The sequence below is a fragment of the Nomascus leucogenys genome, chromosome 1a (genome assembly GCF_006542625.1).
Source record: "Nomascus leucogenys isolate Asia chromosome 1a, Asia_NLE_v1, whole genome shotgun sequence".
NCBI lineage: Eukaryota > Metazoa > Chordata > Mammalia > Primates > Hylobatidae > Nomascus > Nomascus leucogenys.
This window is the reverse complement of record NC_044381.1, coordinates 54,414,175-54,702,532: the sequence shown is the minus strand read 5'-3', so window position 1 is coordinate 54,702,532 and position 288,358 is coordinate 54,414,175. Positions and strand designations below refer to the sequence as shown.

At 38.0% G+C, this 288,358-nt stretch overlaps 1 pseudogene; it reads right to left on the bottom strand.

The window, feature by feature from the left end:
• Nucleotides 1–73,403: 73,403 nt before the first annotated feature.
• Nucleotides 73,404–195,178, bottom strand: LOC100586949 (annotated as a pseudogene).
• Nucleotides 195,179–288,358: the final 93,180 nt, after the last annotated feature.

The following is a 288,358-nucleotide window of genomic DNA, read 5'->3' as shown; positions in this document are numbered from 1 at the left end:
GGAGGTTTCTATGAATTAGAGGATGCTGGAATTGTGTTTCACAGGTTCACAGCTGGAGAGCAATTTACCTCAAGGTGAATCCTATTTTGAGTCTCACTTATATCTTATTTACATGATATTTAACTGAGACTTTAGACTTTTGAGTTGATACTGAAACTACTTAGAACTTTTGAGGCTATTGGGATGGAATGGAAGTATTTTGTGTGGGAGAAGGATGTGAATCTGGGGGGACCAAGCTTGGAATGCTACGGTCTGAATATTTGTTCCCCGCAAAATGTATATGTTGAAATCCTAACTCCCAAGATGACGGTAATAGGAGGTGGGGCCTTTGGGAGATGATTGGGTCATGAGGATTGTAAGGGATTAATTAGTGCCCTTATAAAAGAGGCCCCACAAAGACCTCTCCCTTCTACCAGATGAGGACACAGCAAAAGTTGCCTTCTATGAGAAAGTGGGCCCTTCACCAGACACCAAATCTGCTTTGATCTTAGACTTCCCAGCTTCCAGAACTGTGGGAAATAAATTTCTGTTATTTATAAGCTACCAAATCTATAATATTTTGTTATAGTAGCCCAAATGGACTAAGACAGACACCCTCAGATAAATGAACACACACAGACACACACACATGGAAAGCAAACAAATTAATATCTTTTCTATAACTGCACGTAGAATGATGAGTTTTGGGCAACATTCTGCTATTCTCTTACTATCTTTCCTATCTTCATCAGATATCATTATCGCATGATATTTTGTTTTTGGATATCTTTATTTTGAAACAGACATATGGCCTCAGAACTGGAAGCAAAGTTATTTCTTATGATTAACACAAATTTAAATATTCATAGACATTATATTTGATCATTAAGAGAAACTGAAGTGATTTTAACATAGAATGTTTTTATTTTGCCCATGAAAACTCACCCTCCATACAAATATTATAAACAAAGATGTAATTAAAGTTAAGATTCATCCTCATATTAAGATAGGTTGTCTTAAGATATGTAACCTATTGTTTCTTCTTTACCAAAATCGATGCTGATGCTTGGAAGGACATATTGAAAAAGTTGATAGTTTTCTATCATCATTAATTTTAGGAAGCTGTGAAAGTATTCTGGTAACATAAAATATATCATTTATGTTTCAGCAATTTTTCTTAAAATATGCTTAATGGGTATTTCACAATGTATAGTCTTCTCATCTACCATTTTTAGATAAAGTTTCAGATAGAAATTTTCAAGTTCTATAATAATACATTTATATACTACATTTAAAAGTGATGTGATAAACCAATAGCAGACAAAGTTACATAATAATAAATGAATGTTACCATAAATTTTATGTAAAAGTGTAAAGTTTATTTTCCTACATTTAGGAATTTTCTTCAATGTATATTTTTTAACTAACAAAAATAATGAGGAACAGATACTGCTTTTTAAAATATGCCTTATACTATATTTCCTTCTAATTTGGGTATGTCACTTTTTATTTACCTATCATTTTAAGATTCTCATGATGAGTATAAAAGTAACATCACAAGTAATCACAGTTATGTAGAGGCATTTTGATTCATTTTATCTTTTATCATATAATTCATACCTCAGCAAGCATGAAGGTGTGAGTGAGTTTTTATCGATAAATCAGTGGTGGGTGGTGGTTGTTGATGGGGTATGGGTATAAAATCTCTATCATTGTGATGATTGCCATATACTATACCCCATTGACTATGCAGTATTGCTATAATATATGCATATCATCAAAGTTTGATGATACATAAAATTGACTGCTTACATATTTGTATTTGATAATGATATCCTAAAACATGTCAGGCTTGAGGGAAACTGACTCGTGGATCTACTTCCTCATTCTTTCCAAAGTTAAAGCTTCTTGCATCTAAGAAGCAAACAGTACCCAAACATTCCCTGGACTAGCCATTATCATGCGTCTGCTATTTTATTGCCAACTGCTAAAAATGTGTGATGTTCTGTAGGAGATTGGTCAGGGTGGTGGGAGAAATTATAGGGAAAGACGCAAACCTTGGAAGGCCAGTAGGTTTTGTGAAAGCTTCGAAAGAAAATTTGGCTGAAGGCAGCCAAATTCTATCTGGAGTCTTAAGAGCAAAGGGCAGATAACAAGGGAATGTAAAGGAACTTATCTAGATAAATTTGTTTACTCCTGTCTCCAGAAACCAACCTTTGATCATTCGCACACAGGACTGCTCTCTGCTTGGGGGGTTGACAATGTTTATTACCCACAAATTGTGTTTGCACCACGCCTTTGTCATTAAATCTGTACTAAATAAATGTGAGCATTGCCAGCTTAGGGGGCCTGCTAACTCTCTTCAGCCCCTAGTGCCAGCAGTCCCCTAGCCCACTCTTTCACTGGATACCTGTGTCTGAGTACTCCTGTCATCCATCTCTCAGCCAGAGTCTGCAGGGCAGACTCGACAATGTTCATTAATGTTCATAGTACTGTTAGTTGATATGCAAAATTTCTCCTACTAATTGAAGAATGCTTTGATAAGCCTGAGACACATTATGCAGATGCTCCTTGACTTAAGATGGGGCTACATCCTGATAAACCTACAGTAAATTGAAAATATCATAAGTCAAAAATGCATTAAATATACCTAACCTCATCGGGTGCAATGGCTCACACCTGTAATCCCAGCACTTTGGGAGGCTGAGGTGGGCAGATGGCTTGGACTCTGGAGTTTGAGACCAGTCTGGGAAACCCCCATCTGTACAAAAAAATAAAAAAATTAGCTGGGTGTGGTGGCATGTGCCTATAGTCCCAGCTGCTTGGAAGGCTGAGGTGGGAAAATCACTTGAGACCAGAAGGTCAAGCCTGCAGGGAGCTGTGACTGTGCCACTGGACTCCAGCCTGGACAATGGAGTGCGACCCTGTCTCAAAACAAACAAACAATAAAAAACCTAACCTACTGACCTACCTTAAATGTGCTCAGAACACTTAAATTAGCCTACAGTTGGACAAAATCATCTGGCAGCACAGTACACTGTTGAGTATCAGTTTACCTTTGTGATCACATGTCTGGAAGCAGTGGCTCTTTGCTGCTGCTCAGCATCATGAGAGAGTGTTGTATCACATATCTCTAGCTTGAGAGATCAAAATTCAAAGTGTGCTTGTTAATGAATGCCTATTGCCTTTATACCATCATAAAGTTGAAAAAGTCATAATTTGAACCATTGTAAGTCAGGGACTGTTTGTACTTACACGAGTACGTTTTTAAAAACATAGAACAACCACTATGGAAAAAAGTGTGGCGATTCCTCAAAGAATGAAAAGTAGATTTTTATTTGATCCAGCACAGTTTCACTACTGAGTATCTACCCAGAGGAAAACAAGTCATTATGTGAAAATTATACTTGCACACACGTTTGTAACAGCAAAATTTACAACTGCCAAAATATGCAAACAGCCCATATGTCCATCAGTCAATGAGTGGATAAAGCAAATGTTATATATATATATATATATATATATATATATATATATATATACATATACACATACATACAGACACACACCATGGAATACTACTTGGTGATAAAAAGGAACAAAATAATGGCATTCACAGCAACCTGGATGCAACTGGGGACCATTATTGTAAGTGAAGTAACTCAGGAATAGAAAACCAAATATCATGTTCTTACTCATAAGCGGGAGCTAAGCTATGAGAACACAAAGGCATAAGAATGACACAGTGGACTTTAGGGACTTGGAGAAAAGGGTGAGAGTGGGGTGGGGGATAAAATACTATTCACTGGGTACAGTGTACACTGCTCAGGTAATGGGTGCACTAAAATCTCAGAAATCACCACTAAAGAACTTAATCATGTAACCAAACACCATGTGTTCCCCAAAAACATATTGAAATTGAGAATTAAAAATTAAAAAACTCTATAGATAGCCTAATAAAATAATACTCCTAAATACTGACATAATCTATATATTTTGAACACCAATCTACATAGGTCTATTTTGATATGGGAGAAGGGAAAAAATGACTAATTTGGGGACTAGAAAATAAAGTTCCAACTGTAGAATAGGAATTCTAGGGTAATTCAGTTAAGAAGAGCTGCATCTATCCACTACCTATTGTTCAGCCCCATGGATGGCTCTGCAAGGAACACCACAAAGAATGAAACCACTTTTGCCAAAATTATAACAGTGAGAAAATTATGACAGTGGGGGCGATCTGATCTGGCCAACCCCCATCTTGTCTGTAGCCTTTAAGTTGCTCTTAATTTTTCCTGGACTCAGACCAAGCTAACTTTGGGAGACATTTAGTTTATAGTTTAAATGATATTAAATAATATCATAGTGATAATAGCCCTTACCCAAAACTCAACTGCCTTTGTAAAGCTAATGAAAGACCACCAGACTAGGAGAATAAGAATAGTTTATGTCTGCACCTTAAGGTGTGAATTTGGCTAAGGTGTAGACATAAACTATTACTAACTATTATTCCAGAGGTCGCAAGATATGCAACTTCCTCAATTACTCCCGCAGATAGCATCACTATTGTAGAACATAAGATTGGCCATTCAATATATCTTTTCAGGCTTTTTGCATGTCTCATGACTGATGGTTCCACCTCCAGACTGCTCATGTGGCCCCACCCAGAAGTGACTCATCATGCATGAGGATCATTTCCCACACCCCTATGATTGCATCCCCAGCCGATCAGCAGCAAGCACCCATTGCCTAGCCATGCCCTCCTCTTCCCCCCAAACTATCTTTGAAAAACTCTAGCTCTCAAATTTTTGAGTTTTCAGAGAGACTGATTTGAGTAATAATAAAACTCCAGTCTTGCATTTAGCTGGCTCTACATATGTAAAAGTCTTTATCTATTGCAGTTCCCCTGCCCTGATAAATTGGCCCTATCTGGGTAGTGGGCAAGAAGAACCCACTGGGTGGTTACAAGAAGAAGAATTTATGATATGCACAGGTGCAGAACTCATCAACTTTCCTCTGCCGTATTCATATATGGAATTAACTTTTAAAAATATTTGGGGATTTGTAAGGTATAAAAGTGGTAGTGGAGCAACGTAGGCCCATATATAGGGTAGTCACGTATTGAAGGCTGAGGGGATGAATGAATGAATGAATGAACGAGATGCTTATGAAATGAGTGAGTATGAAAAAATAGTATTGAGAAGTTTGTGAGATGAGTAGAGTGGCACCTATGAATAGAAAGTCTACAACTCAGATATTCTGGGTAGACATAACTTTAAGTGATTTTATTCTGATTTAATGTTTTCATGGGCGAAACTATTATCAGAATAATTTTTTTAAGAAGAGAGGGGGAAAAAAACTCTTTTGTAACTATGTGTCCTGATTTAGGGCTTGGAAATTAGGGTCACCATACTTATCAGTGTATATTTTAATAACTCACTCATGGGTTTTAAGATGCCTGGGTTCTGTAAGTTTCCTCCCAGACAACATAATCTACACAAAGATGAACTTCCCCAATAACATATTCTGCATTAAATATCAAATATCTGAAATGAAAGGATTTATGGGAGGTTTTATGTTTGCTATTTAGGCATAGACTATCCTTTTTTGATTATTTTTTTTTTATTTTTATAACAGATCAATAAATTTTACCTGAGTAATAAAGCAATTTTGTAGAAATCAATCTTCAATCCTGATTTATACTGAGTGGTTTGTGTCAGTGACTGGGAGATAATTCACAAGATCTGTCTGCCGTTCCTCTGCCAACAGGGTCTTGACACCTGGCCAGAGAACAGTTGTATCTAATCCTCCTCGTTAGCTCATCTCCAGAGAGGCTTCTTTCAGCTGGTCTGTGAAATGACTTGGGTGGCTGGAATTTAGAAACAGGGAGTTAGAAAAACGAGGAGAGAAAGTGAGGGAGAGGGAGAATGGAGAAGGAGGGAGGGAACAGAAGAGAGGGAGAAAGAATAAGAGCAAGAGAGAATTTTAATTCCGTCTGATGAGAACACATTTTTGTTGTGCATGTTAGGGGTGGGTGTTTCCAATCAGAGTGAAATAAGCAATAATAGTGGGTTAGCAAAAGGTCTCAGTTCATTAGAGGAAATGTGGTAATTTTTTCAATTGAAGTAGACGCTCACAGGAGGAAGCTCCGTAAACAATCTCAATGTGTGGCTTAACAGCTGTCTTTTGCAGCCACTAACATTTTTAATAAGGTGGGAAAAGATAGAGAGCAACACTTAGAGTTTTCTTTCTTTTGTCTTATCTTTCAACACACACACACACCAGACAAATGGTTTAATGATTAACTCTTCAGACTTTCACTGAGGCAGATTTTAAAAAATAATAATAATAAAAGGTGCCAGCAAAAACCACAGATCAGACTGGAAAGAGGAACAGCCCTTTACAGGGCTTTTATCTCCTGCCCATCATCTCAAATTGTCTTGTTTACCCCCCTGAATCCTGATCAGGCACCATTACTGCACTCAGTGTCCACAGCACTTTAGTGAAGGGAAAATTAATTCTGAATTACTGGCCCCATAACTGCCTGCTTCTTCACATGATCTGTCAGGAAAATAAGCAGACAATAGCTAGCTAAGTGGATTTCTGCTTGCTGCCATTCACAGGAGAAGGGACAGGTGTTCAATGGGGCTTCTTTCTTTCCCCAACTGCTATTTCACAATACGTAGAGGAGGAGTTTAATTGCTTGCACCCACCTGCAACCCTTGTCATTTTTCGGTTTTATTGTTTTTAATGAAAATATTAAGTGCACTCTAGGAACAGCAGCTAAGTGACATTTTGATTGCAATACACAAGGAAATGTATAATGGAAGCAGGAACTATTACAATGTTAATAGAAACTGAAAGAAGCAACATCCAGAACAACATTTTTACTATTGTTATGCATATAGCTAGTCCTCAGAAGGGTAATAGGGGACTGAAAAAAGCTCTTGGTAAAAGAGGCTTTCACCTCAGCTACCTGACTTTTTTTGGTTTTGCTTTCTAGAAGAATAAAGTGGCCAGCTTTGATGTATTTTCTTTCATTAGACACCTCTTAGATAGCATTCATGGTCAAGTATATATTGGAATACCTTTCCTCTTCTCTGGAATCACAACTCAATAGAGTTTCTGGAGAGAAGTTGGATTTATTGACATGAATATAGGATGAAAACAACGATTCCTTGCAGGTGAACTCTCTTACCGGTAGCAAAGATGTGCTGCCTGAGCCCATCTCCTAGACTCAAAATATAGGAAGAAAAAAGTCAAAATAAAAATTATACTGTGAAGCATCCTCAATGCATTTAATGTTCATTTCTATCTTGACCATTATAATAACGTGAAATTGTGTAATGGATATAAAATGAAATAACATTGTCATCCTTAACAAACATGCATGCACATACATGAACACACATAAATTGTCCCATAGAATTTAAATTGCTAATATAGAAAATTAATGATCTCATACATTTTATATCTTTTTATTTAAAAGTTAGAATAGGCTGGGCGTGGTGGCTCACATCTGTAATCTCAACACATTGGGAGGCCAAGGTGGGCAGATCACGAGGTCAGGAGTTTGAGATCAGCCTGACCAACATGGTGAAACCCCGTATCTACTAAAAATACAAAAATTAGTTTGGCATGGTGGTGTGTGCCTGTAGTCCCAGCTACTCAGGAGGCTGAGGCAGGAGAATTGCTTGAACCCAAAAGGTGGAGGTTGCAGTGAGCCGAGATCGCGCCACTGCACTCCAGCCTGGGTGACAGAGTGAGACTCTGTCTCAAAAAAAAAAAAAAAAAAACCCAAAAAAGTTAGAATATTTTCTAGTGGCTATTGAGTGACAGAAAACAACATGTTCTTCATTGATAATGTTCCTCAATGTATATAGCCATATAAAAGAGCAGTGTGCATGCTTTTTCTTTAGTAGGAAGGTCTGTGTTCATCCATGATTTAAAAGAATGAGGAAAGCTTGTAATATTGACAATACTAAAAATATAACAGAGAAATCCAGAGGGACATGTGTTGCATACCTGTGCATACATGTAGTTGTCTCAGGGATTCTTTGCCCAGTACACACCTAAATAAATGACCTCATTTATTTATTCATTCATTCATCCATTTGTCCCTTCATCTATCCATTTATCCATCAATTTATCCATCTGTTGTATCAGAATCTTTTGGCTGCAAGTTACATGTTATTCTCCTGAAAGTGCCTTAAGGGAGGGTCATTTGTTGACTCATAACAAGATACCCTGGGGCAGGGAAGTTCCTTGTTTGGTGCAGTAATTCAATGGTGTTGTCAAGGAACCAGGTTTCTTTGATATTTTCTTTCATTTATTTCAAGCCTGTTAGTTTTTATTTTTAAGCTTGCCTCTCCTGACTGCAAACTGACTACAAGTATCACACTCTTAAAAGACAATATTCCAAGATAAGAAATCTAGGTGTCTCCCTTTTTATTTGGGAAGAAAATTCCAGAAAGCCCCAGGTACCAGTGGTAGAACCGAGCCACTGGTTCACTCCTTATCCAATTCCTGACAAAGGAGACTAGGGATTTCCATTATTGGCATAGACTAATCATGAATTTAGGAGTGGGCCAGTGGTATGTGGTAAATGCACAATAATCTGTTCTCTAAAGGGGGAAAGAAGGATATTCTTTGATCGTGGTATTGGCTGATTTCTGTAGGGCAAACACTTCCATCCTGGCTGATTTCAAGCTACCAACATGACTTCACTGAAGCAGAGTTGGGAAGAGAGAGGCACAGTAGGCTCCTGCAAGCCAGAATGAATTATCTCCAGCACCCATTGGACTGGGGTCCTTTTTCCCTGGGCCTAACTCTACCTAATATCTGAACAAAATCCAGACTATTTTAGGGAGAAAGAAGGGAAAATTGTTGTTTGGCATGGTACCTACAATGTCTGTCTCCTTTATTTGTTCATTTATGCAACACATATTTTTTTTTGCCCCATAGGTATTGAAGATAAGTACTAGACATTTTTGAGGGTCCCATGTCATCTATGACTCTTTATGAGAAAATCTGATCAGTCACACAACCTTTGCCAATTTGCCAGTGAGCAATGTATTGTGCCATTACAATTGACCTGAAGGGAGCAACCACAAACTAATGATAGGACTCTGCACAGAGAGGCATGGAACAAATCAGACTGGCTCTCTCAGCAATTTGAAGTCACTGACCAGTATTTAATATTGAATCTGGAAGGTCTTGTTGAATTGGGGCAAGCTAGGTGTTTGCAACATGAACAGTCAACAGGATGCTGTGAAGAAAGGGAAAATGAAGGTGATCCTTACAGTGGAAAAATACGAGAGGAAATGGGGTTACAGAAATATGGAAAGAGTGATTTCAATTCTTGACATTCAATTCTAATCCCTCTTGAGGCCCAGCTGCACCTCACTTCCTTCCCTTAAATACAGCCTTAATGTATATCCTTGTGTGAGCTATTATTTTATTTTCCTCATCAGAGTTTTTTCTTTCCTTTCTTAATTTTTTTTTTCCTCCTTTCTTTCTTTATTGGTGTGTGTGTGTGTGTATGTGTTTAAGAGACAGATTCCTGCTGTGTCACCTAGGCTGGAGTCTAGTGGTGCAATCATAGCTCACTGCAGCCTTGAACTTGCTGGCTCAAGTCCCCCCTGAGGGGTAGCTGGGATTACAGGTTCAATTAGAGTTCTTAAAATAATTGTTTTTATTATCTCAAATGAGTTTCAGTCAAAACAGTCTTAACACCATATAGAACAGAACACGAAAGTGAGCATGAAACTACTGTCCTCAAAGAGTTCGTAATCTAAATGTAGAGATACAGAAATAAACCGATGGGCAAATACTTCCTAAGGCAAGAAATCCTCACTTAGATAAAGCACACTAGCATACTTTGGCTAGTCTTTAAGCCACAAGAGAAGGTTCTCTAGTGATAGTTAAAGACTTTCAGAATCATCTTAATTTGGTTTGCCATCAAAAGAACTGCTCACTCTAATTAGAAGATGATGTTTTCAGGTATAAAATTTTGGTCCAACTCTATCCCTCTTCTTTCAAGTTTCCGCTTCTGCTTTGTTAGACCACTCTCAGACCCACGGAAGATGATAATCAGAGTCGCCAGAACCTCTAAGTCAAGGCAGAAACTCCCCCTCACAAAAGGGAAAGTCCTTCAAACAGAACACATCTGTGCCAGGGACATAAAGGAACACATGCAGTGTCATTATCTCTAAAGTAGTTCTGAAGAGTTAGACTGTTTCATGCCAGTAAAACAAAAGGTTTTACAAAATCAGAAAACTATTCTCTAAAACACACGTCTTCTGAAGTGTGATTAGGGTCTTACCTTGTGATAGAATATGTGACTCTACGAGCAGAGTTCTCTGTTTTAAAAGGCTTTTGGCACCTGATAACGTTCCTCCCAGTGAGTATTGAGTTATAGTCTGTTTGGGAGGAAGATAAAGGAAAGTTTTTAGTGAAAATACAAAAAGAATCAGTTACATATTTCATGCAAACACTTCCTTTCTGCCTGTGTTTTGTTTCTTCCTTCACTGTTGACCTTCACTTACTGGCTCAATTTCAGTTTATGCAATTACACTCTGATAATCTGAAGCTCACTCTGCTGTCACTTCAATTGGTTAAGGGGTTCTTTTTTACTTCTCCTTTAATAGTCATGCTAAGTGGCATTATTGCATTTGCTGGATCTCACTTCTGTTATCACTGAAGCCAGTCTGGGTCACATAAACATCAGAGACTGCCAATATTGGATGGCAGAAATCACATAAGTGTGTTATAAATGTCTTTGTCTTAGAAGAGTGAAAACTAAATCATTATGGGAACCGAAAGATGTGTCCCATCAGCCAAGGTGCATCCAGATCTCCTGTAGGGTGACCCTTTATAAAATGAACTTAAATAATTTATAATTACCGAAAAACTAAAGTTGTGTTTCTTAAGCATGGCCCATGGGTCACTGTCATTAGGATCCTAGGTATGGAGACGTGCTGAAGTAAACATTTCTGTGGTCCATTTCAAACCTCCTGAATCACAAAACCTGCAATTGCAGTTGGGAATCTGAATTTTTAACAATATTTCTACATGATCCTGATGCATAATTAAATATGAAAACAACTTATTAGATGATAATTCTAGAGAAACTGATGCAAAGTAAGAATCGTTCTAAAGTTCTTTAAGCATTTCTTATACTCTCTACTTTTTAGTTTTCTTTGGATTCTCCTTAGAGCACAACCGTCTTCGTTAAACTGTTGAAATAATATACTCTATCAATTAGAAAAGGCTTTTAATACATAAACAAGTAAACTCCTATATATCAGTGGCTTAAAAGAACAAAATTTTGTTTCTCATTCGTGCTATATACCCATTGTAGATTTAATTGGAGACAATACATTCAATGTTAGTAAAAGTTTCAAATTTGATTCTGAGTAATACAGACTAATGTCTTAAGATTCAAAAGCTATTAACAGAAGGAGAAAGTGTGGCAAAAACTACAGATAAAATAGAGGTAATAAAGATATCATTTGGCTCATTCATGACCACAAAAGCCCAATAAATAAGGTCAGATGACATGAAAAAATGGGGGTGGGGGTATTAAAAGAAACTACCAGCAAATTGTTTCAAAATGTCAAGATTTTCTCTGCCTCAAATACAGTTATTTTCACTCAGTCAGTGGTGGAGGCAGAATGAAGAAGCTGCTTGCCTAGAACTAAGGCCTTTCCTACCACTGCCTCTTAATTTATTTTATTTTATTCATTTATTTATTTTTTTGAGACGGAGTCTCGCTCTGTAGCCCAGGCTGGAGTGTAAAGGCGTGATCTCGGCTCACTGCAAGCTCTGCCTCCCGGGTTCACGCCATTCTCCTGCCTCAGTCTCCCGAGTAGCTGGGACTACAGGCACCCGCCACCGCGCCCGGCTCATTTATTGTATATTTTTTTTTAATAGTGACGGGGTTTCACCGTGTTGGCCAGGATGGTCTCGATCTCCTGACCTCGTGATCTGCCCGCCTTGGCTTCCCAAAGTGCTGGGATTACAGGCATGAGCCACCATGCCTGACCCACTGCCTTTTAATTTATTTGTCCCAGCTTGACTCCATACATTTTGGTGGTAAATCGTACCTCAATAAACACCTTAAAATGCCTAATGACTGAACCCCTTTCACTTCATAATTCCTTAGGCTTTGCTTTCTCTCACTGAAAACTATTGAGAGAAGTGAGTTTAGTACTGAGTATTTCCTGCCTGTTTCCCTGACAAACAGGGACTTTAAAGGAAAAATAGTTCAGAGAGGGGAACTTCTCCCCCTATGTTGAGGTTAACTTTTCACCTCAACCCTCTTTGTGCTTCCAGAACTAGCTATTCAGCAGCAGAACTCCTGAGACACCATGACTAAAATCTCACTATGGTCTTTGGGGGAAAACTCCAACCTTAAAAATTACAAGGTAGAACTTGTGCTAAAGTTTTATTAATTGGCAATATGATAAGAATATCTATGGTTATTTGGATCAAATATTACCAATATGCTGTAACTGTTTTAGCAAAGTGACCCCTCCAGATAGCCAAAGAAACAGACTGTTAAGATGTCATTTCTGGGTAACCACCTCTCAAAAAATATGGACTGTAAAAGTTACTGGGTCTACCAGGTGCAAAAAAAAAAACCCCCAAGTCTCCTATTTCTCTATAGTCCCGAGTAGCTGGGACTATAGGCACAACGTACCACCATGCTCAGCAATTTTTCAGACACGGAGTCTCACTGTGCTTCCCAGGCTGGTCTCAAACTCCTGGCCTCAAGCAATCCTCTCATCTTGGCCTCCCAAAGTGCTGGGATTATAAGTGTGAGCCACTATGCCCAACTTTAAAGCCACAAGAAACTCTCTGATATATGTCACTCTCTTATCCAAAAAAAATTTTAATGGATTCCTGTTACTCAATAACAAAGGCGAAAATCCTGAGCCGGGTACCTTGCATAACCTGTTATTAATCTAACTTTGCAACTTCATTTTCCACTTCTCTAAAGTATGCTCCTCACATTTTAATTGACTAAATAATTCTCCATGTGTGTTCTGTATTCTTCAACCTCCATAACTTTGCACAATCCACTTTGGAAGTCTAGGAGGCCCTAATTTCCATCTTCATGGGTTCAAATCCTACCCACCCTTCAAAGCCTTCCTCTACCCAACAACTAATGCCTCCACCAGATGCAGTCTTAATTTCTCCCATGCCAGATCTTTATCTTCCCCTTCATCAGGGCATGTGATGGTTAATTTTAGATGTCCACTTGATTGGATTGAGGAATACTTAGAGAACTGGCAAAGCATTAGTTCTGGGTGGGTCTGTGAGGGTGTTTCCAGAGCAGACAGGCATGTGAGTCAATGAACTTAATGAAAAAGATCCACCCTCAGTTGGATAGGCACTATCCGATTAGTCGGGGGCCTGAATAGAACAAAAAAGGAGGGAAAAGCATTTTTTTCTTCCTCTCTCTCTTTGAGCTGGGACCTTCTCCTTCTCCTGTTCTTGTACATCATAACTCCAGGCTCTTTGGCTTTTGGACTCCAGGATCTAATACTAGTGGTCACCTCAGTCCTCAGGCCTTAGGTCTTAGACTAAGAATTATACCCTCAGGTTCCCTGGTTCTGAGGCTTTTGGACTTGAACCGAGCCATGCTACTATCATCCAGGGTCTCCAGCTTGCAGATTGCCTGTCATGAGACTTCTCAGCCTTCATAATTGCATGAGCTGATTCTCCTAATAAGCCCCCTCTCATCTGTCTGTCTATCTATCTACATTCTATTGGTTTTGTCTCTCTGGAGCACCCTAACAGGACATTTATTTCCTAATTTCCAACATAGTTCAGCAAATTGCTTACTCCCTCAACCTCAGCCCAGACCAAAGATTCTTTGAAGGAAAAGTCTGATTAATGTTGTCCTTTGCAGCACCTAATGTTGTGCCTTACATTCAGCAGATGTGCGATTATTATGGTCAGAATGAAAATGTATTTGGCACCTGTATTACCTTTGTTAGGTACTTTCTAGGATTTTATCATTGTAAGCATGACAATAGTCCTGTGCAGTTATCATTACTATTATTATCCCCTTTTTGCAGATAGTAATCTGAGGCTTCTTGGGGTGTCTATGGCACTGCTTATGAAACTTTAAGGTGTATCAATATCATCTGGCAGGCTATGTAAAACACAAATGGTCACGCCTGTAATCCCAGCACTTTGGGAGGCCGAGGCGGGCAGATCACGAGGTCAGGAGATCGAGACCATCCTGGCTAACATGGTGAAACCCTGTCTCTACTAAAAATACAAAAAATTAGCTGGGCGTGGTGGTGAGTGCCTGTAGTCCCAGCTTCCCGGGAGGCTGAGGTAGGAGAATGATGTGAACCTGGGAGGCGAAGCTTGAAATGAGCCGAGATCGCGCCACTGCACTCCAGCCTGGGCAACAGAGTGAGACTCCGTCTCAAAAAAACCCCCAAAAAACAAATCCAGATGGGTCCCACCCTCATAACCTCTGCTCCAGTATATCTGTGGTGAACCCAAGAATTTGTATGTCTATAAACTTCCCAGGCCACATTGCTGTTGTCACAGGAACTACCCTTTGAGAACCCCTGACCTATGACACTGTGGCTGCCTCCCTGCCTCCCTTTCATTGAACTAGGTGAAATGAGTATCTGAACAATGGCAGAATTTACATTATTAAAAGATGTTGTGAACATTGCTTATCCTAAATTCCCTCTTCTGTAAATCTTATTTAATATGTTAGATTAAAAGTAAATTAGAGGGGAAGGTTATACAGTGAAAGAAGAAAAGGGAAAGAAGGGAAGGGGGTTTAGTGAGGCATATAATGTCTGTTTATATTAATTTACATTCCAGTGATATGAAGAACATCTGAGAATGTTAAATTATGATCACTACTGACTACTGGTAGAATTCTAGATCAAATGGAATGTAAGACATTTCTACTCTTCCAACTCTACAGCTGCAAAAAGGGGTTCTGAGAGCTGAACTGTGTTTTAGACTCAGAAGCATGCTTTTTAATATCATATTGAATAATTGAACATTTTTTTCTTCCAAGGACAAGTTTTCTGACTTTTAATCTTAACTTTGTCACAAAGGGAATAGAAAGAGGAGCCTCTGGAGAATTTCTCAAATGGAAGCACATTTTAATTTTGGGATGATGTTAATGGAAACACTATAATACAAATTCTCTTTTCCTTTGAAAAATTTTCTGAGAGGCAAAATAGCACAACACTAAGAAGTACAATGATGCGGCAAACAGCCCTTCTTTGGGGCTTTCGGGATTGAAATTAAAGTTTCTCAAAGGTGATTCCCGTCAAGTAGGGCAAAGGTTCAGCAATGTGGATCTTTTCGAGATTTATTTGTATTTTCCCAGAGGTTTCTGAGAGGTGGCCTGTTCCTGCTCTGTGACTATCTTCAGAGATGGTGTTTCCTGGTGTGTGACCCTCAGCATATTAAAATTCTGAGATAGTCAGTTTAAAAAAAATAAAGCTCTGCAATTTAGTGGCTGTCATTAAAAGCCACAGGGTGGTAAACAAGATGATTATTTGAAAATAGAAATAGAAAAAAAAGAAAACATTCTTAGAGGATATTCTTCAGCTCCTCATTATCTCCAGCCTGCGTTACTGTCCAGTTTACTTAGCAGCCTCCAGTCTTAGTGACCCTTCAGTTCGCTCCACTCCCATCCAAGTGCTCTTTCTAATATGATTTTATTCCTGCCCTGCTTAGAATTCCTCAATAATTCACCATTTTCTGCAGGAAAATAATCGACTACCTTTTGTGTTGTATCCAAAACAGGGTTGCATGTGATTCATTCCACTGTCCACTATGTCTTAAGTTGCAGTAATGCTAAGCTCCTACTCTTCCTTCAGACCTGATTTTTTTTTTTTTTTTTTTTTTTGAGATTCACTTTTGTTGCCCAGGCTGCAGTGCATTGGCACGATCATGGCTCACTGCAGCCTCCACCTCCCAGGTTCAAGCAATCCTCCTGCCTCAGCTTCCCGAGAAGCTGGGATTACAGGCACCGCCACCATGCCTGGCTAAGTTTTTTATATTTTTAGTAGAGACGGGGTTTCACCATGTTGGCCAGGCTGGTCTCAAACTCCTGACCTCAGGTGATCCACCTGCCTCGGCCTCCCAAAGTGCTGGGATTACAGGCGTGAGCCACCACACCTGGCCAAACCTAATATTCTTTCTCATGACTCACTATGTTTCCCTCAGCTTTCCTCAGTCTGGAAAAACCCTTCTAAACTCTACCCAATCTCTCCTATGCTATGTTGTCATTATTAATTATTTACAAGATAAATGCTTGTTAGCCCTTTTACTGAAACTGTCTCCTGCGTGAGGCTTGCCTTCACTATGTAGGTTGACTTAGGCAGACCTTATTATGTAGTCCTCCATGGGAGGCTAACTAGTGCCACCAAGGTTGTCCAAGTCCTGATCCTTGGAACCTGCTAAGCTTACCTTATATGACAGAAATGACTTTGCTGATGTGATTAAATTAAGCTTCTTTAAATGAGGCGATTATTCTAAGTTATCCAATGGCATTAAATGTAATCACAAGTGCCTTGTAAAAGAGAAGCAGAGGGAGATGTGACTTTAGAGGAAAGGGCTATGTAATGACAGATGCAAACATTGGAGTGATGTACCTTGAAGATGGAGGAAGCAGTCACAAGCCAAGGAATACAGGCAGCTGCTAGAAGTTGGAAAAGGCAAGGAAGTGACTTCTCCTCTAGAGACTCCAGAGGAAGTGTGGGTTCACCAACACTTTGATTTTGGTCGAGTTAAATCCATTTTAGACTCTGGCCTCCAGAGAAGAAGAAATTTATATTGTTTGTCCTTTTCCTTTTTTTTTTTTTTTTTTTTTTTTTTTTTGAGACAGGGTCTTACTCTGTCGCCCAGGCTGGAGTGCAGTGGTGCTATCACAGTTCACTGCAGCCTTGATCTCCCAGCTCAAGTGGTCCTCCAGCTCAGCCTCCTGAGTAGCTGGGACTACAGGCGTGTACTACCATGCCTGGCTATTACCCAGGCTGGTCTTGAATTCCTGTGCTCAAGCCTTCCTCCCACCTCGGCCTCCCAATTGGAGGGATTACAGGTGTGAGTCACCAGTCCTAGCCATATTTCTGTTGTTTTAAGCCACTAAGTTAGCAGTAGTTTGTTATGGCAGCAATAGAAAATGAAAACACCTTCTCCACGCTGTGCACCTCTATTACAGCAAGGGTTTCAGGCTTTTGTAATCATCTGTGTACTTGCCTTCCCACTAGATTAGGGGATCCCTACTCATCAGTTCCAACTATCTATCTTTTAATGCCCCTTCCACTATACTGAAATTAAGTTCATCTACATTCATAATTTGAAAATGTGTTACCTATAATATATAAAGAAATACAAGGAAGGAATTAATAATAAATGATATTTATTCTATGTGTAAATATATGGACATAATTATATGTCAGGGCAACTAGGATATTCAAACACTGGCTCCTATAAATAGAATCATTAAGTATGTGACAGCTATGTATGCAAACCTACAATACAAGTGTGTTTTACATTGTAAAACAGGCTTACTGTTTATGACATTTGTTTATGAAATCATGCAGAACTCTTGGTAAGTTCTAAAAAGAAATCAGATGAAAAGAGAATTATTTCTTTACTTTCATGGTAGTTGTATTCTTGGAGAATTCTCTGTAAATTAAAACTACATGAAAGTTCTTTGTGTTCATTGGTTAATTTCTGGGCTCAGATAACCTTGATTTTCACCACATGAATACTTAGTAAGAGACTGGTAAGTCATGTGTGACATGGGACATTCTTCACGTGTGGAAGTATCCTGTGTTCTGCAGAATGTCTGACATCCTGAGCTTCTGCCCATTAAATGCTAATGACATCTTAAGGCTAAGTGCAGTGGCTCATGCCTGTAATCCCAGTACTTTGTGAGGCCAAGACAAGTGGATCACTTGAGGCCAAAAGTTTGAGGCCAGCCTGGCCAACATGGCGAAACCCCATCTCTACTAAAAATACAAAAAGAAAAAAAAAAATTAGCCAGGTGCAGTTGCACATGCCAGTAGCCCCAGCTACTTGGGAGGCTGAGGCACGAGAATTGCTTAAGCCTGGGAGGCAGAGTTTGCAGTGAGCCAAGATCACACCACTGCACTCCAGCGTGGGCGACAGAGCAAGACTCTGTCTCAAAAAAAAAAAAAAAAAAAAAATGCTGATGGCATCCTATAATTATTATAGCAACAAAAAATGTGACAACAAATATTCAAAATGCCCCCACTGGTAATCACTGCTATGCACTCTCAGCTCTATGTAACCAGTGATTGTGTCTTACTCATCTAAATTGCCGATCATCACACCTGTGGTGGGCGGTGGCTCAGTTCCAAATTCAGTTATGTAAGCTTCAGTCCCAGCTGCTTTCTCTCTTTCCTGTGCAAGCTGATTCCAGGTTGGCCAGTGATTTTCTTCTCTGCCTGTCTCCATTCTGGAGTTTCCATATCACCCTCTGGTCCTGCTTGCCCTAGAGCCCTTTTCTCTGATTCCTCTGGATAAAAAGATTAGTTTTTGTAACCAGAATTTTAGCCACCACTGCAATTATTGCTGACCACAGGGTGAAGTTGTAAAAATATAAAAAAATGCATTCCATGCAGGGCCCTTTCTTTAAGTTTCCAACTCCCCTTCAAAATATTGTTGCTTTTAGTCCCAGCGCCCTCTAGGTCACTCCAGATCCTCCCAATCCTTCTATTCGTTATTTTTTTGATTTTTCCAGGGTTGATAACTGTTATTTGCAGGAGGATTGCTATGTTAGGAGCTCATGCTTTGTACCAGAAATGTGTACATTTTCTTTAGAGAAAGAAAAAATCTTACAGAAGTATTAAAACAAAATATTGCTAGTTAGCTCTGTATTATTTTATATACACTTGAGTTTGTCAAGCACAGTTCAGGAAATGTGTTCTCCTTACATATAAATGACCACAAGTTGTAGATTGTCCATTGCTCTGGAAATTCAATAATCTCTACGTCTGGATGGTTCAGACCTCTAGATAGCAGTGTGCTTGCTTAAAGCTACTACTGTGACTGTTCAAAGTGGAAGGTTCTTTGGTAATTTTGCAAATGGATGAAAATACTAGTGGGCTTTCTTTGAACTCACCCTGGTATTAATTGCCCTTATTTCTGAAAGCAGCAGGGGAGAGGGAAGTTGGCAAGGAAGAGAAGCAACAGCCAACATTGACTTCTCTTTCTCTGTGCTCTAGTGAATAAAGGATGAAACCTTCACAGAGAGATGAAAATCTTTTGGTTTGCCCTGAATCGGGCCAGCATGCTTGATGACTCAGGGAAGGCATTGATGGGTACAATGTTAGAAGAAGAAAGAAACAGCAAGCATAGGTTATGAACATATTGTTCTGCCTGTAAAATAGCCACTTGTCTACTTGCCCTGTACAAAGAATGATTTATCCAGGCAAGAACACCCTGTAGGGAAGTGGATCAAAAAGAGAAACCAACAAGTGAGATGAACTAGAGCAGGGCTTGTCAAACTTTAATGTGCAAACCAATCTCCTGGAGGATCTTATGAAAATGCAGATTCAGACTCAGCAGTTCTGGATGGTGCCTGAGATTCTGCATTTCTAACAAGCTCCAAGTTGATGCAGATGCTGTTCTAAATTGCAGTGAACCAGAAGTTTTCAGATAGCAACATTTTACCTAGAGCTGATCTTAGTGCCAGGTGAGGAGAGTCAAATGATGATTTCATTTATTTTACTGCCAGGAAAAAATTCCATGGGGGAAAGTGGAAAAATTTTTGCTTGTGTTGGTCAATTTTTTTGTTCGTATTCAAAACACACTGTTAATTTATTATCAGGGTTAGCACTTATTACGCTCCCACTCATTCTGGCTGCTTTGCAACAATACAGCTCGTTATGTGTTATGACATGTCAACAGCTGTGTTATTGATGCTAATGCAATTTTTCTCACTAATAATTATAATAAAACTACTACTTTAAGCTTGGAATTATTTTATCCTGATATTCTTTTTGGGGCGTTTTATACCATACTTTAAATCTGTATTTTTCTTTCATGTATTAAGAAACAGGAATCTATTTATATTTGTCATTAAGCTTGGTTTTCATGATATATTTTACTCGAGTTTTTAATATTTATGATCATGAAATTCAGAGAAAGAATTAAATAGCTTATTCTTTGGTTTGTCCCTGTGTTTTCTGAAACGTAAGTTGAGACTGGTGGAAAAACAAAGATTGCCCTTCCTCTTCTGGGTATGAAATGCACTTTGCAGAGCAGGGATACTAAAATGTTAGAATAGTAGAAGTCAGGGTATTTTGATGGTTTAGAAGGACAATGGGAAAGAATATCAGAAAAATACTTCCATAGAAATTTGATAACTATGATTGACTAATGTAAAAATGTAATAACAAAATAGTCTTGAAAATTCATCTAACTCCCTAAGATGATCCCCCATTCATGCAGCCTGATCTTAACATTGTCCAAACAGAACTGCATTATTTTGTCTTAAGTCCCAGGAGCATATTTCACCCCCAAAATTTAAATGCACATTGAGGATTCATACTCTCATTCAACAAATATCCTACTGTTTTTAAAGGCATTGTTAAAATTCCTTTTAAGTTCGTTTTGATTTGGTAGATAAGAAAGGCCCACTAAAAAAAAAAGAGATGATTAAAAGAAAGTAAATCAACCTAGTAAAATAAATCAACCAGTATAACCTGGATACAAAAGAATCTGAGAGGCAAAAATAATTTGGTGATTCAAAAGAGATAGATGAGGCCACATTCCTTTGGACACTTTAGAGGAGGTTCATAGCAAAGGGTTAGGGGGTGGGGAGGTCGATCTATACCATATTGATTTTTAATACTTCACACCTCTCTTTGATACTTCTGAAACTAAAATAAATTACAAGTTTGACATTTTGGTTGTCATCTTGATATTTTTAATGGCATATTGTCTTCCTGGAAAGGTAAGGAGATAGAAGGTGAGAAGAAAGCAAAAGAGGTCCTATCACTAACCACAACCTTCTATATATTTCTTCTTAAAAGAGAGAGCTGGTAGAAGATATTGAAACCATAATTAGGGAATTAAAACAACTGTAAGAAGAATGTTTCCTGCTTTTAAATCCTCCATTTCAATGACAACTCTGCTTTCTTTTATCATTTAGAATCAGCATAAAAACTTCTATAAAAAGATTAGTTTGGGAGAAATGGATCACCTTTAAGGCCTTAAAAATTTTGTGATCCAACCAATTCCCACACATCTTGAGAAAAATTAATTTATTCAGTCATTCATGCACTGAATATATTCATTAAATGTCTATTTTCTAACAAGTACTGGGCTATAAGCTACATAAAGATGAATAAAAGGTAAATGAAAACAATTGGCAAATATGCTTATTAGAATAAGGCTAATTGTAAAGGAGTGGAGAGTTCATTTTCCCTGTACCTAGCGTTTGTTCAAAACAGAAAACCTTGATTATGCCCTCATTGAACCCCTTCCAAAATGATCTATGAATAAGATGATTGATAATAAATTATCAATTAAATTGTGCTTAGAGAAATTTTAGAAATTACAGAACAGAGAAAGAACTAAGGAATACATTCAAATACTGGACCTACAGTAGCACAGCTTTCACTAAACAAACCCAAAATGGTTTTTAAAAACAAATATTTATATCATACTCACATTACCTGTCATCTTTGGTTTGGCTATGGTTCTATACTATATACCTTCTTAATCCTGGGTTCCAAGCTAAGGGAGCAGCCCTTATGTGAGGCAAATAATCTTTGCTGGGGAAAGGAAAGACAAATGGTGGGAGAAGGCAATAACTCATAACGCATCAACTCAGGCATAGCATATGTTATGATCACATTCCACGGGCCAAAGCAAGTCAGATGGTAAGTTAATGTTAATTGAGTGAGGAGAAATGTAACCATCTACAAGTGAAGAAGAGAAAATAATTAGAAACAATTGATATTTAATTAAATAAAATTTAAATTATTCTTTTAGAAGACAAAGCAGAAAGATTGAGAAAGAGACCAGAGACAATACATTTAAAACAAATTTGACAAGGGTTTAGATAGGATAGCACCTATCTAATATGCCCGTATATGGCATTTAGATAGAAGCAATAACTCCTATATGGCTCCTATATGGCTAAAGCAGAGACCTTGTATATTGTTCAGGTTAAATTGCAGACAACAGAATTCACTCTAGTTAGTTTAATCAGAAGGGAATTTTTACAGTAAGAATAGATACTTACAAAATTATTTAGCTCTCAACTTAATTCAAGGAATAGTTTTCAGGCTCAGAACTAATTCACCTCTGACATAATTGTAAAATTTACTTCTCCCTCTACAGAAAGTTTTCAGTCCACTATTGCCACTTCTGGTTGCAAAACACATGACTTCTGCCGTAACCAGGAAAATAAGCTGCCAGAATGGAAAGCTGCTGAGACAGCTCTAGAACCATCATGTCTGCTATATTGTATACAGCTAAATAGATACTCTACCCCGTCTGTCTTTTCACATGACGTTAGGGATCAAGATTTACATAACAGCATTGATTGGTGGAACATAAATCACATTGAGAAACCTGGATACAAAAGAATCTGGGAAGGTACTGTTTTCTAGTAATAGAGAGGCTTTATTTAATCTTTATAATAATTATGCTATTTGGTTAGTGTTCTTTTGGTTTCTTGTGTTCTACTAATCACACAAGAAATGAAAGTAAGTAAATAAAGAAATAAAATATTGTGACATCCTATAAAGATTATACTTATTTTATGTTGGCTTTTTTATTTTTAGAAATGCAGTATATCAGGTAGAAAAATTAAAGTCCCAATAATTGAAAGACATTCTTTTCTAAGGCTAACAAAGGCGGGAAACAAAACAATGACTCACATTTAACAAACTCTCAGTTAAAGAGAGAACATTCTGACCAGAATTTGATGTGAAATTAAATATGCTTTTGTTTATCAACTATAAAGAAAATTAGCACTTTTTCAAATATTATTTAATAAGAAAGAAAGTAAAGCTACAAGAAAGTTGAAAGAATAGTGTTTGAATACCTGATAACCATTCACCTGTTTCACTATTAAACTATTGCCACACTTGCTCTCTCTCTCTCATATAAATAAATGCTTTATTCTCTGCCTACCTTCACCTGTTACTGTGAGTTAGATTTTGCAGAACTATTTGAAAGTAAGTTGCAGACATCATGACACTTCATCATGAATCATTCAACATGAATATCCTAAGAACAAGGATATTTCCTTACTTAAGCATAATACCGTTAACATACCCAAGAAATTTAACACTGACTCAATGGGAAATATAACTTTTAGCTTTCAGGGCATTAAAACAGAGGTTGGAATGGATGTTTACTAAACCTGGGCAAATTATCTTTCATTTTTAAGTTCAAGAAATGCCTTCTCTTATATAGGGGTTGACTTTGATGTCTAATGCTGTCAATATCCTGTCAGTCCCTGAAGGTGAATTTTCTACTCAATCCCTTTCAAAATCATTTCCCTTCTGGGCAGAAATTATCATAAATGTAGCAATTTATTCCTGCTATGCCCTGAGAATTAACTCAGGGTAAGTTGAACTTACAACGCCAGAGTCAGGCTCTGACAGAACACATCTGTTTGGTGCCAGCAGCTGTAGCTTTGGTCATAGAACTCATTTTCAAAGTGTGAACAGGAAAGAATTGGGTCGGGTTTTTTTGTTTGTTTGTTTATCTGTTTGGCTTTAATGATGTCCACAAAAAGAAAAGATGGAAGAAAATATGCTACTGTTATTGCCTCTGTTACTTCTATAATTCTGAAGCACCTTATTAAAGTAAAATAAGTAAAATTCAGAAGGAAAAGCAAAATATAAATCTGTTTTCTTAAATAACTCCTGCAGGTTAAACACAACACAATTCTCTTTGTAGAACTGAGATGAAAAGTCACTACCTAGAACCATAACTAACTACAGTGTCTTTTGCATCATTCATCTCTAGAGAGATGGCCTTTAAAAATATATATAATTGCTTGTTAACTCACTTTAAGAGCAATCTGAAATGGAGGGAGAGGAGGAGGAAACTTCTGATGCATAAAGAAGCAACTCCGTGGGTTGGTTTCCTCCTAATGGCCATGGCTTTCTTTCAGAGATACTTTTCTGTACATCATGCTTGCACATTTTAATTTTACAAATGACACAAGCTTTTCATACCTCCAATAGGAGCATCTCTGAAAAAGTACAAAGTCCACTCTTCCTAGTTGCTCCTTTATCTATCCCAACACCTGAAGCTTCTAATATAATGATGAGAAAGCTTGCATTTTATTTCTGTCTTATGAGAGTTTAAAATGAATCCAGATTATACCTTTCACTGTTTTCATTTCCTTCCTAGAGATTTGAAAATTCTGAGATAGAAATTTCAGAATTGTTTAAAATTAAAGGTAAGAAAAATGACTCGTGAATAAATAAATCTCCACTGCATGGACTGAGGGCTGAGATATCATTCATGGCCTCCTTGATAATTTTGGAAGATATCTACAAGTTATTTGATAGTACAGCTGGTCCTCCTTATCTGCAGATGTTAAGCCTGTGGATATGGAAAGCTGACTGCACAACACCATTTTCTATCAGAGACTTGAGCATCCATAGATTTTTTGTATTCACTGGTGGTCCTGGAATCAATCCCCCTTAGATACGAAGTGATGTCTCTATTTTATTGATGCATATATATGAAGAAGCTAATAGATGTTAAGTTAGTATTTGTCAAATACTAAGATGCATTCAAACTTTTGTAAAAACTCAATGAAATGTGAACAGGTAAGTCTAACAAAGGGAGAAGACATTCGTTTAAGGGTCTAAGGGCAGCAACCATAGCAGGAAATGTAAAACCTTTTTGTTTTAGGAAGTTGGGAGATACTATGGTGGTTAAAAGATGGTCTCAAGAAATAAAAGTACCTTGTGGTTGGTCTTATGAAGAGAAATTAATCCGTTTTAGAAAAGCGATTTAAAATCTATATTTATTGAGGACCTGCTATGTTCAAAGCACTGTGTAAAGCATATCTCTATGATATAAGGAAAAAAATGTTTTACACATTCATTCCCTGTAAACAACAGGTACCAACAATCCAGTGGAAACCAGAAGACATTTTCCAATACCTCGTGCCAAAGCCCCTTCCACTTCCATCTTCCATCACTCAACCAATATGAATTCATCAACACAAAACATTAGTTGATGCATAGAGAGAGCTATCTTGTTTCCATTTGTATGATTTGAAGTAAAAGAAGTAATTTAGTTCTTCCTCTTGATTTTCCTCTTATCCCTAGGCACTGCCCTTTGTTAATGTATTATGACTTTGTCTAATAATATAGTAGATACAGTGCTTGAATCATGAAACAATGGATGCACCTTATATTTCCAGTCATTTCTTCTGTGACACCTAATGTGGACCATGTTCCCCCAACTTCTAAAACTTTTCTTCATTCTTGAACACATCTATTGTCTTGGTTTAGGTTACCTCAGAAACAGCCTTGGGGCAAGGATTCATGTTTGTTTGGAAGGTACAGGAAACATAAGTAGAAGAACGGAAAAATTAGGAAAGGGAAAGAAACTGATAAAGGAATACACATAAAGGCTTGTAGATTTGTTTCTATTACAAGGTACTGGAACTTAATTTCACTGGGAGAACCATGAAAGGCAGAGGAGAGTCTTCGGTGGCAAGGGAGCTGGACATTTATACACAAATTCTTAGGGGATATTAATTCCTCAGCTCTTTGGCCAGCCTACCTATAGGAAACAGTGGCATCCAGTCACTTCGGAGAACACCCTCAAACAAATAGGTTAAGATACTCTTGGTTAGAAGTTGACCGCTGAAGGACTGGGCGCGGTGGCTCATGCCTGTAATCCCAGCACTTTGGGAGGCTGAGGCGGGCGGATCGCGAGGTCAGGAGATGGAGACCATCCTGGCTAACACGGTGAAACCCCGTCTCTACTAAAAATACAAAAAATTAGCCAGGCTTGGTGGCGGGGGCCTGTAGTCCCAGCTACTCAGGAGGCTGAGGCAGGAGAATGGCGTGAACCTGGGAGACGGAGTTTGCAGTGAACCGAGATCGTGCCACTGCACCTCGGCCTGGTTGAAAGAGCGAGACTCCGTCTCAAAAAAAAAAAAAAAAAAAAAAAAAAAAAAAAAAAAAAAAAAAAACTTGACCACTGAAGTAGGAGTCCCAAGGGCTATGAGCAAGGTGCCTCTGCCATACACACTATTCTGCCCTGTGGCCTTGTGTATTCTTTATTTTCCCCCCTAGGTCTTTGCTCCTCATCTCTTCCCACCTTCTACTTAAGCAATTTCTTATGATGTTATCTCAAAGTCATCTTTTTGATGCTTTCCATAACAACCAAATTAAGTTTACTCTTTGCTTTATTGTCCTGTGTAACACCTTTATGCAATATATAAAATAATTCTTATCTTGTTCTGTTTTGTACTGAGAATATTTTTAAGTATATGTTTCACTTTCACTATTAGAAAATGTGATTTCAAAAAAATAGGGACTCTGTAAATTCACATCTCTTTCAGTGTCTGGCAAAGTGTCTTGCACACAATTGACACCCCAAAAAACTTTGTAGAGTGAATTTACTGAATGAATGTGCACTGAAAACTAGATAGCACAAGGAAATAAAATGCTGGTATTTTAATATCAACATTTATCTAGCAAAATGTAGATAAGTACATGTACTACAAAAAGTATACTTTTTCCTACTACCAAATGAAGCACGGATTTACAAAGAAAAAGTCAAAGCACAAAGAGATTTGATATATATTGTTTTCAACCTGATTGTGATAATTTTACTTTGGCACTTTCTCTTAGCTTTTTTATTATCTAGTTTGAAGCCCTCAAAGTCCCACTCGTTAAATACATTTTTAGTATTATTTACAAAGTTACTATAAATTCCATACGATTGAAATCACTACAATTGAAACTTTCATTATTCTCATAGCAGGTAATACCTGCTCATCTCTGTCATGCTGAAAGTATCTCCCTTTCCTAATAGCCAGAAAATATCTTTCTCTTGCTCTCTTTGCCTTTTAAGTGAACAGATTTGATGTCACTATGTTATTATCACTTTCCTTCTGGCATCTTTATCTCAGGTTTTCTCTTAGTTTATGAACTGATTTTATTTTGTGAAGTGCAAGCTGCACAAATTTAAATATATTAACGTTATTTAAAATCATATCGTATTTCTAGGTGGATCTTTTACTAATAGAAATGGGTGAAAAATCTTGATAATCAGGTATGTTTGGACTGATGGAAAGAGAATTCGAAGCAATAGAGAACAGGTGAAGTTGTAAGGGTTTACTGCTAGGCTTTCATTCAATAGTTAAGGTTTTACTTCTAGCACTATTTGAAAGGTAGGCATTTCAATCTAGGATTTCATGATCCTACAGTTTATGAGTGAGAAAGCATTCCAATGGTCTATGTCTGCTTCTGTCTTTAGTTGTCCCGTGTATTTAGATGATATCGCCTGAATCCACACAGGAAGACATATATCTAGGGATTACCAACTCACAATTGGGTCCATAGATTATGAGGACCATATAAAAGACAATGGCTGCACATGAATGGACCCACGTAGAATAAAATATCCTATACCATCACTTTACAGATAATTCTGTATAAATATAATGTGCAAATATTTTACTAAATTTACTATAGATAAAACATACAAGAAAAATAGTGGCCGGGCGCGGTGGCTCACTCTTGTAATCCCAGCACTTTGGGAGGCCGAGGCGGGCGGATCACGATGTCAGGAGATCGAGACCACGGTGAAACCCCGTCTCTACTAAAAATACAAAACATTAGCCAGGCATGGTGGCGGGTGCCTGTAGTCCTAGCTACTCGGAGAGGCTGAGGCAGGAGAATGGCGTGAACCCGGGAGGCGGAGCTTGCAGTGAGCCGGGATTGCGTCACTGCACTCCAGCCTGGGCGACAGAGCGAGACTCCGGCTCAAAAAAAAAAAAAAAAGAAAAATAGCAGTGATTTGAGTCATTAGTATGGGATAAAATAATATGCACTAATTTTCATCTTGAGCTAAAATTCAAGACGTTATAATAGCTTTTAATATTCTTTCCTAAATATATGGGTATCACTGCCTTTAATCTTAGAAAAGGATGAAGGTTAGGATGTGGCTCATTGAAAAGATAGAAGCAGCTGTTATATCATAATCAAAACAACTCTTCATCTCTGCCATGATATTTTATGCAAAGTTTTGTGTTTGTTGCATATATTTCCATACTTAGGATAATATAAATAGGATTTAACATGTAATATTGATATACGTACATATATATATACACACATATACATACAGTGTCCCAGCAAAGGAAGCTTAGATTTGAGTCATTTTAATGTATGAAATGACATTTTTCTTATTTAAAAAACCTATTCTCTAAGGGATTCTGAACTTCCTTCAAAAGACCAGGTTTAAGTTCCACTTTTTCATTTACTCACTGTATGATGTTGGGTAAATTATATAAACTTTCTAAGCTCTATATGTCTCATTTAGAAAAAAAAAAGATGATTAAATAGTGTATTTGAAAACACTTTATAACATATTATACTGATATGCAATTAAAAAATTACCACCAGAGGAAAATGGTTACCTTTATCTGTTTGACATCTAATGTTCCATCACAGTTTTTTTTTTTTTTAGTTTGCTAGTCCCTTTTCTTTTTATAAAATCCAGCTCCTGCACATTTTTCTTTTTCGATAGTTTTAACACACAAAGAAGTCTTCCTTTGTCCTATTTAGGTTCCTCTCATTGCCTTATAATCTTAGGAGAGAACTTCTAATCACTTAAATTTTTATCAGACACACAAATAAATGAAAAAGTCTGAAGTCCACTAGTTCTGGGATGGAGATTATTCCTGTGGATAGCATCTAATTTAGCCACAAAAATAAATGTTCAAAACCTTATTTTTTGCAGTGAAAGCAAACCACCTTGTGACTTCAGTTATGAAGAAATGATGTCAAAAATCAATAAAACAGCAGGTTTTCCCTAATCCAACATCTTTTCTGTCAATAAAAGTATACAATTATATGATAGAAAAGATGACAGGGAGATTTCAGTAGGATAAATACAGTCTTCCAGCCTGATATATTCAGAGACCATTTGTAAGTAGTATGTTTCAGTTTGCCCCTAAAAAGTACTAATTGGCTATGACTAAAGAGAACAGCTGGGATCAAAGACTGAATCGAGATCATCAGCCAGGCAGACAGCAGCCTGTCACCCCATGGAGCTTGTGTCTGGTTAGAGACACTTTTTTCTGCCAGTACTATTTCAGCCACCCAAAAATATTCCTGCATTTATCCCCAGAATTATATTCCCGATATTCCCAAATGTCTGAAAAGTCATATATTCTGAGCAGAGGAGATGCTTAGAGCATTAATATCCTGGGCAGGTTTCTGTTCTCCTCAATGTTAAACCCGTAACTGCCTCAGTATTGAACTCCAGAACATTACTTATGAATATTGCCTGGGAAGAGCATTCCAAATTTTTCTGCTATGATGATGAAACAAGGCAAAGACCAGTAATTTGGGTGAGTACTAAGGAATAGCTGAAAACAGTTTCTCTGTCTCCTGACACCTTGAAAGATACCATGCCTACATATTTCCTGCTCATTTCTATGATTTTTTTGTGATTATTTTGAATAAAGTGTGTTTTTTATTCATTATTCTATGAAAACACTATTCTTTTTTATATTTTATTTATTTTTATTTTTTGAGGCAAACTTAAAATTAACCGTCTTAACCATTTTACAGCATACAATTCAGTAGTTTTAAAATTATATTTATAACATGGTGCAACAATCACTGTCATCTAATTCCAGAACATTTTTATCACCTTCCCCAAAACATCATATATCCATTAAGCAGCCACTCTCCAGCAGCCCCTTACCCCAGCCACTGGCAACCACTTTTCTGCAACTATGGATTTGCCTTTCTGAACATTTCATGTAAATGGAATCACACAATATGTGACCTCTTGTGACTATTTTCTCTCATTCAGAATAATAATTTCAACATTCATCTATGTTTGTAGCATGCATCAGTGCTTCATTCTTTTTGTGACTGGATGATATGCCATTATACAGTTACACCACATTTCATTCATCTGTTCATCAGATAATGAACGTTTGGATTGTTTTTACTTTTTGGGTATTATGAATAATAATGTGATGAACATATGTGTACGAGATTTTGTGGACATATATTTTTAATTATTTCGGGTGTATACCTAGGAGTGGAATTTCAAATGAGTCATAAGGTAACTCCATGTTTAACTTTTTGAGGAAAAGCCAAAATGTTTTCCACAGTGGATGCACCATTTTCCATTGCCACCAGCAATGTAACTTCTCCACATCATCAGTACTAAGGTTGTTGTAGTTGTTATTCTGCTTTTTCTTTTTTTTTTTTTTTAATATAGCTGTCCTAATGAATGTGAAGTAATAGTTCATTGTGGTCTGGATTTGCATTTCCCTAATTACTCATTATGTTCACCACCTTTTCAGGTACTTAATGGCCATTAGTATACATTTTTTGGTGAAATGTCTGTTCAAGTCCTTTGTCCATTGATTGTCTTTTTGTTGTTGAAATGTTAAAAGTTCTTCATATATTTTTGGTACTAGACTTTTATCACATATATGGTTTGCAAATATTTTCTTCAGATCTGTGGGTTGTCTTTTCATATTCTTGATGGTGTCTTTTGAAACACAAAAATATTAATTTTGACAAATTAATTTTTGATTTGTTCCTTATGCTTTTGGTGTCATATTTAATAAACCATTACCTAGCCAAAAGTCACAAAAAGCTGCAACTATGTTTCCTTCTAAGGATTTTTCAGTTTTAACTCTTGTATTTAGGCCTTTTATATACTTTGAGTTAAATTTTGTATATGATGTGAGGTAGGGGACCAAATTCACTCCTTGGCATGTGTTCCTCCCATAGTTCCAGAACAATGTGTTATAAAGACTATTATTTCCCAGTAAATGGTCTTGACAAGATTGGTGAAAACCAGTTAATCACAGATGTATGAGTTTAGTTCCAAAGTCTAAGTTTTATTCCATTGATCTATATGTCTGTACTTATGCTAATATCACACTGACTTGATTAATGTAACCTTGTAAGTTGTGAAATAGAGAACTGTGAGTCCTCCAAATTTGTACTTATTTTTCAAGACTGTTTTGGCTATCCAGGGTCCCTTGCAATTCCATATGAATTCTAGAATTGGCTTATCCATTTCTGGGGAAAAAAAAAAGCAACTGGAAATTTGACAAAGACAGCATTGAATCTGTAGATAAATTTAGAGTATTGCTATCTTAACACTATTATGTCTTTTGACCTATTAATTTGATATATCCTTTTGTATTTATAGCTTCTTCAATTTCTATCTAAAATGTTTTATAGTTTTTAGTTACTTCTTTGGTTGAATTTATTCCTATTTTAACATTTTTGATGCTATTATAAAGGAAACCATTTTCTCAATTTTATTTTCAGATTACTCATTGCTTATATATAGAAATACAATTGATTTTGTGTATTTATCTTATATCTTTTTACTTTTCTGAACTAGGGTGTTAATTCCAATAATTTCTTAAAGTAGATTCATTAGGCTTTTCTGTATTTAGTAATCATGCCGTCTGTAAATAGTTTTACTAATTTCTATTCAATTTGGATTCTTTTGTATTTCCTTATTATTTTGCTTAATTTCCCTGGCTTGAACTTCCAGTACAATGTTGAATAGAAGAGGTAAGAGTCAACATCCTTTTCCTGTTCCTGATCAGAAAAAGAAAGCTTTCAGTCTTTCACTATTAAGTATTATGTTAACTGTGGGATTTTTACACATGGCCTTTCTCAAGTTGAGGAAGCTCCTTTTTATTCCTAGTTTGTTGTCTGTTTTTATCCCAAAAGAGTATTGCATTTTGTAAAAATCAAAATGATTTATGCATTTTGTAAAAATCAAAATGATTTATCCATTTTGTTAAATACACATTTTGATTTTCTGCATCTACTGAGATGATCACGTGGAGTTTTTTTCTTCATCCTATCAAGATAGTGTATTATATTAATTGAGTTTGTATGTTTAACTATACTAGCATTTCTGGGATAAATCTTACTTGATCATGGTATTTAATCTTTTTACCATGCTGTGGTTTTTACTGTGCTAGCATTTTACTGATGATTTTTACATGTACTCTCATGAAAAGTATTGATCTGTATTTTTATTTCCTTGTGATGTCTTTGGCTTATTTGCCCCATTGATTATTTAAGAAAGTGTTTAATATATATATATTTATATATCATATTATATATTTCCCAAATTTTCTTATTATTGATTTCTAATTTTATTGTCATACAAATAACACACTTTATATTATTTTGATATTTTAAAATTTATGAAGATTTCTTTTGTGACTCAACATATGGTTTATTCTGGAGAACATTCTTTGTGCACTTGAGAACAATGTTTATTTTGATGTTGTCGGGCAGAGTGTTTTATAGATGTCTGTTAGGTCTTGATGGTGCAGTGGTTTTTAATTATTGTATTTATTGGCTAATAGTTTGTTTAATTGTTCTGTGCATTATTGAAAGTGGGGTATTGAAGTCTGTGACTACTACAGTTAAATTGGCTTCTTTTCCCTTTACACTCAGTTTTTGCTTCTTTTATTTTGAGATTAGTTTTTATGTTCATATGTGTTTGTAATTGTTCTACCTTATTGATAAACAGACCATTTTATTTATTTAATATCCTTCTTTGTCTCTCAAATCAATGATTGTGTTAAAGTCTAGTTTGATATTAGTATATAGCTTCTCTTTCTCTTTTCTTTTGTTACTCTGCATGGAGGACCATTTTTCCATTTTTTCTTTCAAATTATTTGTTTCTTTGTATTGCAAATGAGTCTCTTATAGACAAGATATAGTTAAATCACTTTAAAAAAATCCATTCTGGTACTCTCTCTGCCTTTTAATTTGAGATTTTAATCCATTTACAGCTAATCAAGTTATGGATAAGGAAGAACTTACTTCTGTCATTTCCTCATTTTACTATTTGTTTATGTATCTTACATCTTTTTATTCCTTAATTTCTCCATTACTGTCTTCTTTTGTTAAACAGTTATTTTCTAAAATTTTAACTCACTTTAATTTCTTCTAGTATATATATTTTAGTTATTTTAAAAAGTTGCCCAGGGCATTATAATTAACATTTAAATTTATAACTATTTAGTTCAAATTAGTAGCAACTTAATTATAATAGTATATGTAAATGTTGCTACATAAAGGGGATATGGGGTGGCATATTTGTGTATAAATAGTATAAATAAATATATAGCCACATTTCCTCTTTATTTTGTTATTTCATGTATTACACAATGTACAATTTAATTGAGATTTAATATTGTTTTATATAGTCGTTCTTTAAAATTACATAAAAAAGAAGTTGCAAACAAAACATAAACACTTTTTTTGTTGTTGTTGTTGTTGTTGTTGTTTTTTGAGATGGAGTCTTGCTCTGTCGCCCAGGCTGGAGTGCAGTGGCGCAATCTCAGCTCACTGCAAGCTCCACCTCCCGGGTTCACGCCATTCTCCTGCCTCAGCCTCTCCAAGTAGCTGGGACTACAGGCGCCCGCCACCACGCCCGGCTAATTTTTTTTGTATTTTTAGTAGAGACGGGGTTTCACCATGGTCTCGATCTCCTGACCTCGTGATCTGCCTGCCTCGGCCTCCCAAAGTGCTGGGATTACAAGCGTGAGCCACCACGCCCAGCCAAACACTGACTTTTATATATCTACCTCTATAGTTACTTTCATCTATATTATTTATTTCTTTTTAAAATTTGAATTGCTCTCTAGTGTCCTTTCATTTTAGCCTGAAGGATTTCCTTCAGCATCTCTTGCAGGGAAGGCCTACTATCAATAAACTCTCAAGTTTTGTCTATATTAGAATGTATTAGTTTCTCTTTCATTTTTGAAGGATGTTTCTGCATATATAATTCTTAGTTGACTATTTTTTTTCAGCACTTTGAATATGCCATCCCACTGGATTCTACTAGTTTCTGATGAGAAATCATCTGTTTATTTTATTGATATGACTTGCAGATAACAGATGCTTCTTTCTGGCTACTTTTATATGTTTTCTCTTTGTCCTTGGCTTTTGACAGTTTGATTTTAATGTGTCTTGGTGCAGATCTCTTTGTGTTTATTGCACTTGGAGTTGGTGGAACTTCTTAGCTGTGTAAAATAAAGTTTTTCATCAAATTTGGGGAATTTTTGGCCATTATGTCTTCAAATATTCTCTCTGCCTCTCCCTCTCTCCATTCTTTTATATTTCTTTTTCTCATGCCGTATAATCTCAATAAACTTACCTTTGCGTGCACTACCTACTTTTTTCTCTGCCTGCTCAAATCTACTGTTAAACAACTTCAGTGAATATCTTATTTCAGTCATTATAGATAGCAACTCCAGAATTTCTATTTTGTTCCTTTTAGAATTTATATCTCTTTATTGATATTTACTATTTGGTGAGACATATTTTCATGATTTTCTTTAGTTCTTTGTCCATGGTATTCTTCAACTCTTTATCAGACCTAACACTGTTGGTTTCAAGTGTTTTCTTAGTATCCAATATCTGGGCTTTCTCAAGGACAGTTTCTATTAATTAATTTTGTTCCTTTATATGGAACATAGTTTTCTGTTTCTTTGTATTCTTCATAATTCTTTGTTGAAAACTGGATATTTGAGATATTATAATGTAGCAATGCTGGAAATTAGATTCTCCCTAGTTTCTAGGATTGATTCTTGCTTAATGTGGAAGTTTTTGTTTGTTTAGTTACTTTTCTAAACTTATTTTGTAAAGTCTGTATTCTTTGTCATTTGTGGCCACTAATGTCTCTGTTTCATTGGCTTAGTGTTTAGCTACTGCCTGGACAGATTTTCTGAGGCCCCTGGAACAAAAAATGTTTCTCCGTCAGTCATTTAAGTTGGATTCTGCGTGTGTGTTGGGGCACACTTTCAGTGTTCATTCAGGCAATTTACGACTTTGCTTTAGCTCTCACTTCTGCTTCTGTAGAGCCTTAAGGTCAATCAGAAGTAAGAGCTTAGGGCTTTCTCGGGTATTTTTTGAGCTATATGAATATTTCTAGGGATGCACATGACCTTCTAGATTCCCAGGATTCTGCCAGAACTTTTCAAAGTCCTTATTCCCCAAAGCATCTCATTCCTCACTCTTTCCTCCTAAACTTTTTGGTTAGTTTATTATTTTTCCCAACTGTTATACAGTGCCAGGTAACTGTAACTAAAACACTTGCCTTTCTAAACATTTTTAACAAACGCACTCTAGGTGACCACTGGATGAGTTCAAGTTAGGTGAGAAAGTACCATTAAGCTGGTCCTCTGAGGAACTACCAGATAGTCAAAACAAACAACCGTCATTTTTTGGCAAGTGAGGTTTGTTTTGCTTCCTCTAGTATCAGTACCTGTACCAGGAGTGTGAATTGTGGTCTTCAAGGCTGCCATTGAGCTGGGAAGTGGAGATCAGAGCAGGATAAGTTAAAACATTTTAAAGCTCCCTGTTCTTTCTGATATTCAGCTGTTTTTCCTAATTAAGTGTTCCCTTAGTAGCTTTTAATTAGTTCCCAGAGTTCTGAAAAAGGTGATGCTGACAGGTTTCCCAGTAAATTTATTCCTTTTATGGAGGGACAGAATTTTGGATTTGTTACTCAGCCATTTTCACTGATACCAGTTTGAGAAGCTATACCTTGTGCGTGTGAGAGATATACACATGTCTCTCACACACAAACATATTCATATATACATACATACCACATAAACATCTCATAATGTTCACTTTATTTAACTCTCTGACTTATTCTAAAACGTAATGTGGTTGATTGTTTTGTGCATGTTTTCTATGTGTCATTATGTAACCCACAAAAAATTGACCCTCTTTGTTCTCTTTCCCACAGATATGCTTTTTAATTACTCTCACATTTCTATAATGATCAGAGATTCTGTTGCAATTTTGAATAATGTTACTGTGAGGTATCTTTATATTGTTTCATATTTTAATGGAAATAGAGATTATTATACAATTATAGAATTATAGTTGATATATATTGTTTAAGGAGACATTTTAGCAGAATAAAGATACACTCCCCATTTTTTCAGTAAAGTAAGATAGTTACTGGCTCATGATAAATATTTTAAAATAATTTTGAGTAAGTTTTCTAGTTATATATTTTTTAAAAAATGTTATTCAAATGAACCTTAAGTGATTTAAAATTTGCTAAGGTTATAATTTTTTTTTTTTTTTTTTGTTTTTGAGACGGAGTTTCACTCTGCCACCCAGGCTGGAGTGCAGTGGCACAATCTTGGCTCACTACAACCTCCGCCCTCTGAGTTCAAGCAATTCTCCTGCCTCAGCCTCCCGAGTAGCTGGGATAGAGGCACTTGCTACCATGCCCGGCTAATTTTTTGTATTTTTAGTAGAGACGGGGTTTCACCATCTTGGCCAGGCTGGTCTTGAACTCCTGACCTCGTGATCCAGCCGTCTCGGCCTCCCAAAGTGCTAGGATTACAGGCGTGAGCCACCACGCCCAGCCTGAGATTATACATTTTTTGTCTTGAACTTACTGATTTCCTAACTTTAGCTTCTTTTTTTTTTTTTTTTTTTTTTTTTTTTGAGACGGAGTCTTGCTCTTTCACCCAGGCTGGAGTGCAGTGGCGCGATCTCGGCTCACTGCAAGCTCCACCTTCCGGGTTCACGCCATTCTCCTGCCTCAGCCTCTCCGAGTAGCTGGGACTACAGGCGCCCGCCACCACACCCGGCTAATTTTTTGTATTTTTAGTAGAGACGGGGTTTCACTGTGGTCTCAATCTCCTGACCTCGTGATCCGCCCGCCTCGGCCTCCCAAAGTGCTGGGATTACAAGCGTGAGCCACCGCGCCCGGCACTTTAGCTTCTTAATACTAAAACAAAGCTCATATTTTCAGGAGTGATACCTATATACTCATAGTAGTAGACTTTTAAAAATATACTATTGCCTTCAGTTTATCATTATTTTATATCTATTTATAATAAGAAATATCTGTGATTTTTGCTTCTGTGCTGTTTTATCTTTTTCGATTTTGAAAAGTCTGAAAGATCCCTTTGGTAACAAAAACCTGGTGATGAGGAAATGCATAAAGACAACTTTTGTTCACATTTTAAATTTTAATCCACAGTGATTTAAATATCTATTTAGAAATTTTACTTGTTATTTTTACTATTTCATATTCCTCAAAGATTATATACTTTACTGAAATTTTAAAATAGGGTAATTTAGAATTATAAATGTTATCCTAGAAATAATATTTAAATTTTTTCATAGTGGTCAAATTATCTTTAGATTTCTAATTTTGTCTATTTTATTTGTTTTTCTTTTGATAAAGACTGTTGATAAAGTCTTTCGTATGTTGACTTTTATTCAAAAACTAAGTTAATTAATTATTGACTATATTTAATTAATTATTGACTATTAGTTCCTTAGTGGAAGCATGTTAGGCTGTAGAATTTTTAGTCTCAGGAGTAGTATCCTTACTGTCATGACTTTCTAAATTATGTATGGATTTTGTTTAGTTTCCTCTTTGAGTCAAGAACTACTTGTGAATATCTTTATATCTAGTTTATTTCTTTATTAGAGAATACAGTCTGTGTCATTTGTGAACTTTGGAAATTCTTGTGTTCACTCAAATCTAATATATAAAATTTTAATAGACTCTTGGATATGTATATTCCACTTTAAATCAGCTAAGTCCAAAATATTTTAATTCAGTGTCACTAAATATATTGAGTGATATATTTATTTTTGCTAAGATGAATTATAAAAGATTAAAGAAAATATGTAAAAATATTCCATTTCAAATATTTTTCTAAAGGTTTTTGATTTATACATTTTATGCCGTCTTCCTCAAATCAGATAATTCATGGTTGTCATAGCTCCATTATTGTTTGACACTTTTATCAATATAAAGTTATCCTCTTTGAGCCATTTAAAGCATTTTTTTGGTTCTGAAATTTTACTTTAGGTAGGCAATATACACTTTCTTTTAGCTTACTTTCTTCTAATGAGTATTTCCTGGACATTTTGAAGACCACTTTGTGCCATTTTATTTTAAGTATAGCTCTTGTAGATAGTACACTCTTATATATTGTCATTTTTTTCTAAAGAGCCCTCATCTTCGAACTGGACTATTTATATTATGCCCACTTATCATCAAAACAGATAGGTCTGATCTTAATCTTTTTAAGTTTTATGGATAATATTTAATGCTTTCCTTGATGTTTAGTATTATTTTGCTTTCGTTATTGGAATATATTTTATTTGACTATAGTTGCTGCAGTGACCTGGAGAGTAGATGCTCATTTGATTTTACTGACTGTCATACTTTGAATTAAACGAGCCTTATTGTATATTTCTTTGATTATCAAATGTAAAAATTCAAATAGTAATACTTCATCATTATCTTTATATTGAAAATTACAAAAACAATACCCAATGAAATGAAGCAAAAATGAAAATGCGTTGACTCCTGTAACTGGGAAGTTCTAGGATGAGTCAGGTGTCAGTCATAATTACATCTGAGAATTAAAATGATATCCTCAGGAATTTGTTCCTCTTCATCCATCTAGTTCCTGCTGTCTTTTCTCCCTGAGCTAACAAGTATTTGAGCTTGAACTGAACTCATGTTTCTGGAATCATAGCCCATAGTTAGACAGTACTAGAAACAATTCACATTGTAATCTTTCAGCTTCCTCTCTGGTCTTCCACCATCTTAATTGATTTTTAAAATTTTGTTTCATGAATATGGCCGAGTTTATCTTCCTTAAGGTGTCTGTATTCATTATCTTTATGGCTGGTCTAGGTTTCCTGCAAATTGTCCATGGCTTGCTGTATCACTTCACTGAAGATCAACTCAGATGTCACTCTGAGGGGCTTCTGTGACCAGCTAAATCTAAAATATTCCTTTTGGCATCTGTGTCAATTCCATTACCTTATTTTATGTTCTTGGAAGTACTAATCCATTTCTGAACATAATTATGATTTACTTTTTGTTGACATTATTGCCATGAAGATGTAAGCTTCATGTGAACAGATGCCTTATCTTTATGGGACATTACCACACCCCAGTGCTTAGATCAGTATCTGGAATTTATTGTATACCCAAAAAGAATTTCTGTGAACTAGAAAGGCTCTCAAATTACTATTCAACATGTTAGATTTGATCTTCTAAATCTTTAATTTTACTCTTTAATGTTCTCACCTTTGATTTCAATTCTGATTTTCTTTTAATTCTTGCAATTCTTCCATATTTTGTTATTCCATTATTTCATTTCACCATATGCCACTAGATAGCGTCTTTGTTAAAGGGACACCATTACATATGTCTTCTTATTGGATATATCGATTTGTTTTCTAACAGCGTCTTCTAGGTTCTATTATAAATCACCTTCGCGAATTTGTTGTTCTTCTGGATATTCATGATACTTCTTTGTCCTTGTTTATGTGGCATTTTAAGGACTTTTTTTTTTGCTTTTCCTTCTTAAATTTGCATATAATCATTGTACATATTAATGAGGTACATAGTGATGTTTCAATACATATAATGTATAGTGATCAGATCAGGATAATTAGCATATCCACCATCTCAAACATTAATCATTTCTTTGTGTTGGGAATATTTAATATCCAGTTTTTAGCTATTTGAAATAATATTTCACTGTTAACTATAGTTATCCTATAGTGGTATAGAACACTAGAACTTATTATTTTCATCTAGCTGTAATTTTGTATCACGTAAGAAATCTCTCCCTATCCCACCCTCCCCTCAACCTTCCCAGCTTCTAGTATGCTCTATTCTACTTTTTACTTCTATAAGATCAATTTTTTTTGGCTTCCATGATGAGTGAGAACATGTGGCATTTAACTTTCTGTTCCAAGCTTATTTTACTTAAAATAATGTCCTCCAGTTCCCTTCATGTTGTTGCAAATAACAGGATTTTATTCTTTTTTATGGCTGAATAGTATTCCATTGTGTTTATACACAACATTTTCTTTATTCATTTGTCTGTTGTTGGACACCTAGGTTGATTCCATATCTTGGCTTTTATGAATAGCGCTGCAATAAAAGCAAGAGTGCAGATTGCTTTTTCTTTTTAAATATTGGAATGAGAAAAAAAGATACCCAGGATGACTGACAGCACTGGGGCAATGAATTTCTTGTTTTCTCTCTCCACTGTCCAATTTGGGTCAGTTTACATTCTCTTTTTAATGTCGTTTTAAACAATGGTAGTTACGTAGAGCTTGCACCCCAATTGTCAATGCCTCACAGGTATTCTTCTGAAATACCACTGAGATGAGGTAGGATTTTCCTCTTATCTTTGTGTCTGGTTCTGAAACCCTCCAAACTGTTAAAATAGAACAAAACAGAACAAAAACAGATTCCTGCATTTGCTATACCTAATATTTGGGGACAAAATACCCACTGATGTTATTTCTTAGCTCCCAGTGTCCCCATTCCCTAAACACACGTATTTATTTGTGCATACCCACTTTTCTTCTCTCTTTTTTGGTACAGTTTTAGTCCTGGAATGGATGTAGAAAGATCGGTGGTGGGGTCAGCATTCTCTGTACCCAAAAGCAGAAGAATATCTACCCGGTTTTGTTGTTTGTCAGGAAGCAGACAGTGAAGAGAAATGAAATAACTTCCTACACCATTTATTTTTTGTTTGTTTCATAAAACATGGCTTGTGAAGTCACGAGTGGTTTTTTGTTGTTGTTGTTGTTGTTGTTACTTTTTGTTAATCTGGCACCTAGAGCTGGGTAGTAACTGGAATTTCCAGACTTAATAGGTTTTCTATCAGTCTTCATTTTGGGGAGGTGTGAATTTTTCTCTTGTTCTGTTTCTTCATAGGTATTTTAGTGATAAATTGGAGAGGCTGTAGCAGAAGTTCCCAGTCAGATGCACTTTAAGCTGAAAGAAGAGTGTTTTTTGTGTTCACACGTGTCCTACAGCCAAAGTGTGCTATGATACTCCTTTGGAGTTTTTCTTTTTCTTTTTATTTTTCCCTCAGCAGGACCAATCCTGACTCAAAATCTTTAAAGCTTATGGACTGTAAAGTGATCAGATTCGCTTGACATTATGCAAAGCACAAAGCTTTTGGGTTTCATTATTTGTGTTGGGTTTAATGAGCCATATGGGGAAAAAAATTAACACCTCATCATTGTGGGATGGTTGGCACAAAGACAATTAGCAGCACAGGGACATGTTCAACCTAACCTGAAGCCCTAGCAACATTTGAGGGTTAGTTTTGTTGTTCAATATGCTTCCCAGGAGTTGTTGACTGAGATTTCTGCATGGTTAGGTCCCAGCTTTCGATGAAAGCCTAGAGCACAAGCATTCAGTAGCGTGGATGCCCTGCGTGTGTTTGGTGCATGTTGACGAGATCAAATGCACTTTCCTCATGGACTCTGATTTGCTTTATAAACCTGAAAAATAACAAAGGTTGCAACTAAATAAATGAGTCACCAAGTGAAAAATACTTCCTCAGCTCAGCACATCTGTGGAACAAATCTGAGAGACAATCAAGAGAAGTCACAAGGACTGCTGACAGGGACCATTCACTTTACTTTCCTCAGAAAGGGCGTTTAGTTTTGCTGAAACTGAGTTCAAAGGATGAAGCTGTCAGTCTATGCACATACACACACTCATACACATACCACACATGCAACATACACACAGCAGCTGCCTTTAGTTTCATAGATCTTTGCTCCAAACTCATGATACTTTAAGCAGAAGCCTAACGTCTAATGGTTTAGTCCAGTTAAATTTCCAACCAAAGGGCACCTGAGAGCACCTATATAGGCAACTGACTTTAAGAATGAATATTCACTGGCAGTAACAAGAAACAGATCTGCAGCAATGGTTTCACTACAAGTAAAGAAATAGATTGAATTGAGAAGACTCTATTCTGTTTAAGTCTACGATGCTTTACTCCACAAAAACACATTCTTCTACTTGGCTTTGATAGCCTTCAATTATAGGGCCCATTGTGCCTGGCCTCTCCCTGCTGTTCTATATCTAGAATACCATTTCCTTCTTCCAGTATTTCCTGTAGAACAATTCTGTTCAATGGAACTTTCTGCAATTATAGAAATGCCCTATGAATGCACTAGTAAGGTAGCCAATGTTCACATGTGTTTATTGAGTACTTGAAATGCGGTTAGAACAATGCAGGAACTGAACTTCTAATTTTATTTAATTTTAATTAATTTAGATTAAAATTTAAAATAGCATCATGCGGCTGTTGGCTACATAGTAGAAAACATAGCTCTAGATCTTTACTATTAAATTGTGGTCCCTACACAGTAACATCACCTGAGAACTTTCAGTATCCAACATCTTAGACTCCAAACTCGACATACTGAAACTGAGGCTGTGGTCTAAAAAGATCTTCAGATGATTTGCATGTTCTGTAAAGTTTGAGATCTACTAGTCTAGACAGCTACTCATGCTTCAAAATTCAAGTTGAGTCATTTCTTTAGTAAACCAGGATGAACTTACCAGCAGTAGTCACAGCGCTGAGGGCTCTTGATACTTCTAGGGGCCTACGAAAATGTTTTAATTTCTTTTAAAATCAGAAAGAAAAATGTGAATTTCTAGGTCAAAGAAAATGTTTTAATTTATAACAATGCATTCATCTTTTTACAAACACAGTCATAAGTTATTATATATTATAATTATATATCATATGCAATATTTAACATGTAATAAATAACATATAAATAAAGGAAAGGGCATTACAGAGGCAAAAGTGCGAAGGACACATGAATGTCATACTATGGCCCTGTTGGTAACATCTTTGCATCCCTAGCATGACTCAGCATTATCTCTTCCTGTCCTGTCATGGTAAGGGAGGAGACCACCCCTCATATTGTCTTATGCCCAATTTCTGCCTCCAAAGAAAAAAAGTAAAAACTAAAAGGCAGAAATGAAATCCTCGGGCAGACAGCCCAGTGCCACACCCTGGGCCTGGTAGTTAAAGATCGACCCCTGACCTAATCAGTTATGTTATCTATAGATTACAGACATTGTATGAAAACGCACTGTGAAAATCCCTGTCCTGTTCTGTTCCATTCTAATTACTGGTGCATGCAGCCCCCAGTCACGTACCCTCTGCTTGCTCAATCAGTCACGACCCTCTCACGTGGACCCCCTTAGAGTTGTAAGCCCTTAAGAGGGACAGGAATTCCTCACTCGGGGAGCTCAGTTTTGAAGATGTGAGTCTGCTGATGCTCCCAGCTGAATAAAGCCCTTCCTTCTACAACTTGGTGTCTGAGGGGTTTTGTCTGTGGCCTGTCCTGCTACAGTGGGTTTGGTGATCATTCTCATCACAGTGTACTGCAAGGATGTATTTGTTTGTCCCTTGGAGATTAGAACATGCCTTGCTTGTATCTACAGAACTGAGCCTGTGTTCTGTCACACACCTGGTGCTCAATAAATGTATAAAAGAAGGTAGGAAAGAAGGCAGGAAGACAAGAATAGATTCTGATAGATTTAGTACTTTACTAGAGAGAGTAAATTATTGTAGTCATGTCTCTTAAGTTAATTTTGATAAGATGAAAAGTAAAACCCAACCCTCAAAGTCATGATAAACCAGCCTCACATTAGGAGAAACACAGAAGCAAATCTTTCTCCTGCCAGAAAATCATGAATAATGTGCTGTGGTCAAAAGAAAGGGCATTGCTCTTAGTATTAGGACACTTTAGCTTTCTCCTTGTTGTGTCACTGGATAATTGTTTCTACATTTGGTCATGCCATTTTACTGTTGATGTCTCAATTCCCCATTGATAGAAAAAGGTAATAAGCAGCGAACTCTTATTGAATTCCTACTGGGTCAGTGAGTTTTTAACAACTTTTAGTGAATTAATTTAATCTCAAAAACTCTATTATGATACCATTTTACAGATGAGAAAACCAAAAGAACAAAGAGTTTAATGATCATGCCCCAGCTCACACAGTACTCAGATTCAGGCTGTCTGATCTTACTGTCTAAGTTGAACTGTTACTCTCTATTGTCTGAGATAAATGACTGCATCTTATGTGGTGTTATGGGCTGAGTTGTATATTCCCCCAAATTCATATGCTGAAGTCCTCACTTCTAGTAGCTCAAAATCTGACAGTATTTATAGATAAGATCTGTAAAAAAGTGATTAAATTAAAATTTGGTCATTAAAGTGGGCCCTAATTCAAAATAACTAGTGAATTTATAAGAAGAGAAAACTAGGACACAGATTTGTAGAGAAGGAAGACTTACGTGAAAATACAGGCAGAAGACAGCCATCTACAATCCAGGGAGGAAGAGAGGCCTCAGAAGAAATCAGCCCTGCCAACACCTTGATGTCAAACTTCAGCCTCTAGAACTGCATGAAAACAAGTATCTGTTGCTTAAGCCACCCAGTTTGTGGTATTTTGTTATGGTAGCCCTAGCAACCTAATACATATAGCACAAGACTTATACAATAATGAATAAATAAATGGTACTACTAAAATATGCAAAAGTAGGCTCTGATTCATTCATTTATCCAACAAATGTTATCTTCTATTAAGCAAAAGCAATCTGTTGGTTGCCGAAAGAGATAACAAGGAATCAGATAAGTTTATATAATTATATCATAAATTAATATTTTATTGACTTGTCTTCAGCCTATTCCACCAGACTGTAAGCACCATGAATGCAGAGTGTGTTCAATAAATATCTGTAGAATGGATGAATGACTGAGCATGCTGTTGAACAAAGCCCGTTGTTTGGGTTGTAGGTTGGTTTTGCAATGGAAGAAGCACAGTTCGTTGTTGTTGTTATATGACTCCCCTTGTTCTTTTCAAGCACATCTTTCTGGCACCTCACTAGTGAACACACCAAGACATCTCTCCTCTCTGCTTCTGGCTGTTAAGTTACATTCTTTCCTGGTTCCTCCCTCCTCCCAGCTTCTTTAGCAGTCTTGGCTAAGAATTTTTCTTCCTCCTCTAGGCTCACAGATGTCTCCTCCATGCCCTTCCTTGATGGAGCGTTACAAAAATCTTTGACCCTTTCTGGCAAAATAGACTTTTTTTGGGTGGTGAACATGGGAAAATGGTGGCCAAAGTGGGAAGTGAATTGAGCTGGCTTCACTTGGCTGGGCTGGGTGCAGGAGGGCACTTTGTGAACACCCTCATGTACATAGTGCATATTTCCCAGAAGAAGAATCCTTCTTCAAGGGACCTATGAGCCAATAAGGAGCAAAATATATGGGAATAAAAAGTGACCATTCTAGAGAAGATGTGATCACTTCCTAGTAGTGTGCTTAGTTCTATGTTTTAGTTTAGTTATGTAACAAATTACGCGCAAAATTTAACAGCTTTAAGTGACAAATATTCCTTCTCACAATTTTTGTAGGTCGAGGATCTAGATGCAGCTTACTTATGTGGTTATTGGTGGGATTCAGTTCCTCACAGGTTATTGGACTGAGTTATTTGACACGTGGGCCTCTCCACAGGGCAGCTCCCAACGTGGCGCTGGCTCTCCTCAGAGGGTAAGGGAGAGCGAGGGAGATGAAAGACTCTGTCTTTTGTAATCTAATCTCAGAACTGAGAACCTCTCACTTTTTCCTTATTCTGTTCATTAGAAGCAAGCCACAAAGTACCCCCCATAATTGAGGGAAGGAGGTGATTACATAAGGGCATGGAAAGCAAGAGGAGGGGTCTCCAGAGCCACCTTAGAGACTGTCTATCTTACTCTTGTTCGCACTTGACAGATATTTTTTTAATAAATGAGTACCCAAAATGTGAGAGACTCAGATAAAGGACTAAAGGACTAGAAAATTCAGAGAAGGAATGGGATATGAAAAAGGCTTTTTTTTTTTATTATACTTTATGTTTTAGGGTACATGTGCACAATGTGCAGGTTTGTTACATATGAATCCATGTGCCATGTTGTTTTGCTGCACCCATTAACTTGTCATTTAGCATTAGGTATATCTCCTAATGCTGTCCCTCCCCCCTCCCCCCACCCCACGACAGTCCCCGGAGTGTGATGTTCCCCTTCCTGTGTCCATGAGTTCTCATAGTTCAATTCCCACCTATGAGTGAGAACATGCGGTATTTGGTTTTTTGTCCTTGCGATAGTTTACTGAGAATGATGTTTTCCAGTTTCATCCATGTCCCTACACAGGACATGAACTCATCATTTTTTATGGCTGCATAGTATTCCATGGTGTATATGTGCCACATTTTCTTAATCCAGTCTATCGTTGTTGGACATTTGGGTTGGTTCCAAGTCTTTGCTATTGTGAGTAGTGCCGCAATAAACATACGTGTGCATGTGTCTTTATAGCAGCATGATTTATAGTCCTTTGGGTATATACCCAGTAATGGGATGGCTGAGTCAAATGGTATTTCTGGTTCTAGATCCCTGGGGAATCGCCACACTGACTTCCACAATGGTTGAACTAGTTTACAGTCCCACCAACAGTGTAGAAGTGTTCCTATTTCTCCATATCCTCTCCAGCACCTGTTGTTTCCTGACTTGAAAAAGGCTTTTTACAGGACATGACAATTTTAGTTGGAGTTAATGGATTAGACTGGGTTTTGTGGAGTGAACAAAACGTGTGTAGGCAAAGAAATAGCACTAATGGGAGCCTGGAGGAAAGAAAATAGGGGCCAGGAAAAATATTAGATCTGATATCATTAAAGGCACCACTGCTGTACACCATAAAGACTCTTGTTATATGAAGTCATGAAGTTTTATTCTTGGTGAATGGTGGCCTTGTTGAGAATTTCTGCCAAAAACCTGAAATTCATGAAGGGCAAGCCTTCCTAAAGAGTCAAACCATAGTTCTGAAGACATTTTTCCTAATCCAAAGATTCAAAAGAGCAGCTGTCACTGTGCTCATTTAGTTGGCTTCCTGGATTTTGAAAACCATCCATGCTCATCATTCCTCCCTTGCCACGCTGCTTTCATTAATGTCCCTGCAAGAGGTGGTTTTATAGCAAAACCATCAAAATTTTCAGACTTCTCAGAAGTAGACACAACTCTAATTGCTTTAGAAGTTAAAAAATAAAAATGTAAGTGACTCAGTAATGTAAGGTTTTGAGCTATACAATAAATAATTGAATTAGGTAGCAAGGGCAGAAAGAAGAAAGTTTTTCCTAGGAGATTTCCTGATTCTGACAGAAAACACCAAGAAGTATACGAAAAAGGCCAGGAGTGCACTGTAAGCCTAAAGAAATAGCATCTCTTAAGGGCAGTTTTTATATTTCCTTTCATTCTCTCTGCTGTCAATTATAGTATGGATAGAATAAGAAAACAGGTACTTGTATCTATGTGGGAGCAAATGTATCTGTATATAAGGAAATCTAAAGTATATGTACTCAATGTAAAAGAAAATAATACTAATTCCTTGAAAAAAAATTATTCAGCAATATATGTCTCGGGTAAGTTCTGGAATTAAATATAAATGCTTCAAAGTCTATGGCTGTATTTTAAGTAGCTTGCATTTAAGTGATAGAGAGAAAGAATAATTGTGAACAACAATTAAGAATCATTTTATCTTTTCTATTTGTCACATTTTTAAAAAGTATCATTCATTTTTATTTAAAATTCAGGGAAAATTTCAAAGTTATATTTAGAGTCATCTATTAATATAATATGGAGAGGTCTGAAATTTTAACTTTAAAAAATGTTTTGACATTGGTATTCATTTTACTGTTTAATCTATTACTTTAATACCATCTGAAAGCGGGGGAAATCTAAGGATTTTAAGTGACTGAAAAGGGAAGGCACACAAATGATCTGTTTCCAGGAGTTGTAAAACTATTCCTCCTTAAGGGTGCAATGTTAAGACTCTGTGTGTTGGTGGTGGCAGCAGGGGCAGAGGTGGGTAGGTGAGGGGTGGAGGTGGTGGGGGTAGTGTAGGAAAGTGGAATGGAGAAAGGTGATTTAATGGTAATCTGTAGTGTTAAGTTATCTTGAACTGTGGCTTGTCTTCCTTCCTTTTCTTCCTCATGTCTCTCACTGCTACAGTACACCACTCAGAGCCACCTTCAGGAATGAACGATTATTTCTCTGATCAGTTGGGAATGCTAGCAGAAGTTGCCCTGTTGGGCAGTATCTTGGTTGTGAACAACTGCTTCTTCTGAGGTCTTGCCTCACCACGGGAGAGGCTGCAATCAAATATTGATCAACACAGGGGTATAAAGTCCTCCTATCTCCAAATCTGTAGAGTTATTCCAGCTTTCTGAGATTGGCTGATCACTTAGCCAAGTCCATATTGCTGCTCAAATTCCCTTCCTTGCACAGATGTGAATTCCACGAGAACTTCCTACTGAATCTCCTGCATGCTAACCTCCATCTCAGGGTGGTTTCCTGGGGCACCAAATCTGAAATATCCCTGAAATGTTTGACTAAATGGATCACTAAATAATTTTAATGAATATTCTGCAAATTATTGACCTGGCCTTGTCAAAAATGAGGAACTGTCTTAGAATTCTTACACTCAAACATCTTACAATCTAGTGAGAGAGAAATGGTTAGAACACATTAAAAAATACTAAGACATGTTGGAAGAATAAAAGTCATAATTTCTCATAAGGTTATATCACATAATTCATTTTAATGAATTAAAATGAATAGAGTCTCATCTAACGAGAGAGACAAAGTGGAATGAAGAATCTAATTATTAATTAATTATGAGATTATAATCTCATAGCCCAATGAGAGAGACAAAATTAATAAAGATGCAAAGGAAAAACTAAAATATCTTTATATTTAATCAAGGTGCAAAAGAAAAACTAAAAAGTAGTTATAATAACTTTTACAAAGAAGCAAGCAGTTTATAAGGAAATTTTACATGTATTATCTCATTTAATCATTTAAACCATTGCTGCAGGTGAAGTTATTAGCACAAGTTTATAAGTGGAAAAGTGAAATGAATGAGTTTAAGTGGTCTGGCTAGGAAACAGCAGAGCTTAGTAAATTCAGCATGGAGAGGAAATGAGAACAACTGCATTCCCAACTAATTTTGTCACTTACTCATCCTCTCTTTGGCACTGGATTGATGTGGCCAGGAATCTCATGGGTTCCTGACCCTATAATCAGCTTTTGTCCCACTTCTCCTTTGACAATAGTTTATAAGATGAGAAAAAGGTCCTTAGCTAGTCGTGTTCATTCTTAAGGTCTAATACTCTTTTTATTACTTTTTTTTTAATATTCCTGTCTAGGTTTTGTGGGGTTTTTTTTTTCTGTCTTCATTTTTACCCCCTGCTTATTCTTTCTTTAACCCTCTCTTCTCTTTTACTTCTAAAGTTGTAAGCCAGCACTGTGCAATAGAAGTCTCTAGAATGATGGAAATGTTCTGTATCTGTGCTGATCAACATGGTAGCCACTAGTCATTGTGGCTATTGGGCACTTGATGTTTGGCTAGCACAACTGAGGAACTGGCTTTTTAATTTCATTCAAATTTAATTGATTTAAATTTAAATAGCCATGCATAGGTTGTGGCCATAGAATTAGACATTGTAGTCTAAGCTTTCATTGGTGCCACAGCCCAGCTGTCTCTTGTCTCCTAATTTCCTTCCCCCATAGTGGTGGCTCCTTATGAAGAGGCTGCAATTCCATTCTTTCTATTTTTATACCACTCTTTCCTTTCCAGCCCCAGTGCCATGGATACCAGTTCCCACTGGGCATTTCCGAAGGTGGGGGATACTCTACAGATGTATACACCAGTAGTGTTGCCAGGCATGTGTTGCTGGGATAGGGACTATGGCCAAAGAGACAACTTGGTCATTGGATGGCACTTTATTTTAAAATATTGTAGAAACATGCTGAAATTCCCCTTGATCTGTTTCTTATGGTGTGAATAGAAGAAGGTTTCTTTACACCTTCTCTGGTTTGTGTAGGTTTTATATATGACTAGTTAGTCCCCCGCCACTCCAAGTAAATGATTTTACATCTCTGAATCATCCATCACCTTCTCTGCTCAGGAAGACCCTTCTCATCTGTCCCTATCTAAACCCAAAATGTCCATTTTGCCTAGTATTTCTTGGTCAGAATTAATGACTCACTTCTGTGTGTCATCCTAGCTCTCTAATGCTTTGCTCATTATACCCTGAAGTAGATTATTAGGATTTTTTTAAATCTCTTTCTACTCTACTAAATTGTGGGTTCTTGAAGGACAGGATCATGCTGCATGCATCTCTGTATCCTTCATGGCTAAAGAGAGTATCTGGAACATAGTAGGATCTCAGTATCTCTTCATGGACTTTACACATCCATTTGGCCTCTGAAAGCTACACCCTCTCCTCTACAGCCTGTCTACTTCCTTTTCCTGAGGCCAACTGTTAGGAAATGATGTTCTAAGGTAAGAATTACCTTCACACACCACCCTAGTTGCCCTCCTATCAGGGCCAATGCAGATTCCACCTACATAAATGTGGATTCTAGCACATTTGTTTATCAACGTATTTCTCTGTGTGTATGTGTTATTGTATTTTATTCATTTCTGGTATATTTATTATGGATTTCTTTTTATTTCCACAAATAACACTACAACTGAAGCAACATATTATCTGTTAAGCATCTCCAACAGTCAGAAGGCATTATTGTATGGCTCAGTGTTATCTTTACAATCTTTGTGTACCTCCTCTTGCCTCCACCTCTTCTATTTTTCATCACTATCCTTAATTATGCCAATGAGTCCCATGATGAGACTGCCCCAATTGTAAATTTTCTGTAATTATTACCTCCTGCACATGCCAGATGCATCTGAATTCACAAAAGCTCAATATGCATTTGACAAGTTATTAAATACTAAACCAAAATGTGCTTCAACACCTACGCTTGTGAACTGCTGCAGTAAATAAAAGTGTCTGATGATGAAAGGTATTTATCCTATTTGATAATTTCAATTAAACCATTTCAGATGTGAAATTTCAAACACTCATTTCCTCAATCCTTGCTGCCTTTCCTTGGTAGTTTGAACATGACTCTTAGATTCCTTTGGCTCATGACATAATGCTATATTGAATATTTTCCTAACTGCAAATTTGATTTTCAGTCACATTCAGGCTTATCTCATTGTGTGTTATTATTATACCTGTCAGCAGAGAATCTTTGCAATTGCTCCTTCAAAACTTGCATAAATTTGCTGATCTGTAGCAAGTTATATTTAAAGTATTTTAATAACTAGTGTGGCACCAACCAATTATAATGGACACCTGCAGGAGCTCTGGGGCTGGTTTTTGGAAGCCCTCCTGCTAGGCCAGGCTTTAACCCTTTAGCTGCAGAAGAGCTCTTGGAAGTATCCAAAGTGAGGTACCAAGGCAGCTGAGGTTTGGTGGGCAGTGACCCTCCGGGTCAGGACAGCAGCTCTTTACCAACTGCTATGGAGTAGTTCAACAGCAGTGCACATCTGCTGAATGTCATTCTTAGTGATGTGTTTATTTAAGAGCCAGCAGAAAAGAAAATAATTGTTCAGGCATTTAGAATGTGTGTCAAAGGGCTAGTTTCAGGCTAATGTTTGTCTGGCTTTCAACTCTTCTTTGGTTTGCACAGTTGCATTTGTCCTTAAACAATTACCAAAGGACATGTTCTGCTCCGGGCAGAATTCACCCTCTTATTCTGAGAGACACTTAATACATTGTCTGGCAGGTGAGAGACCTGAACACAGAGACTCACCCTTCAGAATTCAGGTCGGGAGTTGCAAGGCTTTTCCTAACTGAACCTTCTCCCTGAGTCCAAGTGACAAACAGGAATGAACTCAGCATAGCAGATCGGGGGAGAGGAGGGAAGAACATTCCAAGAAGAGGGAGCACTATGTGCAAAGACACAGAAGTGAGAAGCATCATCCCGCGGCAAGTTCGCACAAGCCTCAAGCAGGTTAGAATCGTCAGAGATCTGGGAAGAGGAAGGGTCACAGGCAGGGTTGGTGAGAGATGAGGCTGGAAAGGTGCACAGGGGCTGGGTATATAAAAGATTATTTATGAGGGAAAAATGTTAATTTATTCCATTAATTAGAATATTGATGGTAGCATTTAGAAGTAAGAGAAAGAAATTTGACTCAATGCAGAGGATAATGGCAGATTATTGTGGGCCTCGAAGTGGAGCTCGAGGATGGTAAGGCTTCCGGGTAGAGAGAGACAACATTTGTCTATTTTCATTAAAATTAGATCTTTTAACATCCTTTATTACAGAAAGTTTTCTACAGAAGCTTTTTTATAAGCACTAAGTGGTCTTGGGGAAATATTGGAGAGAAGCTTCACAGTAGAGGCAAATCCTATTCATTGGTTTTTTTTAAAGGTGTCTTTAGGTGAGAGGTAATCACACAGTCCTAAAAAGATCTGTTTGCTCGCCCCCATCTGACTTGTAACCTAGGCCACTAATGACATAAAAATTATCTCCCAGCATGACTTTGTCCTTCCAACAAGGCACGGTTAGAAGCAGCCAGCCTATTGCTGTGTGATCAGAACCCATTTGCAACTGGAGCTTTGTGTGGTGCTGCAGGTATGCGGTACAGAGGCCTGTCTCATGATCACATTAATGAGGAACCTATCATCTTCTCTGCAGCTTCCAGCATTAGCACCTCGAATGATAACTTGGAGATGTTAAGTCCTAGAAGGAGAAGAAACATGCTGAGGAGGTTAAGGGTGAATCAGTGAATTTCCCAGTGCAAACTTACCAGAAGTACTGCTTTTTTTCTTAAATGCTAGTAGGTTTGAAACAATGTAAAAAACCAGTCAGGTAATTTGATTAACAGCTCAGTTACAAGTTTGCAAACTTTCTAACTGTAATAATTATTTTCCTCAATGAATGAAACAACAAAGTAAGAGTTATTCAAACTGGTCTTATATTTACAGTGCCTAATTAAACTTCGGTGACCTTTTGGTAAAAATGGTATTATTCACAGAATGGGCCAAGTACCAGTCCACAGCTCAGGTGTATGAGGTATATTTTATTTTACTTAACAAACCCTTGCATATTACATATCTTCTTGAAGACACCTTTGTAAAAGTGAATCTAATCTTTGTCCAATCTTCCTCACCTTCCAATTTAACAGAGGAGAAAAGTGAGACAAAAGAAAGATCAAGTTTTTTTGTTTTTTTTTTTCTCCAAGGGAATCAACTAATTCTGGTGGATTGGGGTCTAAATTCTGAGTACGGAGTTTTTACCAAGCATAGGGGCAGATGGTCCAGTGCACACAGGTGTTCCCTGAGGTATCTGTTGGTATCATATGGCCTTTGGTGATCTTTCCATAGAGTTCATGTCTGAACAACCCCTTGACCTTATCCCTGTAGCCCCTTGGGGTCCATATGCTCTGGCTCTAGCTACTCTCTTGGCCACATCTAGGAGGATCAAGACACATGGCATCTTTTTCATTCCAGGCTGTCTGAAGCTTTATCTGCCCAACGTGCTATTAAGGTATTTCTTTCCCTAGGATGTTATCTCCAAATTAAGAATTCATTCATTCATTCAACAACTATGTTTTAGGCAACTTCTATGTGCAGATACTATACTAGGCACTAGGAAAACAGCCATTAAATATGCTTATAGGAAACTTTCATCCTAGTAGGGGCATATAGGCAATAAACAATGACCAAGATAGCAATAACATCTATCAGCAGCCATCATTATATACGCTTTAATTACTTAATTTGAGTTCCCTCCAAAAGCAGGCAAGAACTTGAGTGCTGGATATAATCCCAGGAAGTTGGAGTGAGGGGTGAGAAGAGTGAGACAGGAAAAAGGAAAAGCCAGTAAGCACTTGTAAACAAATTAATCACCACAGTGAGCACTTGGGGCTCAATTTTCCCTCTATCTTCTAAGTTACAGGATGTCTTTCAGATTATCCACTTAAAGTTTGAAAAAGAAAAGCAGATCTGCATTGGCTCCTGGACCCCCATTATTTGAGGCATACCTGTAGATTAGCTCCTCTTCCTAATACATGCTACACATGTCTACTTACCATGACACAGCAATATGCTGCCATTGCATAGAGTTGAGATTCATATGAAACACTGATGAAACCATGGCTGGACGCCGAGGGGAGCTAAGGTAAAGAGTCTGAGTAAAGAGGACCCTCCTTACACTGCTCATACCCACTTATGCCTACATGAAGTCGAATCTGTCTGTGAGTCATCAAGGTGCTAGCCTGTTTCAATCTCTACAGACACTTAACACAAGGATTAGTGAAACAAGTTCCAGTTGCCACAGCTGTAAACGGTCCCAAGGCCTATCTTGGTGAAAATGGTCCCAAGGCCCATCAACAATCTTCCCTCTCAACTATCCATTCCACATTCCGTCACTTCATCTGGTCTCAGTTGTTTGACGGGGTAAGCCCAACCTTCATTTCTAAAGAGCTGGAGTTTTTAGGTTCCTTGCCATTGTTTGGCTATGTTTGCTACAATCTTTGTTCATTGCTACCAGGAGACATAGGGGTAAAAGAAAGAAAACACCCCAGTGAAGAGTTGCAGACATGCTTCTCTCAGCCCGGTTTTGTAGCAGCAACTCCAGGTCCTCGTGATACTCTTTGTCAAATATTATACATCCCAGAGTAACTCCTTTTGTTGTCATTGTTGTTGTTCTTTTGCTTTTGGTAGCTGACCTACCAGCATGAGTTGCTTGAAATGACCAGGTGGGAGCTGCCATTTCAGGTTCAGTGGAATCCTTACTGTGTCTGCTGATGGAAACATTCCTTCCCTGGGACCTATGGTGGCAAATTGAAAAGGTCCTAAGGTTTGGGAACAGGAAACACTGATTCCTTAGTGGATCACTGAGAGCAGTGGTGAGATAGGCAACATCCACCTCTTGATTTCTGGATTCATGTAGTCTAGCTTTGAAACCAGAGTGCTGGATTTGGCGATTAACCTGGTGCTACATGGCATCTGGAAGACAGAGACAACACTGCAGGCTATTTCCCTCAAGTCAGAAGCTTAGTGGTTTTTTTATTATAGGTTTGCTCTTCTGATAATGTAATCTAGAGCAGGACTAGTGGACCCTCTGATCATGTGTCCAATATCTCACTTTCTTTGCATAATAATGTAATATAGAGCAGGACTAGTGGACCCTCTTATCGTGTGTCCAATATCTCACTTTCTTTGCATAAAATAGGTCTCTTACTTTAAGATGATATTATATGTAATGACTCTAGACAGTGAGTTATCCCACCCACCTGACTGGTTAGTGGTTTCTCTGCAGTGGATAATATGTGGTGCACAGTAACAGGAGACACAATAGTTTACACACTCTATAGTGTGTAATTTCACTAATAGGTTCATACAGAACCATTTGCCCTGCCTAGAATCAGAGGTGAGACTGAGAGGAATTTAAGAAGCGCACAAGAGGCATCTGTCACAGTGCCGTATTCAGTTATATGTTCATTTGATTACATTAATCCCTAGATGATAAGCCCATTTAGGGGAGAGGCTACATCACATTAATCTTGTGTAGGCAACACTTATCACAGCATTTGGAATTTGGTGAACGCTTATGTCATTTTGTTTTTTTTTTTTCATGTGAAGCATGCATGCAAATATAATTAGAGACCTTTTGAGTCTGTCTCTTACGGATGAGGAGAGAAACAAAGACTAATGATGGTAAGGGACTTTTCTAGGTTCCTGTATCCACATGGTGGCAAAGGCAAGACCCCAAGTCAGTGTGACCCCAAGGTCACAGATCATCAGGCCATGATGCTTCTTCCTAGAGTTAAGTCTTTGTGGTAGAGATTGAGCATTATTTTTTAACAATCCAAGACTATCAAAGACATATTAGCCTCTCAGCATGAAGTCAAGTGATTAAACTATAAATAATTATAGAATTAATTTGTTGTTATCCATAAATAGCACAGTATATATTCTTTCATTGTAAGATGCAAGCCTGAAGTCCAGGCTACTGCAGAATATTTCACTTCTGATCTAATGAGTTTGGAAAGTTTCACTTCTCCTTGTGTTTCCACTAATTTTACTCCATCTTCTTTTGTTACCCCTTGAAATAACTTATATTTAAACCAAGTTAGGATTAGAATCACTAAAGCTGTACATTATAAGAGTTGAGTTTAGGTTGGGCGCGGTGGCTCACAAATCTCAGCACTTTGGAAGGCCAAGGCAGGCTGATCACTTGAGGTCAGGAGTTTGAGACCAGCCTGGTCAACATGTTGAAACCCCATGTCTACTAAAAATACAAAAATTAGCCAGGTGCAGTGGTGGGCACCTGCAATCCCAGCTACTCGGGAGGCTGAGGTAGAAGAATCACTTGAACCCGGGAGGTGGAGGTTGCAGTGAGCCAAGATCGCACCACTACACTCCAGCCTAGGCAACAAAGTGAGACTGTGTCTCAAAAAAAAAAAAAAAAAAAAGTTGAGTTTAAGGAACATTTCACAGTGAGGATGCACACATTAACGAATAAGAACAAAATCTCTTTCTGCAAAGCAATCTAGCAGTTTTTGGTCAAATTAAATATTCTTATAAGCTATGACCCATAACTCCTACTCTCAAGTCCCTAGCTTAGATGACATCTCATACAGCTCCACAAGCGGAATGTGTAGATATTATTTGAGCATTGTTAGTGTGGTGGAGAGAGTTAGAGGAAACTCAGTGTCTTTCACCAGAGGAATGGATAAATATCTTGATTTGAATACAGTGCGACTGCTCTAAGAAAAGCCGGAATTACAGTGGCTTAAACAGGACAGAGATGTATAGATCTCCATGTAACAGGGATCTGAGTGTCAGAAGTCCAAGGCTAATATGGCAGCTGCATGGTTTCTGTGGCTAACATTCCCTCTATTCTGGTTCTCTGCCAACTTAGCACTTACTCTGACGCCTAGTCTAAAATGATTGCTCTGGCTGCAGCTAGTGGGAGGAGGGGAAAGAAAAAGTGGAGGCATACCACTTATATTTAAGAGTATACCTAGAAGTCTGACACCTGTCTAACATTTGTATCTCATTATTCAGAACGTAAGTCACATGGCCACACCTAGCTTCAACAGATGCTGGGAAGTGAAGTTCCTAACTAAATGGCCATGTGCTCAGCTGCCCATCACTATTAAAGGAAGAAGAAAGAATGGCTATTAGAGAAGAATTAGGCCTTTCGGATGTTGTAAGATTGTAATAAATAAATAAATATTGTTGAATAAAACGTGGCAACAGTTAGAATCAATGTATTCCAGCAATATAGATTGTTCTTAAAAAAAGAATACAGAGTGAAAAAAAAAAGCAAAAACAACGAAAATGGGCTAATACATAATACACACAGATATGTAATTCATTCTTAAAAACAAGTATGAAACCTCAAAAGGACAATAATATTGTGCTAAGAAATGAAAGTTTTGTCAGTCAAATCTACACACTCAAATCTAGTTCTCATCACGTGGTCTATTGAAAATTACATAAATATTTTAGGGCCTATTTTTTCTTATCCGAAAATTTAATTATAATATACTCATGAGGGTAAGATAAGCCTCTATACTTAAAATATTTATTACAGTGCTTGATACAGTAAATTCTCAATACAGATTAGCTGTTATTACTATGTCTTTTTTATTAGAAATTGCATGAATGTATAAGATCAGAACTTTGTGTAAAGTTGACTCTTGGTAAATGTTGGTTGGATGCATGACTATAGAACAAAGAGTGTATTGAACACATAGAGAGGAATGAGCTGGGAAGTACTGAGTCACATACCAAATATGTATTTAATACCTCATATGTGTCAGGCCCCTGGGATACACAAGTAAGTTAAAACTGGCATAGACGCTACTCAGTGCTGGAGAAAGGCAATTAAAAATCATACAAATACATGTAAAAATTTCATTTGCTATAAATTCAAGGAAGAAGAGAGATACTCTTCTATGTGTGTCATATATATAAATATACATATATGTTTATATATTGTATATGTGTACATTTATAAATTTATATTATATATATAATAAATATAGTATGCATATATACATAATATATACATATGTATGTTAGTATTCATACATACATAAATATGAGTGTGTATGTATATGTGTGTGTGTGTATGCCTTTCTATGTAAGTTATGCTTAAATTGACATATAATTAGGAAATAACTATTAACTAGAAAAAAAATCAGAGAAAAGAACATTCCAGGCAGAAGTAACAGCATAGGAAAATGCACTGTTGCAGCCAAGGCATGGAAAATATAGTGGACTGAAAGAAAACAGTGGGAATGGAGTGGAAAGAACAAGAGAACAAGTGCTATGAGTTGACAGAATAGGTAGAGGTGAGGCCATGTAGGGGACAAAGGCTATTGGAAGTGGTTTTGTCTTTACTTTATAGAAAGGGATACTGTATTAGTTTCCTATTGCTGCTATAAAAAATTAGCACAAACTTAATGGCTTAAAACAACACAAATATATTCTCTGATTATAGTTCTGGAAGTCAGAAATCTAAGATCAGTTTCACTGGGTTAATATCAAAGTGTTGGCAAAGCTGGTTCTTCTCAAGGCACTGAGGAGAGGACCTGTTTCCTTACTTTTTCAGCTTCTAGCGGCCACCCGTATCTTTTGACTTGTGCCCCATTCTCTATCTTCAAAGTGCATCATCCCAATCTCTGCGTCTGTCATCACAGCACCTTCTGCTTTGACCCTGAACTCGCCTGTCTCTTTTTTACAAGGACCATTGTGAGTCTGTCAGGCCCATCCAGATGGTACGTGATAATCTACCCATCCGCAGTTCCTAATTAATCACATTTGCAAAGTCTCTTTTGCCATATAAGGTAGCATTTTGTTTCTGAAGATTAGGACATGGACATAATGGGGGGGCTGGTATTCAGCCTACCACAGAAGCCATTGAATTTGTTCAAGCAGGGAAAAGGGCATGTTCAGATTTGTGTTTTTAAAAGATTCTCCAGTTTTCTTGTAAAGGATGAATAGAAAGAGGGCCAGGTATGTTTGTGAACCAGTTTGGGAGGCCAATGCTGGGTCCTGGCAAGGGAAGAAGGAAAATAACTTCATAACAAAGAAGGGAAAATAACATTTTGGCTAAAAGAATACAAGACTGTTAGAGGTAGAAAGAACTTTAGAGAACACTATCAGTGCTGTACTGGGTCTGGCTTGGTACTAGATTGCAAGAGCTGAAGGGTTCACCTATCCCAGCTCCACATTCAGTGGCATGTTGATAGCTTGGTATTGGCCACGGGGGAAGTATTTACACCATGGAAATTGGCCAACACTACAAATCAGGACATTTTTTTCCCCAAAGATCCAATGTCACAGAGTACTCCACTGACATTATGTAACCTACCAATTGAGCTAAGTCGTCTCCCTCTCTTCCAGGGGTCTGCTTCCAGTAATATCAAACTCACTCCTAATCCTGCTGTTGAGCAGTCCTGATTCTTAGAAGTTTCTTTGTGGAGACAGACCAAATGCTAATAGTGGCTGATTTTTCAGGTTAGGATTTTTTCTTTCCACTTCAGTGTTTTCTATGAGTTTTACAGTAAGCATGCAATACTTTTATAATTAGAAAAAAAGTCAGCTTTACTTTTAAATGTTCATTAAAAAAATTACCAACTACCACATGAACAAGGACATGATGGCAAACTTGTTTTATGGTACAGATGACTAGTTTATGATCTAATCACTTAAAAATATTTTCCTAGCCACCAGCTGTGTGTGAGTTAGTCTTTGAATTTCTTGTGGAATTTGTTACAAGGCTTGGTCCCTTGATATGTTCAAGACAGGGAGGAAGAGGGTCAAAGTGGTGAAAATGAGAACAATAAAGAATACCTACAAGTAGTAAGTATTGGAACACATAAAATTACAGAATATAAAACACATCATGAGAGAGTGGCAAAGCATGGTCTCAAGGCAATAGGAAGTGAGCAAGGGTGTGATCCCTGTAGCAAGACTTCCTGAGTTCAAATTTCAGCACTACCACTGGTTACATGTGCTCTCTGGAAAAGGACTAAAACGCTCTCTGCCTCAGTGTCTTCATTTCATTTATGAAATGGAGGTAATGATAGTTACCCATAGCATTGGGTATTTGTGAGATTTAAATTAGTTACTCCATGTGAATCCCCTGGAAGAGTGCTTGGCACACATTAAACACTCAAAAAGTGTCATTTATTTATTTGTTGGCATTCAACTGCACGTATTCTCATTTATTTCAACATAAATTTTACTACAGGAAAAGCCATTTAAAGATTTATTTTAATTATAGCACTCTGCCACCTTCTTTCCCCAACGGATCTATCCAACTGAGAAAATGAGAGTGATTTAACCAAGTAAAATTGATGTAAATTGTTTTCCAAATATGTTAGATATTTATTTTTTTCATATTTGTGTATTGAGCTTTAGTCCAACCCTATATGGTTCCCCAATGATTTATAAGCATTACTGCTTATCTGCATATTAAATTCTCAAAGAATGCTACTCCAGCAACTTGATTCAGGTATTTCTTCCTCTAGACTTTTTCTCTCCCCAGTTGAATACACACACCCCTGCTCTTCATTCTTTCTGGCAAGTTTTCTAAGGTGTGTACCAAGTTTTTGAGGAGCTGAATATCACGTTGCCTTGAGTCAAACAGGAGCCAGCTGGCACCATTTATATCTTCAAATTGCAAGAAAATGTGAGAAACAACAAGGTGTCTATGTAGGGTCCTGCAGAGCCCTAAAGGGCAGCTACGTGTGAAAGAGTCTATCATGGCAATGAGCTCGAGAATTACCTGTAATCCTGGAAGCTTCCGACTTGACAAAACTTATCTCAATGTGGTTTCATGATCAGATTTTTAGATTTTTTTTCTACCTTATCTAGTTACATCTTCAAAAGTTAGATGTGTTTATGAGAGTGATAATGGTGGGAGGAAATTCATTTTGTTACTTTTTTGCTGGAATCAATGCAGTTTTTCGAAGGCTCCATGAGATTCCGGTAGATATTAAACATTTAAGTTTCCTAATTATTTATTATTTTTGTTGAATTTCATCACATCATCTCTTGAGGTAGACTGTTTTATAGTGCATCACCTTGAGAAGAAACAAACACTCCCTCATAAGCATTTGAAGTCCCATGTGAGTTTAATATCTCAGTAAAAACTCATAAAGGATTTTTATTCGAGTGAAAATGTTATAACACAATCTATTTGAAACCTCATATGGAAAGATTAGCCAAGATGAATATATGCATGATATTTTTAGGAAGTCAAAATAAGTAGAAATTTCTTAGCACTTCTTTTTGTGTACGCCTTAGTGAAAGAAGACATTACATAAGAAAAATCATAAATGTTAAATCTGGATTATTAGAAGGCATAAAGGCTTATCCTAGAATAGACTTTTCTCACATATTCTTGTTACTACATTTAAGAAAATATAAGAACACAAGGACAGGATAATTCATTTAAAAATGTACATAATTATAGAATGCAAGGGAGCTGGTTGAAAAGGGTATAACCTTGAAAAAGGTTTATAGATTTAGACTAAATGAAAAAAACTTTAGGAATTATTAATTTTTCCTGTTGCATTAAAAAACAGATTAAATATTTCAGAGACTGATTCAGAAATCAGTATAATAAATAAAAGAAAGAACTATGAGACACTGTTACTGAGTTCTCTAGCAGCTTGAAGAAAGAAAATTTGTATGCGTCCTTACTTTTTAAAATGCACAAATCTTGTATTTGTAGAGAATTCAATTTGACTTTGATACTTGGGTAGATACTGGAACTAATCATCAAGCAGTTTATAATCCCCTATAAAAGCACACCATTCTGGGTCACAATCAACATTGCTTTGCAGAAAGTAGATTTTGGGCAAGATTCTTCAAATATGATAAAATAAAAATTTCAGGATGCATTGCAAGATGAATAATACACAATAAAAATACAAATGAAAACTTTAAAATTGTGACATACTCTATGTGTCATTTTTAGCACACCAGAATTTTCTCTAGCATACTACTGGAGACGTGGTTCTCAAACTTTTGGTCTTAGGACCCTATTATATTATTAAATTATTTTGAAGTACCCAAAGAGCTTTTCTTTATGTGGAATATAGCTATTAATATTTACTGTATTGGAAATAAAACTGAGAAACTTCTAAAACATAAGCATGTACAATCACACATTCCATTAGCCAACAGATTGAGAATATCAACACGTCAGGTAGCCTTTTAGACAATTCCGTTGTGCACTCATGAGAGAACAAGAGTGCAAAGGCAAATAAGTTTCTAGTATCACCACGAAAATACTTGTGACTTCACAGACCTCCAGGTGTCAGGGGGCCCCAGTGGTTCCCAGAGCACACTTTGAGAACACCATGCTGCAGGGTTGGTAACTGAGAGATTATCAGACATCTCAGTGAGAGGAACCAAGAGTGACTCAAGGAAAGAATTTATGAGATATCTCTCAAGGTGTAAATTCTGTCTGGCTAAAAGTTAATGTTTTTAGTAGAGATCCCTGGGTAATATCTTTAAGCCTAGGATTTTTATTCAAGGAAAAAATAATATTAGAAAGGTAAGGAGTAGGGGAGAAGGATTTGGTCATTATTTGACGAACATTTATTAACTAACCACATTATATAGGAAGCACTGGAGAGACAGAAAAGATCTGAAAGACCTTAAAGCTGTTCCTTGACATGTTCACCATCAGGGAGAGAGATCTATGTGCGCCAATAGAGTTGTGAACAGAAGTCTCAACCCAGTGGAAGGAAGAGTGATTTGTGCCAAATCATTTCAGGAAGTCTTCATCAAAGAGGCGGTGCTCATGACCAGGTGTGCACAAGCAGTGCACATGCTGAGCAGAAGCACTCCAGGCAGTGAGTTCAGAGAAAAGTGCTGCAGGCAGAGCGTGACTCTGGGCAGAAAGACATGCAAGGGCATGACTCCAAGGAATGGTGATCTTTCAGTAGCTGGAGCAGTAGGTGTTGTTGGGGTAGAACATGTGGGAGAGGTTAGGTGTGACTGCAGAAGGCTTTTTATGCTCACTGAGAAGAGTGGGCATTGCCCTGTAGAGAACAGGAAGCTGCTGAAGTTTTTTTTAGCAGACAGATGATTTTTCAGAATCATGTTTCAGAAAGTCAGCTCAGTCGCTCTGTGGAGGAGAAAAGGGATGAAGCTGAAACTAGAGCTTGGAGCATCTTGGAATAGGCTAAGCTAGAACACTGTGTTGCATGGGCTCTGAAATCAGTCTGCTTAGGTTCAAACATTAATTACTCCCTTCATTTGGGGACCTCAAACAATTAGCTAGCTGTAGAGTAGAGGAGTGCCAGTAGCTATTGTAAGAATGACTTGACACAGTAAAGTAAATGAAACATTAATGCACTATAACTTTGTAATCAATATTAGTTATCATTATGGGTGCATAAAATTATAGGGAAGAGGGAAAACTTGGAACAGATTTTAGAGATATTTAGGAGTTAGGATTCACAGGATTTTTGTGAAAATGTTGGATGGTGGTGAGAGACGGTGGAATTATTTCAGATGTTTAGATTCAAGAGAATTCTGGGAAATGACAGATAATAGGTAATGGAGAGAGGGGACAAAGGGCATGAGAATGTGGAGAAAGTAAGACCTATTTTCACATAAATAATGTTTGTAAAAATGATGGGAAATGTTTACTGCAGTTACCTCACATAATATGGAGGTGCAGTATGTGCCATTGATGATGAAATGTATCCAAGAAGTTTTAAGGAACAAGATGGAAAAATTCACTTGTGATAAATCTCGCAGACCCAATCAAGGGAGGAACAGGGTAACTAAGCTTCTAACAGAAATATGTAATTTCTTAAGAAAAGTAAATGATCTCCTTGAGGACTAGAGGGTAACATGCAGCCTTTAAGGAAAGAATAGGTGCAAATTAAGAGAGAAGTTGAGAATTAAAGCCGGCAATGTAGTTTTTTCTTTAGCATAAAAAATTGCACATTATCAATGTATTACAAGAAAGATGAAGTGCTCAAGTCCACACAGCCAAAAGGCCCAGTCTAGGTAAGTTTCTGTTATAATAAGTCAATTTAGAATAATAAAAGTTGTTAGGAAAAGAGAAGTTTTTATTGGCTTAAATGGTCAAAGGGTGCTGATTTAAAAGAAACACAGATTCTCTGAAAGATGTACAAACTTTCTCATAGATTTATGAGTAGTTTAAAAGGGAGTGAGTAAAAACTAGAATGAAATATTATTTTCTCAAACACAAATAACCGATGTAAAGTAAAACACCCAAGTGATCAGCTGGGCATCTCTGCGTGCTGTGCTTATGTTAGCTATTGGCAAAGATGTAGGAGAAATCTCAAGAAAATAATTACTTGGAGGAAGAAAGTTACTAATCTCAAGGTAAGGTAGAGGAAAAGATAAAAGGATTAAATGGAGGGACTTATGTTACAGTGATAGTATTCTGAACCACTTATTTCTTTAGGAGAAGGGAGAGGTGAAGGGGAGTGGGGAACAGTCGTCTTTGAAATTAGAATAGCTCATAAAATAACTAACTACAAGATAAGTATTATTAGAATCTGTGCCAATTCACGGACTGTTTGCATTCAGACACTGGTCCTATTTTATTATAGTCACACGTGAATTGACAAAATGTGAAGCATTTTGTATTTACAGTTCAGTGGAATAATTTTTCTGCCCTGACTGCTTGAATGCATTGTTTGACTTCAGGGAGAATTGCTCATGTTCTTGGAAAGGAAACAGATCTGAATAATGGTATTATCAAATTAAAAGCTGGTCTTAAGGCTTAAGACATACTAGGTATGTCTTGAAAGCAATTTTTTCTGTTCCTCTTCTGTTCCCTTACTGAAATACCATTGATCAGTGCTTAAAATGGAAATGTGGATTTGTAATCACCTTGGTAAGTGAAAAAGGATGCCACACAGGGTGTTAGTTTCCTACCTCAGTATGAGAATTCACAGTCTCTTGGGATAGAAGTAGCACCTTCCACTTGTTCCTCCCTCTGCCTCCCAACACACACACACACACACACACACACACACACACACACACACAAGCTCCCCTTGCTCCTAAGCCCTCCTTAGGGTTATAAAATGGGTGAGATCTTTCTGAGATCTAAATATAAAGGAACGCAATTTTAACATATTGTGTCATTAAGAAGTTTAGGAGCTTTTAGACACAATCTGGAGGTATTGGAAAATTAGATGCAGTGTTGCATTAGACATGTTTTTAGTATTTTCTTCTTTTTGTAAAAGCTGTAATTTTCAGAGTTAAGAACCAATTTAATGTCCCTGGAGTTACAGCTTTTTTGTATCCATTGTCCATTAGGTGAATTACTAAGCCAAGAATGGAATCCATTTATAATGTATAAAATACTGTGAAATGTCTTAAAAACAGTCTTTGCAGGGGGAAAAAGCATTGGGAGTCCATTAAATTTGAAGACAGTGAGTTCTGAGGTTCTTCTTATAATCATATAATGGTTTTTTGTGCTTTGATAATATGATGCATTAGATATTGGAAGATTTATTTAAAAGTTTGAATTCAATGAAAATTTATATAGAACTCACATAAAATATATTATTTTTGACAGTCCAGACAGCTTTTAAAACTGAGTGTATTGTCAAAAAACACTTGAATAATATTTATTGTATTCTAATACAAATTAATAGATAACCATTAAAATGCTACTAAGTGTCTTATGGTGATATTGTCACTTTTGCTGGCATTTAATAGGCTTAGAAAATTTGCTTTATAAATTCTTGTTTTTGAACAAATTCTAATTATGCCTGAAAATTAACTTGTTCTAAAAAGATTCTTTATAAGATGTATGTGATATATATGTATGTCTGTATGTGTGTGTATTTAGACACACAAACCCATTTCCAATGATCAGATTTAAATTAATAAGTTGAGGATTTGTGTTGTACATGTTATTGTACACTATATTGACTGCTATGGGATCCCAAACCATAATTAATGTTTTGCCAAACTCTCCTCTCATATAAAAGAAGAAAATTTCAGAAAAACAAGCCGACTTCAAATTTTACTTTATTTAATAAATAAATAAAATGTTAAAATGTTATTCCCAGAGTATGTTCCAGGATCCAGGCAGCTGCTGCCAAATCTCAGGAAGTTATTGCTCCTGTAGCAACAGCCCTATATAGTATGTTGAACGATACTAAATTGTCATCTGTATTGGTTGAAACCAGGTGGCTAGCAGCTACTTCATAAGATATAACCTTATAGTAATCTTCAGAAGGACAAATGTTTGGCATTGTTATGGCTGAAGTATCATTTTTTAAAAGTCAAATAGTGCTTTCTGTAGTCACTAAGCAGAGAAATGTAATGTACTTAATGAAGATTCTAATGAAGACTCTTAATGTATTTAATGAAGATTCTAATAAAGACTGATTCTAGTAAAATCAGCAGTTTTCCTCTCATTAATAGGATTTTGTAACTGAAACTCTTACTACCCAGGCTGTGATAATTCCTTGAGATAGTAGATGTACACATACATGTTCATATATCCTACTGCATAAATTAGAACATTTTATTTTCAGCTGAAAGTTACATAAACCCCAGCTAGTCATGGCTTAAGTAAATGCAAAGTGGTTTTTTTTTTTTTCTTCACATAATAAAAGTCTGGAGGTAGGAAGCCCAGCACTGATGTGATGGCTCCGTGATGTGATCATGGACCCAGCTTCTTCCTATCCTTCTGATCAGCATGTTTAACCTTTTAGCCAGCTGACAGCTACAGCATCATACCTAAGACAAGAAGAAGAGAGAAGGGACAGCATGGTGCTAGCCTCATCCACCCCTTTCATTATGAGAGCAAATGTTCATCTACAGATCCCAGCTTATGCTGTGTATGTCAGGAAAATGTCATATGACTATACTTGACAATGGCTGGAAAGATAAAATTTATTTTCCAAACTCTGTAGGAACTGTAGGAGAGAGGAGGTGAAGAAATACTGGGAAAGTTTTGGGTTACCAATCAACAAATCGACAGTGTCTGCCAAATTTCACTTATTTCTTTTTCTTTTCTACTCTTTCTCGTGTTGATCAACCTATACATTGCTATACATTGTGACTATTAGACTGGACCATATAAAATTTCTAATATTTATAAATTGTTGACTTATAAGAATGGCAATTTCATATGGCTCAATTTAATAGTTGCATTAAAAACTTTGATAAAAGTACTTATTATCAAGTACTGAGAAAATAAACTATAAAGATTTAATATCAATATTATTCAGTCCATTTAAAATTTCTAGTATCTTTGAAAAAAAATCAACATTTGAGTCCATGTGGTAAATGGTAAATGAATAATGAAGTTACTGAACTTAATGAAGTTCCGAATGCCACATAAATTACTTTAGGTGGAAAACTTATAAAATGTGTGCTCCAGGTGAAATTGAAGGAAATAAGTTGGTTAATACGAAGAGCTCCTTTAATGTAAAAGAACTGGTGCTTACTAGGTACTGGAAAAGACACAAAAATCTATCAGAGTTAAGATGAACAAGCTCTCAAGGGACATAAATATGGTAATTGTACACAGTGATGACAAAATGCTGCCACTGAGTAGTTATTTGATCCATATTACATCTAGATTTCTGTAGCACCTTTGATTACTTACATTTGTATTTTGTTTTATAATTTTTTAAAGCATTTCTCATTCTTTGTCCCTTCAATGCTCATATTATCCCTTTGAGGTTATGTGATTTACCTATTTGATTAATAATGTAATAAACGTCATTAAATGTGGAAGTTAAGTGGCTTTCCCAAGGTTGCATGACAATCTACTTCTGAATCAGAAGTTTTCAAGGTCCTTGAGACTCCAGGAGATGCCAAATAGAAGATGAAAAAACAAAAAGGATCAAGTTGTCAAAGCAGACTCTCATGAGTTATAGCTCTTACCCACTATCAAACTTTCCTAGTAATTCAGAGTACAAGCAATTGCAATACATGGGCAAGGCTTGCTTCCCTGAGAGAAGTCTAACACCATTACCTCAGCTCCCCAAAGCCCTTCTTCTCTCACATAATGAGCAATCTGGTCAATCCCAGCTTGTGAGTTTTCACAATAAATGGAGCATGTTTGTTACATAGTGGGAGCCATTTCAGGCATAAAGCATGATAATTTCTTACTCCACTAATTATCTAATAAATCATTCTCTCAAAAATCCATAAATTCCAGGTTTATGTACATCAAGCAGCCTGGGTAAATCAGGTATTTCCTGCTAAAAGCATTTGGTATAATAAGGTCTCTCCATTATCTTTCAGCTAGTAAAAAATTAGCCAGGAGTGATGGCTCACACCTGTAATCCTAACACTTTGGAAGGCTGAGGCAGGAAGATTACCTGAGCCCAGGAGTTTGAGACCAGCCTGGGTAACATAGGGAAACTCCACTCTACAAAAAAATTAAAAATTAGCTGGGCATGGTAGTGCAGACCTGTGGTCCCAGCTACTTGTAAGGCTGAGGTAGGAGGCTAGTTTGAGCCATGACTGCATCACTGCACTCCAGCAGTGCTGCACTCCTGCTATGCCAGAGACTAGGTTATAGCATGTTTGCAAGGATAGTTGTCCAGGGCATTTCTTTGGTAAGCACCCTCAGTAAATGGAAATTACATGTTATGGTCCTGCCATCAACTCTTTTTCTAGAGTGAATGCTTTTGTTCTGAGGCCATGCTGGATATGTTACACTGGACATGTAAAACATGTTTATGAAATTGTCATCAATGTACTAAACAGGATTTACACATGGATTTTGATCAAAATGAAATTTCGAATTTATGTTTTATCATCTCTTTAAATGTTATTCACTGGGAGTGATCCTGTCCTGTCCATAAATGAAAACTCATGGAGGCCAATGATTCTCCAGTATTAGATGCTCCTACAGCCATATTAAGTTGCAAACACAGTCTTAGTTCAGAAATTCAAATATTTAGATTCACAGACATTTTGAAATTCTCCCCTCTCTGCATTTCAGTCCTGCTTTAGACTGAAAATCTGCCTGAGTGAGAGAGGCTGTCTCTGTTACATCCTGCCACATAACAAACTTGCCCAAAACCTAGTGATTTAAAACAATTATCATTACTTGCTCACAGTTCTTTGGATCAGCAATTTGGGCTGGGCTCAGCAGTGCGGTTCCTTTACTGGTCTCAGCTGAGCTCATTTACATATCCGGTTACTGATTGGCAATTCGCTGCGACACTGTGATACATATTTCTCATTATCTAACAAGCTGGTGCAGGCTTATTCACAGGGTGGAGATCACAGGGGTTCACAGCAAGAAAGGGCAAGTCCCAAATGAGCAAATGCTTTAAACATCTTCTAGAGCTGACCAAGTCAATCAGCCAACCTAGACTCAAGGTGTGGAGAAACAAACTGCTCTTTTTGATCAGAGGATTTGTAATACTGAGTTTCAAGACATATATTTAAACAGGGGATGGATATGTGGCCAATTTTACAATCTATCAAAAATAAACTTCTATTTAACATTTTTTGCTCTCATATCCTCTCCATATCGCTAGCTACTATTGACTTTCTGCTAGTGTCAGAAAAAAGAAATAAATAAAATAAGGAGGAAAGGGAAGAGAGGTGAGAGGATCAGTATTTACTCAGCAGGGTGACTTCTAGCTCCCTAGACCTGGAATGATTAAGGTTGACTCTTGCATGAGATGCAGCCATGGCCTCCTCAGTGGTTCTCTCTACTAGAGATCTCTCTTGTCCTTAACCTTGGCCAGATACAGTTGTAGTCTGGTGGCTGCTTTTGTGTCCTCTTTTGGCTCCTAGGCATCCAGATTTATACCTCCAGACTCTCAAGTAGGACCCAAAACAACCTGACACCTACTCTCTTTAGGACTGCAGGACATCTCAGCAGAGCAAAAGTCTTCTGGATCTACCACGAAAGCAGCTTAATAGCCTTTCTCCCGCCCTTAGATTTCCTGGATGAGAATTAGACCTCAGTCCTCAATTCCTCAATCGATGTTTGCTTTATTAGTCTTAAGGCCAGCACCAAGTCTTTTTCTCCCATATGAACACATTTCAAAGCTTTCAGTGTTTCCCTTTATGCTTTAGGTTAGAAAGTGGCACTCCAATCCACTCCTCCTCCAAAAGAAGGGGTGGCGACCTTCAGCCTAGAGAGACTCTCTCCAAAGAAACATTATCACTAGTCTGTGCTCTTTAATATTTTTTTTTCTGATTCCTGTTTATGTCTTTGATCTGGCAGAGGGATACAAAAGTCACAGAACAAATTCCACTTGTAAATTCTACATATGGTATCTGCATTGGCAGGGAATCCTTATTCTCCTCGTAAATTATGCATATAGTCTATGTGTCTTGGTGCTGAGGTCATTGGTGTTTCAATTTAAATGACTGAGGCAGGAAAGATTCTATCCTGATATGGAAGAAGCAAGAAAGGCAGGCAGGCAGGCAGGAAGGGAGGGAGGGAGGGAGGGATGAAGGAGGCAAGGAAGGAAGGAAGGGACAAGAAGGAGGGAGGAAGAGAGGGAGAGAGGAAAGGAGGAGGGAAAGAAGAAAGGGAGGCAGGAGGGGAAGAAGAAGGATGGAGGAAGAAAATTTACATTTTAGGTATCTTAGTCTAGAGCTTGCTCATCTTTATTTTCTAGATGTGGGCTTCAGTTCACAGAGTAAACAAGGTGATTACATGCATATACTTTATAGTCTGCCATCTTCAGTGCTGAAATCTTTATTTTATTTTCTAAGATGAGACATATCCTGGCCTCTTTTTATGTGACACTGAAATCCCCAGAACCACCAAAACAGACTAGAAAATCCCTTCATTTGAACAGCTCATGGGTCTTGACTTGCCGGATTCTGAAGGGAAAGACTATTTATGGATGCCCAAGCATGCGGGCAGACCTAAGGAACAATTGCATGGAAACTCGTGTGAAGTTAAATTGGCAATCAGCTCTAGCATTTCTTATGGCAGAGCTGCCTATTGGGTAAATAATATGCATTTTATAAAAACATTCATAAATGTAAATTCACACAAGAGACTGAAATGGCTGCTTAGGGTTAAATGAAATACATATTAACAACACTTATGAATAGTAAATAGCATGCACTTTTAAAATGTGATCAAAGTGTATTTACATAATAGCCTGTAAGAGTTCCACTGTCAAGTAAATAATACTGTAGTTGCCCTTAAAAGTCTTTAATTACCTACAGTATTTGTAAAGTATGTTGTAATGGATTTCTGGTTTGTGTTAGCACTCCACTCTCTTCTCAAATTTGTTCCTTTTCTTCCCTGATTTCAAATACATTTATATATTTATGAAAATAATTTTAAATTGGCATTGAAATAAACCACACATCTAGGTAGAATGGTCTTGAATGGTTTCACTTCTGTGAAAAAGAAACTTTTAAAGTGAGATGGCAATATCATGCTGATGTCGTACCCATGAAGAGCATCTTATACATGAAAACAAGTAAACAAAGAAGAGAGCCCCTGCAAGGTGCGGTGACGGGGCTGTTGATTGTGGGCAGAATATGCTTTGGCAAACTGCAGCCAATGTTTCAACCCTCTCCCAGGCTGTTCCTATTCTTCCACTGTATCACAGGGATCCGACTCCCACAAACTACGGCCCTAGTCTCTCTTACCAAGTAGTTTCTGGCTCTTTTAGGGCATGGGGAGTACTGGCTGGAGGCTGGAAGGCAGGAAGAAGGTATAAGTCTGATTTCTTCCCTTTTCTCTCTGCTCAGGATACATTCACCAGTGGCTATGGCACCCCACACCTCTGTCTCACCTTCTAGCCCACCCCACAGTTCTCCATGATTCCAGAAGCTATCTGTGGTCCAGGCACCTGGTCTCCAGTCACACAGCTTCCTCCCTCCAGTTGATGCAGGATTTTTCTCAATCCTTTCAATGGACTTGAGACTGGGGTGTCCTGTTTACTTGGCCTGGGATGCTCAACCCCTTGTGGGAGACAGCATGTGAGTGAGCAAGTGTGAGATCTGGCTGGCCACTTTGGGTGCCGGCAGGAGCAGGCTCCATGTGGGCCCCATGGTCGTACCCAGGTGGGGATGCCTGTGACCTCTGAAGCCCCGGAGGCATGTTACAGTGCTCTCTTAGCTCTGCCATCCAGGGACAGCAGTGTATTATCAGCTCAGTGGGCCCCTTGCCTCATAATGTCGGGCAGTTCCCCTCTGCTGGCAAGGGTAAAGGACCAGTGTGACAGCCTTTTTTGGGTACCTGCACTTGGTGGGCCTCAAGCTCATGTCCAGCATCCGAGAAGAATGAGGTTGCACAGACACTTGAAGGATGGTGAAGGTGGAGAATTTTATTAAGTGATGGAAAAAGGCTCTTGGTGGAGTGGGGAGCTGGAGAGGGGATGGGATGGACAGGTAATCTTCCCTTGCAGTCTGGCTGTCTCCGGCCCGCTCTTTCCTGTAGTCAAGCCATCTCTCCAAAGTTAAGCCATCTTTCCTGTGAAGTCCAGCTGTCCCTCTGAAGTCAAGTCACCTCTCTCCAGTCAAGCTGCTTCTCTCCCTCTACCCACTGAGTCTGGGGTCTTTATAGACAAAGGATGGGGGACAGGGAGGGCCATGGGTAGTTTTGGAAAAAGCAACTTTCAATTGGTAAAAAGACATTATTCTTTTAAATCCATTACAAAATACTTTGCAAATACTGTAGGTAATTAAAGACTTTTAAAGGCAACTACAGTACTATTTACTTGACAGTGGAACTCTTACAGGCTATGATGTAAATACACATTGAGCACATTTTAAAAGTGTATGCTTTTTACTATTCATAAGTGTTGAAAGAACCAATCAAGACAGAGCAGGCAAACAAGGATAGAAGTTCTCACTTTGAACCGCAGGTTTTAGGCTTTTCAGCTGGAAGGTGGGGCTTTGTTGGGGACCTGTCCCTGTCTGCCTAGAATTTCTCTGCCTCCTGCCTCTATCATAGTCCTCAAGGTCATAGCTTCCTGCAGTTGCTAATGTCAGTGATACCTCATTTTTTCTCAATTGATCTTCAGCTCTTGTAAGCTAGTAACCGATTACCCATATTAAATTACTCCTATTGAATTCCCCGGTGTGGTGAGCTTTGTTTCTTAGATGTTCTCTGACTGATAAAACTGTCAAGTGAATGTTCTCTTTTCTGAAGAAGTTGTCCATGGGCTAAACTAGGCACAGTCAGAGATTAAGTGCCTTCTTTCCTATGCCCTGCAAAATGTCTCCTGTGACTTTGGATTAAATCTGTTAGAACTCACCTGATACTAACACCTTTTTAAGAGGAAGGAGGTAACTTTAGACATTACATTTGGACAGAAGAGAGGTAAATCTAGATATTCAGAGCCAACTACTTAAAAATACATCAGTGCTCCAGAAATCGTATTAATGCAAATAGTGGTTGTTTTGGCCAATTTTGATCATCCCTTACTTACAGCTTTGGCATCCTCAGCTTCCAGGGTTTCCCGACTGTAAGAATCACTTCTTGTTTCTTTGCCATTGTGCCTCTCCTGGGCAATGCAGTTGTAATCCAGAAAGAACTTCGGCACATTGCAAGTTATGAAAATCAGTGAAAAGGTGGAGGGCATTTTGATAAAATGAAGAGTGTGTGCCTTGACTGGAAATATTTCATTTTTGTTTTTAAACTAATGACTGTATATGAGCCATATAAAACCCAACTGCTGCTTCTTCCATATTCCCAACCTTTCTGTGCCACACTTTTCACTATCATAATCTGCCACATTCTTGCCTTGGATTTGTTGATGAAAAGAGTCAAATTTTGTAAAATATTTGAAGAAATCTATTCTGAGCCAAATATGAGTGACCATGGCCCATGACACACCCCTCAGAAGATCCTGAGAACATGTGCCCAAGCTGGTTGGGGTGCATCTTGGTTTTCTACATTTTAGGGTGACATGAGACTTTAATCAAATACATTTAAGAAATACATTGGTTTGGTCCAGAAAGTGGGACAGCTCAATGTGGGACGTTGGGGGTGCTTCTGGTTATAGACAAATTTAGAAACTAACTGGTTGACAATTGGTTCAATTTATCTAAAGACCTAAGGTCAGTAGAAAGAAAATGTCTGGGTTAAGATAAGGGATTGTGGAGACCAAAGTTCTTATTTTGCAGATGAAGCCTCCAGGTAGCAAACTTTGGAGAGCACAGGTTGTAAATGCTTTTTATCAGACTTGAAGTCTGTGTTGGTGTTAATGCCAGGGAAGTATAATGAGGCATACCAAACCCCCACTTCCCGTCGTGGACTGAACCAGTCTTTCAGCTTAAATTTTAAGAGTGCGCTGGCTGAGGAGGAAGTTTATTCAAATGGTTAGAGTGTCTTCGAATTTTATTTTTGGCTTACAGATTTTATGGTTTCATGGATCCTACCTCACATCCTGGTCACATCCTTAAGTTCTGTGCTCATTCTCAACCTCACTTATTCTTCATCAATTCCTGTCCTTCCTACTGTGTAGTGAGAAACTGATGGCATTTGAGAATCAATTATTAGAAATCCATTATTTTGAAAGTTTTCATAGTTAAATTTTTCAATCTTATTAATAATATTAAAACATACTTGGCCGGGGGCGGTGGCTCACGCCTGTAATCCCAGCACTTTGGGAGGCCGAGGCGGGTGGATCACGAGGTCAGGAGATAGAGACCATCCTGGCTAACATGGTGAAACCCCGTCTCTACTAAAAATACAGAAAATTAGCCGGGCGAGGTGGCAGGCGCCTGTAGTCCCAGCTACTCGGGAGGCTGAGGCAGGAGAATGGCATGAACCCCAGAGGGCGGAGCCTGCAGTGAGCTGAGATCGCGCCACTGCACTCCAACCTGGGTGACAGCGAGACTCCATCTCAAAACAAACAAACAAAAATACTCAACTACTCCATATTTTATTTAATGTATACATCAAATTTCACCATTGCTAAATAGGGAGAAAGGGGGAGAAGAGCTAGGCACTGTTTGAAATATTTTAATTCATTCCATCTCATGCTACCCTTACCCCATAATCTTCCTTCATATGTAATGGACTCTAATTAACAACAGTGCCTTCAGGAGATGAAGGTTATATCCAGAATAGGCAGGGGATGAGGACAGCCAGGGAAAGTCACTAAAAACAACTATCCCAGGTCATGGTAATTCCTGGAGCTGAATCATCCTAGCTAAAGGTGCACTGGCCCCCAGACTGCTGGAGCTGGGATGGCAGGCAAATCACTGAATCCATTGTCTTCCATTCTTCCATATTTATTAAGGATCTGCTCTTCACTAGGCACTACCCTGAATACTGGGAATAGACTGGTGAAAAATATACACAAGATTTTTTTTTTTTTGCCTCTGAACCTTTTATTGGCCCGCTGCTCCCCAAAGGGTACCCTGCTTCTGCTGGCGTAATGTCTCAGAACTTTGGTATCTTTGGTCTTAGACACCATTTTGCCATCCACTCTCTGGCATGGGGTGGTCTTTTGGATGGTTTGCATGGAGTTGCTGCTGTCCAGGGCATCACCAAGATTGACGTCCTTGCCATCTTTCAGCAGGCAGCAGTAGGTGGTGATCTCAGCCTCCAACTTGACCTTGATATTCAGCAGGGCCTCGTACTCCTGGGCCTGGCACTGTTCCTCTGCCCAGGTCTGTGCCAGCTCTGACTCCAGGTGTGGCACGATCCCATTGAGCTGCTCTATCTGCACAGTGTAGCAGACCTCCACCTCCCTCAGGCTGTTCCCCAAGCTAGCCTTCAGATTTCTCATCGATTCCAGGTCGATCTCCAAAGACTGGACTGTACATCTCAGCTCAGTGAGCATCATCTCAGCAGCTCCAAACTTGATGGCCTGCGTTGGGACCACTGTGGTGCTCTCCTCAATCTGCTGAGACCAGTACTTGTCCAGCTCCTCTCAGTTCTTCCAAGCCAGCTCGTCATATTGGGCCCAGATGTCTGCCATGGTCTCGGTGAGGTCCTGAGATTTGGGGGCATCTACCTCCACTGTCAACCCAGAGCTGGCAATCTGAGCTTGTAGGCCTTTTACTTCCTCTTCGTGGTTCTTCTTCATGAAGAGAGCTCCTCCTTGAGAGCCTCGATCTGTGTCTCCACCAGCAGCCGAGTGACATTGGTGTTATCGATGACCTTGTGGAGCCCATGGATGTCTTTCTCCACAGACTGGTGCATGGCCAGTTCTGTCTCATACTTGACTCTAAAGTCATCAGCAGCAAGATGGGCATTTTCTATCTGCAGAACAATGTGGGCATCGTCCACAGTATTTGCGAAGATCTGAGCCCTCATGTCCTCAATGGTCTTGAAATAATGGCTCTAATCTCTGACCTAGGGTCTCTTCTTCTCCAGGTGCTCCCAGATTTTGCTCTCCAGCTTCCAGTTATTGGTCTCCAGGCTCCTCACTCTGTCCAGGTAGGGGCCCAGGCGGTCGTTCAGGCTTTTCATGGTCTCCGTCTCGTTCTGGATGCCTCACATTCCTGCCAGACTCCCGGCCATCCCTGCGGCCAGGCCCCCGGACCCCATGCTGCCCCTGAAGCTGGTGGAGCAGGACACGGATATCCGGGAACCAAAACCCCTGGCGCCTGCATAGACGCTGGCCGCGCTGCTGACAGGCTGGGCGCTGTAGCTGGGTGCCTGGACAGAGCCCAGGGACCAGTAGTTGGTGGAGAAGGTGGAGCGAGTGGTGAAGCTCGTACTGTCTGGGGAGGAGAGCAAAAGGACAGGACTCAGGCTTTGCCGACAACCCACAAGGCTCTTTTGCTCATGGAAACTCTGATTCTATGATGGTGAGGAAGGGTTGTTGATAAACATTGAACATGTAAACAATGACATAAAAAATATAATTTTGGAAAGTGATAATACTATGACGTTAATAAAATGAGAAGCTGAAAGAGAAAAAAAATGAAGGGCAAGGGGCAATCTTTGATTGGATGATGAGATAGCACCTCTGAGAAAGGATATTTGAATGATGGGAAGAAGCCAGCCATATAATGCTCTGGGGGAGAAGAATTCTGTGTGGTAGGAAGAGCAAGCACTGAGGCCCTGACTACAGGCAAATTTGGTAGATTTGCAGAACAAAAAGAGAGCCAATATGACTGGGGTCACAGGGAGAGGGAAATAGGAAAGGATTCTAAAGTTAGAGTAGACCACCAGGTGATGAATTAGGTGGTGGTCGTTTAGAGTAGGCAAACTGTTTGGATTTTATTCAGGTTTGTAAAGACAAGAAAACTGAGACTCGGTGAGGTGAAATGACTTGCTGGATTTTACATAGCTTGGTAGCTGTAGAGATGAAAGCCCAGTCTGGGATTCTTCAGTGTTCACTACCTTTATTATTCCTACAGTACTCATATTGATATATTTACCTGCTTAAAAATAACAATCACTTCAGCAAGCATCTATTGACCCATTTTTTTTTTAAGTTTCTGAGCTGCAGAGGTTCTTTAGTATCAATTGATCTGATCTTGTACTATTTGACAGAGCAAAGTCTTGGCAGTCCTTAGGCAAAGAAGCATTCTTGGAAAAGTGCAGGTGCTGTTGGGAGCACAGAGGGCATGTAAATCAGTAAGTGGCATTAGGCTATCATTCATCAACTGGAGTCTGTTCCCAGTGCTGAGTGGCGCTGCCCTCTGAAGATACCAGCCTACGCTGGAGCTGTAAATCTAAGGCCATGCTCTTTTATAATTATCAACGATCCCCTGGCAATTTTTGCAAGAGATGAGGTGTTAAGTCCAATGCCCTGGCCAAATCCAACCCAGGAAATTACTTTTTGCCTATCTAAATTGCACTTAGACTTCAATTTGAAATTAATTCTCAAGTTCTTCCTTGAAAACTATTTCTTGTATAGTGCTGCTGCAATAACAGGTCCCATTGTGTGTGAGAATTTCTTCCTCCTCCTAACCTTCTCCTCAGCCTCTTTCCCTAACCTAATCCCCAAAATGCATGCATTTCACCAGCTTGGAATGATAGATAGGTTGGATACCTATCATTGTTGATTGGAATGATTGTTTGGGTACATCCACCACCCTCTCTGAGCAACAAAGTGAGGCAAATACTCATAATACTGTGTATTCTTGGAAATAAGTTAAACTTCCTTCTATCCCCAGAACTCTCAGCGACAACATTACCTGCCTTGAGACCGTTAGGGTTAAATCATTATGCTTTTTATTTCTGTTTACACCAGTTATCATAAGAAGCTAGGATGCCCCAGTCATGTCTTTTCTCCTGGATTTATATTCCCAGTCTCTATCTCTCTCTCATACACACACACACACATACACACACACACACACACACACCACACACTTACATAGAGTTCAGGACTCTATCTCTTTTAACTGCACTGTCAAGTTTTTTTTTTTCTTCTTCAAAGTACTTCTTGCCATCTAACACATTACACACTTTAATCATTTATTCCCCCAATATAGAAAATAAGAACTATAATGAAAATCGTTTTTGCCTCTTTCGCTTATTGGCCATAACTATAAAGTAATTGCAGGTCCTGCCATTACTTTTTATGCACCAGCCTAATAAGTACTAAAAGCAGCACCTGGCATGCAGTAGGTGCTCAATAAATATTTGTTGAAAAAAAAAACTGTTGTTTTGACTCGGTGGCTCATGCCTGTAATCCTAGCATTTTGGGAGACCAAGGAGGGCAGGCACTTGAGCCCTGGAGTTTGTGAGCAGCCTGTCCAACATGGTGAAACCCTGTCTCTACTGAAAATACAAAAATTAGCTGGGCATTGTGGCACACGTCTGTAATCCCTGCTACTCCGGAAGCTGCGGCACAAGAATTGCTTGAATCTGGGAGGCGCAGGCTGCAGTGAGTGGAGATTGTGCCACTGCACTCCAGCCTGGGTGACAGAATGAGACTCTGTCTCATAAATAAATAAATAAATAAATAAATAAATAAATAAAATAAATTAAAAAACTATTAAATAACCCAAGCCCGGTGATTTGGGTGAGAGCTAGGACATGCAATTGGCTGTACAAAGTATTATTTGTTTGTCTATTCATTGATTTTTCATTCATTCACTTGATGACATTTACTAGTGCCTGTTATATCAGAAAAGTGCAACATTAGGAAAATGAACAGACATATCCTCAAGCCCTTAATCTAGGTAAGAAAAAAACATATGTACAGTGCTAACTAAAGAACTAACTATAAACTAGTGAGATAAAAGCAATCTCCTGAGCTAGGTTTGGGGATGGTAAAGGCTGTGGAATTATGACTGCACACTATTCACAGATAGCTCTATTTGATATATTTTTCTTAGAATTTAATAGTGGGAACAAATCTTATAAAGAAATGTACGATTTTTATTTTTATCAGAGAAGAGCGATCTCTATCATGTTTTCTTTTTAGCTTTAGAGGATAATCAATGAAAATCTAAATGTAATAATCCATTGCAGTTAAAATTGCGTCTAGCAGATTTGTCTGACTTCTCCTATGATTTCTGATTTCTTTTTCTATCTGTATTTTAATTGTCCTGTCGTAAGTGTATTTGTTGTTGTTTAACCCTTCTTAAATTCTTTATGGTATTAGTAGGGTATAGATAATAAATATACCTTAATAGGTACAGGTACTGGAGATGAAATAGATTACTCTGCTGACCCATGCTGAAAATGTTAAATATATAAAGATCAAAGGTGCTATGCCTACAATCTAAGCCCCGTGCCACTGTCTAATAACCAAGGTGTCTGTGCATTCACACCAATCTTTTGCATATGCACATCTACAGATATATGATGAAATTATATGCCACTGTTCTACCTAGAGACAGCTCTTAGTGTTTATTTTAAATGATTTTATGCACAAGCAAATGCTACCAGTTGTGGATAAAGAGGAACTATAATATAATATACTTCACATGACAACCCATGAATGGCCTTGTGTCTCAACTTCTTCAAACGACCTTACTGTTTCTAACTCACTGTGGTGGGCTTTTTTTATATTAACGTCATCTATGCCAACATTTAACTTTCTTAATTTTAATTTATTTTCCTTTTTAAAATTTACATTAATTTTGTTGTACTTTATATGTTCCGGTAAGCTAACTTCAACACATTCCAAAACTAGAAGGGAAATAAACATATGAATAAATAATCAAGTAAATAAAGCTTTATAAAATAATAGTACCTAAAACCATGTCTACACACTGAAATACATAGTAAGAAAGAACAAAACTTCCAAGGTCAAACCCTAGACCTACTGAATCTGGAACTTCTGTGATTGGGACTGGAAATCTGTATTTCCAGACATAAAATATGTATGATATATAGGGATGATTTGCTGGGTGATTTGAATCCCAGCAAGAATCATCACTCTAATCTACAGGTGTGAGAAATATCCCTTTGTTTCACAATAAATTCATCCTTATTCTACTTTTACTCAGATTGGTATCAACCAACCTATAACCAATCTGTGGGTGTAACAGTCATAATTGTGCATATTTCCACAAGTCCAAGTTGTTTAGGCTTAAATAACATCATAACCCTTGTCAGCTTGCATTGGCTAATACTTTAACACAATGTTTAACAATAATTCTTGGCTGTGGGAAAATGTCCATGGCATTTTCCCATTAGAACTAGTTTTATTTCTCTATCTAAATCTACCTAGATATGAATATAATTATAGGTACAGATATATTAATTGTGTTGAGATGGTATTCATAAATTTCTATTTTCATCGAGCATTTTTTCCATCAGAGATTTTGGTCGAATTTTGTTGGACTTTCTGCCAGCATCCAGAGAGATTATCATATGATTTCTTTTTAGCCATAACTATGGTAAATATAAGAATTTTTTATCTGAACTGTTCCTACATTTCTAGAAAAATCCACTTGTTCACAGTGCATTCTTTTTCAATGTTTTTGGATTCTATTTGATAATATTTTATTTTAAATTTTTGCATTGATACATCTAAGATTGGTCTACAGATTTGAAAGTGTGTGTGTGTGCATGCCAACTTTATGTCTTCTAAAGCCAGCATCTAATTTAATGGGAAAGCACTAGAAACATTTTCCTAAAGTCAAGAAAAGGCAAGAATACCGACTACCTTTACTGCTGTATAAAATATTAGAGGTGTGAGAATTGGAAAAGAAAACTATTTCTATTTGTACATGATATGACAGTATACCTGGAAAATCTTTGAGAATAAATACCGCAATTCATATGACCAATAAACAAATCAATAAGTAGTATACTATAAAGTTATCAAAAAATCCATAGCCTTAGTATCTACAAACTATAATCATGTAGAAGATACATTAAATCCTATAGCATATTAGTGACAAAATTGGTAGAAACAAAATTAGCATAAAATAGACAAAAGCTATAAGAGATGAACTTCAAAATATCTTTGAAAGACACAAAACTACCCTAGAAAAACTAGAGATCTTATCTTTGTGGGCAGTGCCATGAGTTAATACATAAATTTAATCCAATCCCAGGTATTTGTTTTGTTTTGTTTTGTTTGGGGGCTAGACATATTGATTATAAAGTTCACATAGAAGATAAACTTAACAATTTTGTTAGAAAAATCTTGAAAAAGGACGAGAGAGCAATGAGGAAAGCTAGTCATATCAGATATTAAGTGATACTACAAAGCCCCTTATAATAAAAGCAGTGTATTGGTGCTTAAACAAACATAACAATGAACATAAAAGAAGAGATATAGACCCATTCTAGTTAGTGTTAATGAAAGTGTCATCAGAAATTATTGAAATAGAAGAAAAATGAATTTATACCTCATACCATACACCAGAATGAACTACTAATCCATCAGGGATCTACATGTAGAATTTAATGGGAAAGTAAAACCATAAAAGTACTACAAGAAAACATTAATTTACTTGGTAAAGCCTTTCTAGCTATACCAAAACAAATAAATAAACAAAAAACAGACAATAAGAGAAAACGTTGCCAAACTCAATTAAATATTAATTTAAATTAATGACATGAGAAAGAACACAATAAGCAAAATAAAAAGACAAGAGAAGTGTTAGGGGACAGCTTCCCTGCCCTGTTGCCTGCTGGCCTCTGGAACCCTGGATGGAGAAAACACAACTTTGGCAGCGACAGATGACATACCACGACAATTGTTAAGCATTTTGAGGATCACACTTGAGGATAGAGGTTACTTCTTGGAATAGGTAGAAAGATGCAACAGAGAGAACATGCCCTAGTGGGCTTCTAAAGAACTAGAAATATTTTATTCCTAAACCTGTATAATAGTTACTCAGGTGTTTGGTTTCTTGTGTTTGTATAAAGTGTACACATACATTTCACATTGTCTTCTATGGCTAGGTTATAGTTCACAAAAAAAAACACACCATTAAGAAACTATCTTCACATTCTCTATTTCTTGTTAATGAATTACACTTCTTCTTTTTATTGTTTACTGACTCAGATACAATCAACCAAGTATCAAATGTTTAATCAAAAAATCCTATTATTAAACTATATATACATAATAAACCCAATTCTTAAAAATATTCTTGTCTAGAAATAACTGAAAGGAAATACTTTGTAATATTTTTCACATCTCCTATAATGAATATGTATGTCTTTTATAATTGTGAAAAATGATACGTATCTAAAAGTACTAACAAAAATAACTGTACTAAGAACTGTAAAGAAAACTGGTTTTAAGAGATTGGAATTTGCTTTCAAAAAGACAAAAAGGAATTTTCCCATCTCACGTTGACTCTGAGCTCCCATAGTTGAAAAAAAGATATCACCCAGGAAGAGAACAAGAAAAATAAATATTTTAAAGTAACTCACTGTAAAGAGTTGTTCTCATACATATTGTATTTCATCAACACCAGAGTTCTCTTAGGTCGGCAGAGCAGAAAATGTACTGATAAGTGATTCGATAAAACTCGTACTTATTGGACCCCTGTTGAGTTCCAGACACATTCCCAGGCTTTGATATTATCTCATTATTCCTCTCAGCAATCCTGGGAAGTAGGTGGCATTTTCCTATTTTATGCATGAAGAAATCGAGGATTAAAGAGGTTAAGAATTGTGCCTTAGGTCACACAGCTGCTAAATAGCAGAGCCAGAATTTGAATCTCAATCTGAAGCCAAATGCCATGCTCCTTTCTTAAAGCTCCTCGTTGCGCTACAACCAGAACGAACGTGAGCCTTTGGATTTTCAATCTTGTATTTTCTCTACATTGTGCTGAATCCCTGCAGAGCTAAGATAATGCTCTTAGAAGCATCTTTGATGGTTGTTTTGACACCTTGTTTAACAGAATTTTCTTCAGACTAAACATTCTTGGCAAGGCAGTGGTTCACCCAAGTGCTTTGTTAATTTTAAAGTGCAATAAAAAACGGAAGCCCTTATTATGGGGGTTGGTGCAGTGCAATGGAAGGAACACTTGGCCCAGAGTCCGAAGTTCCGCTTCAGAATCCCTACTTCTGCCAGCTCACTTGGAATGGCATAGGGTGAATTAACAGCTGAGCTTGTCTGACTGGCCTGCCCACTAGCCATCTTCATATCTCTCTCCCTTCTTCTCTCCCTTACAGGGTTATGAGTGTAATTGGTGTAATAAATAGCTTTGACTGCATAGGAAACAGATTTATTTTTTTCTTTCATCACGGCCTCCTGGTTTGCTCTTTTGAACTTCCTTTTCATAGCCCTTGATAACACTTGGCATAGGTTCTATAAAGAACTGATAGCTTTTGGTATAAGAACAGTCTCATCTTGGAATTTTTAATACTGAAATAGGAAAAAGCTTTGATCCAGTCTCAAAACTTTCAGTTTTTATCCAGTTCAAGGCTTCTCTCTTTGATGCCATTTGGCTGCTCAACTTCTCCCTTTCCTTTCTGCCCACCCCTCTGAAGGCAGGGATTAGAGAGGAGAACTCAAGGGAGAAGCCAAAGTCTCTTCACTTACTGGGTACCATCTTTGGGATGGCATCCTTCTCCTGTGGGCAGCTGTCTGGGTTCTTCGGAATGGTCACTCCCTTCACATGTCCCTCTTGTGAATACGTTTTTACAGCTCATCTCCTCAGATGCCCTCTTCAGCTTCACGTCACTGAGAAACTCCTTTTACTCAATTCTTACAGTTGGAGTCCTCCTGAGGGGGTCATCAACAAGATGGCTCCAGGCGGCTCCTTGCTGTAGGTCCCTTGAGCTCATGGGAAACTCTCAGGTCGTGTCTCATCAGAAGATGACAGTGGAGTCTACTCCTCTTCTTCACTCTCATTTCACCCTTCATCTTATCTCCAATTACTTTTTTTCCTCTCTCTCTTTGTCTCGCATAGGACAGAGAAAGCCCAGCAAGTCCACTGTAGAAGCAGATGCTCATCAAAATTTGAGACACTAACATTACCTTCTTGCCAACCCCCATCTCTAGAGGCAGTTCTCCTGCAGACCTCTCCCTGGCTTACTTAGAAAGGTGGACCCTCCTCCCCCTGGGAGTACTTGTGCCCCAGTTTCCTGACTCCATTCCCCCAAATTATTGGTATGTGTCTCTGACAGAGACTTGGAGGGGATGGGCAGTAATGGTCGCAGGACTAGATTTGCTGCTTTAATAAATACTGCAAGGATGTATTTCAGATTTTTAGTGGCTCTCTTTAGAATGAGAAGGTACTTGGCATGTACTATTCTCAATTTAGAGATTTTTGCCTCAGTTCTCAGGCAATGAAAGAGCCTGATTTACAATTGCATGACATTAGAATCAACAGAGTTTATGAAATAGAGTAAAAATACCAGAAAGCCTGTCTATTGCTGGTCACCCAAATGTGATTTTTTTCAATAAACATTTATACATTAGGTATTACAATATGCATTGAAAATACAATGATGAATATAGCTGTATGCCCACTTTCAAGAATCCTGGATGAACTATTTCAGGAAACCAATAAAAACATTAAAATTAAGTTGATTGGGATGACTCTAGAAATCTACCTAGTTTATATAAGAGAGGAAGTACATGTTTAGTGGTATTATCAAGGGAAACTATTTTGAGAAATAGTAGTGCTATGAATATTGTTACTACTTCAAACAATAATGATGATGGAAATAATGATACTAACATATAGTTATTGAATAATGGCCATGTACCAAGAGTGCGTGCTTTACATATAGTATCTTACAGAGCCATCACAATAATCCTGTGAGTTAGGGACTATTATTGTCCTTACTTCACAAATTAGAAAAATAAGGCTTAGTAAAGGGTGAATGTTTTCTCAACATGACAGATCTGTTTTCCTACTATCCTTGCACTTTTAACCAGTAGACAATACTGCCTCCTTGGAACCACGGTTTGCAGGCATATTGTGAGGTAGAATAAATGCTTTCTGATAGCCGTAGCATTAAAATAAGTAGTACTTAAAAGAAGAGGTTTAATAAAAGATGTTATTCTTCTGGATAGAAGAAGAATGGCTAGAACTGGGTACCATCCACCCGAATCAGCTGAAAGACAAGATTTAGAAGCTAGTCTTCATTTGAGTCTTCTCTACAGGAAAGCAGCATTTGGGTTCCAGACATTTGCCTTCCATTGTCTGCTTCCTGTACATTCAAACCTGCTGACAGAGTGGCATATTTGGAAGCTGAGTTTCTGCTCTTCCTGAACTTTACAAAATGTAAGGTTGCCAGTTACTATAAGTTGAAAATAGCACCAGTATTTAGCCAAGAGTTTTCAGAGTTGGAAAGAGACTCTTGGAGAATTTTTTTTTAAGAGCAAATGAAAAAAGCTAGGATTTTTAATAACACCTAATAGTAAATAGAACAAAAGAAGTAAGACAAGCATTTTAAAACACACACACATGCAATGTTAAATTTTATGAATAGTATCTGTTTTCTTAGCTCACTGAAAATGATTTCCCAGAATCTTTGAAAGAGAGCATAGGTACTAAATCTGATTTCCTTGAAATCCTTTTCACTTGAAATTTTATGAAGGTGCTTTATGCAGTACTGAATAAGTTGAGTCTTCTAAAAGAGTAGGTTCCGTAGCAGAAGGAATGTTGTCAGAGTTGTAAATGGTGGATGTTCAAGCATTATCACTGCCAAAAATTTAATGTAACGATTTAAACTAGCACAGACCCAAAGGCCAAACATCAAATGAAATTGGGCTGTGAATCCTGTCTCCTGGAAGAAATGCTTCCATAGATTCGTAGAATGCTAAAGCTGCAAAGGAATTTAGGATTCCACTACTTTAATCTTTTGCTTTACAGGTGAGGAAACTGAGTTAGAGAGAAGCTAGCATAATCGCACAAAGACAGTTTGTTTGTGACAGAAGCATGAAAAGAACCAGGATCTCATAATTCCTAGTACATCATCAACCCAGAAGACAGCTCTTTAGCCATTTCAACAGGTGTTGATGTGGATGAACATGATGTCATACTACAGTGATGACATAAACATATTTTGTTCTAGTAACTGTACAGCAATGTAAAGAGTTTTTAAAAATTCTTTGCAAGACTGTATTGCAAAGGTGAAATGTTTGTTCCTGTATTTGTCTTATTTGCTAATAAATATTAGCCTAGTGAGCATTATCAGTGTTTAGCTGATTTTTAAATTTTAACCACACCCAGTGAGAAAAAGCCTATTGATCTTGAAATGACATAATGACGTTTGAAATGAGAATATCATTCAAGAGTTACAATCTGGCATGAAACTACAAAGGATTTATCATACAAGAGCTTATACTTCTTACAGAGTAACAAGTGTACAGTTTATGGCTGGTGCGCCAGCTCCCTGAGGACATCGACACACTCCTTCCACCCTTTGTATCCATCATTCAAAAAGTGTGGCTTGTGATCATGACCTCACTTCCAGTCTCTTCTTTGCATTCTCAGCAGGTGGAAGAACAAAACAGTAAAGAACAACAGACAGAGTTGAGGCATTATTTCAGAAAGTGAAGTTTACCCTACAATCTCCTTTTTATTTCTGATTTTAACTCATTGGCCAGACTGTGTCTTATGAACAGCCCTGTGAACAAGGGAATCTGGGAAGTATAGGTTTTTGGCAGAGCATCTTACTGCCTTTTCTCCCCCAGTATTATGATTTAGTTATTAAAAAGAAGGAGAAAATGGATATGTGGCAGGCAACCGGACATAATTACCGCAAAGAGAAGCAAATATGGAAAAGACACTAACCCAAGGTTGAAGAGACCTGTGTAATATTAGTCCTGGACTCCTAGATTTCAGTTAACTGGCTTTGCATTATTGGACTCATTGCTGAACCCCTTTAAATACTTTTTCTCTCATTTTAAAGTGTGATTATCAGATTAATAATAATTACAAGGTAACTTTAAGAGCCAAAAATGCAGATTTCTGTTACATAGAGCTGTGCAGTCCAATATAATACCCACTAGACACATGTGGCTATTAAAAGGTGGCAAGGCTGAATGGAAATGTTCTGTAAACTTAAACACTTGATACTGAAGACTTAGTTGACATAATATAAACTATCTCATTACTAATTTTTTCTATCAATTGCATGTTGAAATAGTATTTTTGATATATTGGGTTAGATAAAATATATTACTAAAATTAATTTCACCTCTTTTTAATTTTTTTTAATTGTGGCTCCTAGAGAATTAAAATTACATATGTAAGCCAGGTGTGGTGGCTTGTGCCTGTAATCCCAGCTACTTGGGAGGCTGAGGCAGGAGGACCACTTAAGGGCAAGAGTTCAAGACCAGCTTGGGCAACATAGCAAGACCCCATCTCTCATTTTTTTTTTTTTTTAATTAGCCAGATGTAGTGGTATGGACCTATAGTTCCAGATATTTGGGAAGCTGAGGTAGGAGGATTGCTTGAGCTTGGGAGTTTGAGGCTGCTGTGAGCCATGATCACACCACTGCACGTTAGCCTGGGTGACATAGCAAGACCCTGTCTCTAAAAAAGAAAATAAAAAATAAACTAGATGTGTAGCCTATGTTATATTGCTGTTTGACAATATTGACACACAGAAGAGTGCATCTGGCTTTTAGAAACACTTCTTTGATTTATATCATTCTACAAATTCTTGCAAATTACCTTCGTGCTACTATTAAGGCCAAGGTAAAACTACTATTGAGAATTTCCGGGGAAAATGGTACCATGCATACTGGCTTGCAAATCATTTTCCAATAAATTCACTGGAATAACAAAAAAATGATTTTAAAAGAAAAAATGACGATCAACCATGGAAAAACATAACCATGTAATAGAAAGAAAGAATTTCAGCTGGTTATAGTGAGAGTACAACCAGACTGAAGGTAACAATCAAGTCAGAACCGCCATTTTCAAGGACGCTTGGCAGTATTACAGGATGTAAGGAAAGAATAGCCTGGCAAACAATACCAAAGTCTAAGATTTCAAGAGTAAGGTAAAGAGGGAACAAGGAGAAATATTAATAATAACTTTTATATAGGGAAACAGTGGGAGAATCAGCCTCTGGACATTCACACTGTCTGTGAATCTTGGTGCCTGTAGGAGACATGACTCAATGGCCCATCTGCATCTTCGTTCCAGAAGGCTTTCCCTTAACCAGGGAATGTCACCCTGCCCTTGTACCGCTGGCCTCAAAGACCAGTGAGGAAAACCCCCAGGCGCTGGCATCGTCACTGCATGACAAAAGTTGGTGTTTAAATGTTTAATCCGGCTTCTTTGTCACTTGGCTGATTGTCTCTGAGGGTGCATTTTAACTGGATTCCGGACTTTTCCTGGAGGAATTTGGTTCTAGTCACTCATGGTGAAACTTTCTTGATAAGACATCTGTGTTGACTCTCTTCATTTCTCTTCTCGCTTTCCCACCTCCCCACTAATCTACAGAAAGAAGAATAGTGGGTGCCTAAGGATGGGAGAAGGGGCAGGATAGGGGGTGATTGCTAAAGGGTACTAGGTTCCTTTTTGAGATTTTTGCTTTCTGGATTTTGTTTTTGTTTTTTGGAGGGGGAGTTTTTTAGAGACAGGATCTCACTCTGTTGCTGAGGCTGGAGTGCAGTGGTGCTATCAGAGCTCATTGCAGCCTCAAACTCCTGGGCTCGAGTGATCCTTCCACCTCATCCTCCCAAGTGGCTGGGAGCACAGGTGCATGCCAATAAGCCCAGCTAATTTTTTTTTAAATTTTTTGTAGAGATGGAGTCTTGCTGTTCTGCCCAGACTGATCTTAAAGTCCTGGTCTCCAGACATCCTCCAGCCTTGTCCTCCCAAAGTGCTGGGGTTACAGGTGTGAGCCACCATGTCTGGCCCCTTTGTGGGATGATAAAAATATTTTAGTTAAATAGTGGTGACAGTTGCACAATTCTGTAAACATGCTAAAAGTCATTGAACGGTACAGTCTGTGGATTATATCTCAATTAAGCTGTAGGGGGAGAATGCTGACCTGGTGGTTGTGCATGACTGGAGAAAGAATCATGGTCTCAAAAGTATTGGAAATATGAACAATTATGAATATTATAGTCACATAAAAGGAAATAAATATTATTAACTTTGACAAGGAGAAAATACTGAATGATGAAATAAGAAAGAAGGGAGAGAAAAATAAGCTGTAGGGTGTATGTGCTAATTTCCAAATTTTTCATGGCAAGAACTAATCTTTAACCTGTCTAAAAACAAAAAATTAAAAAATTCATGATATGACTCCATCCTCATTGCTTTTGATAATTACTTTTCTTAATCTTATAGAGGTGTTTTTGGGAACTCATAGTGATAAAAATATTTTTGAGAATTTAACCCACTTTGATTTTTTAAATTTAATTATTATTATTATTATTATTTTATTTATTTATTTTTTTTTTGAGATGGAGTCTCACCCTATCACCTAGGCTGAAGTGCGGTGGCATGATCTCGGTTCACTGCAACCTCCACCTCCTAGGTTCAAGCCATTCCTCTTCCTCAGCCTCCTGAGTAGCTGGGATTACAGGCATGCACCACCATGCCTGGCTAATTTTGGTATTCTTAGCAGAGACGGGGTGTTGCTATGTTGGCCAGGTTGGTCTCGAATTCCTGACCTCAAGTAACTCACCTGCCTTGGCCTCCAGAAGTGCTGGGATTACAGGCGTGAGCCACTGCACCTAGCCTTAACACACTTTGAATTGTTTTTTTTTTTTGTTGTTCCATTATATTTTAGGAAAATTAAATTTAATAGAAATTATTTTTTAAAATACTATGTATAGAATAACCTTATATTTTCAAAACTGTCCTCTTGTTCATCTTTCTCTAGAATCATATGGCAAGTAATTACTGAATTATTATTTTGTGACATATTCACTACTGTGTGAACTTATATTTTGCAAAACTCTGTCTCTCCTCCTGTTCATCTTTCTCTACAGTCATATGGGGACATATTGAGGATGATAGCCACTTAACATTAAACATGGTAATTACCAGGATGTTGGATTATTGGTAAATTTACTCTATGCTTTGTCATTTTCTGCACTGATTAAATTTATCATGAGTTTGCAATTGTCAAAAAACTAATCAAGTTGAATTTAATATGTATATGTAAATAAAAATATATAATAACGCTGGCTGGGCATGGTGGCTTACATCTGTAATCCCAGCACTTTGTGAGGCTGAGTTGGGTGGATCACGAGGTCAGGAGATTGAGACCATCCTGGCCAACATGGTGAAACCCTATCTCTACTAAAAATACAAAAATTAGCTTGGTGTGGTGGCATGTGCCTGTAATCTCAGCTACTCAGGAGGCTGAGGAACGAGAATCACTTCAACCCAGAAGGCGGAGGTTGCAGTGAGCGAGATCGCGCCACTGCACTCCAGCCTGGTGACAGAGTGAGACTCCATCTCAAAAAAAAATGTAATAGGCTGTGGAATGCGACTGTCATTATTTTCTTGGAATTGCGGATAAATGGTTAAAGATAAAAACACTAGAGGACAAGCAATAGCTCATTTGTGTTCCCAAAAGCAACATGGTTGGGGTATGGGTGCATCTCCAGAGGACAGGAGCCCATGGGTAGGACGAGAGCTCAGCTGTAAGGCACATTACTGATGCAAAGAAGAGTGTCCACCAGAAGTCCCTGAGAGTGGGTGGCTAAGATGATCTCTACAGAACACAAACACGCTCAGTTTCAAAAGAGTGATCTTTTAGTGATCTTCAGCAACAGAAGCCTGTCAAAAGAAAAGAGAGAACCATAAACACAAAGGCTTCTCTTTTCTTTCCCCCTCTCTCCCACCTCCTTTCCTGTCCCCTTTCCTCCCTGTTCCTCCCTCCCCGTCCACTGGATCTCACTTACTATTCTTCTCTTCCCACACTCACCTCAAAAGAGCTCTCCCTCTCTCTCTGGATCTCCTGGGATAATGTCTCCCATGAATTTATGCTTTTATCAAGCCTTGAAAAGAGTCTGTCCTCAAACATCTTCTGATTTAGACTGTTCAACTGCCCTCGAATCAAAGAAGCTCTTGACTTGGATAAAGGAAAAAATGCATAGAACACTCAATCTTCCTTATTTATTTTTCACAGTAGTGAATATGTCACAAAATAATAATTCAGTAATTACTTGCCACAGAGATGAAGATTTTCTCCTTTGGGAGTCAAATAATTTTTGTTCAGACTTAATTTAACTTAGAATATAGGTAACCCAACAGATTCAGTGGTTTCTACCTTTTAAAGTTTTGTTGAAATTGTAATTCTTTCTCTCCCTCTGTGAAGGATGTATGTGTTTGTGCAATGAAGATATGTGGTAGTTTTATTTTGTGTTCGTTTTCCTGTAGAAAGTAAAACCTAGGAGTGTTTAAGAGGTGATAATATTATTCAGACAACAGGAAGCTATCCTTTCTGAACTCAGAGCAAACTCATCTTGTCTTCATCTAGGGCCATGCTCTCCTTTGCGACTTTCTTGAGTTTCCCTCTGAATTCTCCTTTTCTGAAAGGAAAAAGTAAAATCTAAACTAGGTCAATACACAGTGAGTATGAACAACACACCCACACCAAGGTCTCTATTTGATCGTCCACCTGTTTTGCTTGTCACTGAAAGTAAAAGAAATATGGTGATAATGGGTGCATGGTAAAAAGTACTGGGTATGGTGAAACAAGCAAGTCACAGAATGGTACCCTGCTATCAATTGTAGGTGTATAGGTGTACCCTGCTGTCAATTGTATCCAACTGACAGGCTATGGAGAAGACTAGAACATAATACGCAAAATGGAGACAGCAATTGTGATGAGGAGTTAAAACTATAGTAGATAATTACCCCTAGTTCTCGATTTTTTTGTAATGTTATGACAAAAAAGAAAGATGGCAGAGAAGAAAGATGAAGATCTTTAGAGCATTGTCCCATGTTGTAACTCTGGCCTTCCATATCCATAGCTGGTTTAGCTTCTCCGAGCTTCGTTTTATATTCTGTAAATCTGGAAAAGTAGCAAAAATATTGCGTAGCTCTTATGAAGATGAGAAATCAAAATAAAGTATTATGTATGCCTAGAAGATATTGTCTAAGAAATAAAGATATATCTGTATTGGTATTATAATTAGTACATATGACTATAAATAAATTTTGTGTATAAAAAATACACAAAATGTTTGATGCAAGTGTCTCATATGAATTCTGCAGAAGGAAAAGTTTCTACCAGAACTCCATTAGAAAACAAGAGAAAGCTTGTCATATTAGTTAAGAATTCAGACAAAATCTAAAAAGGGTTCCTTTCTCTATCAAATCTGCAAAAATGTACTGAGCACAGCTACATAACAAGCATGTACTTGATGGCATATGGCATGCTAAGACAGATAAAGCACAGCCCCTGGCTTCCAATAGTTCACTGTCTAGTGAGGCATGCACATTTGTTCACAAATAACCACAGGACAAAGAAGAAAATGACTACAAAGGAGAACTAAGATTTATTGACTTTTTACCTCGTGTCACACATTCTGTTAAGCAATTTACATAGAAGTATATTTGAGTATCTCCAATTTACCAAGGCCCAAGAAAGGCTAAGTAAATTCTCTAAAGCCACTTAGGTAGAGAACAGCGGTGCTAGAGCTAACACCGAAGAAACTGAGGTCAAAGACAGACTTCTTTCATACAAGGGTAGAGGACAGGGAAATTAATTCTGTCTTGGGAAAGACAGGGTAGGATAGAGAAAACTGGGGAGAGAAGCCTTTTAGCTGGATCATTGAAGAATGAGTGGGATTTTGATAATAATGATTTCCATTGCAAGTGGAAGGAATAGCGGGAAGAGAGGCAGGGAGGCGTGAGGTTGCAGAGTGCAGCTAATATCCACCACCAGAATCTGGGGTGGCTCATTTCCAGCATTCATGCAAGGAGAGTATGGGGGTGAAACTGACCCCATAAATTATAAGCAGTGTCATGTGAATCAAATAATACATTTTATTACTGAAGGAACAATCAGGAGTAATGGACTACTCTTGGAAACAGTCTACATCTTTCACAACTAAAATAAAATTTAGAAATTCAATCTGTAGAATGACAAGGTGAGAAGAAATAAAGGAAATATCTTCGTCTCTGAGAAAAAAGGGAAATTTTATATATATATATATATACACACACATATATATATTTAAAAAACCTTAAGTACAAGAGCATTTACTCCGAATTTTTCAAAATAGAAACCCATATCCCCGAAAGATATATTTATTTCTTGGTGTGTGTAGGAGGTTAAATAATGTCTCTCTAAAATTCTTGCTCACTCAGAACTTAAGAATGTGACCTTATTTGGAAACAGGGGCTTTGCAAATGCAGATAACATAAAATCATAATGTATTAGGGTAAGCCCTAAATCCAATGATTGGTGCCTTTATAAAAAGGCCATATGGGTTGCATGCGGTGGCTCGCGCCTGTAATCCCAGCACTTTGGGAGGCCGAGGCGGGTGGATCACAAGGTCAGGAGTTTGAGACCAGCCTGGCCAACATGGTGAAACCTTGTCTCTACTAAAAATACAAAAAATTAGCTGGGCATGGTGGCAGGCGCTTATAATCCCAGCTACTTGGAAGGCCAAGGCAGGAGAATCGTTTGAACCTGGGACGCAGAGGATGCAGTGAGCCGAGATAGCGCTATTGCATTCCAGCCTGGGTGACAGGGTGAGACTCCATATGGAAAGAAAAAAAAGGCCATATGAAGACACAGAGATAGACACTGAGGGAAGATGGTCATGTGAAAATGAAATCAGAAATCAGGGCGAAGAATCTGCAAACCAGAGAGCACATAGGATTTCTAGTAACCACCAGAAGCTAGGAAGAGGCAAGGAAGAATCCCTCTGTAGAATCTAGAGGGAAGAGGACCCTGCTGAGACCTTGATTTCAGACTTCTACTTTTCCAAATTGTGAGAGAACACATTTCTGTTGTTTTAAGCCACCCAGTTTGTGGTACTTTTTTACGGCAGCCCTAGCAAACTAATACAATGGGCAGTTGAAAGTCTTAAGTAACTCATAACAAAATAAATTTGGTCACAATATGGCAGTTTTAGCCCATTTTAGTAGACGTTAGAAACCTTAGAGGTCATGGACTTTATGAAGACAGGTGCTACAAAGCTCCAAACAGCTGTCTGTTGGAAACAGCACAAAAACATGGATTCAGTAAATCAAGTTTACTCATTTTTTTGTATGCTAGACCTTCTTCATTTGTTCTGTAATAGTAGACGCTAAGACCAGCTAAAAGTAAGAGAAAAACTAGTTACCTACCTCTCTCTTTCTCTACCTCCCTTTCCCACATCTGTCCATCCCCTCATCCATCTATCTATCCACCCATTCTTTCATCTCTCATCCAGTCATTCATTTACATAACATAGAATTAAATCAGAATATGACAGGGACACTGAATCTACAGGCATCCATGAAATAGTCAATAGAGTCGTGGCCGGGAGAAAAGAAAATAACTTTAAAGAAAGACTTCAACTAACCAGAAATTAGACACATTTGACTCACATAGGTTCTCATGCTGAGAAAGTTTATTTGTCAATATAGCTGAAGAAATTATAGGCATATCCATGTGGAAAAAGGGCCTGAAGGGGAAAAAAACCATAACCCAGGCATTCTGTAAGGAGAACTATGCCAAATAGAAGAGCTTCAAAGTCCTGTGAAACTCTGAAACTCTTGGGCTAGAATTCTATGTCTCACCAACTTTCTTTCACTTCATCTGCCAGTCCCTCTTCTCTCCCAGCTATGAATTCACAGTCAGGCAGTGTCAGTATATGCGGTGTGTTGCAGTGAAAATGCAAACACATTTTCTATAATGAACATATGGGAGACTCCAGTTGAAAAGAGTTCCGATTCTATCCCAAGCATGTTATTGGCTATGACTGCAGGGAAGCAGGCAGCAGACGGAACCAGGAAGCATGAAGGCAAGAAAGGAAGGATGTGTACTTGACTGCTGTTTCAAGATCCTGAGTCCTGCCATGCCATGCTGCAGCCTCTTTCCCAAATCAAACTGCCTTGCTGGGTGACTTTCTGGTTATTTAATACGTATCTTTCATTCTACAGCCCATGGCCTTACATAAGGGGAAATAACTAACATAAATTGTATGTGGCTTGAAATTTGTATATAGGTATCAGTATTTTTAAATTTTTTTAAATATGAAAAAATTAGGTATTCCAAAATTGAAGTAAATATACAAGTAACTTTGCATATTTATATGTAGGCAAACAATTGTTAATATTTTTATATTTTTTCTTCATATGTGCATTCTTTATGTGCATAAATATAAGCATGTGCATATGTACATATATGTACACATTTATATATATATATAAAACCATATTAATACAGTACACTTTATCGTTAAAGGCAAGGACATTCTGATACATAATCTCTATATAGCCATAGGTATTTTTGAAAAGCTTTATCATGCCTTGCTATCAGTTTCACCAGGGTGATACAGATTCAAAATGACAATAAATTAAAATTATTTCTCTCCCCCAAATCAAATTACTTGTTTAAATGTCAACTCAAGAATGTTTCCTTCAAGATCCATCTTTTCCTTTTGATGTGGAAGAAGACCTCTATCTATACAGATGTGTCAGTGGTGAGCACAACCATGGGAAATGCTGTGAGTCAAATAAATAGCATTATTGTTGACTGCGCAGAGATAACTAAAGGTCATAGAAGAAGCTGTCAGTTTGGTACATCAGAAAACTGCAACTGTCTACTTAGTCAAGGATATTACATCCAAATAAAATTGCACCTGCTGATATGTAATAATTTCTCTTCCAGCAATGAGGTATCCTGCAGTGAAACAGAATGCTTTGAAATAGATGTATAAGAGCTTATAATCATCACTTTCTCTTAGGTTTGTAGAGGATTTCTTCATTTGTGGTGAATGAGATGTGTTTTTATTGCATTACATGATGAAGGAGCATGAGGACATGGGAAGCCGTGAGTGGGATTAGAGTTAGCACAGGAGGAAGTGTAAGATAGTACCACAGTTTGGGGTGCACTTCTCCATATTGCACAGGGTGTGATAACTAGTCGGTTGCTCCTCTAAAGTTCAAGGACCTCTTCAAGCTTACTTTCTCATTGAATGTTTCAAAGGACTTTACTGAATGTCCACCTGTCCTATCCTGTTGACTGTTTCTTTGTAGGAATTTTGCTCACATACTTATTTCAATATGTTCTATAATAAGTGGAGAGACAATGAAAAATCTCTAGGAATAATTTTATTTCCTTTAAATGTGGTATTTCAAAACTTGTTCCTTGTGACACGGGAAATCAGTTAAGCACTGGTCCTGTGGAGTAAGCTGAATTCCAAAGTCTTTCTCTTTCAATGACCTTTACAGTCTCCCTGCTAGGCCTATTTTAGCTCCATGTGCAAATCTAAGTGGTTGAGACATCAGGAAAGAATGGTTTCCTCAGGACTGTGAACAGAAAAACTTAAGTACTACCATATAAAATTGAATACTCTAAATCTTCTCTAACTTCCCCTATCTTGTCTTTCTCCATTTCTATTTAGTCTCTGGACTCCTAAACCATATTTCAGATATTTTCCTCACAATTCTGTGGAAAAATGGATCTGTTTTATGAACAGAAGTTTCTTGGAAGGGCCATCTTCTATTTATATGATAACTATCTCTGCATACATAATGATTTTACCTTAGATCATAAAATTTACTTTAAAAACTCTTTTCTATCTATGAAATGATCTGAATTAGCATCATTACAGGGCTTATCATGGAACATCTTACCTACTTATGCAATTTCAAAGTCTAGAAAGCTAGAGTGAACACAGTAGACCTTCAACATTCACTATTTTAGCATTCACAACGTTGATTATTGGTGTAGAAGGTGCAAGACATAGAGTGACTGGTAATTTTGCTGCAGCAAGAAATTAAATTGACATAGACCAAGATGCTAGTTTGTATGAATGCCATTTTACTAGTGAAAGCAGCTAACAAATTGTGCAGAGTCTGCATCTCAACAAGCTTTCATATTATCCATTCAATTTCATACATGCAATAACACAAATGTATTTTTTGTGAGAAAAATGTTAAGTCCGGAGGAAAAAAAAAAATCTGTAAAAAAATGGAAAATACTGTTACTTTGTCATGTGAAGACACGTGGTTAAAAACCAGGTGCCAAGGGTCTTCTGGAATTGGTTGGGATGGTAATATGATCTTACCAATGGTGCATGCATATTGATATCCTTAGTTAGAGCTGTGACAGGAAATCTTCACATGCCTTCCTGAATCTAATTATCACAGAACAAAGGTTTTTATACTAGGCTACCCATGTGGGGAAAAAAAAGTCTGCATTCCCAATTGCAGCTGCCAAGACCTGCTATTCTACTGCATCCCTGCCCTTCCCAAGCTGCGGAAGAACTGAGGGGAAACAGACCTAGGCGGTTTCTTAAATTGTATTGTAAAGGAAAGATAGCAATGGGATATAAAATCTAGGAGAGAAGTCAAGGAAAACACCATACATTATTAGAGGGCAAATAAAATGCTCAAAATTATACCCATCAGAAATAGATGAGTTATTTTTTTAATTGGGATAAGCACGGAAGGCCAAATTTCTTTAGAAATAAAAAGGCGAAACAGAAAGGAATATAGCACATAAGAGAAAGCTGAAGAACGTACTGCAACAGAAGACTTATCCCAGAAAACAAAAGAAAATTGTGAGCAACAAATGCATTTCTCACAGAAATAAAACATAGACTCTACGAGATGGGAACTTAAAGTAGAAAAAGAAGAGATCAAACATGAGACCTTTTGACAACAAAATGTGATGAAAAAACAATGTGACAACAGAAGAAAAGCTTCCATTCATAAGAACGGCAACAAAATATCTAGAAACAAATCAAATGCTAAAAATGCAGAACCATTCTGAAGAAAAGGTAATGCTAATGAGGCACATATAGGAAGAGTTGGCTAAATGTGTATATATGCATAATTCATGATTAAGAAGTCTTAATAAAATTAAGATGCTTATACTTACTAAAAATCCTCCAAAGTCAGCTGAAACTGAAGTAAAATTTAAAAATACCATTATTTTGGAATGACAAAAATATTTCTAAATTAACCTGAATGCATAAATACGCAGTAGCCAGAAACTTTCTGAAAGGACAAACACGAGTTAAGGCTCATTCTATCATATATTAAAATACATTACAGATCCACAATATTTAAAACAGCATGGCTACAGCCTGTATTAGTCTATTCTCATACTGCTGTGAAGAAATACCTGAGACTGGGTAATTTATAAAGAAAAAGAGGTTTAATGGACTCACAGTTTCACATGGCTGAGGAGGCCTCACAATCATGGTGGAAGGCAAAGGAGGAGCAAAGGCACATGTTACATGGCAAAAGGCAAGAAAGCATGTGCGACAGAACTACCATTTATAAAAACATCAGATCTCATGAGACTTATTCACTATCACCACTATCACCACTATCACATGGGAAAAACCCATCTCCATAATTCAATTACCTCCCGCAACATGTGGGGATTATGGGAGCTACAATTCAAGTTGAGACTTGGGTGGGGACACAGCCAAACCATATCACAGACCCTAATGTATATTAATATATTCTGGAGTTTGGAATAAGAAATGGTCAGCACTTCCCGCTTCTTTAAATGACCAGCAAAAGATGGAATTTTATCTCCAGAATGTCTTCAGCTCATTTTACGTAAAAAACGACTGTCTCTTCAGTATAAATGTATGCTTGTCAATCTCTCCATCCTCAAAAATCTCCAAAATACTAAGCTAAATCAATCGCTTTGTAGTCAGTATTCTGTATAGATCAAATCTATATTTGTTTCCTGTTACTACTGTAACAAATTACCACAAACAATAAACAATACCTTCAAGCAATACACATTTATTCCTTAGAGTTCTTGAGGTCAGAGTCCTAACTTAGTCTTAAAGAGCTAAAATCAAGATGTTGACAGGACTGTCTCCTTCTGGAGGCTCTGGGGAGAAGCTGTTTCTTCCCTTCTCTGGTTTCCGGAGGCTGTTCTCATTCTTTGACTGACCCCAGGTCATACAGCCTTTTTGTTCCCTCCTTCCATCACCATGCATCTTTTCTCTCTGATTTGGATCCTCCCGCCTGCCTCTTATGAAGACCTTTGTGATTATATGGGGCCCACCTAGATAGTACAGCATAATCACTTCAAAATCTATAATTTAATCCCAGCCATAAAGTTTTTCTTACCATGTAACATAACAGATTCACAGGTGCCAGTGATTAGAATGTAGACACTTTCATAGGGGAGAGAAAGGAGCCTTGTTGTACCTACCACATTCTCTTTTGCTATCATCCTAATTATCTGGTTATTAAAAATCTGAAAAAACTAATGCCAGTCATATCCATATATGTATGTGCATTTGTGACACTGGAGCAATGAAGAAAATTTTCCTGGATGCTGCTGAATCTTATATGTATCATTAGCTTAGTCAGTTAGCTCTGTTTTAAAATAAATCAATAGACACTGAAAAACTACTTTGGCTGGGTGTGGTGACTCATGCCTGTAATCACAGCACTTTGGGAGGATAAACCTGGAGTATTACTTGAGGCCAGGAGTTTGAGACCAGCCTGGGCCACACTGCAAGACCCTGTCACTACAGAAAGTTTTAAAAATTAGCCAGGCATAATGGTGCATACCTATAGTCCTAGCTACTCAGGGGGCTGAAATGAGAGGATTGCTTAATCCCAGGAGTTTGAGGCTACAGTGAGCTATGAGGGTGCCACTGCACTGTGTGTCAGAGCAAGACCCTATCTCTAAATAAGTAATGATTTGCTCTTTAACAAATGAGAGAAATTATCTAATATTTTCTGTTGCTTTGCCTTTGTTCAATCATTTTATGCTTATATAGTGAATACCTATTAATATAGAAAAATAAAAATAATTATTAGGATATAATTATAATCATAGTAGCTGTCATTTATTAAGTGCTTTCTATGGGTCATTGTGCTAAATTGCATGAATGATTTATTTCTAATCATTCTAAAATCAGGATATTATTTCCCACTATATACAGATGAAAACACTAAAAAATCTTAAAAGAGTTGCAAGCAAGTAGGTATTAGGAAAAATATTTCAACTTAATGACTCTAAGGACCCTAACTTTACAATCTACCTTTGCTCCTAGTACTTGCACAAGGCGCTAGACAACAGGAAGCAATGGCAGGACCTGTTGCCCCATGCTTCTGTTCCATTGGTGACCCAGACTAATAAGAGACAAGAACAAAAGGGTAAAACATGTGCTGTGACAGAAGACGAGAATGTGACAGAAGCTCACAGGTAGGCTTGTAGCCCAGACAGAAACAGGGTACCATCTTTCCAGGAGGCAGCTGAGGACTGAAGAAGGGGTACAAGGGCAGGTTGCATAGCAGTGGGATGAGGACTGCAGGCTGATTCAACAGAATGAGCAAATGCCTGGAGGCAAGAGAACATGGAGAGTCAAAGAGATTAAGAGAAATTCATTATGGCTGGATGATAAATGTCAAGGAGAGGATAGCAAATGACCGGGAAAGTATGCCTGGGCCAAATTATGCAAGACCTTGTAAATCATGTTAAGGAGTTTGAACTTCATCAGAACTTCATCCAAGGGTCAGGTCAGTCCCTTTAAAAGTTTTCAGCCAGGAGTTATTTGATACTTGAGCAAATTTGCATATTAGAATGAGAGGAAGCATGACTTTGATTGGGACAATGCTGGGAAGAGCGAGGCCAGCCAGTCAGCTGTTGTAGGTCTTCAGTCATTATGGAGGTGTTGCAAAGCTAATATTTTCATATTAACACATACATGGAAATATTGTGAAGAAAAAGGCAAAATTCGCATGGATTTTAAATATAAAGCATCCAGCTTCAAAGAAATCTCATACTTGCAAAACAATCCCGAAGTCTGTTGCTCCAGCTCCCTCGCTGCACCTTCCCTCACCCCTGAGTATATTCTGCACTGCCAGATGGAATACGTCACTGGGCAACGCCGCAGATGCACAAGGATTTTGTATGGTGCAGTAGCCTGGTATCTCCCTAAAATAAAGCCTGCAGGAAGGTATTTTATTTGCAAATGGTTCCAAGGAGCCAGTGTGAGGGGCAGGAGAGTGAAGTAGGGAAGGAAAGCAAATACAAGAAGTCATTTTCATTTTGGTGGAAACTTCTGAGGTGCCTAAGGAAATGCATCTTAGAACTTTTCTTTATGGAGATGACCTAGGAATCACATTTGTCTTCCATCACCCGGGTTTCCATTACTCATTGCTCAAGGGTGGCAGTTCCATGAATCAGTGCCTAGGGGGTTGCCACAGGGGTCCAAGCTGAGTAGCTCTAGGCAGGGCATTGGGGGTCCATAGCGCAGGCCCACAGTGAGGCCCCAGCAAACTCTACTTGTATGAAGCTAGTTAAAGCTTACATAGAAGCAATTGCCACAGCCACACCAGATTCAGGGTGGAGCTGTGATTGTAATAGCGCTCGCTGCTCTCTGAAGTCCTTTTTTATTGTATTTTTCATGTGTGTATTGCCTTTCTCACCCATCAGACTGCAAGATCAAGTTGTCTTTTTCTGTTTAAACTGCCACCACTTCAGTTGTGGAAATCTATCTGCCTTACACTAGATGCTTAAACATTTTTTCACTGAGGAGTGACTGTGAAGTCCCAAGTGTCTGCCATGTATATGGTTGCCTCTTTAAGATGGTGGGTGAGACTAGATTTTTTGCATTTGATTTTTCCACTTTCAGTGCTGAAGTTCGCACAGTCTGCTACTGAGGGAATACGGTAGCTGCAGCAGATTGGACAGAAGACCATTTCAAGGCTGGAAGGCAACTATACACATAGATCAAGAGAAATGTTGATTTCTTAGCCACCATGAAGTATTCTATCAGGTGCAGTCACTCCACATTGGATGATTCCAAAGTAACCCATTAAATCCCGTTCTTTGGAAAGTATGCATTCAGGAGCAAAAGAAAAGGGGCCTCTCCCAGCTCCACGTTTTTCCCCTGACTGATGCTGGGCCACTCATCTTATTGTTTATGAAGCTTTCTGCATATCTCAGAAACAGAAATTTGAAACTAGGGGGAAGCATACTGATGATAAGAAAAATGGCACTGTTTCAAAACCCCTTCCTGTCTTGAATAACTCAACCGACAGGTCTGGTAAAAATTGATTCTTGGCAGGGCGCCGTGGCTCATACCTGTAATCCCAGCACTTCGGGAGGCTGAGGCAGGCGGATTACTTGAGGTCAGGAATTTGTGACCAGTCTGGCCTACGTAGCGAAACCCCGTCTCTACTAAAAGTACAAAAGTTAGCAGGGCGTGGTGGTGCCCACCTGTAATCCCAGCTACTCGGGAGGCTGAGGCAGGAGGGTTGCTTGATCCTGGGAGGCAGGCTTGCAGTGAGCCAAGATTGTGCCACTGCACTCCAGCCTGGATGACAGAGTGAGACTCTGTCACAAAACAAAAAAACATTCTAGCCAAGTTTGTATTCTGTTCACAGGCATCATTAGAGATCACATTCTAATATTGTGTTGTATACCAATTTCCAACCAAATTTACATTTTAGGATGGGAAGCAGATTTAGAACTCATCCTTTTTTGCTGTCTCCCTCCCATCAACCCTCTTCAGCCAGCCACATATGTGGCCAACAGGAAATTAAGGCTCAGAAAAGTGAAGTAACCGCTCTGTTACCCAGCTACTTTGTGGCAGAAACAAAATGAGAGTCTTTCTGTGTGGTATAGTTCTTGTTTCAGAGCAATTCAGTAGGGTATGGGTTACTGATAATGTTAAAGTGGCAGGTTTGATTTTTGTGTATAGGCCATGGATTCTTCCCTGCTTCCACCAACCTCCCTAAAACACAGAAACTAGCCTACAAATGCCTTGAGGGTTAGAAATGTGTCTTTTATCCAGTGCCTGGCACATTGTAGGATCTCAAAAAATATTTGTTGTAAAATGAATTTCTCTGGCTGTGGTATTAGTCATCCCGAAGGAGGATAATAACCCTTTTCCCCAAATACATTTTTCTCTGCTATCCTGGTTACTTTCTCCTGTCTTTGTTTATAGTCAATCAATATTGCTATTAAGGCGCCTCCAGCTTTGTTGTATTTGGGTTCGGAGCCTTGTCTGTTGGACAGCCTGACTTACCACAGAGATACCAAACACCCTTTCAAAATCTATTACTGGGTCAAGCCTCAACTCTACTACTTTAAAAATCATTTCTCCAAGGTTTGCTTTAAAGTTTTCTTTCTCTCCATGTCAGCAGGATAGCTGTGAATTTCTTATTTTCAGCAAGCCCTCCTTTGAGTAATGGTGACCCAGTAAGAGGGATTTTCACATACGGTAAAACCTTTCTGTCAGAGGTTTAGACTTTCTCCCATTCATCTAGCTTAGAAAAGGACTCTTTTTTTTTTTTTTTTTTTTTTTTTTTGCTCAGTTTCTGTAATTATCATTACTGCCTTGACTAATGCCAGTGTAAAGCCCAAGTCTAGCAATATAAGATAGACTAAACAGAATTTCATTGCAAGGTAAAAATTGTATTCTTTGTAAATATGTTTCTTGCTAAGGATACCCATTGTTAGGTGCTAAAGGGATAGCTACCAAGGAATATATTTAATAGCATAATTTTAAAATAATGCCATTGATTTGTGTAACTCTGGACTTAGAATTTGTACCTTATTTTACACATTGATTTGTTTCCCTTATATTTACATACACATAAAAATAAAGCAGGTATAATGTTCTTTGAGAAATATACAAAGAAAAGTTTATACCAAGTTTATCAGTTCACTGGGTCTCACCTCTGGTGAATTGAAGCTAGTCCTCTGGAGGGAGTAGAATTCGGAAAAAAGGGATTAGAGAATGTTGAAAGGCCATAGAGTATTGAAGCCATGAAAAATTTGGCAAAATTGGTTTCCAAAATCCTACTGGGAGGAACCAAGACCATTTTGGGGGTTTGAGGGAAACAGTGGCATCAAATGTAAGGAATGAGACAAGAGCAGGAAGAGAATAGCATTGACACTGAAAAAGTCAGAAGCAGAGTTAGATATGAATAACCAATAATTGAGCCACGAAGAAAAAAAGCTTATGATGACCCAGCCAACAAACTTGTGCCAAAGGGCAATCTTAGTTGCCAATAGCAATGCTGTATCTATCTATGTGTTTGATGAACAGCTAGCTCTTCTGTAAATGTTTTTCCATTTGTGTCAGTGAAGAAATCTATAAACAATTGCCACCGAATAGTAAATGTCACCATTTAAGTTGTTCAGCAAATCTTTATTAAGGATTACGGTGAGGAGCCATTAGATTAGGTACTGTGCTTGTTCAAAAAATGAGTTAGAGATGGTAGCTGTCCTTGAAAACATACAACCATAAAGGGAGAAAAGTAGAAAATAAGTGTAGAACAGGGCTGTTTATGATCATTTTAGTAATAAGCACCTATTATATGCTAGACACTGTTTTAAATTCCTTCTAGGAATTACACGGACAACTGTTAGAAGAGATTAAGAGAGATAACAACTGTCTATGTGATTAGAGGAAAAGGTATAGGTTGAAAGTATGGATAGAATTTCCATGGATGCAGTGGTTTCACTAGAGTGTTCCACTCAAATAAATTGAACCAGGAAAAATAAGGAGGGCAAATACTATAAAGCACCTGGAGGAAAAAGCTGAATGGAAGCTGTGATGGCACAGAGATGTATTTTAGGAAGCAGGGGTTTCTGCATCAGCTTTGATACTAAGCCAAAAGGTTTGATTTTTATTTTGTAGGCACTGGGGAACTATTGAAGGTTACGGAGGACAGACTCACATGATAGAAACTGATTAATCTAGAGGACTGAGAGTAGATGAGAAAACATCAGGTAGCCATGACAATAGCTCAGACCCAAAACAACAAGGCCAATAGAAGGGAAGATAAGGGAGGGATTCCAGAAGGTAGCCTTATGGGCTTTAAGTCATCACTATCCAGTTGGTTATCTCTACAAAGGGTCCCACCACCATGCATTTTTTTTTTGCAATAACTTGCATATCCATAGAGATGTTCTAAGCATCATTTGGGAAGCAACTTGTAACTACGAATACTGAAGTGTGCTTCTAGCGGTCTTTTATAAAGCAGACTTCTCAAGGGTAAGCTGTGATGTAAGCTGTGAAAATGGTTACATACAAAATCCACAGATTTCTAACCAGAATGCTTATAGAACTCATTATTCAATTTCAAGAGTGTGCCATTTGTTCTGGAACAAAAATAGGACCAATATCAATGAAGCAGTGTTTTGAAGTTTTTGGGCATGATTACATATCTTGGGAAAATGTTAATATTTGGTAGACACGGCCAAGAAAATACTGTTTGTAAAAGAAAGGTCACTTCTAAATTCTTGCGTATAGATTGAGGAGTATTATGTAACTTTTGGTTTCTACAGTGGAATTTTCTCTTTCTATTCCATTCCCTTTCTTCTCTCAAAACCCAATGGCAAGGAATGGGGAGGAAGAGAAATGCATAAGGCGCGTTGCTTCAAGTGTACCTTACTCAAGACAACGTATGTAGACAACCGGAAGAGTGAGCACTCTCATTTCTCAGGACCCGATTCCTTCCAGCCAATAAACAGATTATACCACAGTGAAATACAACTATGTTGTTCAAGCAATGGGTATGAGCTGCACCAAATACTTGACAGGTGTGCACCCTCTCATTAACCCTTATAAACAGGATTTCAATTCTTTCCCTCAACACCTTCTTTAAAAGACATAAACCCCTCCAAACCCCTCCCCAGGTCTTTCTTCAAAAAAGTTTCTCCTACAAATGACTGTTGAATTTACACGTCGGTTTTTTTTTATTAAAATGCTAGTGGCTTGTAGAGATCCCCTTGTTGCCAGGAATAACAGGAGAGATTTATGTGTGGTGTCGCCTTTACTAAAACCTTAACCCCTCCTGGCAAAAGTACCACTGAATTCCTGGTTCACTCCACTCCTGCCATCAATGAAACAAAATATTCCACAATTTTAGCAGTTCCCACTTCCTGTTTTATCTCCATTTTATGAGATCCAGCTTTCCAGAATATGTTTGGTGATTATTTTACTTAATCACTTTATTTCTACTGACAAAAAAATTAATACTTTTCCAGGACTTATATAATAAATCCTCTTCTGAATTTTTCCAGTAATTGATATTTTCTGCTCCATATTTCCATATAACAGAAAATTAATATAGGTTCAAATTAGTGAATTATAGTAATTAACCTTGTTATCCTTATGGGCTCACTTTAAGCCTAACAACAACTTATTTTCATTTTCTGAATTGCCTTCCAAAAAAGTTATATAGTAATTTTTATACTCTTAAAAAACATTAGCAGAGTCATGGTTCAAACTCAGGACTGTTGAATTCAATTGTCATATTCTAATGGTAAAAGAAATAGGGAGTGCCTTGTGCCATCCTTACACACACACACCAACAATATTAAATGCACAGGTGAGCATGTGATCAAGAATCACACACATTTTAGGAAAACCAATAGAAAGCACAGGAAATACAAGCAGGAGAGCTAAAACTTCAGAGAAATAGAATTAATTATGTAAGTCAAAGGAGCGTTCAGAAGAAGAATAATTAGTCCCTAGAGGAATGTGAGATGACTCTTCATGAGATAAGAGCTGGTTTTAAAAACCTGTCTACTAGAGATCAATGGAGTAAATGAAATTAAAACTTTGATGAAATAGTAAAATAAAGTCATAAGCTGAGACATCAAGTAAAATGATTCTATTAGTATCAATGTAGGAGAATAAAGAAATTGAAAGGATAAAATAAAATATAAAGGCCATGGAGTAATGATACGGACATTCCAATATCATTTAATAATAATTCCGGGACACTATAAATAGGAGAGGAAGATTTTAATCGTGAGGAGAGTCTGCAGTATGGGTGGCAAGGTAAACTTTATTGAGAAGAGGTAGTTATTGATAACATTTCTCGATGTTATTCCCAATCAATGTGAATAGATTAAATTTCCTTGTTAAAAGATGAAGGCATTGGATTGAGTACATGAATAACTAAACAAGGAGAGAAAGAATCCAGCAATATAAAGTTTACAAAGAACACAATTCAAACGAAATAAGACAAGAAAGGGCAAAATGAAAGTGAAAAGGATGTCTTTTGACTGCCTTCAAAAGGCATTCAAAAATCCCATTTGTGTACATACACCTCTAACACAGCAGATACCGCTCTACACTGTGATACTTGTAAACACAGTAAGAGGCCTTTATTTCTGGGTTTTATTTTGTTGCTTTGTTTTGTTTCTTTTTTAGTCCCTAGAATAGCAGTATTACTTGGCATTTTCTTATAACAAATGAAAAAGAAAACCAAAATAATCATCATTTATCTGCATTTGAATGTTCAGCATAGGCTAGCATTTCAGTTAATTGAATAAAAATACAACAAAATTCTTTACTCTGAATAATTAGTTCCTGGCTGGCTTTTGTGAACAATCATAATAATGAGCAATGGTTGTTTTTTTCCATTGCCAACTACATCTCATATCTTAAATTATCATCAAAAAAACACTTGAGAAAAATTCAGTCTTCTTCCTGTTTGGGAGGTTTCTATATAACTTCACCTTTCCCCTCTATTTAATTCAATAAATATTTATCAAGCACTAAAGTACACAACTTACTATGCTAGGTGCCATGATTCCATTATCTATCAACCAAAAAAAGGCACTCATCTTCAAGTTGACAATCTGGTAGAGGACAGAAAAATAAACTTGGCCTCCTTGTATTAAAGTATCTGTTAACACGTATTTATTGTACACCTGTTACATGCCAGGGCAGATCTGCAGTATAAGATGGGGATGCGAATAGTGTTCCTGCTAATTGTGTGTCATGATATTTGCTATGGAACTGAGGATAGGGAGGAAACAAAAGAGACAAGGTAGCTGCCCTCAAAGAGCTTGCATTCAAGCCCAGAGAGTAATGGGAGACAGAAAATGAAAGCAGAAGTTGTAAAAGTATAGATGCTAAATTATGAGGCCCTTGATGAGATATATTGTACATTATTGAATCAGAAGTGCAAAGGTATTGATTTTTTGAAGAATAAACTCTACATTTGCTATGACAGCATCTTGGTCACAGGCAATTATTAAACATTCATTCTTTTAATATTAGCAGAACTCAGAAAGTTTTCAGCTGCTCGCTCTAATCTGGTAGTACTCCTGCCTGTCTTGACTTTCTGTCGGTCTGTGACTCGGGGACTCTATCTCGCTGCTTCTTTTTGGTTCTCTTCAATGAAATGGCACCTAGAAAACAAATTGCTTCTTTTGTCTGCAGCTGGCTTGTTCACATTGGGGCTTTAGATATGAACAAACCTGAAGATGTCAGGCTGTATAAACACTCAAGAGAAAGATGTGTTCACAGAGGCTCCTGCTCTGGAAAATTATATGCTACTTCCAAAATGCTTTGCCACATTTAAAAGTGTAATTATACCCTTCTTCTTAATAACTGACATGACGTATGTTTACATGTGTTTTAGCTGACTTATGATAGTACACAGTCGTGTGTTGTACGTTTGGTAGCAACATCTACAATTTCATGGGAAAAACATCTGAAGCTGTCTGTTGATGTTGCCCTACTGTTTTACAATAAATAATGCAACCTGCAAATTTCATAATACTTTTTAATCTTTGTATAATGAATTTAATTGTCATTTTCTCTTGTTGGTTGCGAGAACTATTTGCTCAACCACACTGACCTTGTTTCAGATTTATTTGTTTTTCTTTGGCTGTTTCTTCCTTTGGTTGGAATTTCTAGAGCAGCACTGTTCAACAGAATTCACTGCAATGATAAGAAATGTTTTGTGTCTGCATTGTTCAATATGGTAGCCACTGGCCACACATGGCCATCCAGCTCTTGAAATTTGGCTGGTGCAAATGAGAAATTGAAAGTGTAATTCTATTTAATGTTAATTGATTTAAATTTAAAAAACTGTACGTGGCTAATGGCTACTGTATCTGACAGCATTGGAAGAGTAGCAATATCCAATACAAATATACTGTGAAACACAGATGTAATTTTAAATTTTCTAGTAGCCATATTTTAAAAAGTAAAAACAAAAATAAAAGTAAATTTAAATGATATATTTATATGTTTAATAATATACATTAAATCTTATCATTTTAACCTAGAATAGCCAAATTTATAAAGGCAGAAAGTAAAATGATAGTTTCTGGGGGCTTAGAGAAGGGAAAAATAAGGAGTTGTTATTTGATGGGTACAGAGTGTCAATTTCGTAAGATGGAGAGAATTCTGTGGGTGGATGTGGTGATGGTAGGACAGCAATGTGAATGTAATGCCACTGAACTATACCCGTAAAAATGGTAAGGTGGTAAATTTTATGTGAATTTTACAAAAGTTTTTAAAAATTAAAAAGTGAAAATAAATGATCATTTAAGCAATTACCCAATACAAAATATTAATATAATATTTTACATCCTCGCTTTTGTACTAAACTTTCAAAATTTGATGCATGTTTTACACTTCATCAGACCAGCCATTTTTCACCTGTTGAATAGCTACATGTGGCCAGTGGCTACTGTATTGGATAGAGCTGGTATAGAGAAAGAAAATAATCCAAAAGTTATTAATTATGTTCTCTCCTCTTCCTACCTTCTTATTAGGGTCCAATAATTTAAATCTATACAATAGTTTTCCACCATAAAAGAAGGGGCAAAATATGCAAAGATAAATTAATTAAACCAGAGATTTGCCTCCATAAGGGTGACTGAGAAATATCTTGCTCTCTAAGACCTTTTAAAAATATATGAATAATATTTAAGTGATTCCTTTGTACCTCGTGTATACATTCACTCCAGTGAAGTTCTTCATACAACTTCATGGTGCTAAAAACATTTTAACACAAATTTGCACCTTAAAATCAATAGCAATTGAGAACTGAGAAAATATATTATTAATTATATTAGTTACCAGGCACACAGATATCTTATATAATTTTCTAAACAATCCTACTGGTAGATATTATTATTCTCATTTTGCAGTTAGGAAATTGAGAATGAGAGCATTAATACATTTTTTAAGTTATTGAGCTAATAAAAAAGAAATCATTGTATCATTTCATTGTATCCTTCTCATGCTTTCGCATTCTCATAGCTTAGCTCGCACTTGTGAGAACATATAATGTTTGGTTTTCCATTCCTGAGTTACTTCACTTAGAATAATGGTCTCCAATTCCATCCAGATTGCTGCAAAAGCCATTATTTTGTTTCTTTTCATGGCTGAGGAGTATTCCATGGTATATATATACCACATTTTCTCTATCCAGTTGTTGATTGATGGGCATTTGGGCTGGACTTTGGGGACTCAGGGTAAATGGCGGGAGGGGGGTGAGGGATAAATGACTACACATTGGATACAGGGTACACTGCCTGGGTGATGGGTGCACCAAAATTTCAGAAATCACCACTAAAGAACTGATTCATGTAACCAAACACTACCTGTTCCCCCTATTCAAAGCCTACTGAATTTAAAAAATAAAAATAAAAAACAAAGAAATGAATCAAGTAACCAAACTCAAGTAAATCTTAGCTAAAACCTGGGAGGAGCAAAACTAATGTTTGCTATTTTTAACTCCTTAATTTTAGTGATGTGTCCCTAGTAAGGGAAGGTCTAGACACAGGGTGATAACACTAATGATTGCTACTTCTTTCACATCGTGCAGAAACTGAGGTCATCAGTTTACACAAATAGAATGCGAACTCATCATTTTCTTTCTTTGTCTTTCTTACACCATGGAATCTACAGTACTGAGTAGTTAGGGATGGTGTATATGGACATATTGTTTAGAGAATAAGTAAAAAGTTCAAATAAAATCATCATCCAGATTCTAAGACATCAGAATAACTTGAAAATTTACCACCAATTAATATGCTGATCTCTGAAGTGAGTCTAAATTTTAAAAACTATTAGAGAGAGAAACACCTAAAATCTATTCAGTCTTAGACACATGGAAAGAAAATGTTTTATTTTCATGAGAAAATGAAGTAGTTTTATTTATTGTTGGAGCAAGTGTGTGGATTTTGTTATTTTTAAATTTCACATTCTATTATGTTGTTGTATTGGTGTATAAGTCAGTGTGTACAAGAAACGCAGAAAATAATCCAGATGAGAAAAATTTAACACAGACAAGTGACTACTAATCTGTTAGAAGGGCTGAATAACAAAAGGGGAAAAAGTATATCTCAAGGGAAAAAGAGAAGAGGATGCTATTATCAATAGCTTAGGAATCAGCTTTCTCCTCTGAGAACCTACACAAGAGCCCATACATACCACTGCCTCTGTGCCCCAGATAACTGGGCTGAAACCCACTGACTCGCTGGAGCCCAGTGGCCTAGCTTTGCTGCAGCCACTCCCACAGGTGCTGACAAAAGAAAGAAAACAGTGGCTTTGCCCTTCCCAATTCGAACCTCTCACAATATCCCCCAACGGAAAAACAGCAGAATTCAGCTGGGAAAGGAGTCTGGGAAACACAGTTTGCAAGCTTCCAGCTCTGGTGGAAGCAAAGGGTAAACGCGGAGCCGAGATCCAACCAAAACTCTCCAGCACAACTGGTGGAATAAAAAAGAAAAATAAGAGGAATCTGTGAGAATCTTCATGAAATATGGAAGGAAATGCTCATTGCAACACAGCAAGAAGCCACCAATTTGGCAAAACTAAATGGATAATGGAGGCATCTTTTCCAGGATGACAAATAGAATTGCAGTTGTCAGAGACGAACATAATTGATACTGAACATACGAGGAGAGATTGTTCATGTTCTCATTGTTCTCGTTCAAAATGTTCTGCTTAGAATAATAATCTATGCATTGTATCTAGACACAGATATTCAAAGAGCATTACCACAGGGTGATGCACTGTTTTTGAGAGGTCATATTATGAATGGCTGAGTACACAGACTCTGGAGACAGACTACCCAGGTTGGCATTTAAATTCTTCCACTTACTGATTATATGCCTTTGGGCAACTTGGTCATCCATCCCTAGCATCCTACTGAATTTGCTGTTGTCAAGGTCATTATGCATGTTCATATTGCCAAATCCAATGGCCATTTCTCACGCAAATTTTGCTTGACTGACCTCCCGTTAGCATCTGCTATATTTCATGGCACCATTTTTGAGGTGCTGCTTCTTTTGGATTCCCTGATACTCTTGTCTCCTCCTGGCTTTTCTTCTATACTATATACCTAGTCTTTCCTCCTCTGTCCTTGTTGCTGTCTCTTGTTTCTGCTTGGCTTCTCAACACAGAAGTGCCGAAGATCTTTTTTTCCCCTCTGGGTCCCTTCCTTTCCTTTACACACTCTTCCTGGGTGATCTCATTCAGGCCTTAGCTTTGCATACCGTCTCTGACTCCGGAGCAAGACCTTCAGAGTGCCTGCTCATTAGGCCCCCTGATATCTTCAAGTCAAAATGTAACTCCTAATGCAGGTTCATCAATTGTAACAAACGTACCACTCTGGTGCAAGATGTTGACAGTAGGGTAGGCTGTGGATGTGAAGGGACAGGGGATATGTGGGAACTCTCTGTACTTTTTGTTCAACTTTGCTGTGAACCTAAAACTGATCTACAAAATAAAGACTATTGAAGAAATAAAAGAAAAAGAAAGGAAGGAAATTCTGACACATGCTACTATGTGGATGAAACTTGAGGACATTATGCTAAGTGAAATTAACCAGTTACACACACACACAAATACTGTATGACTCCACTTACATGAGGTACCTGAAGTAGTCCAATTCATACAGACAGAAAGTAGAATGGTAGTTGCCAGAGGATGAAGGGAGAAAGAAATGGAGAATTATTGTTTAATGGTTATAAAGTTTCAGTATGGGAAGATGAAAAAGTTTTGGAGATGGATGGTGGTGATGATTGCACAACAATGTGAATGTACTTAATGCCCATAGACTGTACACTTAAAAATGGTAAATCTTATGTAAATTTTACCACCATAAAATAGTTTAAACAACAACAAAAATAACTGATGTTCTTTCCCCAAACCTACCCACTCGTCTCCATCATCCCCAAATAGCCCATCAATAACCTAGTATTTTATTCCAAATAAACCAACAAACAAAATACCCTTGATTCATCTAATTCCCTTGCCCTACCTCCAGTCCAACAGAAAAGCTATCAGTTCTAACTCCAAAATATATCCAGTTCCATCCACATCATGAGAATCCAGTATTTTCATCACCCCATCATCATGGCCCTTATTCCCATCTCGGGACCTTCCTGTGTACTGTCCCCTGAGCCCAGTGTTCTTCCTGCTGACTTCTTCACATGCCTGGCCCCTTCCTGTCACTCAGGCTCTATTTTCAGGACATTCTCAGGAAGTTCTTCTTTAACCTCTTTCTAAAGTAGCCACTCAGTTTCAATGCTCAGCAGAATACTAATTACTTTCTATGTGGTACACATTTTTCTGTTTTCTTTCTTTCAACTATAATATAAATCCCATGGGTTCAAGGACCTGTTTTCGTCTTCATTACTGCTCTTTCTTCCCTATCTAGCTCAGAAGCTGGTACATCTTTGGTACTCAATACAAATTGATTAAATGAATGAATGAACTTCCCTGAATTTTAGTATCATCTCAGTAAAGGTGGGTAATTATATCAATCTTATAGTTTGTTTTTGAGTATTAAATAAAATAATGCCTGTAAAACTGTTAGCACAGTGCCTGAAGCACAGGTAGGACACTCAAAGATCAACTGTTATTTTCAAAATTATAAATATCATCATTAGGTGAATTATAAGGTGATACTGGTGCCTTGGGCATTGCTATTACCAGTTCTTTTACTACTTGGGAAGCAGAAAAGTGACACCTAAAGGCGATCCTGCTTGACCCATGAAAGATAAGAAAATATTTCTAGTAAAAAGATCGATGATTGAATATTTGAGTCAGGTGCTTGAAAACGTTATTGGCCAAGATGTGGTTGAACATGTAGGGGGTATTTTTTGTTATGGAAAATTTCATAAGAAAGGATGTCCTATCTGGATATTAATCATGGATCCAGAGACTGCATGAAAGCTTACAATGTACTTTTATACACTTTATTTGATTTTTTTCCCCTCACAGTGGCACTATGAAGAAGCCAGGATTAGTATTAAAATTCCCTTCTAAAGAAGCACCTTGAAATTCCAAGGCCAAAACATGAATTTAAGTTTTACATCTCAAATCTTATCATTAATATCAAAATAATATGCAGTTTTTGAACAGCAGGCATAGAACACTAAGAGTTTTATATAGTTGGGGTACAATTGTTTGATATTCTCTCAGGACAGATTAATTTTAAAAAAGAGATATCAAAATTCAATTTTGCCTAGTTTTAACAGAAATCATTCAGAATCCCTAATATTCAAATGCGCCTCCATCAGTCTGAGGATTTCTGATTGCTATTTGGGGCTGTAAAATCCTCTTCCTTCTATTGAGCCAAAAATCCTCATGTAAAAATGCCAGTTACCTAAGCTGTACTTGTTATACAAGAAGTTTTTTTTTTTTTTTCCTCTCTGTCTCCCTTAAGGTTTCTTATAAAGTTGCTTATCTTCTCTTGAAAAGAACAAAATCCTGGATTACATCAGTTCACCTTGGCAAAAAGAGAAATGGGAAGTTTTATAATGTTAACAGAAATGAGATCTTTCACCCATTTATATATTTCACTGAAGATGAATTTCTTTCAAAATTTAAGATGTTATAATTTTTTAAATATAGAAGCATGAATGAAGTATTTTTTCTTTAGTTTAATTGATAAAACATTTAATTAAAGAATGGTTGATAACTTGGTTTTATGCATAATATACCATTCTGTAACAGTAGCAGCTGAAAAGACAAGGATATGGGAGAGAAGGGATACAAATGGGAATGGAAAGTGACAAGGATGACGTGTAGAGACTGGTTAGCCAGGAGGGGGATTTCCTTAGGTAATCTGTGGAGCAAAAGAACCAGCAATGTAAAGACCGGCCACCTAGACATGGGCAGTCTTAGCCAAGAAGGACTGGAATGTGACCAGAGCAGAGACAATAGGGTCTACTGTCTACTCTAAAAGAAGATGGTAACATACCAGTTACGTAGCTGGGAGAGTGAAGAACAGATCAAACAAGGAAACAAGCCTGGAACAAGTAAGAGTGACACAGTGATTCAGGACCCTATATGTGTAAAGGGAGCACTTAATGAGCCACGTACTTCTAGCATTGGTAGAAAAACCATCAAGGCGTGAGGCTAGCCTGCATTCATTTGGGTGTGGGAAAAAAAAATTATAGACAGACTGCATTCCCATTGCCATACTTCAATGATGTGATCAACAATGTTGTATTCTAAGTTACCTAGTAACAAGGGTTATGATGTGCATGCATTTTAATAACTTCTTATTTTGTTTTAAATTATAGAAATGTTACTTTTTTACTATATAGAACTTAGAAAATTGTTTAAAAAATATAAAGAAACTAAATGTTATATACAATCCCAGCATTCAGAAAAAAGTGCTCTTAACAAATCACAGAGATATGTGTATAGAAATATATGTATGCTTATTCCTTAACACTATGTAATCATAATATGTTGTTCGATACTTTTAATTTAAAAAACAGTGTAATGTGTCACTTTACATATAATTAATAATTCTTCAAGAGTATAATTTTAATGACTTCATAATATTCTATTAAAATATTTTGTACTTTTATATTATTTCCATTTTTTGACATAAAATCTAGCAAGGAACAATTTTATAAATAAAGGTCTCTCTGTATTTCTTAAAAAGTGAAATTATTGGGTTAGGCTTCTTGAAGGCCTTTGACATATTGTTAAATTGACTTCCAGAAAATGACATAAATATCCAATACTTACAACTGAAACTTGGGAACAGATGAATTCACATAATGGTTATTCGTTACTCTCCGAACTCTCAGTATTGGAATTTAAGAATTAGATAGTAAATAATTCTTATACATATGTTTTTGAAACTTGGAATTACACTACGAATGCAGCCTTATATCTTGATTTCTCTTGCAAATTTATATAGTAGAAAAACAATTACATGCCAAAGATTTTTATTAGCAACAATAGATGCCAGAACACAATGAATGAATATCTTCAAAGTATTGAGGAAAAATAAACTGTCGAATTAGAATTAAATATGCAGTTAAATTGTCATTCAAGAGTAAATGCAAAAAAATGACTACTTGTTTTTCATACCTAAAAGAATAGATTTCCTACAAACTATAAGATTTTAAAATAATGAATATACTTTGCAAAAAAGAATAGGGAAGAAATGGGATTTTAAAACAATGATAAGCATGGATATTTGGAAAACATTTATAAATCTGATTAATTGTTGCCTAAAAATAACAATAATTTCATGTATTTAAGAGTAAATGCTAGATAAATATTTTAAAAACACAATAATAAAACAACAATGTATTTCAGATAAACACAGCAAACTTTTTTTAAAACTCGTAAGTAGGATTATCTCCAGAGGCCGAAAACAAAAGAAATTGAACTGAGTCAGAGGATAAGCACAATGTTTTAGAAGCAATCCAGAGAAGCAGGACGTGGTTTATGAAGATTAATGTGCTACAAGGAGACAGGAGATGAGGACTTGGTCAGAAAAGATGGAGACTTTAAATGGGAAACAGAGCTGAGGTCTTTGAATGCATGTACCCTTGGTAGAAAAGAAGAGCTTTAAGACCACCCATTGCTGTCTCAGAAAGGCATTGGGGAAGTTTGTCTGTCATGCTAGGGTACTACTTGGGGAGAGGCAAGAGGGAAGTCTCCTGTAGGATTTTATAACCAAGGGCCTAATAAAAAGTCTTAATGTGGAATCTACAATCTAAGAGAAATGAACCTAAACTGTCTCGGGCTTATAATACCCTTGGACCATCCATAACAATTAAATCTAGAAGTGCTCTGGATAGCTATACTCTAGCATGCTTAATAAGATCTTACCTGGTATAACCCTGCTAAAGATGAGCTATCTATATCATAAAATATCTTTTTAAATTTACTTTAACAAAAGAAAGTAATCAGAGCAAATAGCACAATTAAACCCATAAAATGTCACATAATAAAGACTATGAAGTAAATGTATGTAAAAAGATGAAAGTTATGAAAGTGGATAAAAACACAGAAAGACATATGACTCCATGGACAATGCACAAACTATTTTCAGAAGTGGGAAAACATAGTTTATGGAATAAAATTTCAATGAATAGTTTAAACAGCAGTTTAAGCACAACTGAACAAAGAATTTGTGAACAGGCGCACAGTGCTTAGGAAGTTATTCAGAAGGCAGAGCCCAGAGAAGAAACAAGATGAAAAATAAACAAATAAAAGGGAGATTAACATATAAGAAGGAAATATAGAGAAAGTCCAATACATGTTAATGAAATTTCTTAGCAGATGAAACAGAGAGAAGGGGGAATAGTAATACAATTATTTTCCAAGGTTGAAGAAAAAAAGCATGAATAGGCATATCTAAACAGCACAGTTAGTCCTGAGTGTAATAAAAGTGAATGTGCCCCTAGGCTCAATCTCATTGTAACATAGACTGAGAGAAGATCTTAAAGGTAATACCAGAAAAAGAGATTTTTCTCAAAGAGCAACAGTTAGCCAAAAAACAGGCATCTAAACTTCATGAAACTAGCAAGAGGATATTGTAATTATACCAAAAGATCTATAGGGAAATGGTTTATAATCCAAATTCTATATCCAGCTAAATTTTCAAGAAAAAACAAGGCCAAATGAAATCATTTTCAGACAAACATACACTGGGAGAAATTATTAACAGTAGACTTAAAAAATTACCTAAAATATATATTTCAGGAGGAAAGTGACCCACAAAGAAGAATTAATTTTTAAGAAACTGTGAAGTCTAATAAACTTTAACTATATAAAGTAATAATATTGACTAACTTGAAGGTTATTAAGATAGAACTGAAATATCAAACAAATTATTTATGACCAGAGTAGATGAAGATAAAAACTTTAGATTCTTATATTGTTTAGAATTTAAGTGAGGAAAGCAGAGATCACCTGATGACCAACAAGCAGGCCATCCAGAGACAAAACTCTTTATCTGAGGAATTCAGAAGTAATTAGACTTCCCAATTATCTAAAGTAGGCATCTGGTTCCAGATTTCTTTCTCAAGAACTTAGAAATAACTAGAATTTCTATGAATCTCTGGAATGCATGCATATCAAAACTTATCGTGCAATCCTTGCTGACGTTAAGGCACCAAAATGTCTACAAATGTAATCTTATCATGATCTACGTGGCTAATATGGTCTAAATTACCCTTAAGCTCCCACATAAGATCCATAAATAACCCTATGAAAAATGCACCTTGGTGCAGCGCACTCAGTCCTATTGCTAAGGCACCCCACTGCACTCTTAGGCAGGATTCTTTCTTTCTAATAAAACTTTCCTTTTTCAAACCTATACTGCAATTGGTAAATCCTTCTTAACAACCTGAAAGTCGACCACTTTCCAATGCTGGGGCTCTGACACCTCACCTGGCATTAAGTATATTGACTAATTTCAGTGTATGTTAATTAAGCATACACGATTTAATATATATTTATATATTTATATTTAATATAAAATTTGTATTAAAATATATATTTATATAGAAAAATATGTTTATATTTATATAGTTAATCTATATTACATATGCTATATAGTATATAGTATATAGTATATATAATATGTTATATATAATTATATAATATATACACTGTATATTTAGTATAATTTCTAAACTACAGCTGATATTAGACGAAAAAACAAAAAAGTATAGGAAATTTAAAAAATTACTAAAAGGCAGGTTATAAATGAGGAAAAGCATAGGAAATACATGGTGCATAGGAAAACACTAAATAAAAATGATAGAAATGAATCTAACAATATCAGTTTGTCAATGTCTTTTAATTCAGCAGTTAAAATGCAGATATTTTGAAGTGGATAACTATATACACATACATAAAAATTTTGCTAAATGCAGTTCATAAGAGACACACAGAAGGATAAGAACATAGAAAGGGTCAGGTTAAAGGGCAAAGAATACATGCCAAGCAAACAATTCACAAAATACAAAGCCTGGTAGAGTTAAATTAATATCAAACAAAATAGAGGGAAAGGCACAATATGTTATTAGAATAAGAGGGATGCTAAATAACACTTAAGTATTGTCTACAGCAGATGAAGAGAAAAGGTGACACTTGGAAACTTAAAATTATATTGGAAATAATGATTAGTGAAAAATAAATTATAATAGAAAGTACAAAATATTTAAATATTTAACAGTTATAAATATTTAACACAATATTTAATTTAATATAAAATATATAATATTTAACAATGTTAACCAGTTAACAATTACATATCAAAGCTTGAGGGATTCAACTAAGTGGAACTTAGAGATAAGGTCATAGCCATAAAGGATTTTATTCGAAAAGAAGAAAAACTAAAAATTTATGAGATCATCCTACCATTCAAAAAGTTAGAGAAAAGAATTAGCACAGAGTATAAGAAAATAGAATGTGAAGAAGTGATATTAAGGATAAGAATTGGGTGTAAATCTAAATAATGCAGAGAACAAGAAAATCATAAAGGAATGTTATAAATAACTTTGTACTAATAAATATATAAAATAGAAAGATGAGCAATTATCTAACATCAGCATGATTTGCCATAACTGGCTCAGAGCAAGCAGAAAACATGATTAGGATTACAACGATTAAACCAATCAAATCAGTATTTTAAAGTACGCGCCCTGCCACCAAACAAACAAAAATTGGCCTCAGATATTCTACCAAACATTTCAAAAAGCGATAATTCCAATATGATATAAATGGTTACAAATGAACAAATAGAAAAAGAGGAAATATTTCTCAGTTCAGTTTATGGGGATACTGAAACCTGGATAGCAGAGAATAATATATAAAAAAGGGAAATTATAAGGCCATCTTACCTATGAAGGTAGATGAAAAAAATACTATAATGTACTAGAAAACTAAATAGACCATGTATTTTAAAATACATCATTGCCAAATTGACTTAACACTAGAAATATTACTATAATGCATACATTAGCAGAATAAAGCAAACTCCCTGATCATGTTAATAAATTCAGAAAAAGCAGTTGATAAAAATTAACATTATTTATTCACTGTGTTTTAAATAGGACTCTAAGGAAACTAGAAATAAAGCTTGTAGCCCATTTGTGCTGTTACAACAAAATACCTGAGACTGAGAAATTTATAAAGAACAGAAATGTATGTTTTATAGTTTTGGAGGCTGGGAGTCCAAGATCAAGGCACAGCAGGTTTGGTGTCTGGTAAGTGCTGCTCCCTGCTTTCAAGATGGCATCTTGTTGGGGCTGGAAGGGCAGGAAAGCTGAACTCTGCATGAAGCCATTTTTAATGCAGAGGGCCTTAATCCTATTCACTTGCCAAATTGATTCCAAAACTGAAATGCTAGTGCAAAGGGCCTAAGGTAAACAAACAAAGAACAATATGATGAATAGAATTGTTCAACTCTAAGGATTATTAGAAAGCTTTTTGATTAAGATAATGTGGTATTGGTTTAGGGACTGATAAATATTCTAATGAATTAGAACTGAAGAGAGGTTATTGATGTATGATAAAAACTGGTATATTTAAAATAATTAAGAATGAAGATGTACTATTCCATAACTGGTACTGATAAAATTGGTTATAAAAATGGAAACAAAAACTAAAATTAACCTTGTTTCACCACATAAAAAAATGATTTCATGTGGATCAATGACCTGTTTGTGAAAAAAAAGGCAATTTTAAGGAAAAAAGAATATATTTATGACATTGCAGTAGGGAGAATTTTTTAATAAGACACTAATAGCTTGAAGGAAAATAACTCATATTTACTTACATCAAAGTTGGAAATTTCTCTACAAAAGAAATCTAAATAGGCCAGGCGCAGTGGCTCACGCCTGTAATCCCAGCACTTTGGAAGGCCGAGGCAGGCAGATCACGAAGTCAGGAGTTTGACGCCAGCCTGGCCAAGATGGCGAAACCCCATCTCTACTAAAAACAAAAATTAGCCGGGTGCAGTGCAGGCACCTGTAATCCCAGCTACTTGGGAGGCTGAGGCAGAAGAATCGCTTGAATCCGGGAGGCAGAGGTTGCAGTGAGCCGAGATCACGCCACTGCACTCCAGCCTGGACGACAAGAGTGAAACTCTGTCTCAAAAAAAAAAAAAAGAAATCTAAACAAAACAAAAGATGAATTGTTGGGAAGTGAAAGAAAAAGAGAGAAGAAAGAGAAGGGAGGAAGGGAGATAAGCAGGGAGGAAGGAAAGAAGGAAGGAAGGAAGGAGAAAGAGAGAGAGAGAGACAGAAAAAGAGAGAGAGGAAGGAAGGACATGGTAATCTAGATAACCAACAAAAGATTTGTTTCTTTAATACATAAAGGGTTTCTACAAGTCAACATACCACCAAATAGAACATAATATGAACAGGAAATATACTTAAGTAGAAAACCAAATGGCAATTAAATTTATAAAAAGATGTTAAATCTCATCAGTCATCAGGAAAATGTAATCTAAGACTACCATAAGACACTGTGTTACAGGTATCCTATTGGAAAATTGGATCCCATATTGGCAAGGGTGTAGAGAAACAGGAACTCTGTTCTGCTGGTGTGTCACTGCTGGTGTGAATGAACATTGGAGAACTGTTTGGCATTCTTCAGTAAATCTGAATATGTGCATAAGCTTTCACACAGACTTCCTCTCCTAGGTGTATAACCTTAAAGAAATTAAAAATAAAACCTCATGCATATGTGTTAAAGGAGAAGTGTTCAAGGAAGTTCACTGCTACCTCGTGTATATGGATACTGTAAAATATTCACTGGTAGAGGAAAGCTGATTCAATAAACAACAGATAGATATACAAAATTACTTCAAATTTTAGTAGAAAAATTATATAATTATAATGATATAATTACACAGGTTAATAATTATATAATATATAGACAACTATACAGGTTAATAATTATATGTATATATATATATATATATAAGGTTTATAGTTGTAAAGAAAAACTTACCCCAGATAGTTTGATTAGAGAATGAATTTATTGAAGAATACCAAATCACTTATAGACTCTGCAAGAGCAAAGAAATCCAGTTTTGAAGCTTTGCAATTATGAACAGAGGGCCAAATGCCATCACCAGGCTGCTCCTCCTAAGCCATCGCAGCTCCTGCCACTTGCCCCCACAGTTCCAGCTAATTATCCTAAAAGTAGTCTTTCAGAAGTTTTTGCCAGTTAACTTTGCAGCATGCTTTAACAAAAGATAGATACCTTAAGAGACCATTCTCTCTGTATTAGTATGTTTTCACACTGCTGATAAAGACATACCTGAGACTGGGTAATTTATAAAGAAAAAGAGGTTTAATGGATTCACAGTTCCATGTGGCTGGGGAGGCCTCACAAACATGGCAGAAAGTGGTGGTGGCCACTTACTGGCAGTGGCAAGTGAGAAAATGAGAACCAAGCAAAAAGAAAACCATCAGATCTCATGAGACTTATTCACTACCACGAGAGCAGTATGGGGAAACTGCCCCCATGATTCCATTAACTCCCAGTGGGTCCCTCCCACAACATGTGAGAATTATGAAAGCTACAATTCAAGATGAGACTTGGGTGGGGACACAGCCAAACCATATCATTCTCCCCCAGACCCTCCCAAATCTCATGTCTTCACATTTCAAAACCAATTGTGCCTTCCTAACAGTACCTCAAAGTCTTCAGTCACTTCAGCATTAACTCAAAAGTCCACAGTCCAAAGTCTCATCTGAGACAAGGCAAGACCCTTCCACCTATGAGCCTGTAAAATCAAAAGCAAGTTAGTTACTTCCTAGATTCAATCAGGGTACAGGCATTAGGTAAATACAGCCATTCCAAATGGGAGAAATTGGCCAAAACAAAGGGGCTACAGGCCCCATGCAAGTCTGAAATCCAGTAGGGCAGTCAAATCTTAAAGCTCCAAAATGATCTCCTTTGACTCGATGTCTCACATCCAGGTCCTGCTGATGCAAGAGGTGGGTTCCCACAGCCTTGGGCAGCTCCGCCTCTATGGCTTTGCAGGGTATAGGCCCCCTCCTGGCTGCTGTCACAGTCTGATATTGAGTGTCTGTGGCTTTTCCAGGTGCACAGTGCAAGGTGTTGGTGGATCTATCATTCTTGGTCTGGAGGATGGTAGCCCTCTTCTCACAGCTGCGCTAGGTGGTATCCCAGTAGGGACTCTGTGTGGGGGCTTGTACCCCATGTTTTCCTTCTGCACTACCCTAGCAGAGGTTCTCCATGAGCACCCCGCTCCTGCAGCAAACTTCTGCCTGGACATACAGGCGTTTCTATACCTCCTCTGAAATCTGGGCAGAGATTCCCAAACCTCAGTTCTTGACTTCTGCACACCCACAGGCTCAACACCATGTGGAAGCTGCCAAGGCTTGGGGCTTGCACCCTCTGAAGCCATGGCCCAAGCTGTACTTTGGCCTTTTATAGCAATGGATGGAGGGGGTAGGATGCAGGGCACAAAGTCCCTAGGCTGCATAGAGCAGTGGGGCCCCATACCCTGCCCAGGAAACCATTTTTTCCTCCTAAGCCTCTGGGTTTGTGATAAGAGGTGCTGCTGCAAAGGTCCCTGACATAGCCTAGAGATATTTTCCTCATTTTCTTGGTGATTCACATTTGGCTCCTATTCCATATGGAAATTTCTGCAGCTGGCTTGAATTTCTCCTCAGAAAATGGTTTTCTGTTTTCTATCACATCATCAGGCTGGAAATTTCCCAAATATTTGTGCTCTGTTTCTCTTTTAAAACTGCTTTTAACAGCACCCAAGTCACCTTTTGGATGCTTTGCTGCTTAGAAATTTCCTCCACCAGATACCCTAAATCATCTCTCTCAAGTCCAAAGTTCCACAGATCTCAGATAGGGGCAAAATGCTGCCAGTCTCTTTGCTAAAACATAACAAGAGTCACCTTTGCATCAGTTCCCAACAAGTTCCTCATCTCCATCTGAGACCACCTCAGCCTGGATTTCATTGTTCATATCATTATCAGCATTTTGGTCAAAGCCATTCAACAAGTCTCTACAAAGTTTCAAACTTGCCCATATTTTCCTCTCTTCCTCTCAGCCCTCCAAACTGTTCCAATCTCTGACTGTTACCCAGTTTCAAAGTCACTTCCCCGTTTTTTTTTTTTTATTATACTTTAGGTTTTAGGGTACATGTGCACAATGTGCAGGTTTGTTACATATGTATCCATGTGCCATGTTGGTTTGCTGCACCCATTAACTCGTCATTTAGCATTAGGTATATCTCCTAATGCTGTCCCTCGGCCCTCCCCCCACCCCACAACAGTCCCCGGAGTGTGATGTTCCCCTTCCTGTGTCCATGAGTTCTCATTGTTCAATTCCCACCTATGAGTGAGAACATGTGGTGTTTGTTTTTTTGTCCTTGCAATAGTTTACTGAGAATGATGTTTTCCAGTTTCATCCATGTTCCTACAAAGGACATGAACTCATCATTTTTTATGGCTGCATAGTATTCCAGAGTGTATATGTGCCACATTTTCTTAATCCAGTCTATCGTTGTTGAACATTTGGGTTGGTTCCAACTCTTTGCTATTGTGAATAGTGCCGCAATAAACATATGTGTGCATGTGTCTTCATAGCAGCATGATTTATAGTCCTTTGGGTATATACCCAGTAATGGGATGGCTGGGTCAAATGGTATTTCTAGTTCTAGATCCCTGAGGAATCGCCACACTGACTTCCACAATGGTTGAACTAGTTTACAGTCCCACCAACAGTGTCAAAGTGTTCCTATTTCTCCACATCCTCTCCAGCACCTGTTGTTTCCTGACTTTTTAATGGTGGCCATTCTAATTGGTGTGAGATGGTATCTCATTGTGGTTTTGATTTGCATTTCTCTGATGACCAGTGATAATGAGAATTTTTTCATGTGTTTTTGGCTGCATAAATGTCTTCTTTTGAGAAGTGTCTGTTCATGTCCTTCACCCACTTTTTGATGGGGTTGTTTTTTTCTTGTAAATTTGTTTGAGTTCATTGTAGATTCTGGATATTAGCCCTTTGTCAGATGAGTAGGTTGCAAAAATTTTCTCCCATTCTGTAGGTTGCCTGTTCACTCTGATGGTAGTTTCTTTTGCTGTGCAGAAGCTCTTTAGTTTAATTAGGTCCCATTTGTCAATTTTGGCTTTTGTTGCCATTGCTTTTGGTGTTTTAGACATGAAGTCCTTGCCCACGCCTATGTCCTGAATGGTATTGCCTAGGTTTTCTTGTAGGATTTTAATGGTTTTAGGTCTAACATTTAAGTCTTTAATCATCTTGAATTAATTTTTGTATAAGGTGTAAGGAAGGGATCCGGTTTCAGCTTTCTACATATGGCTAGCCAGCTTTCCCAGCACCATTTATTAAATAGGGCCTCCTTTCCCCATTGCTTGTTTTTGTCAGGTTTGTCAAAGATCAGATAGTTGTAGATATGCGGCATCATTTCTGAGGGCTCTGTTCTGTTCCATTGATCTATCTCTCTGTTGTGGTACCAGTACCATGCTGTTTTGGTTACTGTAGCCTTGTAGTATAGTTTGAAGTCAGGTAGCGTGATGCCTCCAGCTTTGTTCTTTTGGCTTAGGATTGACTTGGAGATGCGGGCTCTTTTTTGGTTCCATATGAACTTTAAAGTAGTTTTTTCCAATTCTGTGAAGAAAGTTATTGGTAGCTTGATGGGGATGGCATTGAATCTATAAATTACCTTGGGCAGTATGGCCATTTTCACGATATTGATTCTTCCAACCCATGAGCATGGAATGTTCTTCCATTTGTTTGTATCCTCTTTTATTTCATTGAGCAGTGGTTTGTAGTTCTCCACGTTTTTAAAAATCTTTACAGCAGCACTCTCCTCTACTGATACCAATTTACTGTATTAGTCACACTGTTTTCACATGCTGATAAAAACATACCTGAGACTGAGTAATTTATAAAGAAAAGAGGCTTAATGGACCCACAGTTCCATGTGGCTGGGGAGGCCTCCCAATCATGGCAGAAGGTGAAAGGTACATCTTACATGGTGGTGGCAAGACAGAAAATGAGAACCAAGTGAAAGGGGTTTCCCCTTACAAAACCATCAGCTCTTGTGAGACTTATCCACTACCATGAGAACAGTATGGGGAAAACCATCCCCATGATTCATTCAATTAACTCCCATGGGGTCCCCCCCACAACACATGGGAATTATGGGAGGTACAATTCAAGATGAGATTTGGGTGGGGACACAGCCAAACAATATCACTCTCCCTCTGGTTTCTTCTGAATTGAAGACTTACTATAGAAGATCTGATTAATGAAGCCTAAGTAATATACTGGCACCAGAAGAGCATGGGAGGCTTGGAGTTGAAGCTTCACACATCAACTTGAAAGAGAAGGGACTCATAATACACTCAATCCTCCCAATACAGGGAATGTTTTCAAAGATTCATATATACGTTGAAGTGTTAAATTAAGAAATGGAACTACCTTCTATGTATTTTGAATTAGCTGGGATAGAAGAGAATGAAGACAAAATTACTATTCCAGTAGAAAGCAATAAAAAAGAAAAATTCAAAGAAATAGCATCAAAACCCCAGAATGCAATGGTATAAATGAGTCCCCTATTGTCAATATCACAATATCTATAAAGAGATTACAATTATCTATTATAAAGCAGAGTATCAGATTGAATTAAAGAAATATACTTCATCTATATGCCATTTACAAAAAATACTTCTGAACAATGATGAAAGATTGAGGAGATACTTGTAAAGCACTTAGGACAGTTCTTGATGCATAGTAAATAAAAACTTCATGAAAACATACACACATACATAAACAAACAAATAATTAGATTGAAAGCAAAGCAAAAGAAAAATATATCAGGGAAATATTAACTAAAATTAATGGGTGGAGGAATAATACTTTTGGAAAGTTTTATCAAGAATGAAAAGGAACACCACATAATGTTAGAAAGAAGTGTTTCTACAAGAAGATGTAAGAATCATTAACTTATATGCACCTAACAGAAAGACTTGAACTATATAAATAGCTGACTGAATTAGAGAAAGAAATTCCCAGTAATAGTAGAAGATTTTAACATTTCTCTCAACAGAAACCAATAGAGTGAGCAGACAAAAAAAAAGTACTATGTAGACAGTCTAGATGATATAATTAGAGGGCTGATTTACTATCTATATTTAGGTGATTTAAAGAACTAAATATGGGCCAGGTGCGGTGGCTCACGCTTGTAATCCCAGCACTTTGGGAGGCCGAGGCGGGCAAATCACGAGGTCAGGAGATCGAGACCACGGTGAAACCCCATCTCTACTAAAAATACAAAAAATTAGCCGGGCGTGGTGGCGGGCGCCTGTAGTCCCAGCTACTCGGAGAGGCTGAGGCAGGAGAATGGCATGAACTTGGGAGGCGGAGTTTGCAGTGAGCCGAGATTGCGCCACTGCACTCCAGCCTGGGTGACAGAGCGAGACTCCGTCTCAAAAAAAAAAAAAAAAAAAAAAAAAAAGAACTAAATATGTAAAACAAAACTTAAAATTATTAGAAGGAAATGTAAGAGAATTATGTTTATGAATTTGGGTTCATGAAGAATTTTGAAAATGAGTTTCAAAAAAATTATGTGTGAAAGACTAATAAATTTAATCAAATTAGAGATTAAAACTTCTATAAAATAAAAGCCTATATAATCAAAATATAAAGGATGAAGAATACTCGGAGAATATATTTGCAAAATACGCAACATATGAAGGATCAGAGGTAACAAAAGCATATACTAAACACTAAAGATAAAAAAAGACAAGAAAGGAAAATGAGTAAAGGGTTTATATGTACAAAATTAACCAAAGATACGCAAAGGGACTCTCTCTTTCTCCCCTTTCTCTCTCTCTCTATATATACATATGAAATATAGTATATATATTATAAAAATTTTATATAAAAATTACATATATAATTTCATATATGGCAAATTTTATATATTTTAGCACAAAATCAAAAGCTGACAACTATAGAAGTGAAACTAAAACAACAGAGTGTGCCAGGCGCGGTAGCTCACGCCTGTAATCCCAGCACTTTAGGTGGCCGAGGCAGGCGGATAACCTGAGGCCAGGAGTTCCAGACCAGCCTGACCAACATGGCGAAACCCTGTCTCTACTAAAAATACAAAAATTAGCTGGGTGTGGTGGCGGGCGCCTGTAATCCCAGCTACTCAGGAGGCTGAGACAGGGAAATCACTTGAATCTGGGAGGCAGAGGTTGCAGTGAGCCGAGATCCCACCATTGCACTCCAGCCTGGGCAACAAGAGCGAAACTCTGTCTCAAAAAATGAAATGAAACAACACAGTCATTTGTATAGCCCCAAGAGCCTGGCCAAAGTTCTTAAATGTGATAAAAACCAATGGTTGCAAAGGATGGACAGAAAAAGGGAATATTCAAGCATGGCTGCTGGAAACATAGACATCAGTTTAGTAATCTCAGAAAGCTGACCAAGCTCTCATTCTTCATCCCAATGATTCCTTTTCTAAGTATGTATCTTAGTGCAGTAGTTTTCTAAGTGTGGTTCACAGACCCCTGGGGGATGCTGAGATCTTTTCAGACTGTCTGAAAGTCAAAATTATTTTTATTATAATATGAAGGCCATATTTGTCTTTTTCTCTGTGTTGACATTTGCACTGATGGTTTAAAGCAATGGAAGATAAACAAACAAACAAAAAAAACAAAAAACGGTTAGCGCAAATCAAGGCAGAAGCACAAAAGTGTACTACAGTTCAAGTTCTTCACCACTGTGCACTTGCAGTTCAAAAATAGTTTTACTTACAAATATCCTTCATAAATCAGTAAAAATTATTAAATTTCTAACATTTTGCATCTTGAATGCACATCCTTTTAATATTCTATGTGACAAAATTGCAATTAAGCATGAAATATTTCTGTTGTATACTAAAGGGTGTAGAACACTAGTGTGATTAAGTTATGAGCTGAATTAGCTGCTTTTATTTATGGGACACCATTTTTACTTGAAAGAATGACTGACAAATTACACTTATTCGGTAGGATACATAGCAGACATTAAAATGAACAAAGTGAATTTGTCATTTCAAGACAAACATGGATTATATTTGTACCAATGATACAATAAAAATCTAAGCTTCTAGGAAAAAATTAGTTGTTTGTTTTTTTTTTTTTTGAGGAGGTGTCTCACTCTGTTGCCCAGGCTGCATTGCAGTGGCAAGATCTTGGCTCACTGCAACCTCTGCCTCCTGGGTTTTAGTGATTCTACTGTTTCAGCCTCCCAAGTACCTAGAATTACAGGCGTGTGCCACCACACCTGGCTAATTTTTGTATTTTTAGTAGGGACAGGGTTTCGCCATGTTGGCCAGGCTAGTCTCAAGCTCCTGACCTCAAGTGATCCTTGTGCCTCACTCTCCCAAGGTGCTGGGATTACAGGAGTGAGCCACCATCCCTGGGCCAAAACTTAGAATATTGGTAAGGTTGTATTAGCTACTGTGAGATTAACAGCTGCTAGTATAAACTTTTCCTGATGAAACTTGTGTGATATTAACAAATATGATTTTTAAATATTGTATAAATGAAATGTGTCCTCATTTAGAAGATCTGCAAACTCAGTGAACCAGTATTTTCCAAATGATCGATGTATGATGTTAGAAAATCATGGTACAGATCAATTCAACATGCAAGATAGACCAACAGATTTTAACAAAACAGTGTATGAAAAGTGTATTGTTATGATTTCAGATTTATATTGTAATGAATCTTTTAGAAATACCACTTTGTATAGTATCAAAGAAGAATATCTAAAATAATCAAAAAAGGCTATTGAAATCTATCTCTCTTTTCCAACAAGATATCTGTGTGAATCAGGATTTCTTTCAACCAAAGATGCATGTCACTTACAGGGTGAATGCAAAAGCAAATATTATGATCCAATTTTGTTCTATTAAATGAGGCATTAGTGAAAGAGATTTGTAAAAATGTAAAAAATTTTATTTTTCTTTTTTTGTAAAATATAGTTATTTTAATAGAATATGCTACCTATGTTCAGATATAATGGGCTTGTTATTTTTAAAACAGATTAATAAATATTTTTAAAATTTCTATTTTAACTTCTAATACTATAAACATTGATAAATATAATCCACATAGACAACACTCTTTGGCATTCTCAATAATTTTTAGGAGTGCAAAAAGTCCTAGGCCAAAAAGTTTGTGATGCCACCTTAGAGAAATACTGACATATAAATTGTGAAGCTATATGCAGATGTTTATTATGATGCTGTTATATTGAAAATTTGGAAACAATTTAAATGGTCCACAGTAAGAGAGTGAGTAAATAAATTGTGTATTATACAATGATACAGTGGAATACTACAGTTAAAAATAAATAAATTAGATTTATATGTGTTAATATAATGTAAATAAAAAAGTAATTCTTGGTATTTGTTAAAGACGGTCAGCTTAGTGGGGGCCAAGGTGATAGACACAGGGGCCACTGCAATGGAGTCCTGCCATTAGGGAGAGAGAGTGAAGTCAATTTCAGGTCCAACAAGGACAAGTAGGAATTTATAGCCAAGGAACAGGGTGGGCATCAGTGGATGAAAAATTGGTAAGGAAAACATCAGGGGTAAGGTAACTTTTGCTAGAAAGACTCAACAAAATTTTTGTTGAAAGCAAGCCAGGGAGATATCAGGTAATGAGGTGGCGAGATACCAAGGTTGGAGGGTTTTCACTAAACTGACATGGCAGGATTCTTGCTCAAACCGGATTCTGCAAGGTCAGAGAGGGAAACCCAGCAGATGACTCAAAGGTGCCCGACTAAAGTTTTGGTCATAGGAGAGAGTCTTTGTCAATAGTTAGATCTCAAAAATATAATTTTGAATATAACAAAACAAGTTAGTTTATTACATGGAAATTAGTTAAAATAATTTAAATTACAAATATTATGTATGAGTTACTATTATATTATAAATTATATGTATTACATTATAAAACTCAGAATTTATTATCTTAATTGCCACTGAGGAGAAAGAAAAAAGAGACAATTTAGAGTATTTCAAATTTAAACTATTTTATATACCTAAAAATGCAAAGAATTTTATAGTGAGCATGTATTCCCTTTTCTGTAGGGCATATTTAAGAATATCCCATTGGATTTTAGTGTTTTTGGTAGTTTTTGCTGTTATTAGAAACACAAATCTTTTTTGACGACATTACTATTTCCTTAGAATAATTTCCTACTTCAGGAAGTATGTAGTTTTGAGGCTACACCACTCTTAATTTATTTTATTCAACAAAAAGCTTATATAAATATTTATTTGAACTAGCATTATACTGAGAGTGGCTGCTTTTAGGCACACTTACCAAATCTGTATAATATGTGTGTATATTTTTAAATACTGCCAGTTTTATCGGTGAAAGTGGCACATAATTGTTTTATTTATTGTTTTGGTGATTCTTAGAGAAGTCAAGGGGTGAGGGAATATTATAAAAGTAGAATTACTGGTGCTTTAAAAACAAGAGAACTCATTCAGTATACACCTGTCTCTAGAGTTATTTGCACACTTGGGCAAGAAAGAAGTCCAAGCCACGTGGTCTTTAGTCTCAGGACATGGGGAGAGGTTGCTTCTATGGTCTCCCTGTCCACAGTTTTTCACAGGAGATATTAGAGAGTAGAGGCCACAGCTTAATGATTATTATCACGGCTCAGTATCTGTAAGAGAGGCAACAAATGTGAAGAACCAAGGATTTTTGGATTCCCTTATCTACGGACACCAAAAATCTACTCATTTTGTTCCCATTCCTTAAATCATCCAGACATCTGACATTGTGGGACTATATTAGTCCTCTACTGTAGGTCCATTCAATATCTATGATAGTAATGTGGGGAGTGGTTTAGTTTAATGACCTGGGCTTCCTTCGGCACCTTTGAAACTTTCGGTGGTGGTGTGATTCTGGTTGATATTCTTCTGGACTATACAATGTCTTCTGAAATCAGAACCATGTTAAAAGTCAGCAATTTCCTTTCAGTTATCACTGCTTGATGCCATACGGTGTAAAACTTTGTCTATTTGTTTCCTTGGATCCTTGTCCTTCCAGAAGGAACGTATCTTAGTTCTTTATATTTACCCCTTTCAATACAGATCAAGGAATCAACATTAAATAACTTTATATTTTTGTCCACAATGTTCAATTTGTATTTCTGTTTTCACACCTTGGCCGATTTCTACTGCAACTGACATTATTTCCTTCCTGATTTTAAAGAATTCTTTAATTTGAAAATACTTAGTAGCATTACTAGAATTGATTTCATTGATTCTCTGTATTCTTTTTTGTACTCTTTTGTTTGTCTCAGCTGAAATTATTATTCCTTTTTTTTTGTTTTGGTTTTTGTTTGCCCTTCTAGTTTCTTAGGATGAGAAATTAGGTTATTGATTTGGTATCTTATTTCTTTTTAATGTAGGTATTCACAGCTATAAATTTCTCTCTGAGCACTGATTTTACTGCATCTCCTAAGTTTTAGTATGTTTTTGCTCATTCCAAAGTATTTCTGTTTGCTCTTGTAATATTTTTTATTCATTATTGTTTAATTTGAACATATTTGTGAATTTTTGACATGTCTTTCTGTTACTGCTTTATGGTTTAATTACATGTAGTCACAGAGCTTTTTTTTTTTTTTTTTTTTTTTTTTTTGAGATGAGTCTCACTCTGTCACCCAGGCTGGAGTGCAGTGGCATGATCTCGGCCCACTGCAACCTCTGCCTCCCGGGTTCAAGCGATACTCCTGCCTCAGCCTCCCAGGTAGCTGGGACTACAGGTGCCCACCACCACGCCCAGCTAATTTTTTGTATTTTTAGAAGAGACAGGGTTTCACTGCATTAGCCAGGATGGCCTTGATCTTCTGACCTTGTGATCCACCCACCTCGGCCTCCCAAAATGCTGGGATTACAGGCGTGAGCCTCCGCGCCCAGGGCATATTTTTATTATTTTAATCTTTTTAAATGTATTGACACATTTTGTGGCTTAATATATATTCTACCCTGAGAATGCTCCATGTGCACTTGAGAAGAATGTTTATTTGCTGTTGATGAATAAAGTGTTTTATAATTGTTTGTTAGGTCTACTTGGCTTATAGTGTTGTGCAAGTCTCCTATTGCATCATGATCTTCTATCTCGTCGTTGTTTCTATTATTGAAAGTGGAATATTGCAGTCCCCACCTATTATTGTTGAACTTTATCCTTTCAATTCTGTTAGTGTTTCTCCATGTATTTTGAGGCTCTGTTGTTAGAGGTGTGTATGTTTATAATTGTTATATATTAACTCTTTTAACATTATATAAAGTCCTTTGTCTCTTGTAACAGTTTTTTACTTAAAGTCTATTCTGTCTGGTGTTAGTATAGTCACTCCAGCTCACTTTTGGCTATTGATTGTACAGAATATATTTTTCCATCTTTTCACGTGAAGCCTATTTGTGCCTTTGAATCTATTGTTAAGTCTCTCATAGAAAGCATACACTTGGTCCATGTTTGTTTTTTAAAAAAATTAATTGTTGCAACCTTTGCCTTTTGATGGAAACTCTTAATCCATTTACATGTAATTATTTTTCTTAACTTTTATTTTAAGGGGTACATGTGCAGATTTGTTACATAGATAAACTTGTGTCATGGAGATTTGTTGAATAGATTATTTTGTCACCAGGTATTAAGCCTAGTACCCACTAGTTACTTTTCCTGATCCTCTCCCTCCTAACGCCCTCCACCCTCTGATAGTGTGTGCTGTTCCCCTCTATGTGTCTGGCGTTCCCATCATTTAGCTCTCAACTGTAAGTGAGAACATGTGGTATTTGGTTTTCTGTTCCTGCATTGGTTTGCTAAGGATAATGGTCTCCAGCTTCATCCATGTCCCTGCAAAGAACATGATATTGTTCTTTTTTAATGGATGCATAGTATTCCATGGTGTATCTGTACCACATTTTCTTTATCCAGTCTATAAAGATGTACTTCTGCCATTTTGCCATTTGTTTTATTTTTGTCTTATATCTTTTATATTCCTCACTTCCTCCAATACTTCTTTTCTGTGTTAAATGAATATTGTCTAGTGTGTTTTCTTTAATTCTCGTTTTTTTTACTACTTTTTTTTTTTCTTAATGATTGCCTGGGGATTAAAATGACATCTTAATTTATAATATCTAGATTCAGAGCTAAGATTAATATTAAACAATTTCAATAGCATACAATAGGCTGGGTGCGGTGGCTCACGCCTATAATCCAGCACTTCGGGAGGCCGAGGTGGGCGGATCATGAGGTCAGGAGATCAAGACCATCCTGGCCAACATGGTAAAACCCCATCTCTACTAAAAATACAAAAATTAGCTGGGCGTGATGGCACTTGCCTGTAGTCCCAGCTACTCAGGAGGCTGAAGCAGGAGAACTGCTTGAACCAGGGAGGCGGAGGTTACAGTGAGCTGAGATCACACCATTGCACTCCAGCTGGGCAACAGAGCAGGACTCCATCTAAAAAAAAAAGTATACAATATATTATATAACTCTGTCCCCTTCCCTCCTCTTTGCTTTATTATTGTCACAAATTACATCTTTGCACATATGTGCCCATTAATATATAGGTTTATACTTGTTTTATGCAATTTTCTTTTAAATAAGATAGAAAAAAGAGGAGTTACAAATAAAAATACATAGTGCTGCCTTTTATATTACCTAAATATTTACATTTGCTGATGTTCTTTATTTATTCGTATAAAGATATTTTCTTGTGTCCTTTTATTTCAGCATGAAAGACTAAAGCATTTCTTATAGGGCAGGTCTGCATGTGATAAGCTCTCATTTTAAAATTTATCTGGTAATATGTTAATTTCTCCTTCATTTTTGAAGAATATCTTTGCTAACTATGGAATTTTTCATTGACAGTATTTTTCTCTCTGCACTTTGAATTCATTATCCCACTGCCTCCTGTGCTCCATTGTTTCTGATGAGAAATTAGCTGTTACTCTTCCCAAAGATCCTTTGTTCATGATGAGTCACTTCTTTCACTGCTTTCAAGACTTTATTTTTTTTTATTTTTTATTTTTTTTTTGTCTTTGGCTTTCAACAGTTTGATTATGATGTTTCTTAGGTGTGTCTCTGAGTTTATACTTCTTGGTTTGTTTAGCTTCTTACATGTGTAGATTAATATTTTTTCAACAAATTTTAGAAGTTTTTAGCCACTATTTTTTCAAATATTATTTTCGCCCCTTTCTCTCTCTCTCTCTCTCTCTTTTTCTCCTTCTGGACTTCCATTATGCATATCTTGGTACATGTCATGGAGTCCCACAGGTCTCTTAGGCTCTGTTCACTTCCTTTATTCTTTTTTCTTTCTTTTTCTTACACTAGATGGTCTCCATTGAGCTGTTTTCAAGCTCAATGACTCTTCTGTCTGCTCAAGTCTTCTTTGATGTATTTTTCATTTTAGTTGTTGTAGTTTTCAATTCTAGAATGTCTATTTGGTTACTTTTTATAATTTGTGTCTCTTCTGATATGTCATTTTCATCCTTTTTTCTAGTTCTTTAGACAAATTTTTCTTTAGCTCTTGAACATTTTTAAGTAGATGGTTTAAAATATTTGCCTGGTAAATACAATGCATGGGCTTTCTCTGAGACTGCTTCTATTAATTGCTTTATTTCTGCATATGAGCCATATTTTCTTATTCCCTATCATACCTCATAAGTTTTGATTAAAACTGAACATTTTAATATTTTAATGTGGCAACCTCTGGAAATCAGATTTCCCTCTAACCCCAGGGTTTGTTGTTGCTGCATACTGTAGTCATTTTTATTATTTTTGTTTGTTTAGTAACTTTTCTAAACTACTTTTGTAAACTCAGTATTCTTTGTTGTACATGGCCACTGAAGTATCTTTTTCACTAGCTTAATGGTTAACTAATTATTGGATAGATTTTGTCTTAAATGCCCAGAACCAAAACAAACAAAAAGAATCTTCCAGTCTTTACAGAGGGGCTCTGTGTGTTTTAGAGCATGTCTTTGACAATTAGTATTGTGTTTTACAATTCTTTGTTAGCTTTGAATCTGTTTGTGCAGAGACTCAAAGCCAGCAGAGGTGAGAGCTTAGGGCCTTTTCAGGAATTTCTTGGGAATGTGAACGGCCCTGGGCATGCATGTGGCTCTAGAGTCTCATGGTTATGGGAGTTTAGAGAAAAAAGGTCATTGGTCACAGGCTGTAGGGAAAGGGAAGATTTCATGAAACTATTGAAGTAAACTTCAAGAATAAAGATACTTCAGTGTGACTTAGAAAACTGTGGCTTCATAGCTTAATTTAACAATTCAATGAAAGTAACATTTTTCTAATACAGACTATACTCAAGGCATTGAAACTATAAAAGATGAAACTCTAAATCCCCAGCCTTAATGAATTCAAACAGTTGTGGGTTTTTGTGCGGGTATGTCTACAATGCAAGATATTATGTTGTGGGTTTGTATAACGTCCTACAGAAAAATACGACAAGTAATTAAAATCTGTCTGGAAAATCAAGGACAAATTAAAAACAAAAACAAAAACACTGAGAGGAAATGGTTTTCAAGCTGGACTTTAAGGATGAGGTAGTAGTGGTTGGTTTTACTACACTTACCCTGCTGGGTCGACCCAGCCCTCCTGGGCATTGGTAAGAACATGCCAACAAGATCTCTCTCATTTCTCATGCCAGAAAGAAGAGCAAGCATTTTCTTTCCTGGTGTATAGTACCTTTTTTGCAGAAGAGGCAAGAAAATGTGGATGTGCAACTACATGATTTCTTGCCTGTACTAACTTGACAAGAGCTAGAGGAAGAATGAAAAGATCTTGAGTACTCAAGAACTTTTTGGATTTACATATTAAACGAACGTGTGACCCTCTTGTTGTTTGCTGTCTTCACTCCATCTAGCTTCCCGTCGTAAGTCTTTCTTCAGTCAGAATTAGAGTATCACAAATACGATTAAGGCCATACTTCTTCAAGTTCTTCATTATTTTTACAGCATTAAAAGATAGGAAGGGATTTGGTGTCCCAGACGACCTTATTTGGCACCTGCATAATCCTTCCTTGATGGTAGCACTTAATTATCTTAAAGCCGGTTGGTTTCTTTCCAAGCGCATTGCAAACCATATTGTTAATCTTGTAAATGCCAGTTGGGGTTAAGCTGACTTGACTCCTTTTTCACTGTCCTTGTACTTTGGGGTCAGCTTATTTGGCAAGGTTGGTATTTCTTTGCTTATGTCTATTTCTAATGCACTATTAGATGACTTTTTTTAAAAAAAATTTACATCCCATCAGCAATTCTTCAGGAGCATAGGTTTGCAGAATAGCAATCCAGGTAGAAAGATAAGCAAAGGTTCTGAGTTTAGAAATTCCTATTCACTGAACATGAGGTTTCCAGGAACTGGAGATCAAAGTGGGAAATTAGGGAATAGTCCAATTGTACTTGAAGCCAAAGAATTTGGACTTTATTCTGTAGAACAAAAGGAATAGTGACTGATCTGCAAATCATAAATTGTTCTGTTAGCATAATAGAGGATGATTACAAGGAGGCAAATGACAATAGTGTTAGGGACACTAGTATTAAGGAGGTTATTAAAATAGTCCCCAGAGATTAATCCATCTGTACTTATAATCTAATGTATAGGAATTTTTTAAGTAGTTGAAATTGGACAGAAAAGAAAGTGGTATAGGAAAGTAAATATTTCTCAAAGTTTAAATCATCATTTATTATTTATAATCATTAATATGACTAAAATTGTCTTGACATTTAAACATAAAGCTTACATTCTTCATATATTTTACTAAAATTAAAATGTCAGCACAAAAATATATTTTCGCTGATGTACCATTTTACTTTTATATATTTCTAATTTACAAATTGCAGGCTACAAACTTTTGCTCTCAGTTTTTCCTCCATGATTATTGCTGCCTTTCTTCCCCAGAAAATGGAAAAGTCAAGAAATCAGTTACTAAATTTTTTACAAAGTTTCAGAAATTTGTACAAAGTTTCAGAAATGTTATTCTAGGGCTTTCTCCCATCTTGCATCATGTTGCTTTCTGACTGCAACACTTTTTACTTTTCTCACAACTTTCATTTGAGCAACCAAAAGCCCTCTGAAGAATAATAAATGGCACCCTGCTCTCCCTACTCTACTGGCCATCTTGTGTTCAAATTAACAGCGGTTACATTTATTTACATCTCATGGCAGAATTTACTGTGGTTATTTTATAGATTACATTTTCTATAACACCATTTATACCCAGAATATGTGATTAATACCGTATCTATAATTACTCATGAGATTCCTGAGAGGATTGTGAATGAATTACATTTGAAGAAATTAAAATTAAAATGAAAATTAAGCCTGAGGATGAGATGCTCCTTATCACCAGAGTTTACAAATACATTTTGTAAAATTAATGTTTCATCCACTTAATGCTTACTCAGGAAAATACCAAAAAATATTTTTAACAAAACTAGATGAGGGATCATTATGATTCATATTTAATAAGGTTCTCATCTTAACACATGAAACTATGTTATCTCATTCTGAATTTTTTCCTACTATATTTTAATAGATTTATGGCTCTTCAAAGTACAACTACTTTGCTCAGAAAAAGCCCACAGGGTGTGCTAGTATCTGCCATATATATATAAAGTGATGCCATAAATTGGTAGGAAAAATTACTGTTCAATAAGTCAATTATTGAAGAATTGATTGTGTATTTAGGAAAAGAACATTATCTAAATACATACCTCACAAGATTCATGAAAATTTATGGATTTGTTAGGGAGTAGAAGAAAAAGAAGAACCTCAATGTTTTAAAAGTATAATGAAAAAGCACTGACTTCTTATTACAGTTTTAAAGTGGTGGCAAACTTTCCAAGTTTAGAACCAGTGGAGGACATCATAGAGGAAAGCATAAACAGATTTAACTGTATTAATATAATTAATAGCTTCAGTTTGCTATCACAAAATCAAAACAATGAACCTCACACCTTGCCACAGCATTATTTTTAATAGGAGAAAGATAAAATATAAACCTAAATAGCCAATAATAGTGTACAAATTAAAGAAATTATTATCCACCCAGTTAATGGAATATTACAGACATGAAAAGTAATATTTACAAAGGATTCATAATGACAAATAAAGGTCAAATGTTTTAATATGAAAAATAAAGCTGGAAAGAAAATTCTCTGGCCCAGATGAATGCAAATATGAAAAATTACTTTTGACATATATATATATTTTGAAACACAGTCTTGCTCTGTTGCCCAGGCTGGAATACAGTGGTGCTATCTCAGCTCACTGCAACCTCTGCCTCCGGGTTCAAATAATTCCTATGCCTCAGCCTCCCTAGTAGCTGGGACTACAGGTGCATGCTACTATGCCTGGTGATATGGTATGGCTCTGTGTCCCCACCCAAGTCTCGTCTTGAATTGCATTCACCTAATTCTCATGTGTTGTGGGAGGGACCTGCTGAGAGATCATTGAATCATGACGCAGTTTCTCCCATACTGTTCTCATGGTAGTGAATAAGTCTCACAAGATCTGTTGGTTTTATAAGGGGAAACCCCTTTTGCTTGGTTCTCATTTTCTCTTTTGCGCCACCACGTAAGAAGTGCCTTTCACCTTCCACTGTGATTGTGAGGTCTCCCCAGCCACCTGGAACTATAAGCCCATTAAACCTCTTTCTTTTGTAAATTGCCCAGTCTCAGGTATTTTTATCAGCAGCATGAAAATGGACTAATACAGTAAATTGGTACTGGGATGGGGTGCTGCTGAAAAGATACCCGAAAATGTGGAAGCAACATTGGAACTGGGTAACAGACAGAGGTTGAAACAGTTTGGAGGGCTCAGAAGAAGACAGGAAAATGTGGGACAGTGTGGAACTCCCTAGAGATTTCTTTAATAGCTTTGACCAAAATCTGATAATGATATGGACAATGAAATCCAGGCTGAGGTGGTCTCAGATGGAGATGAGGAACTTGTTGGGAACTGAAGCAAAGGTGACTCATGTTATGTTTTGGCAAAGAGACTGAAGGCATTTTGCTCCTGCCCTAGAGAGTTGTGAAACTTTGAACTTGAGACAGATGATTTAGGGTATCTGGTGGAAGAAATTTCTAAGCAGCAAAGCATTCAAGAGGTGACTTGGGTTCTGTTAAAGGCGTTCAGTTTTAAAACAGAAGTAGAGCATGAAAGTTTGGAAAATTTGCACCCTATGTGATAGAAAAGAAAATCCTATTTTCTGAGGAGAAGCTCGAGATGACTGCAGAAATGTGCATAAGTATTGAGAAGGAGAATGTTAATCACCAAGACAATGGGGGAAAATGTCTCCAGAGCATGTCAGAGACCTTTGTGGCAGCCCATCCCATCACAGGCCTGGAGGCTTAAGATGAAAAAATGGTTTTGTGGGCCAGGCCCAGGGTCCCTCTGCTGTGTGCAGTCTAGGGACTTGGTGCCCTGCATCCCAACCACTCCAGCCATTGCTAAAAGGGGCCAAGGTACATCTTAGGCCATGGCTTAAGAGGGTGCAAGCCCCCAGACTTGGCAGCCTACACGTGAAGTTGAGCCTACAGGTGCACAGAAGTCAAAAATTGAGACTTGTAAGTCTCTGCCTAGATTTCAGATGTATAGAAACACCTGGATGTCCAGACAGACATTTGCTGTAGGAGTGGGGCCCTAATGGAGAACCTCTGCTAGGGCAGTGCAGAAGGCAAATATGTGGTGGGTGCCCCCACACAGAGTCCCCACTGGGGCACTGCCTAGTGTAGCTGTGAGAAGAAAGCCACCGTCCTCCAGACCCCAGAATGGTAGATCCACTGACAGCTTATACTGTGTGACTGGAAAAGCCGCAGATGCTCAACACCAGCCTGTGAAAGCAGCCATGAGGGAGGCTGTACCATGCAAAGCCGTAGGGGTGGAACTGCCCAAGGCCATTGGACCCCACCTCTTGCATCGATGTGACCTGGATGTGAGACATGGAGTCAAAGGAGATCATTTTGGAGCTTTAAGATTTGACTGCCCTACTGGATTTCAGAATTGCATGGGGCCTGTAGCCCCTTTGTTTTGGCCAATTCCTCCCATTTGTATTTACCCAATGTCATACCCCCGTTGTATCTAGGAAGTAACTAACTTGCTTTTGATTTTACAGGCTCATAGGTGTAAGTGACTTGCCTTCTCTCAGATGAGACTTTGGACTGTGGACTTTTGAGTTAATGCTGAAATGATCCACTTTTTTGTTTGTTTTTTCCTTTTCCCCCATTAGGTCATGACTTCCTTGCTTTTACATTGCCTCAGTCATCTTACCATTTCTTGTCCTTTTTTATTGAGTGTTTTTACCTCAGTTTTTTAGTATTTATTTACCTTATTTAATGGGACCATAAGTGGTGAAATTCAGGTAATTTTATTTATTTCAAATTTGAAGTTAGACAAGAATTCTTAAAGCAATTACCTTGGCATTTTATCTCCCTTAACTACTTACACACACACACACACACACACACACACACACACACACTCACAAACATGCTTAAAATTTTTTTTTTCCATTTTTCTCCTTTTCCAAGCTTCCCCTTGTGATGTCTGGCCTTTCTCTGTGTTATGATAGATCTGTTCGCTTTGCACATCCACGTTCACAGCAGAATTATAATAATGAAGAGCTGCAGAGAAGCAGCCCAATTGTTCATGGATGGATGAATGAATAAACAAAATGCAGTATATGCATATAATGAAAGGTTATTTAGCTTTAAAAAGTAAGGAAATTCTGGCATATGCTAGAACAGGAATGAACCTTTAAGACATTGTGCTAAGTGATATAAGCCAGTTACAGAATGACAAATACTGTATGATTCTGTTTCTATGAGATATCTAAACTAGTCAAATTCATAGAACCAGAAAGTAGAATGGTGATTACCAGGGGCTTGGGGGAGTAGGAAGAGTAAGAGAGTTGGGTATAGAGTCTCAGATTCGCAAGATGAAAAGTTATGGAGATCTGTTTCACAACAATGTGGACATACTTAATACTACTGAACTGTGCATTCAAAAATGGTCAAGATGGCAAACTTTTAATGTAGTTTTTAGCCCAATAAAAATTTTTAAAGAGAGATTTCTGGCTGTTGACACAGATGTATTGGTTTATATGTGACTTCCTATTTGAGCATAATGGTGAGGGGAGGGGTTGGTTTTGACAGCTGACAACATATAACCTTTGCTTTAAACAAGAGCTTTCCTAACTCTGTCTCCCACAATGCTTTGGGTGTATCTTCAGTAGACCACTCAGCAGATCACTCAGCCCACTGTATTTATAACTCTCTGCCACTCCACCTGATTGTGGGTGCCCAGCAGGCTGTGATTGTGCTTTATTTAATTCTATATCCCAGAAGGCTGGGTATGTAGCAGGTGCTCAATAAATATTGGAATGATATTTAAGTAATTGAAATTAGTTATTGTGGTAATTGCAATTAATCACAGTGATTGAATCAGCACTGGCTCCAGCATTAGGGGATTAGTCCCATTTGTAACATTCTCTGGCCTCCTTGGATACCAGTTTACTGATCTTTACAGATGAAAGTACATCTAATCATTCTCTAAACTCTCTCCTAATTCTCAAATCTATTATTGTACATCATTGGCTCCAACAGAACATCATGAGAAGGAAAAATAATGATCCAGCCACAAATTTGAATATTCCCCTTTGGAATCTAAGCCTAGAAGAACTAGAGTAGCTTTGGCCCATAAAAATTCCTTAGATGGGCAGTAAAACAAAATCCAAAGAGAGATACTAATGCAGGATTTTCTAAACCATTCTGCATGACTTCTTTTTGGAGAGAGAGGGATGATCATCTTCTCCAGGTACTTAAGAAAACATTGACTTTGCGTTCTGTAAAACTGTTTAGTGGTCTCTTGGAAAACCTCATTTCTCCATCTCTTATTTTTTCAATTCCAAATTACCCTGGGGATAAACTGGAAAGAGAAGACTATTCTGCTATGAAAATATCATTTTCTTACTTTTCTTCTTCTTTAAGACCTGTAGGGATACAATAATGAGTTTGCAAAGCTAGGGGGCCTCATGACATGAGACAATTATATTAATTACTTTTCTTAAAAGTATATCTAGGACTTTACACCACATTCTGGAAACAAAGTACTTTCTCCTTATCTAAACTCCACGTCGTAGGCAGAGATGTATGCAGAGATTTCAGTCCCTTGAGTCTCCAGGGTGTTGGAAAGTGTCTGAAATCTCTTTAAAGAGCATATTAACATGTATCCAAAAACTTAGACTGTAATACTATGTAACTCCTCTATTTTTCCATTATGGTCTGTCAGCAGGAATATGTTGCCCTATTGTACATGACAAGTGAAAACGCTGGTAACATTGTTTTTCATAGACAGGAAAAATACCAAAGAAGCAATTTCTTAGCTAAAATGTCACCTGTTAGATGTATAGGGCTCACTGTATTTTGTTGCCCTGGTAACGGTTGGTGTAAAATGAGTCCTTTGCATCGCTCCATCAGAGTGATTGCATCCTGTTTTTTCCATCATTTTACAAGAGGCTGTTTTCATTCTCCCTTCCTGACCATATTAAGTGTAAAGAGATTGAATTACTGTGCTCTACCCTCTCCATCTGATGTGGATTTAAGAGTTGATATTGATGTACTGAGAACTGCGTGCTTCTTCAAGAAAAAAAAAGCTACAAATTATAATGAATTTGACTTTTATGTATCGACCATTCTAGAGTTGAAGTAGGGTTTCGGCACCCAAGGGATAGACATGGCCTGATCAGCATTTTTCACTCGAATGAATCCAATTGATAAAGCAATATACTCAGTGTCACTTTGCTTGATCTCCAGGTTTAACAATAGTCATGCTAAAAGTAGATACATTAGTCTATAAATTTTACCCATAAAAAAAAATGTGCAAGCCATAGCTTTCTACGGCTGCACTCTTTCCAACTTTTAACTGAGCAGGGCAAAAAGGAGGCCTATTCCAAAATTGTGCTGAGACCGTGCAAGTGTGGGCAATGTGTATTCAGGTATGTATTTATGACAACCAGGAGCCAGAAAACACTTTACTTCCATGCCCACAACCACCGAATCGGAAAGCACTTCCTGTGAAAACTGGCTTATTGGGCTCTCTCAAATAAAAAATTACTCTCTGAAGTGACACGCTGCTTTATAATTATCAAACTGTTTCACTGTGTCACTATGAACAACTTAATGCCTCAAAAACCATTTGGTTGAAAATTTCATTTATCCCAGATTTGAAATAGGAGAGTGATTTCTTAAAGCAAGGGTTTTTGTTAATGTACTTTGGGTAATTTAATTTTTGACCATTGCTACATAATACTTGTCATTCCATAACATTTTTTAAACTTAGAATTACATAGAGCAAACAAATGAAGGAATGTGGGGAAAAGAAACAAGCATAGGAAGAGGACATTTCAAAAGAATGGAAAGTGCTCCCCTCCCCTGCTCTGGGAGGTTGAAACAGGGACAGTTGAGTGATCAATTTCATTAACATTTATATTTATGTCATAGGCAAAAATACCTGTAGTTGATTGCATTCCTTGAAAAGTAACCTGCTTTCACAGTTTTATATTTTTTAACAAAGTTTTGAAATCCTATTGCTTGGCCCCAATTTAGAGGCAAGAGATTCTGCCTGCATTGGCAATTTGGGTAACTGTATTTAGACTTTTTAAATGACTTCAACCATGATGATAAATGACCATACCCCTTCATAGGGGAAACATTGTAAACATTTAATAGCTAACTAAAGACCTTTTTATTGTTTGATTATTCTTAATATGTGTACAATAGGAAACTGTGGTATCGATTTGCTCTTCTATTCTTATCTGGTACGTTGGCTTCAAAAGGTTCTTTATCTTAAATTATTGTCCACCTCCATCTCCCTCTCTTTGTCTCTCTGTTTCTTTTTCTCACTCTCTCTGTCTGCCTTTTAACTCTACTGCCTACCTTCTATTGCCTTCTGCTCTAATTTCTTAAATAGCCTGTATCCCAGAAATTCACTCATGTGAGATATCCTGATCCAAAAAAGGTCATTCAAGAAAACCCAGCTCAGCTTCAAAACACCCATTTTCATTGTCTTCTTGCTGTCACAGCACTTATGTGCCCTCTGTCACCATGAATTTCTTCCATGTAATTAGCATCCTAACGCAGCGATTCTTCACGTGTAGCCCCTGGACCAGCAGCATCAGCATCAACTGGGAACTAGTTAGAGATGCAAATTATCAGGCCCACTCCAAATCTACAGAATCAGAAACTATAGAGATGGGGCACAGGGCTTTGTATGGCAACAAGTCCTCCAGGTGATTCTAATGCTTGTTAACATTTGAGACCCTCAGTTTGTTCACAATTAGCCCTTTCTGGTCATCAAACCCATACCATATCCACAGTTATGGATGAAACCAACTGATTTCAAGTGACTCAGCTATGACAAGGGTCTTTAGTGGTCTGTGTGCCCCCTCCCAAGAGTTTACTGGTTTCTTATGAATCTTACAGAGTTTGAGGAGAAGAACACCTTTAAGTTCCTTTAATTGAGAGCAACCAAGCCATACGTATAAAAAGAGCTGAGGGGAAGATACAATTAGAATTATAGTTTCATGACTGGGCTGCTTCTCCTTGCTTACCATTAATTATATATGTTCAGTAACTCAGGCAGCCTCTGTTTCCTCATTTGCAAATGGGAATAAAACCCTTCAAGTTACATAGTCATCATGAGAGATCAGAGAATAACTGAAGATATGCTTTTTAAATTATAAAGAGCAATACAAATACAAGAAGATAGTATTAATCGCTTTTTATCTTTAAAGATAGCTTTAATTACAAAAGATCCAGAGAATGAACTACTACTGCTAATACCAAATGTCTTTTCTGCTCTGTATACTCCTGAAGGAAATCAAAGATTTTTAGTAAAGATTTTTTTTTCATTTTTTTTTTCTCTTTTCCTGTTTGGGCTCTGGAATTGCTACATAAATAGCCTGGTGCATAATACCACCTGCTTGGAAGATGGCGTGACAGAGCGGCTCTCATTTTGTGCTCAATCACAGAACCAGTCCCTCACCCATATTTTAAGAAAAATAAGAGAGTTGCCAAGCATAAGTGCCTTGTAAATATATTTCCTTTGCAGGATTACAGGACATGGAGAAATTAACAACCGTAGATAGTCCTTGCTGGGATGTGTCATATCTTCCTGGGCTAGGGATAATCAAGTGAGAAGTTTTGGGGTGATTAGGACAGGATGCTAAAATCAAAGAATTGTACACATGTGGACGAGGATGCACAACTCTGCCTCCAACACACACCCTCCCTCCCTCTACACCCATCAGAGACTGAAATATTGAGAGAAGCACTGTCTGGTAGAAAACAATGCAAGCTATGCAGATCATTTCAATTTTTCTCATGGCATCATTAAAATGTATTTTAAAATAGATGGGATTAACTTTAAGAATACATTCTATTTAATCCAGTATATCCAAAATAATATCTTTTCAACATGTAATCAGTGTAAACATTATTAGTGAAACATTGTACATTCTGTTTTTCATACTAAGATTTTAAAAGCTGGTGTGTAGTTTATACTAACAGTGCACATCTATTTGGACCAGCCACATTCGAGCTCTCAGCAGCCACATGTGTTTAGTGTGGCTACTGTCTTGGACAACAGAGGTTGAGAGAATCTTAATTTTAAAATGCAGATTGGTAAAACACAGACAGTCTTGCGGAAGAGTTGAAACCCCAGTAGAGCAAGTTTGAGCTGCTACTCATGCTTCTCTTGCGCCGTTCTTTTTACTTCCACATTCTCTTCTTCCCCTGCCCCAACACACACGCAGACACACAAACACACACTCACAGAGCTGGGCAGCACAATCCCCTGGGAGAACTCCCTTCACCTTTCAGATGCTGTGGTTTCCATTGGTCTTGGCAGAGTGAGGCCTCCTCTGTGTCTTCTGAGCAGTAAATGGAAGGAGATGGTGTACGGCTTGGAGTCATGAATGTACTGTATTCATAGCAAATTGTGCTCCTGTTCTCTTCAAAAGCAAATGAAAGAAAGCCTCCTTTTTGCAGCCTTGGGGTTGTTTCTACTTACCATTTCTGTGTTCTTGGTAAGGCAGAAGAGGAAGAGAGAGAAGAAGAATGAGAAAAAGAGTTCTGAGGAATTATTAGACCACCTGCTCACATCATCCCTGACCTTTGGAGGAAGAGAAGATTTTGGTTAGAAAGGAGCCTTAGTCCTTCAGCCTTCATAAATATAAATAACACTCATGGTTAGAAAAAATGAAATTCTCCATGCAAGCCTGGTAGAATTAAAAGGTGATTAAAACCAAATATCTTGGAACCACACAAAGCATTATGAACCTTTAAAAATGAGCATGTGTTAATTTTACTAGAAAACATTTAAAAACACCTATGCCACCTAAATGATGGTCTTTTTTTGAGAAATACTTTGTTTTTGATTAGTGGAATCTCTTTGTAGACAGATGATAATCATCTTGGGTGATCTCTACATCCCCAATACATCTCCATACCCTTTACCCTAACCTCATGCCCAGGGAACATGGCTCTAAATTTCCCTGACTGTTGACCCCATGTGGTCCTAATTCCTGCCACCCTCGCTTGCATGAGCACATGTGGCTGTCCTCATCAGGACAGCTTAGGCTAATTTAGCCCTGCTGATTCAATATAACTGGATAAAATTTTATGGCGCACTGTGATTGTAAATATGCCTCCTCTCATTCACAGTCTGGGAAGGCTGGAGGGCCATTACATCTTAATTGGGTAATTTCTTTTTTCAGATCTCCAAAGACAGGGTTGCTGTGTCAAAGTACCTCAGAGCAGGGCCTCTGGTGCCAGCTGGTGTTAAAATGTTGGCAGTTCTGAGAGGACCCAGGATCATATCCACGGACTGAATGTTTAGGATTTTTAAAACAATTTTCCTTAACTTGTTTTGAAACAAGAGATTTGGGTCCATTATACCAACCTGTTTGAAGAGGAACATATTTGGTTTAAAAATTCTTTTTGTTTTCATTTTTTCCTCTTATTTTTTTTCTGTTTCAAGCCCATTGCACTTTTAGAAATTTCAACAAATTTTAAAGCCATGTGTTTCTATACCAAATGAATTTGTTCTAGTATATTTGCTGCTTAAAAAATGTGTTTGGATGTAGATGTGAAAACACACACAGACACACACACACACAAATACACATATCTTAAAGCTCAAAGGAAAAGGGTCAGTTCTTTGAGTCCATAAATTGCACCAATTAATTGTGTAATATGCTGATGCTGCCATTTTACAGAGGACCAATAAAACAAAAGGAAGCAGCGAGATTTGTCTCAGAATAAAAGTGGGAATGTAAAAATGTAAAGGAAGTAATCTTTTCTCAAAGCATTATGAACCAAACCAAAACAGAAGAAAGGAACTGTTGTAAGGAGGAGAAGGAGGTAGGCGGCGGTTGGAAATAGCAGTGGGTGCCGTTTCCACCACTACAGAATCTGCGCAGCAAATTGCTGTGCTTTAAGGAGAAGTAGCAATCAGCACCGATTGAAATATCCCTGAATGCAGTTATAATGACGTTCCTCTTCTCTCTCTTGTGTCTGGCATGATAGGCCATCCTCAAAATGTGCACTATCATGCAGGGTACACTTTCTAAAGACAGGAAGACCCCTACATCTGATGTCAACACCAAAAGCCGTTAGCATATGTGAGCCATGTATACATGGCAGGCTTCACGGAAATGCGACCTGGGCAGTCACACGGGGGCCTGCACTTGGAAGAGCTCCATGCTTAATTAAGTGCTCTGACATTACCATCTCAAAATTGAATTTTTTGTTTGTTTGTTTGTTTAGATGGAGTCTCAGTCTGTCGCCCAGGCTGGAGTACAGTGGTGCCATCTCGGCTCACTGCAACCTCCGCCTCCTCGGTTCAAGCGATTCTCCTGCCTCAGCATCCCGAGTAGCTGAGATTACAGGCATGTGCCACTATGCCTGGCTAATTTTTGTATTTTTAGTAGAGATGGGGTTTTGCCATGTTGGGGCTGGTCTTGAACTGCTGACCTCAGGTGATCCGCCTGCCTTGGCCTCCCAAATTGCTAGAATTACAGACGTGAGCCACCGCACCCAGCCTGAAATTCTTAATAATTTTGAACCAGGTGGTGTACATTTATTTTTTATCTTGCACTGGGCTCTACAAGTTTTGTTGCCAGTCCTAGATGCACAAAATGTACCTAGTGAGAGTGTGTACCATTGAAATATATTTCCTTTGCAGCTTTCCCAACTAGGCAGCTCGTAGTGGGGAAAATAAAAACAACTAATAGAGCATTCTCACATGTTATGAGGATATCGTTAACCCCGTCATTAGCTGGTTACCAAAAGAACTGTAGCAACTGTCAAAAAGCAGTCTGCAACCCTGGATCCCAGCTTTGCATGAAAGACCCACCAGGGCTGTTCTTGATTCATCTATTGATTGGGTTGAGTTACACAGCACCCATGTCAAGTCACATCAAACATGACTTGATGTGACAAGACATAACATGCCCTAGTGGAAAACAGAAGGAGAACTGAAGGAAAGCGTCTTTTGTTGAAAATGGCAAGGTAGATATGAGACAAACCTAGTAGAGCAGAGGTGATCATCATAAAATAACGCTGCTAAATTATAAATGATAGTTAGTGCTTCTCCAGCCCTTTTTACCCATGGCTATCAAGCAACCATAGACTTGATTAAGCTGTCTGGTAATTTTTTGCAGGGTCTCAATGCAGCATGCTCTGGTGGATGTGTCATGGGTAAGTCTTCCTCAAGCCCATGGTGAGAGGAGACCCACTCCGGTAGATGTTTAAAAGAAATGGTACACGAAAGCTTTAAAAAGGATGCTAAGAAGATTGTTATCAAAGGCTAAAATATGCAGAAGGCAATCAGAATGTTCCTTTCTGATTTGTGAGGACAAAGAATTAAACTGAGTTCTTTTTCAGAAAACTATTCCTGCTAATGGCTTGGAGCGGTAGGTAGATAGACAACCTGAACTCACTCTCTGTGCTCTGTGGATACTTGCAGCATGGAAGAGTGTTAGAAGCAGAGGTTCTAGAGCCTAAATACCTGGGTTCAAATCCCATCTCAACCTTTTCTAGACCCGAACTTGTGTAACTTTGGATGAGTGATTGAACTCTTCTGTATAACTCAGTTTTCATACATATGCACATAAAATAGGGATGATGATATAAGTATTCACAGAGTTGTTAAGATTCAACAGAAACAAATATATGTATCAAGCTCTTAGAAGAATGTCTAGCTCATACTAAGCAATTAATAAAAGAATTTAATAGACTTTAGTTATTTTCTTTCCATATCTCAGTTTCAGATATTAAACATTTATATTTCCTTACTTTTTTTTTTGTATTTTTAGTAAAGACGGGGTTTCACCATGTTAGCAGGATTGTCTCGATCTCCTGACCTCGTGATCCGCCCGCCTCGGCCTCCCAAAGTGTTGGGATTACAGGCGTGAGCCACCGCGGCCGGCCAACATTTATGTTTTCAATCACAAAATCAAATGAGTGAACCCATGGTCAACATTTTTATTTTCATAAAGGCAAGGGTTAGAGAATGTCCTTTCCCTGCCAGTTCTTTCTCTCTAGATGTCATATGGCTTAGGGTCTCTGACTTCTCTAGAAACTGTGCACCTTATCAAACCTTAGCAATTAGAAAGTCTAATATCATACTGGTAAACAAAGGTGATGAAATGCAAAATGATCCAATGGGCAGTGAATTGATTCAAATGTTTTGAATAGGTAACTGAGTTAATAATCTTCTCTGGTTATATTCAAGTTCATTCTGCCTATGATTAAAATGTGGATGGAAATTTCTTTCAAGTTCACACAAATAATTTGTTTAAAAGCTCTTCCTTCCCTTTTTTTAACACACACACACACACACAAACACACACACACATACACACACCAGATCTCCAAATCTATGAAGTCAAAGAAACTCAGTTCTTTCCACAATGCAATAAAAAGTTGTACAAGAGGAGAAAATTGAGTTTTAAACTCATGTAAACCTTTGGAATGTTGTCTTCTTTATATTACCAATGACACCTCTAGAGCCTACAAGAAAAAAGAATTGCTTGGAAAGTAAATATCTTGGACAATGTAGCTAAGAGAATATTAAATGTTCTATTTTTAGCTTATGATGGTTGTGAAGAAATCCACCTTAATCTACTGGAAGGTGGCCTTAGTTTCCAACACTGAATTTCACATTTTGAAATTTATTGGCTCTCTGGCTTTCCCATGAAATTTAAAAGAAGTGAGACTGCTTTAAAATTTTTGAATGAATTTAAAAATTAAACCCTTCTGGCTTTTCTTGTCACATGAAATTAAATATAGAGGCAATTTGGGAAGGGTAGAAAGGCCACTTGTCATTGGAGTAAGACAGACTGCCCTACTTGCCCACGTGGACCTTCGGACGAGTAATTTAAAGGCCCCAAGCCTCCTTTCCTTCATCTAAAGATTAGAAAAACTCTCAGGGTTTTTGAGGATCAGAAATAACACATACCATGCGTAATACAAAGTGCACCTATCCTGAAGCCTGTAGTAGGTGTTCATTGAACCCTAAGTTGTTATCACTACTAGTTATTAATATTTCATCATCATTTTCTTCATTGTTGCTATTATCGTTACACACCCATACTCATCATTCTACAAAATCTTAGCAAATATAGTACTATTTTCAAGGGCTAGCAGTCCTGAATGGAATCAATATAATAAGTATATGCAATATATTAGAGGGCTAATTCTTTATCTGAAGTGTTTCCATTAGGAAAGAGAGGAGGAAGAAGCCATGAGCACCCCCCAACCCTGCCCAACGTACGTGTTTCACTTAAGCTAAGTGCTAATGCACTGACATTGGCAGCAGGAGTGGTGGCCCTGCCAACCTTGTGGGGTTTCTAAAAGGGAGAGTTGGCATAAGGGGAATTCAGATCTAGTGAAGGATGCAAATAACTTTACAGCTAGCATTGTGGCTACTCCTGGGCATTTGGTTTATTTATAGTTCAGAGCTGGTCTGAAAGGCATTAAGAAAATGACTTAATGGCATCTCCTCAGCCCGAAGCAGGGCTTGCTTCTTCACCTGGAGAGAGGTCTGGACAAAATCCCAGTCGGCCTAATAGCTAAGCCATGCCAAGGGAGCGTCATGAGGGATCAGGTCCTCACCAGGAAGCTGATGCCCCGAATGGAAGCCTGTATTCCTTTGTTTGCTTTCACCTGTTCTTTTCTTTCTCTCACTGAGATCTTAGGCTGCCTGTGAACCCTGGGGGAAGCCAGGGCTTTGTGAGCCAACCTGTACTTGAGCTATTGGGAGAGGATCCAGGGAAGTACCAACTGCAGGGACCAAAGGGTAGGACTAGAAGACTAGAAAAGAGGCTTAATTAGACACTCAGGAGGGGCTGAAGATAGTTGAGTAAAGATCTTCCAGTGCACCTAGTGGGATCACGCAGAGAACAAAAAGCAATTCTGTGCTGTCTCTAAGGTAAGCAGAGTAAGAGCGCCTAAACTCCAGGCTAAAACCTCTAGGTCACCCCTTTGGGTTCACTGCCCCACTGTGAACTCTCCTCCCTACACTCTTTCTGCTAAGTTGTCTGCTTACACAGAAATGAAAAAATGAAACCAAAGATCTCTTCTTGCTGGGCCTCTGAGAGATGATAAGATAAGGTTTGATGAAGGGCTGGCCTGGCTCTAGGCCCTTGGAAATCTCCAAAGCTCTCTTCTTTCAAACTAAAAGGGATTTCATTTTTATCATCTTCACGGTAATCTTTGCCTTTTTCACACTGAAAGTTGAACCATGTTAAAATCTGCAGATTAATGAGGTAATATAAAATGAGGTCACTCACTATTACATAAAGGGGCTAAGCTGCTTTAATACCAACTTTGACATGCACCTGTTTTACTAGTTTCCATCTGTGGTGGAGAAGCCAGAGTTGCCCAAGAGTTAGAAATCTCAGGGTCGACTTATGTGGTGCCATCTCTGTATCCTGAGCTGACCTTAATGGCCTCGATAGCGGGGAATACCATCTGCAGGAAGAATGAGTTATCCTGATGGCATATGGCAGCACAACTGGACTAGCTCAGGCAGTGCAGCTAGAGCAGATCTCCACCTGGCTTCTCCTGAATTGGAGGACAAAAAGAGTAAGGCCACTTTCAACCCCTATGCTCACTCACTTATCTAGATTTTTCCTGTATTCACTAAATGACACATTCTGTAGATCAAGATGGGGATTCCCGAGTCCTTAGATAAACCGAGAGTGAAACTGTGGAGCCAGTAAATTTTATTTATAAATTTGTACCTTCCCATTCATTCCAGACTATGTCTTTGCTCCTTTTCCACCATCTCTCAGTCCTGCCAGGTGAACACGAATCAAATAATCACACCGAGTTATGGGAGTTAGAAAGCCAATCTGTGAGAAAGACCACTCTGGTTAAGTATACCTTTAAAAGATAAATAAATGGATTTATCTAGCTGGACCTAATAATATAATTGATCTAGTTTGGGTTCTTCATCCCCTGATCTGTTATTTTAGGGCCTGTCATGCATGCTACAGGTATTAGAGATACAGGAACCCAAAGACCAACAGAGAGGTAGTCCCTGGTTGTTTTAGAAATTTGAAAAAATATGTGTGGTATTATTACATCGTGTGAATGGGAAGAAAATGGCCTTACTCAAGTCCATGGTGCTGAGAAGGGATAGTGGAAGATGAGGTCACAGAATTATCTATTGAGGATGTTGCCTGCCATGCTGGGAAGTTTGCACCTTGTGCTATAGCCATTAGGGAAACAATAGAAAACTTACAGGCATCAGGCATGGTGGTTCATTCCTGTAATCCCAGTGCTTTGGAAGGCTGAGGCAAGATAACCATCTGAGGCCAGGAGTTTGAGACCAGTCTGGGCAACATAGTGAGACGCTCATCTCTACAAAAAATATGTTAGGTATGATGGTGCACACCTGAAGTCCTGGCTCCCCAGGAGGCTGACACAGGAAGAGCCCTTGAGCCCAAGAGTTTGAGGCTACAGTGAGCTATGGTGGCACCACACAGTCCAGCCTCGGTGACAAAGATGACCCTGTCTCACATACACAAAAGAAAGAAAAGAAAGAGAGAAAGAGGAAGGAAGGAAGGAGAGAAAGAAAAGAAAGAAAGAGAAGGAAGGAAGAAAGAAAAAGAAAGAGAAAGAGAAATGAAAGAAAAAGAAAGAGAAAGAAAGGAAAGAAAGAAAAGGAGAAGGAGGAGGAGGGGGAGGAGGAAAAGAAGGAAGGAAGGAAGGAAGGTTGGTTAACAGCATGGTCATGATATAACTAGTTTTGCTATATTCCTTGCTTTTTAAAAAATTTGTGCTTTTTGGTTTGTGAATTTTGTTTTTTTGTTGTTTTTGTTTTTTTCTGTTTTGGTCTCATGTTGTTTTGGGATGTTTGATTTTGACTGAAATGCGGAGAGTGGACTTGATTGAGGAGAATTTTTTTGGAGCAAGATCAATTATCAGCTTTAACAAATAGAAGTGAGAGATGGCAAAGGCCTAAACCAAGACATTAAAATTAGAAAGATGAAAAGGTGAATACTTTGAAAAATTTTAAAAGGTAGAACTGACATAACTTGTATCTCTTTGGAATTTGTGCATTGGAGAAAGGCAGTAGCTGCAGATAAGTGAATTTTCCGCCTTGTTATAAAAATTTGTAGAGTACAGAGAAAAACCCTGAAGGCTGGCAAATACAGACAAGTTGCCAAAATTTAATAAAGAGAGAAAGAATTATCTTTGGTAATTCCAAGCTTTATGTCTTACTGCAAGATCCAGAAAGGTACTTGAAGAAATAATCAAACTATCAATTTGCAATCTTCTGTGAGAAAACAAGATTCTGCGTCACAACCACAACAGCTTTATAAAGATCAGACTGTCCAGACCAGTCTCACTTCCTTCTATACTGGAGTGATGGGCCAGGGTGATAAGGGAAAGCAATATTTGCAATCTACCTGGACTTCAGCTACAGTATTGATTCTGATCCCATTTTACGTGATGTTCTTATTTATTTATTTATTTATTTATTTATTTATTTATTTATTTTTTGGAGACTGAGTCTTGCTCTGTTGCCCAGGCTGGAGTGCAGTGGCATGATCTCGGCTCACTGCAACCTCCACCTCCCAGGTTCAAGCGATTCTCCTGCCTCAGCCTCCCGAGTAGCTGGGACTACAGGCACCCACCACCACGCCTGTCTAATTTTTTGTATTTTAGTAGAGATGGGGTTTCACCATGTTGCCCAGGCTGGTCTCGAACTCCTGAGCTCAGGCAATCCGTCTGCCTCGGCCTCCCAAAGTGCTAGGATTACAGTTGTGAGCCACCACACCCGGTGACATTCTTATTAAGAAGTCAAGGAGACATAAACTAATTCTAAGATTGTACTCAAAAGGGGGTTACAAAAAACAAAATGGAAAGACAAATACAAAAGGGACCCCACTGTGGTCACTCTAGTCAAGATTTTTCCTAGTGGCCAGCAAAGAGGGCAACTAATCTTCATTTCCTCATTTGGAAGGAGTTGCTAATACAAATTCAAGTTAATGAGTAAGGGAAATGTCCTTCCTCCTTAAACATATTTGAAATAGAAAAGGGCAGGGGTCTTCAGTGTAGGATAAAGATCCAAGATGGTAAGAGGTAGCTGAGGCCATGCAAATGAGCAAATAGTAGAGGTTATTATCCATACAAGTGTGGAAGTTGACTGATTCTACAGTAAAATTATAAATCTGTCCTACCACTACTCCCATCGGGTTTCATGTTTATATTTAAAATAGGCTTAAAATAGTTGAGATAACTCAGTGTGCGTTACTTAATAGTACTTGAGAATGGGGGAGAAATTGGTTGTTTAAGGAGCAAATTTTTCTTGTTCACTTTGCATATAAGAAGAATAAAGGCAGGACCCTGGACAGGGACTACAAGTTGGATAGTAGATTAAGGCTTGGCTCAATGTGTAAATATGTTAAGTAACTTGCTTAGGATGATTGTTAAGAATCATTATGTTAGGTAACTTTCTTGAAATGACTCTAAGGGGGCTAAGCAAGCCTGTTATCCCAGAAACCACCCTAAGATATCCGAATTTCCATCGTTAGAAAAGAAAACTAAAACAGACTGAGTCATTTCTATGAGCCAAACACTATGCATGGCCTGCACAAATACCTCCTTAAAAGAACCATGAGCAGAGGCTCTATCATCTTCCTCCTACAGTGAAGGAACATACTCAGAGTCACACAGTTAATCAATAGCGGAGCCGGTATTTGAAGCTAGGTTGGTCAGCTTCAGAACCTTTGCTCTTTGCATTATACCACATTAAAAGGCCAGCTCTTTGGGTTAAGGTTTTCTTATGCCCTTGGGAAAGTTGCACTTCTAATACGAGCTAATCATTTACACTTTAGTGTCAATAATTTTCAAACTGTCTGTCTTTAGAGAGCCTGGTAGGGAAAGAGGTTATAAAGAAGGTGAGAGCTGAAGAATTGAGAAGAATGGAAAAATGTATCTCCAAACGTTAGGCTAAGATACAATTCAGGAAACTGAACAGCAAAGACAAACTCCTTAAAAATTGTTGGCTGAGAATCTACAGCCCATCATAGAGAATAGAATAATAGAAATTGGTTTACATTTCAGTAATAGGAAAAAACTCAAGAGGCCTCCCTCCTCAATACACACACATACATACATACACATAACACATACATCACACAGACACACACATTTACATGTATGGATTAAATTAAGATCAATCTTAGAACTGACTAAACCCGTAGAAATCCTATATTGTCACTTGCTCACTTGAAAGATAAAGAGACTCTGGTCAGAGTGATGAACTTTTTTTATATGCAGAGTCCTTCCACTATTTATGGCCAATGGTTCACTCAATCCTAGATCTTCTGACTTCAATAAACAAGTCTCCACTCCTGGGGACAATACTTTATTTTGTAGTTTAGGTTCATAACTCTTTGAAGCAATGGGTTTGGTCAAAGTACTTTTTTCTTGGAAGCTTCTAGCTCTGTTACTGTATGAGTTGTTGGCTAGCTTAAAATATAAAATTAGAAACTAGAAGCGCTTGTAGAGAATATTTACTAGTCTTCATTCTCCAAAATCCATTAATTTCCCCCCCACTGCCACCTTTTTTTCCCTTGGTAACAACACGCTGATTAAATGTGAGCATTGCTTCCTCCCAATTCATGGAAGAATAGAGGAGTTTGACTTCAAAATTTCCCTTGGCCCTAGTTGATATTTTCACTTTTGAGGATGTGACCCAATTTGGACAAATGAGATGTAAAGAAGCATTTGCTAGGAGTTCTGAGAGACAAGTTTCTGCATACCTTAGAGAGAGCTACAAGAAGAGACTGCCACTCTTATTCTGGATAGTCTAGAGTTAAGAAGTGAGTTCTAGAGCTAGCATGGCCATTTCTTTTACTATAATGAGAGTCTAGCCTGAGGAAAAATTGAATTCACAAAGAAGGGCAAAATACATAACAGTAAAGCATAGAGAAAGAGAAGCTTGATGGCACCAGGAATCTCAGCATTGAAATGTACTAGAAAACACACAAACTTGAACCATAAAGTCTCATTAAAAATTTTAATTTGCTCAAAGTAAGTTTTCTGACACTTGTAACGTAAACATCTCAGCAAGATTTAACTATATGTTCTATCAGTGAAAACTGACCCATACTACAATTGACTGGGTGAACTTAACTGTGGGTTCACAAGACCACATAATCAACAAGGACATCCCAAAGCCTTCCATGCACAAGGCATTATGGAGAATTTTAGTGTTAGTATAGAAACGAATTATCCATAAGGAATGCACTCCGGTTAGGTGAAGAGGAATACCCGACAGGAAACGAAGATGAGCAAGACAATACTCTAGATTCCCAAGGGCTTGATAGAGAAATGAAGAGTTTTAGAGGATTTAAGAGATGGGAAAGGTCCCTGTGCATGAAGTCATAAGGAAAGCTTGGAGAAAGAGGTGAGATTTGAGCTGGCTTTTGAAATTGTGTCGGTAATGTGACAATAATGGTAATGATATCCATCTGGATTCTGTCTACTAGGCCTAAAAACCAGGTGAGAAATCCCTGAGATGCCAGGGATTTGTTCAGGAAAGAACACGTTCACCATGCTAAGTGCTTCTATGTGGAGGGCTTTCATGTAGAACAGTGTTCTCCAAGTGGAGTACCTAGACCAGTGGCATCACCACCATCTGAGCCTTGTAAGAAATATTCATGGTCAGGCTCCAACCCAGACCTACAGATTCAGGTGCTCTGGAAATGGGGCCCAGTAATATGTGGTTTTAAGCCCTCTGCTTGATTCTGATGCACACTCAAATTTGAGAACCACTGATTTCAAGTGGTTCTTTAGGTATACTTTACCTGGATGCTATAGACTGAATATTTGTGTCTCCCCAAAATTCATACATTGAAATCCTAATTCCCAATGTGGTAGTCTAAGGAGGTAGGGCCTTTGGGAGATGCTTAGGTCATGAGGGTGAAGACCTTATGAATGGGATCAATGTCTTTATAAAAGAGGCCCCCTGTAATTCCAGCACTTTGGGAGGCCAAGGCGGGTGAATCACAAGATCAGGAGTTTGAGACCAGCCTGGACAACATGGTGAAATCCTGTGTCTACAAAAATTAGCCAGGCGTGGTGGTGGATGCCTGTAGTCCCAGCTACTTGGGAGGCTGAAGCAGGACAATCGCTTGAACCCGGGAGGTGGAGGTTGCAGTGAGCCGAAATCGTGCCACTGTACTCCGGCCTGGGTGACAGAGTGAGACTCTGTCTCAAAAGAAAAAAAAAAAAAGAGAGACCCCAGAGAGATCCCTTGCTCCTTCCACCACATGAAGACAGAGCAAGAAGATGGCTATGGAAGAGCCAGGAAGCAGGCCCTCACCAGACACTAAATTTGCCTGCAATTTGATCTTAGATGTCTCAAGCTCTAGACCTCTGAGAAATAAATTGTTGTTGTTTACAAGTCACCCAGTCTATTGTATTTTGTTATAGCAGCCCAAACTGACTAAGACACTAAATGTTCATAAGCTTGAATGAGGAAAAAAAATCTGTTTTTATTTTCACTAACCTCTAACCAAAATTTAACATTTTCTTCCATTATGAAGGTGGGCCACAAACCAGAGTGGTATGTAGCAGTTTATGTTGCCAACAGAAATCAGAGATATTTTTCTGCCACATTTTAGGGGCTGCAGATATCTGAAAATATCACTAACGCTTATTGCTACTTTGAAATTATAATCATTATTAGGCCTGCTGCCAGACATTATTATTAAGGTATTAGAGAAAGACAGGTATTACTGTATCTCAAATTTTTAAAAATATTTTGATAACTGCATTTTATTATAATTGATTTCCTTTGCAAGTCTACATATTTTATTTTCTGTATTTAAACATGAATCCTTGGAAGAAGACCAGAGGCTTCACTGGACTTGGAAGGAGGGCATAGCACATTAAAATGTAAACCCCTGAACTAGGGGTAACACAGGTGTCTCTTGCTGCACCCCTCACTCACTGATACCAGCAAGAAGAAGAGTGATGATCTGAGTGATGAGAGTTCTAAAACCAGCAGGAAAAGCCTGAGTCCAGCCCTTCCCTTTCCTTCTTCCCGCACCTGTCTGGGTGCAGAGCTTTAGTGCTGGTCTGCCCTCAGACATGGATGGTGTCAGGGCTTGGAGGTGGGTGGTTTAGCTCTGTCCTTGGTTGGTATGTCCATCTTTTTCTGAGCTGAAGTACCAGAAAGCCCACATGGGCATAGATCTAATGCCATATCGCCAATTCAGCTCTGACCTCTCAGAAAGCTAATATTTTGATCTCCATCTGTCTGTTCCACATCTGTTTCTTAATTGGTTTAAAACACCGGCTGCACAGAAAAGTACCATTTGTTGGCCCTCTAAAACTTGGCCAGCCTGAAAGTCTCTCTCCATCTCTTATTTTTCTGCTGGGAATACGCTACAATGAAGGAGGCAGTGCAGGAAAATGGGCAGCTCCACTTCCTCCCAAGAGGTTTCTTAATTGTTCCTTAAGTCGCATTCGTACCAGATGCCAGACAAAAGCTCGAAGCAATGTACTTCCTTCTTGGTTGTCCCAGAATCAGAGCTATAAATTAGTTGGGTCATTTCCCTTTAAAAGAGGAGGAAAATATGAGGTGATAATAGTCAAGGTCACTGTTGTGCATCCAGTGAATTCTGTAAACCAGCTGTAAAGATTCTTCCTTAGCCACTGGGCATAGAGCCTAACACAGCTCTACAGACACTGGCAGATTTTCTAGATCTTCAGATCAGACTTTTTCCCTAAGCAGCTCGTTTCTCTTTGCCACTATTAACCTGTTAGAAGAAATATAGTTAACCTTATTGTGAACTAAAACAGACAAATCGTGATGAGAACATTTAGCTATGCTATGCAAGGACATAAAGGCAACCAAAATGTTGTCGCTAATATTTCTTTTTTTTTTGAAATCAGAGAAATAAAACTTTATTCTAAAGCTGCAGAAAATGTGGAAAGTAACAATATTTTAGCATTTTAGTATTTTTCCCCTACACAAAATTATCAGGATGCCATTTTTTTAAATTATACTTTAAGTTTTAGGGTACATGTGCACAACGTGCAGGTTTATTATATATGTATACATGTGCCATGTTGGTGTGCTGCACCCATTAACTTGTCATTAACATTAGGTATATCTCCTAATGCTATCCCTCCCCCCTTCCCCCACCCCACAACAGGCCCTGGTGTGTGATGTTCCCCTTCCTGTGTCCAAGTGTTCTCACTGTTCAATTCCAAGGGTCCCCAAACCAGCTTCCTTCCATACTAACATCTCCTACTTGTTAACACACTTCGGGTGAATAAGGCCCTAGGGTGATGACTTTTCTTGTGTTGTACACAATAATGCTATGAGTTGGAATCACCGTTAACCCTCTTTTACAGATGAGGGCACTGAGTTTCCTTTGAAACTGTCCTGAAGATTCCTGCTAAGGTGCTGAGAAATGCCAAAACTGTTCTGTTCCAAGTCTGTTCTTGGAATATTCCCAAGGTCATCAAAAATGGTGGAGCTGGGATTTAAATCCAGGCCTGGGCACCAGAAAGCCCAGGATCTCAGCTACAGTCAGAGAAATGAGTCTGCTCTTTGTTTACCTCTGTTCCAGCATCCCTCTCCTAGCTGTCTTGTACCTACCATTCAGAATCCATGAAAATTTAGAGTGCCCATCTCCACGTGTGTTCACAAGGTATCTATTATAATTGAAACCTCATAACAACCATGTTAGATGGGTCATGCTATCACTTCGATGTTACAGACGAGCAAACTGAGACTTAGGAAGTAGAAGTGAGTTTCTCCAGATCAAACCACAGAGCTAATACAGCACCAGAGCTGACACATGAGCCCCAGCCTTCACCTAAGTTAAAACTTTATAAATTCCAGTAAAAGGCTCTGGTGGCATGAGTATTTTATCTACAGCATCTCAGCCCAGCTAATCTTGTTGGAGCTAGCTAGCAGGACACACAGAAGGACACAGGTCATGTAGCTTCAATGCACTGGGCTGCCATTGCTTTTTGGGCTTTCAGTCTACCTGCATTTCCAATGATAATATTCATTTGTTTTCTCCATATCCTAGTAAATTTTTCAGATTCTTATTTTAAGCAACAACTTTCTGTAACATAATGATAGCATTTCTGCACACAGCACATAGCCCTTTTGGAATTTTGAATAAAAAGACTGATATAATTGTCAAATCTCCCCATCCTGATGAAAAGAGAAGGCTAGGAGGACAGACTTGGAACAGAACAGCTTTGACATTTGTCAGCTCATTAGCAGGAACCTTCAGGACACATTTCCACTCTTGGTGGTCAGTCGCACTCAGTGTTAACACAAAGGGACTGGCCCTCTAGGCATAGAAGAAACTTTATTCTCCCATTAAAATATAATTGCATAAAGAGATTTGGAATTAAAGCCAAAATTGGGCTTGCCAGACATAAAACATATCATGCTTAGTTTGACTACTTAAGGGGTAACAACTGCTGTGTTGAGCAACAGTTGTTTGGGGCCATTCTTTGCATAGAAATATTCAACATAATCTTTAATTGTGCTAAATGGTGTGAAGGGGAAACCGGCTTCAAGGCTAATATGATAATGAGTATTATCTGAGAGACTAGAAAAAAGGTGGTTAGGAATATAATCTTTCATGATTTTTTGTTGTTGTTCAGCTAAAAATAAAAGCCTCGTTAAAGAGAGTTTTAAATGAATTATACTTCTCCATTTCTCTCACAATTAATTTTTGTGCAGCCCAATTGCAATTTGCAATTCTGATGCTTTTACCCTGAGCAGAGCAGCGTGAATTGGTTGGAGAACGGCAGAGGGCAGTGCTGAGCTGAAGCTGGCTCTGGAAACTTGCTTCGGGCTATAAAATTGTGCCTGTTATTAGATGAAATCTTAAGACTAACTTAGCCACAGAGGAAATTAAACTGCTAATTATGTGTGTCTAAACCACTAAAAATGGGTCCAGTTGTTGCTCAGGATTTCAGAAACACCCACCTCTTCTCTTTCTATTAAAAAATATGTAATTATGCCTGGAAATAGTACCTATTAACAATTTTATACAAATTTTAAAAATCTTTTAGAGTTATCTGTTTGCATAGCTTGTCAATTGCTTAGTAAATAAACAAAAGATTGGTGGTTTTAGTTTCGTGGGGTTTTTAATTGTTCATGTCCATGTCTTTATCGGGGTACTCCATGTTCAGGTACATAGAGCAGAGTTCCAATGGATTGAGACAAAAAAAAAACACATTATTTTTATAGCACTTTCTCAAAAACAGATTTCTATAGAGGCAAACATTTCAAAGATTTGGAGAGAAACTGATTCTAATTTGGGGGCAAAAAGCAACAATGATGGCATAAATGCCTGTATGCATTTAGGAAAGTGAGGTCATTGTAAATTTTTCCTCATGACCAGGAAAAACAACAACAAACAAACAAACAAAACAAAACAAACAAGAAAAACAGACATCTCAGAGTAAATGTGGAGTCCATGACCAGCCAAGACCATTTTAGGTTCCTTGTGCTGTGCCAGGCAGCCTGGTGGCTGTCCATAGATGATCAGATAAGCAAAAAGGAAAGAAATTTGATACAAGGTCTTGACAAAATATGACTGGAAACTGAAGTTGAATAATTTGAATAATTTGCATGGTTCAGGGCCTTTAGTTTGCAAATAGTTTTTCATGTATTATATATCTCTTTTAGGGCCTTACTACTCACAGTATGTTCCCTAGACCAGTTTCATCACTTGGAAGCTTGTTAGAGATGCAGAATTATCATCTACTAAGTCAGAGTCTGTATCTTAAAAGGTCTACAGATGATTTGATTGCACCCTCATGTTTGAGAAACACTATTTTAGGGTTCTATTTCCAATAATTTGCTTTCCCTGAAAGGGGCATCCCTTCTACTTTTAGTATAGAGATGGTTCATAAAGCCTAGAACAGCAAACTCTCATTTAGAATCAATTATAAGAAGTCCAATTTGTAGTTGTAGTTGTTTTCCTCTTTGCAACAAATAAAGACTTTTACCATCTGTAAAGAATGCTTTTTTCCAGCTGGTTTTATCTGGACCTAAAACATCAGCTGGTCATTACTTGAAGAGAACTCGGGAAGAATGAATGCACTCAGAGGACATGGTATTTGCATATCCCTTTTCAGGGTTTCTTGTCATGCTGAGGATGGTGGATGTCATAGTTCGCCACCCCTCCCATTGGCTTAGCCATCCAAGCTCATTCTATGCCATTTACGGGTTTCACAAAAGGCTGATAATGACCTATGTTACTTATCCATCAAGAGCTATGAACCAGAAGCTTCCTGCCCCCATTCACCCCTTCCTGGAGCAAGAAGGGCAGCATGGTTAGGTCAGCCAATCAGAGTAATGAGGCTCTCCTGCTTGGCAAAGTGAGATTAATCTAAATCAAATACTTTCCACCTTGGCAATTTTAACTAATTCTCTCAGGAAAGTACAAGAGCTACTGAAGCCCCTACAGTCTTTGCAAACCTCCTGGTAAGGCAAGGCAGGTAATACCTTTTAAGCTTGTTAATGTCTTATCCTGCTGGGTTCTACAACTGACTCAAAGAATAGCTGTGACTCCTCAAACCAGAATTACAAGGAAACGCAGCTTTCAGGGAGGAAGACCAAAAGTCCAGAGCTACACAGCGGATGGCTTTATTCTGTGGTGATAACTCCTCAACTGCCTTGATTAAACTGCTTCCCACATTGTCTTTCTGCCTCTGTCCCAGTAATCATCAGAGAATCTAAGCTGCTCTCAGATAGTCAGGCTGCAGATTAGAGAGGCTTCCTTTTTCCCCAAAACACTTATGCTTTCCCACACGCAATCTGCAGGGACAGCGCCAAGAGGTGGTCTTGGTAGAGAGCAGCTCAGGTGTGTCAGAGATCCTGGGAGCTTAGAGAGCCTCCCTCCTCTAGGGCAGTAACAGTGTGAACACCTGAGGCTCACTCAACAGGAAGGGTTCCCTGGATAACACAGCAGGGCTTCTCAGATGACCTCTCCCTTCCACCTTCAGCAAAAGGAAAGGTCTTGCTTAATGCAGATACAGCTTACTTGGTTTATCAAACAGAAGCTGCAGTGGAAACAGTCTATAAAGTTTTTATTTGACTTTGTAGGCACTGACCTAGGACTTTTCCCTGAAATTTTCCTCTAACTTTTTAGTGGGATAAATTGTAAGGGGAAAAGTGCCTTTGCACACAGAACAAGGTATTTATCCACAAGCCTTTGAAGATTTTTGTTTGTTAGGTTTTCTTTTTCCCATTTTTGTTTTTAAAATCAGGTTTATTGAGGTATAATTTACTTACGGTAAAATCCATCCTTTTAAATGTACAGTTCTATGAGTTTTGACAAATGAATGCCAGCACAAACAAGAAATACAACATTTTCACTAACCCCCAAAATCTCTCACAATCCTTTGTAGTCAAACTTCACCATCCCCAACCCCAATCCTGGGTAACCATTGATCTTATTTCTGTCCCTACAGTGTTATCTTTAGTCCAGAGAGGTTTATTTTAATTTTTTTTTGACAACAGATAAGCCCTCCTTTTTCACAGTAAGGAGGTCCAATTAGTGTGATAAGATGTAGTCAAGAGGGCCACTCTGGAGTCAGATAAATGCGCGTTTCAATCCTGGCTCTGCCCCTTGCTCACACTGATTTGAGATATATTACTTCATTTAGTCAAGCCTCAGTTTTCTCATCTATTAAATGGCGTAACAATAATCAGCAACAGTTATTGAATACTACATTATTTGCTAGACTTGTTTAAATCTCTGTGAGATGCCACCTTACTGATACAATGACTAATTTTTATCTTTCATGTTACTTTCCACTTTCTAATATGGACAGTAGTCTGTCCATCGGTTATGGCAGTAATCTTCCTGTCCACATCCACATTAGAGGGTGGGGTAGGGATCCCCAGTCATACAAGTTTGATCCTCCCAATACCTATCAGAGTACATAACAGCTACGTAGAGCACACACATCAAATAAGGGAATATTTAACATGGCACTGAAAAATAAACACATCCACATTTGTTGCTACATATGTAGGTATTCATAAATGATTTACATTAATGTCATGTGTTTTTAAAATTTACATAAGTGATATACTTTTTGCATCCTTTTGTGACTTTTTCCATTTAGTGTTTTTTTTTTTTTTTGGTCTATCTATATTTGACTACTAAATTGCATTCTTTTTCATGGATAAATCAGTCTGTTTATCCATCCTGCTATCCAGAATGCCCATGTTTTTGCTGTAGACATTTCTTTGAGTAGGAGTAATATTCACCAAGGTAGGGACTGGTCTCCTTTGGAAAACAAAGGAGAGAGGAGAAAAAGAGACAGGTAGGGGACTTTAGCTGTAGCCATAAATATTGTTTCTTTTTTTAAGGGAATGCAGCTGTGGAGCAATCCATCTAGCAAATTGTTAATATCTGTCTGTTAATTTTGGGTGAAGAATTCATGAGTGTTCATTATTTCTCTATTCTATTTTAAATTATTTTATAATTAAATATAAAAAAATTAACACTACCAAAAAAAAATCAATGGATGTGGTTCTATCCTGGAATTCATAACCTTTACTAATGACACTGAACTTGCCCTATTGAATTTTTCATAAATAACAAAAAATTCCCACAATCAAGGTGAGATACTTATGACATATACCTAGCTAGTTTGGTCATAAGTCAAGAGTCAAGCTTTTCTCCAGTAAGTGCCACTCGATCAACCATGGTAGCTAGGCTCTGCCTGGTTTTCCTGTAAGAATCCAGTTGCATTTTTTCCTGTTGGTTTTGCTGTAGTTAGAAGTAGTGAGTTTGTGTGCTAAGAAACATGCACAGGACTCCTCTAAAAATAACTAGATGAGTTTTGTATATTTAAGAGAAAAGGGTTATGAGGTACCTAGTAATTCATCTGATCAAACTCTTCACTGTTAGCAGGATTTGGCTACTACAGGGCACCTAGGGAATAAGCATGCTTTTTCCTTCATTTCACTCATCTTTTACAAAACAAAGGGAACTTGCCTTTGGACAGGAAATAGCTAAGCTTTGGAAATAGTTGTGAGGCTTATCCCATTCTTTCATTTTAATGACTTTCCCTGGTATTTAATCCCATCTTCTCCTTCTTCTGTAACAACACTTATTAGTATGCTCTTCAGATAGCCATGGAGACAAACAAGGCTATCAAAATACAGCTCACACCAAGTTCTCCGGGCTGAGGTGGCAAGTGGGCGTGTTTCCCTGCCCCCCCTGTGGCTTGATTACAGAATTCCTGCCGTGCTCACCCCCCCCCCCCCCACAGCTCATTACCTGGCCTCTGACAGAACATGGGGAGAATGAGAGGTTTAAGATTCTGCTCTGCCACTTGCTGCAGAATAGATGGCTACTCTATTAGCGACCAGGCTTTATCATACTTGACAGCATTTGCTTCTTCAGGGACTGATGGCTCCAAAACACTTCTGATCAAGATGGCCTGAGAAGGTCTGAGGTTGTATTTTTCATGTGGAAAGACCAAGTGTGCAAAATAGGTCATGGGCTGGACCAGTAGTCACCTGAGAATAGCCATGACTTTGGAAGGCAACCCTTCCATTGGAATTTGTGACATGATCTCCAAGATAAATCCTGCTTGTCAGAACCAACCAGTAATTATTTTGCAAAAATTGAGGTTAAATATTGTGAGCATACCTATTAAGTGGGATTTTGAGCTGAGCGGGATGTGTAATACCATATAGAGTGAAATACAACTTGCTATCATTAAGAAGTAAAGGGAAAATTTTAATGTTAAGCAAAGACCAAAGAAGATTTCATGGATCGACTGTCATGCAAGATCTTTTTAATACAGGGCAGAGGAAAGAGCAAATCAGGGCAATAAATAGTTCTCAAACTATGACAGTACTGAAAATCAATCAAGTGTGACTATCACTGAACTTAGTTCCTTGAAGTGTGCTTCCAAATTTCTCTTTGGCAAGAATGGGTTGCAAATGCAATCACTGCCCTAGGATTAAAAAAAATCATATATGTTGGGTCATTTCCATTTTACAGACAGAAATCTAAGTTACAAATAAATTGAAATTGTTTGTTACAGATCTCATAGTAAATCAGTAGCAGAACAGCAAACAGAATCGAGAGTATTTTGTGCCTTAGATAAGAATTCTTGTCTCCAGAGCAGACTTTCTCTCTGTAGCAGTAATGAACTGCTTCACTGCTTCCTAATGCACCATGTGCCTTAGTCAACTTGTCCTTCCAGGTTCCTGGAGGCACCAGGTCACTGTGTCACAAGGCAGTGTCAAAATGTCACAATGATATCAGCTGGGTGATGACAACAGGGATGCAAGCCAAGGGGTACAGAAGCATATCAATGCTTTTGTTGTGCAGCATATAGATGGCATTATTTTCTGTATCAGTATACAAAAAAGCTGCTTGGGGATAACATAGAAACTAAAATTTAAAATGAATCTATACCTCCCCTGGTAACATGGTTTATCAACTATTTGCTAGTCTCAGCTTTCCATCAGGCATTCATACTTGATTTATAGTTTGAAAACTGTAAAACAAAAGTAAAACTGTGCTATTGCTAATATTCTAATTGTGCAGATACCGTTGCACAATAATCATGGCTCTTGACTTCTGCTTTATAGAAGTATAGTCAAATACATATGATATGCAGAATCAGCACCAGTTTCTTAATATTTAAAATAAAGCTAAGATGGCCTAAGAAGCCAGTGTGTATACTCAAATATGTATATGCATGTGTAAATGTATAATATATGTATATATTTAATGAGGATAGTCCTTAGGAAAATAAAATACTAAGATGTATGAAAATAATAACTATTTTTTGGATGGTTCCCTTTCCATTCACCAAACTGATGAAGTTGGCAATAGGATATATAGATAAATTGAAAGATATAGATATACAGATGATATCTATTTCTTGATTGTTTGGGTTTCCCCATTCCCTTCTGCCTTACCATCTTGCTTCTTCCTCACATGGTAATGCCCTCACTCTGCCCCCTGGGCTTCCCCCATTCTGCTGCATTGCTCCATTGGGTCTCGATGACTATTGGCTTCTTACAGATTAGGGATAGTCAACAATGGCTCTGATGTAATGTTTTTGTAAATGTTTCTGTGGCCCACCTGGATACATGGAATCATCTAGGATGCTTCCTAAAAAATGCTCATTAGTAGTAAGTACCCCAGACCTGCTGAAAGAGAGCTGTATTTAACAAGCCTCTTCGCTCTTCTTTTTATGCATGCTCAAGTTTGAAAACCACTTCCATAGAACAGTGATCCTCAGTAGTGCAGTGTGCTATCCTGGGAAGGAATAGGCAACTCATATATTAGGTTTCGTGGTGATGGTGATGGATGGTAGACTTCAAATTACCTCACATATACCAGTATAATGTTCAAGTAGTATTCCTGCTGCAGTGACTGAGGCTTGCTGCCAGAGAAGTCACTATTAGTGATGGGAACACTTTCTTTCCTATAGATGTGTTGAAGTAAAAATATGATCAGAACAATTGTCTTCGGGTTTTATGATGCCCATAAAAGCAAATAGGAAAAAATGATGCTGCATATTTAACTTATTTTTGTGTTATAAAAATATTTAATTCTGTATGATAATATAGAAACACAGCAAATTTCTTATGTAACTGATATGATTAATAGATACCATAAACCTGTTTCTAGTTAGATTCAACATAATTTTAAGAGGCAAATATGTACACAAAATGCTGATTTTTGAAAACTGCTACTTTTGGTAGCCATGAAAATATACTACTCAAATCACAGAGCATGATTGACTTAGAGCCCCTCTGGATCCACTATCATATTTGCACCAAAGCCATGCTTCTCACAGGCTACTCCTAGCCAATGCCTGGACACAAAGTGAGTACCAGGGCAGGTCCATTCCAGGAAGATGCAGCGCTCATAGCAACTTGGACTCAGGGACTTCTTATTGACCTGGCTGAATTATTCTTGGAACTAACTCCATTGCAGCCCATGACTGTTCCTACTCTGTATTCCTTCCTTCCCTCTCTCCTTTCATAGGTGTCAAACCTGCACCATGGTCTCACTGATGGCTCTCTCTACCTCCTTTTCCTCCCTCTCACCATCTTCTGTTATTCTCTCCCTCAACAAATCTCTTGCCCGCTTAACCCTGTCTTCATATCTGCTTCTTGGCAGAGTCAAACTAACACACTACTATGCTTCACAGAAAGCACTTATCAGTTTACATTCTGTCCACTCCATCAAACACACACACCCCCCAACACCCCCTCCCCACACACACACCTTGATAGATTGTTCACACTTTCCTCAAGCTACCTTAATTTATTTACTTACTCTCTTCCTTACTAAATTTGAAATGAAACTTCACCACTCACTTTGGATAATTGGTAACTATAGCAATTGGAAAGATAATAAAGGGTAAATATGGAAGTGGCATATCTGCTAAACAAGTCGTTTTAAGAACTAGAGTTGCAAATTAATTATGCTAGCTAGCGGTGGGCTGTATCAGCGGTGTGATTGCACACTCTTATGGTATTTAATTCACCCATTTTATCCTGTTCTTTGCACATAAATTTTTAACTCAGAAAGAATGCTTTTGGGATAGTGGTGAGGAAAAAATAATATAATAGTTTCCCAATGCTAAGAAAAAACAACCCCAGAATTTTTAGTTTTTCGAATCCTATTAAAATCTGAGTCCAATCTACCTTTTGGATATTATATTCCTGCTACCTTCCCACATGTATTTTACATACCAGCCAAACCAGACAAATCACTCTTTCTGGAGCACTGGGTGGCATATTGGCCTCTAAGCCTTTGTTCATACTATTCCACCTGTTGAGAAATTGTTGAGGCAGCCCATGTCTTAACCAGCAATTCATACCTAACTTTTCGATCATGCCTTCCTTGATTATTCAAGCAGGAAATGACCCCTATATTGTTAAAACAAAGCACAGCACAGTTTATAAGCACAGATTCTGGAACTGGACTCTAGATTAAAATTTCAGCTTCAACCCTGGGTGATCTGGAGCAAGTCATCACACCTTACTGAGCCTCAATGTCCTTGTCTGTTAAATGGAGAAGATAACAGTTTCAATAAGTGTTCATTTTGAAAATTAAATAAGTTATTAATTATTATACTTATGATTTTGGTATAGGTTTAGCCCATGTAGCCTTATAGTATAGTATAATTATTTGTTTATGGTATTTATCTCTCTGAGTAATGTGTAAACTCCTTGAGGTTAGGCTTTGTGTTTTTTCCTCTCTCTCTCCACCACAGTTACATGTGAATGGTGGATGCTCAATGATTGTTATGTTTCGGTTTGGGGTAAGTGGATGAAGCACAGGGTGAATGAATTATGAATTCTAACTTTCATATTTACTCTCACAACAGCTCATCCTATTTGGGGGCAAAAGTAACAAGAACAGAAACTATGTTATGAGGATGAATTAGAAATTTACCTTTAGGGGCAAAAGGCACAACATGCCTGGTCATAACTTACTGGAGTAGACTTTTGGGGAGCTTCCATTTTTCCTATGTTTAAGTGTCTGCTTATTACACTTTTCTATTATAGTAAAACACTTCAGGTAGGTCTTGAAACCAATACATTCCAATGCATACTCTGGTAGAGAAAGGACAGCTAACCAAGAAGATTCACAGGGAACCCTAAGATTTGGGGAAGTATGTAAAACCCAGACGGCATCTCCAGCCAGAGGCTGAGTTGAGTCAAGCTAACACTGCTGGTCACTTTTCAGACTTCAGTTTATTACCCCCAACTAATACCTGCCTCACTCCTTTGAATTTACATCTAAAAACCAATTTTGGATGTTGTCCTCATTGTTAGCTAAAACATACTGATAATATTTAAAATGTAAATCTCACATGAACATAATAATTATCTATGACTGGTAATAAAATGTCTGCAAGATTTCGTATGATTGTTTTTAATAGGTACACCTGATTTTTGTCCTAGAAGAGCATACCTCTAATTTGACCAAGAAAATTAATGGTAAATGTGTTTTGAGACAGAATTTTGCTTAGCTTCTTTGTAGATACACTCTATTTCTGTAGAGTGACTATCTGTAGGATAGAAAAGTGCTACGATGTTCCTGGAGTCTTTGTTTTCTCTACGTCATTTACACTTACTCTCACGGAAGGAAGGAGTAAACAGGCCTGCCTACTTCCCATAATCCCTCAAGTAGCTATTAGGACACTGCCAGGGAATAATGCCCAAACTGGGGAAACTCAGAAGAAAAACATGTTGTGTTTAATTGTTATTTGAAATAATAACCCTTTTAAAAATCCTATTGAACTCTATTCATATTGAGTTGCATCATTAATTTTCACATGAAGTAAAACTTGCTTAGGATATCCATGGATCTTTAAATTTATCCTATGTAAGGCATTCCATATCTTTGGTACTCAGGTAGTAACAGGGAATATTTGTTTTCAGACCATTCTTCCATAAACATTCTTATGACGTATAGAATGTGATGGTTAAACTATTAGGAGGGTACATTTTCTTTGTTATAGTTCATTTCAGTAGTCATTAGGATGTCTTAAATTGATGCCTCTATATATTTATTTACTGGTATTTCAGTATAAAGCTCACATGATGCAAATCCTTAGTTATAGACATTCCTTGTGCACACATATAAGAGAAAGCAGGTGTTACGAAACCTGTATCCCAACTTTCTAGCTTCCTAAAACACTTAATATATTGTAACAATCTCTTTGGAAACTGTGTTCCCTCAGGGTAGGGTCATGTATCATTCACCTTTGCATTCACAGAGTGAGGTAGGTACATAATAAGTAATCAAGAAATATTTGTTAAAAGGAAGTTCTTGAAAGAATATATTTTGTTGCTTTAAGGAAAAAAATTATGTATAATGAATGGAATGCATGACTTCCTTTAGGAATACTGGCTGTGTGAGTATCTGGTATAATTTCTTCATATCGCAATATGGCAATATGAAGAATGCAGTTCCTAAAACATGTAGCAAAATGAATCTAAGGCTTTCAGATGTAAATGAATACTGGGTGTTCACTACATACCAGACACTACACTAAGTGCTTTCCATGGATTATTTTGTTTACTCCACACACTCACCCACCCTACTGGTGCTATTACTACCCTCAGTTTACAAATAAGGAAGTTCAGGTAAAATGGAGTAATATTTTAAGTATTGTTTAGTACTTGCCCAACATCACACAGCTAATAAGTGATAGATTTTGATCTCAAAACAGGAAAGTCTGGTTTTATGGCCTGAGGTCTTAACCATTATGCCCTACTGACTTTTAAATAGACTCAGAAAATGCATATTCTACACAAGAAAACCAGACAGGAATCATGTACTTCAAAACCCACTCAATTCATTCATTCAATAAAGATTTATCATGCACCTTCTCTGTTCAGTTTTTCAGCAGTCCCTTGCTGGGCTTTCAAAGATGATGAGGAAAACAGCTTCCATCCTTGGCATGTTCACAGCCTTTTATGGGGGTGATACAATATGGTGAGATTTGAACAAGGGACACTGAGGCCACCTTCAGGTTGTCACTAGCTTACCCAGGTTGGCCTGGGGCTGCTTGGCGAGGAATTAAGGGATAATCTTGGAGAATGAGCAGGAATTTTGAGTGTTCTAGAAGGACAACCAGTGAAAAGATATGGAGATAAGAAATATCAAGGCTGACATGTTTCTGGGATTGAAAAGGATATAGCAAAAACATAGAAGGTGAGCCGAAAAGAGTCATAAGTTTACCAAAAGCATTATGCTCAGGCTCACACATTCTGTTTGTGGAGCTCAGGTGAAAAAGCTGGGTCTTCTAGTCAAATATCATGCCAGCCAAACCTCCTGGCTTGAGCTGGGAGCAACCCAAGATAAAAACATGCTCATTCATCTATCAGAATGATAGAGTTGCTGGGTATGGTGGCTCATGCCTGTAATCTCAGCACTTTGGGAGGCTGAGGCGGGCTGATAACTTGAGGTCAGGAGTTTGAGACCAGCCTGGCCAACATGGTGAAACCCCATCTCTACTCAAAAATACAAAAATTAGCCGGGCATGGTGATGCACGCCTGTAATCCCAGCCACTTGTGGAGTCTGAGGCATGAGAATCGCTTGAAGCCAGGAGATAGAGGTTGCAGTGAGCCGAGATTGTGCCTCTGCACTCCAGCCTGGGTGACAAAGTGAGACTCCATCTCAAAAAAAAAAAAAAAAAAAAGGAAAAATAAAGAAAAAGAAAAAAGGATACAGTTTGCCTCTGCTATGTGCAGAGGATTGGTTCCAGGAACCTCACACATACCAGAATCTGTGGATACTCAAGTTCCTTATATATAATGGCATAATATTTGCATATAACCTATGCACATCCTCCTGTATATTCTAAATCAGCTCTAAATTACTTAGAATACTTAATACAATGTGAATGCTATGTAAATAGTTGTTACTGGGTTTTAAAATTTTATATTTTGTTGTTGTCTTGTTATTGTTTATTATTTTTTCAAATATTTTCCATCTGAGGTTAGTTGAACCTGAGGATGTAGAATCCACTAACACAGGGCAGGGGGAAGTGTACCCATTGTCCTCCCACAGAAATTTTACTTTCAGTTTTTACATTAGTTATGTAAAGAAATTTTAATTAATTGCACCAGTAATTCCTGGTTGACCAAGTAAAAGAAAAAAAAAATCAGGCTTTATGTTGACACTTAAGATGATGGATGCTCCCCTTCTTTTTGAATAGTTTTGCCAGGCGTGATTGATTTAATAATAGGTAGGTTTCATTTTAATACTAGTGACAACTGGGGGAAGAGTTGGCAAGGAGAATAAGAGAGTGGTACTCTCTAGCAGGTATTTAACAAAGACAGCCTGAAAATCAGTATTAATCCTTTGCTGGCAGCTGAAAATTTTAGACAACTTAAGCCGACGAATGGGCCATAATGTCAGTCAGTAGTGTTAGTCTATTCATTGGCTGGCTCTTGCACTAGATGAGAACTCTTGTTGATTAAAAATCCATTCCGGGAATGCCATTGCACCTGTTAAAGAGGTCTTATTTTCCCCTGGGACGAAAAATGTTCCTTCCTTTGCCTTTTCAGGCCTTTCTTTAATTTCATCAATTCCTGAACAGCCCTGTGACTTCCCTGTAGGTAAAATTCTTACAGTTATTTTCAAGCTGCAGGGCTACCTATCTCCAACCTACAGAACAGGTAGGTGGCTGCATGGAGCCCTCCCCAACCATAGAGTACATCTCCTGCACACACCAGACACAATCAACCCAGAGCTATGAAAGCTGCAGAGAGCAGTCTTACAGAACCAATCAACCCTCAAACACAGCCGTACGGCTGGATTTCTTGTTCTTATGTATACATGTTGGTAGAAGAGGTGTCACAAGAAAACTATGAAGAAAATCAGGAAAGAAGAAACGGTGAACCTTCTGTATTTCATACCTAGTAAATGCAAGTCGAGGTCATTGTTGTAATTCAGTCTCTCTCCTTTGGGGATCTGCAGGAGAAGGTCTTAGGTTAGAACTGAGGCAGGCTACTGTGGCAGAATGCTTGAAAAAGTGAACTTTGACCTAGCGAATCTCTCAGAAAACAGAAATTTCTTACGGTTTTTACCTCTTACTTGCAACCGGTTAGTAAGAAGACTCATGCCTGAAGTATTCAAAACAATTGGGAAAGTGTAGAAGAGATTAAGACCACCTAAGTGAATGGTAGACAGGAGCTGCTTGAAGAACGCGTCAGAATCTTTATGGCAATCCAGGGTTAAGTAGGCATGTGTATGGGAGCTTCATGGTTGAGGAAGCATCCTCTTTTCTTAGAAGTGCTATGGTGTCTTCTGCTCAGTGTAGCATATTTGTTCAGGTATGTTCTCACAGCCTTGACCCGCATTAATGGAACATATATATTTTTCCTCTTTTTTTTTTATCTCTTTCTATCAGCTTTATAAATTATGACAATGCCCAAGAACCTCAATTTACAAAATTGTCTTTTTCACACTACTGGTTGGAAAAGATTTAGAAAAATGGGAAGGTTTCCCCAAAGCCCCTTTTTTTAAGAAAGTGAGGAAGTTCTCTACAACTTAATCCCCTGTGGGACTCTCTAATGTTAGAGAAAGAATGAAATCAGATAATTCAAACTTCTAACAGTATGTAACTGTAAGAGTCAGACTGTGACTTCTACCTCACATCCTACGAGCAGTGAATTCTTGGTGTCTCCCTCTTTCTATTCTACTGAACACAGGAAATGGAAAATGTCAATTAGAAAATCTTATGACATTGGAAATCTGAAAACTAGATGGAAGCTTGATTTAATTACAGAACACCTCTCAAATGGGCCCATTGTTATCAGGGCCCATTTGAAATAGTGAAAAGTCAAAAGAATTGAACTCTTGTTCACTTTTTACGGTAATGCGTTCATGAAGCTAGTTGCATTATATAGTTTTCTTGTTTGACACTCATGACCCTTGAGATATTGGTGTTCTTATATCATGTCAGATGAGGTTATTGAGGTTATTGGGACTCAGACAGGTAACGTAACTGGTGAATGAGATAACATGAATGCATTCAGACGTTCCTGATTCCACAGCTCATATGCTTTTCAATGCACTATGTTTTAAAAAAAGTTTAGCATATGATGAAGACAAAATAGATTGGGAAGTCCTCCTTGGTGTTTCCGTTTCTTTCACACCTCACATTCAAACCTTTTGGTTGTGTCTACACACTTATATATAAAATCCAATCACCTCTTTTTTTTTTTTTTTTTTGGTGACGGAATCTCGCTCTGTCGCCCAGGCTGGAGTGCACTGATGCGATCTCAGCTCACTACAAGCTCTGTCTCCCGGGTTCACGCCATTCTCCTGCCTCAGCCTCCTGAGTAGCTGGGACTATAGGTGCCCTCCACCATGCCTGGCTAATTTTTTTGTATTTTTAGTAGAGATGGGGTTTCACCATGTTAGCCAGGATGGTCTCGATCTCCTGACCTCGTGATCCACCCGCCGCAGCCTCCCAAAGTGCTGGGATTACAGGCGTGAGCCACCGTGCCCAGCCACCTCTCTTCTTCATTGTTATCATACTACTGCAAGCCATCAGCATTTCTTTCTTGAATTACACAGTATCTTCCTAACTGGTCTCTCTGTGTTACCCTTGGCAATAGAAACTTGCAGGAAGGTTTTGCAAGTGTTTCCTCCCAGTCTAGGGCTTGTCTTCTCATTCTCTTGACATTTTTTTTCATAGAGCAGAAGTTTTAAATTTTAATAAATTCTAACTTATCAATTATGTCTCGTGTGTTGTGCCTTTAGTGTTGTATGTATCTGAAACGTCACCACTAATCCCAACATCATCTAGATTTTCTCTGATGCTATCTTCTAGGAGTCTTATAGCTTTCATTTTACATTTAGGTCTATGATCCATTTTTGAGCTAATTTTTGTGACAGATGGGGGTAAAATCTCTGTGTAGATGCACTTTTGACATGTGGATGTCCAAATGTTCTAGGATTATTTCTTGAAAAAACTATTTTTTTCTCTATTGTATTACTTTTTCTTCTTTGCCAAAGATCAGATGACTGAATTTTTGTGTATCTATTTGTGGGCTCTCAGTTCTGTTTTACTGATCTATTTTTCTATTCTTTTACCAGTCACATTGTCTTGATTACCATTTATAGTAAATCTTGAAGTCAAGTAGAGTTTTGTTCTTCAACTTTGTCAGGTACACCCCTTCCTCTGATCTGGTTGTTCTCTCTACCTGTATCACTCTTCCTACAGATGTCCACTTGCCTGATTCTTTTCCTTATTTTCGTCTTCCTTCTTCAAGCCCCACCACTAGCCCCAGATGGTCCTCCTGATGATAAAATCGAAAGTAATACATCACATTTTCTTTGACCTCTCCAACCATATGTTGTAAAAACGTAGTTTCCTTTGCATGTGGTCTCCCATTTTTGAGATCTGTCTAGGTCACGTGATCCATCCGTTGCTTCAGTAATCAGTTAAGAGGATGTTATCCTTTAAATGTAATCAGTGTAGCAAGGGGTAGCTATAGGAAGTTTGGACAGAAAAAGAGGGCTGACTTATTACCCAGGATATGAGTGTCTCATCCCTGTACAATGACTTCAGAATTACTTTGCTCTGACAGACAAAGACAAGGTTAATCCCACCTCAGTTTGACTATTGACTATGAACCTTTTACAGACAATTTAATTAGCACCTGGACTTAGAAAAAGTCCCAGCTATTCATGGACCTGACCTAATACACTGCACAGAAAAAAGAAAAGGAAAAAAAAATTTACAATAGTAGTTAAAAATAAAACCCCTAGAGTAGAGTTTGTGGTTCTTTATGGAATGGCCATTCACTTTTATACTCTTCAAGTTATGATCTAGCCCATTTGTAAACTCACACACAGAGTTCCTACTGGGTGCTTGTTGCTCACTGACCCTCTACCCACCTTCTCCTCGCCTATCCTGTTCATATGTATGCCATAACACAAATACTATATGGATTACATGCTGAATAGTCAGCTTCCCATCTGCTTCCCCAGCTTCTCAAACACCCTCTGGATTATGTCCAGAAAGGGTACTCTAGGAACGAAGGCAGCCAGGCAGGTCTGTATAAAAAACTATTTCATGAGAGTACACCAAGATTGCAAGCTGCAGAGAAAGGAAATCAAATGACCACGTTTATCTATCAGTATAATATGAAAGCCAGTCCTGGCTCAGCCCCTTAGTAGTATGGCAAGAATGAATTTAGGCATTAATCCAAGCCTTGGTTCTTTAATACATAAAATAATAATAATAATACTCACCTTATAAAATTGTAATGAGTATTAAGTGATATGTTGATGACATACAAATGTATACCTTTAACCCAGACATATGAATTTTAGAGTCATATACCTAATGATCTTCTCAAAATCCTGTCTTTGATTTTTAAAAGATACCTCACAATTTTCATATTAAAAAAAAAAACTAATAGTCTTACCCCTTCTCAGTAAGGATACATTAGGTAATCTTGCAACTACAGACAACCATAAACTCTCAATGCTTAAAACTATGAAAGCTTATTTCTCTCTTGTACTACCTGCCCATCTTAGATAGGCAGAGGGCTCTGCTCCAGGGCATCCTCACTTGAGGACCCCGATGGACAGAGGCTCCATCATCAAGAACATCACTGGTTGCTGTGACAGGAGAAGGCCACACCTAGGTTCTTCAGAATTTCCATCCCATGAATAACACATGTTACTGCTATGCACATGCCATTAGCCAAACTGTGCCATGCTAAATTCAAATGATCAGAAAAATACAATTCTACCATGTACTCACAGGGAGAAAAACCAGAATATTGGTAACAGGCTTAATGTCTACCATCCTTCCCAAATCAGATCCATCTCCACTGTTTTCAATCTCAGTGGAGCAGATTGGCTAGAAGCTCACCAATGCCAGGACACAGAGGAAGACTTTATTTCCCATCTCTCTTGAGACATTAATGGTGAATTGAGTGTGAACAGAAGTATGCCAACTCCAGTCTTGGCCTTAAAACTTCCCGTGAGATCTTCACTTGTTGGCTCACTAAAAGCAAAAGATCAGTGTAGGAGTCTCTCAAGACCCTAGAAGATAGAAGGATCCTTCATTCATGAATGGCAGCCTAATGAATGCCCTAATGTATTGTGAGTGAGAAATAAATATTTACTTGGTTAAATCCCTGAGATTTTCTTTCCAGCAACTAGTACTTCATAGCCTGATTACTGTACTCAATGACAGACATCCCATCCACCCAAGCACACAGGCCACAAATGTAAAAGTCATCCTTGGGACACTCTCTTCACTCTCCATATCCCATCCATCACTGAGTTCTGTTGATCTTGCCTCCTAAACATCTCTTGAATATGTGTATTTCTCAGTTTCCACTTAGCCTAAGCTAGCATCAGTGTCGCGTGGCCATGCAGTAGTTTTCTCATCATCTTCCTTCATCTCCTCTCATCCCCTTCCAACTAGTTTTTCATGCTATAGAGGAGTGATATTTTTTAAAAATCTGTGTCAAGTTATCTTGGCAGTGGCTTCCAATTGTTCACAGCATAAAATCCTGAGCCTGGTCTTGAAATCCCTGTAACATGTGACCCTGTCTCTCTGATCTTTGAAGTCATCTTTCCCTTCTTTGAGCTCTAGCCCAAATGGCTTCTTTTACACTCCCCAGGATGTGCCATGTCCACAGCCACCTTAGACCTTTGCTCGTACTGTCTTCGCTGCTCACCATCCTTTCAATTTCAGTTCAAACTTGACTTTTCCATCAAAGTACTCATCTCTGTCCTCCTAACTTGTTCAGATGCCTAACATATATTTTCACAGGACCTTACATTTTTTCTTCATATTACTTATCTCTGATGATTTCTTCATTTGTGTTATGATTTTGTATGCACATAATTATTTGAATAACATCTTTTTATCCCCTTATGTTTTATGCTTCATGAGAGCAGGAGCCATTTCTAGTTTGGTTGTATTACTTGGCTTCGTACCTGGCACAAAGTATGTATTGAAAGCATGAAATTGGCATGCTTTATATGATGTAAATTATTTAAAACTATGTCTGGCATATAGCAAGTGCTCAGTAAATATAAGCTCTAATGATAGTTATTTGTTCATATTTAGACCCTAGCCAATGTCTAAAGGGAAGTTAGGCACGTGAAAAGAATCTGGTAGGAGGTTGCAGTCCTAGAAACAGAGGTTTCTGAACATGTGGGATTCTGAATAAAATTCACACCATACATCAAATGGAGGTAAAGAGCCTTAAAGGGCTTCAGTCAACATAGTGAGGAGGCATAATAAGCTATGACTCAGGGAAATCTATGTCATTGTGACTAGCTCCAAATCCCATGTTTGGAGGGCTGGGGATGCCAACACACTCCCTGTCCATGGATGCTCAGTTCAGAACCTGAGCAGGTCCCAAACTACAAGTGGGAGGCCTGTTACTCAGCCCCATGCTGCTGGAAGAGGCACAAGAACACACCTAATTATAGGCCTGGAACTACCAAGTAAAATGGAGGATTGAAGCAATTATTCAAAGAGTTTGGGAAGAAGAACAGGACATTAATCCCCTGCCCACCCCCTACTTTCTTTCCTTGTTTATTTCCAGCAATTATTTTTCTTTAGCCTCAATCCAGAACAGTTGCCTATAGTGTGCTCTTCTCTGCAGCATTAATAGATGTTATATAAAAGAGATCTTTGGAAAATGGGGAAATGCTACATTAAATAAAGTTAAGCCAACTTCATTACTGCAGGACTTCTGAGAGTTTTTATGTGTACTGACCCTTGGAGAAAGTTATGTAGCATTTGCTCCAATATATTTAACCATGAAAGTCTTGTTTTGTTTTCTTGTTTGTTTTTAGCAAAGTGTTTCTGGTGCTTCAAGGAACTCATTTTGGGAAATGTGAAATAGATATTTTCTCCTTTTTGCTTTTTATTTAGCCAAATCAGAAAACCTAGCAGTTCCTGATACATAACTGTCATCGAAAATAGTGTGGCTCAAAAGAAAGCCCCCCAGGCTTGGGATCTCTGTGTCCCACAACGTGAGTCTAGAGTTAAGACTCTAGACCTATCAACACTGCTGTATTATCTTGGACAAATCACTTTATCTCTATGCTCTCTAGTTTATAAAAGAAAGCTTTGACTTATCTGCCCTAAAATGTTCTTCCTTTTAAACGATCTGAAATTCCAAGTAGCTTGAAGTGAGATATGATATTCTCCATTAATATAATATCTGAAAATACTCCATAGAGACTCATCATTTTTCTTAAATTTTCCAAAAGTGTTTTTAAAAATGGAGGACTACTTGAGCCCAGCAGTTCAAGACCATCCTGGGCAACATAGTAAGACCCTGTCTCTAGAAAAAATTCAATTATTAGCTGGGCATGCTTGTGTGCATCTGTGGTCCTAGCTATAGGGGAGGCTGAGGTGGGTGGATCACTTGAGCTCAGGAGGGGAGGTCCAGGCTGCAGGAAGCCATGTTCATGTCACTGAATTCTTCCAGCCTCGGTGACAGAGTGAGACTCTGTCTCTAAAAAAACAGTTTCATTTCCTCCTTAATTTGTCTCCTTTATCATATACTAAATTCCTTTTAAACTTCAATCTATATCTGGACTTTCTAATGTGTTCCATTATTTTGATGCCAGTATCACACTATTTAATTAAAAGACATTTTAATTGGTCTTTCATGTAATTTGACTACTTTAAAATGTTAGCAACATCCAGGGAACTAATGGAATTAGGAAATATAGTTCATTTATATTACTGATGGCGCAATTTGAATATAAAAATGTGTCTGCTATTATCTAGTTAATATTTTGGATGAAGGAGTCAGGTGGCCCTCTAGAGAATGCTACAGCTGCCTAGAAAGTTACTACATGAGAATATATGAATCAGATGCCATTATGCTGTCTTCATCTCAGGTACATTGAGGAAACAGAGTCAGCATATCTGTATATTCATCACCCTTATGGGCTACATGTCCAACTTTTCATTACTTGCCTAACTACCTGGAATCATGGCTGTGGCCTTCTCTGACATTGGACATTTAGGCTTTTTTTCTTTCAAGTAACTGGTTGGGTTTCCCCATCACCACTTTTAAGTTTCTTTCTTTCTTTTTTTTTTTGAGACAGTCTTGCCCTCTTGCCCAGGCTGGAGAGCAATGGCGCAATCTTGACTCACTGCAACCTCTGCCTCCTGGGTTCAAATGATTCTCCTGCCTCAGCCTCCTGAGTAGGTGGGATTACAAGCACCCGCCACCATGCCCAGCTAATTTCTGTAGAGATGGGGTTTCACCATGTTGGCCAGGCTGGTCTCGAACTTCTGACCTCACGATCCACCTGCCTAGGCCTCCCAAAGTGCTGGGATTATAGGCATGAGCCACACCGTGCCCAGCCACCACATTTAAGTGTCTATGCTTCAGTCAACTGATAAGTCCTGCCTAATGTTCTAGGATAATCACATGAATTGATCACAAAATTAAATACGCCCATTTGCAAATCTGTGTACCCATCTTTGAATGACCAGGTTGGTCCTTACCAAACACAAAACCCAAATTTATTGAAGACAAAATATGGCACTGGTTACTGTAATAAACTAGAAGCATATTTAATTTTGCTATCTTTGGGATAAAGGGGGAGATCATTTTGTTTCTTGGATGGCTGCAATTGTTACTGTAGTATATATTTTGCATGGATATTGGTATTGCTTTCTCGCAAACTTTTAATGAAGAATATTTATTATCTTAAGCCAAATGACTGATACCAACAACAGGTATCATGGAACTATTGTTTCTTCTTTTTAAATTTTCAAATAACCTTCATCATTTGTACCTAAAAGGAAGTCTTTCCTATTCGCTGAGCTACAAGATTCTTTATGTAGTTGCAGAAAGTTTTGGTAAGTATTATGAAAGCCAATCACGTTCACTCATATTGCATTTTATGTTTCAGAACATGCCAAAAAACAAGATGTAGAGTACACAAAATATATATATTTGACCTCCCAATATTTATTTTAACTTCTACCTGGGAGAGATTCAACTAGCCTTTTGTGATGTCTACATCCAAATATGCAAACTGAAATTGGGTTGTTAAGGATAGAGGAAAATGGAGCTGAACCAAAATAAATAAATAAAAATAAGAAAGAAACCAAATGCTTGGTAAACTTGGCATAGCATCTTTCCAGAGTGAATGAAGTATTCACAAGCTATATTAAAAAGAAAAGAAATATTTAAAATAACTGACACTCCACATCCTATGGATACAGACACAAATCTCAGAAGTAATTAAAATAAAGATATCAAAGGGGAGGGCAAATACCCCTGCAAACTCAGAATGGTAAAATACACACAGCCTGACCTCTGTTACCATTGAATCAAATAAGCTGTTAATTACAAAAGGATGAACACCCTCTGGAGATAACAGCAAACTCCAGGCAGTCAATAGGATGTGATAACATCCAATACAATCAAGAAACATTTGAGTTGAGCACAGGATTATACATGAGGATTGGAGGATTAGGAGACATGGCATTTCTGAGTCTAGTAAACAGAGAGCACAAGATGCCAGCTGAGGAAAGTAGAGGGTAGGAGAGACAGATGTGATGAATTAATCACTAGGAAGGCAATGAAATAATGGCTGGGTTCTGTTCCGTAGGCTGGCAGGGAATGAATGAACCATGATGACCTCTTTTGCATTTCTAGCCTTCAATTACGAATTGAGCACATGCATGATGGCAGTGTTAAGAAATACTAAAAACTCTGTAATTGCTGTTGGATTTTGGCTAAGCAGGAGACTTTTGTTACTTTGTATTTAAAAAACAATGAAGTAAGCTGTGTCCCTAAAAAGTCCTGTTATTATAATATAATTGCTCATGGCTGAGATTGTAGCTGGAGGCACACGATAAGACAGGAGAATTCATTTTGATAAACATAAACACCTGAGATGTTTATCCTATGTGTTAGTTACTTATTGCTGTGTAACAAATTACACCAAAGCTTAGTGACTTAAAGCAACAAACATTTTCAGTCTCAGCATTTCTGGGTGTCAGGAATCCAGATGTAGCTTAGCTGAGTGCCTCTGGTTCAGAGTCTCTCACAAAGCTGCAATCGAGGAGTTGGCCAAGGCTGCTGTCATCTCAAAGTTTAGCTAGGGGAGGATCAATTTCCAAGCTCATTCATATAACCGTTGGCAGCCCTCTGATCCATATCCAGATTCAGTCATGAGGCTGCTGGCAGGCCTCAGGCTCTCCCTGGTTTTTGGCTGGAGACACCAGTTCCTTGCCATGCAAGCCTGTTTACAGGGCTCTTTATAACATGAAAGCTTGTTTCACCCAGAGCTGGAGGACAGACAGAGAATATCCCCAAGATGTTCTTCTGAGATTTACTGAATCTCAGAAGTAACATCCCGTTGCTTTTGTAGCATTCTATTGACGAGGAGCAAGTCACTAATTCCAGCCACACTCAAGCAGAGGAAATTACCCAAAGGCATTAAGACCACAAGGTAGGGATCACTAGGAGCAATCTGAGAAGTGGTCTACTACATCTTATTTATCAAAATTCCTGGGTCAGTTGAACAATAATAACTGTCCTCCTTTGCATTAAAATTAAACGTTTGTGTACAGTCAAGTATGTGTGTATGATAAGTATGTAGAGTCACAATTAGGAGCTTTCTGCAGGCATCTACAGCTTGCTTTCTTTATCCCTCCACCATATCTATACTGCCACTTTCATGAAGCTGTTCTGGGAAGGGTCCCCAAGGGCCTCTACAATGTCCAAAGAACATTTTTCTTTCAAGGTCTTGACTCCTTGGCAACGTTGGGCATTGTTAACCACTTCCTCCATGAAACTACTGTCTTGGCTTCAAAGAGTGCTACTCTAATCTAGTTTTCCTTCTACCTGTTGGACTTTGCCTCTTAATGTTCATCATATACTCCTCTGTGTTTACTTACTTACTAAATGTGATGTTCTTGATAGTTTCCCTTTTTAGCCCTTTTCTCTACTCATTCTGTATACTCCTTTTCAGTAGCCTTATGCACACACTTGATTTCAAGTGTACTTGATACTGGTGATCCTCCAGTAGACTTCTACAGCATGGAAATCTCAGCTCCCTTGTATCCCATGCCACCAGCTCTTCATTTCCACTTTATTATTTTCAGACTCCAAATTTTATTCTTTATTATTTTTAGCATTTCAGGTAAAGGCAACATGTTAACTCTGTTATCCAAAGCAGCAATGTAATAGTCATTTTAGACCCCCCCTTTTTTTAACAGCTCTCTGACATTGTCTATATAAATAATTTTCTATATATTTCTCAACTCTTTCTTCTCCCTACCAGTTCCACTATGACTGCTCCCTTTTGAGCATCTTTCTCTTCACCTCTGGATGAAGATCATTAAGATTGTAACCTCCTGACTGGGCACGGTGGCTCACGCCTGTAATCCCAACACTTTGGGAGGCTGAGGCGGGTGGATCACGAGGTCTGGAGATCAGTACCATCCTGGCTAACACGGTGAAACCTCGTCTCTACTAAAAATACAAAAAAATTAGCCGGGAATGGTGGCGAGCGCCTGTAGTCCCAGCTACTTGGGAGGCCGAGGCAGGAGAATGGCGTGAACCCAGGAGGCAGAGCTTGCAGTGAGCCGAGATTGCGCTACTGCACTCCAGCCTGGGTGATAGAGAGAGACTCTGTCTTAGAGGGAAAAAAAAAAAAAAAGAAAATGATTGTAGCCTCTTAATTGGTTGCTGCCTCCAGGGACAATTTCCAACTTGTCTTTGTGTCAACTGAATAATATTTAAATGATTTAAAAGCCCTTATCACTATCAGGATAAAACCCTAAACCCTTAGTTTTGCATGCAAAACACTTTATATGTTCTTTACTTTCTTCTTTACTTTTATCTCCCAATTTGCACCACATGCATTGAATGTTCTGTTCATCCAGAACCAGCTGTAGGGTCTTGAAACTGTTTGCTTACACCACTGGACCTGTATACCCACAGCTTACCAACCTTGTCCATTCTTCAGGCTCCCTCTGATTGGATATATTCTGTTCATTTTCTGCAGGACAGATAAATAATTGACAGGTCTGAGAAGCCTTCTTTGAATTGCCCTCCTCCGCAGTCTACAGCCTGCCCATACATACATATGTAAATACAAACATGCCTATATACTACACAGCCACAGGCTGGCCTGAGTGCTTTTCCTTTGTTATCCCAATGCGTCCTGGACATGCCTTATCATTGCCATGACCATTCTGCATTGTACTTACCTGTTTACTTATGTCCCTGCTGTTAGACTGAACATCATTAACAGTAGGATCATGTACATTCCTGCATCTCCAATACCTAATTCAGAGTCTAGCATGAAACAGGTCCACAATAATGTGTCGTTGAATTAATAGAAACTTATGTGAATGAATGTTGAATTCTTACATTTTGACTATATACAACATATATTTGATTTAATATATTTAATTTTGATAAGAACCACTATATTTTTGATGGGGAATGGAGGGAAAGATTTCTAAGAAGTTTGGAGCTAGCTATCTCCTAGTCCCACTAAGTGAGAAACAGTACTTGGACTCTTAGCAAACTCTTAGTTAAAATGGAGAGCTTCAGCTTTTTTTAGCTTGATTGCAAAACCACGTCTGCCAGGCATGTTTGCCAGTTGACCTTCTGTGTCCCATATGCTTTCCTGTAATTCTCTTGGTGCTTCCAGCCACTTGGTTGCTATGGTGTGATTAGTTACATTCAGAAGTTTCCCTCTTCTTTGGGAATAGAAGGTTTTCTCTGTCTATGTCCAATTCTTCTCTACTCCTGAGGCCAGTTGGGGAGGGAAGCAAGAAGAGATTGTGAAAGTTTGCCATTGGTGAAACAATCACCTTTGATGCACACTAGAAAAATGGATGAGAGTTGTAATGAAAGAGTAACTTCAGCCAACCAAAGTCAAGTCCAGATTTTCAATGTTGTGGTGGAGGTTCCAGAATCTCACCACAGGAGGATTAGTTATAATTCTGTTGAGTGATTCACAGGATGATAATAACACAGCACAGAGGTTGTTTTTGGCCTTTCCTCAGAGTTAAAATTCCCTACAGATGCCATCTTATGAATATTCCAAACATGCCTGCATTACAGAGACAAGCGACGGAGCTATGCTTACAGGTAGGTACTTGAGTCTGTTTCACTGCCTGGGGGCAGGGTCACGCCTAGTTCATACCATCAAAGTGAGATCTTTGCTGGTTTAATTGTAGGCCTTTAATGCCTTTTATCGTCCCTGGAGTGGAGTCCCTAACTTACAATTTAAGTCTATTTATTATTACTAACATTATTAGCCAATTGCCGTGATTTAGAGTCCTAAATTCACCTCTCTCTCTCTGTCTCTGTGTGTGTGTGTGCGTGTGTGGTGTATAATTAACCTGAATATGATGGTCTAAATTTGTCTGCATATACATATATATGTAGCCAATCTGAAATTTTCGTTGAACTGAAATATTTTGTTTTTTAATTAAAAAAAATGTTTATGAGTTTATTCATAGAGCACTGAGCTTCCATCCTCTCTAAACCTCCCCAGCACCCAGATCCTGGTACCATGAGTGATGACACTTTTTCTTTTTGGATGTAACTGAATTGATAGTTACTGTACTGAAGGCTTCATACTAAATGTTTCAACTCCAGCTTTAGGACAAACTCTGAAAAAGTCCCTTATGACTGGAAACCTTTCCTTCCTGGTAGGCCACCTCTGCTCATCCCCTGCATTTTCCTCCCTGGCCCCACCTGTACCGCCGTCCTTGGGGGATCATTTTTCCCTTCCTGTTGTCTGGTGCTTCATTCCCCATAGTGGACCATCCTTGACACACAATGATACATTCTCCTACCTTTTCAAATACACCAAAATTTTAACAAAATTCTTTGTAAATGAAGGATCAGATATTTTATGGTCATGTTTTAAGCATCAGCCAGAAGATAAAGGAAAAGGAAAACTGGTTTCTTTTTTTTTTTTTTTTTGAGATGGAGTCTTGTTCTGTTGCCCAGGCTGGAGTGCAGTGGCGTGATCTCAGCTCACTGCAACCTCCGCCTCCCAGGTTCAAGCAATTCTCCTGCCTTAGCCTCCAGAGTAGCTGGGACTATAGGTCCCTGCCACAACGTCTGGCTAATTTTTGTATTTTTAATAGATAGGAAGTTTCACCACGTTGGCCAGGCTGATCTCAAACTCCTGACCTCAAGTGATCCACCCACCTCGGCCTCCCAAAGTGCTGGGATTATAGGCATGAGCCACTGTGCTTGGCCAGGAAAACTTTTTATGTGGGACTTCTTGTCTCTTCTCTTTAAGGTATTTTTTATATTAACAGCAATCTGATTTTCCTCTGACCTCCAATTCAAATTGACTAAATATCTCAAGCTTCTTGTATAACTATTCCTTGGGCCCAAACTTTCTCACCTCCATTATCAACACCATACCTTGACCACATATCAATCTAATTTTTTCACACTAATCTCTGGTACTACAAGGTACCAGAAAGTTCTGGATTCAAGAGTTCTCTGATCAACAATATGCAATAACAACATGCTTGTGTTTCAATGATAAATCCTGGCATTGGCGAGGATGAAGAAAACCATGCATTCTCATACTTTATTGTTCTCAAGAGTGTGGCTTTAGATGTGAAACCTAGTCTTTGTATATCAATTTGTTTCCACCATGAGAGAAGCCATCCATGGATAGAGCTAATAACAGGAAATGCCAAGTAGAGTGATAAAAATAAGTTTTTGATGACAACAGTTGATTGCTGAATCCAGCCAGTCCTGCAGTTGTTCTTCCCAATTAATGAACCTCTATATCCTCTTTACCAGGTTGTGTGTTACTTGCTTCTTAAGTCACTCTAAATTACATGCATAATATAGGATATATGCAGGTTTTAAGAAGCATAATGAAGATCTATATGTAATGATATGAATAGAAGACAAAGTAAGATGCAATTTGTTGTATTTTTTAAAAAAATCAAGATGCGGCCGGGCGCGGTGGCTCACGCTTGTAATCCCAGCACTTTGGGAGGCCGAGGCGGGTGGATCATGAGGTCAGGAGATCGAGACCACGGTGAAACCCTGTCTCTACTAAAAAAATACAAAAAAAATTAGCCGGGCGTGGTGGCGGGCGCCTGTAGTCCCAGCTACTCAGAGAGGCTGAGGCAGGAGAATGGCGTGAACCCCGGGAGGCGGAGCTTGCAGTGAGCCAGCCTGGGCGACAGAGCGAGACTCCGTCTCAAAAAAAAAAAAAAAAAAATCAAGATGCAGAACATTGTGTATATTATATATATATATAAATAGGAACATTATATACAATGTTCACTCTCCCATTTTTATATAAAGTGATTATGAGCCTTTATGTATTCATATGTTAGTTTATATCCTTATATCCTAGTATATGCAAATAATGTTTCTAGAAATATAAATAAGACACTGTTAACCATGGAGTGGGTATAGGAAGTTGGGAATGAGAAAGAGGACATAGTTTTACCTTATACATTTCCAAACTGTTGAAAACTTTAAAATGGGAATCCATTACTTTAAAAATTAGGAATAATAACTATGAAAATTTTTAAAAATTTGTGCCAGACAGTGCTAGGGGTGGATAACTCTGGCCTATAAGAAGTTCATTGTCTAGAGGAGATAAATATACAAAAACACAATGCGGTAATGTGCTTCTTGCAGGTGCAAAGATAATCCAGTTCTGTGGGGTAGAGTCACATGGGCCTTTAGAGAGGAGATGATGCCTAGCCGAGGTTTTACAGTGGGAATAGGAGTTCACCAAACAGAGTGGGAGGGGGATATTTTGAGAATACGAAGAGGTGAAAAGCAGTCCCTTGTCTCTTTTAGAAACCGTTAATGAGTCAATAATTCCAGAGAGGCCAAAGGGAGAGTGGAGAGGGCAGAGGAGCAAGCAGAAGCCACATAATGACTAGCGTGCTTGCCATGCTAAGAAGCTGGGATTTTATTTTTCAGCACCTAGAAACCTTTTGCCAAGGCTGAAAATTCTATTAATTTCTCAGAATAAAATATTTTAAGCAATTAGGAAGCTATAATGATAAAGAACATAGAGTATAATATAGCAAAACTCAGGTATTCATCATCCAGTCCTGTCAAATCTTAATATTTAGCTTCATAATTTTTTAAAAGAAATAAAACATTACAAATATAGCAAAAGCTCTCCATATACTCTTCCTTTACCTCAATCCCCTTTGCCGTCAAAGAAAAGTATACCTATAGTTTACAGACAAGCGGTAACTTATTATCAGAAAGAGAACGTAATTTAGGTACTCTACTCAGTCGTTTTTAATTCTTAATGCAGCCTATTCACATATCACCCTACAATGGAAAAACTGTCACATAACCCATGTAAGATAAGAAACCATGGTCAGCTTGAAGTTTTTCATATAGCAACTGTCTTGTCATATAATGATGCCCTTCAGAATCAACAGATGCGTGTCTGCTGTAGCTAGAAACCATTAGACCCTGACCTGATATTGGAAAGGGTCATGAGCATGTGTAGACTTATTTTGAAACTGAGGATTAGGAAAAGTGGTCATGGAAGTCATTGACGTCAAAATCACCAAGTGATTCTTAACTTCAGTTTGTTTGTTGTTTACATTATTGGTGTGCAGTGACGCGTGTTTGACTATGTGTCTGAGTGTGTGCATTTGTGTGTGGTGTGTCTCTTTAGAATACAAAAGAGGCTGGTTTGGTTTTCAGTATCTGATTAATAAGAAGTTAAACCAAAAAGGCGGTTCTTGGATGAAAAGCAAGTCGATCATTTGCCACCACTTTATAAAAGGGAGGTTTGAATGATACAAAACTATGTACTTTTACATAAGTAGAAGGCATTCAACATGCTACATTATCTGCACCAAAGAGAAGATAGCAAAAATAGCATACTTTTTTAAACTTATTTGCTTCATGTTTACTCTACATTGTTTAATATTAACAAAGCTTAAATTAAATGACATTTACTATGAAAAGTGAAATTTTAATGAGCACAGGAAAGCATAAATGTTTACTGAACACTTACATATTTAAGAGGATGTTATACAACTTACAGCAAAATTTAAAAAAATTTCAGCATTTTGAAACATTGGTAAGGTTTTTTTGTAGTTTTTTTTTTCGACTTTCAAGTGGTATAAATTACTTGTGTTTAAAATGTACAAACCCACACTGAAACCACTTTAAATAATTCTGAGAATAAATAAATACTCACAGTATATTTTCTAAACTAGTGCCAGGGATATTATACACCTATGCAGTCTATTTCTCACCACAGTTTGAAATCTCACAGCCTCAAAATACAATTATTTTCCTTCTTTTTTAATTATTCAAGTAACGTATTCTATTGCCTTTCAACATTTGTCACTCAAAGTTATCTGATTTTTTTCTAATTTGTCATCAATTAAGAAAGAACTAGAGTTTTAGCATATATCCTTTTTTTAAAAAAATCAAGATGAAGAACAAAAAAGAACAAAAGTAGTGTTATACTTTTCCTCCATTTGGTAATTCACCTGATATTTACCTGCTAAGTCTTTATCCAGGCTTTCATTCCATCCAACATACTGATCTCAATATAATCAGTGTCTTCTTAACAAGCACATTCATGATACGATATGACTGCTCTGTTTTAAAAACTGTATAGCTCCTTCTCCCCAGTCCAATTTCAAATCCCACTTAACTAAAACAAAGCAAAATTTGACTGATAGAAAACTATTTGCAAATAAAAGAAAAATAATTTAGAATCAATCCCTTGAATAAATAATTTATAATAAGCTATATTAACATCATGTACATTTCCATTAATACATTTATAATTTATTTATAAAATAATGCTCTTGTTATAGTCTGTTAATTATATATACTAAACATATTTATAAAATAATAACATGGCTCACTGTTGTGGGGTTGGGGGAGGGGGGAGGGACAGCATTAGGAGATATACCTAATCCTAAATGATGAGTTAATGGGTGCAGGAAATCAACGTGGCACATGGATACATATGTAACAAACCTGCACATTGAGCACATGTACCCTAAAACCTAAAGTATAATAAAAAAAATAAATAAATAACATGGCTCATATATTATTTTATAAAAACAAATTTATTAAGTATAGAATATTTATGCATATATACTATATTACAAGCATTAGTTTATTAAAAAGCATTATATATATATACTCAATAAGCCAACATTCATCCGGTCTTTTTCTAAAGTTAAGAATTTCAAGAAACCAAAAATCAAATGATACAGGATAGCAGAAAACTTAAAATTTTGTCTTTTTTCTTATTTAAATTAATGAGTTGAAGACTATTTTCAAAGAGAACGAGTCACCTGGAAAAGCTGTCAAAACTAGATCAAAGAATTTAGGTTTTCTAAGAAGAGAGACCTGTTAGGAGGCTATAACCGTACTCCAGATAAATACTGATTGGGCCTCATGTGACGTGGTGGTGATAACTACAAAAGGTATCTTGAAAGATGAAATAGCAAGTAGAAGACCATCTGAAAATAAGACATGGAAGAAAGGGAAGCCTCAAAGATAACTAAGATTTTGAACATGAAATCTGAGGAATTGTTGATACCGTTAATTGACAAAGGGAAGCTGTGAGAAAGTGTAGGTTTCAGGGGAAAGAAGGCGAAATTCAGTTTGGGGCTATTGAATTTCAAAATTCAATAAGTAAGTAACATTATTATTACGATTTTTCAGATGAGAAACTTAAGTAGGAGGCATTAAGTAATTTGTCCAAGGCCACACAGCTAATAAGCTATGCAGCCAGAATTTGAACGTAGGCAGCTTTCTTTCCTATTGCCCTACTGAAAATTTAAATGCCTTGATTTTCTTCTTTGGAAGCAATTATATAGGTGACGAAAAATCATAATTGACATCTGGTCTTTTTCAGCCCACAGTGGTGGCTTGAAAAGAAGCTTGTACTGTCTTAGAGACCCCCTACACCATTGGCCACAGTTACGTGATTCTTAACTCAAGTGGTTCAGTTATAACCCAGCACCCTGGATCATTGTTTGGTCCAAGGATGGACACCAAATCCAGGTTGAACCAATCACTGCATTTCCTTAAGAAAATTTTAACTTGACACCCAGGTGGTTTTTGGAGTTTCAAACTTGAGTTGTCAAATAGCCATGTTTCTAACTCCAAGGAGGGAGAGCTGCATGAAAGCATGATGCCAGAAATAATAGAAATTGGGGCTGAGGGAGGGACTCCTGGCAGCATTTGAACTTGATTCTAGTCATCCTTGAGGACCAGCTGCACTTCCACTCTTCTCATAGTTTGGTTAGTAAACCACTAGTGTTCCTTCTACCTGATATGTTTTAAGCCAAGTTTCCTTCATTCGTTTGAAATCAAAATAGTCATGGTTGATACAGCCACACACAACTGTGGGAACTTGAACAAGTTACTTAAAACCCTGAATCAGTTTGCTTATTTACAAATAAGTGAAGAAGACATGCTTTTTAAAGGATTTTTTCAGAGCATGAAAATACATGTATACTATCTACTCCCCTTACTTAAAACTCACTTTATTACTACTTTGAAAAGTATCAGTTACATTCTTCAAGTTCTTTCATTGGAGTCGATTGTTCTTTCATTGAGAATGGTTGAAAACCTAGCACGGAACCTAACTCTCCAGAGTGCTGTAGATTACCCATCACAGGACTTTCAGGTCCCGAATTTACCCTTCCCTTCCTTATGCTGCACACCCTACAGCTTTACATAATGGTGATAAATCAAACAAACGTCTGGTTGATTTCTGTATGCAGAGCACATGGCAGAGTGCCTAGCATTGAGGAACTCCTCAGGAACTATTTTATAACAGAAGCAGCAGTTGAATTTAAGAAATAATCATAGAATGTGATGGTCTCATTCAGAGAACATTAAAAGGTCTCAATAAGTATTCATTAATGCTCCAAAAGCCCCAACAGTGGCTTTTAGTTATTGTCTCTCTTTAGTGGTATGTTAATTTTACAAATTTTCAAATTAATCTCTGCATTTTTGTTTTCTTTATTTCTTCTTTTCTTTCGCCTCCTCCTTTTTTATTTTATTTTTGATAGATTAGGAATACAGTATAGATTCAGAGTCTCATCCCAGATGCTAAATATCTCACCCTTTACTCTTTCTTGTGAGTTTTTATTACCTCTTGTGATTGTGTCTGATAGTGCTCAAGTCAGGAAGGAAGCGTCATTAAATAAGAAACCAGAGTTAAGACCTTAAATCAAGCATGGTTTGATACTTTGCACATTTAAGCTACTGTTGTGTTTTGGTATTTAAAAAGTTACAGAGTTATTAATTTTTACCAGGTGGTTTGAATAAATAACTCTCCAATCATGGTAGAAAAATGATAACTCTTACTTTCTCCAAGCTTAGAGTTAATGACTGTGAGTAAAGACATGGAATCTGAGGAAGATGCTATACCTTCTTTAGATACAAGAATCAGTATTTATGGAATACGTGTGTGTTCAATGCTCACCCATAATAAAGAATGCAAAGCAGTTAGCAAGCCACAGCTTCCGGTACTGGTTTTTACCCATTTCTGCAAATGCTGCCAAGATCTTCATGGCTAATTTAGCATCTTGCTTGTATGAGACAGGTGGGTGATATTTTCATTATAGGTAAGGAATGGGATTCTAAGAAATTCATTACCTTTAATGCCTACTATGGACAATTGCCAGGCATTATTGCATTCCATACCAATCAAGAATTAGGAGAGAACAATTTAAGTAGAGCTTTAATTGGACTGGAATCTAGAAACAGCTGAAAAAGAATGTATTCTTTCTGAATGGAATACAGTCTTTCTGGAAGTCTTCACAGTGTACATTATTCTCTTTTTGAATGGAAATGTTTGCTGCCAAATACCTGCTTAGGATGTGAAAAACCAAATTTAACTTATTTTTTTCGGACAGCCTGGCAATGAAACTTTTACTTTAGGGTTTGGTTTATTCATTCATTCTAATAATGGTTATCATCATGGGAAGTTTTAATTAAGTATTTGGCATTTACCAGATGATATATATATTACCAAAAAGTAATACCTATTTTCAGAGAGCTCATGCTTCATGTCAGCAAGAAGTAAATCATTTAAAAATGTCCTAAGTTAGGCATACACACATGTACACCATGTCAATAATCACCAAGACGTCTATCCTGCATTTGCTTCATATTGCCAACTGCAAATATTTTTATTTCATTTGTATATTCTTATATCAGTTCTCTAAACACAAAAATGTTAATTTGGCTCCTATTTTACAGATGTGAGTATGAGATTCCAATTACTTAAAGGATCTGCCCAAGGCCATAGAGGTGGGAAAGGAAAGTTCAATCATCTTTCTACTACACCATGTATCACATTATTTTCATGTACTTGAATAAGCTTGTCCACAGTCAAAGTTGAAAAATTGGTGAAGACTGTCTAATTTCACTCAGCTTCCTGTTCTGGGCTTTTCTTCATTGTTAGACTCTTCTTCACCTTTTTGAAGCTCTCTTGATCTTTGCCTTCCTTTACCCTCCTACCTCCTAGTGATTCTTTATTTCCCCTTGCAGATACCTTTCCCTCTGCCCACATCTAACATACTGGTATTCCTCAGAGTCCTATCCTCAAACCTCCTCCTGCTTCAGTCTACTTAGCATTCCTGGAGGATCTCTTCCATATCTGTAGCTTCTGCTACCTATATGTTAGTGACATCCAAATTTTATATTGCTAGTTCAGCCTTCTTCCCCACTCCACATCTCTGCTCTGATAACCTGCCGCTACTACAGACTCAACATGTTCCCAAACTGAACTCATTAGATGTCACTTATACATGCTCCTCCTCCTGCTTCCCCTCTCTTACACCACAGCACCACTCTCTACTCAGTGGTCTAAGCCAAGAGCCTCAGAGACATCTTTGATCCTGCCTTCTTTCTCACCTTCTTTATATAATTGACCTCCATATCCAGTGATTCAGCTTTAGAAAAAAGATTTATCTGCCCATTTTTCTTTCAATTCTCATTGTCATTGCCACATTTTAAATTTTGCCCATCTCTCTCTAGAACAATTCCTGTAGCCACCTAAATATTTCTCTGCATCTCTCTAATCATCCTATTACCTAGGGCTTTTAGCCTACTCTTCCCACCAGGGACTCCTTCTAATCACATCCAGGAAAATTAGAAATACCGTGTTCAGGCTGGGTGCGGTGGCTCATGCCTGTAATCCCAGCACTTTGGGAGGCCCAGGTTGGCAGATCACCTGAAGTCAGGAGTTTGAGACCAGCCTGGCCAACCTGCTGAAACCCCGTCTCTACTAAAAATGCAAAAATTAGCTGGGCATGGTGGCGGACACCTGTAATCCCAGCTACTCAGGAGGCTGAGGTAGGAGAATTGCTTGAACCAAGGAGACAGAGGTTGTGGTGAGCTGAGATCACACCACTGCCCTCCAGCTTAGGTGTCAGAGTGAGACTCCATCTCAAAAAGATGAAAGAAAGAAAGAGAGAGAGAGAGAGAGAGAGAGAGAGAGAGAGAGAGAGAGAGAGAGAAAGAAAGAAAAGAAAAGAAAAGAAAGAGGAAAGAAAGAGGAAAGAAAGAAAAAGAAATACCGTGTTCAAATTGTTTTCCCCTTTTGCAACCTATCAACTGTGTACCCTGTCATGTTCCCTGTCGACATGCAAAACTTGCTGGATTTTATATCAACCACATCCCTAAAACCTCATCAAGGTAGGAGGACCTGGAACAGTAGCCGCCAGAGCCAGGTGCTCCAGAGCAGTAGCTACTAAGCCACTGTGGGGCTTGGCAGCCTGCTGCACTGACTCAGGCGTGTTCCCCAATTGAAATGGTTACAACATTTTTACAAAAGCCTTTGTTCTTGATTTATTTGAGTTGTATGTTAGCTAAGCTTTAATGCAATCCAAGAAGAGGACAATAAGCAGAAATAAATGCAGCTAAATCAATGGTAGCAGAAAAATATCTCCAGGTGAAATAATAAATGAAAAATCTTTGGCCCTTTGTATCATTGCAAACGCTTATGATACTATCTTGCACTTCACTCTCAAACTTGCCCCTGGGGGTGGGGAGAAGTTTATGTAGCAAATTAAGGTACACACGGGGTTCTGCCCTTTTTTTCTGGCTGTTGTTTCTCTAAGTGGAGTCTTCTCATTATCCTAATGTAGATTAGGTTTATAAACTCATGAGGATTTGAATTCACATATTTTCTTTTTCAGTTTTAGATTTCTATACAGTTAGTTATAGGAGTCTAAGCTGAAACTTTCCATCAAATAACACACTGTTGGATTGTTAGAACTAGAAGACATCTTACAGCTTTGTTCAACTCACTATTGAGAAAAATGAGGCTCCAAGTAGGGAAACGATGCGTCTAGTGGTCACATGACTGGTAGATATTAATCAGCACTTATGTAATACTTCAGTCAGCCTCACCCTATTTAAGTCAATACCCTTTCTGAATGTTCATGTAAATTTGGCATACTAAAAATAAATTGGTTTGAACTGAAGGCTCCATGATGCAGTGGGCAAGTGTGGACATTAGAGTCAGAGTGACCCAATCCAAATGCTGGCTGTCTAATTCTAGGTCAGTCAAGTTAAATTAGAGGCTGTTTCCCCATATGTAAAGGGGGCATAAATAAAATTATGCTTGTAAAATGCTTAATATTGTACATAGCGTAGGTCTTCTTTCTCAAAGAAAAAATTAACCATGAAGAAGATATATTAACAGATTCACCAGTTTTGTCTGAACTCCAAGAAAAAATAAAATATACACACAGCTGTTGGTATTCAAGGGCTGTCTAAAAAAGTGAAGATGTAAATACATCATTTAAACTTCCCTTCCTTTAGATTTTCACTGGTTTGAAAGGGAAATTAGGGGAGCTAGCCTCCTAACTCCAACCAAGGATCAGATAAAAGATAGAATGTTTATTCATGTAAGCACAGCTTAACAGGTAAGTTTCAAGTTTTTTTAGTTAATAGAATACATACATTTTAAGCTACAATTATACTATAAATAATATCATTACAAAATTGCATAAAATTAAGTGCACAGTAATACAGAGAGAAAAACCTTCATGGGGAGAAGGCATGATGTAGGTACAGGGGATGAAAAGGCAAAGCCTCCTCATTAAGGCAAGATAGGCTGTGGACTGAAGTTTGCAGGAAAAAGACCTCATTTAATAGTGAAATGACATCTATGTGTGGGAGAAATTGTTACATAGATTAAGGTTAAGCAATTTGTTTCCTTGATGGTGGACCAAATAATCTCAGTTTAAGTACACTAAAAAAATATTGTGTAACCAGACGTTTGTTTTCTCTCTTCCCCTATCTTTCCAATCAGCACACTCAACAATTACACCCTCTGCTCCCAGGCACTCCCACTCTGAAGATTTCACCCATAAATCAGGGACTAGCTTTAAATGCCTGTTTTGCTACCTTCTGTTGTGCAATCGAACATGCCACCAGGACATAATCTCCATATAGGGTTTTTGCAGGAGCTGTAATCAAATCAAATCTAAATATGTACTTTCTCTCAGTCTGCCTTTTCAGCAGAAGATACAGCAAAGAAACTTTAATTTATTGTAAAGTTACTGAGGGAAAAAACTAGTAATAGCAAAAAAGGAATGATGACCCTAGGTTGTGGGTTAGGATGTTATTTGTAAGACTGGAAAGGATTCTGTGTGTGTGTGTGTGTGTGTGTGTGTGTGTGTGTGAGAGAGAGAGAGAGAGAGAGAGAGAGAGCAAGAGAGCACTTTAAGTAAATGAAAATTCAGATGTGAGAAAATTCTTTTCTCAGCTTGCCCACCAATGGACATTAAGAACTTGAGAACAGCTGACTTTTTATTGTGTTTCACACTTTAGAGCTGGTGGGATGTGAAAGATTATCTGGTTCATTGGCTTCCCAACAAGTTCCCAAGAGCCCAAATGTCCCATAGAGGGAATTAGCGAGATGAACCCCCTTCCCCACATTTGATTTGTATGGTAGGCAGGCACTCACTCACAAACAAGAGGGATGCATCTTGGAAAGCATGTGTGACTTACAAATCCAGGCATCAAAAAGGTATTTGTTTCTAGGCAATTGCAGTGAAGGATTCCATTGTGCCAGTTGTAGGTAGTCAACTCTCAAAGAGCTCATGTAAGAGACAGCTTTTTCCTGTCAGTGAAAATGAGAACCAGCAAGCTGCCCACCCTTGACACTTGGCTCCAATTCTCTCCTCAGTTTAGCTCCCCATGCTCTCGCCACGGGCCCTTCTGAGTTTTGGGGTTCCAGAGATAGTCTTTGGTAAATTCCCTCTGAACCACTAAAGGACACTTTTCTGATAATCACAAATTGCTTACCTAAAAGCACAAATGACAACTCTAACAGAAAACCTTTCAGTGCCGGTGTATAAACTCCATGTCCCAAATGCGAGTGCCAAGTATCTGGTTAAGGATGGGAGGATGGGATGCTCTATGGGATATTTTATTGATGACTCGCCATATTACTTACAACATTGTCTGGTAACAATCCCACTGAGTGCTGCTGTGACATTTATAAGAATTTTCCTAGTCATTGATGAACAAGTTCTTTTGAACATGATGCACTCATAAAGCATACATCAGTTAAATACACATGGACCAGGAACTACTTAATTGAGGCTTATTGATATTTAATTTGTAAAAAAAGGTTTGACCCCAATAAAAAGGCCAAAAACCATTGATTAATACTAATTTCTTATTTTTATGGGTAAAGAAACTAAAGGCCAATGAACAGAAGTGAATTTCTCAAATTTGCATGCCTTTTAAATGATGGAGCTGGGACTAAGGCTGCTGGTGTCTGGCTCATTCAGAGTCACTGCCCCCGTACTCCACCCAGAATCAGAGTCACCAGATGTCAGATTGAGGACAGTGGAGTCCATTTAGTCCATCAGTTTTCTAAAGCACAGATGAATGATAGAAGAATGACTAAAGCTCAGCATGATTCCAGAATTCTGGCACTACCAGGTATGCATGTATAGCCTCTTTAGATGTCAGTCTTCTCAGAAAATGGGTTTACACTAGATAATTGCTTTGCGTATCAGTTAATTTTAATGGCTCAACAGTCCTTGTTTTTGCCTTTTCCCCTCTTTGGTAATAACGTCCCATTAACTTTTGGAGAATCTCCTGTCCCTCAATCTTAGTCACTTGGTTTGGGTAGGACTAACCCTTCTGCTCAGGGTGGACATGTCCCTTGGGCTTGCTAGACAGAGTGACAGTTGTTGGTTAGGGCATTATACCTGATCTAGTCTCCACCAATGAGAATCAGGTTAGGGTCTTGCTGTCTCCATGAGGGTTGTTTAGCTGCTAAGATATGAACTTGGTGCTGGGAGGGTCATATGTAAAGAGAATCTGCCTGAGAATAAAGTCATATAGAGGAAAGGAGAGCTAAAAGATGGGGAGGTGGAGTCTGAATGCCATCTTCCGAGGCCCTGGATCCAGGATCAATAGCCAAGTAGATTTCTTCTTTGCATTAAAACTGGTTCCAGTTAAATTTTGGTCACTTGCAATCTAATAAGTCCTAAGACAAAATCCTTTGGGTATTTCAGTGTTAAAATTGCACAGCTTCGTGAAGAAGGAATCAACAGTAACGAATGCATTCATAAATATAGAGGAAATTGTGAAATTCAACTATCTTAGAATGATGTCTTTAATAGCTCTCTGAATATTTCTCATTATTTTTATTCCCTGAAGATACCTAGCAAGTTCTAGTGCTTTGGAAATGAATTTTACTTTTTAAGAGAGCATCCTACACATGTCAGTTATACGCTCTTTAGCCCTGAATCATTAGGGGAAGTACAGGAGTGAAGGAGGGAATATGGGCATGCCATCACATTTTTAGCAGCTTTATAAATGTATGCATTAGATTTATTCGATTAATAGTTGTCTTAACAGGTTGGGCAATTTTATCATTAACTCAAGGTTTCATTCATTTACAATATCATTTCCTCATTAAATATTCTTTAAGAGGATTTCAGTTGAGTAAGACTATTTAAAATGAGGCACCATACACCTTTTCCCTTTAATGAATTTATTCCTTTTTAAGGAATTAATTAAAATCAGTTGTGGAGAAGAGATATGCAGTAAATGAATAAAGTAGTGTCTGGGCAAAGGTTAAGGAGTAACTGCCATTAACTGAAATGAAGCACATTCTGAAGGCAACTTGTTAATGGAGAATTTTCATACTTATATGCACCAACAAGAAGTTCATTACTCAGTGAAATTACACTCATCTGAGACTACTATTTCCCTCTTCCTCCTTCCTTCCCTCTTTCTCACTTTCCCTCTTTTCCTTCCTCCTATCATCCCTTCCTTCCTTAATTTCACTCTTCCTCTTAAATTGGCTTCATTACTATTCCAAGACAAGCCTTTTCTTTCTTTCTCTTTTCTTTTCCTCTTTCTTTTTCTCTTTCTTTCTTTCTCTTCTTTCTTTCTTTCTTTTCTTTCTTTCTTTCTTTCAGAGCTTGAACCTTCTAAGATACAAAATAGTCATAAATTATCTTGCTAAATCCAGAGGCTTCATTCTTGGAAAGGCATGGTAAAGAGAAGATACCAGAATGGGGAAAGAGCTGAACTTTCAAACTAGAGGAAACATCCTTTCAAATTTAATTCACAAACTGAGAATGGAAATGTCATTGCCTCAATCAGAGGGTTAATCACTTTCTAATTTGAACTGGCAAATTTTATAATGACACTATGAAATTAGCAGCATTTTATTGTGTTAATTATCTGCAGGACACTATATCATTACTTTTTTTTTTTCTGAGACAGAGTCTCGCTGTCGCCCAGGCTGGAGTGCAGTGGCGCGATCTCGGCTCACTGCAGGCTCCGCCCCCCGGGGTTCACGCCATTCTCCTGCCTCAGCCTCCAGAGTAGCTGGGACTACAGGCGCCCGCCACCAGGCCCGGCTAATTTTTTGTATTTTTAGTAGAGACGGGGTTTCACTGTGTTAGCCAGGATGGTCTCGATCTCCTGACCTTGTGATCCGCCCGCCTCGGCCTCCCAAAGTGCTGGGATTACAGGCGTGAGCCACCGCACCCGGCCATCACTACTTCTAATAAATGTAAATGAGATTGTGTCTCCTAGGACAATAAACAGACAAGGTGAATTTTTACTGGTTATTTACAGGATTCCAGGACAGTCTTTCTTCTTTTTTCTCTCCTTATAATATACTTTCAAACAGTGTCAGCTTGCCATGCCAATTCTCCTATATTTTATTTAATACAATATTTTAAAGGTCATTAAAGTTCTCCTTAGCTCACTGGAACTCATTTTCACTCAAAGCAATGTTGATTATTAAAAACCATGTCAAGCGTTAACTCAATCAACTAAGACTGAGAACTGCAGCCCTACCGTAAGAATATTTTTAAAATTCATTCTTTTAAAGGCATTTTAAAACGTGTTGCTCATCTGCCCACTTGATTCAACTATTTACCTACAGATACAATACACCAATAGAATGAACCATCAGAATATTGAGGCCAATTGCAGAAAGGACATGAAGTTGTGTTTTTCTAAATCATTCAGCAAACCTGACAGTTAACAAATACACAGTACTGTGTCAATCAAAGTTGTCAAATACGGTTGGAGACCTACTCTAAGTGAGTCACCACATAAGGCTGCAGACAGTGTGAAGAAAAGAGGTAGTTTTTAGATTGAAAAAGTAGCAAGCTCAGAGGGAAAGGAACACAGATATAGATATAATTGACTAAAGAGAAAATATAAGAAGCACCCTATAACACAAATAAAGAGATATTAAGATTAAGATGCAAGGGACATTAGTCACCTCCTAATTATGAACATTAGCATAAAAATATGTCATTTAAGATGAGATTTGAGCAGAAAATTCAGATCTCAATAGCCTGAGATAGGGAGAGGGTAGGATGATAATAAGTGATAGTTGTTTTAACAATAATTGCCATCAATTGAACAACTACCATGTGCTAACACATTCTATACATTAACGTTCATTATCCTAAAAGGATTACGATGTAAATATAATTCCTATTTTATAGATGAGGAAATTGAAGACAAGGAGATTGAATAACATACCCATGTTCACACAGCAGCAACTAGGAGAGAGACAAATTTCTAACCCATTTCTGTTTATTGTAAAATCCTGTTTTGTTTTCAGTATATGATGCTGCATCTAAAAGCAAAGTTTGATATTAGGTATTTTCATGATAGGTAACCAATCAATGTGGACTATAATTTTGAGATTAAGAGGGAAACTGAGGTGTAATTCAAATCCTGGCTCCAAAATTCCAAATTACATAATACTGAAATTCATGTAATCTTTCTCACCATTTCTGTTTCTCCATTTCTCTCTCTCTCTCTCTCTCTCATCTCTCTCTCTCTGTAAGTCTGTTTTCTCGTGTTTATGAATGGGGAGAATAGCAGTTAACTACAGGATTGAGGTAAGAATTATTTCAGACAATGCAAGCACTTAGCATTGTGTCTGGCACTCATTAAAGGTTGTAGTTATTATTATGGTTGCTGCTGACTGTTGTTGCTGTGATTGTTATTGTAGTAGTGGTAAAGAAAGTTGATGCTCCTGTTTCTCACAGTTTCTCATTTTAGTTAGGTGCCCACCTTCCAACCATGTCAACGTTTTACGTCATTTTGTACTGAGTGGCATTGTAACACTGTGAAGGGTTGGGGCCCTTAAGAAGTAATTACACCGTTATAAAAGGGTGGGTTCAGCCTCCTTTTACCTCTCTTTGCTTTTCTGCCGTCTGTTATGTGATGATACAGCAAGAAGATCCTCACAAGATGCCAGCAACTTGATCTAAAACTTCTCAGCCTTAAGAATTTTGAGAAAATACATTTCTGTTCATTACAAATTACCCAATCTTGGGTATTTTGTTATAGTGACACAAATGAACTCAGATAGCTGCTATACTCTTTCTAACTTTTGCAAACTTAAATGAAAGAAGAAATTTGAAATTAGCAACTAAAGTTACCCTTTAATATTATCAAACCAAGCAATAAATATGTAGGCAGTGCCCATATTGCTTGTTGCAACGCTAGATGACTGTGGTTATACAGAGAAAATTGAATATGCCTTTGCCATCAAGGAAATTACTGTTTAGTTGGTCAGATAAGACAAGCATGCAAACAATGAAGTAATAATAGAAACTGGTTTATAATCAATGGCTTAACTATGAAACATAAACCACAAATATTATAGAAGACAGAGGGAAGTGGAGTGGAGGGAGAAGGATGGCCCCTTGGTGGAGGTGGAACTTAAAGTATACCTCATAAGATAAAAATAAGGTTGAATAAATGGTGTGTGGCTCCATGTGGATTACATTTGTCGAACATTTATTACTATGGCAATATAACTATCTCTGTTGTGAAATTATCAGAATAAATTATCTATTCTCACGGAATTAAGCTATGCTGAAGATTTGGTGGAATGTTTTGAGTTAAGCAAAATATGACTAAGATCATCACATAAATACAAGTTTTCTGGCACTAAGATAAAACCCAACAATTCTATAGCTACTAAAGTTCCTGTTCATACATGAAAAAGACATACAATGGAAGATTACTAAAGTTAAATTGAGTCTAGCAGCTCAGGTTATACAAGTAATTAAAACTATGCAGTGGGTGGGAGTAGGTATAAGGAAATAAAAGCAAGAATAGTTTCTACTCATATTTAAAAAGAAATAATTGGATTTGTTTCCTCCTTTATTCCATGTGTTCATACACTGATGGAACAACAATTTTGGAAAACTGAGTTATCTATTCAGCACCCTTTTTACAAAGGTAAGCAGTTGTAGGATATAAAACAAAATATTTTCCTATTTAATGGAGAAAAATTTATTTTAGTGAAGCAAATCATAAAATATAAAAGTATAGGCCGGGCGCGGTGGCTCACGCTTGTAATCCCAGCACTTTGGGAGGCCGAGGCGGGTGGATCACGAGGTCAGGAGATCGAGACCACGGTGAAACCCCGTCTCTATTAAAAATACAAAAAATTAGCCGGGCGTGGTGGCGGGCGCCTGTAGTCCCAGCTACTCAGAGAGGCTGAGGCAGGAGAATGGCATGAACCCGGGAGGCGGAGCTTGCAGTGAGCCGAGATCGCGCCACTGCACTCCAGCCTGGGTGAGAGAGCAAGACTCCGTCTCAAAAAAAAAAAAAAAAAAAAAAAAAAAAAAGTATAAACCAGCATGTTGATTGACAACATAAATATAAAATGTGTAACAAAGTCTGTATGTAAAAACAATGACTTTCAGAATGATAAAATATAATAACATGTTATTAGCTAATTGTTTAATTGACAAGCAAATATAAAAAGAGTTAAAAGTCTTTATTTTAAGGGGCAAAGATTCTGAGATTTGGTCTACAATCTACAAGGGATACAAATAAAACAAAGTGATTCAGGAATGTTGAGAATATGGCAAGGCAAATGCAAACCCTAGGGAGGCATGAAAGATGACATTTATTTAAAGCAAAATGGAACCTGAATTTCCCTCAGGTATTGGTAAGTAGAGTCATAGTATGTTGGTTAACAACAAAATTCACAATGAAGATATAACTGTCAGGGATTTGTATGTGGCTAATTACATATAATCACAATATATGAAACAATTGTTTTTAAGCATTTTTAAAAGTTGACAGTTTGGCAAAACAAACATTACTACTTGCCTCACTAATTCTACAATAGTAGTTAACATTATCATATCATTATAACAAAATATTTTTTGAAGAAAAATATCAGGTTACAAAAGAATATATTCAATGTATGGCAGAAACTGGCAAACCCATTTTCTTTTCTTCCTGGGCACACAGATTAACAATGTTTTCCATCCTGCTTTGATTTGGATAGGCAACTTTGGTGGAGTCCTAGCCAATGGAATGAGAATGGAATTAATCCATGCCACCTCTAGGCCTATATTTCAACCCTCCCACATGAAATTTCACATGCTTCTTGTTCTTTGGTGGGAACACAGAAACCCTGGAGGCTCTCTGGTGAGAACTGCAGAGCCACAAAGTGGAAGTAGACCGGGTCCCTCATCTTGCTGATCATGCATACCTGTTTTAGACATTATGCAAGTGAGACTTAAATCTCTATGGTGTTTAAACCATTGTACTTTTGGGGGTTGGGCTTTATAGCAACTTGTGTGACCTTAACTAATAGACTATGACTACAATGTGTGTGGGTGTCTGTGTGTGTGTGTGTGTGTGTGTGTGAGACAGAGAGAGACAATATTAGCATATAGTTGTCTGTGTTTTCATACATAATTTACTTTATCACAATTATCTGCTCCCATGACCATATGGATGTATTTTTAATTACATGCAAATAAAAATTAATTGTGTTTATCTTTGGGTGACAGGACTAAGAAGAATTCTGTTTTTATATTTATTTTATTTTTCATATTTTCTTTTTTCTTTTTTTTATTATTATTTTACTTTAGGTTTAAGGGTACATGTGCACAATGTGCAGGTTTGTTACATATGTATCCATGTGCCATGTTGTTTTGCTGCACCCATTAACTCGTCATTTAGTATTAGGTATATCTCCTAATGCTGTCCCTCCCCCATCCCCCCACCCCACAACAGTCCCCAGAGTGTGATGTTCCCCTTCCTGTGTGCATGAGTTCTCATTGTTCAATTCCCACCTATGAGTGAGAACATGCAGTGTTTGGTTTTTTGTCCTTGCGATAGTTTACTGAGAATGATGTTTTCCAGTTTCATCCATGTCCCTACAAAGGACATGAACTCATCATTTTTTATGGCTGCATAGTATTCCATGGTGTATATGTGCCACATTTTCTTAATCCAGTCTATCGTTGTTGGACATTTGGGTTGGCTCCAAGTCTTTGCTATTGTGAATAGTGCCGCAATGAACATACATGTGCATGTGTCTTTATAGCAGCATGATTTATAGTCCTTTGGGTATATACCCAGTAATGGGATGGCTGAGTCAAATGGTATTTCTGGTTCTAGATCCCTGAGGAATTGCCACACTGACTTCCACAATGGTTGAACTAGTTTACAGTCCCACCAACAGTGTAAAAGTATTCCTATTTCTCCACATCCTCTACAGCACCTGTTGTTTCCTGAATTTTTAATGATGGCCATTCTAACTGGTGTAAGATGGTATCTCACTGTGGTTTTGATTTGCATTTCTCTGATGGCCAGTGATGATGAGCATTTTTTCATGTGTTTTTTGGCTGCATAAATGTCTTCTTTTGAGAAGTGTCTGTTCATGTCCTTTGCCCACTTTTTGATGGGGTTGTTTGTTTTTTTTCTTGTAAATTTGTTTGAGTTCATTGTAGATTCTGGATATTAGCCCTTTGTCAGATGAGTAGGTTGCAAAAATTTTCTCCCATTCTGTAGGTTGCCTGTTCACTCTGATGGTAGTTTCTTTTGCTGTGCAGAAGCTCTTTAGTTTAATTAGATCCCATTTGTCAATTTTGGCTTTTGTTGCCATTGCTTTTGGTGTTTTAGACATGAAGTCCTTGCCGATGCCTATGTCCTGAATGGTATTGCCTAGGTTTTCTTCTAGGGCTTTTATGGTTTTAGGTCTAACATGTAAGTCTTTAATCCATCTTGAATTAATTTTTGTATAAGGTGTAAGGAAGGGATCCAGTTTCTGCTTTCTACATATGGCTAGCCAGTTTTCCCAGCACCATTTATTAAATAGGGAATCCTTTCCCCATTGCTTGTTTTTGTCAGGTTTGTCAAAGATCAGATAGTTGTAGATATGTGGCATTATTTCTGAGGGCTCTGTTCTGTTCCATTGATCTATGTCTCTGTTGTGGTACCAGTACCATGCTGTTTTGGTTACTGTAGCCTTGTAGTATAGTTTGAAGTCAGGTAGTGTGATGCCTCCAGCTTTGTTCTTTTGGCTTAGGATTGACTTGGCAATGCGGGCTCTTTTTTGGTTCCATATGAACTTTAAAGTAGCTTTTTCCAATTCTGTGAAGAAAGTCATTGGTAGCTTGATGGGGATGGCATTGAATCTGTAAATTACCTTGGGCAGTATGGCCATTTTCACGATATTGATTCTTCCAACCCATGAGCATGGAATGTTCTTCCATTTGTTTGTATCCTCTTTTATTTCATTGAGCAGTGGTTTGTAGTTCTCCTTGAAGAGGTCCTTCACTTCCCTTGTAAGTTGGATTCCTAGGTATTTTATTCTCTTTGAAGCAATTGTGAATGGGAGTTCATTCATGATTTGGCTGTTTGTCTGTGATTGGTACACAAGAATGCTTGTGATTTTTGTACATTGATTTTGTATCCTGAGACTTTGCTGAAGTTGATAATCAGCTTAAGGAGATTTTGGGCTAAGACAGTGGGGTTTTCTAGATATACAATCATGTCATCTGCAAACAGGGACAATTTGACTTCCTCTTTTCCTAATTGAATACCCTTTATTTCCTTCTCCTGCCTGATTGCCCTGGCCAGAACTTCCAGCACTGTGTTGAATAGGAGTGGTGAGAGAGGGCATCCCTGTCTTGTGCCAGTTTTCAAAGGGAATGCTTCCAGTTTTTGTCCATTCAGTACGATATTGGCTGTGGGTTTGTCATAGATAGCTCTTATTATTTTGAGATATGTCCCATCAATACCTAATTCATTGAGAGTTTTTAGCATGAAGGGTTGTTGAATTTTGTCAAAGGCCTTTTCTGCATCTATTGAGATAATCATGTGGTTTTTGTCTTTGGTTCTGTTTATATGCTGGATTACATTTATTGATTTGCGTATGTTGAACCAGCCTTGCATCCCAGGGATGAAGCCCACTTGATCATGGTGGATAAGCTTTTTGATGTGCTGCTGGATTCGGTTTGCCAGTATTTTATTGAGGATTTTTGCACCAATGTTCATCAAGGATATTGGTCTGAAATTCTCTTTTTTGGTTATGTCTCTGCCAGGCTTTGGTATCAGGACGATGCTGACCTCATAAAATGTGTTAGGGAGGATTCCCTCTTTTTCTATCGATTGGAATAGTTTCAGAAGGAATGGTACCAGTTCCTCCTTGTACCTCTGGTAGAATTCGGCTGTGAATCCATCAGGTCCTGGACTCTTTTTGGTTGGTAAGCTATTGATTATTGCCACAATTTCAGAGCCTGTTATTGGTCTATTCAGAGATTCAACTTCTTCCTGGTTTAGTCGTGGGAGGGTGTATTTGTTGAGGAATTTATCCATTTCTTCTAGATTTTCTAGTTTATTTGCATAGAGGTGTTTGTAGTATTCTCTGATGGTAGATTGTATTTCTGTGGGATCGATGGTCATATCCCCTTTTTCATTTTTTATTGCATCTATTTGATTCTTCTCTCTTTTCTTCTTTATTAGTCTTGCTAGTGGTCTATCAATCAGTTTTGTTTATCTTTTCAAAAAACCAGCTCCTGGATTCATTAATTTTTTGAAGGGTTTTTTGTGTCTCTATTTCCTTCAGTTCTGCTCTGATTTTAGTTATTTCTAGCCTTCTGCTAGCTTTTGAATGTGTTTGCTCTTGCTTTTCTAGTTCTTTTAATTGTGATGTTAGAGTGTCAATTTTGGATCTTTCCTGCTTTCTCTTGTGGGCATTTAGTGCTATAAATTTCCCTCTACACACTGCTTTGAATGTGTCCCAGAGATTCTGGTATGTTGTGTCTTTGTTCTCGTTGGTTTCAAAGAACATCTTTATTTCTGCCTTCATTTCATTATATACTCAGTAGTGATTCAGGAGCAGGTTGTTCAGTCTCCATGTAGTTGAGCGGTTTTGAGTGAGTTTCTTAATCCTGAGTTCTAGTTTGATTGCACTGTGGTCTGAGAGACAGTTTGTTATAATTATTTCTGTTCTTTTACATTTGCTGAAGAGAGCTTTACTTCCAACTATGTGGTCAATTTTGGAATAGGTGTGGTGTGGTGCTGAAAAAAATGTATATTCTGTTGATTTGGGGTGGAGAGTTCTGTAGATGTCTATTAGGTCCACTTTGTGCAGAGCTGAGTTCAATTCCTGGATATCCTTGTTAACTTTCTGTCTCGTTGATCTGTCTAATGTTGACAGTGGGGTGTTAAAATCTCCCATTATTATTGTGTGGGAGTTTAAGTCCCTTTGTAGGTCACTCAGGACTTGCTTTATGAATCTGGGTGCTCCTGTGTTGGGTGCATATAGATTTAGGACAGTTAGTTCATCTTGTTGAATTGATCCCTTTACCATTATGTAATGGCCTTCTTTGTCTCTTTTGATCTTTGTTGGTTTAAAGTCTATTTTATCAGAGACTAGGATTGCAACCCCTGCCTTTTTTTGTTTTCCATTTGCTTGATAGATTGAGTCTATGTGTGTCTCTGCATGTGAGATGGGTCTCCTGAATACAGCACAGTGATGGGTCTTGACTCCTTATCCAGTTTGCCAGTCTGTGTCTTCTAATTGGAGGATTTAGCCCATTTACATTTAAAGTTAATATTGTTATGTGTGAATTTGATCCTATCATTATGATGTTAGTTGGTTATTTTGCTCATTAGTTGATGCAGTTTCTTCCTAGCCTTGATGGTCTTTACAATTTGGCATGTTTTTGCAGTGGCTGGTACTGGTTGTTCCTTTCCATGTTTAGTGCTTCCTTCAGGAGTTCTTTTAGGGCAGGCCTGGTGGTGACAAAATCACTCAGCATTTGCTTGTTTGTAAAGTATTTTATTTCTCCTTCACTTATGAAGCTTAGTTTGGCTGGATATGAAATTCTGGGTTGAAAATTCTTTACTTTAAGAATGTTGAATATCGGCCCCCACTCTCTTCTGGCTTGTAGAGTTTCTGCCCAGAGATCAGCTGTTAGTCTGATGGGCTTCCCTTTGTGGGTAACCCGACCTTTCTCTCTGGCTGCCCTTAACATTTTTTCCTTCATTTCAACTTTGGTGAATCTGACAATTATGTGTCTTGGAGTTGCTCTCCTCAAGGAGTATCTTTGTGGCATTCTCTGTATTTCCTGAATCTGAATGTTGGCCTGCCTTGCTAGATTGGGGAAGTTCTCCTGGATAATATCTTGCAGAGTGTTTTCCAACTTGGTTCCATTCTCCCCGTCATTTTCAGGTACACCAATCAGACGTAGGTTTGGTCTTTTCACATAGTCCCAAATTTCTTGGAGGCTTTGTTCATTTCTTTTTATTCTTTTTTCTCTAAACTTCCCTTCTCGCTTCATTTCATTCATTTCATCTTCCATCACTGATACCCTTTCTTCCAGTCGATCGCATCGGCTACCGAGGCTTCTGCAATCTTCCCGTAGTTCTCGAAACTTGGCTTTCAGCTCCATCAGCTCCTTTAAGCCCTTCTCTCCATTGGTTATTCTACTTATCCATTCTTCTAATTTTTTTCAAAGTTTTTAACTTCTTTGCTATTGTTTTGAATTTCCTCCCGTAGCTCAGAGTAGTTTGATCGTCTGAAGCCTTCTTCTCTCAACTCGTCAAAGTCATTCTCCATCCAGCTTTGTTCCGTTGCTGGTGAGGAACTGCGCTCCTTTGGAGGAGGAGAGGTGCTCTGCTTTTTAGAGTTTCCAGTTTTTCTGCTCTGTTTTTTCCCCATCTTTGTGGTTTTATCTACTTTTGGTCTTTGATGATGGTGATGTACAGATGGGTTTTTGGTGTGGATGTCCTTTCTGTTTGTTAGTTTTCCTTCTACCAGACAGGACCCTCAGCTGCAGGTCTGTTGGAGTTTGCTAGAGGTCCACTCCAGACCCTGTTTGGCTGAGTGTCAGCAGCAGTGGCTGCAGAACAGCAGATTTTCGTGAGACCACAAATTCAGCTGTCTGATAGTTCCTCTGGAAGTTTTGTCTCAGAGGAGTACCTGGCCGAGTGAGGTGTCAGTCTGTCCCTGCTGGGGGGTGCCTCCCAGTTAGGCTGCTCGAGGGTCAGGGACCCACTTTAGGAGGCAGTCTGTCCATTCTCAGATCTCCAGCTGCGTGCTGGGAGAACCGCTACTCTCTTCAATGCTGTCAGACAGGGACGTTTAAGTCTGCAGAGGTTCCTGCTGAATTTTTGTTTGTCTGTGCCCTGCTCCCAGGGGTGGAGCCTACAGAGGCAGGCAGGCCTCCTTGAGCTCTGGTGGGCTCCACCCAGTTTGAGCTTCCTGGCTGCTTTGTTTACCTAAGCAAGCCTGGGCAATGGCAGGCGCCCCTCCCCCAGCCTTGCTGCAGCCTTGCAGTTTGATCTCAGACTGCTGTGCTAGCAATCAGCGAGATTCCGTGGGCATAGGACCCTTCGAGCCAGGTGCGGGACACAATCTCCTGGTGTGCCGTTTTCCAAGCCCGTTGGAAAAGCGCAGTATTAGGGTGGGACTGACCCGATTTTCCAGGTGCCATCTATTACCCCTTTCTTTGACTAGGAAAGGGAACTCCCTGACCCCTTGTGCTTACCGAGTGAGGCAATGCCTCGCCCTGCTTCGCCTCGCGCACAGTGCGCTGCAGTGACTGTCCTGCACCCACTGTTTGGCACTCCCTAGTGAGATGAACCCAGTACTTCTAACGGAAATGCAGAAATCACCCCTCTTCTGTGCCGCTCACGCTGGGAGCTGTAGACCGGAGCTGTTCCTATTCGGCCATCTTGGCTCCACCTTTTTCATATTTTCTACAAGAAACTTGTTTTACATTTATAATGAAAAAGTATTAACTGATTAAATTTTTAAACACAAGAAAAAGCGGTCCCCTTCAGAGATCTTTTAAGTGCTGAGACAAGCTTATCATACGTTAATGACTTGTGAATAAACATACATGTCTTAAGAGCTTTTAAGAGCTTACTAATCACAGTAAGAACTAGTTATTCTTTCATTTATTCATCAAACATTGATTGAATACCAATTATTTGTCCAGCTCTAGGCCAGATACAAAAGATACACATTGACCCAGAAGATAGGCATTTACAGTGAAAGCAAAGTCTCTACTCCCTGCACTCACAGTCTGTTATGACAGATAGTTATATAAACACAACAGAGCCATGTAATGAGTAATTCCCAATTGGAGTTCAGTGTAGGCTAGTGGTAGCCCAAACAAAATAATAAATAACTCTGATTTAAGAATCAAGGTGATTCTCACAAGAGAAGACCCTTGAGCTCTGTTTTGAAGCATAAATGAGTTAGCCAAGTGGATATACAGAAAAGGCCCAGCACCTTTGCAGATGCAGAGCAAAGAACTTAAGAATGGCTAAAGTGTTGCTCCATGCAAGGAGGGTCTGGGAAAATACGAGGTGAGAGAAGGAATTAGATGGGAGACAGGTCACCAAGGCATCGTATGGCCAGAATAGACAGGAACTGTGATCAAATTGGCATTATGGGAAGATATCTTTGTCAGAGTAAGAAATGGCTGTAGAGAGGTTGGAGGCTGGGCAAGGTGGTTCACAGGTTCAGACCCATCTCAGGCAAGAGATGGACAAGTAGAGTGCAGGGTCCATTTCTTTGGGCATTTCCCAGAGCATCCGGGGAAAATCCCTTATAAACAAATTTGAAAGAAAACAAACAAATTGGTAGTGAGGATGAAAGACAAAAATGATGCACTTTGTTATTACAATTTAGTAACTTTGCAGATACACATCTTGGCTCTCATTGTTGTGTATTATCATTAAGTCAAGTACATGGAAGCGAGGTTAAAGCTAATCTCAGTAAAAGTCTGCAGTAGTTGTCTAGGGCTGCATCAACAAATCACCACCAGTTTGGTGGCTTAAATCAAGAAAAATTTATTTCCTCACATTTCTGGAAGGCAGAGTCCAAAATCAAGGTGTTGGCAAAGTCACAGTCCCGCTGGGGCTTTACAGGGGAGTCCTTTCCATGCCCATCTCCTTGCTCCTGGTGGCTGCCAGAAATGCTCGTGTTGCTTGGTTTGTGACTGAATCACCCCAAGCTCTGCCTCTGTCTTTACATCCTCTTTTCCTCTCTGTGTCTTTTAATGAGGACCCTTGCCATTGGATTCAGAGTTCCCCTAGAAAAGCAGGATGATCTCAAGTCCTTAACTACATCTGCAGAAACCTTTTTTTTCTGAAAAAAAAAAAAAAAAAAAAAAACAAAAAAAACTAACATTTACAGGTTCAGAGAGGGATGTAGATATCTTTTGGGGGGACACCATGCAACCCTCAAAGGGGTAGAGCCTCATAGCCAGAAATAATATGTGAAACTGTGACTGGTTAGAGTACTTATAAGCTGTTTGAGGGCAGGAGCTGTGTTTTTTGCCTTGGATAGCAGCCAGGAGCTTGCAGATCACATAGTGGAGATTTGACAAAGCCAAGGCTGGAACCTTGGTTTTGGAATTCAACAGTAGTTTAGGTTAGATTCATTGAAATAGATGCTGCAGCTACACATCACAGCTCCTCTCCCTTCGGAGAATTTAATGGCAGTGCGTTCGTCTTCCCTCAAAAAGCAGCTCTCTACATCTGAGCAGGCAGTTTCATGTGAACTCATGAAAATGTCTTCTGTAAGCCTCAAATTAATTGTGTTATATAGAAAGACACTCTGTCATATTGCTCTTTGCCCAGATTTGTCTTATGAAATATGGGATCTCATCCTGGGATCTCCAGCCTGCTGATGTCAAGCTTCCAAACCTTACAGGCATCTAAGTGAAACCTCTTCTTGAAACTTGTTCCAGCAGAAATGCATAGCCCAATGCACAGGGTTCCTCTTTCACTGGCATGTGTGTTTGTTTGTGTGTGCACGCACACACACACATACACACACACTACTCACCCCCCTCCCCCTCTGGGTTAATGACACTCCCAGTTGATTTATTGATTGTCTATAACACCACTGGCTTTTCTTGAAGCACTTGTGATCTTCCCAGTTGTAAGTGCCACCCCTAGTGGAAAGTTGCCCCCAAACTGGGATTTTTGATTGCTGTTTGACTTCCTCAACTTGACTGGTCAGGGCTGAACCTTCTCAGCTTCCCTGGAATAAGCTTCTTAAGCCTTTTCCCTCCAAAGCATCTGTAAACAGTTGAAGGTCATGATTGTTCACTCTGCAAGATCGATATGCCATTAAATTGTGACAAAAAGGACTGCCAGACCATTAAGGCCTTCCTCATACCCTCAGTAATCCTGATAAAGTGATGAGCTGTTTTAACCTCTTTGGCTTCCATTGCTAACTATGTAGAAAACTCCTAACTGCTGAGATAACCCTTTCTGCAAAGTCAGGATGTCTCACAAATGACTGAAGCTGATTTTGAGCTCCTTCTCCTATTTTTTCTGCTATTGTGCAGTCTCTTTTTTTCATTTTATCTTTTTTTTGTGTGTGTCCACACAGTCTAAAGTCTAGTGTTATTCTTAAAACTATTTTGACTCAAAACTATTTTATTCTAAAATGAACCAGCTATTTGAGAGCCTCCTCACATAGATAAATCAGTCAACTTCCTAATGGTTAAGAGATAAAAATAGAAATATTCATGAGAACTTCAAATGGCACAGGTCTAGAGCACCTGAAACACATGAGATTTGCCTAAATTGAACCAATCTTGGACATGTGGTAAGTTTACAATATTGAATTCTGTTGAATTTCTGTCTATTCTATTCTCTTAGTGTAAAAGGTAAGAAGGAAAAGATAGGGTTTTGATAAATGGGAGAAAAAGCAATTTTTGTGATCTGAAAATAATTTTAATGGATTTAAGTATTCTGGGAAGCATTTGAAATTTAAATCTGGACACTCCAAGTCTTGCTTGACATTACAGAGTGAGCTCACGTATTATTTGAAGTTAATTTTATCCAGAGAATGCCAAAATCAACTGCTACTATGAACTGATATCCAATGTGTTTGAAAACTCTGACTGTTTAGCCAGATAAAGTTGATCTCACCCTTTTTACTAATGCTTAAGTTATCTGATATCCAAAACGTATTTTATAATTTTTGTTTCCAGCTTAGAAATTCCTTGCCAGCCAAGTTGGCTTTTGTAAACTAGCTAATGTAATCACAATGCAGTGTTTAAACTTTATACCTAATGTGTATACACACACAGTTATGCACGTGCACACACACAGCACACACACACACACACACACAACACTGGTATTGTCTCTTCTGAACTCGTCTAAAAAATATATATCATCTGGGCTGCAAAATCATGGTCGAAATCCACTGCTTCATATTTATTGTTATTTATTAATTCTTAAACTCCTTAGAATAGTAGTAAATCTTGAAAAACCTGAAATATTTTATTCCAAATGTGATTAGCAAAATATACCATTTCAGTGCCCAAGGCTTTGCTGCAGATTCATCAGCTAATTGCACACAGGACTTTCCAGACACAAATACATGTACCTTTACTCTATTTTCTATTTTGCTGATTTGCAAGCATGAGTTTTCAGGAAAACTTTCACCTTAAATCAGTTCTGGCCTTAAATAGCTTATTATGTCAACAAAATATACCTTTAAATGAAAAACCAAACACTTGAAACCAGCAGGGGTTGCGAGTAGTAAACAGAAAGAAAAGGGGCTTAATATCTGATGAGCCCATTAGCTCTCACCTGCACATCTTTCTTCAGTATATTAATGGAATAAGCTAGAAGGATACAAGAACAAGAGCAAAGCTGCAGGTCAATGAAATCATTCCCTGATCCACCAGCTAAACATGATAAGTGGTGTATTAGCTTAAAGTATCCTACATGATACTTAGACATCCTTGCATAGGTTCTCAACTTAGGCAAACAGACCCTATTAAGTGATATCAAAAACGAGAGGATTTTTTTTCTGCTTTGTCTTATTTGAACCCTCAAATAAAGCCTAAATTTAGAGTTTATGGCTTAAGTTTTCTTTGCGGATCCTGCAACATGAGATAATTTAAATGGATAATGATAACAATGAAACAGAGGGTATTTTATCTCTCCCTTTATACTTAACCATATCTAGATGCATTTACAGATTTCTGGCTCATGTTACTTATTACCACATCAACTATGTATTGTGTGCCCCTTGGATGTCTTATAGTTTGTTAAATTTCTGGGGATACAATAATGTGCAGTGTTAAGCAGATTCTATGCTTCTTGGATAAGTGTTTCTGTCTTCAAGGAGTTTTCACCATATTACAGTGGAGGAATTAGGGTGATAACATGTGCAATAGTATTGCCTTTTCCAACAACTTTAATTCTTTATACTTGATATTTGCATTCTGAATCAAGTGGCTTACCAATGGTAACAGAATAAGGGTAGATCTCTCTTGCAAAATAGAACAGACAGTATTCCCTCAAGCCACTTCATAGCCGATGATAAACTTTGGTTCCTCCTTTCACTTACCTTGAGTCTAAACTCTTTCCAGCAGCAAATGAGCTACCTACCCTCTGGTCTCAATCATAGCCAATGTATAACCATATCACACTTGGTGCATTTCATGGAAAAGCCAGTTGCCAAGCACATATTGAAAAGCAAATGTACCTATTATTCCCTTTCACATAAGGCATTGTGGAGTCCTGGCCCATTCAGATGAGCTTCCAGTAACAAACATCATTCAGCAGGAATATATTTACTCTTTGACTCAATCATATTACATTCAGATATATTATCTCAAGATAAAATTTTCTACACATTAAAAGGAGAGATAGAAGACAGGAAGGAAGGAAAATGTAGAAGGAACAAAAGAAAACATCTTGACACAGAACAAGCTTAGCCATCAAATCATTCCATAGATTTTGGTACAGTCTATTTATGTTACTATACTCTCTTTCTCCATTGTTTGAAATGGAAAAAACTTGAAAATTAAAAAATCTGTATTTACATTCTCCTTGGGTAGTATGTGGGATTCTAATAAATCTCTTTGGCTGACTCCAGGAAATCTGCCTCTTTAGGTTGCATCACACCCAGCTGTTTGCATTAAAGTCCATCCAATTTGATTTTCATGATCCCTTTGATGTCAAAATTACTCTCTCCTTTGCATTTAGTTCTTAAGAGTTTCCAGCTGCTGTTGGCTCTGTAGTTGTGCTAAGGTCTTAAGCCAGTCTTCAGTCATATTGTTCTGCTTTGCAGTTGTCTAAACTGTATCTAGATGACCTCATTCATCTTGATGACTTAACTTGAGACACTTATCCACGATGTCTTGGGAGCTGCTGTTCTTGAAGATTCGCTTGCATTGTGCTCACCCTCTGGTAACCAGCTTCGGCTCATTGAGAGCTCACAACTCACACCAACATCTTCTGTTCATTTGGACAAAGAATATGTTCAATTCCCTTTGGAATCATTGATTGCCACCTGATTTACAATGTCTCTTTTCCTCCTTCAGAACAGATAACCTCTTAGTGTTGAATGAGTCACAAATTGGTTTGGGGTCCTAAGTAGACCACAGAGTGTTGAATCAACATTTAAAGAGCTCTTCAATGTCACACCATTCAGCCCTGTTCCTTGGGATTCTTTATGAGAGAGATGTCTATTGTTATCTTTCTTTTATAGAAGAGGAAACCAAGAGGTAGATGGAGTGTCCAAAAGATTTTTTCCTAATAACTATCTAAGCCAAAACTTTGCTCTGTAAACTCGGCCACACTAAATTCTATTTGTAAAATTCTTTGTGTTTTTCTCCTCTCCTGTCAGCCTGCCTGCCTACCTATCTGTATCTAAATCTATCTGTCTCATCTATCTGTCTTGTATATTTACTCTCTAAAGGGAATATAAATTTACCTACATTCTAATTTCCATCCCATTATTGAATTTGTCTCATTCTATCACCAACTTGAAATGCATTGAGTTGTTTATTTTCTCTGAGAATCAACTATTTCATCTGTAATAGGAGCTGATGCTTCCATTTTAGAGTTGTTATATTAATTAAATGAATTAATATTACAAAAAATACCATCACTCTGACTGGTACCTAGAAGAGGCAGAAGAAACAACAGTCCATTTCCTGTCCAAAAGCTATTAGAAAAGCAAACAGTAGCTGGTTGATCTGACATAAATCTGAATTGAGAAATCATCTGTCTGAAGAGAAACTGCATCTGATTTTGTGTGACTTTTACTTAAGAAACCACCTTCCCCCCAAAGCTAATGCATTAGCTTCCTATTGCTGCTATAACAAATTACCACATACTTCATGACTTAATACAACCCACATGTTATTGTCTTACAGTTCTTGAGATCAGAAGTCCAAAATGGACTAGCAGGGCAACATTCCTTCTGGAAGCTCTAGGGGACAATCTGTTTCCTGGTTCTTTCCAGATTTGAGAGACTGCCCACATTCCTTGGTTCATGGCCCCACATCACTCCCACCTCTGTTTCAATCTTCACGTCTCCTCTGACTCTCCTTTTCCCATTTTTCTAATAAGGACCTTGTCAATACACTCAGCCCACCCAAATAATGTAGTATAATTTTCCCATCTCAAGATTCTTAATTCAATTACAGAAACGTTCCCTTTGCTATGTAAAGTAACCTATACAAAGGTCCTCGAAGTTAGGATGTAGACAGCTTTAGGAGGTCATTCCTTGGCCTACCACATCTAATAAAAACCTAAAGAAATAATTTGATTTTGAAGGTCTATTCACCACCACTCCTTTGAGCAGAAATACATTTTTGAGTTATTATTTGTATATCCTTTATTTATGATAGATATTTTCAATTACCAAAATCTACAAAGGTAGACAAATGTCTTATTTTTTAAGATAAAATATAATAAACAATAACTTTCATTTTTTTTTTTTTTCTGAGACAGAGTCTTGCTCTGTCACTCAGCCTGGAGTGCAGTGGGGTGATCTCAGCTCACTGCAACCTCCGCTTCTTGGGTTCAAGCAATTCTCCTGCCTCAGCCTCCAGAGTAGCTGGGACTATAGGCACATGCCACCACGCCTAGCTAATTTTTATATTTTTAGTAGAGATGGGGTTTAACCATATTGGTCAGGCTGGTCTCAAACTCCTGACCTCAAGTGATCCACCTGCCTCAGCCTCACAAAGTGCTGGGATTACAGATGTGAGCCACCTCGCTCGGCCAATAACTTTGTTTACTACATCCTCCTTTTTGTAATCCCTATTTCCTTTTCTGTTTATAGATGTTACTTCTGTACTTCTTTTCTGTTGGTCTGTTTCTGTCTTAATTGCTCTAAAAATGTAGACTCCCAGAAAGCAGACCTTCATGTATTGTATCCTTTTATAAAACAGTTTGCTTAGCCCCATACAGATTCATGAAATAAAACCTCTTTAATAATTATATTATTTACCTTCTTTCCCTGAATTTTTATTGGCAGGCATAATTAGGTAAACAACAAACTTGAGGTAGTTTTTTCATTATTTAATTTATTATTTCTAGATTTTTATATTACAGAAAAGTATTTCACTACACAAAGTGGAAGAATAAAAGATTCTTTCTAGCATCTACCATTCTACTTGTTATATGCATAGGAGTTAGTATGTAATGATCCAATCACTGCTATAAGAATTTTACAAATTATGGTTTCATTCCAGAATCACGAAACACAGTCAGATGGAAATAGAAAAGTAATTTTTGTTTCTGAGCCGTGTGTGTGTTTGTGTGCATAATTTTTCAAAAAGGCTATACTTAATAGTATAAATTTATTGAAAGTGGTGACTGGATTTCCCAGATCTGGAAAAAAAAATGTAACTCTAAAGTCAATTTTTCTTTCAGGCTTTATATTAAAACATGATTAAAGATAGGCTGTCATTCTGGGTGACATTTTATTGTTGAAGGTGGTGGATTTTAATGGGCATATTCAGCACAATGCTACCCTTTTAGAGAACAAGCAAGATAATGAGTTGATAATGGCACTAAGATTCCATTTCTGGTCAAAGTGCTTCATCTTTAAGGATCTCAGATTCCAAAAACCTTGTTCAGCTATCTTTATCTGGTTATCATGAGCGCCCCTTCTTTGGAACCCCTGGGGAGATAGGCTAACCACACTAATGGGCTTCATCACCCTAAAACTAGTTTTCAAAAGTTGTTCTCTGGAAACTCTGTGATTATGAAGACAGTATCTAATGTGTATCTGTGTGGATCTGCTCCATCATCTTCAATTCATCCTCAAATTTTGCTGTAATTGGAGTTCCAGAGTATTAGAAATATTACAGAAGAGTACCATTATCTCTAAAATTTTGAAAATTATTGGTTTGTACTAAGTTTAAGAGTAGCTTCCTAAATTCATCTGTAAGTACTGGCTTTATTATTACTTTACAGGAACACTGGGTCGGCCATCTTCCTTCCTTCCTTTCTTCGTTTTCCTCTTTTCTTCCTTCCCTCTTCTCTTTCTTCTTCTCTCTCTTTCCTGTCCTTTTTGTGCTTTGTATCTCCCTTTTTTCTTTTCCTTCCTCCTAACTTCCTTCCTTCTTTCTTTTTTCTTGTTTCTCTTTCTTTCTTTGTAATAGGACAGGATATAAGAAATGACAAAACCCAGCTTTCTCCTGCACACACATAAGATGGCAAATTCTGTTGGCTTGCCCTCCACCTTTACGTGCTAATGTGTGCAAATGTCTAGAAATAACAATAGCTTTGAGAAGCTCATTTTATGAAATTCACATGAGAACTTAAGCATTGAAGTGATGTTTTTCTTTAAAGTAAAGTAGCCATCATATGATAATACATGTTTATTTGGTAAGTGCCTCCATTACTAAAATATTTTTGGAACCCTTCTTTTGAACCTGCCTTCTGTGACACCTTCAGAGTGTCTCACCATATATTAGCCACCTTCTATTTGCTTCAAAATCGCATTCCTTAAGTTAATCACTTATCTTAATCACCAGATTTTGGTCCAGTATATTTTGCTTGTTTTCAAATGACAAATCTGAGGATGAATGTTTACTAACACAAAGCAATTCAGCTGATTTAATCAATTGATTCAAGAGAATGGGCCCACTTAAGGATCAAAAGCCTTTAAATTTTACTCAGTAACTTGCCATAGCTGGAATGTTAAAGATCTATGAATGCTGTCCAACTCAATATGATAGCTAAAATTAAGAAATTTATTCATTTATAAGCAAATATACATGATAAAACTTTCAAAGCAAAACCATTTCTGTAGTATTACATAACCACACACACATAAACATACCCCTAGACATATTTACATTTAAGGAATTACTTTACCATGTTTAGAATGGTTACTTTTGAGTGAACCAATTTGGATTGCTTTAAAGTTTCTTCTATTTTCTTCAGTTCTCAGGGTATATATTATCACTTTTGTAATCAAAAGAAAAAAACAATTGAAAGAGTAATGTGTCATGAGCTCCTAAATAATGTTACATACAGATTTTAAAATGTCATGAGTAATGACACTATCACTAGAATAAATGCATACTCCTGAAAATGTCACAAGTATTTGAATGTGTCTTGGTGATGTTTGATTAGAGACAGTCACATTAATTCAAGGTAGAAATACACAAATATAGGAAACACATTTGTAAACGCCCTACCAACTTTTCTCTGTTACAACTGAAGCAAACTGGAGGCGTGGGTAATATCAACTGAATCCTTCAAAATCGTTTTTACTAAGTCATGGTCAGAGTGTCATATAGCTTTGGATCCAGGAGGTGACTAACTGCTTTGGCCAGGAGCCCTAGCTTCCGGGCTCATGTTGGCCGGTAACTAACTCTGTATTGAACGCTGGGAGGCAAGCACTTACATTATTTGGCCCACTGTAAAATAAACTAAAGATCCCCTCCATCTCTAAAGTTCAGTAAATCCTTTTATTCACTGGCTTGATAATAAATAATTACGAGTTAGATTGTTGTTCCATTAGTAATGCTACCCAAAACAGATAAAATTTACTGGAGGCAACGAAGGAAAGATTTGATGGATTGTCTCTTAAATCATACTGGAATTTCCCCAGATTAGTTTGGCGGTAGGGTATAGCATCTGAGAAACAAGGAGGTTTAACTATACCATCTCTAAAAGCTAAGCAATTTTTCACCTTTTCCAAAGGCAAAGATAGCCCCTGCTTTTACTCTACAGTAAAATTATCTTCAAAGTATCCCTCCTGAGTGTTTTCATGTCTAATCCTACTCTGTATGGCTTGAAGAATCTGGAAAATATATACTTCTCAAAATAGTATTCTAACAGGGAATCTTAAGTAATCACAACTTTCTTTTCACTTTTATTCTCTGACTTTTCGGTTACCAGTCTTCCAAATTTTTGTTTCTATATTATTCAGAGTAACTCTAGATGCTATTATAAGTAAATGGCAAATTTTGCATGGATATATGCACTAAAAATTTATTTCTTATTCCCATCATAGTCTGTAGGTAGCTTTTTCTCTGTCACAGCTCAAGGATATAGGATCCTTCTAGACTGTGGCTATGCCAAGTCCTAACAGCTTCTAGCTGACAGAAAGAGACAATGGAGAAGTCCCACTCACTTCTTAAAAGCAGGACCAGGAAGTGAAACACACAACACTACCCACATTATATTGGCAAGAACTGATCTCTTGGCCACACCTGGATGCTGGGGACACTGGAAACATAGTCCCTGTCAGGGCAGCTGCTTCCCACTGACAAAGCCACACTGTGAAAAGAGGAGTATAAATTTTGGTATAGAACTCCACAACTCTCGGCCAGGCACAGTGGCTCACGACTGTAATCCCAGTTCTTCGGGAGGCTGCGGCGGGCTGATCACCGGAGGTCAAAATGGCAGCCTGGCCAAAATGGCAAAACTCCGTCTCCACTAAAAATACCAAAAAAATTAACCAGGAGTGGTGACACATGCCTGTAGTCCCAGCTACTGAGGAGGTTGAGGCATGAGAATCACTTGAACCCGGAAGGTGGAGGTTGCAGTGAGCTGAGATTGCACCACTGCACTCCAGCCTGGGTGACAGAGCGAGACTGTATCGAAAACAAACAAACAAACAAAAACCCTCACAACTCTGCCCCATTTCCTTGGCCTTCTTGCTGCAAAAATTATTTTAAAATATCTAAGTATGTAAAAAAAAATCTATCAAGATATAACATTTATTCTTACATGCATTGATTTTCTCATTCAACAAATGTTTATTTGATAGTCTCTCACGTGTATAGCTCTCTCTATATTTTAACATTGGGGCTACGATAGTGAAAAAGAAAGTCCTGATATTTCTGCCCTTATAGTATAGTTATAGTTATAGATATTAAGTGCATAGCCAGGCACATAATCACACCCTTGGAAAGTACTAGAAAGGAAACAAACAAGGTGCTAAGATGCTGAGTAGCTGATAGCTGGTGAGAGGCTTCCTTTGATTGGATAATCACAGAAAGCTCCTCTGAAGACAGAAATTTAATCCTAGACATGAAATATAAGAAGGAGCTAATTATGCAATAAACACAGTGGTGAGAAAAACATATACAAAGGCAGTTAGATGGAAAAGAGTCAGAAGTGTTCTGTATATAATTTTTTTAAGTGGAGATTTTTATCTTTCAGATAATTAGATTAATCACCTTGCAGATTACAGATAAATTACAAAAGGAAAAGGAAACATTTAAAATGAAAAAATCTGGTGGGTAATACCTTAATGATCAGACTTCACATTACCTTTAATGGAATAAATTAACAGTCTGTTCCCTTGCTGTGATACACTGAGGCCACATCAGCTCTATAGTGTTCTTGCAAAAATTAAACACTTTAATCTGAAGCGAATCTGCAAAAACAATCAAATCCAAATTGAGAGATATTCTGCAATACCATGGACATGGACTCTTCAAAATGAAATTAAAAAGTCATGATGGCTACATTCAATATATGGTTCTAAACTAATCACAAATAAAGCATACACGCAGGTGACAACAACAGCAAAAAACAGCTATGAGGAACCTTATTGGGACGGTTGTGGAAGTTGAATATTAGTGTATAATAGATAATAGTATTTTATCAAAGTTAAATTTCCTGAGTGTGATAACATTACTGTGGCTATGTAGAAGGCTGAACTTCCTATTAGGAAATACATGCTGAAGTGTTCAGGGGTAAAATGTGAGTAAACACAGGTAACAAGTATACGAATGTTCATTGTATTATTCTTGCAAATTAGGGGGAAATAATTAGATTCATGTTTTTAAAAGTTACTCAAGATGCTGTGTGGGGAAGAAATTGGAGAGAGATGACTGGGAATGCAACAGAGTAGTCATATGGCTGTGACAGGAGTCCAGAAGAAATGCTGGTGGCTTTCCCTCCATCACTGAAGTGGGCATTAAGAGTAAAGTTGAAGGTAGACTCAGGCCAGGCGTGGTGGCTCACACCTGTAATCCCAGTACTTTGGGAGGCCGAGGTGGGTGGATCACCTGAGGTCAGGAGTTTGAGACCAGCCTGGCCAACATGGTAAAACCCCATCTCTACTAAAAATATTAAAAAATTAGCTGGGTGTGGTGACACATGCCACCTACTTAGGAGGCTGAGGCAGGAGAATCACTTGAACCTGGGAGGCAGAGGTTGCAGTGAGCCGAGATTGTCCAGCCTGGGTGACAAAGCAAGACTCTGTCTCAAAAAAAAGAAAGAAAAAGAAAAACAAAGTTGAAGGTAGACTCAAATGTGTTTTGGAAGCAGAAGTAACAGGTTTTTCATATATTGAATATGAACAAATGAAAGTGAAAAAAATAACAATGACAAGGTGTTGTACTGCACAAAATGTATCAGTCTTAGCCCGTCCAGGCTGCTATAACAAAATATCATAGACTGGGTGGCTTATGAGCAAAATAAATTTCCTTCTTACAGTTCTGGAGGCTGGAGAGTCCAAGATCAAGGCATATTAAGTGGTTGGTTAGGGCCCAATTTCTGGCTCACACATGGTGCCTTCTCGTGGTGCCCTCACAGGGCAGAAGGGGTGAAGTGTCTCTCTCAGGTCTCTTTCATAAAGGGACCAAGGCCATTCATGAGAGCTCTGCCCAAAAGGCCCTACTTCCTAATGCCATCACCTTGGGATGAGGATTGCAACACAGGAATTCGAGGGAGATATCAACCTTCAGACCACAGCAGCATGATAGAGGTGAATCTCAAATTTTCCTTAGATACTTAATTGCAGAGCCAAGAGAAATGCATGATTCACATACACAAGTTTTCCAATGTCCAGAGGATACAGAAACACTCACAGCTGTGTCAGATGGAGCACAGGAATTCTTAGCAGAGATCTGCAAAGTTTTTCTCTGAATTCTCATAAAGAGAATCATGACAATGTAAATTTCATCCCAATACATTCATGCACTTCCAGTGACCACACTACCAACAATTTAAATTACTCAACTGGGCTTTGGCAAGTAGAGGTATTATCAACTGGCATCTTCAGAATTTCTGTGGAGAGAAAACCTGCTAAGCTTGAAACGATAAGCGTAATGCAATTTGAAGAGAATAAGCAGTTTTGTTCAGTTCGGGCCAACATGTTACTTGGTGTTTTATGCAAGAGCTGTGATTGCAGTCACACTGAGGAAAAGATTCAACGTGAATGGTAAATTATAAGAAATGCCCACACTTCCTATTTCCTAAATCTATTTTAGTTGGTGGCAATTACGATTTACTACGCAACACTCAAAATACAAACGGTGCTATGTGAAAGGATGTATCAGTGACAGATTTGCAACCTCAAAGCGTGACTTCAAAATATTGGTGCCGGAAAGGTTTCCAGTTCCGGAAGGCGGTTGCGACATCCCGTGCACAGCCCCCGCAGGTGAGGGCGGCGGCGGGAAGAGCGGCGGACACATTGGATGTCGCCACGCGGAGCCGGCGGGAGGCGCCAGAGCAGGCATATGGAGGAGGCCTGCGGTGCCAATCGCACGATGGGATGGCACAGACAGCGAGCACAGAGTGAGGAAATACTGCTACGCAGGGAAACTGAGAGCATAAGGCCGGGAGGAGACAACCAAGAAGGAAAGCCAAGAACTTCAGGAACATGAAGAAGCAGGGTTATGTGAGGAGAATGTGCGGGCATCCTCTATCCCCGCTCCAGCTCAGCCCAGCCTCCTCTGCCCTGGTCTCTGGCCAGAAGGCGGAATCGTCAGTGGCTCCTGTGCCCTCTGCAGCCACTGGGTTTCAGCCACCAGAGTACAAGCCTAAAGGGAGGTTAGTTTCTTCCCTTGTGCTGGGTCGTGCTGTGGTAGTGGTTGCACTCTTAACTGTCACTGTGGCTATAGCCATCAGCGGCTCCCACTGGGATGTGCCTCCTGCTCTTGACCCTGGCCCTGTAGCTGGGAATGGCTTCCCCCTATGGTTAGCCCAAGGGTGTGGCATCAGCCCTTATGTGTTCCCCTTAATTCTGCTCACTTCTTTGAAAGCAATCACTTTACTAAATGCTCAGGAAAATGCCATCCGATTCTGGCTGGGATCCTGACTCACAGGGAAGTTGCGAGTACCCATATGCAATTTCAAGGAGAGTGATTAAGCACATAATGGAAACCATGCTGAGGTACACAGTGGATAGTCCGGTTCTGAAGTGGGAAACATAAATGATTCTCCATATTCCAAACAGAAAGATGATGGACTCCTTCATTTTCCCATGCTGGCACTAATCTTCAGTCCTTTATGACACTCATAATCTCTGGGATTCCTGCCTAGGAACTAGTGCCTGCTCACCTTCAGGTATTTGCATGCAGACAGGTAAGAACTAGGAGCTCTAGGTATTCGGGATCACAAAGGAATTTATTTAAGAGAATTTCATTTCAGCACAGTTGCATTCATCTGAGTGAGCATCCCAGTCTTACCCAGGTACACATATTTCAGAATGAAACTTCAGAACTTCCTAATTTGTGCACCCAAACTCACTCTTCTTTGGCTCATCTGCCCCGGTCTTTGCAATAATACCAGACAGAAAAGACTGCTGATCATTATGTGCACATTTAAAATATCCAGGAGGATGCCGTATGTGTTATATGTATCTCATGCACAGTAAGAATGCAAACTGAGTTGTATTCACAGAAGAGACGTTATGCCTTATTCTAAATAATTAGAATAGCCCACATTGTATTCTAGTCTCTATGATTATAATTTTCAAAATAGATTCTAAAAGTTGCTTATTTGTAAAAACGGTCATGTGAAATTAAGCACGCAGACAAAAACACACACAAAATATATCTACCTCCCTCTCTGGCCTCCCTCACCTCCACCCACATGAGCTTTCTGCTTCCTCTATGAAGTGCCTATGATTGTCGCCTTTAAAGGGAAGCTAATGCACATAGAACATCAGTGGAGTACAGAGGATGGGAAGAATCTCAGCTACAATACCTAAAATTAGAAGTTGCTCTTGAAATCTGTCCCAGAAATAAAAGTAATCAGAGGACTGTACTTGATTGAATTCAAGTGACACTGTTTTAAGCACAAACTGCACAAGTGAGGGACATTGGTACCTCTTAGACACAATAGCAATGGCCCAGAATGTTTTGTTATTAAAACTACTCAAAATTCCTTTTAAAGGAAAGAAGTGCTTTTCTTCTCTTCCACTCTAGTAGGAGCAATTTTTTTTCCATCTGATAAAAATTATGGTTCAAGTTTCATGAGACAAGGCTTTAGAAAAATATCTTTTACTCTGTCAGCACTGACATTACAAGTTTGCGTCAAACTATGATGAGGATGGTTATTATATAATATTGGAGTTATGTTGCACAAGAGAAGGCTTGGAAGAAATAAATGGAAGAGAACTATAAAATAGGAAAGGGCTAATTTATGTCACTTACACATGTAGAAATATTATTCATTTCTTGTAATAATGACAAGAATATTGAGAAATAAAGCCAGGATGAAGAAGGGAACTTTAAAGTTTAAGGGAAAAAGGTATGCCGCATGAATGATGATATTACAGAAAAGATGTGTTTAATCATACTATCTCTAAAAGCCAAGTAACTAAATTTTAACCTTAACCAAAAACAAGTATAATCCCCTTTTACTGTGCAAAATTCTGTTCGGTGTCTCCTACTTAAGTGTTTCTATGCCTAATTCTATTCTGAAGAGCCAGCTTTGACAGGTAGTTAAAAAAAAAAAAGATGATGTGCAGGAAATGAAAATAAATAATTTCTAAGACAAATATACCAAGAACTTGAGGCCAAGGCAGCCTCCAATGGAGAGAAGAAATTCCCTCGTGACAAGGAAGATATTATGCAATCTTGTTTTAGTCATTCTTAGAAATCACAGCTGCATTTGATAGAGCAAAATCTGGAAACCATAACATTGGAAGACAGAAAGCTCAAAACTTTCAGATAAAATTTGAACCAATCTAAGGCAGACAAAGTGCAGTCTTTAAATGTAACTGGTCAACTCTACCTGGGGCCAGGGGGGATGAGAATTATCAGAAGAAAACAAACTTTTAGAATTGCTTTATAGGGGAAGATGCCAGAATAATTCAACCTGTAAAACCATTATAAAATACTAAGAAATGTCACATCATACCAAGAGTAAGAAAGATCTAACTCACAAAAATGATCCCATTCTGCCATCCTTGAAAGGACTATCTGGTTATCTAAACAAGTTGACTCTAGAAAGACCATAGGCATATTTTCCTTGAATTGTATAAAAAGGTTTTCGATAGTGTACTATACAAGGGGTAACCTATCAAGTGATTATTAAACTTGGAAAGCGAACACAGACCTTGGCCCATTAAGTACAGACCCGTGGGCTGCATCAGACAGAAGGAGCCAGCCAAGTGCCACCGAGCAATCCATTTGAGGAACAATTTGATTCTCTCATGGATTAATGAGGTAGGAAAAAAAAAGAAAAGAAAGAAAAAGAAACAGGCAGTAAAGTCATCCCATTTGCAGATGATGAAATATGGGGAGAGCATGTTAAGGAGAGAAGGCCACATCATTTATCTCAGTGGGAAGAGCTCCATCGTGGCTGCATTTTTCAGTCATGTGGTACTGTGCATTGGGGCTTTCCAATTCCTCCTGACAAATTTGCTTTTTCTTTAATAATACATTGGGTTTGTGGAATGCTTTTCTTCCTAAGAGCATAAAGTACTTTTGATGGGTTTTATTTCATTTATTCTCATCAAAATCTCTGAGTTTTCAAAGGCCAGGTAAACTTATCTATTTTTTTTTTTTTTTTTTTTTTTTTTTTTTTTTTTTTGAGACACAGCCTTGCTCTGTCACCCAGGCTGGAGTGGTGCAGTGATGCAATCTCGGCTCACTGCAAGCTCCACCTCCCAGGTTCACGCCATTGTCTTGCCTCAGCCTCCTGAGTAGCTGGGACTACAGGCTCCCGCCACCACACCCAGCTAATGTTTTGTATTTTTAGTAGAGACAGGGTTTCCCCGTGTTAGCCAGGATGGTCTCGATCTCCTGACCTTGTGATCTGCCTGCCTCGGCCTCCCAGAGTGCTGGGATTACAGGCGTGAGCCACGGCGCCCGGCCTAAACTTATCTATTTTACAGGCAAAGAAGAGAGTTGCATGAAGGTCAACTGATCCACTCGACCCAGGGTCGCAGGGAAGATACTGCACCTAGTTAATGGCAGCTCCTCATCAGTGAATATACCAAATAACCATGGAAGGTGTTAGAGACTCTATTATTGGGTATTCTGGCAGAACAATGGTATACGATGCTTCTCTTCCTTTAGGCTTGTCACTCTAGCCTGGGATTTGGCAAACTATGGCACATAGGATATAGCTTTTTTTAATATGTCCTACAATTTAGAACTGATTTTTACAATTTTAAGTGGTCAAAATAATCCAAGGAAGAGTAATACTTTGTGACATGCAAAAACTTTATGAAATTCAAATTTCAGTGTTCCATAAATTAACTGTCTCCAGCTGCTTTTGTGGTACCAAGCAGATCAGAGTAGTTGTGACAGAGATTGTATGACCCATAAAGCCTAAAGGATTTATTATTTGGTGCTTTATAAAAAAATATTCACAGACCTTTGCTCTAGGTCAATGGGTTTCCAACCTTCCTTCCTTCTTTCTAACTCCTTCCTCCTCATCCTGTTTTTCTTCTTCTTCCTCTCTTTTTTTCCCTCCCCTCCATTCCTATCTACCTCCTTTTTCTCCTTTCTTTCCTTTCTTCCTTTCTCTCTCTCTCCTCCCTCTCTTCTTTCTTTTAGCAGTTGAACTTTCAATCAAAATAATCTTTAATACAGATCTGGTGCTCCCCTTTAAGACCCTCCTGTCACACACTGCCCCCCAAAGTGAAGCTAGAAGCTTTTTCTAGAGTCCACCTTCACAGTGATGAAGCCAAGGGGTCAGGATTAGAGTTTCCCTTACTCTTAACCCAAACTAAATAGGTGAGTAAGAATGGGTAGCAGCTGGCACTGTCTTCCTACTTAGTGAAGGACATTTTCTCTGTCAGGTATCTCCTTCTCCATTGAATTCAGTCCATTGTGACATAAGCATGTCTTATGAATCTTTCCACCCCCAGCTTCTGACACTTGATAGGACTTTATAAATATTAACTTAATAAATGTAAATGGCTTAAAATAATGAATGACCTACCACCTAAGTCCAATCAACATCTAGGATAAAACATAAAACCTCCATATTTTCTACTTCTTCTCCCATTTCCTATCTATGATTGAAAAGGTGCCTTTATCCTTCTGCAGAGCTCCCTGAACTCATAAGAGATTCATTGAAAAGAGTAAACATACAGCATCCATTTCTAAAAGAAAAAATACAGGTAAATACTTTTTCCACTGGTAGAAATGATATATCCAACCTGAAATTAATATTTATAATCATTAGTAAATGAACTCTTATTAATCAGCACTGGTAATTCCACAATGATTGAGAAAAAAATTCAAAACAAGTCAACAATAATTCTGCTCTGGAGGGAAACTGGGGCCAGTTTCAAACTACCCACTAATGATTTTTTATTTATGTATTTATTTATGTATGTATTTATTTTGCAGATGTAGCGGCTCATCCAGCAATAACCAACCAAACAAGCCATGTTTCTGATTGTTGAATGTTATCAGGTTCTATATAAACAACAAAGTTCTTACATCAGTCTCCATAATTCGGGAGAAAGTGTTAGAATGTAAAAACATAAACCACATATAACCTTTGTTCTTGTATCCTCCTGTCTGCTAATGGTCTTTTTTTCATATTTAGTATCAGCCAAATCCAAAACGCAAAAATGCAATTGGAGATAAGAGTCAGTCCTCTGCTCAGATTAGCTGCATTTCTCATGGATTAGCAGATCTATGAGATACAAAATGAACAAGAATTGATCCTATCCTTTATGATGATGGCTTTGCTGCTGCAGCAAAGAAGATAAATGGTGACTTCAAACTATAATTAACCCAAAATGAACTGTTTTAGTCGGTGCCCAGGCAAGCAAAGAAACCCTGTTCAGATGAAAGTGTGAGGAGACAATTTACAGAGTGGGAAGGAACTATTTACGCAGCTGTATTAAAGGAAGCTCCAAGGGACACTGAGGCAGTCAGAGACTAACAACAAGGAGAAGTTATTAACAGCCCTAGACATGAAGAAGGAAGGGGAGGGAATAGTCTTAGAGGATTCTGATGAGATCTAGAGCCATGGAGAAGAACCACTTCACAGAAGCTGTAGTTGAGGGATCAAGGTATTACCAGAACCACAGCATAAAGCAGGATGAGAGTGGTGGAAAAAACAAAACAAACAAACAAACAAAAACAGTCCTCTCTCTTCTCCTGCCAGGCAGAGCTTCCCATTAACTGATTCCAACCAGAAGCCAGAGGTCAAGGGAACCTGGCTAATATAGCCAGTAGAGGTCACAGAGAGCATAGAAGTCTTCTCCCTCTCCCTGTCCCAGGCAAGTGTAATGCAGAGAAGACAGAGAATGGATGGAGGACAACCTGATGGAAAATGACCAACACAGGAGCCAAAATAAGAAGCAGTTGCTTAGATTCTGCTATCCCTTATACTCAACCACTCTATACCCTAACTATCTTCTGCATGCTTTTATACACTCCAAAAGAAGAACAAAGTCATAAGCAGTTGGATTTGCTAAGCCATTCTCCTGCACTAATGTATTAGTGCAGGAAAATGATTACCCAGCCCTAAAAAACCTACTTGCTTGAAATTTTTAAAATATCTCTTTTTCATTTTCTACCTTCACCTAGGGGGCCCAAGTAAGTATCTTGGGTAACAGAGTAATAATATTTTAAATTGTCTATAATTTGGCTGGCACTGAGAAATCTTAAATAATTGAATATCCTGTACCATAGAGAGCTTCCATCTATTCTGAATTCTTTCTTTAATATGTTACGTTTTAATAGCCAAACCCATAGGATGATGAGTTTACTTCCTGAGTAAGCCTCACAATTCTAGGAGATGAAACACTGTACAAAGTAAAGTCCACAGCTGGACCTGCAAACAGAACCCACAGGTTTGGGTCCTAGAGCTTTCGCTTTTAGTACTTGGGTGATCTTATGCAAGGCTCTTACCTCTCTGGCTTCAGTGTCATCATTTGTAAAATGATGGAGTTGAATGGCATAAATTCTGGCTTTCCTTTTAGCTCCGACATTCTGTGACTCTATGTTTCTACTTATACTCAGGTAGCTGACAGTGTTGCATTGCAGAGGGAATATATTACAGACTTAATAGTGCCTGGTAAGGGACATAGAAGGAGAGCTCCAATACTGAGAATCAATACCCACTAGCATAGAACAGAAGAGGGAAAGTGCAGAGGGCAGTCAATCAAGGGCTAATGCAAGGCAGACAATGTGGCCAAGGCCAGAGATGGAAAGAAAAATGAGGAATGTGGGTGGGAGGGATGGGGGCGATATCAGGATAAGGCTCCTTTTAAGAATAGCTGCTCATGGTAGGAAGAAATAATGTGTAAATCATGGTTTTATAGGTCTTAGTTTTTCTTGCTTGAAATGTTACAGGTTTGTCTGTTACTATTAGCTATTAACTAGAAGTTGGCATATTGTTCCCTAGTCCTTGGAAATATAGTTGCAATAGACAATATCGAAGTAAAACAGGGTTGGGCCATCACATGGCTCACCCATGGCCAAGAATTCTGAAGCACATAGTGTAAACTTTGTTGTGTGGTTTGTTTGGATCTAGTTTCCCCTGTGTCTCCCTGAAGCAGCTATGAGGATTATTAATAGAAATTCTGTACTAGGGAATGCCTAGTGAATTTACTAGTAGGGAAACCACCTATGTGTGATGATCAAAAATGCATATGTCAAGATTGTATTGCACAATATGTTAGGAAGGAATTATTACTCTGCTTGGTCAAATAATTTATTCTGTCTCCTTTTGTGACCAGGTACTTTGAAAAATGTTTAATGCAATGATAAAGAGCCTGTCCAAGAGTTTAAAATACAATAAAAACAAGAACGTACATCAATTGTTGATCCCATCTCATGGCAGTCTGTCCTTCAGCATATAGCTAAAAGGATTTTCTCTGTATCAAGTGGCACAACTACGGTGGACATTCTGGAAACCAGGTAGGTGGCTGAGTTCCTCATTGTCATGTAGGAAGCAGTGAGGGTCTGGGGGCTGTGGGTTAACAGCTGACTTTGATAATACCTATGACTACCTTCTTCTAGCCACTGTTCCTTTAATAAACCTCTGCACCAGAGAGAAGATTGCTGTATATTCTGTTTCTTCACTGACATTGCAAATGAAGAACACTACTCATTAAGGAATTTAGTAATTCTTGAAAGAGGGAAGAAAAAGAAGCTGGTATTTTTCATGACTGAAAGGAAAACCAGAGAGAGAACATTTCCCAGATCACAGAAATCACGACTAGAAAATGCAGAATTTAACCCTGAGTACTTGGTATTCTGCAGACCATCCCCTAGGATCAATGCAGATAACAATTATCAATGCAGATAACTTCAAGGCTCAACACTGCTGGAGCTTCCTCATGCTTCATCAAGAGCCATTCAAATTCCTTTGAAGATGAGTAAGTAAACATTGCTTAATTCCAGCCCTTTTTCCTTAGTGGTTATTTTTCCTGCCTTTAAATTGGCTCACTGAGAAACCAGGTTAAAAACAGTACACCAAACTCATAATTCTCTTTATTATATGATGTATGTGATGTTGCTGATTTAGTCCTAAAATCTTTGCTCAGGGCAGAAAGTAGCTTTTTGATAATTTCATCTTCCCCATGACTCAGGTTCATTACAGCGCTGGCCTTAAACTTGAGCTGGTGTGGATGTGAACTTAGAACTCTGGCTTTTCAATTCACAACCTTAGAAACAGATATTACTAAGAAAAGCCCAGTGTAAGGTTTTGTTTTGTTTTGTTTCGGAGGCTAAGCATCAGGCATTACCTGTCAGATTTTCAAACTAGAGATCCTAAATAATAAAACAGTATCTATAACTGAATAAGTTTGGAGGAGTTTTGTTTAAAAAGAAATTTGAATAAATATCTCTTCTATTGGGAGCATAAGAGAAGTCTTCCAATAGTGACTATCTTGAGGGATCAGCTGTGTAGCTATATTCGAAGTATTTGTAAGCTGATAAAGAAAGCCAGCCTTATTCATTTATATTCATATTTTACACACATTTCTCTGGTGTTTTGCTCTGAATTTATGGAAGATCTTTACATATTTTAGGTAATCCTGACACTATCCATATGAGATATATGGATAAAGATTAAGATGATGGGGAAGAGGCCTCTCTGATTATAACTGTAGTCTAAATCTAAAGGAAGGCTTGAGAGAGAGAGAAAAAAAAAGATTGACATTTTTCATATATAAATTCTTTCTGGAATTATGCTATGTAAGTTTGTATCGTTTTCTCTACCACCTCCTCCAGCTGCTCAATAAAATATTTTAGTCTGTCGAAATTGTTTTTTTCTTTCCTGGCCCTTTCTAAAGACCTAAACCTTTTCTTGGTGCTTCTCTCCATGAACCCACGGAATCTGATTTTTACCTCTGTAACAACATCTACTGTATTCTATTTTGTACAATGCTTATTTGTGTTTTGTTTAACCTTGACTACAGGTTGTAAGTTCCTTGGGGGTAGATCACATCTAATTGATCTGTTTCATCCATATAGCACTTAATGTAGGATCTGGTCCAGAGTCAAAGCTAAATATCTATCCGTTAAATGAATCAAAGGAAAGTTTGAATTCCAAATTTGTTTCCCTGTAGGAAAATCTGCAAATAAATCCTTTCTGAATCTTCCCTTCCCTTACCCAATCAATTCTAAATGTTTGGTCTTCCTTCCTAATGTTTCTTGAATCTATCATTTCTTCTTCTCTGCCATTGCCCCAGCTTAAGTTCTCAGTTTGGTTTTCCTGGGGTAGCTTTCTACCTGGATTCTCTTCAGACGTCACTCTGCCTTTACTCCTTCCTTTTGACTCACTGCTTCAACTCTTCTTTACCTACAGTTTTCTGTGTAAAATAAATAAAAAACAAGCAAATACACCCAAAGTCAATGTCCAGTGTTCTTCGTTGCCTGCTAAATTATAAACTCTTCCAACACAGGAAAGCTTATTCCCCTGTACTGGCTGACATAAAGACGCATATGCTTGTCTAACTGGACTTTTTGTTGGTTCTGGAAGGTAGCTGATCCTACTGCTATGTCCCTTTTCTCATGCAATTCTCCAATGGCCACACCTGTAGACTGCTATCTGCAACTATTGTAATCTCACTTGTCTTTCTAACCTAGTCCAAGGACACAATCTTTCCCTAAGTCTTTATTTTTGTCCCATTCCGTAAATGGCATGATCTCTCCTTTGTTGAGAATTCCTCTGTCTCCCCGTCATTTGAATTCCTTCTGAATCAGGAATCATGTCAGATTCATCTCGTATAACCTACAGCACCTGTCAGAATGCCTTGCACATGATAGGTTTCAATAAATATTTGATTGAATTAAGTCTCCTAAAATTTATTCATATTTATCCATAGAATAGAAAAGACTATTTGGTATTTCTCTAATTCTCGATATCATCTTGCAACTCCATTTTATTTCTCACTCTCAGAATGTAAATGTCACTTTACAATTCCCCAAAGGAACCTAGCTTCTTTCATTTTTTGTGCCTTTGCTCTATATCTACATCTCCTTTCTCTGCCATTTTAATTCTTTCTTTCACTTCTCTTCCACTATTTCCCTTCCTTCAGCCTTGCCCACAACTCTGAGCAAACTAGTACATCAATCTAGAACATTTGACATCAGCTCAGATGATCGCAAAAATTTCTTTTAGTTCCATTAAAAGTCAACAGTTTAACAAGTCAACAGTTTAACAAGTTTCACAACTTGAGAATCTGTTATGAGAAACTTAACACTTGTCTTCTGGTTAAGCTTTCTTATTTTTAACTCTGGTGTTATTTTAAAGCTGTACAGAGGTCTTTGGGGCACTAGGAAAGAAGAGTGCAGTAATTCATTAGCCAATGAAGCAAGCTTCCATCCTGGTGTGAGGGGGTCAGTGTGGTCAAGGGAAGTGTTGAGATAAAGATGCATTTATAGCTACATAGCAAAATTGCAGACTGGGAAAATCCATTGTCTGGATGCTCCAAGGGAGGAATGCTGCCATGTCTCCTTCTTGTTTCCATCATGTCTTTGGGGAATATTTTATATTTTTGTCATATTGTATAATAACAATGTTGCCAGTTCCCAAGTTACCATAAGGGATTATATATCAGTACAATGTCCCAGGAATAGGAATTAAGTGAGACCTAATTTTGAAAGAACTGTGTATTGCAAAATTTAACTTTGGCTTACTCTTCAGATCTAAAAGATGACAGAGGAATAAGGAAAGTTTATGCAGGGGACAGATGGAATGAAAAGTTAATGCTTGCTAGGGTCTGAATGTTTTTGTCCGCTCAAAATTCATATGTTGAAATTCTAACCAAGGTGACGGTATGAGGAAGTGGGCATTTTAGGAGATGATTAGATCATGAAGGATGAGCCCTCATAAATGGGATTAAATGCCCTTATTTAAAAATACTTCAGAGAGCTAGCTTATCCCTTCTACCATATGAGGACACAGTGAGAAGGTACCACCTATGAACAAGAAAATTGGCCCTCAGCAGACACTGAATCTGCCGGCTTCTTGATCATGGACTTCCCGGCCTCTAGAACTGTGAGAAATAAATTTCTGTTATTTATAAGCTACTCAGTTATAATATTTTGCTACAGCAGCCTGAACAGAGTTGGACATTTCCAATCCCCAAGTAAATTTTTTGAGGCACTTTCCAGATATAATTAGAAATGAATATGAAAATGAGAGAAGCAATGGTGATTTGAACCATATTTCTCCACAGAAAATATGTGGCAGCAGCTAGGGTAAAAAATAAAAATAAAAACAAAACAAAAACCCAAATCCCGTTCATGTAAAATAGTTACCATGTGATGAAAATAAATAAGATAAAAATAGAACATATTTTCATTGATGTCAATCATTGTTATGTATCATAGAGTCGTAAATATTACATTGCATAATAAAATGTATATTTATTTTATGTAACTGTTATTAGTTGAATTAATCTGCTCTCAGGAATCCACTCTGAGTCATGCATAGTTGTAGTGGTAAATAAATCTCTTAACAACAATGTAGGTAACAAGAAATATCTCCTTTCTTCATACCTCTGTCCTATTATTAAACCATGGGGATATACAGTTAGTATACATGACAATGACACAGCCAGGGGACAGGAAACTGGATTTTCTTTGATATATAATCATGCTCCCAGTGCTTCAGTTGTTCTGCTAAAGAAACTTTATTTCTTCCACAAAGCATATCATAATATATATTTGTTTCATAAATCCTCTTACCATCATTACAAAGCAAATAGGAAACACATATTTTTATTTCTTATATTTGAATATATAGGCTAACCTACTAGAGGTGGAGAGCCATTTGCAATGTCAAACAGACCTGGCTTTGAGGCTTCCATTGTCACTGACTAGCCACGTAACATTGGGCAAGCTCGAATTTCTTCATTCTGGACATTTAGTACCTATCGCAGAGGTTATTCTGAGGAATTAATGAGGATATAGATCTAACACACATACACAAACACATACAAACGCACACACACACATAAGCATCCATTGCACATGCATACTTTGTGGAATAGCTGGCACATAGTAAGTATTCATTAATTGTGGCTGGTAGTTTTATTTTAACAAAAGCACCTACTTTTTCTTAGTGTTTTCAGTGATGCAATTGCAGTGTTCAATACCTCCTCCTAGATGCCTGCAGTCAAGTACTGGGATCCAACACCTGCTGGCCTGCCATGGATACTGGACCAGGATCTATCTATCTTTCGCCTTTCATGAACTCTGCATGTGCTTGTACTGTAGTCAAGATGTTGTCAAGAAAGCTATGAACATCCTTGTTCTTGTCATTATATTTAAACAAAGCATTTGGCTGTCAGGCCATTTTCTTTATGTTTTGTTTAGAAGTAAGTGAAAAAAAAACCAAAATACTTATCAATGCCTGGCATGTAATGAGCTCTCACAAAACATCCCAGCATCAACACTCTTGATGGCCTGAGGTTTAAATGGTAAGGCTCACCCTGGGAAAAGGGAAGATGGAGAAATGGGCAGGCTTTATTTTTTTAATATTTTATAACTATTATTCGCACAACTATTACACCATTGCCATGTTTTTGGCCTTTTTTCTTGAAATAATTTAAAATTTTCAGAAGAGTTGCAAGAAGAGTACAAAACATATTCCAGTACAGCCTTGACCAATTGGCAACATTTCACCTCTGTCTATCCCTCGCATTCTCTCTCTGCTTCTCTTCCTATGTCTTGCTCTCTCCCTCTCCTCTTCTCTTTCTTTACATAGACAATTTTTTTACACCACACTCCTTTACCCAAAATGCTTTGCCATGATGTTTTTCTTGAGTACAAATACATTCTCAGCACAATTATCAAATCCTGGATCAATATAATGCTATTTTCTCTATACAGTCCATGTTAAAATTCACCAATTATTTCTAAATATATCTTTATAGTGTTTATCTTCCCTGATCCAGGATCCAAGCTAAACTGTGTGTCGCATTTAGTTTTCTCCCTCATTTATCCCATCTAGGGCTTATATCCTTCTTCTGAGAGCTTTGTGATTGCATAGTGCAAAATTCTCTAATGAAAACATTTTTTCCCAGTAAAAAGCAAAATATTTTTGAGATATAATAGATTCTTTCCAAGTAATATTAATTTTATTATGCCAAAAATAAATTAACAAAAAAACAGAGGGACTTTATTCTCACCTTTCTAATGACTTTCACAAAGGCTACTTAAAAAATCTCTCGGCCGGGCACAGTGGCTTATGCCTGTAATCCCAACACTTTGAGAGGCTGAGGTGGGTGGATCGCTTTAGCCCAGGAGTTCAAACCCAGTCTGGGCAACATGGCAAGACCCCGTCTCTATAAAAAAATAAGCCAGACATAGCGGTGTGTGCATGGGGGGCTGAGGTGGGAGGATCACTTGAGCCTGGAAGGTAGAGGCTGCAGTGAGCTGAAATCGTGTCACTGCACTCCAGCCTGGGTGACAGAGTGAGACCCCGTCTCAAAAAAACAAAAAAAGCCTTTTATCATGAAAAAGCTACAGGGTTAATCCTATATTGACTTGACCTGTTTTCCAGGATGGTTTGAATATAAATTGAGTCTCTGCTAAGTGCCAGTGTGAGATCTGGATTTGGCCCTGAAATGGTTTAAAAAAGAAAAATCTAGGTAGAACAACATATTGTATGATTTCATTTGTATAAAGTGTCTAGAAACTGCACATCTATGGAGACAAAAAGCAGATTAGAGTTTGGTGCTGGGGAGTGGAAACTGGTATTGATTGCAATCAGGCACGGGGGATCTTTTCGGAGTGATAAACATGTTTAAAAACTGGACTGTGGTAAGAGTTGTGTAATTCTGTAAATTTACTAAAAATCATTGGATTGTATGCTTAAAACAGGTAATTTTTTCTATATAAATTATACTTAAAGAAAAAAAAAAGCTGTGGAAAGAAGGAAGGAAAGAGCAAGGGAGGAAGGGAGGAAGGAAAGCCCAGAAAATATATCCGGCCAGAGAAGTCTTATCCATAAAGTAATTTAGGCAAATTCAAGTAAAGGCCACAGAAGACATGAGTTTCCTGTGACTGCTTTCTTACCTGTGATCTATTCTGAGCTGCACATACATGAGGTAAAGGGCAAAGCTTATGAGTTATCTAAACTGTATTGGTACCTAGAAAAACTTTCTTCACTGCCAAATAAAAGAGTGATTTTGTACTATTTGTTTTCCTATATAAAACTCCTACCCTAAATTCATACCAGGAGCACAGGCTCATGAAATAATGATAAAAATGAAAGAAAAGTTGTCCACACAACTATCTTGAAACCTCCAAAGAAAAAAAAAGCCAATGAAAGTTGCTAAACTTGTCTTCCTGACAGGTGTCTGTTTGTATGAAAATGGTTGGAAGAAACAGATCAGTACCCACATGAGCGTAATGTCTTAATGGTGGTATGCTGCAGTTAAGGGAATGATGCCTGCTTCACTGCAGAAAAACTATAAATGCTGAGAAGTTCTTACAAACCAATGATGTCAAAATTATTTTGGTAAATTTTTTCTTCCAAATAAAATTAGAAAAGCTCTCCCTCCCTTCACTGGGCTCAATACCCACCTTCTGTAAAAAGCATGAAGAAAACTTCAATGGACCAACAAGGCTGTAACACTGGGGGAAATGATTGATTTCACTTAAACACCACCACCAACAAAAAATGTTTAAAAACAGTTTCATGGCTCAACTTTCTCCTTGCTTTTTTTTCTTATAGTTGGAATGTATTTTATCGTCTGTCAGTTTTGCCCCTATGATATGTCCTCTTAAATTGGATCTGTAAGCCCTTCATAAAGTTTAATAAATCTTCAGCATTTCACCCTAAGGAAATTATATTAAAAACCTTCAAATGTGAAGTTGGGCCCGCAGACACACAGCGCTGGGAATTTTATCACCATAATCAGCGTGTAATGAAAGCCTCTGTCGCTGTTCCTTCCCAATCATAATCTGCCTGTCTTTATGAAAAAAGGGGGGTTTGTCTGGGTTCATCTGCAAGCTTTAATTGGAAGATGTCTTCATTTCATTCCAGCCTACTGGGATAATAACTCAGGCCCGTGTTTAAACACAGGCCCTTGCCGCTGATATTTTTTCATTTAGTAAAGCATGTCTCTTTAAATGATTTAGCAAATCATCATGAATGCCAAGCCAGGGTGATTGGCAGCTCATTGCTGGTGCACCATTTGCATGACATTTGTTCTTCAGCTAAGAAAGCTGCCGCAGGTAAACAAGCAGGCCCTGTACTGACTCCCTTTGAGTCTCTTCCTGTTTATTTTCTCATAATCAAATGACATTTATGGAGCCGCAAATGCAGCTGCACATATATGAGGGAAATGCAATCAGGCTAACGTGATGACTTCATTCAGGTGATATTTTGATTAGTGAAAGGACATTTTTATGACACAGGGGGCTTTTTTATTGAGAAATCTGGCATATTCCCTTTTAAATAACTAATACTTTATATTCTACCTGTATTTAAATGTAAAGGCTGGACTCAAATAATTGGTTGATTAGCTGTTCACTTATGAGGGTTTCATTAAAACCCAGGAAAGCATCAAGCAGGAGGTACAAGACAAACTTCTTTGTCCCATTCAGAAGAAAGTAGCTTTTTCTCCCTTCAAAGGCAAAAAAAAAAAAAAAAAAAAAAAAAAAAAAAAAGAAAGAAAGGAAAGAAAATAATATGATATAAAGCTATTTTATAAGATCAGTGAATGTAGCTTTTTCTAAAGGAGATTTCAGAGGGGAATTAATAGTTAAACCTTGTATACCTACTTTCTAGGTCATTATTCTATCAAGGAACATGAACAATAAAATATTGAAGTTTTTTTTTATTTTTAAAACTTTTAATAGTAACATAAAATACCTCTAACAGTTAATGTGGTTGAGGAGAGTGACTAAGAGCAACCTCTATCTTAGCAGGCTGGCTAGAAATGTACGCATCCATGGGGTTTACAGAGAGAAGTATTCCTTCAGATCCGAAACATTTCCCTTGCAGTATGGGCAGATGTAATCTTTCAAAACTTCCTCAGCTTATCCTCCCTGAGGCTAAGCAAGGATGGGCTATAATTTCAGCCCTGCGATAAGGATGCATTTTCACAATCAGCTGTCAAGTCCTTTATAAGGAGCACCTCAGACAACCTGCGACCACTCAGTTCTTTATGACCTAAAACAATCACTGTAGGAAAAATTTTGTCTTTTTTATCACTTCAATATGAGAAAAGAATGGAGAAATAGGCTTATTTTAAGGACAAGAAAGTAGTTCTAAGCAACTCAAATTTTATCCTACTATTTTTTTTTTTTTTGGCATTTTGATTTTGAGTTTCTATTTCGGATAAGTTCCCCAGCACTCCACCCAACCCTCTGATTTCTTTCTCTTTAGCTCTACGAATCTTTTTTACACTTTTGTATTATGGTTTTTAGAAACTGGGTCTCTCTCTGTCACCCAGGCTAGAGTACAGTGGTGTGATCACAGCTCACTGGGTTCTCAAACTCCTGGGTTCAAGCAATCCTCCTGCCTCAGCCTCCCAAGTAGCTGGGACTGCAGGCGCACACCACCAAGCCTAGATTTTTTTTTTTTTTTTTTTTTTTGTAGAGACAGGGTCTCGCCATGTTGCCCAAGCTGGTCTCAAACTCCTGGCCTCAAGTGATTCACCCGCCTTGGCTTCCCAAAGCACTGTGATTACAGATGTGAGCCACCGTGCCCAGTCCTATGAATCTTAACAAGAAATGATTCAACCAACACACAAGTCCTAGAATTTCCCCCAGTTAATCAGGGATGAAACAAAAAATGCTGCCCCAAAGCAATATTCCGAACTGAACAGACACTAGCTATTCTGGGGCTAGTTAAGATCGCAAACTTTAAGAGCCATGAAGTAAAAGAGAAAAAGCCAGCAACAAGCCTGGGAAGGAGGTGTGGCTGGAAATGAAAGCCAAGGTCTAACATGGCTGTAGTCTTTATTGGTCGTTTTGTCATACTTAAACACATAAAAAATACTTGTTTCAGCTCTTCCAACCTACAGGTCAATTATCCTAAGTAATAACAATAACATTTATATGGTTCTTTATGACTTCCAGGATGTTGTCATTTGATACAATAATGTCTAGGATAAGCTCTACATTAAGAGGATGCTGAGTGTTCACTGATGGCAGAAGCTTTTGCAGACACCTGGTTCTTTTGACACAGACAAAAGAAAGAAATCACTTTTCCATTGGCAGAGTACATGTGTTCACTGTGGGGCACTGCCCCATGGAACTGTTCATCTTCTTATTTAGTGTGTTTGTTTGTACAAGGTGGGAGGGGTGAGACGCTCTCAGTCCTCTCCTCATTGAGAGGAGGAGAGAACTCATGATTTAAAATGTCTTTCTATTCTTTGGTTTGTTTTTTTTCTCTAAGGAAATCAAGAGATCTAAATGCCCTGTAAGAAATCTGATTCAGATCTGGTGATGGGAATGATGATTGTAAGATGTAGACTGCATTCTGTGAAAAAAGACGTTAAATTATCTTGAGGGATTTCTGGACAATTTGTAGACCATGCTATTGGAGGGTAACTCTAACTCCATTTTGCCTAAGCTGAGGAGACATGCATGGAGTGTATAGACTTATGAGTCTGCCACCAAATGGGGATAACACTCAAGGGAACGTTTGTGGTGGAGCCTGAGCGCCATCCTCCACCATGGCAAGATTGGATTAGGTGCCCCGTTGTGTCTCCCTTAAGCACACGACACTTACCTCAGACACAACATTTGTCACACTTTTAAATAAACGTCTGTTTAGTTGTCTGTGATGGTTAATATTAGGTGTCAACTTGATGGTGTTGAGGGATGCCAAATGGCTGGTGAAGCACTGTGTCAGGGTGTGTTTTTCAGGGTGTTGCCAGGGGAGACTGACATTTGAGTCAGTGGACTGGGAGAGGAAGATCCACTCTTAAGGGTACCACCCAATCTGTTAGGGGCCCGGCTAGTACAAAGCAGGCACAAGAAGGGGACACAGAGCACTTTTTCTCTTTCTTCTGGAGTGGGAGGCCTTTTTCTCCTACCATCCTTGGACATCAGAATCCAGGTTCTTCAGGTTTAGACACTGAGATTTGCACCACTGGACCCCTATGGGCTCTTGGGCCTTCAGCTTTAGACTGGAGGCTGCACTGTTGGCTTCCCTGGTTCTGGGGCTTTTTGGACTGAGCCAGGCTACTGCCTTCTCTGGGAGCCATACTACCAGACTCTGGTTCTCCAACTTGCAGACGACCTATCATAAGACTTTGCCACTGTGATTGTTTGAGCCAATTCCCCCTAATAAATCCACTTTCATATGGATCCTACTGGTTCTGTCCCTCTGAAGTAGCCTAATACGTGGTTTGTGCCCCATATTAAGCAGTGAGCAACTTGAGGCAAGGGACTACATCTTATTCACCTGTGTGTCAGTTACCAGTTTATTGCCTCTTAGGTCCAAATACATCCTTCAATATATGCTATGATAAATCATAGAGTTCCTATAAGCATTTCTCCTTAAAAGGGAACATAATGTGAAGCCTTCTTAGTAGAGGGCACTGGAGGGGCATTGCAGGTGGAAGGGGCGTTCTGTAATTTCTAGTGAGAGGAAGGCAGAAGGACATCCAGAGCTATCCATTGCCACCTGCCAGAGCCACAGACAGTCCAGAACTACCCCACCATGTAGCCTGGGCCCGGTAATAACCCGTTCACAACACTATGCAGAACTCAAAGACCCCTTGCTCCACATCCCACCATGCAGAGGGCCGCCTGAATGGCCATGTCATAGTTGCTGATGGTCTGCTCCCAACCTGCAGTCCCGAGGGCTGACTCTTGTTTGCAATTCCAGACTAACACTGGACTGGCTAAACTGGTGAATATCTCTCCTATTTTGTGGCTGAATATAACTTCAACGTGATCGCCAAGTTTATTTTTTCTTCGCTACTCTCCCTCAGCCCTAGGCTACTATATAAAGTTTCCTTATCTATTATAGTTAATAATCCTTATATTAAGCTTCCTCTGTAAAACCTACAGAGTGTGGTTTCTATCTCCTGATTACTACAATCCAAGAATATTCTTTGCCCAGTGCAGTGCCTGACACCTTGGAAGCTATCAGTAAATATTCATTGAATGTTCAACAAATGAATGGAGGGATGAGTGAATGAGAGGGTAAAGGATCCCTAACTCTTGCACATTGGCTGTCTTGCAGACTAGCATTTCAATGTCTCCTGACAAAGCATCATCTCTACTTTTGTCACATCTAATCGAAGAGTCATCAAATCATTACCAAGGAGTTTGGTGACCATAATCTTCTGGTTCTGAGCCAAACAGTGTTAGTTTCTAAGTCCTCAGAAATTACATATAAGTTTTACCCTTTATGTTAGTCAGGATTCTCCAGATAAACAGAACCAATAGGATATTTACATGTACAGAGAGAAAGAGATTTATTATAAGGAATTGCTTTGCACCATTAAAGAAACCAGAGTGCAAAATCTGCATGGTGGACCAGCATGCTGGAGACCCAGGAGAGCTGATGCTGCAGATAACATCTAAAGGCTATCTTCTGGGAAATTCTCTCTTGCTTGAGGGAGGCTGGTCTTTCTGTTCAATTCCTACCTTCAACTGATTTGATGAGGCCCACCCACAGTGTGAAGGACAAAGTGCTTTACTCAAAGTTCACCAATTTAAATGTTAATATTACCCAAAACACCCTCACAGAAACACCTAATGTTTCACCAAATGTCTGGACACCCCATGGCCCAGCCTATTGACATGTAAAATTAACCTTCACACACCCCTGTAAGCCCCTAGACTCATCCTTAGCAGGAAAAAGAGGAGAGGGGATGGTGTAGTTATCATCATTTAGGAATTTGGCCTGGGCTGCCACCATAGATGTGATTCAGCTATGAGGACTTAGCCAGCACCCAGTTCCCTAATGTTCCAACTTTAGGAGATTCACATCAGTTCCCTTGTAAGAGATCTTTCTCTGTCTTCTGTAGGGATATGTCATTTTTATCAGAACATGGCATTCTCTCCTAATGCTGCTTCAAACAGAGAAATGGCATTTAGGAAAAGCCTATAAACCTATCCCAGTGGGAGTGGAAATATTTTCAGATTACTGAGGCCCTGAAGTAGGGCAATAAATAAATAATAGTTTAACATTCTCATCTGGAAGAGGAATTGGTACAAGCACTGAGGTTCTAATAGAATTGACTTCATTCTCTTCCATATCAGAAGGCAACAAGCACTGACTACTACAGATGAGGTTTGGGTTTTCTCCTTAGGCATTATTCCAAGAATTTTAGATAGGATAATTCTCTTTTCTCATCACTACTGACATACTGTTATTTCAACATTCTAGACTGGTTAAAATTCATTCAACCTATAGTGAACCATCCAGATTTCTTTTGCATGGAGTATGCCCAGATCATTAAAAACCTGCAGATTTATCAAAGAAAGGGCCATCTGATCTCTTTTTACATCCCTAAACATCAACATCCTGATGCTAGAAGTAATATTTTTAGCTTAGTTCAGTTTATCTTTTTAAATTTTTTACATGAAAGACTGGTCTAATATTAAAGTGAATTACATATATTTTGTGTGTCTTGCCCACTGCTTGCTGTATTTATATTTTGTCTGCCTTTTTAAAGGCCAAAATCAAAATGTGGAAAAATGTGTGGCATGATAGAAAAACCAATTTCAATTCTAAGCTCTTGTTAAATGTGTGAGTCTAGCTGTAGCAACCAGAGAAGATGAAATTTCTGAAAGTGTATTACACTTACGAATGTAAAGACCAAATTTTTGGTGTCATTCTGAATGTGCAACCTTGATATTAGATGATACCTATGCTAGCCAGCACAATATCTGTCTGCAAATGGACAATAGGCTCCACATTGTACTGAGTACATGCATGCAGGCGCATGGTCTTCGTGTATAAGCAGAGGTATGAGGGTCAGGGAAGAACTAACTGCACATCTTGCTGCCTATTTCCACCAATTTTTAAATACGCCAATACTAGATTTTAGTCTACATTTACAGATGTGTATTTTAATACAAATAAGAAATTTACCTCTTTTTCACTGTTCTTCTTGGAGCTGGAAAGAATTTTCTCCCGTAAACATCTCTAAATTCAACCAGGTGAACAAAATTTTCTTTAAGAATGACAATAAAGAAGTATAGAACATAGAGTAAAATATTCTACTATAATAAAATATTCCACTATTATCATCTAAATATCTTTTTCCCAAGAGGATTCTGATAGTCTGAAGGAAAAGCACAATTTCTTCCTGCTACTCTATTAAAATGACTAAGGATGGGTTTTAGAACTCCCTAACAATTGTTTTCAGGAAAGTAGATTTAAGGAGCTTATCCTCTAGTGACTTAATCCTAGGAGATAATTGTAAAAGTGAGATTGTCATGTTAGATATGAAAGGAATATTTGCAGGTTTCATTCTACCTTGTTTTTAGGTGTCTACGTCTAGTTTGGGTTTCTTTACAACATGGATAAATATGGTTTTTGCTTTAAAACCCTTCAAAAAATTAAAGAATCCAGGAGCTGGTTTTTTGAAAAGATCCACAAAATTGATAGACGGCTAGCAAGACTAATAAAGAAGAAAAGAGAGAAGAATCAAATAGATGCAATAAAAAATGAAAAAGGGGATGTCACCATCGATCCCACAGAAATACAATCTACCATCAGAGAATACTACAAACACCTCTATGCAAATAAACTAGAAAATCTAGAAGAAATGGATAAATTCCTCAACAAATACACCCTCCCAAGACTAAACCAGGAAGAAGCTGAATCTCTGAATAGACCAATAACAGGCTCTGAAATTGTGGCAATAATCAATAGCTTACCAACCAAAAAGAGTCCAGGACCTGATGGATTCACAGCCGAATTCTACCAGAGGTACAAGGAGGAACTGGTACCATTCCTTCTGAAACTATTCCAATCGATAGAAAAAGAGGGAATCCTCCCTAACACATTTTATGAGGTCAGCATCGTCCTGATACCAAAGCCTGGCAGAGACATAACCAAAAAAGAGAATTTCAGACCAATATCCTTGATGAACATTGATGCAAAAATCCTCAATAAAATACTGGCAAACCGAATCCAGCAGCACATCAAAATGCTTATCCACCATGATCAAGTGGGCTTCATCCCTGGGATGCAAGGCTGGTTCAACATATGCAAATCAATAAATGTAATCCAGCATATAAACAGAACCAAAGACAAAAACCACATGATTATCTCAATAGATGCAGAAAAGGCCTTTGACAAAATTCAACAACACTTCATGCTAAAAACTCTCAATAAATTAGGTATTGATGGGACGTACCTCAAAATAATAAGAGCTATCTATGACAAACCCACAGCCAATATCGTACTGAATGGATAAAAACTGGAAGCATTCCCTTTGAAAACTGGCACAAGACAGGGATGCCCTCTCTCACCACTCCTATTCAACATAGTGCTGGAAGTTCTGGCCAGGGCAATCAGGCAGGAGAAGGAAATAAAGGTTATTCAATTACGAAAAGAGGAAGTCAAATTGTCCCTGTTTGCAGATGACATGATTGTATATCTAGAAAACCCCATTGTCTCAGCCCAAAATCTCCTTAAGCTGATTAGCAACTTCAGCAAAGTCTCAGGATACAAAATCAATGTACAAAATGACAAGCATTCTTGTACACCAATCACAGACAAACACAGAGCCAAATCATGAGTGAACTCCCATTCACAATTGCTTCAAAGAGAATAAAATACCTGGGAATCCAACTTACAAGGGATGTGAAGGACCTCTTCAAGGAGAACTACAAACCACTGCTCAATTAAATAAAAGAGGATACAAACAAATGGAAGAACATTCCATGCTCATGGGTAGGAAGAATCAATATTGTGAAAATGGCCATACTGCCCAGGGTAATTTATAGATTCAATGCCATCCCCATCAAGCTACCAATGACTTTCTTCACAGAATTGGAAAAAACTACTTTAAAGTTCATATGGAACCAAAAAAGAGCCCGCATCGCCAAGTCAATCCTAAGCCAAAAGAACAAAGCTGGAGGCATCACGCTACCTGACTTTAAACTATACTACAAGGCTACAGTAACCAAAACAGCATGGTACTGTTACCACAACAGAGACACAGATCAATGGAACAGAACAGAGCCCTCAGAAATAATGCCACATATCTACAACTATCTGATCTTTGACAAACCTGACAAAAACAAGAAATGGGGAAAGGATTCACTATTTAATAAATGGTGCTGGGAAAACTGGCTAGCCATATGTAGAAAGCTGAAACTGGATCCCTTCCTTATACCTTATACAAAAATTAATTCAAGATGGATTAAATACTTACATGTTAGACCTAAAACCATAAAAACCCTAGAAGAAAACCTAGGCAATACCATTCAGGACATAGGCGTGGGCAAGGACTTCATGTCTAAAACACCAAAAGCAATGGCAACAAAAGCCAAAATTGACAAATGGGATCTAATTAAACTAAAGAGCTTCTGCACAGCAAAAGAAACTATCATCAGAGTGAACAGGCAACCTACAGAATGGGAGAAAATTTTTGCAACCTACTCATCTGACAAAGGGCTAATATCCAGAATCTACAATGAACTCAAACAAATTTACAAGAGAAAAAAACCCCATCAAAAAGTGGGCAAAGGACATGAACAGACACTTCTCAAAAGAAGACATTTATGCAGCCAAAAAACACACGAAAAAATGCTCATCATCACTGGCCATAAGAGAAATGAAAATCAAAACCACAATGAGATACCATCTCACACCAGTTAGAATGGCCATCATTAAAAAGTCAGGAAACAACAGGTGCTGGAGAGGATGTGGAGAAATAGGAACACTTTTACACTGTTGGTGGGACTGTAAACTAGTTCAACCATTGTGGAAGTCAGTGTGGCGATTCCTCAGGGATCTAGAACTAGAAATACCATTTGACCCAGCCATCCCATTACTGGGTATATACCCAAAGGACTATAAATCATGCTGCTATAAAGACACATGCACACATATGTTCATTGTGGCACTATTCACAATAGCAAAGAGTTGGAACCAACACAAATGTCCAACAACGATAGACTGGATTAAGAAAATGTGGCACATATACACCATGGAATACTATGCAGCCATAAAAAATGATGAGTTCGTGTCCTTTGTAGGGACATGGATGAAACTGGAAAACATCATTCTCAGTAAACTATCGCAAGGACAAAAAACCAAACACTGCATGTTCTCACTCATAGGTGGGAATTGAACAATGAGAACTCATGGACACAGGAAGGGGAACATCACACTCCGGGGACTGTTGTGGGGTGGGGGGAGGGGGGAGGGACAGCATTAGGAGATATACCTAATGCTAAATGACGAGTTAATGGGTGCAGCAAACCAACAGGGCACGTGGATACATATGTAACAAACCTGCACATTGTGCACATGTACCCTAAAACAAAGTATAATAATAAAAATAAATAAATAAAAATAAAAACAATTGTATCATCTCTCCATGTGTCATATCAGACAAGTTCCTTTTGTAATAAAGTAGACAGAGCTCTATGAAATGTACATCTGTTTCCTGTCTTCAGAGATTATAGTCTGATTAATAATCAATATCAGGTATTCCTTTGAACCTCTAAAAGCTGCATTCAGTTTGCTAAGAAATTTAAACTATAAAATTAAAATTAAAGGAAGAAACTTTCCTCAAGATCCATACAAAAAGAAAAAAATTAACTTCCGGTTAAAATGATCGCATTAAATAAGGCAATAATGAGCCAATCTGAATAGTAAGTTTGAAAGTCATGTTACCATTTTCTGAGGATAAGAGAGCAAAGTGCCCCACATGGAATAGCAGAAGGAACCTTTTCTCCTTTCCTTTCCCCTTGAAAAAGACACATGTCTCCTAAAAGGGGAAGGAGGCACTAGGAAGCCAAACTGGCAACTGCAGGATGAAAACTCGTCCTCCTGGCATGCTCAGTATTGTTGTTCTTCAGGCTTTTCTCTCTGTCCAGAGGGAAACCTACGCCAAGAATTTCATCTTGCCTTTTCTTTCAGTAGATCTGGCATGAATTTCCTGGCTTACAGGTACCTTTCGAAATGTGAGGATCAAGTATAAATTGCATTTTTTTTTTTAAGAGACACGATCTCACTGTCACCCAGCCTGGAGTGCAGTGGTGTGATCCTAGCTCAGTGCAGCTGCAAACCCGTGGGCTCAAACAATCCTTCTGCCTCAGCCTCCCAAGTATCTGGAACTCCAAGCATGCCCCACCACACCTTTTTTTTTTTTAAATTTCTTTTTATAGATGGGGTCTCACTATGTTGCCCAGGCTGGTCTTGAGTTCCTATCCTCAAGTAATCCTCCCACCTCGTCCTCCCAAAGTGCTGGTATTACAGTGGGGAGCTACTGGCACCTGGCCATAAATTGGATTTTTTTTTCTTCTTTTGAGATGGAGTCTCACTCTGTCACCCAAGCTGGAGTACAGTGGCATGATCTTGCCTCACTGCAACCTCTGCCTCCCAGGCTCAAGCGATTCTCATGTTTCAGGCTCCCAAGTGGCTGGGACTCTAGGCATGTGCCACCATGCTCGGCTAATTTTTGTATTTTTAGTAGATACAGGGTTTTGCCATATTGGCCAGGCTGGTCTAGAACTGCTGACCTCAAGTGATCTGCCTGCCTCTGCCTCCCAAAGTGCTGAGATTACAGGCATGAGCCACTACACCTGGCCATAAATTAGATTTTATTGATTTGTTAAATCAGCACTGATCACATCCACCAAAAAGAATATGGGAGGATAGTAGGGAAAACATAATAAAATACATTGCTGGTTTTCAAACTGTGCTGTAAGAAACCCTAGGAATTCATGGAGCCCTAAAAAGCCACTATAAGATGCAAAGGAGTAGGTCTGTGGGTAAGTAGGCCTGACTTGCCCTACGTCACCCTCGACTGCATTTATTTCAATAGAGACACTTCTGTTCAATCAAGTTTTACATGCCCAGAGTCCACATAAGATTTCATTTGGAAAAAAAAAAATTGTGGAAACATGCAGACACACACAAACTCTATATGAAAACCCTCAATTTGTATTTCCCTTCAAACTCAAAGGACTCTGATTGACTATTGGTTGTCCAGTTGCTCAGGGCCTGTGTAATACCCACATGCTTGCATTACGGAGTGCTGTTGAACATTAGCACTATTTCTTTTTTTTTTTTTTTTTGAGTTTCGCTCTTGTTGCCTAGGCTGGAGTGCAATGGTGCTATCTCGGCTCACTGCAATCTCCGCCTCCTTGGTTCAAATGATTCACCTGCCTCAGCCTCCTGAGTAGCGGATTACAGGCATGCACCACTATACCTGGCCAATTTTTTGTATTTTTAGTAGAGATGGGGTTTCAACATGTTGGTTAGGCTGGTCTCAAACTCCTGACCTCAATTGATCTACCCGCCTGGGACTCCCAAAGTGCTGGGATTAGGGGCATGAGCCACCGTGCCCGGCCACTATTTATTTCTTTATGTAATTCCCTTGTATTCCTTGGTGAGTTTCCATTGGTTCAGAGCTTCACAAATGGAGAAATAAATTGTATTACAATTCAATGGTTTTCCACCAGAGAAACTATTGTTAAACTTTCTCCAGTTACCAGAATCACTTAGGAACTTGGTAAGAATAAGAAGGCCAGAAGCAATCCTTCTTCAACCAGCCTGATCTTCTGTGTTCTTCATGATCTTTCCAGATGACGTGTATACAAACTGAAAGTGAAAATCACCGATTTCTAAGAAAAGAGTCACTGATGCTTGTCCTTTGTTTGTTATTACTACAGAATGCATTCTATACCCTTTGGTTTGGCCTGGGGAAAGAATATCTATAGCCATTGCTAACACTTCTTAGAAATAGAAGGAAAGCTAAAGAACAATCATGAGACATATTTATGGTGCAGACTATTTGACACAGCATGATTTAGGCAAATATTAAATCAAAGTTCTGGTCTCAGTACATTTTCTGTTGCCTATAACAGAATACCTAAAATTGGGTAATTTGTAAAGAAAAGGAATTTATTTTTACAGTTATGGAGGCTGAAAAGTCCAAGGTAAAGCATCTGGCAAGGGTCTTCTTGCTGGTGGTAACTGTGTGCAGAGTCCTAAGGCAGCTCAGAGTGTCACATGCTGAGGGGCCCGAGAGCCCTAACACAGATCTCTCTTCCTTTTGTTATAAAGTCACTAGTACCACTTTCATGATAACCAGTTAATTCATTGACCCATTAATCCATTCATCCATGAATAAACTAATCCATTCACGAGGGCAGAGCCCTCACCATGACCCAATCACTTTGTAAGGCCCCACCTCAATACTGTCCCATTGGGGCTTAAGTTTTAACATGAGTTTTGAAAAGGGCAAACATTCAAACCATAGCAATTCTCTAAGAAAACAACATGTTCCAACGACATTATTTCCTGGTGCTCATTCATTGATTCATTTAATACACATTTGGTGATGGAAGGCAGGTAAATAAATTAATAATTCCAGGTCAATAAGGTAAGTGACTAAAGGAGGTACAGAGTGAGTGTGAGTGATAAACATCTATGTTTTCTCAGTATTTTAAGAAATCCTTCACAGTGGACAAGAATTTGAGTTGAAACCCAGTGCCCAGATTTACTTCCTAACTTTTCCAGAATCAGAAAACTAAAGGCTATGGATAGTCCTTATCTATTTTATGTTAAGAAATATCATCAGGATTATTTAAAATAAAACCTAGTTTTCTCATTTTAACTGTGCTTTTCTATAATTTATTAAGTTGACTCCAAAACCCTTGAGATCTTCAATTAGGAGCACATGGATAATCATCTTTCAAAATCAGTGTTGCTTCTCTACCTTCTGTCTCAGAATTGATACATTCCTCATTATGGATCATATTTTTTACTGCAATCAAGAACCAAGCCCAAGCCAAGAAGATATCTGTTGTAATGTAGAAAGTGGGCTTCAATGCATCTTGATCATAAGAAAGTCTTTAACATCTACCTATTGTTTTTGTTGGTATTTTATTTTTTTTATTTTATTTATTTTATTTTATTTTTTGAGATGGAGTCTCACTCTGTTGCCCAGGCTGGAGTTCAGTGGTGTAATCTCAGCTCACTCCAACCTCCGGCCTCCCAGGCTCAAGTGAATCTCCTGCCTCAGCCTCCCAAGTAGCTGGGAATACAGATGTGTGCCACCATGCCTGGATAATTTTTGTATTTTTAGTAGAGACAGAGTTTCCCCATGTTGGCCAGGCTGGTCTCAAACTCCTGACCTCAGGTGATTCACCCACCTCGGCCTCCCAAAGTGCTGGGATTGCAGGTGTGAGCCACCACTGTGCCTGGCCTACCTGTTGTTATTAAAACAGGTTTATCTTCAAATAGCCTTGGATCTGAGGGGTGCTTTCACATTCACACACCCTTATTGGTCAATACAATGCCCATATCAATACTCCCCCACCCACCCCAGGCCCTACATCTCTTATATATCTATAACAACTACACATCTGGGCTGCAATCAATCCAGCCTAAGAATTTATTCCAATTGAATGGAAGAAGGATTAGGTAGAAAAGACTAAGGGTATTCTAAGTTTCTCCTCTCCTTTGGTATAGTTTCTCATACTACAGCACAGGAAACAAATCTGAAATACATACTGTAATGAAGCATGTCATAAAATAACATAATCTAATTCCCACATGAAAATTAAAGTGCATGTTTCAGTAGAGTGAATAAACTGTTGGACTTGCAGTCAAAAGACCAATATTTAAATCCTTATTTTACTATTTATTATGCATTACCTTAGACAACTCCCTGCAGTATTGTTTTCTTATCTGTAAAAACATGCATCATGATACTTTCCTTGCAGAATTATTGGGAAGATCCAGTTAAATAACTTAAGTGAAAACACCTAGGATTGTAACTGGAGCATATTAGAATCCTCATAAATTATTATCAAAATAAAATTTATTTTTTCCAAAATATCTTTTGGAAAAAGTCATTTGTTGAGAGATAAAGTAAAATAAAATTAGATTTTTTCATGACTCACATGGGAATGGGTGGAATATCACTTTCAATCCTTTCTTATGGAGAAAAATGAAACACAGTTCATTCACTTAACAAATATTTATTGAGGGTCTATTACGTGCTGTCATTTGTCTAAGTGCTTAGCATTCATCAGTGAACACAACTCTTGCCATCATAAAGCTTATAGTCTAGTGAGCAACAAGATATTTTCTTTTTTGTTCTTTTTCAAAGCCCATCTCCAGTCAACACACACACACACACACACATACACACACACACCCTATATGCTTTGTGACTGTTGCACAATTTCTTTTCTGTTGCTCTTGCCAAAAAAAAAAAAAAAAAAAAAAAAAAAGAGAATGCATGTACATGTATAGGAGTCACCAAAATATGTGCAAGTCTCCACATAACGTCATGCACATTGACTACAACGTGAGCAGTGACCTTGGAGTTATTCAAGTTGGTGGCCATAAATATACATAAAAATAAAACTCTGCTTTCTAGCTAAATTTTAGCTTTAATTGTAGTCCTTGTCAGAATTCTCCAGACTAGAAGTATTCTTCAGTGAATAACCCATGCAAAATTAAGATTAAAAATTATTTTGTTAATGCCCTACACTACCTAAAATGTTGCTATAAAGGAAATTTACGTAGATCTTACAGATGGCATTTTTGGAAAATAAACTAGCCCTAGACTGAGCAAATTCTTATGACACTAGATCACTGGGGAGTGCTTTTATTAGAAGGGAGTTAGGGAGAGATCCTCCAAGAGATTGATGCTTGAAATGGAAGAATCACAAAGCATTTCTTCTCATTGTTGGATGTAGATAACTATTTTTAAAAAGGCATTAAAACCTGTCATGTTCACCCACACAAAATCTCAAATGATCATGTGTCTTATTCCTGAAAACTCTCATAATTTTCCTATTAATAAGGCAAAGGAAAAGGGACCATGTGAATTGCAGTCATTGGTAATCATTCGAGGACTACAGTGTTGTCTCTAGCTTCATAGCTCTAAAGTCCACTATTTGATGGATTAAGTAGGATAGAAGTAGATAAAGTACTGACATTACAGGGGTTAAAACCCCTGGTCTCAGTACCAGACATTGAGCAATGGAGCAGGGCTGCTATGGATGATTCATACTCCTGGAGTTTCTCAGGGCCAGAAATGAGTGATTACTTCCTTTGTGCATGACTTGGGCCATGCCCGGCAGACAGCTGGCCTCGTGGCATCTTAGAGCCTATTCAAAAGTGCGACCAGACTTTAGTAGAGGATGCTGAAAGAGTCACTCTATTCTTAGCAACTGAGAAAAGAGTAAGCCAGAATTGAGATGTGTTTGATCTCATCAAATGAATTGTAGATAAGAGATTCTCAGCAATGAGGGGAGTAATGGGAGTGGTCTCTGAAGAACTTACAGAAATTCATAGAAAGAGTCACATTTTAACGTCCATTGAGCCCAGAAAATACTGATATGGTTTGGCTGTGTCCCCACCCAAATCTCATCTTGAATTGTAGCTCCCATAATTCCCACGTGTTGTGGGAGGGAACTGGTAGGAGATAACTGAATCATGGGGGCAGTTTCCCCCACACTGTTCTCATGGTAGTGAGTAAGTCTCACGCGATCTGATGGTTTTAAAAGAGGAAACCCCTTCTGCTTGGCTCTCATTCTCTCTTGTCTGCCACCATGTAAGACATGCCTTTCACCTTCTGCCATGATTGTGAGGCCTCCCCAGCCACGCAGAACTGTGAGTTCATTAAAACTCTTTTTACTTATAAATTACCCAGTCCTGAGTATGTCTTTATCAGCAGTGTGAGAACAGACTAATCCACTGACCTTGGATTAGAATGACAGTACCCACTAAGTTATATTCTTGACTTCTTATATCTTGTCCCATCCTATGAGACAACGCTGGTTAGCAACATAGAAAGGGGGAAAAAAAATCACTGCCCTAGATTGGAAGGGGAGAAGCTGACTGCTGTCCCTCTCTTTGCTGACCAGAGGCTTCTAGTATGCAGCAGGCAGGAGACGAGTGAGGAGAAGCTTTTAGATTTAAATCATGATGGCAGTGTTGATTTTCAAATCAAGATGAACTTTACAATTACTCAATTGAGACTGTGTTTTATGACAGGAAGTGACTAGAGAATACTCTGCGTTACCCAAAAGTAACTAGTTGAACTAGTTGGGGACTGAGTTTTTAATCCAGGAGCAAGAACTAACCCAACAGAGCAATTAGGGAGACAGTGGGAGTGAAAATAGAAGTTGCTTGAGGATTACATTGCATGGGTTGCAGTTACTCAAGATACAGGTGACAGATGGCGCTTTGATTCATTCACTACCACAGTGACCAGGTGTGTATCAGCTTGTGAAGGAACAAAATGTGTACGATTTCTTGAAATCTAACAGGGAGACTATATTCCATCTCTTTGCCTGCACAGTTTTGAAAAGATTTTTAACACGTGAAATTTTCCATGATGTCTTTGAGGGCTTTAGATAAGGGTGAGGAAGAGGAATTAATGAGGCACAGTGCCTAGCCAATATGACTCAAAGTTTCCATGAGCCACTGCCCCGTGTCTGAATGCTCTCTGGGGAGCTCCAACTCTGTCTTTGTTTCATATATACGTATCCTTGTTTTACATCCAAGTTTTCAGGTTAAACTATAGTAACGATAAATCCAGAATGCTTCCTAGGCTGAGCCAGGCTATAAGAGTTTGACATAGACATAATTATCATAAGTCTAACCTTTCTTTAGCAATTCTTTCATGCCATCCATATGTTGTGATTACAAGGGCCAAAGAAAGGATTTCTGACATAACAGGTTTTTCTTCATCTAATAGCTGATGCTTGAAATTTATATAACAAGGAATAGTCATTCATTCCATAGTCAGATATAAGGCTTACTTTATACATCCACATGTGACTCAAACACACTCTAAATTGTAAATATCAGATAATTTCCTAAGAATAAATTTGGGAGTAAATGTGAGGAAACCAAAGGTGAAGTAGGAAGAGCAGTAAGTAAAATAAAAAGAAATATTGGCCTGGGAAATTTAAGCAAATCTTCCTCTACCTCATGCTTGTCTTAGAACTCCATCTGTTTCTAAAGAGATTTGTGAGAATGAAGTTTTCAGAAACCATTTTTGGTCATTGAATTACAAAGTACACACCTTGGCAACGGAAGATATCATGTTGTGAAGTTTAGATTCACTGGCATCATAAAGACGGTAGACTTCTTTATTCAGTCTAACACCCTTTGAAATATTTCCCGAGTATATAACTTTTAAACTGCTAGACTCTGCTATCACTATCTTCTCACACTTTAGAGAGTTAGTCTTGTCAAAACTGGACTTCAGGGATTCCAAGTCAGCAAATTGATTTATGGAATAAGTGGCTATATATGAATAACAGGTGAAAGTTTAATTGAGCATTCACTTTCCTCTGACCAGGTCATTTAATTACAATATGGTATTGTTTCATTTGAGTCACTCTGAATTCTGTTACTTATGATGAAAAAACTTGTTATTCCTAATTACTACTTTACTTATATGATAGTACATAAAGTATTAATCAATTACTTAATACTTTATAAAAATAACTATAATTCTTAATTACTATATTCCCAGTAGATCTGACATATTCAGAATGTTTCTCAACCAAAAAGAGGAGAATATCATCCTAAGAATTGCTTTTATATTGCTTCATGTCCTATAAATAAAGTACTATTATCAAAATTTTTTGTTATAAAAGGTATTATTTTTGGAGAATTGACTCATAGACATTTATTTCATAGTATATAATAAGAGAGTGAGCAGAAGTCTTAATACAAATGAATAGAATGTTTTAAAAATTGATTTTATAAAGATGTTTATTTCCAGTAGATTGCACACCTCATACCTTAGGGAGATAAACCAGCATGGTGGATATGGTTGATAAAAGAGCTGTGATAATACATCTTCCTCCCATGAGTTTATTTTTCTCTTGGAGAGCTAAGATATGGTGGGAAGCTCCCTGACAATGCCATTGTCAGAATTTCCAACAACTTGCTACAGATGCAGTCCCCAAGCAGCCAAAATAGGTAAAAGGAATACTAGGGAGGGTCCATAAAGGATAAATACACATGGCAATCTCAAAGCAAAGATTTTTTAACCTTATTGTTTCTCTGATCGACTCCTTTTCCCCATTGTTTCAAGCTGCCTTTCATGCCTCTGATGCCCTATATCACTCTCTTTCCTACCGAGCAGTACTTAAAAATGATCTATCCCAGCCATACACATATATGAAAACTTGTGTTTCTATGTTGGATATGGTCCTGACTATGGGAGTCAGATAAATATTGGGCCAAAACCCCTCAAATATCTGACCCTCCTGGTCATACTCTAGAAATAATGCAGGAAAGGCACGTATATACACACCAATATTTTAAAACTGAGTGCTTTCATACATTAAAATGTATAGATTTCTTCTTTTGAAAAAATTTTTAATAAGGGACCAGTCTTCCTACCTTGCAACCATCAGTTCTGGGGGAATAGACCCTGCACCTTTTAAGCTGATTTATTTAGTTTTTACAGTCGGTGGTTATCAACTCAGCATGATTTTTCTCCTCTGGGGACATCTTGCAATGTCTGGAGACATTTTTGGTTGTCACAATTAGGAGTGGGTATGCTACTGGTATCTAGTAAGTAGAAATGACAGGTAACACTAAGCATTCTACAATGCATAGGATGGCCTCCAACCAGGAAGAATTATCCAGTTCCAAATGTCAAGAGTAAGGAGATTGAGAAACTCTGCTACAGTGCATACGTGACTTACTTCACGTTTTGGTTACTTGCCAGGCCTTGTAGACATTTGGCTTTGTAATCCCTACATAACCTCATTCTAAATATCATAAATAGAGAGACAGAATAATATACAATCAGAAAGCTCAAAATAATTTGTCTAATTTATAATTGAGGAGCTTGCTACCAAATACAATACTAATTATTAAGCCATATGAGGCAGATATTTGGAGGCTTGCGGGAGGTCTTTCCTACTCTGATTATCATCCTGCCTGTAACTCACACATGATAGGACAGTTGAGCAGGCTCAGCTGATGAGTTGCCAAATCTATGATCTAGGGGATCTCCCTAGGAATTAATTACTGATCCACACTTACAATATTTAGTATAATACCCTTATGGTTCTGTCAGAAGACAATTTTCCATGAATCTGTCATGTCTCTCAATGTCCTCAGTGTGGTTTCATTCTGGGCTATCTTTTCATAGCTGTCTGGATAGCTAACAACCTTGGAAGACAGTGTCTCCTTCTGGAGCAGAGGGCAGGATTTCATACTGCCAAGTATAATAAACAGAACGTCTCTATCAGGTGCAAAGGGCAAGCAGGTTTGTTTATTGCATATTATAAAAAATTCAGGTTTCCTAAGCTCAGCTTTTCTCAACTGTGACATAAAAGCACAGTGTGTGCAGCATCTACCTAGAACCCTCCATATCTCCCTGCCTAGACAAAGGAAACCCATGCTTGCTGTGCAATGAGTAATAAAGTTTTTGGTCTCTGACCCAGAACTCTCATGTCTTCTACTAGCATGTCAAGAACTGTGAAGAGTCTGAAATTTTACTCTACTTGCAAGGTAACATAAACCCACCAAAGACTTTGATAAATTTTATAAATCTTGTTTTTAAAAACTTGAACTCTACTTTACCTGAGTTAAAGAACATATTTGCCAAACCTTAAGCAATGAATAGCACTGGCACTTGGGCAACTGGTTTAAGAACCACAGAATATTTTTTCTCTCCCAGTACTATTTGTTCTGGCTTTCCTGAAGTTCACTTGGCTATAGCCTTAGTTATGCATATATTTTTTTGATGCCAGTGAACCATAATCCTTCTTTCCCTCCCTACCCCCTCCCTCCTTCCCTTCATTCCTACTTTTTTTTTCTTTCTTTCTGTTTCTGAGACAGAGCCTCACTCTGTTGTCCAGGCTGGAGCGCAGTGGCACAATCTCAGCTCACTACAATCTCTGCCTCCCAGGTTCAAGTGATTCTCGTATCTCAGCCTTCTAAACAGCTGGGATTACAGTTGTGTGTCACCACATCTGGCTTATTTTTGTATTTGTAATAGAGAAGGCACTTTGCCATGTTAGCCAGGTTGGTCTCGAACACTAGACCTCAAGTGACCCACCAGCCTTGGCCTCCCAATGTGCTGGGATTACAGGCATCAGCCACTGCGCCTGGCTTCTTCATTCCTTCTTTTCTTCCCTCCCTCCTTTCCTTCATTCCCTTCCTCCTTCTCCTTTTAAAACACTCTGTGTAGTCCATATTACTTTTTCTTTGATCTAAATTCATATAGTATTATGCTTTGTTGTTGGTGGAGAAAAATAAATCATTGAGTTAGGAATGTAAGTGCGCGCACACACAGACACACACGCACACACACACACACACTGCTCTTCCAAGCTAAGTTCTCTCTCTCATAATGAACTTTTAATTTATTTTTAACCAGAGCATATTGTCTTAGAGAAAGGAAAAGAAAAAACTAGTGGTGGAGCAAAGACGGCCGAATAGAAACAGGTCCGGTCTACAACTCCCAGCGTGAGCGACACAGAAGACGGGTAATTTCTGCATTTCTGTTTGAGGTACCAGGTTCATCTCACTAGGGAGTGCCAAACAGCGGGTGCAGGACAGTCGCTGCAGTGCACTGTGCGCAAGCCAAAGCAGGGCAAGGCATTGCTTCACTCGGGAAGTGCAAGGGGTCAGGGAGTTCCCTTTCCTAGTCAAAGAAAGGGGTAACAGATGGCACCTGGAAAATAGGATCAGTCCCACCCTAATACTGCACTTTTTCAACAGGTTTGGAAAATGGCACACCAAGAGATTCTGTCCTGCACCTGGCTTGGAGGGTCCTATGCCCACGGAGTCTCACTGACTGCTAGCACAGCAGTCTGAGATCAAACTGCAAGGTGGCAGCGAGGCTGGGGGAGGGGCGCCCCCCATTGCCCAGGCTTGCGCAGGTAAACAAAGCAGCCAGGAAGTTCGAACTGGGTGGAGCCCACCACAGCTCAAGGAGGCCTGCCTGCCTCTGTAGGCTACACCTCTGGGGGCAGGGCACAGACAAACAAAAATTCAGCAGGAACCTCTGCAGACTTAAATGTCCCTGTCTGACAGCTTTGAAGAGAGAAGTGGTTCTCCCAGCACACAGCTGGAGATCTGAGAACGGACAGACTACCTCCTAAAGTGGGTCTCTGACCCGCGAGCAGCCTAACTGGGAGGCACCCCCCAGTAGGGACAGACTGACACCTCACTCGGCCAGGTACTCCTCTGAGACAAAACTTCCAGAGGAACTATCAGACAGCTGAATTTGTGGTCTCACGAAAATCTGCTGTTCTGCAGCCACTGCTGCTGACACTCAGCCAAACAGGGTCTGGAGTGGACCTCTAGCAAACTCCAACAGACCTGCAGCTGAGGGTCCTGTCTGGTAGAAGGGAAACTAACAAACAGAAAGGACATCCACACCAAAAACCCATCTGTACATCACGATCATCAAAGATGAAAAGTAGATAAAACCACAAAGACGGGGAAAAAACAGAGCAGAAAAACTGGAAACTCTAAAATGCAGAGCACCTCTCCTCCTCCAAAGGAACACAGTTCCTCACCAGCAACGGAACAAAGCTGGACGGAGAATGACTTTGATGAGCTGAGAGAAGAAGGCTTCAGACGATCAAACCACTCCGAGCTACAGGAGGAAATTCAAAACAATAGCAAAGAAGTTAAAAACTTTGAAAAAAAATTAGACGAATGGATAACTAGAATAACCAATGAAGAGAAGGGCTTAAAGGAGCTGATGGAACTGAAAGCCAAGTTTTGAGAACTACGCAAAGATTGCAGAAGCCTCGGTAGCCGATGCGATCAACTGGAAGAAAGGGTTTCAGTGATGGAAGATGAAATGAAGCGAGAAGGGAAGTTTAGAGAAAAAAGAATAAAAAGAAACGAACAAAGACTCCAAGAAATTTGGGACTATGTGAAAAGACCAAACCTACGTCTGACTGGTGTACCTGAAAATGATGGGGAGAATGGAATCAAGTTGGAAAACACTCTGCAAGATATTATCCAGGAGAACTTCCCCAATCTAGCAAGGGAGGCCAACATTCAGATACAGGAAATGCAGAGAACACCACAAAGATACTCCTCGAGAAGAGCAACTCCAACACACATAATTGTCAGATTCACCAAAGTTGAAATGAAGGAAAAAATGTTAAGGGCAGCCAGAGAGAAAGGTCGGGTTACCCACAAAGGGAAGTCCATCAGACTAACAGCTGACCTCTCGGCAGAAACTCTACAAGCCAGAAGAGAGTGGGGGCTGGTATTCAACATTCTTAAAGTAAAGAATTTTCAACCCAGAATTTCATATCCAGCCAAACTAAGCTTCATAAGTGAAGGAGAAATAAAATACCTTACAGACAAACAAATGCTGAGTGATTTTGTCACCACCAGGCCTGCCCTAAAAGAGCTCCTGAAGGAAGCACTAAACATGGAAAGGAACAACCGGTACCAGCCGCTGCAAAAACATGCCAAATTGTAAAGACCATCGAGGCTAGGAAGAAACTGCATCAACTAACAAGCAAAATAACCAGCTAACATCATAATGACAGGATCAGATTCACACATAACAATATTAACTTTAAATGTAAATGGGCTAAATGCTCCAATTAAAAGACACAGACTGGCAAACCGGAAAAGAAGTCAAGACCCATCAGAGTGCTGTATTCAGGAAACCCATCTCACGTGCAGAGACACACATAGACTCAAAATAAAAGGATGGAGGAAGATCTATCAAGCAAATGGAAAACAAAAAAAGGCAGGGGTTGCAATCCTAGTCTCTGATAAAATAGACTTTAAACCAACAAAGATCAAAAGAGACAAAGAAGGCCATTGCATAATGGTAAAGGGATCAATTCAACAAGAAGAGCTATCTATCCTAAATCTATATGCACCCAACACAGGAGCACCCAGATTCATAAAGCAAGTCCTGAGTGACCTACTAAGGGACTTAAACTCCCACACAATAATAATGGGAGATTTTAACACCCCACTGTCAACATTAGACAGATCAACGAGACAGAAAGTTAACAAGGATATCCAGGAATTGAACTCAGCTCTGCACAAAGTGGACCTCACAGACATCTACAGAACTCCCCACCCCAAATCAACAGAATATACATCTTTTTCAGCACCACACCACACCTATTCCAAAACTGACCACATAGTTGGAAGCAAAGCTCTCCTCAGCAAATGTAAAAGAACAGAAATTATAACGAACTGTCTCTCAGACCACAGTGCAATCAAACTAGAACTCAGGATTCAGAAACTCACTCAAAACTGCTAAACTACATGGAAACTGAACAACCTGCTCCTGAATGACTACTGGGTACATAATGAAATGAAGGCAGAAATAAAGATGTTCTTTGAAACCAATGAGAACAAACACACAACATACCAGAATCTCTGGGACACATTCAAAGCAGTGTGTAGAGGGAAATTTATAGCACTAAATGCCCACAAGAGAAAGCAGGAAAGATCCAAAATTGACACCCTAACATCACAATTAAAAGAACTAGAAAAGCAAGAGCAAACAGATTCAAAAGCTAGCAGAAGGCTAGAAATAACTAAAATCAGAGCAGAACTGAAGGAAATAGAGACACAAAAAACCCTTCAAAAATTAATGAATCCAGGAGCTGGTTTTTTGAAAAGATCAACAAAATTGACAGACGGCTAGCAAGACTAATAAAGAAGAAAAGACAGAAGAATCAAATAGATGCAATAAAAAATGAAAAAGGGGATATGACCACCGATCCCACAGAAATACAATCTACTATCAGAGAATACTACAAACACCTCTATGCAAATAAACTAGAAAATCTAGAAGAAATGGATAAATTCCTCAACAAATACACCCTCCCAAGACTAAACCAGGAAGAAGTTGAATCTCTGAAGAGACCAATAACAGGCTCTGAAATTGTGGCAATAATCAATAACTTACCAACCAAAAAGAGTCCAGGACCTGATGGATTCACAGCCGAATTCTACCAGAGGTACAAGGAGGAACTGGTACCATTCCTTCTGAAACTATTCCAGTCGATAGAAAAAGAGGGAATCCTCCCTAACACATTTCATGAGGTCAGCATCGTCCTGATACCAAAGCCTGGCAGAGACATAACCAAAAAAGAGAATTTCAGACCAATATCCTTGATGAACATTGATGCAAAAATCCTCAATAAAATACTGGCAAACCGAATCCAGCAGCACATCAAAAAGCTTATCCACCATGATCAAGTGGGCTTCATCCCTGGGATGCAAGGCTGGTTCAACATATGCAAATCAATAAATGTAATCCAGCATATAAACAGAACCAAAGACAAAAACCACATGATTATCTCAATAGATGCAGAAAAGGCCTTTGACAAAATTCAACAACCCTTCATGCTAAAAACTCTCAATAAATTAGGTATTGATGGGACATATCTCAAAATAATAAGAGCTATCTATGACAAACCCACAGCCAATATCATACTGAATGGGCAAAAACTGGAAGCATCCCCTTTGAAAACTGGCACAAGACAGGGATGCCCTCTCTCACCACTCCTATTCAACATAGTGTTGGAAGTTCTGGCCAGGGCAATCAGGCAGGAGAAGGAAATAAAGGGTATTCAATTACGAAAAGAGGAAGTCAAATTGTCCCTGTTTGCAGATGACATGATTGTATATCTAGAAAACCCCATTGTCTCAGCCCAAAATCTCCTTAGGCTGATTAGCAACTTCAGCAAAGTCTCAGGATACAAAATCAATGTACAAAAATCACAAGCATTCTTGTACACCAATCACAGACAAACAGAGGGCCAAATCATGAGTGAACTCCCATTCACAATTGCTTCAAAGAGAATAAAATACCTAGGAATCCAACTTACAAGGGATGTGAAGGACCTCTTCAAGGAGAGCTACAAACCACTGCTCAATTAAATAAAAGAGGATACAAACAAATGGAAGAACATTCCATGCTCATGGGTTGGAAGAATCAATATCGTGAAAATGGCCATACTGCCCAAGGTAATTTATAGATTCAATGCCATCCCTATCAAGCTACCAATGACTTTCTTCACAGAATTGGAAAAAACTACTTTAAAGTTCATATGGAACCAAAAAAGAGCCCGCATCGCCAAGTCAATCCTAAGCCAAAAGAACAAAGCTGGAGGCATCACGCTACCTGACTTCAAACTATACTACAAGGCTACAGTAACCAAAACAGCATGGTACTGGTACCACAACAGAGACATAGATCAATGGAACAGAACAGAGCCCTCAGAAATAATGCCACATATCTACAACTATCTGATCTTTGACAAACCTGACAAAAACAAGAAATGGGGAAAGGATTCCCTATTTAGTAAATGGTGCTGGGAAAACTGGCTAGCCATATGTAGAAAGCTGAAACTGGATCCCTTCCTTACACCTTATACAAAAATTAATTCAAGATGGATTAGAGACTTACGTGTTAGACCTAAAACCATAAAAACCCTAGAAGAAAACCTAGGCAATACCATTCAGGACATAGGCGTGGGCAAGGACTTCATGTCTAAAACACCAAAAGCAATGGCAACAAAAGCCAAAATTGACAAATGGGATCTAATTAAACTAAAGAGCTTCTGCACAGCAAAAGAAACTACCATCAGAGTGAACAGGCAACCTACAGAATGGGAGAAAATTTTTGCAACCTACTCATCTGACAAAGGGCTAATATCCAGAATCTACAATGAACTCAAACAAATTTACAAGAGAAAAACAACCCCATCAAAAAGTGGGCGAAGGACATGAACAGACACTTCTCAAAAGAAGACATTTATGCATCCAAAAAACACATGAAAAATGCTCATCACTGGCCATCAGACAAATGCAAATCTAAACCACAGTGAGATACCATCTTACACCAGTTAGAATGGCCATCATTAAAAAGTCAGGAAACAACAGGTGCTGGAGAGGATGTGGAGAAATAGGAACACTTTTACACTGTTGGTGGGACTGTAAACTAGTTCAACCATTGTGGAAGTCAGTGTGGCGATTCCTCAGGGATCTAGAACTAGAAATACCATTTGACTCAGCCATCCCATTACTGGGTATATACCCAAAGGACTATAAATCATGCTGCTATAAAGACACATGCACACATATGTTTATTGCGGCACTATTCACAATAGCAAAGACTTGAAACCAACACAAATGTCCAACAACGATAGACTGGATTAAGAAAATGTGGCACATATACACTGTGGAATACTATGCAGCCACAAAAAATGATGAGTTCATGTCCTTTGTAGGGACATGGATGAAACTGGAAAACATCATTCTCAGTAAACTATCGCAAGAACAAAAAACCAAACACTGCATGTTCTCACTCATAGGTGGGAATTGAACAATGAGAACTCATGGACACAGGAAGGGGAACACCACACTCCGGGGACTGTTGTGGGGTGCGGGGAGCGGGGAGGGACAGCATTAGGAGATACACCTAATGCTAAATGACGAGTTAATGGGTGCAGCAAACCAACATGGCAGATGGATACCTATGTAACAAACCTGCACATTGTGCACATGTACCCTAAAACCTGAAGTATAATAATAAAAAAAAAGTAAAAGCTAATTTGTACTTATTTTTTTTCCTTTTTTATCTGTTACCATTTATATTCTAGTAATTTCCTCAATAAATTTTGCATCTTCTGCAGATTTGGAGGGCACATGTTTCTTCTCAGAGGTTTCTACTAGAAGCAAGATGTTTTTAATCTTCAGAAAACGTTAATGCTTTGGCATAAACAGAGCAGTCTTAAAACACAACTTCAGTGTTTTCTCCCAATAGTTGTGTTTTATCAGATACACAGTGTTTTTCCGGGGATAATGCAATATCCTGCAGAAAGAATTCAGATTTGAGTTGATTTTAGTTTTGTTTCATTTTGTTCAATTCATACTTTGCGGGGAAGACAACTAATGAGTAAAGTAAGAATAATCTGTGATACAGTTCTCATTACATGATGTGATACATTTGAGTCATCATATCATATTTGATGACCTGTTGTCAGAAGTCATATGTATGTCACTGGAATCAGAGGGCCCTATGAATGTCTTTCCACAAAGTTCTGTTGTTTTCATTCAGTCCTGTTTGATACAATTTCACTGATATTACTAATTTCTTCATCTCACTCTTTCTCATAATCAGGTAATCAATTGGTCCACATAGCCAGCCAAAGCATCACAAAAAAATACACACTAGAATAAATCTAATCCATTATGCCATAAACATGGTTTCTGCATATTTGGTTGGACATGGGCTTTGAAGTAGGAGAAAACTGAATTCAAAATCTGGCACCCTCCCTTATCCTTGGATTTTGGACAAGTGTGTATTCCATCTATATGAGCCTTAATTTCTCTATTAAACATCGACCTTGAAAAATTTGAATCAAAGATTCAAATAGAACAATGTAGGAAAAGCACTTAGCCCAACTCCTGATGCAACTATTTAATCAATTTTGACTATTTTAGTCATTGTTTAGTGGGGCAAAAAGTACAAAAAGATAGCAAATGACCCTTCAAAGTATTAATTGCTTTTTCCTTTCAAGAGACTTTGAGAGTCTAATTTTTACCTCTTAAAGCTATTGAATCTGTTACCAAGAAGACATTGACAAGAGACAAACTGAAAGTTTATTTTCAGCTTTCTTCCTGAGGCCACCCTATTAACAGGGGCTGCAGCTGAATGCTTCTTGCTCATGAGGACTCTGACTACTGGGGTTACCACAAATCTGGGGATCCAGTGAAAGACAGTGGTGGGGCTTTCATTCATCGGCACTGAATTGGCTCTAGTTTCTTCCTGGTCTTTCTCTTGCTTATGTCTCCTGGGCCACCCAACCAAGGTCACATTCAGAGTATCATTGCTGCCCCAAAAGACTTTCCCTGGAGATGTTGCCAATGATGTGCTCTTCCCTAAGGCAAAGGTTCTTGGATTTTTGATCAACAGTCTTCATTTGGTTCATTTGTATAGAATAAATTATTAGCTGTATAGAATAAATTATATCCTAATATAATCTTTCTGTTTGATTTTCATCTTTTAAAATTATTTACTTTTTAATGTTCAAAATCCAAGTATCTGAGAACTATGTACATAGTCATACATTTCACCATATCAAAGTATTTATAACAAAAAAGGTTTTATGTGATCTATAATTTAATGTTTTGTTTGTTTGTTTTTTGAGAAGGAGTCTCACTCTATCTCCCAGGCTGGAGTGGAATGGCGCAATCTTGGCTCACTGCAACCTCCACCTCCCGGGTTTAAGTGATTCTTCTGCCTCAGCCTCCCGAGTAGCTGGAACTAGAGGTGCCCGCCACCATGCCCGGCTAATTTTTGTATTTTTAGTAGAGGTGGGGTTTCACCATATTGGCCAGGACGGTCTCGAACTCCTGACTTCGTGATTTGCCCGCCTTGGCTTCCCAACGTGCTGAGATTACAGGCATCGGCCACTGTGCCTTGCCAACTGAATGTTTTAAATTATGCTATATCTCTTAAAACACTTAAAAATAAAATCTTATGAATCACCAATTTATTAATACAAGGCAACTAACAAAGAGCCTAGAGAGACTTTAGGTCTCTTTCTTAAAGAAGTTCATAATTTAATAACCTCTCTGGGCTTCATTTTCTTTATCTTTAAAGTAAGGACATTGAACTTGACTTTCTCCAAGATTCCCCAAGGGAGGTTCCAAGGCTTTCTAATACAGTCATGTTATATGTTATATAACCAAGCACTCAGAGCAGTTCCTGGCCATTTGTGAGGAAGGAGAATAGGATCTGGAGGCAGGGAACCTATGACTGATTTGCACTAATTCCTAGAACGAATCGAAAGGAAAACCCCACCTCTCCACACCAAAGTAACAAAAGGATCAGAGGCTACTCTTTTTGCACTTCATCGCAGAGGAAAAATGAAAAGTACCTCTGATTGTTTCCTTCCCACAACCAATCAGACTGATGGCAGGCCTAGTCTTCATTTGCATGTAACTTTGTAACTTTACTTCATCCTCTGATTGGTCCCCTCCCACAACCAATCAGACTGTTGGCAGGCCTAGTCTTCATTTGCATGTAACTTTGTAATTTTACTTCATCCTCTGATTGGTCCCCTCCCACAACCAATCAGACTGGTCATGGGCCACATCTTCATTTACACAGAGTGTAACCAAGTAACCAATGGGAAACCTCTAGAGGGTGTTTAAACCTCAAAAAATTCTGTAACCAGCACTTGAGCTGCTATTACAATAATAACAATAAGCCTAGTTCTTTTAAAAATAAGAACAATGAGAAAATTTCAAAGGAACTATTGAAATTAAACATAAATATGATAAATAAAAAAACATTAAGCCGAGGCGGGCAGATCACGAGGTCAGGAGATTGAGGCCATCCTGGCTAACACAGTGAAACCCTGTCTCTACTAAAAAATACAAAAAATTAGCCGGGCGTGGTGGCGGGCGCCTGTAGTCCCAGCTACTTGGAGAGGCTGAGGCAGGAGAATGGCGTGAACCCTGGAGGTGGAGCTTGCAGTGAGACAAGATTGCGCCACTGCACTCCAGCCTGGGCGACAGAGCAAGACTCCGTCTCAAAAAAAAAAAAAAAAAAATTAAGACCTATGAAAGATTAGGTGATTTCTAGGCTTTTATCACAACAAGAAAATTAAACAAAATAAAACCAACAAAAGAGAAAGTAAATGAGAAATAAGATATAAGTAAATCGAAGGTCTGTGCAAAAGGTTCAAAATCTAAATAATAGAATTTCCAGAAGGAAAAAAAAACAAACAAAGAAAAAAAGCAGAAAGAAATAAATGATCAAATAAAAAAAAAATCCACATTCAAAAATTCTAGAACAAAAATGCCAGGGGTTCTGCAATTGAAAGTGAACATTCATTCAGTACATTATTATAAAGTTTCAGAACACCACGGCTCAAGAGGAGTTGACAAATATGTCCAAAGAGGAGAAACGTATTAGTAAAACATATCACAAAAGATTAGGAATCAATATGGCACTGGATTTCTCAAAAGCAAAGTTGAAAGATAGAAGATGATGATTAAATCCCTTTGAAGAACACAAAACCAAACACTGAATATTCTCACTCATAAGTGGGGGTTGAACAATGAGAACACATGGACAAAGGGAGGGGAACAACACACACCGGGGCCAGTGAGTAGGTGTGTGGTGAGGGGAGGGAGAACATTAGGACAAACAGCTAATGCATGTGGGGCTTAAAACCTAGATGATGGGTTGATAGGGGCAGCAAATCACCATGACACACATATACCTATGTAACAAACCTACAAGTTCTGCACTTGTATCCCAGAACTTAAAGTAAACTAAAGAATAATAACAAAAAATGCTTTTGAAATTCTAGCCATGAATTTTGTAGAGTCAAACTATCAACCAAATGAGAAGACGAAAAAAAAAAGACATTTTTTCAGATATGCATATTTTAAGAAATGTAGCTCCTGTGCACCATTTATCAGAAATCCACTAGAAAATGTACTACACCAAAATGAGGTAATGAAGTAAAACCCTAGAATTACAGTGGTGCACCAGGACAAAAGAGAAAACAGGCAAAATTGGAGCAAGAATAAGATAGCTCTCAAAAAATTAAATAATAAAACTCACAGATTACCTGATGTTTTTGGACATCAAGTGAAGAATACACTGCTGTTGTTGGTTTTCTGTTTGTTTGTTGTTGTTGTTGTTTGTTCGTTTGTTTGTTTTAGACAAAGCCTCACTCTATTGCCCAGGCTGGAGTGCAGTAGCATGATAGGCTCATGGCAGCCTCAAACTCATAAGCTAAAGTGACTCTCCCACCCCAGCCTCTCAAGTAGCTAGGACTACAGGCACATGCCACCATATCTGGCTATTTTTTTTTTTTTTTTTTTTTTTTTTTGAGACGGAGTCTCGCTCTGTCGCCCAGGCTGGAGTGCAGTGGCGCAGTCTCGGCTCACTGCAAGCTCCGCCTCCCGGGTTCACGCCATTCTCCTGCCTCAGCCTCTCCGAGTAGCTGGGACTACAGGCGCCCACCACCATGCCCGGCTAATTTTTTGTATTTTTAGTAGAGATGGGGTTTCACCATGGTCTCGATCTCCTGACCTCGTGATCCGCCCCCCTCGGCCTCCCAAAGTGCTGGGATTACAAGCGTGAGCCACCGCGCCCGGCCATCTGGCTATTTTTAAAATTAAATTTTGGTAGAGACAGAGTCTCACTATGTTGCCCAGGCTGGTCTTGAACTACAAGGCTCAAGAGATCTTCCTGCCTTGGCCTCTCAAAGTGTTGAGATTACAGGCATGAGCCAATGTGCCTCCCCAGGAATTACAATTCTAAAGACAGTTTGTGAACAGTAAGTACTTAAAAAACTTGCAAAATTAAAAAGTAAGCAATTACTAATTCCAGGAAAAACAAAAAGTAGTGTATATAAAAATGTAATTATTGTGTTTTACATGGTTCAACTATAGATAACACTCACAGAGTCATAACCATGTAAACACTATTTATTTATGCAAATTGTGACATAACTTCATTAGGTTTTTAGAAGGAGTAGAAGTGTGCCTTTTGGAGTTTGGGTATGGGCAATGGTCAATAGGTAATATCTAAAATAACATTTAAAAAATAAAGATATCATTTAGAAATATAGAAGCAGATACCAGAAGTAAATGTAAGAAATGGTCACCTGCCAGAGACAGGAATCAAGAATCAGGGAGAAGCGAAGAAAGAAATGCTGTTTTATGTTACAAGCCTTTTGAAGCTGCAAGGCATTTAAAAGCATGCACATATATTCTCTGACTCCAAAAAATTAAAACATAAATCTGCAATTGACATATAGTTGCAAAATTTCATTATAATTTTTATTAAATTTCCAACTAGTGGCAGGGACTGAAATAATGGCAACCTGAAGAGAAACAAGTAGATTGTTCTAGTTGGCAATATAAGCAAAAAGACTATGACTGAATGAATTTGCCATTAATTATTTCATTTGATAAATAAACCTTTAACACAACTCTATGTAAAGTGTTTGAAATTATAAAACATCAGCATTACAGTATACTGGAAATGGAAGGAGGCCTGAGCATTCCGAAATGTTGAAGGGTGTAAGCTGATGTAAATTGGTGACAGAAGATTTTCTACAAGGTGAGGAAATATAACCCAAATCACAGAATTTCCGATGAAAATGGATTAGCAAAGTGAAACTAATTTGCTAATGTGGCACAGGACAAACTTTTTTTTTGAGTCAGAGTCTCACTCTGTCTCCCAGACTGGAGTGCAGTGGTGCGATCTCGGCTCACTGCAAGCTCCATCTCCCAGGTTCACGCCATTCTCCTGCCTCAGCCTCCGGAGTAGCTGGGACTACAGGCACCCGCCACCACGCCTGGCTAATTTTTTTTTTTTTTTTGTATTTTTAGTAGAGACAGGGTTTCACCGTGTTAGGCAGGATGGTCTCAGTCTGCTGACCTTGTGATCCGCCTGCCTCGGTTTGGAGAGAACCAATGACAAGAGAAAAGGAAGTTCACAGTATGACTGAAATAAGTAACTAAAAGAACAGAAAATCAAAATAATTACACATGGTGGGTCCCCAAAGCAGATCACCTTAAATCAGGCATTTCAGATTCAGATGAAAGGAGAAATAAGCACACCAAAATACAGCCTCTGGAGGGTGGTTAGTTTCTCCAGTGCTTGCAGTTCTGGAATAGGTTGCCCCCTGTTGTTGGAGGTTAGGATGTGGTGGGGGCAGGAGAAGGGTGGAGTTCAGTTGGCCTCCCAAGGCTCTCCTCTTCACTGCACCTAGAGCTTCAAGCAAAGCAGCTCTATGTTTGTGGACTGAGTTTCCCGATAAAATGTATGCTGGAAGAAATTGTTGCATGGCTGAAAATCAAGTTTGAAAAATGCTGGTCTATCTCAAATTCTTTATTTGGCAGGTACAGAAAGGGGAGCCTTTTAAGTAATCACTTATTCAAGGTGAAAAGAAATCTGATGGCAGAATTAGAACCAAAAGCCAGGCCTCTTAAAAGCTAATTAATTTGCTTTCTCCCACACCAATGATCCTGGCAATGTTGCCTTTCTGTTAAAGCAAATATATTTTATTAAATGATATGTAAATTACTACTTTGTTAACTTTGTTTCTTAAGAAAATATGCAACTGGGCACATAATTAGAAGAAATATGGATACATCTATGAGCACCCAAAATGGAATTCTATAAAACCCTATCCAATATTTAATTATGATTTTAACTCTTAATTTACTAAGAGATTTTATTATATTTGATGCCATATGGCCAGTTCTGCTTGTTCCATCTATTGTGTGAGCAGTTTTGTTGAATAAAGTATTTAATTCCTTGGTTGCAAACACTACACCTTGATGATTCAGAGAAGTAAACCACTGTCTTTTTATTTCTGGTTGATTTACTGGTATATGATTCTTTCTCACTCTGATTCTACTCCTATCCTCTCCCTGCTCTCTTCTCTCCTTTCTCCTCTCTCCTTTTCCCTTGACTTTGCTCCCAACAGCTCTTTGGTTGATGTATTCACAGTCTTTCTTTTCCTGCTTACTCTCTCTGCAAAATGTCTGTGATTCCCTTAACCAGAAATATTTTATTCTTAACAACCATAATTATGTCACCTCCTGCAGCTAACTTTAAGCTCACTATTTTGACTATAGAAGCAAATAAGTTAATTTGCATAGGGGAGTTAAAATAATCCAATAACTAATTGTTACTCTGTTAAAGATCTCTGGTAAAAAAAAAAGAGCTTATTACTTTTCCCTTATCTTAATATTTAAAAAAGACAACTGAAACAGAGCAGGCTATTAAAAAGAAAAACCACCTCTTACATAGGGGCTGCTTTACAGGAGAGTTGTCATGTGTTTAAATGGATGTACTACATAATTATATTGGTTGCAGCATGCAGAACAGGATAAAAAGGGAAAATGGAATTTGACAAAATGATGAATATTCCATATCAAACTTCTCCATACTAATATAAATAAGTTATATGGTATCAAGTAAAGAAGCAACACCAGAACCAAGCTTAAAATCATTAGATAGCATGAGCTTGTGCTGATTAGATTTGTTCTTGTGTTCTACCTTGGAAAAGATATTAAATTCACGAATCTATTTGAGAATGGGTTGGTATACTTCTAGGAGTTTACAGCTGAACTGATGACCTGCTTAAAGGTGATAAGGCAGTGTTTTAAGGATGACCACTAAATCTTTGTTTTGCCAAGACTACTTATAAAATGTTTTACAAATGGTTGAGTCTCAGAGAGCTTTCTGAATATCCGATTAAAGTCTTTAAAAGAAAGGATTAAATATCAGTAAGTGAGAATTTATAAGATGATACCTTGCTGTATAAAACTATGCAAACTATTCAAAGGCAAATTTTGCGATATTAAAATGCTTTGGTTCATGGAGAAAATTAACTTGAACACATTTCTCTATGGTTAGGTTGTACAGTTCGGTAACTAATAAAGTTTCCTCAGCGTAGATCCAAAACAATTAGCAATCTTAAGAAAAAACGATTGTAATAATGTTAATAAAAATCCCAGGAAATCTACAAGCTTAATGGAGATTTGCTATTCTCCAGGAGGAAGTAACACATTCGTGTGGGAATTTGAACAACCACCAGGGTGCTGTTTCTCACTATCGTGCTGACCAGCTACTGGACCAAGATGGTGTTAAAAGCAATGTTAATTAATTTTACTATAGATTAAATCAGAAGGACACTCGTAGGGTTTTAACAAAGTAATATCTGCCAAGTATTGAAATTTTTTTCAAAGAAAGTTACAATATTAGTAAATGATAATTATGTTGTCTACAGCAATATGAGAGACAAAATTCCCTGAATTTGTATTTCTTTGAAAGAGCATAAATTGTTCAAGGCTTGTTTGGTGACTTGGTGGAAAAAATTATTGCTTTTAAACAGTGAAAACACAGGCGACATCAATAAACTAACAAGTTTAATAGTGTAGCCTGCGTGTTTAGAAGAAAAAGAAGAACTTTTGCGATAAGCCATCAGCTTTTTGCACTGATTAAGATTCAGTATCATACCGTTTGCTAACATCATAGTAGTGTTCCTCTTCTTGTTACCCTTAATTTACCTACTGTGCAACTGTGCTTGGAGCTTTGTGGTCCTTTTTAAACTAATTTCTTTTCCAACTATCAGTCAGGGATCAATCAGAGAAGCTGAACTGCTAGGGAATCATTACAGGGGTTTGATCTTATATGATTCTGGAAGCTGATTAAGTAATCCTTATAAGGTTGTTGTCCTTGCATCTGACACTGGAGCTTGAAGTCCTCAGGACTGCTATCACAACGTATCACAAACTAGGTGGCTGAACATAACAGAAATTTATTCTCTCACAAGTCTGGAGGCTGGAGGTCCAAAATCAAGGTGTCTGCTGGCAGCGTAGGCTCCTTCTGAGGGATATGAGCAACGTGTTCCATGCACTCCACCAATGATCTTTCACATTCCTGGGCTTGTAGATGCATTATTTTAGTCCTCCACCTTCACAGGACATTCTTTCTGTGTCTTTTCACATCATCTTACCTCTTGTGCATGTTTTTGTGTTCAAATTTCCCCTTTTAATAAGGGCACCAGTCATACTGGATTAGGTCCAACTGGATGAGGTCATATGAGCTCGTTTAACTTGATTACCTCTGTAGGGATTCTGTTACGAAATAAGGTCACATTCTGAAGTACCAGGGGTAAGGACTTCAACATATCTTTCTAAGAGGATGCAATTCAACCCCTTGCTTGGCAGCAAGAACAAAGTGGGACATGCACACATAAGCTGGAACCCACAGGCATGGACTGAAACCATGTCAGTTTGCATTGCCTCTGACCTTGATATCGTGGGAATCCTGCAGAAGAAAACAGTAAACTTCGTCATGGAGCTAAATTCTAACCTCGTATAGGAGTCAGAGAGGCTGAAGGAGGATCCGGGAAAGGTGGGCCAGTTCCAGCCTGTCCACTGCCCCGCAACAGTGAGTTGAGACCATGGGTAAACAATAATGTGTGAGCTACAGCATGGCTGCTGCTTTGTTGCTGCTCACCAAATCCCACACAGGAATCTCTCTGGTGGCCCAAAAACATGCAGGAAAGGGGATCTCTGGGAAGCGTAGTCCAGTCTTGCCAAGTTGACACATTATAAAGCCACGACACTGAAGACTTTACACATCCATTATTCGGTATTTGATAACATGAGTGAAGATAATGAAACCAAGTCATTCTCACTCCTCTCCTGGTCTGTTCAGGCTGCTATAACACAATGCCATCGACTGGTTAGCTTATAAACAACAGAAATTGATTTCTTACAGTTCTAGAGGCTGGAAACTCCAAGATCAAGACACTGGTAGATTTGGTGTGTCTGGTGAGGGCCCTGCTTCCTCAGAGCCAGCTGTTTGCTCGTTCTAACTTCACACGGTGGAGGGAGCCAGGGACCTCTCTGGGTCTCTTTTACAAGGGCACTAATTCCATTCATGGGGGCTCTGCCCCTGTGGCCTAATCACCTCCCAATGCCCCATCTCCTAATATTATCACCTTAGGGGTTAGGATTTCAACATAGGGATTTGAAGAGAGCATGAACATTCAGACCATAACAACTCCCCATCTGAGACACAGGGAAGACATTTCACCTCCTAATGATGTTTCATTTTTGCTTGTTAATAAAAAAATTATCATCAACCACCTAAAAAGTTTTAATTGAATAATTGAAAATTAAATTCACCAGTAAAATTTGCTTTTGTTCCATCAACTATTTAGCAATAAGGAAAATATTTGAAGGCCATGAAGCCTTAAGATCTTGAAATCTTAGGATTGTGTTCAGTTAAATTAGGTTGATTTGCAAACAAAACAAACAAAATCAGACACTTGCCCTTCTTGATAGTCTTCTTAGCAAGGGAATAAATGTGGTGGATAATCGCACAGGCTGTGAAACAGATGGACCCGAGTTTGAAACACAGCAGCATGGGACCTCTCTCTGTATTGCATCCCCAGCCCATAAGAATGGGGATAATCTTTATAGCTGCCTCAAAGGGTCGTTGTGTGGTTGAAAGACATAAGGGGAACTTGGCACAAAGCTGGCATGTAGTCAGTGTTGAAGCAATTTTGGCTAATCTTTTCTCTTTCTCCTTCCCTTCTGCCTGTTTCTCTTCTTTTTCTTTTTCTTTAAGATTTAAGGGCAATGAAACGGGTGTTTTCAGTCCCTTGCAGCACCGAACTTTGTTTTTCCACTTTATGTGTATCCAATCTAAGTGTTATGAACAATAAGCCATGGGGCTCTTTAAATACCAACCTGTTTTGGAGATCCAGAGTGGGTGGTTTTTGAAGTAGCATCTTTGAGAGCAGCTGTGAATGGAAATGCTTATTTCTAAGACATCAAAAGGAGGGAAATGTTCCATTTTAAAATACTCTGTGATAAGTAAAAGTTCTGAACTTTTTAAAGAGAGGTGCTTGAAATTTCTTTGGGCAGAATTTAAAGAGCAAAATTAAACAGTAATGAATTTTTTTCTCTCCCAGAAAGTGGAAAGAATATTTGCAGACCTTTCTTCCCTCCATCTGTATTCTGTTCAAATACAAAACCTACCCCTCACAGTCCCCACTCAAACCCACCACTCAGTTCCACATTCTCTCTCCTTTAATAACATCACATCTGTTATCAGTAAACACTCATGTGAGCATGTGCTAGGATCTTGTCTTCTCAATGACACCTTTGTGTGGTGTCACTGTCTTATTTCCCTGTCTTGTAAGCCCCATATAAATAGAGACTTCATCACACATTTCAATTTACCTAATTCTTAAAACAGTCAAAGGTACCAAGTATGTACTCCAGTAAAAATAAAGTGGCATGGAAAAGAATAGAACAGATTGGAAGGTGCACAAGAAAATGGGAAAGAATTAAAAAGAAACTTCTGGGAAATCTTTCTAGATGTCAGGACTTGAGACAAATAACAAAAAATGAATCGGCCAGAGAGACGGTACTCTTGCATAGTAGAACCTACATTTCTAGCAGCATCAGGTATGTCTGATAGGCCCTTGCCTCCTGCCTCAGACATGGATCCCATACAGATTTATCAATTTCACTGCTGCCCCTTCTAGTTTCTATACTACTCTAACCATTCCCCCCTCCACTAAGAGAATATGAGCTAAAAAGCTAATGTAGCAAGACCTCCCAGACATAGGTTGTTAAGGAAATATTTTTGAGAAAATAAAGGAAGCAAGAGATATTTTATGCTTATTTTTTTATCAGACACTAGCCTGTTTCTTAGAGAGTCTCAATAGTGGGGCATATAGTCATAATAAACCTACAAAATTATTAAAGAACACTTAAAGACTCACAAACACTAAGTCCCCCAAATCACTACTGCAAAATTTAGTAACTCTTCAAATTCAAATTTCACTTTATAAGTCATGTAAATATGCTAGCAATCTGAAGTACTGGGTTGGGGGAAAGAGTTATACAAGTTCCACAGAGCTATGATGGAAATGTGGTATTATTTCAAGGCCTTTCTACAGAAGACAGTGAGTTTTGGGACTGCTATAATTTAAAAAGATGTCTTTGAAAAGAAAAGGCATAGCTTTTCATGGCAGCTAATTCTAGACAAAGAGTGGGGCCAATGGGTATTTTAGTCCAACCTAATTTGATGTCACAGTGGTGGGTCTGGTTTTGTTTATTTATTTATTTACTCATTTAAAGAGGCTGCTACTATATAGAGGAAGGTTGTGTGCTTAGAAATGGATAACGTTAGCAAAGCAAGGAAAAGTTCTTTTTTTTTTCTCCTGAAAACAATAACCTACATTTAATGGTAAGAAATCACCAGCAAATTCCATTATGTTTGTGGGCTTGACATGCGGTGCTTATTAAATGTAGGAACAAAGCCACTTTATACATCATAATGTTCACATTACAAATTCACTGCTCATAATGGTGCTGCAAGTATACGTATAATTTTTCTGAACTTATGAAAATATTTCTGACACCTCAGGTATTGATGTATGCACGCATGATATTGTCCCAGTGCAGTAGGGAGACTTAACTGATGTCTGCAAGATTTGATTTATTACAAGTAAATATGATTGCCTTCATAATCTGATTTTATTATGTTCGGGGCTCTCACAGGTAAACTTTTAGTCGAAAGAAGAAGGCCAATTTTATTAAACCAGTGTGTTCCTGCAAACCATAGAGTTTCTTGTCAAGGGGGAAGGGGGACTGCTGGTCCAGAAAGAGTATTGAAAATTTCAAAAAAGAATTTACTTTCAACATTCCCAATTTCATATCTTCTCAAATCCTGCAATTACTTCAAGTGTGCTTTTGCTATTTTGAGTGCTATATTCCTTTCTTAAAAGCCATATTAAAGTAAAATTCACATGTCTAGGGCCAAAGTTAAATATACGTAGGGGGAAAAGTACTTGAAAAACCCAGCTACTATCTCAAAAAATATTGGCAACAAGGCTTTTTCTCTTTTATAATGGATAAGAGGTTTGATGAACTTGAAAGAATTGGGGTTACTGTTGATATTTTCAGGGTTTTTGATTTGACTCCAACTATGAGGGCTATAGCTTTGCTGTACCATCAACTTAAATAATTAAAAATAGGTCATCCTAGGATCAGAGAAGGACCTGGGCCCTAGAATTTTGGATAAGGGGCAGACGTTATGAATAAGGAGGACTGCAGGAAAGGGCTTGGCCAACGTACCCTTCAAAGAACACTAGACACATGGACCTTCCCAGGCTGAGTACGTATACTCTTAATTCTAGGCATGGAAGAACAAAAATTTTTAACATCTGCGGGTTCCCAAACTTTCCCTTTCCCCTGCCCACTAAAAGAGCCTTGGCTTCACTTTCTTAGTTTCTCCTCTCCCTTGCCAGCTTGCTGAGCGGACTTCTGCTAGCATACCCGGGTGGTCACTCAGGCCTGTGTAATGTAAAATCAAGGCCAGTAGAAAAAGAAGAAATGCATGGACTTAGGTTAGGGAAAAGCTTTTTTATTGGAGTGGGGAGGTGGGAGGAGGCAAGACTTTTTTTTAATGGAATTTGAGAATAAATCAGTAAAGAGTACTGCTTGGTATTAAGGAAGTTTCTGAAGAAAAAAAGTAGAAATGGTATGCTGAGAGCTATGAATGACCTTCATTGTTTTCAAGAAATGCAAGCAAAGGAAAGAACCTGAATTAATTTTAAATTATTTTTTCTTTGATGACCTAACATGATGATCTATTTGTTACTGGATAAACATGCTTTGCAACTGGACCAAGTAGATAAAAATCCAACATCCAATGCATGTGTGTGCTATGGTCAAGATAGTATCACTTGTTTTCCATGAGGTAGACATAGCATTAGGGAAACCAAGTGGATAGTCCAACTGTTAGCAATGAAAGACCTGTGACAAAGAATTTAATGAAGATGGCCAAAGGGGGAATCATCATGAAATAATATCTTAAAATAAAATAATTAAATAATATCTTTTGGTTTGCTCTAAAATAAGGACAAATGGTTCAGGAGATGATTTCAATAAGGGCAACTTAAAATTTATGTACTCAGTGGAGATCAGGAATCAGGCAATCAAGAATCCAAAGCCAGTGCAGTAGTTCTAGGTACTTGGAGATCATAATAGAGTAACTTTAAGAAAAACAAACAAACAAACAAACACAAAAAACCTCATACTTCATAAGTTTTCTATTTTCATAGGGCTTTTAAAAATATATTCTTCAATTATATTATTATTTTTATATTCCTTAGACAAAAATATTCTATTATTTTGTCTTTTCTTGAAAATATTAATATCAACTATGTTGAGGGAAAACAAAAACAAAAAAACAAAAAAAAAGAAGGGTTTTTGTTCACACTAGATTAGAATGCTGGAAGAAGAGCCATAGACCCGTTGCAGCTGATCATTGTGATGACAGCAGGAATTACACAGTTTTAGAAAACCCCAAAGGGGCTACTGCAATTTAGCGACAGTAGAGAACTTTAGGGCCTAATCGAATTCCTATTCCCTACTTGAAGTGTCTACTCCCTGAGTTCAAATCTAGAGACAGTTTTGAATTAATGTGAGCCCATGCACTTAAAATGCCCATAACATTCACTCATGACCACCACCACTTCACTTGAGATATCACCTAGGCAAAATGAGGGAGCTGCTCTCTTCCCTCTACCCTGCCCTACCAATCTGTACACTGCCTCCTCAAGCTGCGTTCTTCTTTCTTTTGTCCTGACAAAGCAGCCAATTATTTTAACCTGATTTAACCTAGATTTGAAAAAAAGTGTTGAGGGTAAGAAAGGGAAGGCAGCGTGATCTGTTCCAAGTGACTGTATACCTACAAAGCTACTGTCTAATATTACCGATACCTTTTTCTTCGAATCTTACATTCTAGACACATCTTCTAGCTCTTACTGCACTGTATGAAGTAGCAACTCCTTTCTGCTTTAATTGAAATGTATTGTGCACTGGATCATATCTAGCATTTACTCCAGCAGGAGATCCCAGCTGGGGATCTCTCTGTAAACGCATTGAGTATGGATTGCCCATACATCAAGGGTTTCTATGTGAGCCACTGTGCATGGGAAAGCCAGGAGGTACATCTAAGACATGGAGTGCTTCTGAGCAGAAGTGTAGGGTTTTCCCCATGCTATACAGACCCAGGGTGTGGCTTTCTGTCAGGCTAGCAGGGGCTACGATGAAACAAAAGGCAATATACCATAGCTTCTTATGTTGGTGAAGTCTTTGTATACTTGCTCCATTGACAAGAAACGAATTAGTGCCAAATTGTAGTTATAGTGAACTAATAGTTTTCTGTCTCTCTCTGATGCTGCCTTCCACATGTCAGTGTCACTGTGACAAAAACAAACAAAAACGAAATGTATGGATAAGTGAGTGTATGATGTGTGTGCATGGATGGCATGTCAGCATGCAGCTAAATGCCTATTCCTTACTGCTTCCAAAAACTGGGTATAAATGATTTAGGGTTATCTATAGTTCTAAATTCTCAATTTTGCCTCTGTCAGTAAGAATAAAACCTGTAAGTAGATTTTTACCAACTTATACTAGAGAGGCCAAACTGGCCTTGTGTAGAGGTAGGGTAGATTTTCACCTACAGGATATTACTTTCTTGTTTAAAGAGGTCTTAAAGAACTCATAGGAGTAGAGAGTAGAATGGTGATTACAGAGGCTGAGAGAGAGGGGATTTGGGTAGATGTAGATCAAAGGATAACAAATTTCAGTTGGATAGAAGAAATAAATTCAAAAGATCTATTGTATAAAACAGTGACTATAGTTAATAACAATGTATCGTGTTCTTAAAAATTAAGAGGGTAGATTTTAAGAGTTCTCACCACAAAAAAGTAAGTGAAGTAATGCATATGCTAATTAGCATGATTTAGACATAACACAATGTACACATATTTCAAAACATGTTGTACATAATAAATATATATAATTTTTATTGGTCAATTTTTAAATTAATTAAAAAGAAAAATAAAGAAGTTATGTGAAAACTTTCCCTCAGTCACAAAAAGAAAAAGAAAAAAACTTCCTACATAGATGACTATGATTCCACCATTATCTATATGCTCCTATGGGTTAAACATTTTCTGTGGAGTAATTATTGACTATCTAGTATCTTGTGATTTAGTGTCTTATCCTCCTGTGGAAAAACAAGACTCTAAAGGTTAATGGGAAAAAAAAAAAAAACAAAAAAATGTGAATTCTGTCAAGGTACCTTTTCTGTGTGAAGTTGTGCCCCTGACACTCCTATACCACTCTGTACTCTAAGTTAACCTTGGGTATAAATCAATAGGTATACAGTGCAGATGCCTTGAAATAAGTATAGATTCCTTGAAATATTCTGGTATTTTTCCACACATATTTAAAAGAACTGCTACTTTAAAGATTATGGAGTAAGCAATTAAAATCTAAGCATTTAACATTTTAAATCAACATCTTAATTCTGAAGAGGTTAATTCCAATTTACTGGGATTGCATATGTTGGCTTTCAAGACTTTAAGGGGATGCAAGATAGTGTTAATGGTTTAAACAAATGGGGGGTTTATTTATGTCATATAATGATTCTGTAGATAAATGGCTGCTCAGTTATATTCTGCACAACATGATTCTAGTTCATAGTCACAAGATGCTACCACAATTCACATTCTTGTTTAAGGAGACAAGAGGGGGAACAGGGACACAGTTGGTCATTTGCTTTTATTGAGAAAATCAGAAGTCTTCCTGGAGTGGTCAGCAGACTTCTTCCTGGTCTCTTTGGGCAGACAGATATCATGTGGCCAAATCTACTTTCAAAGAATGTTGGGGACGTGATTTTTCTCTCAGTGTTGTGTACAATCCTGCCCCTCTCCAAAAACTATACATTAGTTTTGTGTTAGTGAAAAAGAAAGGGAGAGGTATATTAGGCAAATAATCATGTCACAGTTGAGAATTCCACCCAAATCCTCAAAAATTTGGATTATACAACATTGTTTACATCAAATTGCCATTTGAGGTAATGGCAAATTCCATTTGAAAAATTTTGGAAGTTCCATTTCCATAAAAGGAATGAGCCCAAAAAAAATCTAGTCCACTTTCATGTTTCAGGCGAGAAAGCTGAGACCTTGGGAGGTTCACTCTCAAAAGCCAGTTACTACTCAAAACAAGGAGTCAGTGTTCCTGGCTACCCTGCTTAAATGCCTCCCCACCTGCCTTATTATTTTCTTATGATTCTTTTTAGATGCACATGACTGTACTTGCAATAAATATATAGAGAGAAATCCATTGTGCCCCTGCCTAAATTCCTTTTATAGTACCCAATAATTGGAACTATCACCCTTGCTATGGAAGTGTCAACAAATATTTAGCATGCAGTATTCACTTATCTATGAGAATGAGATGGTATACCCAACTCAGATAGACACAGATGGCAGACAATGGCTTTTCCCTATGGCTACCTTCTTTCCTTAAAAAAGACAGGGGTGAGGGAGTGGTGCGTAAGAGAAAAGTCAGGCTTTATAATTAAACATATTTGATCATTTGTTTGTTAGCCATGACCTCTTAGGTAGAAGGCCATTTCCCCCTCCTTGCTCAGAATATGCACAGAAAGTAATAAATACTAACATAATTTTGGTTTAACATGCCTGTCTCCCCAAATTTCCTGTAACTGGAGTTATTAAATCTGCATAATGCTGCCAGAAAAGCAGGGTTGAAAGGCTACCCATGTCCCCAGACAGAAAACCTCCTCAGCAAAGCTAATCACAGACTCAAGCACATTTGGAACGGTTAACAGCTCAAAGGGAAAATTAAGCTCAATAGTACAACTAATCCAAGACAATCAACCTTGATTTTCACAATACAGACGTGTACCAAGGCAACCTAAGAATGAAAGAAGACTGACCTTGAAAAAGGTTGACATGAGGGGAAATAGGCATGGTTGAATAATATGTTCCACCATATCTTACACTATTTTAGCAAAATGTCCCAAAGCATTTTGCTCTGAGAGATTTGGCAGGTCATTACTGTCTCTATTGGTAATATATTGATACTGGTTCCTGGTATTTTTATTCTTCTATTGCTTTATTACTGGACCATTTGCTGAACTCCTTATATCTATGATCTAACCCAGATACCACCTCTTCTAGGAAACCTCCAGGGCTTTACCTGCCTCTGGCATTCAGTAACACTATACATACCTCACACACAAAACCTAACATATTGTATCATATTTTGTAAATTTTGTCTGTTTTCCTTGTTAAACTGTGAGACTTATATAACCATCTCAGACCAAGCCCAAACATAGCAGATCCTCAACGACTTTTCTGAATGAAATAAAATTGAATTGTGAATGGATAACTTTGGAAGTTACCTATGAGGTGTCATTTGAACACTGTCTGGCTAATTCCACTTACCCAAGATATCTTCAATATTTCTGGCAATGCTAAAACTCTTTTAAAGGTTAGTGGCTTGGGCTTTTCTAGGGATTTTATTTTAATTTGTCTCTTTCATTTTTTTCAAGATACTTCTATTAAAGTTCAGAGTTTCCTGGAGAGAGGGAATCTAACCTTAAATCTTTACCACATTCACTTATCTATTCATTCAACATGCATTTTAGATCCCCTGCTAATGGATCCCACATCTTGTTCAAATTTTTGACAGGGAACAAACTCCTTCAGGATGTAAACATTCTTTTCAGATGCACATCACTGTACTTGCAATAAATATATACAGAAATCCAGCGTGCCCGTGCCTAAATCCCTTTTTTAGAACCCAATAATTGGAACTATCACCCTTGCTATGGAAATGTCAATGAATATTTAGCATGCAATATTCATTTATCTATGAGAATGAGATGGTATAACCATCTCAGGAACACGCAGATAGCAGACCTTCAGAACAGCATGAGTTCCAAAGAAGACATTGACATACAGATCCCAATTACACTGAGTCAGCCTCTATTCTCTGGAATTAGAAAGAAACAAAGATTCTTTTACACAAAGGCTCTTTTATGCCACAATGTCACATCTGTGCCCCCAGGTAATCACTTAGAATTCTCATTGTCAAAAAACAAACTAACTAACAAAAACAAAAACAAAAAACCCTGTCAACTAAACTTTGACAAGAGTGCCAAAATTTCACAATAGGGAAAGGATAGTTTCTTCAATAAATGGTGATGGGAAAATTGGATATGCACATACAGAAGAATAAAACTGTACCCTTATCTTATGCCATACAAAAAATTAACCCAAAATGGACTAAAGAATTAAATGTAAGATTTAAAACAATAAAACTTTTAGTAGAAAACATAGGGGAAAAACTTCTTGGCATTGGTCTTGGCAATGATTTTTTGGATATGCCCCCAAAAGGACAGGCAACAAAAGCAAAAATAGACAAACAGGATTGCAGCAAACTAAAAAGCTTCTGCCCAT